At 49.3% G+C, this 272,485-nt stretch overlaps 7 protein-coding genes and 2 long non-coding RNA genes across 14 annotated transcripts; 4 read left to right on the top strand and 5 right to left on the bottom strand.

The window, feature by feature from the left end:
* Positions 1-798: 798 nt before the first annotated feature.
* Positions 799-31,218, bottom strand: TTLL6 (tubulin tyrosine ligase like 6). Its single transcript, XM_058703605.1, has 16 exons — positions 31,197-31,218; positions 30,783-31,004; positions 29,665-29,705; positions 28,393-28,511; positions 28,124-28,254; positions 26,207-26,363; positions 25,347-25,490; positions 24,649-24,734; positions 19,083-19,308; positions 17,642-17,817; positions 14,813-15,001; positions 13,310-13,484; positions 11,884-12,144; positions 3,458-3,824; positions 2,329-2,565; positions 799-1,505 (listed from the first exon to the last, which is right to left on the bottom strand). Exons 4-15 carry the CDS (start codon positions 28,411-28,413, stop codon positions 2,339-2,341), a joined length of 2,160 nt encoding a protein of 719 aa, XP_058559588.1. The 5' UTR covers positions 28,414-28,511; positions 29,665-29,705; positions 30,783-31,004; positions 31,197-31,218; the 3' UTR covers positions 799-1,505; positions 2,329-2,338.
* A 16,101-nt stretch (positions 31,219-47,319) lies between these two features.
* On the bottom strand, positions 47,320-50,358 carry LOC131498544 (uncharacterized). Its single transcript, XR_009255468.1, has 2 exons — positions 50,148-50,358; positions 47,320-47,591 (listed from the first exon to the last, which is right to left on the bottom strand). It is a non-coding gene; the product is annotated as an uncharacterized LOC131498544 (long non-coding RNA).
* Positions 49,955-78,696, top strand: CALCOCO2 (calcium binding and coiled-coil domain 2). Of its 3 annotated transcripts, none has more exons than XM_058705919.1 (13): positions 49,955-50,060; positions 58,639-58,828; positions 63,606-63,708; positions 63,868-64,001; positions 66,675-66,800; positions 69,322-69,410; positions 69,755-69,824; positions 70,765-70,887; positions 71,169-71,258; positions 73,791-73,886; positions 75,947-76,082; positions 77,102-77,130; positions 77,658-78,696. In XM_058705919.1, exons 2-13 carry the CDS (start codon positions 58,649-58,651, stop codon positions 77,832-77,834), a joined length of 1,353 nt encoding a protein of 450 aa, XP_058561902.1. In that variant the 5' UTR covers positions 49,955-50,060; positions 58,639-58,648; the 3' UTR covers positions 77,835-78,696. The 3 variants fall into 3 exon arrangements, with proteins under 3 accessions (XP_058561902.1, XP_058561904.1, XP_058561903.1); XM_058705921.1 differs by lacking the exon at positions 49,955-50,060 and adding an exon at positions 50,488-50,508; XM_058705920.1 differs by lacking the exon at positions 49,955-50,060 and adding an exon at positions 51,213-51,303.
* Positions 78,697-87,797: 9,101 nt separating this feature from the next.
* Positions 87,798-89,819, bottom strand: LOC131497594 (uncharacterized). The gene is made up of 3 exons (XR_009255040.1): positions 89,472-89,819; positions 88,378-88,538; positions 87,798-87,985 (listed from the first exon to the last, which is right to left on the bottom strand). It is a non-coding gene; the product is annotated as an uncharacterized LOC131497594 (long non-coding RNA).
* A 33,317-nt stretch (positions 89,820-123,136) lies between these two features.
* Positions 123,137-126,240, top strand: ATP5MC1 (ATP synthase membrane subunit c locus 1). 2 transcript variants are annotated; one of them, XM_058703877.1, is made up of 5 exons: positions 123,137-123,217; positions 123,771-123,818; positions 124,707-124,784; positions 125,512-125,690; positions 126,023-126,240. In XM_058703877.1, the coding sequence occupies exons 2-5, from the start codon at positions 123,780-123,782 to the stop codon at positions 126,135-126,137; spliced, it is 411 nt and encodes a 136-aa protein (XP_058559860.1). In that variant the 5' UTR covers positions 123,137-123,217; positions 123,771-123,779; the 3' UTR covers positions 126,138-126,240. The 2 variants fall into 2 exon arrangements, with proteins under 2 accessions (XP_058559860.1, XP_058559858.1); XM_058703875.1 differs by having other exon boundaries at positions 123,184-123,287.
* A 6,162-nt stretch (positions 126,241-132,402) lies between these two features.
* UBE2Z (ubiquitin conjugating enzyme E2 Z) lies at positions 132,403-147,278 on the top strand. The gene is made up of 7 exons (XM_058705655.1): positions 132,403-132,839; positions 134,849-134,921; positions 136,841-137,028; positions 139,095-139,206; positions 142,172-142,284; positions 142,722-142,812; positions 145,213-147,278. The coding sequence occupies exons 1-7, from the start codon at positions 132,523-132,525 to the stop codon at positions 145,381-145,383; spliced, it is 1,065 nt and encodes a 354-aa protein (XP_058561638.1). The 5' UTR covers positions 132,403-132,522; the 3' UTR covers positions 145,384-147,278.
* A 1,436-nt stretch (positions 147,279-148,714) lies between these two features.
* SNF8 (SNF8 subunit of ESCRT-II) lies at positions 148,715-157,500 on the bottom strand. Of its 2 annotated transcripts, none has more exons than XM_058705656.1 (8): positions 157,344-157,500; positions 156,925-156,975; positions 153,678-153,816; positions 152,480-152,584; positions 151,787-151,859; positions 150,701-150,842; positions 149,753-149,827; positions 148,715-148,946 (listed from the first exon to the last, which is right to left on the bottom strand). In XM_058705656.1, the coding sequence occupies exons 1-8, from the start codon at positions 157,395-157,397 to the stop codon at positions 148,809-148,811; spliced, it is 777 nt and encodes a 258-aa protein (XP_058561639.1). In that variant the 5' UTR covers positions 157,398-157,500; the 3' UTR covers positions 148,715-148,808. The 2 variants fall into 2 exon arrangements, with proteins under 2 accessions (XP_058561639.1, XP_058561640.1); XM_058705657.1 differs by lacking the exon at positions 157,344-157,500 and adding an exon at positions 157,192-157,337.
* A 4,634-nt stretch (positions 157,501-162,134) lies between these two features.
* GIP (gastric inhibitory polypeptide) lies at positions 162,135-167,236 on the bottom strand. Its single transcript, XM_058703359.1, has 6 exons — positions 167,121-167,236; positions 166,402-166,504; positions 164,613-164,759; positions 163,916-164,008; positions 163,116-163,217; positions 162,135-162,250 (listed from the first exon to the last, which is right to left on the bottom strand). Exons 2-6 carry the CDS (start codon positions 166,485-166,487, stop codon positions 162,241-162,243), a joined length of 438 nt encoding a protein of 145 aa, XP_058559342.1. The 5' UTR covers positions 166,488-166,504; positions 167,121-167,236; the 3' UTR covers positions 162,135-162,240.
* A 21,878-nt stretch (positions 167,237-189,114) lies between these two features.
* Positions 189,115-236,527, top strand: IGF2BP1 (insulin like growth factor 2 mRNA binding protein 1). 2 transcript variants are annotated; one of them, XM_058703513.1, is made up of 15 exons: positions 189,115-189,570; positions 190,806-190,866; positions 215,680-215,728; positions 216,261-216,312; positions 218,594-218,657; positions 220,254-220,535; positions 221,447-221,581; positions 222,226-222,348; positions 223,642-223,777; positions 225,045-225,167; positions 225,499-225,618; positions 226,205-226,279; positions 227,329-227,460; positions 227,709-227,822; positions 229,679-236,527. In XM_058703513.1, the coding sequence occupies exons 1-15, from the start codon at positions 189,396-189,398 to the stop codon at positions 229,769-229,771; spliced, it is 1,734 nt and encodes a 577-aa protein (XP_058559496.1). In that variant the 5' UTR covers positions 189,115-189,395; the 3' UTR covers positions 229,772-236,527. The 2 variants fall into 2 exon arrangements, with proteins under 2 accessions (XP_058559496.1, XP_058559497.1); XM_058703514.1 differs by having other exon boundaries at positions 225,502-225,618.
* Positions 236,528-272,485: the final 35,958 nt, after the last annotated feature.

Consider the following 272,485-nt stretch of genomic DNA (forward strand, 5'->3'; position numbering starts at 1 on the left):
AATTGGCCTTGAGTCCGTCTACTTGGAGGGTCCTCAATGGTATTGGGAAAGGGCGAGCCAAGGGGTTTAATCTTTTTTTCAATAATCTCTGTGCCCAATGTGGGGCTCAAACTCACAACCCCGAGATCAAGAGTCGCATGCTCTTCTGAGTGAGCCCGCCAGGCGCGCCTAGGCGGGGATGAAGGTGTTGTGTATGCGTGTCCTTCACAGCGGGACCCAAATGGCTTCTCCATTCACTCCTTTGGGTAACTGAGTGAGGAGAGCTGTGTGTGCTTCAAGTATCCCAGAACCCCCTGGCATCCTTGAGGCCAGAAATTCGTGCCAGTAGGAATTCATAAAGCAAAGCTGCATCAACATTGGGAAGCAGGTTCTTGACTTCAGACCTCACCCTTCTTCCACCGTTGCCCCAACCCCCCCACCCCCGCCCCGCCTCCAAAGCTCCTCATTCCTGGGCTCTCACTCAGGAAGAACAAGAGGGGCAAAATCTTGGATCACATTCCTGGAGAGGGTAGAGAATGAACTGGCAGAATGAAATGCTACACCTGGAGTCTAGCCAGACTCCAGACAGGCACACCGCAGCCACCGTGCCCCCCCGCCCCCTGCGCAAAGGGCCACCTTGGGCACTAGCCTCCCAGCAAGGAGGGCAGGGCCTACCATTCATCCAAAGAAATTCTTCAAAGGCTCCTGATGCATTTTCAGTGAGTTTGGAGCTTTCTTACCAAGGAGTTGCTTGAGAGAACGATCTCTCCCCCTTCCCCCTTCCCATCCCCCCTCTGGATCAGGCTCACCACCCTAGCATTGAGCGTGGCAATTTATTAATGCACACTTGAGGGGAAGATGCGTCATTTCTGCAGGTTGATGGAAGAAACATTGCACATTGGGCACTCTCGCCTCACTTTTTTCTCCATCAGCAGGATCGATGTGGACCGGTGAGGGAGGGGGCACAAAGGTGGCACAGAGGTGGCTGGGGTGGGAGGAGGTCTGGTCTCAGGGCTCAGAATTCTCCATTCAGGGCTCAGAATTCTCCATTCAGGCCTGGCCCTTTCTCTGTCTTTTCTCTTCGAGGTTGAAAGCCAACTGACACAGGCCTTTTGGTGGACGGGGGGCTTTGCATCCCTGGAAGCTTTGAGTCCTTCCCTGAAACATGCCTCCCTTCACACTGCTCTACCTGGGGGAGGGGGGGGGGAGTGTTCTGGATGACGATGCCATCTGAGGGACCCGTAGGAATGCCACTGGTGGGGCAGCTGGGGTGGATCCTGGGGCAGCTCCAATACTTCTCATAAGTCACGGTCCTTCAGCACTGGAAGCTAACTGGGAGGGCACAAAAGGCAAGGCTGTTGGTCCACTGGTATTAATGGGAGGTAGTTGTAAGACCAGGATATCTAGATGAGGAAATAAAACTTTCCGTTGATCCTATGGACGTTGTAGACACTTTAAGAAAAGATAAATCATTTCCTGGGAATACGACGTGGAAAGGGAAACAATGGCAGAGATCCGGTCTGATTCTGAAAAAAAAAAAAAAAAAAAAAAAGATATGTGTATGTATTTCAACTTTTTTTTTTTTTTTTTTTTTGAGACAGAGAGAGACAGAGCGTGAGCAGGGGAGGGTAAGAGAGAGAAGGAGACACAGAATCAGAAACGGGTTCCAGGCTCTGAGCTGTCAGCACAGAGCCCGACGCGGGGCTCGAACTCACGGACCGCGAGATCATGACCTGAGCCGAAGTCAGACGCTCAACCGACTGAGCCACCCAGGTGCCCTGCTCTTAATCATCTTAAAATCTACACAAGGGGCTATGTATCTCCCAAAAACTCAACGGTTGACACCTCTGAAGGCCTCGACTCAGTGACCCATCCACTGTGAAAGTGGCTCCAGAGGAAGGATGATGAGATCATAGTGATTTAAGTAGAAACACGGCAGGGCTCCTTTCTTCCCATGGGTCAAGATGGGCTCTCCGTTCACAGCAGAGCGGTAGAGAGGAAGAAACACGGGGTTATTTGTCCAGAACCCATCACTTGTGTGAGGTTGGGCGAGTCATCTAATGTCCCCAAACCTTGATTCTCTTCATCTGCCAGTTGAGGACAAAGTAATGATGTCTTCGTGCCAACCTCGCAGCATGTGACCTGAGGATCACGTGAGATATGGTACGTCGCCTTGACGTGTGGAAGGTATGACACTGACCAAAGAAAGCCCCAGAACTCGGACCTCTGCTCTAGTACGCGTGTCCTTTATCATTTCAGCCGTCCACCTGCCCATCCGACATTCCAGAAATACGTACCTGTGGTGCCCGCCAATCAGCAAGCACGCGAAGGGAATATGGGCGGACCTACCTGGTTCCGCTCACATCCTCTTGGGCCAGCGATCGGGCAGTGACTGGACGCTTCCCCCGTGGCTTCGGCCAGGCCTCGGATCCAGTCGGGCTGGGGTGGCGACCACCAGCAGATCCTTCAGAGAAACATTGTAGCTCGGACGATGGTGCAGGAGGACAAGGGAGGACACGTGCAGCCGCCTCTTCCTGCCAGAGCTTTGGCCGCCCCAGCAGCACTCCCAGGGCAGGGAGTGGTTTTCTGGAAAGGCAAAGTCATTGGCATCGTCGACGTGTGCCGCTGGACTCGACACACCTCCCACTAGGGTCCCCTGGCCTCAAACCGCCTTGAGGTTCCTCAATCCGAATCAGCCACCGCTCCTCTCCTCCAAGTAGTTTCTTTTCCTGTTGCCAGACTGAATGCCCCTCACTCAATACCCTGTGACTCAGCTGGATGCAGCTCATTTGAATGAGAAGCAGGAAATTGAACAGGGTACTTGTCAAAAGCATTCTATTGTGGGGGGGGGGGGGGCGGAGCGGGGCACCTGGGTGGCTCAGTGGGTTGAGCATCCGGCTTCAGCTCAGGTCATGAGCTCTCGGTTCACGAGTTCGAGCCCCTCATCGAGCTCGTTGCGGTCAGCCCAGACAGATCCTTGGTCTCCCTCTCTCTCTGCCCCTCCCCCGCTTGCTCTCTCTCTCTCTCTCTCTCTCTCTCAAAAATAAATAAGACATTAAAAGGAGAAAAAAAGGTCCCAGGGCACTGGGTGGCTCAGTCGGTTAAGCATCAGACTCTTGATTTCAGCTCAGGTCATGATCTCACAGTTCACGGGGGTCTCTCTCTCTCTCTTCTCTCTCTTCCCCTCCCCCGCTCGCATTCTCCATCCCTCTCTGTCCCTCTCTCAAAATAAATAAATGAATATTTAAAAGAAAAATACTTTTTTTTTTTTTTGCCTTTTTTTGTGTTTCTGGTAAGACTAGAGACTCCTTAAGGACATGGCTTATGACTCCACCATCAGGCTGGGGTCTCCCATCTGCCTGAGGGCAGGGGCTGCGTCCCCCACCCCAGAATGGCCACTCCTCAAAGAGGAGGACTGGTTCCGTTGGTGGCTCCACCCCGTAGGCCCTTGGCACATGCCATGCGCGCTGGCACTCACGTGACTTGTTACTCAGCACCAGCTTTGGGTTGTCCTGAGCTGGGAACAGGGACAGCTTCTCCCTCAGGGGAACCCTGGTGAATAGCTCTGACATCAGACTCTGCTTCCTCGTGTCACTCTTCAGCGAAGCCCAGCTCTGGTTCAGATTTCCTAAGAAGCTCTGGGAATTTGTCGGCAGAGAAATTTTCGAGATTTTCCCCTGGAGGAGGTGCTGGGAGATGTGGTGCTGCCTGTATTTCAAGACCGCCTTGTCCGTCTTGGGGCTACTGCACTCAGAGCTGGTTTTCGCGGTCATGCTAGGCAGAGACTCCGGGGAGTCTGAGTCCTGGGTGGTGGAATCTGGGGAGGTTCCCACTGAGGTTAAGGGCTGGAAGAGAAAAATAGCCCAAAATGAGATTGTCGAAGCCTAGGGCTCCTTCCTATGCCTTCTGGATTCCAACAAAGTCAGCCAAGCTCATCAGCAGCAAGAAAGATTAAGTCACATGGTTTCCTCACCAGGAATTGGTTAAACAAACATTAGGGCAGAGGATCGGGGAGGGGGGGCGTCCACAGAACTTTCTTTGTTGTTGTTGTTGTTGTTTTTTGTTTTTTTTTTAATTTTTTTTTCCAACGTTTTTTATTTATTTTTGGGACAGAGAGAGACAGAGCATGAACGGGGGAGGGGCAGAGAGAGAGGGAGACACAGAATCGGAAACAGGCTCCAGGCTCCAAGCCATCGGCCCAGAGCCTGACGCAGGGCTCGAACTCACGGACCGCGAGATCGTGACCCGGCTGAAGTCGGACGCTTAACCGACTGCGCCACCCAGGCGCCCCTGTTGTTGTTGTTTTTAATACAAGAGAGATTTTAAACACTTGAGATTGCTCATCTGAAAAATAGGTATTCAGGGACACTCAGGCACTGCCAATGAGAAGGTAGACTGATATGGCCATTTTGGTGAACCATCTAGAAACAGTTAATAAGATTACTAATACAGTATGACTCAGCATTTCTGCTTCTAGGTATACATACCGAATGAGTTATTAGATAGCTCCTTTTCAAAAAAAGTGTATACGCCAATGTTCCCAGCAACATTATTCACAATAGCCAAAAGGTGGACATAACCCATTTGTCCACCAACAGAGGAAAGAAGAAACAGAATGTGGCACATGCATCCAATGGAATACTATTCGGCCTTAAAAAGGAATGAAATTCTGATATATGTTGCAACATGTGTGGACTTTGAAAATGTGATGCTAAGTAACATAAGTCCAACACAACAGTATAAACGTTGTATGATTCTTCTTCTCTGAGGTACCTAGAGTGGTCATAGAGGCAGTAAAATAGAGAGGAATGAAATAAGGCAGAAGAAACATTTGAAGAACTAGTAGCCATAAACTTCTCGAACCTGGTGAAAGACAGCAATTTACAAGACCAATAAGCTCAAGACTCCTAAGCAGAACGAATACGAATAAAATGGCATCCAGATGGGGGCGCCTGGCTGGCTCAGTCAGAAGAGCACACGACTCTTGATCTCGAGGTTGTGAGTTCAAGCCCCACAGTGAGGGTGGAGAGTTCTTTAAAAAAAAAAAAAAAAAGAGGGGCGCCTGGGTGGCTCAGTCGGTTGAGCGTCCGACTTCAGCTCAGGTCACGATCTCACGGTTCGTGAGTTCAAGCCCCGCGTCGGGCTCTGTGCTGACAGCTCAGAGCCTGGAGCCTGTTTCAGATTCTGTGTCTCCCTCTCTCTCTCTGACCCTCCCCCATTCATGCTCTGTCTCTCTCTGTCTCAAAAATAAATAAACGTTAAAAAATTTAAAAAAAGTAAATAAAAAAAGAAAAAGAAGATGGGAAGATAATGGAACTTTTCTTTTTTAAGTCTTTCCTCTTAATTCTTTTAAATATTATGACTGTTTAAAGCAAAATTTGGGGGGCTCTTGGCTGGCTCAGTCAGTGGAGCATGGAACTCTTTTTTTTTTTTTTTTAATTTTCAAACGTTTATTTATTATTGAGAGACAGAGAGACACAGAGAATGAGCAGGGGAGGGGTAGAAAGATGGGGAGACACAGAATCCGAAGCAGGCTCCAGGTTCTGAGCTGTCAGCTCAGAGCCCAATGCAGGGCTCGAACTCACAAACCATGAAATCATGACCTGCGCCGAAGTCAGACACTTAACCAACTGAACCACCCAGGTGATCGGAGCATGGAACTCTTAATCTCAGGGTTGAGTTCAAGCCCCACAGTGGGGATAGGGATTACTTAAAAATAAAGTTTAGGGCACCTGGGTGGCTCAGTCAGTTAAGCATCTGACTTCGGCTCAGGTCATGATCTCGCGGTTTGTGAGTTTGAGCCCCACGTCGGGCTCTGTGCTGACAGCTCAGAGCCTGAAGCCTGCTTTGGATTCTGTGTCTCCCTCTCTCTCTGCCCCTCTGCTGCTCACATTGTCTTTCTCTCTCTGTGTCTCTCTCTCAGAAATAAGCAAAAACATAAAAAAAGTAAATAAACATTGGGGCGCCTGGGTGGCGCAGTCGGTTAAGCGGCCGACTTCAGCCAGGTCACGATCTCGCGGTCCGTGAGTTCAAGCCCCGCGTCAGGCTCTGGGCTGATGGCTCAGAGCCTGGAGCCTGTTTCCGATTCTGTGTCTCCCTCTCTCTCTGCCCCTCCCCCGTTCATGCTCTGTCTCTCTCTGTCCCAAAAATAAATTAAAAAAAAAAAAAAAGTAAATAAACATTAAAAAATAATAAAAAATTAATTAAAAAAGTAAAGCTAAAAAAAGCAAAATTTATAACACTGTGTTGTGGGATTTATAATGTACATTAGCACAAAAGAGGGAATAATTTTCCTATATTCAGAATGAAATCCATTACCTCTTAAGTAGATTCTGACAGGCTGGAGATGCATTTTGCAATCCTTAGAACAACCACTAAAAAAATGCAAAAATTATCACTAACTAACTAAATGAATGAATTAAAACTAACAAATATTCAGGGTTTTAATTTTAATTTTTTTTTTTATGTTTCTTTTTAAGAGGGAGAGAGACAGAGCACAAGCTGGGGAGGGGCAGAGTGAGAATGAGACACAGAATCCAAAGCAGCCTCCAGGCTCTGAGCAGTCAGCACAGAGCCCGACGCGGGGCTCGAACTCACAGACTGCGAGATCATGACCCGAGCCGAAGTCGGACACTCAACTGAGTGAACCACCCAGGCTCCCCCATAAATATTCAGTTTTTTAAAGAAAACCTTTATTTGTTTTAAGTTTATTTGTTTTTGAGAGAGAGAGAAAGCATGATGGAGTAGCAGGGGGGTGGAGAGAGAGAGAGAGAGAGAGAGAGAGAGAGAGAGAGAATCCCAAGCAGGTTCCATGCTGTCAGCGCAGAGCTTGACACAGGGCTCCAACTCACAAACCATGAGATCATGACCTGAGCCAAAACCAAGAGTAGGATGTCCAACTGACTGAGTCACCCAGGCAGCCCACAAAAATTCAATTTTCAACTAGCCCAAAAGAAGGCGGAAAAAGAGGAACACGAGGAAAAAAGCAAAAACAGAAGAGATGAATAGAAAACAAACAACAAAAGTTCAGCTCTAAATTCAATGGTATTAATAGCTGTATTGAATGAAAATGGAGTAAATGCCCTAATTAGAAAGCAGAGGTTATTAGACTGGATAAAAAAAAAAACAAAAAAAAAAACGAGATCCGGGGCGCCTGGGTAGCTCAGTCAGTTAAACGTCTGACTTCAGCTCAGGTCATGATCTCATGGTCCGTGAGTTCGAGCCCAGCACAGGGCTCTGTACTTACAGCTCAGACCCTGCTTCAGATTCTGTCTCCCTCTCTCTCTCTGCCCCTCCCCCACTCACACTATGTCTCTGTCTCTGAAAAATGAATAAACCATAAAAAATTAAAAAAAGCAAGATCCACTTATGTCTGCCTATAAGAGATACTCTTTAAATATAATGAGAAAAAAATGTTGAAAATAAAAAGATATACCATGCAAATACTAACCATAATCAGCTGAAGTGGTTATATTAATGTCAAACAAAATAGACCCTTACACAAGGAGTATTATCTGGGATAAGGAGGATTTTATCATTTCATGATTGAAAAAAGGGTCAATATACCAAAAAGACAAAATAATTGCAAACGTGTGCCTAATAAAAGAGCACAGAGCCTGACACGGGGCTCGAATCCACGAATGGGGAAATCATGACCTGAGCCGAAGTCAGATGCTTAACCAACTGAGCCACCCAGGAGCTCCAGTTTATTTACTTATTTTGAGAGAGACAGAGAGAAAAAACCAGCAGGGGAGGGCAGAAAGAAGGGTAGACAGAGGATCCAAAGCAGGCTCTGCACTGACAGCAGAGAGTCTGATGTGGGGCTCAAACTCATGAACCGTAAGATCATGACCTGAGCTGAAGTCAGATGCTTAACCGACTGAGCCACCCAGCCGCCCCACAGGAAAGCCTTTTCAATAAACAGTGTTAGAGGGGTGCCTGAGTGGTTCAGTTGGTTAAGCGTCTGACTCTTGATTTCGGCTCAGGTCATGATCTCACGGTCATGAGATCAAGTCCCACCTCAGGCTGCACATTGGGCATGGAGGGTGCTTAAGATTCTCTCTCTCCTTCTTCCTCTGTCCCTCCCCTGCCTCCTCTCTTTCTCTCTCTCTCTCAAAAAAAAAGTCTTTTTAAAAATTTTTTTAAAATAGTGTTCAAAATAGCAACACATACGGGAAAAACAAACCCTGGTTCCCATCACCAAGCATACCCAAAAATTAATTTGAAATGGATCATGGACCTATACACAAAGCTAAAGCTATAAAGCTTTTAGGAAAAAACTAAGAGAACATCTTTATGACCTGGAAGTACGTGAAATTTCTTAAATAGGACACAGAAAGCAATAAGAGAAAAATTGATAAACTTCATCAAAATTAAAATTTTTCACTAATCAAAGGCACGAGTAAGAAAAAGAAGCCATGGGGCCCCTGGGGGGCTCAGTCAGCTAAGTGTCCGACTTCGGCTCAGGTCATGATATCGCAGTTCGTGAGTTCGAGCCCCGAGTCGGGCTCTGTGCTGACAGCTCAGAGCCTGGAGCCTGCTTCAGATTCTGTGTCTCCCTCTCTCTCTGCCCCTCCCCTGCTTGTGCTCTGTCCCTCTCTCTCTCAAAAATAAAGATTAAGGGGCGCCTGGGTGGCGCAGTCGGTTAAGCGTCCGACTTCAGCCAGGTCACGATCTCGCGGTCCGTGAGTTTGAGCCCCGCGTCGGGCTCTGGGCTGATGGCTCGGAGCCTGGAGCTTGTTTCCGATTCTGTGTCTCCCTCTCTCTCTGCCCCTCCCCCGTTCACGCTCTGTCTCTCTCTGTCCCAAAAATAAATAAAAAACGTTGAAAAAAAATTAAAAAAAATAATAAAGATTAAAAAAAAAAAACTTAAAAAAAAAGGAAACAAAAAGAATAAGCAGGTTTCCAGGATATACAAAGAATTCCTACAAGTCAGTAATAAAAAGATAAAAAATCCTAACTTTTAAAAGAGAGGGAAGCAAAAACTTGACAGACTCTTCACAAAGAAAGATAATACGAATGACCAACATGCACCTGACAAAGTCTCAAAACAGTTAACGACCAGGGCACTGCAAATTAAAACTACAAAGTGAAATCACAAATAGCCAGTAGAGTAGCTGAAATTTAAAAAGCAGATAACCCCAAATGTGGACAGAGGGACAAGTGGAACTCTCATTCATTGTCTGTGGAAATGTACAAATGATACAATCACTTTAAATAAAGATTTTGGAGTTTCTTATAAAGTTCGACATAGATCTACACCTTGACCTAGCAAACTTCTTCTAGGTAGTTACCCAAGAGAAATGAAAACATATGTCCACAAAGACTTGTACAGCAATGTTCATAGAAACTTTAATCACAGTAGCAATAAAAAAATAAAAACTGGGAACAACCCACATGTCCATCAACAGGAGAATGATAAACTGCAGTAGATTTGTACAATAGATTATAATTCAGCAATGAAGAACCAACTATTGATATACCCAACAACATGAATGGATCTCAGATATAATATTCAGCTAAAGAAGACAGACACAAAAGAATATGTACTATTTTATTCCATTTATATAAGATTCTAGAATAGGCAAAACAGTCCAAGGTCAAAAAAGCCAGGGTCAGGATCCCTTGTCCTTGAATGACGGACACAGGGAACGGGGGGGGGGGGGGGTTGGGGGGTGGTGAGGGGGACAATTGCCAGGAAAAGGGCAGGAGGGAATTTTCTGGAGATGTCAGAAATTTCTACACTGTGACAGGGATAGAGGTTACATAGATGTGTTTATTTATCAGAATCGTACAGTTAAGATTTGACCATTTCAGGGTGGCTGGCTGGCTCAGTCAGAACAGCATGTGACTCTGGATTCAAGTTCAAGCCTCACATTGTGTAGAGAGATTACTTAAGTACATAAACTTTTCAAAAAATTTTGAGCATTTCAATGCACCCAAATTTAATCTTAAAAAAAGAAAAGAAAAAAAAAACAGGGCTCAACAAGAAAAAGACTGGGTCATAGAATGAGATAAATAACCCAATCACATTTAAATAAAGTTTAAGTGCATGCATTAAAAAAAAAAAAATCTCTACTGGGGCATCTGGTGGCTCAGTGGGTTAAGCACCGACTTCAGGTCAGGTCATGATCTCGTGGTTCATGGGTTCGAGCCCTGCGTCGGGCTCTATGCTGACCGCTCAGAGCCTGGACCCTGCTTCGGATTCTGTGTCTCCCTCTCTCTTTGTCCCTCACCTGCTCACACTCTGTCTGTCTGTCTCTCAAAAATAAACATTAAAAAAAAAAATCTCTACTTTGCCAAGAAACACACTAACCAAAGATGGTGAATAAGCATAAAGATAAAAGGAAAAAAATAAGTAAATGAAAGACACAAAGGCTTTGAATGAACCAAGGATTTTTACTGAATCAGCCCTCTGCATATGAAATCCAAAAGAGAAAAAAAAAGACAATAAAATGTTGTTGCCTTATTTTTTGAAAACCTCTTTAGAGTTAAGCAGTACCGCTTAAAATCTTAGATTAATGAGAAGAGAACAGAGGCAGTCTTAAGAAGTCACACGAATATTAAAATAACAGCTAATGCTTCTGGAGTCCTGTACAACAGGCACCACTCTAAACCTCTTTTTCCTTTTTTTTTTTTTTAAAGTTTATTTATTTTGAGAGAGAGAACATGCATGCAAGAGCACTCGTGCGAGTTGGCGAGGGACAGAAAGAGAGAGAGAGAAAAGAGAGAATCCCAAGCAGGGACCGTGCGGTCAGCTCAGATCCCGATGTGGGGCTGGATCCCATGAACCATGAGATCATGACCTGAGCCCAAATCAAGAGCCGGACACGTAACTGACTGAGCCACCCAGGTGCCCCGAAATATTTTTGTCAATTCTTTCATTTAACACTCAAAGTAATCCTCTGTAGTTATTATTATTAAATGACCATTTTTCTCAATGAGTAATCTAAGGCTTGAGGAGATAAGAGTGACTAGACAAAAGTCATATAGGAGACTCCAGGATCCAAGTATCCAAACAGAGGCAGCCAGATCCTAATTCATACTCTTTATTCTTTTTTTTTTTATTGCAGTAAAATAAACACACACACACACACACACACGCACAAAGATTTACATCTTAACCTTTAAAAAAATTTTTTTAATGTTTTTTTAAAATTTCTTTTTCTTAACATTTATTTATTTTTGAGACAGAGAGAGACAGAGCATGAACAGGGGAGGGTCAGAGAGAGAGAGGGAGACACAGAATGTGAAACAGGCTCCAGGCTTTGAGCTGTCGGCACAGAGCCTGACTCGGGGCTCGAACTCACGGACCTCGAGATCATGACCTGAGACGAAGTCGGACGCCCAACCGACTGAGCCACCCAGGCGCCCCTTAAGATTTTACTTTTAAGTGATCTCCCCACCCAACATGGGGCTCGAACTTACAACCCCAAGATCAAGAGTCGCTTGCTCCCCCGACTTAGCCAGCCAGGAGCCCCCCCCAAGCACTTTTCTGGAAAATTTTTTTTCAGTGTGTGTCTACGTACGGATGAAATAAAATGGATTTCTACTGTGGGCTATGGTTAGAAACTTGAAAAACACTTACACCGCTCTATACTGCACTTGGGCTGAGCCGAGGCCCAACAACGCTGAAGCTTTTCCAGTAGTTAGAGTACAGTCGTGACCCAGCGCTTGGTGGGCCTGTGATTAACATTTGAAAAGCCCTAGAAGTAAGGGTCCGTTCTCCTAGCAGGTATGCTATTCCACAACTCGGGCTTCCCGGGTGGGGAAATCGAGGCTTGAGCGGCTCACTCAGAGACAGACAGTGAGGACTCAGGGGTAGAGAAGGGACCAGAAAGCAAGACTCCTCCTACCACTGTCCCCTGAGCTCAGCCCTCTGGGGAGGTAGAGGACTCTACTCACCTCAGTGCTGGTGAATATGTTCACTGCGGAGGCGGACTTGACCTCCTTGATTCTGGAGAGGGGGTTACCGAGCTCCAGCCCCGGGCAGCCGAGAAGGCTCGAGTGCCTCAGGTCAGGTGCAGAGGTGTGCCGCCGTGCAGGGCCGGCCTCTTTTGTGGGGGCCTCCGGGGCGAGGCTGCTGTCTGTCTCATTTGTCTTTGCATCTCTGACACTCAAGAGCAACTCAGGTGTGCAGGACACTAACGTCAATGGCTGGAGATTCTGGGAAGGGAGGAAACCAAACACGGCCCGTGGGAACCCAGCTGTGTCCATTTCCAGATGCATCTGCACCCAGGGTAGGTGCCAAGGAGAAGAGAAGGAAAGCAATTGGTACCAAAGTGTCTCTAATCTGTGGTTCTAGAGGGCTCATGGATGGTTTCATGGCATCTCTGAGCCACTTAAGACTGTAGTTTGTTTTAATTTTTTTTTTAACGTTTATTTATTTTTGAGACAGAGAGACACAGAGCATGAACGGGGGAGGGGCAGAGAGAGAGGGAGACCCAGAATCGGAAACAGGCTCCAGGCTCTGAGCAGTCAGCACAGAGCCCGACACGGGGCTCGAACTCACAGACCGCGAGATCATGACCTGAGCCGAAGTCGGCCGCTTAACCGACTGAGCCACCCAGGCGCCCCAAAGACTGCAGTTTTAAAACTGTACCTTTGTATATTTTCTGGCAAGAGGTTCCATAGCTTTTATCAGATTCTCAAAGGGCCTACGACTCTAACAAAGTTATAAAAAACATAGAAAAAAAAAAAGATCCTGCTCTAATCTTGCCCCTTCAGGCGAGTGTTGGAGAAAAAGGAGATGGTCCAAAAAGCCAGCATGAGTCCTTCCACCGAGCCAGAAGAGACAGTGTGGCAGAGAGGGGGAATCCAAAGATTCAGAGGGTAGGACAACTGGACAGCTGGCCCACAGGCTGGGGCTGGGCCACATACTCTGAGCAGCGGGCAGGCTGGAAGGACCCAGCTGTGGTCAGTCACCCCATGTAATGGGGAGGGTCCTGCATCCCTAATGCTCTTCTCTGCGCCCCACCCCCACCCCCACCCCAGCTGTGCCCCTGGCCTGCTGGAGGCGAGCATTCCAACCCAAGCTGGAGGTGGGACCTATGAGTACAAGTGGGCCCAGAGCCCGAGGCCTACATGGGGACCGTGCCTGGCCTCCTAGCTGCTTTCACTCCCACTGGAGGGCTGGTAAGCGTCTGAAGGACGCCGGGCTCCTTGTGACTTCCAGGCCCCCCCGCCTCCTGGGGCCCAGCCCTCCATGCAGCCCCCCATTCCTTTAGTGCGTCAGGGCTCTGGGCAGGGGCCTCCTCAGCAGCCCCCCACGGACCGGCCCCAGCCGAGGAAGGGTGCTGGGCACACGGGCGCCCCTCCCCGCCGGGTTTACTTGTCTGGAGACGGGGGCCGTGGCCTTGTGTTCCTGCTGTGGTTTCTGTGGCCAGCTCCTCGCGCTCTTGCCCCTCGCTCGCTCGCCGGCCGACTCCCCCTGCGTCTCTGCCTTCTTCTCTTTCGTTTGGAAAGATTTTTTCTCCTGTTTGAGTCTCAGCTCCTGGATCAGCTGCCTGTCCGTGAGGAACAGCGATCGTCAGGGAGGTGAGGGGTGGGCTGCAAATGCGGGCTATTGTCCCCCGAGGTGGGGGGGATGAGACTCGGCAAAGAAGGGCAATGCTCCACATGTCCTTCCCCCAGCGTGTCCGGCCTGCATCCATGACATTGCAGGGCACAGAGCAGGAGGGGGGAGGGGGAGGCATTCCTCCCACTAGACCATTCCCAGCCTGGGGAACAGCATCCAGGGAGACACGCAAAGCAAGTAGCTCTACGGGGCTCCACCCCCTTGTCTCTGTCTCCACTTCCCAGCGGGCCAAAGGCCACGCGTGGCAGGTGCCGGGAAGAGGGTCGGGGTAGGCGGCCAAACCAAGGGGCCCCCGTGTTGGACCACTACACCTCTCTGGCCAATGACGTAGTGGGACTAACTTGGTCACCCGGGTCAGGAGACAGAGATTCGATCTCTCTTTTGGCATCACCTGCTATGTGACCCCTTCTGGGCTCTGACCTCCCCTTCCATAAAACGAGTGATGGGTAGGGATTAGACGGGACAGGATGAGTCCCTTCCAGCTCTTAGGTTTCCTACTTGTGGGGATTCAGGAGTTCTGAAGGACTGGGAATTCTGGAGAGGGGTGAGGGTGCCTCTCTCAGGGGCGAGTTTCTAGAAACAGCCACGTATCCACTTAATGCCCCACACCGGGGTATCTTAGCATTCCTGGTCCTTGTGAGACCAAAGCAAATATATCCCTGGCAACTCCCAGGTTGGGGACTGAAGCTCAAAGACCCTTCTCATGGGGCGCCTGGGTGGCTAAGTCAGTTAAGCGTCCAACTCTTGATTCTGGCTCAGGTCGTGATCTCACAGTCTGTGGGCTGGAGCCCCGCATGGGGCTCCATGTGTGGACAGCGCAGAGCCTGCTTGGGATTCTCTCTCCTTCTCTCTCTGCCCCTTCTCCACTCGCTCTCTTACTCTCTCTCAAAAATAGATAAACTTTATTAAAAAAAAAAAAAGGCGGGGGGGGGGGGCTCCTGGGTGGCTCGGTCAGTTAAGCGTCCGACTTCAGCTCAGGTCATGATCTCACAGTCTGTGGGTTCGAGCCCCACATCGGGCTCTGCGCTGACAGCTCAGAGCCTGGAGCCTGCTTCGGATTCTGTGTCTCCCTCTCTCTCTCTGCCCCTCCCCTGCTCACGCTGTGTCTCTCTCTCTCAAAAATAAATAAACATTAAACAATTAAAAAAATGAATAAATAAAAGACCCTCCTTGCTGTGCCAGGCCAGTCACCCTAAAGGTCAAGTATAATGTCCCCCCCACCCTGACACCCACCCACCTCACCCAGAGCCTTCCTACCGGGCATACACCTCCCGAGCCCTGGAGGCAACAGTATTCTGGAAGAGAGAGCTGTTTCCCTGGAAAAACTTCTCATACTTCTCCGCATTCAGAGTAGGATAAATCAGGCGGAACCCTCCACAGTTTTCCTTCTCGTACTTCTCAGTTTTCTCTAACCACACAGCCTGGAAACCCTTGACCTCCTCGATCCTGTTGGGGAACAGAATGCAAGGCTGCTGTAGATTTTCTAGGAAGGGACGTGCCAAGCTGGATGTCACCTGGGGCCAGGCGGAGGCCTCGCACACAACGGCGGTCAACCCGTATTTGCTAAATAAATGTGCGGGACTGATTCTAGCCCTCTCGGGACAGCCGTTGTCATGAGGCACTAAATGCTGGTTAGGACAGTCTTTCCGACTGCTCACCAAGGTCTCTCGTCATACAAGATCCCAGTTTCCCCTTGGCTCAGGTCGGAGGAGGCGGACTGTGGCCACCTCCCCCTTTGCAGCCCTGATTTCCCTCCTCTGGAGAGGTGGCTAAATGTGAGGGCTTCTTTGGCTGAGCTTTTATGAGCTGCGATGATCTCATTCTCCCTCACAGCCCCTCGGGGAGCTGGAGGTCAGAGAGGGAGGAATGATGAGTCCCTTTTACAGCAGGGAGACCGAGAGCACGGAGCTTATCCGGGGGCCAAGCCATGACCAAGAGGATGATTCAAGGGAGGGCCCCGGCTCCTCCCTAACGGAGGCTGCCTCCTCCTGGAGAAGTTGAGACAGAGCCAGCTCAGTGGAAGGCAGCCCAGAGGAGTCCCAAGGGACACGCTCCCTGGGTTCTTGGCTCCAGACCTGTCACTTCCCGGCAGGGCGACCTCGTGCAAGTCAGTTCCCCTCCCAGACGCTTGGTCTCCTTAGCTCCAACGACAGGACCATATAACACCCGCCCCCCCCCCCCCCCGCTACTCACCTGTCTTCACAGGGAAGACGGGGCACCCGCAAAAGTGCCCTGAGAAACACAGTGCTGTCACAACGTAGATGCTATTGCCTCTGCGTCAGAAGCCCAACCCCCCCCCCCCAAGGGTTGGTTCTGCTCATGGGAAGAGAGGGGCTTCAGGGGGATCTGAAAAGCCACAAAGGCATTTCTTCCACCAAGTTCAGGCTCTTCAGACACGAGAATCACTCCGCAGAATGAAGGCCCCTGTTTAAAGGCAGGTGCTGCCACTCGGGGAGCAGGGGGCGCTCGCTCCTGCCAACAGGTAACATGGGGTAGGACAGACCAATGGGTCTTTCAGCAAAAATGAAGGAATGGTTTTAATTTGGGGATTGGTGATCCTTGAATCTTCATCTTATATTTAATGAACTCATACCCGGGATATAGTTCTGTCTATAACTAAATCTCTTATTTTTAAAAAATTTTAACATTTATTATTTTTTTTCTTTTTCTTTTCTTTTTTTTTTTAAGGTTTTATTTATTTTTGAGACAGAGAGAGACAGAGCATGAACGGGGGGCGGGGGGCAGAGAGAGCGGGAGACACAGAATCGGAAGCAGGCTCCAGGCTCTGAGCCATCAGCCCAGAGCCCGATGCGGGGCTCGAACTCACGGACTGCGAGATCGTGACCTGAGCTGAAGTCGGACGCTTAACCAACTGAGCCACCCAGGCGCCCCAACATTTATTTATTTTTGAGAGACAGAGACAGAGCGTGAGCGGGGGAGAGGCAGAGAGACAGAGGGAGACACAGAATCCGAAGCAGGCTCCAGGCTCCGAGCTGTCAGCACAGGGCCGGACGCAGGACTCGAACTCACGAACTGTGAGATCATGACCTGAGCCGAAGTCGGGAGCCTAACCGACTGAGCTACCAGGTGCCCCAATCTCCTATTTTTAAGTACAAAAAAAAAAAAAAAATGCTCACGGTAAAACTGTTCAAAAGGCCCCTTTCTGCACATATAAGCTAATTTTCCAAATAGGATTATCATTTGTTAGAATTGACTTCCCTCCCCACCAACTCGGGACAAGATTCTTTTTTTAAATGCAATCACTTGCTTTAATTGAGATATCATTGACATATACCACCCTGTTAGGTTCTCGGGTGTACAACACAATTCAATATTGTTATATATCATGAAATGATCCCCACGATAAGTCTACTTAACATTTATCACCATACAGTTAACAAAAATGTTTTTCTTGTGATGAGAACATTTAAGATCTACTCTCTTAGCAACTTTCTTTACTTTTTTAACTTAAAAAAAAAAGTTTATTTATTTTTGAGAGACAGAGCACGAGCAGAGGAGGGGCAGAGAGAGAGAGAGAGGGAAACACAGAATCGGAAGCAAGCTCCAGGCTCCGAGCCGTCAGCACAGAGCCCGACGTGGGGCTTGAACTCACGAACCATGAGATCACGACCTGAGCCGAACCGTGAGATCACGACCTGAGCCGAAGTCGGATGCTTAACCGACTGAGCCACCCAGGCGCTTCTCTTTGCAATTTTCAAACATGCAATACAGTCTTACTAACTATAGTCGCCATGCCCTACATCATATCCCCATGACTTATTTATTTGATAAATGGAAGTTTGTAGCTTTTAACCCCCTTCACTCATTTTGCCTGCCCCCAGCAGGCAAGACTCCTCACGGTCTCTAACACACCCTATCGTGCCAGGCACTGTGATGAACTTTTATCTCATTTAATTCCACTTAGGTATCACTGGCTCCATTTCACAGAAAGAACACTGAGGCTCAGAGAAGTGACATGAAGGCCACATAACCAGTAGGCTGTCGAGGACCAGGCCAGGCCAGTGTTACTGGCAGCAGGGAAGTCACAGACAGTGGGGTCTCCAGGGTCTCGGGGCACCTCTGTACCTGGTCTGCCGAGAACGACATTTTTGCAGGAACCGCCCCCGTTGTCTCTCCTCCTCCAAGACTTTCTTTTTGTCACAGCTTCCCAGGTTGATCAGGACCAAAGTGTCATATAGCAGACTGTCTTTCACCTCTTTATCCAGCCAGGAGTCGGTGGAGAAGCTCGGAGAGTGGTTGACCTGTGAAGGCACCGGGGGGAGGGGGAGGGCTGGGCTGTCCAGAGCAGAGGCAGGGAGTGAGGCCAAAATGCCACCTCCAGGGAGCAGCCTCCGCCCAGCTTGGGGCCCTGGCTACCAGGTGAGGGGGGAGGGACAGGGAGAGGGAGTCCGCACTGCAGCCAGAGTGAGAAAAGGAGGAAGGAGAATATCCTCTGGTTTAACCAGCGTATATTTCAGCCCTTTCCTCTTTTTTTTTTCTTTTATGATTTTTTAGAAGTTTATTTATTCTGAGAGGGGGAGGGGAGGGACAGAGAGAAGGGAGAGAATCCCGAGCAGGCTCCTCACTGACTGTGCCTAGCCTGGTGCAGGGCTCTGTCCCCCGAACCCCGACCACAAGATCGCAACCTGAGCAGAAGTCTGACACTTAGCTGACTGAGCCACCCAGGCGCCCGTCCCATCAGGCCTTTCCTCTCGAGAAGCATCAGGGGTGCCCTGTCTTTGGTCTCCCCTCCCCCTGGTGTGTGTGCTCTCTCAGGTACATGCCATCCCATAGGACAGATGGAAGGGTCTGGCTGGGAGACCAGCCAGAGGGTCTGGCTGACCCAGACCCAGTCCAAAGGGTCAGGCTGGGAGGTGGGGAAGAAACCAGAGCGATGCATTCGGGACTCTGAGCAGGATTGAGGGGGAGACCGGTGGAGGTGGGAGAGAACTCATTTCTGCTCGTGGAAAAGTCCGTCCTGTTGAGACGCCCTACGTAACGTGCTGCGGGGCACCCTGCCATGGGTCTGGGGGAGACAGGAAACTTGTTGAGCGGCTCTCCACCCACTCCCGCGGCCACAGACACCAGCCCACTCTGTGTTGGTGCTTGGAACCGAGTGGGCCAAGCCCCCGACAGCCAGGCCCGGCAGCTCCTGTCTGATCTCGAATATCATCACCCAGTTCTGATGAACAACACCCCCTCTCTGGGAGATGATTCTATTACAAAAGACAAAGCTGTCTTTGGAGGCTTTCTGCGCCTGAGATCAACGGTTCCCTCCCCCCCCCCCCCCCCCCCCTGCTCTGGGCGGACTTCAAGAAGGCACAAGGAATTCGCTAATCCCTGGCCGTCTACCCCCTCTGGTGGCCACTTCTCAGCCCCTGGCAGCAAGCCCCTGGCAGATGAACTGGCTTGGCCGGGAGGTTGATTGCGAGGATCTGGCTGAGCCGGGGGGTTGAAGGCATGAGCCTGACCCCCGCCGACCCCAGTAAGAGCGGCCAGTGTTCGCCCCTCGCCCCAACCCCTCTACCTCCAGCAGCCAGGGCTTGAGTTTGTGGTCCAGCAAAATGTCAAAGCCCAGGATTTCAAAGCAGGCACTGTTGAGTGTGTGGTTGGGGAAGCAGGTGTGGTAGTTATGCTTGATGATGGGGTGGGCGGAGATGATCGTCTTGATGATGACGTCCTCGATATCTCTCCAGACCTGCTCCGTGTTGTAGCCATGGCTCTCCATGTACACACTGAAGGTGGAGAGCTTCCTGGAAGGAAACCACAGGCCGTGAGGCAAAAGCGGCCCCCCTCTGGTCAGCTAAGGCCATCTCATGCTGGAACCGAGAAACTTCTGGAGAAGTCCCGGGAGTTAACGGGGATGGACGCCCGGGATGCAGGGTGACAACGGGGCTGTGTCAGCTCAGGAGGGGCCTGCAGGAGATATAGGGCCACAGTCCTCAAGCCTCTGCGGCCCTGAAGTGGGTGCAGGTAAAATGACACATAAGACCTGGCTTGGGCACTTTCACTGTGACCCAGAAAACACCCGTGAGGCCGGGGCAGGGACAAGGTATTCTGGGTGGAAAGCTTAATGGGTGCAAAAAAAAAAAAAAAAAAAAAAAAACCCACCCAACATCCTACATTATGGTTTGGCTTTGATGGCAAATGGTTTCTCAGCCTTTGGTGTTCATTAGAAACACGTAGGGAGCCTTCTAAGAACACCAATACTTGGGTCCCACGCCAGCCATCTGAGGGGCTTCTGGGGACACTAGATTCACAGAAACTTTGCTTTAGGACTATCCACAGGGAAAAGGCAGCCCCAGGGCACCGCCACAGAGAGGGTTACCAACTGTCCCAGGCACACTAGGACAGTCCTGATTTTAGAACTGAGAGTCTCACATCCCAGAAAACCCCCTCAGTCACCCGCTGTTCACCCTATTACACAGATCAGAGGACGTCTACCCCGTGTGGAGAGGTTCGTGAGGAAACGTCTGAAGGGGTGCTCTGGTAGCTCTGAGCTGGGCAGTCCAGAGAAAGGGCACAGCTGACAGGTCTAAGAGGCGACGGTGGGGACACACAGCCACCCGCTCACATGCACACGCATGTGAACACGGAGCTGAAGTGGGAATGTGTGAGGGAGAGACACGGGGGCGGGAAGAGCAGAGGGGAAGACAAGCCAAGAGACAGGGGCTCACAAGGCAGTGCCAAGAGCTCACGGGACCCCAGCCAACGGGGCCAAAAAGGAGGAAGCGGGGGCAGTCAGTCAACGCACCTTTGCCGAGGGTCTGCTGAACGTGCGAAACTCATGAAGTGAGAGGACCCCTGGAAACCGATCCCGCGACCATGGGAAGCCAAGGACCATTTGGGGAGTCGACCCCCATATGAAACGACCAACCAAGGATGCATTCATGTAAAGACAGATTAGCAAAGGCCACTGCACACAGAGGCCCACCTCCCCCCCCCCGCCCCCGCCATTGTCAGGGTATAAAGTGTTGCCCATAAATGAATTTTCCAGATCGCTTGAAGCCAATCCATTCAAGTGCAAAAAAAAAAAAAAAAAATGTATTTAATTTGCCTAATTGGGAAATAAATCTTCCCCAAATAGATTATACACTTCTTATAACAGACATTGCAAATCATGCCGTAACCTCTTCTTGATGACTCAGGCACATCACAATGAATATACATTATCATGTAATTTCATAATGCCCAGTGGTTAGCCAATTCAATTTAACACACCAGCTATGTGCCAGGCACCTCGAAAGATGAAGAGGGCCTGGTCTCTGCCCCCGCCCCCCCAGCCCTGCCAGGTTTCCCATTGTTCTGTCTTCCCTCCACTGTTCCTGCTGAGTGTGCACTTAATGGGGGACTTACCGGGGGTGCAGTTGGCCTCAAGCTGGGGACAGGGGAATTGGGGGCGGGTAAGGCAGTCAGCGTAAGAAGCAGATCACCTCAGAAGGTGGGGAAGAGGAAGAAGAGCGAAGGACAAAGGAGGGAGAGAAGGAAAGAAGGACTCTGCCCGGCAACATGGGAGGCGCCCAGAAGGCCAGGGCATCGCTCTAACCCTCAGGGAACTTAAGTACAAGCAAGGACACAAGACAAACATGTGCACCCAACCCAGAGCGGTTACGGGCTATGGCTGACGTTGACCAGAGGGTGGTGGGGGTCCAGAAACGGGAAGGTGGGTGGCTTGACTCAGATCCCATAGTCCATCCTCAGAGATGGAACCCAATCCTCTCATCTGATTAAATGAGGAAACAGAGGCCCATAGAGACGACTGGTTTCACAGTGGTTAGTTATATGGCTGCACCAGAACCTAGAACCAGATCGGAGAAGGCAGTATGGAAGTTTAGCGAGCCCGACGGGCCTTCGAGGATGTTCCCCCATGGTTTTGGTTGGAACTGAGCAAAGATGGAGAAGTGGGAACGAGCAAGGCCTATATACGGAATATGAGCCAAAGAGCGTCCTGGTAGAACCCCATGGAACGAATAGCACAGACTATGGTCTAGGGGTTCAGGGTAGACACGGGAGTTTTACTCTGGCTCTATCATTTTCCAGTAATGAGTAGAGAAGTCCCGCCCCCCCCCGCCACCCCGTTATCCACAGGGGATACATTCCCAGACCCCCAGGGGATGCCTGAACCCATGGAGAGCACCAGACCCTGCAGGTACTATGTTCTCCCCTATGCAGACACATCCATGATGAAGCTTAGTTTCTAAATTAGGCACAGTGAGAGATGAACAACGACAAGGAAAAATAAAAGAGAACGATGATCACAATATACCATAATAAAAGTTGTGTGACTGTGGTCTCTCCTGCACGCTCTCGAAACACCTTCCTGCGCTCACCCGGCTTACGAAGCTGATGTGAGATACGATGCCTACCCCGATGAGACAAATGAGGTGAGTGACGCGGACGTTGTGACGCAACATTAGGCTGGCCATCCTCCATCAGGAGGATCATCTGCTCCCGGGGCCACAGTTAACCGCAGGTAACTGGAACCGCGGAAAGGGAAACCACAGATAAGGGGGAGTACTGTATACAGAATACAGAATAACAGCACCCACCTGCGTGGGGGTTATTGTTTTTGAAGCTTATTCACATACGTCATCTCAATAGGTCCTTGACGGCATATCTGAGGCTGGCCAGCCGGTATTCGTAGTTTCCCATGTCGTTTTATTTTTTATTTATTTATTTTTTAATTTTTTTTTTAACGTTTATTTATTTTTGAGACAGAGAGAGAGAGAGAGAGCATGAACAGGGGAGGGTCAGAGAAAGAGGGAGACACAGAATCGGAAGCAGGCTCCAGGCTCTGAGCTGTCAGCACAGAGCCCGACGCGGGGCTCGAACCCACGGACTGCGAGATCATGACCTGGGCAGAAGTCGGACCCTTAACCGACTGAGCCACCCAGGCGCCCCTATTTTTTATTTTTTTTAACGTGTATTTATTTTTGAGACAGAGAGAGACAGAGTGCGAGCTAGGGAGGGGCAGAGAGGAGGGGGGAGACACAGAATCGGAAGCAGACTCCAGGCTCTGAGCTGTCTGCCCAGAGCCTGATGTGGGGCTCGAACCTGTGAACGTGGAGATCATGCCCTGAGCCGAAGTCGGACGCTCAATCGACTGAGCCACCCAGGCGCCCTGATTACTAAATTATCTTAGAGATGAGAAAATGGAGGTACAGAGAGGTTAAAGTCTGGATTTAGGGTGAAGAGCCAGGGGGCCAAGCAGCCCTTGGGTCTGAGGTCTGGGTCTGGTGGAAAGGAAGGGACACAGGGACCTCTGAAGGAGGAATCTTCGGGATTCAAGGACACCAAACTCCCTAATCCTGCGGGTCAGGAGGGAGAGATGGGGAAGCTGGGCAGGGGAACCATTCTGGAACGCTGGGGTGGGAGCGAGAGGTGAGGAAATGCTGAGTCGTAGGCAACAGGACATGTCCAGGTGCACTGGGGAGGGATGAGCCTGGAACTCAGGGAGAGAGGGCAGGGGGGAGGGCGGGGGAGCGGAGCAGAGGGGCGAGGCCTGGCCTGGGGGGAAAGAGAGTTGAGGAAACAGAGGAAGAAGGAGGAAGGGGGGTGCAAGGTGGCAGAACCATACCACACACTCTCCCCTTAGTCCCGGCACCCCCTGCCACCCCTCCGTCATGGCCCGAGGGCGCAAAGCCTATTGCCTTCTCATAAGAGGAGGGAAATGAGGGCCCTTAGGGAAAGTCACGGTGACCCTGAGCACTGTCCCACAGGTCATTTGAGTCTCATGGGGGTGACTGTGGGAGGTGGGCAGGGCATCTCACTGCCCACATCTTACACACCACGAAGCCGAGGCTCAAAGATCGCTGCCCACGCCGACTGAGCTGGCGAGACTCAGAGCCAGGACTGAAAGCCAGGCCTCACTGAGCACCGTCACTCAACCTGCAAGGGCGTCCAAGGCTGAGCTGGCGTCCATGGTCAAGGTGGGGAGCGGGGGGGCGGGGGGGAGGGTGCCCTCGGAAACAGGGGAGGCCTCCCCTTCGAGCAGGCTTCAGCTAGTGATTTTCCGTTTGCTTTTTGGAACTCTGCCACCAAGGGAGTTGTGAAATCTCACGTGCCTCCCTGAGGCTCCAAAGCCAAACAGATTGCGTGTTTATCAGCCCTCGGAAGCCTCAGGCAGGGGGCAGAGCACGAGCCTTGGAATCTGGCAGACCTACCTTCTCCTCCTGCTCTAGCACTGACAGTTGTGGGGCCTTGGGCAGCTTAACCTCTCAGAGACCTCAGTTTCCTTGTCTGTAAAATGGACATAGTACCTAACTCATAGTTCTCCACCTACAAAGGGCAGATTATAACGCCTCTGTTGTAGTGCTCTGAAGATTTGTGGGGGGGAAACTGTAAACAAAGCCCCCCCCTGCCCGGCACGGCCCCCACCACACAGGAGGCACCACTCTCCCTTCCCCTTGTGCCTGGCAGGCTCCCTTCCTTCAGCTCCCCCTTTCTCCTAAAACTCCAATGAGACAGGATTAGCCGATCACATGAATGTAGTAACTGGGAAGATACTCAGGCATTCCTCTCATTTTCCTGCTCCTGGGAGGTGGGGCGGAGTGGGGGGTGTTCTCAAAGCCGGCCAGCCACAGTCATGTCAACACATGCCACACACATCGTGACTTATCATTTGAGAATCTCTGTTGGAACAACACCCCAGGAAACCACAGGCCCAAGGAACATCTGCCTGACCTGTCCTTCTAGCGTGGCAGACCAGCGATCGATAAATATCTATTGGTTTGGAAATCTCAGAAGGGCCCAACGTACCAGGCATATGTTTTGGCGTGCACGCGTGCGTACGTGTGTGTGCGTAGGTGTGTGTGTGTGTGTGTGTGTGTGTGTGTGTGTGTGTGTGTGTATCCTGCTGGGGAAACAGTACATGTTTCTCTCTCCTCCTCCCAACCTCCTAGGGTTTACGAGGTAGCCTGCTTTTAATGATTAACAGCCAGAGGGCAGAGACTACGGAGGCCAAGAAATAGTTTCTGAGACCATGTGACCCAAGATGGAACCACCAAGGGGGACTGACGGGGTTTGGGTAGAATCGCAGACGGAGGCTCCGAGCCTGGTGGGGCAAGAAGAGAGAAGTGAAGGGGCTTCCTTACCTCTTGCTCCCGGCCTGAGCATCTCGAACGAAATTGGAGCTGTGCTTATTAATGGAATAATTAGTCAGGTGCATGCAGATGTCATCCTGGGGAGAGAGAGAGAGAGAGAGACACGCAACGCTGTGGGGTCTCCCACTTCCTCTCCTTGCCCTCCCGGGGCCCCTAGGTCTTAAAGAAGAGACAGGGGAGGCCTTGGGCTTGCTTTGAGTGGCAAAACAGAGGAAGTCAAGTGGTATCCCGCAGCCTAGGGCGGAAGAGAGTCCAACCCCTCCTGCGTTCGGGTGGTTCACTGCCTGAGGGACATTTCAGGAGTCCTGGAGGGGGGGGGGGCGGTGTCTGAAGGTGTGGGCGGATCTGGAGTGCTAGCTTTGGATCTCCTGCAGATATGGAGCGCTAACTTTGAAGCAGGGCAGCTCTGGCCACGGGTCCCAGCCTCCTCTCTTCCTCGTTCTGCGACCTCCGCCAAGTCCCTTACACCCTGAGTTTTCATTTCTGCGTTTGTGAAATGGAGAGATGATAATCCCTATTTCCGAGGGCTCCTAAAAGGGCCAAGTGAAGGGACGGATGTAACCCGGCACGTAGTAAGTGTTCAACAAATGACAGCCCATAGCCACAGCGTCTTGAGGACGTGGATTTAACTGGAGGCTTTTCGTCCCCCTAAGGAGGAGGGGGGGAGGAGGCACGTCCCCTGAGCTCACCAGGTTGTCTGCGCAGGGTTGGGAGTAGGAGGTGGTGGCGAAGCGCGCTAGCCCTTCGTTGTATGCAAAAATCCGGAGGGGGTCACAGGACGTCATCAGCACGTAAATCCGCAGGTCAAACTTGAACCCATCAATGATAAAGGGCTGTGAGGAGGGAACAGGAGTCACAAAGGCTTCAGAGGAGAGATGCAGACTTGAAGATCATCGCCAGGCACGGAGTGCAGGCTTGGCCTGGGTTGCGGAGGAGTGGGGGGGGCGGGGGGGGGGGACTCGCCCTGTGGAAGTCACTAAACCGCGCTGTGCCTCCGTTTTCTACAGGACAACTCACCACCTCCCAGAGATCTCCAGGCAACCAAAGTGCCATTATAAAGCCCTGTGATGAGGGACATGCTGTCACCATGTCACTTCTGCAAGAGTGCTTCCTGCAGGGCTGGCCAGGCCTTCCCAATCCGCGCCCGCTCCCAGAGGGCTCCCTCCCTGCGGTGGGCTATACCACTGTGACCTCTGACCTCCAGCCATGGAGTAAAGCCGGTCACCATGATCTCTCCAGGACGATTCCCCTCTCCCAAATGAAGCGGGACACCCACAGACCAAAGGTGCCCTCCAGCTGCCATCTGTTGGAGGACAAGGGCCAGCCTAGTAAGGCTAGACCAGCTACAGGGGCACAAGGGTGAGAGACGATTGCCCAGGCACACATCACATCCCTGGTCCGAAGGCCTGCTCTGACAACTTCCAGGGCAGGAGACACGACTCGGCTCGGCCCCCATCGCCAGCCCCCGTCCCCTCATTTCCCACAGTCCAGTGAAGCTAGAGCATGAGGTTGCTGTAGCAAGAAATAAATAATCCCAAGGAAGAAGTACCTTTGAAATATAGAGTTGACAGATCATATCCTCGCCTGGCTTGATATCTTTCACCGTCCGGGTGATGAATATACCTCTCCCTTGGCAGCCCGAATCCGGCTTACAAATGTATGTCTTATTTTTTCTTGACCTGCTGTAGTTCTGCAAATCTCCCCAGCTACCAGAGCAGCAGAAAGGGAATGAAATACGCCTTTAGAGGGGGAGCAGTGCAAAGGAAGCCTAGCCCTTTATTAACAAAAAAACATCAAAAGCCAAACCAAAACAGAAACACTAAAGCTCTCTAATGTGAAAAAGCCCTCGAGCTAACAGACACACCTACGAGATCTGGCAATAGGAGAGACAGCCGTGCACACGCGCACACAGTGGAGGGAGGGTGGGCTTTGGGGGGAACTTGGGCCGGGATTTAAACCCAGGCGACACCGCTCACAGCTGTGTAACCCTTCGCAAGGACTTGACCTCTTTAAGCCTTACTCCCATCACCTACACCGTGGGGTCACGACACCTGGCTGGTACGGTGGTTGACCCCATGACAGAAGGCATGCAAGGTGTTAACACAGACTGCATGCCCCGCGAAGGGAGCTGGGACCCGAGTGTTTTGGCCTTGCGGGTCTGCAGACAGGAGATGTGACGTTCTGCATCTGGCTCAAGCCCTGACAAGTGTTGTGACCTCGGATCAACCCGTCTCCTTCCCTACTCTAGGTCCCAGCTCTTCCCGGATAACACCTCTCCTCCAGCCAGAGCATCAAGGTGCAAACAGTATTCTCCGCTCTGAAGAAAGCGTATCCGGAAGAAAGAAGCCAATGTGATGCATTACAGAGCTCAGTCCTGCTACACTAGTTTTGCATTTTAACTCATTTGCATTGTGACCACTAGAGAAGTCACTTGAGTGCCAAGTTCCTTAGGGGCCATGACATCTGGATGTGCCCGGTGGCTTAAAGGCAAACATGTTTCCTTCTGAGTTGCTACTAAGTCCTGAAAGTTGTTCCAGACAAGCTGAGGAAGTCTGGGAATCTTGGAGCTCCTGGTTTGGAAAAGCACTGGGAGGGTGCCGGGGTGGCTCAGTGGGTTAAGCGTCTGACTTCAGTTTAGGTCATAATCTCACGGTTCGTGAGTTCGAGCCCTGCATTCAGGCTCTCCGTTCTCGGTGCCGAGCCCACTTGGGATCTCTGTCTCCCTCTCTCTCTCTGCCTCTCCCCTGCTCATGCTCTCTCTCTCTCTCTCTCAAAACTAAATAAACATTAAAAAAAAAAAAAAAAGGAAAAGCACTGGGTGCAGAGGACAGAGTAGGATTCTTGCTGTGTGAATATAATTCCAATGGCAACGCTTCTCTGCCCCGTCCACCTCATCCCAAAGACCAGGTTGTACCCAGGTCACATTTATGTCATCTCACATTTCTTCTGTTCCTTGGTGGTGTGGTCCAGAGCAATTTGTGTACCGAGAATGGGTGCCCAGTTTCAAGACGGAGAAAGTGAGGTGGGGGATGGGGAAAGGCTGCCTGCCATCCATAGTCCTGCGGTGGGACAGAGGTCAGGCGTCCCTCCCTGCTCCCAACCTGGGCACTAACCATTATCTCACTCCCTCCAGAAGTGTTCATGGTCCTTCAAAATCCAGAAACTGCACACTTAAAAGGTTGGAACAAGTTCAAAATCAACAGCGTTCAGGGTCAGAGCCCACTCTCATCCCAACTACAGGCACAAGCTCCAAGGCACCCAGCCCCGAGATGTCATCTAATTTTTTACAGCAGAGCTTTGTGTTTTCTCAACCTTGGACACACCCTTTTTCCCTTCTCTTCCTGAAAAGGAGAGAGATAGATGGGGGATCCTTTGGGAAGGGAAAGTGGCACCAGGGAATCAAGAGCAAGACGGAAACGTAAATTGGGGGTGGAGGGTGGAGAAGGGTGCACAGGTGGGCACTTACTCGGCAGGAAGACACCAGGTCCTAGGGAAGAAGAGGAAATCCTTAGGGAACATCTTTAACATGCGGCTCATATTTCTGGCCAGCAAGTCCTTTCGGCAGATTTCACTCATCCCAGGGAAGTGATTTATTTTCTGTGAAGGAAGCCAGAATTCATGAATAATGGGGGCCACGGGAGAACCCAGGAGATCCCCTTGCTGGACGGTCCTAAAAGTGGGAGCCCGCTGGATAGATGCCACACTTACACTGAGGACCAGCTCTGCCCCAGATACCTGGTAACTTTTCATTTCCATCACCCTCTCCAGCGACACTGAGTAGTCTGTCCAGTAGAGAGTCCAGTCATTGGTTTCCCCTCCCTCGCGAAGGCCATACCGCTGGGCAGCCCTACGCACTGCCATGGAGTTGGAGAAAGAAAGGCCTGTTAGCCCCGGAAGTGGGGAAGGAGCATGGGGTGGGGAGGCTATGTTTCTAGGTGGTCTCAGACCATGTCAGACCATGTGCTGAAGAGAGACACCTCAGCTCGTTGGAACTGGCGGCCATCTTGCCTGGTCTGGACATACCTTTGCCAAGAAAGAAACAGGGAGATCTGCGGAGGAATACAGCCTATACCCGGTGAACCCCACGGAAGGTTATCTGGGAAGAATGTTTTACCTGCCCTGGCTTTCCCTTGCCAGGAAGTAGGCTTCTGGCTTTCCTCCAAACACTAAGCACTCTGTGTTCAGGGAATGTAAACTAATCCTTAACATTAGCCAGAGTCAAGCTTAAGTAGGAAGCTAACAGAAAAAAAAAGTATACAATGCATTTCAAAACCACATATAGGCTGGGGCCCCTGGGCGGTTCCGTCGGTTGAGCGTCCGACTTCAGCCAGGGTCATGATCTCGTGGCTCGTGAGCTCGAACCCCACATCGGGCTCTCTGCCGTCAGCTCGGAGCCCGCTTCGGATCCTCTGTCCGCCTCTCTCTCTGCCCCTCCCCTGCGGGTGCACGCTCTCCCAAAAATAAATAAAACATTAAAAAAAACCCCACACTTATATGCTATCACATCCTTCTTTCTCTGTCCCTGTTAGCATTTGGAACTGGGAGCTCACTCCAACGCAAACACACACACACACACACACACAAAAAGGCCTGGAAAGGAAGAAGTGCCTGCAAGTGACCAGGAAAGGCAGGACCAGGCTGAAACTTATTCAAACTCGGAATTATATAATGACAACAACACTTCTCTATAGTCCAACGTGGGTCTGTAGGCTGCCAGTGTCTAACTTCTGCTCTAACAAGGACCAACCCCTGCCTTTTCTACAGATTCCCAAAGAACCCTACATCAGAACTACAGAGAACTGAAGTATGGCACCACCATGGTCAAAACCCACGTTTTCTTGGAGTGAGATTCCCTTCCTCGAACAGTTAATTGAGCTGGGTGAAGGAAACGTGAGGATTTGGAGACACCCCCTTTTCACCCCCAAGAAGATACGAGTGACCCTTCCCAACCCTTTGGGGGCAATCCACTGGGTCCCCATTGTGGATCCCTCGAATGCAGGCACTCACCGCTCTCGTATCGGCAGGTGGAGAGATTGATCACCAATCATCTGGAAAAGAGAAGAAGGAAAGCGGCAAGACAGAGACAGACGCGCTTGCCAGAACACGTGGCCGCACCCAGAAGCATCCCACCCCAGGCGGGTCCAAGCCTACTCAGTCGCACCCAGCCTGGTTTGACTACACCCCTACTGAAGACACGAATCCAAAGGATTGCAGAGAGGCAGAAAAAACACGGGCGCTACCATTACTCAGCCCACGAGGTCGAAATTCTGCATTGTGGTTGTAACGAATTCTGCTTTGGCTTCCTATGAACCTTGCCTCCTCAATCCTTTGACTCCAGCGGCCCATCAGGAGCAGGAAGTAAAAATCTTTTCGGCCAAATTACTTCATGGTCGCCCACCTCTTGCCTCCCCCCCCCCGCCCCCACTAACGGAAGTTGTGAGTTAGAAAGTGGACAAGCTGTCACACATCAGTGAGTCTGAGGACTGATCTGTTTTCCCCAAAAGAGGCGAAGCGTGACAGAATATTAAATGGGAACCAGAACACAGAAGCCACAGTCGGATCCCGGAAATCAGCATCAGTCTTGTTATTTTCAAAATGTACTGGGGCACCCGGGGGGCTCAGTCGGTTAAGTGTCCGACTTCAGGTCAGGTCATGACCTCGCGGTTTGTGGGTTCGAGCCCCGACAGCTCAGAGCCTGGAGCCTGCTTCCGATTCTGTGTCTCCCTCTGTCTCTGCCTCTCTCCCACTCGTGCTCTGTCTCTCCCTCTCTCTCAAAAATAAATAAACCTTAAAATTTTCTTTAAATGTACTGAGTTCCCAAGGCAATAAGCACTTCCTTAAAACAAGGAAACTGTCTCCCTCCGCACAATTAAAAAAAAAAAAAAAAAAAGGCATGCTAAACGACAAATAGAAGGACGATTAGGACAAAGTGTGGTTAAGATTACGAACACCGTCGTTTGGTTCTATGCAACAGGTCATCAAGTGGATCCTTTCCATCCAAACCGAAAGGGGTGTGATTTTGACAGCCTCTTTTACCCTCTCATTAGCGGCCAAGGCCCCCTTCCCTCCGGGTCCCCTCTGCTCCCAACAACACGGAACCCCATTCCCCATCTTTTGGTCCTAACCTTTTTTTCTTCCTCTTCTTTTTGCCTTGCTGCGGGGCATTCTGAAGCCTCTCTTGTACCCCAGCGTTCTCGCTCATGAAAACCAGGGTGACGACTTCTTTCGACTCTTCTGGGGAGCTGTCCTCCTGCTCTTCTGAGTCTGCCCCTTCCTCGCCCTCCAAAGGCAGGCACTGGAGCATCTCCCCAGCCTGGGAGGAGGCTGGGGGCAAATCCCGGCCCACCCTGGAGAGAGGGCAGAAGGAGCGGCAGTTACTTGAATCCACCTGCAGGGGGACCCCCTCCCTTGCTCATGCGGGTGGTAGACCCACTCGGAGACCAGGGGACAGATTGCAGTTTATAAAATGCCACCCCACCTCCACGGTGGGTGCCAGCTCGGGGAGAGAGCCGATTCCACCTTTTGCCACTGACTCTGACCTTGGGGACTCGCTCAGCCAATCCTGGCTTTGGTTTTGCCCTCCTGGGATTTTTCAGGAGTAGGCTGAGATGCTATGCATGGCACCTGGTAAACAATCTTATTAAAGTGAGCGAGTGCCTGGAGACAGCCTCGGAACCAAGGCCTAAGCCTTCCTAGCTGAGGGAGTTAGTCCCAGTGGGTGTAGATGAGGCGCTCTGAGGAGGTCCGTTAACTGGCTCCCCATGACGCTGAACGTCCCATGCCCAACCTGCTGCCTGACCGTGAATGCAAAGGGAGTGGAGCACAGGGTCAATTTGTAGCTGACTGAACACATACCCAGCTCAGGGCCAGAGGGAGCCCTTCCGAGATCCCAACCACAGAAAAGGCTAAAGTGTCTCCCGCCCCCTGCGATTCAACGTAAAAACAACACCAAAGGGTAAAATAGCACTAAGGAAGTCCAGCAGAGTTCTTGTCCCTCCTCCTATCCCCTTCATTGTTTGCTGGGAATTTCAATATTTTTTAATGTTTTCTTTAATTATTTATTTTGGGGAGAGACACAGAGAGAGAGAGAGACGGAGACAGAGAGAGACAGAGCACAAGCCGGGGAGGGGCAGAGAGAGAGGGAGACACAGAATCTGAAGCAGCTCCAGGCTCTGAGCTGTCGGCACAGAGCTCGACGCAGGGCTCAAACTCACGAACTGCGAGATCATGACCTGGGCCGAAGTCGGACACTTAACCGACTGAGCTACCCAGGTGCCCCAAGGTTTTCAAATGATTTTTAATGCCTTTGTTTCAATAATCCTTAGGAATGTGCTTAGTTTGCTTGGGGTGACCCAGAACAGCCCAGATCCAATGAACTGATTCATCACCTTCACCTCCAAGATTTCTATGATCATAAAGCCAATCTTCTGGGGCCCTTCCCCTCTTTACCTCCAAATCCCTGCCAACCTTCTCACCATTGGAACCCCTGTCCTTTGATGCCCTTCCTACCTACCACCTGTTCTTCCCTCATAAACGCTTTGGTTTTTAAAAAATGTATTAATGTGTTTATTATACCTTATTATAACATATTATTAGTAATGACATAATATAACATTAAAGGAAGTTTAGAAAAGGACACGTATATATCTGGAGCCAGGATTACTAGGGTAATATAGAAATTAGCTTCTAGTTTTATTTTATCTATCTATCTATCTATCTATCTATCTATCTATCAATCATCTACCTATCTTTTTTTTTTTAACGTTTATTTATTTTTGAGACAGAGAGAGACAGAGCATGAACTGGGGAGGGGCAGAGAGAGAGGGAGACACAGAATCGGAAGCAGGCTCCAGGCTCTGAGCCATCAGCCCAGAGCCCAACGCGGGGCTCGAACTCACGGACCGCGAGATCGTGACCTGAGCTGAAGTCGGACGCCTAACCGACTGAGCCACCCAGGCGCCCCATCGATCTACCTATCTATCTATCTTGCTGTGTTGTTTCCCAGAGGGACTCCGAACAATTTGGCCTACCTCCAGCAATATACCATAACAGCTGGCTCACCAACTCACATAATCTCATGGGAATCACTTTCCCTCCATACCCAAACTTGCTAATTCTAGACAATTTTTTGTACCTGTCGCCACATTTTTAACATTACTGCATCCTTCCGTGTCTCTCTGCCCCTTTCCCACACCAAAATTGGGGAGAAGAGGGCTCTAACTTGGAGGCTACGTATGAATAACTCAGTAATAAAGCCGCCCTCCTGGGTGGCTCCGTCAGTTGAGTGTCAGACTTCGGCTCAAGTCATGATCTCGCGGTTTGTGGGTTCGAGCCCCGCGTCGGGCTCTGTGCTGATGGCTCGGAGCCTGGCGCCTGCTTCCGATTCTGTGTCTCCCTCTCTCTCTGCCTCTCCCCCACTCGTGCTCTGTCTCTCCCTCTCTCTCAAAAATAAATAAACGTTAAAAAATTAAAAAAAAAGCCTCCCTTATATGTGTGTACTTCTTTAGTGTTTTCAGAGAATTATCACACCCACCATCACACTGAAAGCTCACAGCCGTCGCCAAGAGGAAGGGCAGAATTACTAAGTCAGCCAGGGACTGCCCCTGGTTTCTCTCTTGCCAAAGGGGGCTGTCACTTATTCCCAAGCCCAGTTATGGTGACACCTGAAAAGGGGAGACAGAGTTGTACTCGGCACAACCACCCGACGAAACCTGGGCCTCGTGAGCCCGTGTTGCCCAGTGGACAGGCACATTCTTGGCAAAGTCCGAGAGGACCGAGGTACGTGAAATATTGACCTGGGGCTGCTCCCTTGATTTCAGATAAACAGCCCGTTCCGCTCCCCTAGCCCTCCGCAACGGCTTCTGTTTACCAAGCCATGGAGGAGTGGCTCCATTTACCCAAAGGTTAATGTTAACTCGAGGAGACAAAACTGACCCTGAACGTGGCCTCTGGAGTCGCGAGTTGTCTCTGCTGTCTTTCGAGTCCTTGCCCAAGTGGTAAGAACAAGTCATGGCTGCCGCTGTCTGCCTGCCTCAAAGAGAAAAACAACAACAACAAGATCAAATTCTGTTTCCTCTTGTCCCAGAGGGCCTCAGGCACATGGACCAGGGAACCGAACCCATGTACTTCTCAGGGAACTGATCGCCACCGCATTGATTCCCACCTGCCTTTCCCCTGTATTCTAGGCTATCTATGACCCGAGAGCCAGTTGAATGGTGCTTGAGTCAGGTGCAAGGTGGCGGAGAGCAGTCGATGCCCCATGTGTCTATTTTTGCTTTGCCTTTGGTCTCCCAGCTTCCTCCTCCCCCAGCCCTCTCCGTCCTGTTTCTTCCCCAAGGCTAAGTCCCGCTGACTTCTCTCAAAGGTTCCTGATAGAGAATATGGTGCTCAAAGTTTGCCAGGGGGAGGAAGGGGGGGGGGCGGGGGGGGGGTGTGTGCCTGGGGTCACATGCTGAATCCACCTGCAGAAATGTTTACTTGGCCCACCACAGTGTGTAGTTGTTATAGTTTTAAATGGAAGTAGGGGCGCCTGGGTGGCTCGGTCGGTTAGGCGTCCGACTTCAACTCAGGTCACGATCTCGCGGTCCGTGAGTTCGAGCCCCGCGTCGGGCTCTGGGCCGATGGCTCGGAGCCTGGAGCCTGCTTCGGATTCTGTGTCTCCCTCTCTCTCTGCCCCTCCCCCGTTCATGCTGTGTCTCTCTCTGTCTCAAAAATAAATAAACGTTAAAAAAATTTTTTTTAAATAGAAGTCGTTGCTGGGGTGCCTGGTGACTCAGCCAGTTAGGCGTCCAGCTCTTGGTGTCGGCTCAGGTCCTGACGTCACGGTTCATGAACTCGACCGTGGCACCGGGCTCTGCCCTGACAGCCTGACAGAGCGGAGCCTGCTTGGGATTCTCTCTCCCTCTCTCTCTGCCCCTCCCCTGCAGGCGCGCATGGCACTCTCAAAACAAATAAGCAAAACTTAGCAAGAACGGGTACATAAAGGAGTTGCCAATAAGTAGGAAATGTGGATTTCTCATAAAAATCCAGATTTCTGTCGCTTTTGGAAAAGTAGGTCCCCAGTGCTTCATGCCAGAAATCCGCCAGAGCCAAATAACGCCTCCCTCATTAGCTATTTTTCAACCTGCCCCAGTCCGGTCCCTGTGGTCTCCGTGACACCAGAGTCACAAAGCAGCCGCGCCTGTGCTGTTGTTTTTCTCACAGTAGCATGAAGAGAGAGGAAACATTTTCGTACGTCCAGATCATTTCTCTCCGGGCCGCAAGCCGGGCGCCCTTGACATCCGGATTTGCCTGCCCTCTTCTGGCATCTCTCTCTGGCCCCCCCCAGGCCGCTGTGAGTTAAAACAGAAGCTGCTTCCTCCAGAGAGTCTCGGGTCCTACTGGACTCTATCAGTGTCCTCTCACCCAGTGCCAGCAGCCACTCCCTTCTCTCCCGCCCAACAACTCGGGTGTCAAAAGTAGTCTCGCAGTCTTGCGGAACTAGAGAAGGAGAGGCAGCAAATTCGAAGGACGGGGCTAAGGAGAATATGAAAGGGTGAAGGGGGGCTGCCGGCATCCCGAGATAGACGTGCATCCTGGCGTGAGGGCCGCTGCAGTGAGAGACGTGACTTTAAGTCACCTGCCAAGAGGCAGCGGAAGTGAAGTCGCTGAGGACTCAGATCCTGGAGCCTGTCCGCCTGGGTTGAAATCCCGGCTCTGCCACTTTCTAGTCGCGTGGCCTCGGGCAGTGTATTTCATTGCCCCCCTTCTGCCTTAGTTTCCCCATCTGTAAAACGGTCTGCCCCAGCCAGTTACGGAAATTAAAAGGAGTTAAGATAATACAAAGTGCTTAGGACAGTGCCAGGCGCAGAGTAAGTGCTCACTAAAGGCTACCTGTCAGCACCAGCTATGTGGCCCTGGACTGTGACCTCCCTGATGGAAAAGACAGTGTCTGTGAATGCTCAGCTCCTACCACGAGGTCTGGCAGATACCAGAGGGTTATAAGCTTCCCGAATGATCAGACTGGAAGAATGAATAGATTCACGGACTAATTTAGCTTACCGTCCATTTTCCTCATCTATATAATAGAAGAGCTGTTGTGAGCATTAGGTAAATAACAGTTTTTCAGGCACTGGCCTTGGGTTGAAGAGGGCACTTCCAACACTTCGTGTCACTCATGAGTAACCGTAGCTACTTTTCACAACCTACTTACCACGTAACTAAGCATTTGCATTGTACGGAAGCATTTTATATCCATAGGTACTGTCTCAGCAGACCATCAGGTCATAGACATTCTCTTGCCTCCATTACAGATGAGAAGATTGAGGCACAGAGGGGCAAAGGCAGGAGACATAGCTGGGGTTCCACAGCCTATCTCTCTTCTACACGCCACACGCTGCCTTTCCCTCTCAGCTGATCACTCATAAACGGTGTGACCGGAAAGCGAAGCGACTGGTCTCCCAGCTCCCAGAAGCGGTTTTGGTGACCTCAGTCCCTTAACAATCAGTTGGTCCCATTTTCCTTAAAGCCAACTGCTTCCAAATTCCCACCTCCATTAAGGGCCTGGATCTCCCCAGATTTGCCATAACCTGGGAACAACTCTACTGTTTCGAGTTTGTATTTATTTTCTCTGTTTCCTGCCCTTCTCGTCACCAAAGTCCACGTTGTACGTGGGCTCTTATTTGGGGTGTAATTACAACTTTTTTTTTTTTTTTAAAGTAGGCCTCACACCCAGCGCAGAGCCCGACACAGGGCTTGAACTCATGACGCGGAGATCAAGACCTGAGCTGAGATCAAGAGCCAGACGCTTCACCAAAAAAATAAAATAAGCAGCTCTTCCCGCCCATGGGTCCTGTCCCCATGCTTTAATAAAATCACCTTTTTGCACCAAAAAAAAAAAAAAAGAGTCAGACACTTCTCTCGACAATAGCCAAAGTATGGAAAGAGCCCAAATGTGCATTGGCAGATGAATGGATAAAGAAGATGTGGTATATATACACAATGGAGTATTGCTCGGCAATCAAAAAGAATGAAATCTCGCCATTTGCAACGGTGTGGATGGAACTGGAGGTCGTGAGGCTAAGCGAAATTAGTCAGTCAGAGAAAGACAAATATCATATGACTTCACTCGTATGAGGAATTTAAGATACCAAACAGATGAATATAAGGGAAGGGAAGCCAAAATAATATAAAAACAAGGAGGGGGACAAAATGGAAGAGACTCATAAATATGGTGAACAAACAGAGGGTTACTGGAGAGGTTGTAGGAGGGGAGATGGGCTAAATGGATAAGGGGCATTAAGGAATCTACTCCTGAAATCATTGTTGCACTATATGCTAACTAACTTGGAGGTAAATTAATTAAATAAATAGACTAAAAAAAAAACCCAAAAACAAAAAGAGTCAGACGCTTAACCGACCGAGCCACCCAGGCACCCCTGGAACACTTTCTCAGCTCTTACTGAATTCCTCAATATTACAGCTGGGAGGGACCATGAGAATACCTAGTTCAAACTGTTTGCTTTTTAGAAGTTTTGAAATGCCCCTGCCAGCTAGAGGAGGGGACTCGCACAAAGCCAGAGAGCGAGTCAGAAGGGCCAGGACCAAAGCCCTGGCTACCGAACCCTCTGCTCATCTTTCCATTACGCCAGGTGAATGGACAGGCAATGCGGACTAAGCGCTTTGGAGAACGTTTAAGGCAACTGACTTGTGCTAACATAGCAAACAGAGTAAATACTATCTTCGGTTTTACTTAATGATGCAAGAAACATTTAGTTCACCTTTCCAAAGAGGACAGTTAAGACCATTTACAAACAGTGATGTTTCTTCTCATTTTAGTGTGGGGTTTGATCTTGGAGAAGCTTCCACGCCAGGCAAAGCCGACCAAATCTGGCTAGACAGCATGAAAATGCCCTTCATTGGCCACCAGGGGGAGGGAATGAGCCCTGGGATGGCTTCATGCAAACACATTGCAGATTATTTGGAAAAATCTCACAGGAGGGAGCGTATTTCATTTCCACTTCTGAAAGACTATACATGCTGACTCCTCTTCTTCCCCCTAGAGGTGCACGGAAAATATCTAGCGCTTTCTTTGGCAAGGCGGAATTAATACGGGTGTCAATACATTGGAGAAAAGAATTATTTGGTGGTTACGAACAGATCATGGAACATGTTTCAAGTTGTAACTAAGTTTTTTCATCCCGACCTTCAGAGCCTGGACTTTTCTTTCAGTCTGTAGAATTACATATGGCACTGAAGGGCCATCCTACTGTGTCTGCCGGATGACTAGCTTCTCTTCTCCCAAATAATATGTTTTCCCGCACCTCCTCCCTTTTACAACTTTGGGTCCTCATTCCTCTACCAGAAGCGTCCCTCTGAAGGCTTCCAGTGGCTAGCTCTTGGAAAAGGTTGAAAGCAGATTGGGGAAGATGGGGAGGTTAGACCTCTGGATCTTGCTTTCAGCTTTGCCTCTTTGATTTTGTATGTCATAAGAAGCCAAGTAATATCGCCTCCCTCATTCCTTTTTTTTTTTGTTTTGTTTTGTTTTTGTTTTTTAGTGTCATTGACACACAATGTTACATTGCTTTCAGGTTCACCTTCATTCCCTATCTTTTATTCCCTATCTTTTCTGTGATTACCGGACCACCAGAAGATAAAAACTTCACATCTAGAAAAGTGCTTTGGGGTGCCTGGGTGGCACAGTCAAGTTAAGTATCCAAATTCAGCTCAGGTCATGATCTCACGGTTTGTGGGTTCGAGCCCCACGTCCAACTCTGTGCTGACAGCCGAGAGCCTGGAGCCTGCTTCGGATTCTGTGTCTCCCTCTCTCTCTCTGCCCTTCCCCCACTCACACTCTCTCTCTCAAAGATAAATAAATATATATTTTAAAAAGAAAAGTGCGGGCCGCCTGGGTGGCTCAGTCAGTTGAGTGCCGATTTCAGCTCAGGTCATGATCTCATTGCTTGTGGGTTCGAGCCCCGCATCGGGCTCTGTGCTGACAGCTGAGGGCCTGGAGCCTGCTTTGGATTCTGTGTCTCCCCCTCTCTCTGTCCCTCTCCTGCTTGTGCTCTGTCTCTCTCTTTCTCAAAAATAAAATAAACATAAAAAAAATTTTTAAGTGCTTTGAGCTTTGACGCAGGCAGAATAAATTGAGATGCTTTTTATGAACTTTTGCCTTTTCATTCTAGCCACCCTTGGAATTTCAGCCCAGGGACTAAATGGGTTCTTAGCAAGATGTGGATTAACAAGGGAGTGATGGGGGCACTCAACTCCTTAAGGGCTGTGCCAGTAAGAAGTGCTGAGAGTGACCAGCCATATTCTCTGGAAACACTCAGAATTTGCTGACTTAGATTCCATTTTTTGCTCTGCCAGAAACTGAGGGGAAGATGCATTGTTCAGGGCAGGCTCACGCCCAGTCATTTTCTGCACAATACTCTGCATCACCAGCAAAGACAGATGGATCTGGATCCAGATCCCAGCTCTACTTCCTAGTGGGTGACTGTGGGTGAGAAACTGAGTTTCTTTGTACCTCAGTCTCCTCATGAGGAAGATAATTATCTATCTTGGGGGTTTATTTAAAGACGAAATGAGTTAACATTTATAATGCTCTTAAAGCAGTGCTTGGTTTAAAATAAAAGCTATGTAAAATGAAAATATAACAGCAGGATTGGTGTATCTATTAAATAACTTACTGAATGTAGAGCCTGGTACATACCGGTGCTTAGTAAAGGTTAGCTCCCTTCCCACCTCATTCCCAGATGTGAGTTGCATTTTTCCTAGGGTTCAAATCCCAAAGGAGAACATTCCTCAAGCCTAGAAGAATTCTCCCTCAGGAGGTGGGAAATAGGAACAGGAAAGGGGGGAGCTGAAAAGGAGGGGTAGGGGCATTTGTTGAGGGCTGTGCTGGCTATCCAAAACAGAAGTGTCTTTCTGGAAGGTTTCTCCAGGCAAAGGAAGAAAGGTGATCAGGAGAAAGTCCCAGCGATGGGGAAGGAGGAGGCAGAGAAAGTTTGGCGATTCCCAGGGATCTCCGGTATCTAAGGGACAGCTCCCTGGGGTTTGGGAAACCCAGGGCAGGAAGTGAGGGTGTCCCAGATTCGGGTGAGAAGCGGGGACAAGAGGGGGGATGGAGCTAGAAAAGGAAGAGAGTGAGGGCAAGGTCCTGGCATCGGGGTCTTGAGGATGAGAAAGGGAGCGAGGGTATTTCCGGGGTGAACGCCAGTACGGAGCTGGGAAGAGATGAGCTGCGGCGCCAAGAGGGAGCAGGGACTGGGAGGGCGAGTGGCGTTGGCCATAAAGAGCCACCAGGGAGGACAGAGGGAGTAACCCTGGTGAACTGGGCACCGAGGGGGACTTCGGGGGTATGAAGAACCAGGTTTTCCGTGGGGAGAAACTAGGAGGCCGCGATCTAGGGCCAGCAACGGGTTTGGTGGGACTCTTACCCGCAATTCCTATCTCCCCGTCTTGCCCCCGCTCTGCTGCCCGTATCGTTCGCAGCCACACTTTCGGGCCCCCTCCTCAAAAGACTTAAGGAGACAAGGTCCCATTGGCTGCCCCACAACCCTTAAGCCCAACCCGCGCTCCTCCTAACTTGGGGTGCGCCCAGCCCACATATATTTGCATATAGGGCTTTCCAGGTCTTCGATTGGCCCCAGCGGCAGGCGGCCGTGCCCCCCCCACCCCCAATCCAATTAACCGCCCCTTTGCTCTGAGAGGCCAGCGCCCGAGGTCGTCCCGGGAGACGCGGAGGACGCTTGGGCCGCGCTCCTCGCGCTCGGGGCGGCTCCACTGCTAGCCCTGCGTGGGTCCCCGCCCTCCCCCGCCCGCGCCGTCTGGGCGTCGGGGCGTCGTGCGCAGGCGCAGCTGGAGCCTCGGGGCCGAGTGGATCCGAACTGTCTGCCTCGGAAGCTCCAGCTGCCGGGAAGGGGAGGTGGGGGAGGAGAGGGAGGGGGCGGGGGGCGGGTGGGGTGCACCGAGCGGGGCGGTCTCGTACTCTGGCGCTCTGGGGAGGGTGAATAGCCGAATCCGGGACTAGAGGGGAGCCGCGCAGACAGCATTGGATTGAGACCCAAGTCAAGATCTCAGGCATGTGTAATCATGGGCAGTTGACATCATCTCTCCGGGTTTAGCTTCTCCAACAGTAGAGTAGATACCGCAAACCTGCAAGGAACCGCTCTGGCTTACTGAATCATGACATCTCAGAGAGTGGGGGGGTGGGGGGGTCATGGCCCCTCTACCGAACGAGCCCCTGGCCGAGAGAGGTGGCCGCGCAGGGCTCCGGGGTCTTGGCTTAGCACAGCGACATTCTGACTGTCCTCTGGCAGGCGGGGAATCAGAGTAATGACTGGATTCACATGATCGTGGTTTCCTTCCGTTTCCGCCTGTGTCAGCCCAGACTCCTGCGGGCCTGCAAAGGGTTGGCGGCCAGTAGAGCTGTTTCTACCTGGGTTCGTTCAGAATTGGGGAAAGACCAAAGGATCGATTTAAAACTCCTGAAGGGGGGGGAGGGGGGGGGCGGTGGTGGGTCAGTTGGTCGGCTCAGGACATGACCTCACGGGCGGTGAGTTCGAGCCCCAAATGGGGCTCTCCGCTGTCAGCATGGAGCCCGCCTGGGATTCTCTCTCCCTCTTTCTCTCTGGCCCTCCCCCACTTGCTCTCTCTCGTGCGCGCTCTTTCTCGACATGAATGAATAAACTTTAAAAAGCACATTGGGGCGCCTGGGTGGCGCAGTCGGTTAAGCGTCCGACTTCAGCCAGGTCACGATCTCGCGGTCCGTGAGTTCGAGCCCCGCGTCAGGCTCTGGGCTGATGGCTCGGAGCCTGGAGCCTGTTTCCGACTCTGTGTCTCCCTCTCTTTCTGCCCCTCCCCTGTTCATGCTCTGTCTCTCTCTGTCCCAGAAATAAATAAAAAACGTTGAAAAAAAAAATTTAAAAAGCACTTAAAAAAAATAAAATAAAATTCCTGAACCACAGTGTTCTTAGGAAACTCCCTTATGGATGGCGCTGGGGATTTCTTGTTGCCTATATCCATTGTTCTTCATTCTGCAGATTTCCAGATGCTTGAATTGATGTTCCTGAAATGTAGCTGCTCCTGCGGGAAAGGATTGTTCAGTCCCAAGGAGTGAGACTTAGGTAAGACTCTGCAACATTAACTCTCACGCTGAGGATAGAGTTCTCTTCCCTCGGTTGAGGGGAGACAGAGGAGACACAGGCCCTTCCCAGAGAAGCCGTAATCAAAAGGACTAGTGGAAGAGGCAAGATCCTCGCTGATGTGGAGGATATGGAGTTAGTCCGGGAGAGTTTCCGAGAGGATGAAGATTTTAGCAGATTCTTTGGGAACATTGTGTCCGATCCATGTGCCTGGGACTTCGGGCTGGCCTCTGACCTCTTATCTGAATAAAGCAGAGCTTTACAACAGTCTGCTGCCCCTCTCCCTGACACACCCCCTATGTCCCCAGGGAGGCTCTGTTCCTGGACACTTGGACATTCCAAAAATTGTGTAAACAAGTCTCATCAGAAGCCCATTTTGAAGCCCTAATCACCCCCCCAACCCTCCCCCCCCTTATAAAACTGATACATAATAAACCTTTATGCCTAGCTGTTTGTACAGTTACTCACGACTGAGTGCTCTCATATGCCTGTAAATAAACTGTTAGTTAACCTTTTGACCTAAGTTGCTGGAGGAAGTTTTCCTCCCGGCACAGGACCCTGTCCCTTTACCAGCTGATCTGCCCAGGCCGGAGCCTAGAGGCAAAGTCATGGCTTAGCCCCAAGTGGACAAAGAAAGCCTGGTTAGTGATGCTTAAATTCACGCTGGAGGGCCTGAGGTGAAACCAGGGGCCCATCTGCTGCTCTTCCAGAAACCTCCCTGCCATCCCATCTTCTACCTCTTCCCTCGGTCCCCCTTCCCTCCAGGTGGCCCTGGGCTATCGCGCCCCTCCCCACCTCCAGGGCCCTGGAGGCCCAGGTGACCAGTCATCAACTGGCCAAGAGCAGATGCTTCCCTAAGACCAACCATCCTGGCTCTGTTCTCCTCCCCCTTCCGGCCTCTTTCTTTCCCCCAGTGTCCCACCAATCTACTCTGCCAAGCTCGGGCTTTGGTCTGAGGTCCCTCTGGAGTGATATTGTGATGGAAATGAGGGAAAGGATGCGGGAGGGAGCGGCAAAGATTTACAACTTCCAGAGGGTTTCCATTAAAATCCCTGACAACTGGTTATTTACGAGAGGGTTGGCCACAGTGGGAGCTAATAGGCCAGAGTCTGGCACCCCTGTCCTTTCAGGGGTGCTGACAAGGGGGTGAAACAGTAGAACTGCCCCCACTCTAGAGCAAAGCATCCCCTCCAGGGCCGGAGGGACGGCCAGGAAATCAGAAAGCATCCGTGATTTGTGCCAGGCAAACCCCAAACAGAAAGATCCCTGAGGCAAACACCGAGGGTTTTTCTGGGCCTGGGTGTGAAAGGCTGAAGCGCGTGTTGAGCCTCCTTCAGTCGTCAGAAAAGTTGGACCGCGTCCCCTCCCCCGAAACTCAAACTCAGAGGCAAAAGTGCGCAAGGGAGACTGCAGGCACAGGTATGAAATTTGTTTTCACGGGCTTTTTGTTCCCAAGGCACCCACCTGACTAAATAGTAAGACAGTTTCCCCTCAGAATGTTGTTTGCTCTCCAGATGACACACAGGCTCTTTCTCACTTTGGGACTCTTCCTCTAAGCAGTTGATGGGGGAACAAAGAAAGTCCTGCTTCTGCCTGTACCAGTCAAAGGAAGTCTTGGTATGGGACACCTGGGGGGCTCAGTCAGTGAAGCGACCGACTTCGGCCCAGGTCATGATCTCACAGTTTGTGAGTTCGAGCCCCACGTCCGGCTCTGTGCCGACAGCCCAGAGCCTGGAGCCTGCTCCAGATTCTGTGTCTCCCCCTCTCTCTCTGCCCCTCCCCCCGCTCACTTTTTGTCTCTCATTCTCTCAACGGAGCAAAACAAACAAAATAAAAAACTTAAAACACACACACACACACACACACACACACACACACAACCACAAAGCAAGTCTTGGTATCTGTACCAGGGATGATGGCGTCGGGAGTGGAAATGAGACAAAGATTCTTAGAAGACCTTTTTTTTTTTTTCTCATACCCCAGGTTTTGGTTTTGGTTCTGTGTTGTTTTTTTGCTTTAAGTCTGCAAGGTCTGAGAGTCACAGAATCAGAGTTCTTTTTCAATCAGAAGAGATCTTACAGGCCACCTGGTATTTCTCTTGTGTTTAGAAGACGAAATTGAAAGGCACCCGGGGTGGGGGGGGCTCAGTCCGTTAAGCATCTGACTCTTGGTTTCGGCTCAGGTCACGCTCTCACGGTTCATGAGATCGAGCCCCACGTCGGGCTCTGTGCTGGCAGTGCAGAGCCTGCTTAGGATTCTCTCTCTCCCTTTCTCTGCCCCTCCTCTGCCTGCCCTCCCTCTCTCTCAAAATAAATAAATAAAATACACTTAAAAAAAAAAAAAAGAATTAGAAGAGGAAATCGAGGCCCAGAAAAATGTAGTGGGACTGACAAGCAGTTATGTTCACGCAGAATCTTTGCTTTTTATTTATCTTTTAATTAAAAAAAAATTTTTTTAATGTGTATTTATTTTTGAGAGAGAGACACACACACACACACACACACACACACACACAGAGCATGAGCAAGGGAGGGGCAGAGAGAGAGGGGGACACAGAATAAGAAGCAGGCTCCAGGCTCCGAAGCGTCAGCACAGAGCCTGACGCGGGGCTCAAACTCACGGACCAGGAGAACGTGACCTGACGCTTAACCGACTGAGCCACCCAGGTGCCCTTTGAATCTTTGCTTTTTACAAAATTGCTTAATGATTGACTTAAATATTCAATGGGTATAGAATGGTGAAGTAAATTATGGTAGAATCACTTATTACAACAAAAAGGAAACCAATAAGCATATGGTTTATAGCAATATAAAACGGTGTTTGGGGGCGCCTGGGTGGCTCAGTCGGTTGAACATCTGACTTCAGCTCAGATCATGATCTCTCACGGCTTGTGAGTTCGAGCCCCACATTGGGCTCTGTGCTGACAGCTCGGAGCCTGGAGCCTGCCTCTGATTCTGTATCTCCCTCTCTCTCTGCCCCTCCCCTGCTCACACTCTGTCTCTCTCTCCCTCAAAAATAAATAAACATTAAAAAAAATTTTTTTTAAATGGTGTTTAACCCAACAGTAGTAAGCAATAGCAACAAAAACTTGCAAAGGCTATGACTATAATCGTGTCAAACGTGCATTTGTATGCATAAAAAACTGAAAGAAATGTTAAGAGAATTTTCTAAGGAAAGGAAAAGCATGACTCTCCTACGGATATAAAAATGAACGCATGTTAAAGATTTTATGTAACTCAGCAGGGAGCCAGTCAGTCAGATGATTCAGCTGGGTCCAAAAAAGCGGCACAATTTGTCTGATAAAAAAGAACGTTGAAAGAAATTGCAAATGGACGCGAAACTGCTTTTTCTTCCACAAGGAAAGGAGGCAAAATAGTCCAACCTCTATCAGATCAGACAGAAATTCCTTGCCAATCAGTTACCTACAATTTACGGAGTTGTAAAATACTTCCCATAGAATCAGTTCAAATTGGCTAATTCAGGGAAGGGTGTCCAACAGAGAGATTTTTCTCTACAGACAAGAGTCTTGAAAATATGTGTAGGATTATGAAATGTCTCTTTCTTTTTAGTTTATTTAATGTAACTTTTTAAAACAAAGATACGCCTCCCAAATTCTTACAGGGACCATATAATATCCCCTGAAATGTTCAATAGGTGATTTGGTTTGCCCACGCATTCTAGAAACACAAGGTTACTGTGAGGCATACCTGGCTCCTGTTTCTCCAAAAGTTTATGAAACAGCACACCCGGGGTGCCTGGGTGGCTCAGTCAGTTGAGCGTCCAACTTCGGCTCAGGGCATCATCTCGCAGTTCGTGAGTTCGAGCCCCACATCGGGCTCTGCGCTGACAGCTTGGAGCCCGGAGCCTGCTTTGGATTCTGTGTCTCCCTCTCTCTCTGCCCTTTCCTCGCTCATGCTCTCTCTCTGTCTCTCAAAAATGAATAAACGTTAAAAAAAATTAAAAAAAAAAGCAGCACACCCAACCTGCATTCGTTGAAAGCCTAATGGTATCCCAACCTAATTAGTAGTCTCCTTCTTGCCATTGGTTATTCAGTTCTTCTCTTTCTCAAAGCCGGGCGTAGAAACTCTCTGTACTTGGGAATGCAAGCTGGTGCAGCCACTCTGGAAAACAGTATGGAGGTTCCTCAAAAAACTAAAAAGAGAACTACCCTACGACCCAGCAATTGCACTACTAGGCATTTATCCACGGGCTACAGGTGCTGTTTCGAAGGGACACATGCACCCCCATGTTTATAGCAGCACTATCAACGATAGCCAAAGTATGGAAAGAGCCCAAATGTCCATCGATGGATGAATGGATAAAGAAGGTGTGGTATATCTATACAATGGAGTATTACTCGGCAACCAAAAAGAATGAAATCTTGCCATTTGCAACTATGTGGATGGAACTGGAGGGTATTAGGCTAAGTGAAATTAGTCAGAGAAAGACAAATATCATATGACTTCACTCCTATGAGGACTTAAAGAGACAAAACAGATGAACATAAGGGAAGGGAAGCAAAAATAATATAAAAACAGGGAGGGGGACAAAACAGAAGAGACTCATAAATATGGAGAACAAACTGAGGGTTGCTGGAGAGGTTGTGGGAGGGGGGAAGGGCTAAATGGGTAAGGGGCCCTAAGGAATCTACTCCTGAAATCATTGTTGCACTATATGCTGGCTAATTTGGATGTAAATTTTAAAAAATAAAGTTAAAATTAAAAAAGAAACTCTGTACTCTGTAAGGCATCCAATTGCAGAGTCTTAGGTGGTTACAGAGACGGCGAGCTCCAAGGGATAAAATTCCTCTCGCTGTCTTTTTCCAGGGAGTGGAGAGTCTAAACGCCAGAGTCATTGCCACGGGATAGCGCTGGGCAGGGCTGGAGCGAGCGCAGGGGTAAAAGTGAGCCGCTGCTTGGACATCTTGTAGGCTGCCTCCTGCCTCTCCTTCCCATAGTCCACACCCCTGTCGCCCAGATACTGTAGCTTTGCACCAGCCAGGACAGTGCTGACACATATCTATTTAAATTTCAATTTCATAGGTAATTTCCATGTCTGTGTGGGTTCCCCATACATACCTGCATATGCTATTAAATTTGATTTTCTCCAAATAAATAAGTAAATACTCCATAGAAAACCCAGTTCCCCGGTGCACTAGCCACATTTTAAGTGCTCGACAGCTACATGCGGTCAGCACAGTTACTGAGCACTGCCTTCACTGCGGAGAATCCTACTGGAGAGCACTACTGGGGAGGACTGTTCCCTCCCTCCACGTCGTTTCTCCTCCATCCCTTTCCCTGCGGGCCAAGCTTGTTATTCAAAATAAATCAAACCCTTTGACCAAACTTTGGTTGGGCTCCTCTGAGCCCTCTTGACTAGGCTTCAACCTTGGGCTTCTACGTCTGCCTTTGCCAAGTCCACAGCTGGGGTGCAGGGGTGCCTGGGCACCTGGCTCTGGGTGAGGGGGTGAGGGGGTGGGGGTGGGGGCAAACAGACCAGGTTCAGCCACTCACCGCTGACAAAATGCAAAGACAGGTGGCGGAACAAGGAAGGAATTTATTTCAGGGAAGGGCAACACCGGGAAGACAGTGGACCCTCTGAAATACAACCTCCAAAGTGCCGAAAATACTTCTGGGTTTTGTAAGGAAAGTGTGGGACAGAGGTCAGAGAGTACCGCAGGTGGAAAGCGAAGGTCAGGTCATTGTTGTCTTGAGGTCACGTGGGGTCTTGCTGGCTCAGGGCAGTCGTCGTTGCTTGAGGGGGTAGTTTTGGTTCCCATCACGATGATTTGCCTGTGGGTTCTTTTGCCTGAATTAAGAGATAAGCGGGAAAAAGAAAACTTTCATTAGAAAGTACAGACTGAGGTCAAAATGGAGGTAGTTGAGGTCCTCTTTCAAGTCCGGTTTCAGCAAAAATCTTAAATCAGCTTAGAGAGAATCCTTACTCTTCCTATCTGATCAATCCCTAGCCTGCCTTCAGCAAGAATCCTATTAAATCAGTTTAGCAAGAACCCCCGTTCTTGATGTCTTCTCCTCTTAGTAATTTTCCACCACTGGCTCCCTCATTCTGCTTGATTGGCTGTAAATCCCCACTTGTCCTTATTGTTTTTGGAACTGGGTACAATCTCTCTCTCTCTCTGTTTGTAATGCTCCTATTACAACCGTCCCAAATAAAGTTTTCCTTTCTGTTTTAATAGGCCTCAGAATAATTTTTTCTTTACCACTTTTTCTATGAAACCTTCTTTCTTGCCCCTAGGAAAAATGAATTCTATGCTACCTTAGCACTATGTAAATTCCTCTTCTGAAGCCACTACCGTGGGGTATCATACTCATTTATGCATTTGTCTTCCCTTATGGATTACCGAACTCTCATGAAGAATAAATATGGTGAGAGTCACGATTAAGAGCACAGTCATTTGAGTCAGAATGCTCAGTTCAAAGTCTTCTGATGGCACTTACTATGTGGGTGAGCTTGCACAAGTAACTTTACGTCTCGAAGCCTCAACTGTCTCATCTGTGAAAAGGGTATAATAAAAAGTGCTTCCCTTGTAAGGCTTAAATGAGAAAACCCACTGTGTCAGGCACAGAGTAACTACCCCCATTCCCAGTCTTGGTCTCCCTTCCTAACACTTGAAGATAGGAGAGGAGGATTTTCTCTGTAGGTCTGAATATTGATTCCCATTCCTTCAATATCCAGTTATAAAGGGTTCCACTTGCAGCCTTCCCTTAACACTTCTATTGGAAATAAATCACAAACTAATCAATGTTTTTTATTCCATGCTATCGAACTTAGCTTCCCAAAATGTCAACAAAACAACCTGTTGATAAGACAAAACTGAGATCATTCTTACCTTACTGAGGAAGAAGACAGTCTTTTTTTTTTTTTTCTTTTAAGTAGGCTTTTTGCCCAGCACAGGGCCCTACGTGAGGCTTGAACTCACAACCCTGAGCTCAAGACCTCAGCTGAATCAAGAGTCAGACGCTTAACTGACTGAGCCACTCAGGCACCCCACAAGGATACTTTCTTGCCAAAGTTGTAGCCGCAGCACAGAGGCAGAAGGACAAAATAGTGGTGTTTATTGAGACTCTGAAGTTGGTTTGGGGAAGGGGTGGGTGGATTTTTCAATGCAAAGATAGAGGCAAAAGTTGATTAGGGTAGGGTAAGGGTCATGATATAATAGTTTAGTATGGGTGGACACAGCCAAGCAAGGATTTTGAGGCCAAGGGCTCTTAGAGTCTATCATCATGTGATGCTTTCTCTTAAAGAATTAGTGGTTCTTTTAGGCAGTTCCTAAAATGCACAATGGATTCATTTGCATTGTTAACCTCCCTGCAAGAGTGTCATGAAATAGTTGTGTTAATATAGACATTAAGGTATGTAGGGGTAGGAGATTTCAGTTCCAAGGGCTTTTTAGAAAGCCACTAAGTAAAATTAAGGGAGATGTATCCAGGATACTGAGGGCACTTATCCCTGTAGACATAGTTTAAAATGGAAAAGCATAATTTTCAGGACTATTGCCACAGGGACCGTTACAATAGAGGAGACATATGGTGCTCAATTCCAAATACGATAAGGACAAGTGCATGAAAAATTACTAAAGGGAGACATCAAGGGTGGGAGGGGATTCCTGTTAGCAGAATTCTTGCTGAAGGCAGGCCGTCGATCAGCTATCAAGGGTGAGAATTTCCCTCTAAGTTGACTTTGCAGGATTCTGAGTTTATGCTTAGTAAGAACTACCTTGACAGAGTTAACACTAAAAAATAATTTCATTATAGAAAGGGAATGATGAGACACAGGAAGTGGGGCACATAGGGAGATTGCTGGATCTCCTTTATTTAGGGGCAGGCGGGAGGCATGATTAAATGCCAAAGGGGGTCTCATCTATAAGACTCTTAGGGAAGTGTGGTGTGGGGGCAGGAGAAAAATGAAGATGACCTCTCGATGGCCCTTTCTCGTTCAGGACTGGAAGAAGTAAACTTTTGGGCTTTTTTTTTTAAAGGTAAGTAAACAGCTCATTCTAAGGGAAAAATAGGCTCCTTGGGGTGAGAATGCTGTTCGGGATGGGCGAAAAGCACAAAGAGCCGCAGAGCGCCCCTGGGGCTCAGTCACCTGAGCACTACAAGTCCCAGCAAACATCGCGGCGAGGGCGGAGCTTGGTAGCCGTTGTGACGTGGTGGGCGGGATCAGACGGGATCTGCGGTCCCAGGAGTTTTTAGCCCCGCCCCTGTCCCTTGCCCTGCCCTGTTGCTGTTGTGCCGACGCCGCCTGCTACCCCCGGTGAGTCCCTGGAGTGAAAGGAGGGCAATTAGGGGCAGTTGGGCCTTCGGGTTCCCCAAATTCGGACTTCCACTCCTGAGGAGGCACCTTGGGCAGGCAGAGATGTGGCTAGTTTCGGTTTTCACTAGCTTCCATCTTTCTAGGGTGACAGTAAGTATGAGTGGCGTCATGGAGCCCCTGGGGCCCCTCCCGTGGCCTTGGAGGGTTGAGGGACAGTTTTCTCCCGAGGAGGGCCGAGCTTCAGTGCTTGTGGCCGGGTGGCAGGCTCCTTGAGCAGAAGGGACCCCTCTGACGGCGAGTCAGGGTCTTGACGTCACAGCGTCATCTACCCCACCCCCCACCCCCCCAGTGGGCTGAGGTCTTGGCAGTTCCTTAATCCCTATCCTTGACGACATCAGCATCGCTGTTTGCTTCGAGGCTGCGGCGGCGCTCTGCCCGGTCACCCTAGGCGAGTTACTTTCTCTTTGGGCCTCAGTTTCCCTGTCTGTGATCCCCAAAGCCCCTTTCCTGCAGATGAGGCCTTCTGTAATTGGAGATATTCTAGGCAGCCGAGAAGAAAGAGCGTAGTGACCTGCTTTTTTACGGTTGATCTCCTGTAGCCCCTCCTCACCGCTACCGTCACCCCAATTTAGTGTAGGTGCTAATGTTCCCCGTTAGGATTTCAACCCCGCCCAGGCGTGTTAACTTTTCCGGATCACTTGGATTCTTTGTTCCTGATGCAAGCCAACAAGTGGCCTTTGCTGGAGCTGAGTAGAATAACACAGATGCTATGTATTATAACTTAACTTCCCCTGTTGGCAAAAACCGTTTCAAACAAAAGACTTTTAATGCAGTCGGTCTTTGTAGATTATGGAGAGTACATGACTAGGAACTATCCAGGTGACTCACTTTCACGGGTATTTTCAAAGGGCCTCTACCTGAAACTCGACCCTTGAGCAGGTATGACAGCTGTGGAGTGGAAAGGACCCCGAGGGAGACAGTGAGAGTTACTTAGTGTCGACAAGCTGTATTATCTTTCAAGTCAGGTGGTACATCCAGGGCTCTTTAAAAACTTTGTGCTTGTTGATATCATACCACGGTTCCTTCTTTCCTTAGATGACAAGAGAGGCCGTTTAGATGACCTCTTTCGCTTTCTTTTTCTTTCACTTAGGGTCACCACGATCGCTGGAAAGTTTCTTAGAGATTTTCTAGCCTGATCCATGCGTTTTACTGATGGGGATCCTGAGGCCTAAAAGGAGGGAGTGTGAGTTGGTCAAGATCGCAGAGCTAGGACAGGAACCCAGGCCCCTTGGCTCCTAGCCTCGCTCCCTTCCCACTACACTTGAAACGCTGTCCCCACCCATGTCATTTCAGGGGTCAGCACGGTCACCCCTTTCAAGGAAAAAGTGTACCATCTCGTTATAGAGGTGGAGGACACGGCTTTGAGCCTCTCAAACGGTTTCTTCTGGTTGCCTGCATCTCCTGTCCCAGAACGATTTTTCTTTTCTTCCCTGGTACCGTTGCCTCTACTGGTGTGGGGTGTGGTGGAGGGCCTGCTTAGCACAAGCTGGGCAGCCAATCCCAACCGTTGTTAATGAGGAATATTAAAAGCCTCCTGGATGGGGCGCCTGGGTGGCTCAGTCGGTTAAGCCTCCGACTTCGGCTCAGGTCATGATCTCGTGGTCCGTGGGTTCGAGCCCCGCGTCGGGCTCCGGGGTGACAGCTCAGAGCCTGGAGCCTGTTTCGGATTCTGTGTCTCCCTCTCTCTGCCCCTCCCCTGTTCATGTTCTGTCTCTCTCTGTCTCAAAAATAAATAAACGTTAACAAAAAATTAAAAAAATAATAAAAAAAAATAAAAAATAAAAGCCTCCGGGAGGTCCACAAGTTTTCTAAGGTACTCTGAAAGATTTTAGGTAAAGAACTAGAATGAGGGGCGCCTGGGTGGCTCAGTCGGTTAAGCGCCCGCCTCTTGATCTCGGCTCAGGTCTTGATCTCAGGTTCATGAGCGCGAGCCCCGAATAGGGCTCCGTGCTGCTGGCCCGGAGCCTGCTTGGGATTCTGTCTCTCCTTTCCGCCCCTCCCCTGCTGGTGCACACGTGTGTGTGCTCTCTTTTTCTCTCTCTTTCTCTCAAAATAAACGAACTTTAAAAAAAAAAAAAAAAAAGAACTAGAATGATCTTGGAAATTTTGTTTTGTTTTTTTAATAGTCTTTTTTTTTTTTTTAAGTTTGTTTATTTTGAGAGAGAGAGAGTGCAAGCGGGCATGGGGCAGAGAGAGACAGACAGAAGATCTGAAGCAGGCTCCGTGCTGTCAGCGTAGAGCCTGACATGGGGCTCAAACTCAGGAACCCCATGAGATCATGACCTGAGCCGAAGTCAGGAGTCAGATGCTTAACCAGTGGAGCCACCCAGGTGCCCCTGAACTTGGAAATTTTGGATTCCAACAAGTGGCTCAATAGTTTGAAGACCAGTGACTGTGTGTCTTTGCTTTTGCTCATGGCCATCCTTACACCCAGAGTGGCCACTGTCCATGTTCTCTAAGGGTAGTTTTGAGTACGTATCTCTTCTCGGGCCTGGGAGGAGTGGGATTCAAATCCGTTCATGCATTTTGCTAATTGCTACTAGTTTAGAAAGTTGCATAAGCAGAATGAAGGAATTAGAGTAAATGTGGTTTGGTTTTTTTGCTTATCTTTGTTTTTACTGTTCCCAAATGAAGAATTGGTTTGCATTTCTCTCTTCGCTGTGGAAACATTTGGTTTCCTTCTGGGCACTAATCCAGAGACACTACTGATAGTCTTTATTTCTCTAAACATGTGCCCACTGGTATGAAAGGCTGATGCAAAAATGTTGGGCATACTCTACGACAGAACTTCAGTTATTTTTTTTTTTAGTTATTTTTGTTTTTAAGATTATTTTTTCTTCCTGGTTAGGCATACACGGGGAGAATCTTTAGAAAAATCGGTGAGTTGATTTGGTTGAGTATTTGCATTGTTAGAATCTGAACCAGGAAGCGTTGCAGTATTTTCGGATTTTTCTGCTAAAAAGCATATCCGTGTCCTTTATGAATTCACTCAGAGAGAGCCGAAGTAGAATTAGCTGTTCCTTTTCAGGAGAGCATAACAGAATCTATGCCCTCATGGAACAGTCCTGGGAGTAGTAGATTAGGCTTGAAAAGCTCATTAGATGAAAATGTGTCAGGTTTTCTTAGAAGCCAGAAGCCAGTTCAGGGGACTCATTTGAAAATACATTGCCTGTTATTGCATACATCCTCTGAGAACCCTAATCCTTTCGGAAACTGAGCTGAAAAATCACAGTCCAAGTAAAGTGCCTCTGACGGTTTGTTGAACCTCTGCGTTATCTTCCCATACTCGACCGTTTGCTTGTAGACATCCCTTCTTGGCCTTGGTCACTCCTTTTTTTTTTTTTTTTTAATTTTTTTTTTTAACGTTTATTTATTTTTGAGACAGAGAGAGACGCAGCATGAACGGGGGAGGGGCAGAGGGAGAGGGAGACACAGAATCGGAAGCAAGCTCCAGGCTCTGAGCCATCAGCCCAGAGCCCGACGCGGGGCTCGAACTCGCAGACCGCAAGATCGTGACCTGAGCTGAAGTCGGATGCTTAACCGACTGAGCCACCCAGGCGCCCCTTGGTCACTCCTTATGTGGCTAGTCTTTGGTGTGAGGGTAGGAAGAAGGAGTTAAGTGGAATACCAGCCCGTGATTTCTAGGAGACCTAATTTCATCCCACTGCTTTTTCATGACTCAGTAGCTCTCCAGGCTTCTACATTTTTGTTTATTTGTTTACTTTGACAGAGAACGAGCTGGGGAAGGGCAGACAGAGAAGGAGAGACAAGAGAATCCCGAGTAGGCTTCTCGCTGTCACCCCAGAGCCTGATGGGGGTGGGGCTCGAACTCAAAAACCACAAGATCACAACCTGAGCTGAAATCCAGAGTTGGATGTTTAACCATCTGAGCCACCCAGGCGCCCCCAGGCTTCTACGTTTAACTTTTACGTTTTTTCTGTTTTTTCTCCTTCCCTCCCTGGATATGATCAGAATTAGAAATGATGATGGACATCATTAGAAATGATGGTGGTTCTGTGGGGGAAGAGTGGTTAAGGAAGGGGAAGTCGGGGGCGCCTGGGTGGCTCAGTCGGTTGAGCGTCCGACTTCGGCTCAGGTCATGATCTCACAGTTCATGAGTTTGAGCCCCGTGTTGGGTTCTGTGCTGACAGCTCAGAGCCCGGAGCCTGCTTCAGATTCTGTGTCTCCCTCTCTCTCTGCCCCTCCTCCACTCACACCCTGTCTCTCTCTCTCTCTCTCTCTCAAAATAAATAAACTTAAAAATTTTTTTTTAATAAAAAAAAAAAAGAAGGGGAAGTTGATGCTTAAATCCTTCCACTTTTCCTTCCGTTGCTTAAATCATTCTACTTTTCCTTCCATATCCTCTCCGCCCCTTCTATAAACAGTCAACTTAATCACTGGGGGGCAGGGGGGGGAGGAAGGGTTCAAGGATCACTGACTTTGGGGCCCCTGGGTGGCTCAGTTGGTTGAGCATCCAACTCTTGGTTTCTGCTCAGATCATGACCTCATGGTTCGTGGGTTCGAGCCCGGCACCAGGCTCTGTGCTGACACTGCGGAGCCTGCTTGAGATTCTCTTTCCCTCTCTCTGCTCCTCCCCTGCTCGCACTGTCTCTGTCTCTCTCAAAATAAACTTAAAAAAAAAAAAAAGAATCAACTGACCTTAAAAATTAGTGGTAGATACCTTCCTTCCAGAAAAAATTCAATGAGCGACCTCTTTACTGACCCAGTTCAGATTGGCATGGTTATGCTCTAGATTAACCCATGGCCTTTTCTGTCCTCAGCTTTGGCCTCAACAGAGCCATTGCTGTTCTCCAGTCTGCCTGCCTCCTCAACCCCTTTCTCAGTCTCGGTGGAGGAGAGTTTTCTATTTCAAGAACAACTGAGTTCCAAATGCCTAGAGAGCCATAGGTGCCCTCTGAGTCATCTTGGGAAGGTGATGAGATCTCTGAAATGGGAAACTTCACGGGGTCTTACATTTTTGATAAGCAAGGAACCAAGACTGTTGGACTTTTCCAGGCAGATGATTAGATGTTCAGATGAATGTTAAGAGAGAGTTTCCACCGGCTGTACGCTCAAGCCTCAGAACATGAGCTCGTGTGTGTGTGTGTGTGTGTGTGTGTGTGTGTGTGCGCGCTGTCCTTTCTTCAGTGTTCTCTTCACGAGCTCATTGATTGATTGTTTTCTCGAGTAAGGAAAGAGATCACACGAAGCCCTCTTACCCTTGGCTGGTCTTGCCTTTCAGAGTAACATCCATTTGCAAAACAGCTTGCCAGAGTTTGAGTGTGTAGAAGGTGGGTAATGGAGTGTGAATTTTATGGGTCCTGAAGGAAATCAAATCTGTGCCTTTTGTTTTTTTGGCTCTTGAACCAGCTAGGCCAGCTGAACCAGCCATACCGAGAATTGACATAGCACTTGGAGATAATCATCTCTTCACCCTGTTTCAGAAAAGGGAAAGCTGAGAAACAGCAGCCTCTCTAAGGGTCTCCAACAAAATTAAGAGCAGGGCCTCAAAAAAATGAACCGCATCGTCATTCACACCATTGTTTGCCTACAAAGCGCCTTCCTTTCATTTTTTGATGAATCTCATGCATTTCATTTATTCAGTGAATACTTAATCAGCAATTGCTATGGGCTAGGCATTATGTGATGTACATTGGGGTGATAGTGTTAGGAAGTAAAAGAAGATGGAGTTGGGTACTCAGGTTAATTGAGAGACAGGCCCTGAAGCCCCTCTTACCCGCGTGTTCTTTATGATCCACAGATCACAGATTAGGTCGCTTTACAAGCTCAGATAAACGTTCCAGGCCGAGGACAGAGGGAATATGCTGACCTCAGTATGACTCGAGACCCCTAGGAAAGAGAGAGGTCCGCAAGCAGAGAAAGCCCTCCGTGGCCACCCTCCCGTAGCACCCAAGAGATCACACAGGCAGCCGCTTATCGTAAAGGAACCGGTTCTGACCTAGACGGGGACCTGACCTCCCCCTTCCTCAGAAAAACTGATCTGAGGTTTGAGGTTGCGGATGTGGCTAAACTGTGTCACAAACCAGAAAGCCAATACATGTCTCAGTTCCTTAGCTCAATCCCGAGACTAGGCAGTTTAGTGCCATCGAAGTCCTCTCGCCTTCTCTGTGAAAAATTGCCCACTTGAGGAGTTGAAAGAAGGGGCCTCGTTGCTTAGAGTCCAAAATAAAATAAATAGGGTCAGGCAGGGCTAGAAGAGTTATGTTTTTTGGTTATTGTACTTATTTTTACAAATTGTGCATATATGGGGCGCCTGGGTGGCTAAGTCAGTTAAGCGTCCCACTTTGGCTCAGGTCGTGATCTCATGGTCTGTGAGTTCAAGCCCCGCGTCAGGCTCTGTGCTGACCTCTCAGAGCCTGGAGCCTGCTTTGGTTTCTGTCTCTCTGTCTCTGTCTCTGTCTCTCTCTCTCTCTCTCTGCCCCTCCCCTGCACGTGCGCGCTCTCTCTCTTTCTCTCTCAAGAACAAAAACTAAAATAAATAAAAAGAAGTTGAGTGTATACAATCTTCCAGCATGTTCCAGCAGCCAAATTTGTAAGGTATTGCATTCCCGTGGATTCAGCTCTCCTTCATGTGCTGTGTACAGCTGAATATGTTTCCATTGCCCAGTGAAACCCTGGGTTGAGGACCATGGATGGACTCACTAAATGTTAGACCAGGGTGGCATTTAGAAGAAAGAGCAGGTGACTTTTGAGAGGCAGGAAATAGCCGGTCTCAACAATTCAAAATACTGTTTCTTTTATATACTGTTTTACTTCCCAAATACTTTCTAATCCTTGAGTACATCTTTTTCTGTACCGTGACCTGCGAAGGTGATATACAGGTTTTATCCCCAATTTTATAGATAAGGATCCAACTCGCTTGCTGTCCTCCAAACGGGGGCAGCATTTCTCTGTTTCGTTGCTTTTATGCGTGCCATTTCATTTACCTGGAGTTTTCTCACCCCCAAACCCGCTTGTCAAAACGTTCATCTTCCTTGAGGGATCATCCAGGACTCTACTCACTCCTCAAAGCCTTTCTTCTTCTCTCTAACCATTGGCATCTCTCCCTCTTGTTGTTGTTGTTGTTGTTGTTTTAAGATAACTTGGGTGGAGTTTTGTTTTGTTTTGTTTTGTTTTTTTTGAGTTTATTTATTTTGAGATAGAGTGTGTGCACACGTAGGAGGAAAAGAATCCCAAGCAGGCCCCACACTGTCAGCACAGAGCCTGATGTGGGGCTTGATCTCACGAACCATGAGATTGTGACCTGAGCTGATCGTGATCGAGAGTCAGATGTTTCACCAACTGAGCCACCCAGGCTCCCCGTCCCTTTTTTTTTTTCTTTCTTTTTTTTTTTAAGTTTATTTATCTCCTGGGGCATCTGGGTGGCTCAGTTGGTTAAGTGTCCGACTTCAGTTCAGGTCATGATCTCATTCACAAGTTTGAGCCTTGCGTCGGGCTCTGTGCTGACAGCTCAGGGCCTGGAGCCTGCTTCTGATTCTGACTCCCCCCCCCGCCCGTCCCCCACTCAGTCTCTCTCCCCCCCCCCTCAAAAATAAATAAACATTAAACAAAAATTTTAAGTTTATTTATCTCCCAAGAGCATTTTGCACGGATTCTGTCCATTTGGCAGTGAGGTAGATGTTATTAGCCCCGTTTTACAGGTGAGGAAACAGGCCTAGGGCCCAGCTGATGAAGTGAATTGCTCAAGCTCACGCATCTAATAGGGTGGCAAGGCTGGAATTTGAACTTCATTTCAGAACCCATGCTTGTCCCCTTGCATGTCAAATAACCCCCTGCTCTCAACCCTATCTTTCTTCCTGCACCTCTGCCCAGCTCCTAGCAGAGTGAATACATGCAAAGACTCACTAATTATAGGATAAATGCAACTGAATGGAGAAGCTGACAGCTTGAGAAACCGACATTCTGGAAGTCATAGGACTTGCTGCGATGAAAAATCTAAACTCTAGGTCTTCGAGTTCCCAGCTCAGGTTATTTTCCTCTAGGCTGCCTTACTTATTTAAGACATTTAGAAGTAGAACAAGCTAGGGGCGCCCGGGTGGCTCAGTCGGCTGAGCATCTGACTTCGGCTCAGGGTCATGATCTCGTAGTTTGTGGGCTCAAGCGCCGCATCGGGCTCTGGGCTACCAGCTCAGCGCCTCGAGCGTGCTTCAAATTCTGTGTCGCTCCCTCCCTCTGTCTCTGCACCGCTCGTGCTCTCTGTCACTCAAAAATAAGTAAAAATTAAAATTAAAAAAAAAAAAGTCGCTCAAGCTAGCTATGAGCGGAGAATAAAGGTATGCAAGGGTGGTGGGGCTCAAAGACATTCATACGAAGTTCTAGCATGGGAAGCTCTGAATGCAAAATGGCTCAAAGTGAAACAGAAAACAAGTTGTAGGATCTCAATCCTTGTCAGGCTTTTGCTTTTCCTGACTTGCCTCGAAGGGAATGTTCCTAGAAATCTCTCACAGATTTCAGACAACCGTTTCTGAGCCGTATTCTGTCCCCTGTCTCATAACAGGACGCCCACCATGGAAGAAACCGTAGAAGATCCCCCCACATCCGCTGTCTTGCTGGATCATTGTCATTTCTCTCAGGTCCTCTTTAACAGCGTGGAGAAGTTCTACGTCCCTGGAGGGGACGTCACATGCTATTATACACTCACCCAACAGTTCATTCCCCGTCGAAAGGATTGGATCGGCATCTTTAGAGTAAGTGCTCAAAAACCAAATGTAACTGTTTTATTGGTTTATTTTTATTTTTTTTAAATTTTTTAAATGTTTTTATTTATTTTTGAGACAGAGAGAGACAGAGCATGAACGGGGGAAGGGCAGAGAGAGAGAGGGAGACACAGAATCGGAAGCAGGCTCCAGGCTCTGAGCCATCAGCCCAGAGCCCGAGGTGGGGCTCGAACTCACGGACTGTGAGCTCGTGACCTGAGCTGAAGTCGGACGCTTAACCGACTGAGCCACCCAGGCGCCCCTTGATTTATTTTTAAGTGTTTATTTGTTTTCGAGAGAGAGAGAGAGAGAGAGAGGGACAGAGAGAGAGAGGGACAGAAAAGGATCTGTGCTGACAGCTCAGAGCCCAACGCGGGGCTCAAAGTCATGGATCGTGAGATCATGACCCGAGCCGAAGTCTGACGCTTAACCGACTGACCAACCCAGGCGCCCCCAAATGTAAATGTTTTAAAATTAATCCTATTTTGAAATGTCCACCTGTGAGTTGACTGGGATGAGTGGCCCCTTACGTAATTTCCGTGATCTTAAATATTGCTTTCCAACTTAGTAGTGTGTTTTAATATGAATATTACGGATCTGAAAAGGATGTTGAGAAGTTACCCGGTTTGACATCCTGCACCCGAGAAGTTTGTTCCTGAATAAATACGTCTTGCTTCTTTGTAAAGATTTCCAGGGAGAGGAATTTTTCTGAGGTCCCTCAGGGACCTCTTCTAGTGTCTAATTACCCTGCTGGTTCAAGTACAGAAGTGGTACTTTTTTATTATAGTCCACTCACTCTCTGCCTCCCATTCTCCCCACCCCCATCTGTATCTCTGTCTCTCACATCACATACACACACACACACACACACACACACACACACATCATAATGACAGATCTTCCTATTATATCCAGAGACAGGAGCTAAAGGTCAAATTTTAAGTAATTTACATCGCTGAGTTCCAACGTCAGTGACCTTTGTTTTGACATCTCAGTATGTCATGTGCTTGTTTGCCAATGTTCGTCCTGAAATCAGACATCCTTCTTGACAACACAGGGAAGGAGCTGGCGTTTGTTCACATCCCTCATGGAGCCACTTTTCCTTAATTGTTTGGAATTCCAAGCTAACTGATGGAGCCATGGAAGCTGGTGTTTAGAGGCAGGGATAGTAGACAACCAGAGAGACCCTGGCAAGTATCATGACACCTCCTGAGACCGAAGGATATTGAGCTGTTAGACTAAAGGATGTTCTGGGGGCGCCTGCGTGGCTTAGTTGGTTGAGCGTCCGACTCTTGACTTGAGCTCAGGTCATGATCTCACGGTTTGTGAGTTTGAGCCCCGAGTCGGGCTCCACACTGAAAGTGCAGGGCCTGCTTAGGAGTCTCTCTCTCTCTCTCTCTCTCAACTTCCCCTGTGCTCGCTCTCTCTCTCAAAATAAATAAATAAACTTCAAAAAAAAAAATACAGGATGTTCAGAAAACTGACACATCAGAGTGTTTCCCATTTTGAAAAGAAGTTAGTGGTTGTTTTTCTCTTCCCTGTATGTAGCAAAGCTGGCCAGTAGAACTTTCTACAAGGGAGCTATACCTTCAGCTACACGTTCACTGTCTAGGACAATGCCCTTTAGCCCCATGTGGCTGTCAAGCACTTAAGATGTGACTAGTGAATTAATTAAAAGTTAATTAATTGAAATTTAAATGGCCTCCTGTGGCTAGTGGCTATCGTACTGGACAATGCGGACATCGGCAATAAAAACATTAGCCTTTGAAATGCGATCTGTAACTTTTTTTGCAACACAGTCATCCTTCTGTTTTGCTTAGATTGATTATATTTCCCAAGCACTTAGCAACTTCCAGTGAGGACTTAACCATAAGCCAAGTGAAAATCTTATGTTTTTTTAAAAACGAATGTTTAAAGGCATATTTTTAATGCATCTATATTTGGAATGCTTCATGCATCTCAGAGGTATTGCCATGACTCCATGAAGAAAGCATGGTTAATCAAAGAATGGCTTCTGATATTCATTGTTCATAAAGCTGTTGATTTGAACAGCTACCCAGGAGCCTGAAAGGTTTTTTTTTTATTATTACTGAGAGAGAGCAGGAATGCAAGTGAACGAGGGCAGAGAGAGAGAAAGAGAGAGAGAATCCCATGAGGGGCAGAGAGAGAAGTGGAACTCACCCGATGCGGGACTCGAACTCACAGACCATGAGATCATGGCCTGAGCTGAAGTCAGATGCTTAACCAACTGAGCCACCCAGGCGCCCCTGGAAAGACAGCTGTAAGGCTCATAAGGAGAACACAAATTTCTTGAGAACATAGAGTGTGCTATGTCTCTGATGAGGTTTTTTTTTGTTTTTACGTTTATTTATTTTTGAGAGGGAGGGAGCACACAAGCGGGGGTAGGGGGGTAGGGGGGAGGGGAGAGAGAGAGGGAGACACAGAATCCGAAGCAGGCTCCAGGCTCTGAGTTGTCAACCCAGAGCCCAACGTGGGGCTCAAAGCCACAGACTGCGAGATCATGACCTGAGCTGAAGTTGGGTGCTACACCGGCTGAGCCCCCCAGGGGCCCCTGATGAGGTCTCGTGCATGGGTGCACATGCGTGTGCATGCATGTGCGTGTGCCCTTTGATCCTGACAGCACAGCTGCACCCTCAGGTGGGCGCGTTCCCTCTTGTGCACAGGTGAATAAAATGAATAGACCCAAGACCGTGACCTTCCTGAGGTCTCCCAGTGAGTAAGTGGGGAACAAGTGTGTTGGACGCCTAAACCTTTGCGCTATTCTGCTGAGTTCACACGAACAGCAGATGGTATATTAGAGAGCGAAGAGTTGCCTGTAGAGTGTCATCTCTCACCTCTCCCTCGGAAAGCCCTCCCCGTGTTTGTTCTTGCAACGAGATCTTTCTGAAGGAAACCCCACGCCGCATGGGCTCAGACTCACAACCTCGGCGTCAAGAGTCGCACGTTCCACCGACTGAGCCTTCTTGCGGCGCAGTCTCGACCATAGTCCTCAGCTCCTCCCCAGCCCTGACCCTGGGCCTTCCTGGCACGGCGCGGGCGCTCGCGAACTGGTTTTCAGCGTCCACTGTGCTTCGTCTTCTCAATAAAGCGAAAGCTGCCCGCACCGATAGAGCCTCAAGCAGGTGGTAGCTTTCCTGCTTTCAGCGCGTGGCCCTGTGCTCCAGGCTGTCCTTTACCTGGGCGTTTACCTGTGCCCAAGGTCTCCGAGAAGGGACAGGTCCGAGAAGCGCGCCCGGACCAGCGCGACTCAGGTGGGGGACCCAAGGCCAGAAGAAATCACAGGCGGCCAGAAGTTGTCTCCTGGTTCCAAGACCGCAGTAATTCTTAGGCCTTCCCAGATATTTTGGTCACAGTGCATTAAGAAACTCCAGGATGTGAATGAAGACTCCATAAAATTCCTGCTTCCTGTACCAACCACAGGCCGTGCTGGCTCCGGGCTGCTTCCAGCGATGGGGTGCGTGTTAATGAGACACTAAAACATGCCCTGGTACGTTCTGATGAGCGTTCAGTGTCGCCTTTTCAACCCTGCACTGATTCCTTCGTATATAAAAACGGAATTTTATTTTTAGTTCTTCTTCTTCCCACTGGGCTCAGGCAGGGTCAAAATACGGCAATAGATGTAATTCTGCTTCTCATTTGCTGAGTGTTCTCCCCTTGAAGACACAATGGCTCCCTTTCTATTCTCCGGTGTGCCCTTACCGTCTCGATATGATTTGAGCCATCTTTTACCCTCCTTCGACTTTACTGAGAATATTTTCTACTTAACCGGCTTCCTGCTCTGAGGCATATTTTACAGTATCCGTATATCATGATTTAATGCTTTCAATACCTGGAAGGGGCCTTCATGACCACCAGAAGCACCAAAAGGCCTTCCTTAAGCGCGTGTTAAGAAAAACACTGAAGAAAGAAAATTCTGTAGACGGGGCTCAGTTTCCTGGGGCCTCATCATCTCAGAACCCTTTGGCCCCTCTACTCCGCAACATGCACATTATTCAAAAAGTGCATTTTAAAGATGTGCTAGTCTAACCAGGTCAGTCTGGGTGACGAGACTGGACTGGACACAGGAGAGGACTGACCAGTGGAGAAGGCAGATCAGAAGGGCTTTCTGTTTAAGAATTTCCAGGAAGCGTTGTAAGAAGACAGCGGGATCAAGAGTCACAACCCCAGATTTTCCCTAGTCACTCACCGTTCTCTGTCTGACTTGGTGTTAATAATTTTTGGAACTCTTGTCCTGGGTGTGGAGCGGCCAGTTTACATTTCCTTCTGAGATAGGCATTCTGGACTGTACAGGTGTGCAGGCCAGTTTCTAATTGTATCAGACCTTGTACCACATATAGTTGTCATGAGTCAAAAAGCAAGACCTGGGGACACCTGGGTGGCCCAGTCGGTTAAGCGTCCGACTTTGGCTCAGGTCATGATCTCACGGTTCGTGGGTTCGAGCCCCACGTCGGGCTTTGTGCCGACAGCTTGGAGCCCGGAGCCTGCTTCGGATCCTGTGTCTCCCTCTCTCTCTGCCCCTCCCCCCGCTCACACACGCTCTCTCTCTCTCTCTCTCAAAAATAAATATTAAAAAAACTTACTAATAAAAAGATCTGATCCAATGGTGGGTGGATCTTATCATACTGAATTCATTTTACTTTCAACATCAACAAATCAAAAGCAAGTGTATTTTGAGAAGACAGAGCCCAAATCAGGACTCTCCCCTGAGCAGTTTGAGATGCTGAATGAGAACCTTTTGTCATTGCAGGTGGGTTGGAAGACGACCCGGGAGTATTACACCTTCATGTGGGTTTCTTTGCCCGTTGACCTAAACAGCGACTCAGCCAAACAGCAGGAGGTCCAGTTCAAAGGTAAGGAAAATAAATACCGGATCAAAGGTGCTGAAGACCGCAGCCAACACGGATTCCCTTGAGCTTAATTAAGCTTTCTGGGGCAGATAAAAAGACTTCCAGATTTTCAGCTTTCTTACTAGACCTAATTTTGGATTAAAAATCATGTTGCACCTTCAGCTTATTACCTGCCCAAGGATGATGAGTATTACCAGTTCTGCTATGTGGATCAGGACGGCGTGGTCCGGGGAGCAAGTATCCCTTTCCAGTTCCGTCCAGAAAATGAAGAGGACATCCTGGTTGTTACCACTCAGGTCTGTAAATCTCACCTCGAGCCCTTCCCGCCATTAAGAGTAGCGATTTCAGGGGCGCCTGGGTGGCGCAGTCGGTTAAGCGTCCGACTTCAGCCAGGTCACGATCTCGCGGTCCGTGAGTTTGAGCCCCGCGTCGGGCTCTGGGCTGATGGCTCGGAGCCTGGAGCCTGTTTCCCATTCTGTGTCTCCCTCTCTCTCTGCCCCTCCCCCGTTCATGCTCTGTCTCTCTCTGTCCCAAAAAATAAATAAAAAACATTGAAAAAAAAAATTTAAAAAAAAAAAAAAAAGAGTAGCGATTTCACAGGACACCTGGCTGGCTCAGCTGGTGGAGCATGTGACTCTTTTTTTGTTGTTTGTTTTTAATTTTTTTTAATGTTTTATTTATTTATTTTTTTTTTAATTTTTTTTTTCAACGTTTTTTATTTATTTTTGGGGCAGAGAGAAACAGAGCATGAACGGGGGAGGGGCAGAGAGAGAGAGGGAGACACAGAATCGGAAACAGGCTCCAGGCTCCGAGCCATCAGCCCAGAGCCCGACGCGGGGCTCGAACTCACGGACCGCGAGATCGTGACCTGGCTGAAGTCGGACGCCCAACCGACTGCGCCACCCAGGCGCCCCTGTTTTATTTATTTTTGAGATAGAGACAGAGCGTGAGCAGGGGAGGGACAGAGAGAGAGAGCGAGACACAGAATCCGAAGCAGGCTCCAGGCTCCGAGCTGTCAGCAGCACAGAGCCCAATGCGGGGCTCGAACTCACAAACAGTGAGATCATGACCTGAGCCGAAGTCGGAGGCTTAACCAACTGAGCCACCCAGGAGCCCCTGGAGCATGTGACTCTTGATCTCAGGGTCAGGAGTTCAAGCCCCACGTTGAGCATGGAGCCTACTTTAATTAAAAAAAATCGTAATTTCAGGATAGGGTAGAATTTGAATCAAAAAAATAAGCCTTTACTGAATGCCTTAACAGATGCTATTGGGAGAAATGTATCCAGTACCCACTCAAACCTACTCAGGAATGATGTAGAAACATTGAACAGAATCACAAGAAGTGATTTCTCCTTTCTCTAAAACTTCTGTAACTCTGTTGCCGTTCAGTTACTCCCTTCGCTTTTCCAATCGCTTAATTTTTGTCATCACATCTTAGCACCACAGTAAATGACTCTGCTCCTCTGAGGAGGCACACACCAAATATTCTTTGTGTCTCTTAGTTCTGGCCCAGGGCCAGGTCCACATGAGTATTAGATTCATTTACTTACCCAGTTATTTCATAGGATGCCCTCTTTCCATCCAGCCCCGTGGCGGGCAGGGAAGAATGGATTAAATCACTTACTGTCCCGAAGCTCGTCCAATAGGAGAGACCAACGATACTAAGCATTTGCAAGAAGAATCCACATTCTTCTGTCATTCCCCCTTTTAACTTTTTTTTTTTTTTAATTTTTTTTTTCAACGTTTTTTATTTTATTTTTGGGACAGAGAGAGACAGAGCATGAACGGGGGAGGGGCAGAGAGAGAGGGAGACACAGAATCGGAAACAGGCTCCAGGCTCTGAGCCATCAGCCCAGAGCCTGACGCGGGGCTCGAACTCACGGACTGCGAGATCGTGACCTGGCTGAAGTCGGGCGCTTAACCGACTGCGCCACCCAGGCGCCCCTAACTTTTTTTTTTTAAGTAGAAATATATTTTGGGGTTCATAAAAAAAATATTTTCAAAAGTCATTACAGTGAATCGCTTCTCACTTAAAAATAAACTCTTGAAACGTATTTAACTTGTTTTCTTACTGAAGTCTTAACCACTTTCCAACCCCATGTATCTTGGTTATAATCCTAAAATTTCTTGAGCAGTTTCTTGGGCAAGCACCTTACAGTCCATGTACCTTTCCTAATAGATCTAGTCCAGGCTTTTAATAATTCTGGGGAGACCTCTCCAAATCCTTGTGTTGATCTCCATATCTCTTAGTCCGGTGACGTCACATTGGACGGGCTGGGACACACTCAGGCGGAGGAGCGGTCAAGCGTATCTTCACCCATGGGGTCAGCGGAACGTAAACATAAACCAGTACTGAGATGATATCTTTATTGATACACTTGGTCAAAACTGGATTCTTTGCACCCCATATCCTGTCCCAGCCTTGAGACGGATTCACACGTGTTGTTAGTGGGTCTTGACATCTGTTTGTTTAATCTCCCTTCCTCTGGGCGTCCTGACTGGGTCCCCAGTCCCTGCTGGGTCACTGCCATTATTCCCTCGCCCCCTCACACATTCCCAAGGAGCCCACCAAGGGAAGCTCAGCCTGTCACCTTTGCCGAGTGGCCACGGAGAGCAGTGATGGCAGTGGGAAAGGCACGCAGAGACAAACACGGGGATGCGGTCGGAGCCAACCCTCCACCCCAGAAAGATGAGCCACTTTTTCGCTTTTTATGGTCTTCATTTTGTTTGCCTGCCTTTCTTGGTAATGGCGGGCTCCGTGTTGCAATTATCCAGACATGCCTACACGGCCCCCTTCCCCTCCCACCTGAGGAGGTGTTCCCATTCGAGGTTCACAGATGCCCTAATAGTGAGTGGGAAGCCAGCAGACCCTCAGCATCCCAGCCTGTGGGAACGTTCCGCCAGCGGCACTTGACTATCCGTCGAGCTACAAAAGGTCGAATACGAACTGATGGAATGCTCTTTCGTAGGGGGAGGTGGAGGAAATCGAGCAGCGCAATAAGGAGCTTTGCAAAGAAAACCAGGAGCTGAAGGACACCTGTGTCAGCCTCCAGAAGCAGAACTCAGACACGCAGGCTGAGCTCCACAAGACGCAGGTATGGCCGCTGGTTCACTGTGAACTTGAACACCAACTCACCAAACAAGCAAAACGTGTAATGAACCTGGAGTACAGAGGTCACAAGCGGGTGGTGTCTCTTCTCCAGCACCACTTTGTCTTTGGCCGGTGATCTCCCTCCCTCACGCTCATATTTTTGAATAAGCACAGCGTTGAAAGTTTTCTGTGGATTACTTCATTGCAACTCTGGAATAGGCACTGTTATTACCCCGAGTTTGCAGATGAGTAACCTGAGGCCTGAAGGGCAAGTGCTCCCTTCTACAGCTAATCAGTGATGGTGGAGCCAGGATTCAAACTCAGGCGGTGTGGCGTCTTCCTAGTTCGTACGTATCATATAAAGTATTTTCTCTGATTAGCTGGATCCGGACATCGAGGGAGAAGAGAGGATGGAGGCAAGGTTGCAAGTTCTCCTAAGTCCTTGCTGCTTCTCTTTTGAAACATCCTTCAAAACAGCAGGTGGTAAATGAGAGTTGAGCATGCAAGGAGCTAAAGAGGAGAATCTTCTCTAAAGACTATAAACTTAATTACCCTGAGGTCATGCCTTAGAAGTTTCCAGAACACGCAGACGTTGGCAGTCACCATCTGTAGAGCCCTTGATCTACAGGTGAGGAACCCGAGGCCCAAAGGAGAGAGGAAGAGGTCAATTTAGTGATCCCACTGGGTTAGAACCCACTTCTCTTCACTCCCAGACAGACCGTTCTTTATACCTTGCTGTCACACAAGTGCCCATGATGTCCTCGGCCCTGGGCTGGTATAGAAGTGTGGATGACAGGTCCAAGATACAGATCTGGCCAGTCGTAGGCAGTGAGGTAACAGGGGTGGCATAGGTATATAATTCACAAGCTCTCTGTCGACCATCAGCGTCTGGCCAGGAGCTCACCTGCCAGGTTCTAGCCAAGGAATCAGAAGGTCTGGGTTCTTGGGTTAGCTCGCCTACCTACTTGCTACCAGTTGTAATGATAACACAAGCCAATATTCAACACCTACTGTGTGCCACTGTAATTAAGCCTATCGCTTCACTTACTCCTTAAAATGACCCGGCAGCTCAGGGGCATGTGATTGTGGATCAGTCAGTTAAGCGTCCAGCCCTTGGTTTCGGCTCAGGTCATGATCTCACAGTTCGTGAGATTAAGCCCTGCACTGGGCTCTGTGCTGTTAGGAGAGTCTCTGCTTGGGATTCTTCTCTCTCTCTCTCTCTCTCTCTTTCTTTCTCTGCCCCTCCCCCACTTGCATGCACTCACGCTCTCTCAAAATAAGTGAATAAAACATTAAAAAAAAAAAATGGGGCGCCTGGGTGGCTCAGTCAGTTAAGTGTCCGACTTCAGCTCAGGTCATGATCTGCGTTCATGGGTTCAAGCCCCGTGTCGGGCTCTGTGCTGACAGCTCAGAGCCTGGAGCCTGCTTCGGATTCTGTGTCGTCCTCTCTCGCTGCCCCTCCCCTGCTCCTGCTCTGTCTGCCTCTCTTTCTCAAAAATAGATAATAAACATAATTTTTTTTTTTTAAATTTTTTTTTTCAACGTTTTTTATTTAGTTTTTGGGACAGAGAGAGACAGAGCATGAACGGGGGAGGGGCAGAGAGAGAGGGAGACACAGAATCGGAAACAGGCTCCAGGCTCTGAGCCATCAGCCCAGAGCCCGACGCGGGGCTCGAACTCACGGACCGTGAGATCGTGACCTGGCTGAAGTCGGACGCTTAACCGACTGCGCCACCCAGGCGCCCCAACATAAATTATTTTTTAAAAGACTATGCATTTGTAAGTCTTGGAGCTAAAAGCAGCGAGGCAAAAAATTAATTAAAAAAAATAAAAGCAGCGAGTTATTATTGATACGCTGGCTTGGCTTCAGTGCAAAATGAAGTTGGGGAAGAAAAAAACAAATGTCTGGGACCAGTACGGTGGCCACTAGCCGCAGGTGGCTATTGAACACTTGAAACAGGGCATATTGTGATACTCTGGCAGCATAAAGTATATAACAGATTTTGAAGGCTTCGTATGAAAAAAAAAGTAAAATATTTCCTTTTTATTTACATATTGAAACAATATTTTAGGCCTATTGGGTTAAATATGCCGTTAATAAAATTAATTGTATCTGTTTCTTTTTACTTTTTTGAATGTGGCTATTTGACTTTTAATTACGTGCGCAGCATTCATGAATGTATTGGATAGCACCTTTCAAAGAGAAAAGCCACTTTATTTCACCCACTGCCGTGTCCGCAGTGCAGGAACAGTGCTTCCTAGGCAGTCACTGAACATTTGCTTAATGAATTAATGGACAGATACAAGCTCCAGGGGAAGAGAAGTTACGGTGCGTACGTTTTGGGGAAAGAACAGATTGAGAACATGTTAATCCAGAAATCCCCTTACTCGGATGTTTCATTCACTGTTGTGTCATGACACATAGCAAGTGCCTAACACGTAGTAAGTGTCCTGTGAATATTTGTTGGATGCCTGAGATACTAAAAAATGGCTTAGAAATGGTCGGTTCCTTTGACGTTCTGCAGGAGGAGCTAGAAATTCTAAAGAGCACCGCTCAGAAGCTGGAACAGGAAGCGAAGGCGCAGAAGGACAGCTGGGAGACAGAGCTGCTTCAGTAAGTGTGGTTCCCGGCCGGGAGGAGCTGCGTGTTGTAGACACCCTTGGCCGGGCTCTGATCAGTTCTCCAGAACTCCCTAGAAAACAGTCCTGCCATCAGGACAGTGATAGGAATGATTCTAGGTTAGACAGTTAGGATCTGAATGGTAAGGAGACACGACCTGAAGTCCAGTATTAACGTGAAAGTTGTCGAATGCAGGCAGTTTGAGGTCAGGAAGCCGAAACGGGACGGAAGAGGAGTGGATCTTAAACTCACTCCGCGGCCCTAGGGCCAAGGCGGCCTTAAATCATTGAAGGCCTGGGGGATCTGACCCACAATCGGCGTGTTTTTCACCTCCACAGACTGAAAGAACAAAACCAGAAGATGTCCTCAGAAAACGAGAAGATGGGAGTCAGGGTGGAGCAGCTCCAGGTAGGTGATGCCGGACCTTTGCCAGAGTGTGTTGTCCTCCCCTTGCCACCATGCCTGCCTGGTGGCCCAAAGAGAGAAAGCTACGTTGCACCGTAGTGAGTGCCCGAAGTGTGCCTTTCAAAACATCAGACTAGGGGCGCCTGGACGGCTCAGTCGGTTAAGCATCCAGCTTCAGCTCAGGTCATGATCCCACAGTTCGTGGGTTCGAGCCCCGCTTCGGCCTCTGTGCTGACAGCTCAGAGCCTGGAGCCTGCTTCAGATTCTGTGTCTCCCTCTCTTTCTGCCCCTCCCCTGCTCGCGAGTGCGCTCTTGCTCTCTCTCTCTGTCTCAAAAATAAACGTTAAAAAAAAAACTGGGGGGTGCCTGGGTGGCTTAGTCGGTTAAGCATCCAACTTCGGCTCGGGTCACGATCTTGCAGTTTGTGGGTTTGAGCCCCGCGTCGGGCTCTGTGCTGACAGCTCGGAGCCTGGAGCCTGCTTCGGATTCTGTGTCTCCTTCTCTCTCTGCCCCTTCCCCTCTTGTGCTCTGTCTTTCTGTCTCTCAAAACTAAATGTAAAAAAAAAAAAAAAAAAATCTTTTTTTAAAGATGGGGGACTGTCAGCTCTCCCAGTGGTTTCCAGACTTTTTTCTTTTAGCTATAAAATCCTTGCAAGCCAAGTCTTTCTCAAAAGCCTAGAACCTAAAGCAGATAGCAGCTGAATCACTCTTGTTTTGAGGAAGCTGTACCTTAAAGAGCGGCTGGTTGAATTGTCCTCATTTGAGTCTCGGCTACTGAGGGTGTAAGGCAGAGCTGAAGAGAAAACGTTCCAGGGGTGTCTGGCTGACAGTTGGGAGTTGCTACGGAACACACACCCCTTTGTGTTAGCGTTCACTAACTAGCACTGTCTCCCTCTTCAGTGGTCCCTTCATATCTTGGTTATATTCACTCATCTTGCTTTAGGCCCAGCTGTCAACTCGAGAGAAGGAAATGGAGAAGCTCGTCCAGGGAGATCAAGATAAGACAGAGCAGTTGGAGCGACTGAACAAGGAAAACAGCCAGCTTCTTCTCACTCTAACCCAGCAGGTAGAGTCACGGACGAAACTTAACATTTTTAGGCCCTCGCGGGAAAGCGTATGTTGTTCTTTCTTTACTCTGTTGTATACCTGGGTTATCGCCGGCTCCGGGAAAGGCCTCAGAGGAAGCCACCTGAAATGAGGGGCCTCGTGGCTGTTCTCAGAAGCCAGCAAGGGCAGACTCCCCTCTGTCTCTGCATCCTGGCTCGCTCATTGGCTCAGCGGGCCCTTCCCCAGTGCGCGTGTGCCCGTGTTTCCGCAGCGGCGGTACTGAAGTCTATTTCCGTGCAGAAGGAGCGCCAGAAGAAGCTGGAGCAGACAGTAGAGGAGAAGCTGAAGCAGGAAGAAACAACCACCCTGAAGAAACAGCAAGCGTTAAAGGCATGTCTGCCTTCGGATGGCTTTCGGGGGAGGGAGCCTACGGGAAGGAAGGGGAAGGGTCTGTTTTCAGGTGACGGAAAGGATAAAAAAGACAGATGGGGATAGCGGTCGCCTCCGGACGTCTTGCTCTCGACCCAGAAGAGGACAGAGAATCTGTCGTTCACAAAACGTCTCAGAGAGGTGGCCGTTTCTGCCGTGTGGTGAATGGCAGAGCGATACCGAAAGTGAAACCACATGACAGGTCGTGGTAAACACCACCTTGGACTGGGTTACGACCCAGAGTAACCCGACTCCCTCCTTAAAGAGTTCTTATGGGGGCAGACAAATCAACAATTGTAGCGCTAAGCTGTGCGGTTAGAGGATATGGCAGCAGTCAAAACAGATTTTGTTGTAACTATAATATTAGCAATTAGCATTCTAAATTATTCTGAGCTATAATAATATAGTAATGAAAGCCTAACCGTCTGATCTTTTCCTATAGTAGAATAGAATGTTGGAAAAGAGGCCTCGTGGTGATGATAGGTACCCAAGAAGCCCCATTTTCTCAATTGATAGAAGGGTATGAGAAACCCTGATGTCTGGAGGGTATCCAGCTGCTGGGTTTATAAATCCTATCACACAGGCATCATGCATTCACTCAGTCATTACTCGGTCAACTATGGAGCCCCAGTATATATGAGAGACCATATATTTTCGCATGCTAAGGAGGAAAACAAAGTTCTCTGAACTCTGTTCCCGAACCAAATCGGCCGCCCAGAGAAATGTTTCATTTGGCCACACTGATGTTTTTCAGAAATTGAATTGGTGACCAACAACTAAACATGGGAATATTTCCCCCTTAAAAACAATTTTTTTAACGTGTATTTATTATTGACAGACAGAGAGAGAGACAGAGCATGAGCATGGGAGGGGCAGAGAGAGGAGGAGACACAGAATCTAAAGCAGGCTCCAGGCTCTAGGCTCTGAGCACAGAGCCAGCCCGACGCGGGGCTCGAACTCACGAACCGCGAGATCATGACCTGAGCCGAAGTCGGACGCCCAACCGACTGAGCCACCCAGGCGCCCCAGGAATCGCTCGTTTAAATGACCCGTGGCCATTCAGGGGTCTGAACGTCCTTGTGGTGGGTGTGGGTTCCCTGGGTTTTCGTGGAGTGTTTTCCAAGACCCAGGCGCTCCATTCTTCATTCCCCACCTATCCCAAGGAACCCCAGCTATGAGGACCACGTATCTTATGCTTCAGGAGCCTAGGAACAAGACGTGGAGCGCCTCCAGGCAAAGGTTGAGGCCGGGAAAGCCTGTTTCTTAGAGAAGTACAAAGAGTGTCACCGACTCCACAAACAGATCAGGCAACTCAGGGCTGCTGCGCTGGTAGGTGACAGAAATAAGGGGCCCAGGCAGCAAGGGGTGTGAAGGTTTGTAGTGCTTAGACCAAGCCCAGAGCCCAGAGGACTGTCCATCCTTGTTCAGGAGAGACATTTCTAAAAAAAAAAAAAAAAAAAATCTCCTGCTAAAAAGAGGCGTGGACGGCCAGAAACCAGTCTGGGGACCCCCCCCGAAATCTCGGCCCCCAGCACAGATCTCAGGGAAGGATTTTGTAACCACCGAGCAGGTGTCTGCGTAGACTCAGATAGTCCTTTCTTATTTCTGCCTTTTGAGGAAGTGAAGCAGGACCAGAAGAGCCAGCAAGAGCCCATGGGGATGGGGAGCCAGGAGCCAGCCGTGAGCACTGTCATCGGGTAGTCCCTCCCGCATTACTACCTCAGGGCTGGCTAGAAGCACACGGCAGTCCGGGCACCAGCATTCAAATAAAAAAATCTTGGAAAAAAAAAAAAAAACCAAAACCAAAAACAAAAACGCAACTGATAGAACTAGCTTAAGTGTCTTTGTGAGGCGTGTGCATGTGTGTGTGTGTGTGTGTGTGTGTGTGTGTGTGTGTGGAGGCAGGAGGTGGGAGCAAGCCTACCTGTTGTGGGGTGTTTGAACATAGGTCATCATCCTGGGAAGCCCAGGACCTCAGCCTGGGTTCCCAGTGGCCGCGGAGGAATGCCTTCCAGGGTTCCTTCGTCCTCCGTGTTACTTGAGCCCAGAGGCCCGTCCTCCCTGGGAGGGGGTCGCGCCAGCCTAAGCGCCCCGCGCCGCCTTGAGTGAGATGTTCATTCGAGACAGAGATGCTCATTTCCGTGGCTGGGTGCGGTCGAACAAGGTTCCATTTAGCCCTCATCCGATACGTCCGTCTGGAGGCTCTTCCCAAGCTTGTCGCCCTTTCCATCTTTGGTCGCTTACACTGCCACTAACCCAAAAGAAATCGGCATCTCGATGCCGGCCCAGGCCTCCCAGCATCTTGTTAAGTCACTTCTCTGTAAGCCGACACCGCCCTCGTCTCCTCCTCTGCGCCCCAGCTCCCTTGCCCCCCCACCCCCGAGTCCCACCAGTTTGGGAAAGCAGGTCCTCTACAGGCCCCTCGCTTTCCCCCACTTGGGATCCAGATGACAGCATGTGATCCTAACCCTAATTGTTTTTTATTACCGATAGGACGAGAACGCTGGCCTGTCAAAAAAACTGAGTGAGAACAAGATTATATATGATGCTCTGCAGAAAGAGAAAGAGAGATTGGAAAGAGAAAATGATGTGAGTGTGTACGGAGGGCGAAAACCTCAAGGTTTTAAGGGGAGGGAGCAGGGTGATCCAGAGATGTGGTGACCAAGAGGTAAATAAAAGAGCCCTTTCTGGGACAGTGGGTGAGACCATTGCTCCTGAGAGCAAATTTAGTCTGGTTTCCTCACCTCCCATGAACTCTCTCTTGGTTCCCCAACCGAAACTTGCTTGGTGTGGCAGGAATCAACAAGAAACGAACAGCCTTGATCAAGATCTAAATTAATTTTACTCTTAACTTCATACCTATTGTAGGTATTGTCTTTGAGGAATCATATCCTACGTCCTTTTTGTGCTAGTTGAGGGACCCCTTTCCTTCAGTACAACTTTCTCCTTTTTTTCTGCCACTAAACCAGGGCAGAAGTGATGGTCTGTACTATCGCTGGACCCCTGGTGGGCCCTTAAGAAAATGCTGTGCATTCATTCATGCCCTCGTTCATTCATTCATTCATTCAACCAACCAACATTTATTTTCTGCTGTGGGTTAAACACAAGTTATTGTTGATTGAGGATGATGGCCCTAAATAAAGAAACTGCACTTGGGGGCGCCTGGATGTCTCAGTCGGAGGAGCATGGGACTCGTGATCTCGGGTTGTGAGTTCGAGCCCGGCCTTAGGTGTAGAGATTATTAAAAACAGTAAGTTAAAACTTTTTTTTATTTAAAAAAAATTTTTTTTAATGTTTATTTTTGACAGAGAGAGAGAGAGAGAGAGAGACAGAGCATGAGCGGGGGAGGGGCAGGGAGAGAGGGAGACACAGAATCCGAAACAGGCTCTAGGCTCCGAGCCATCAGCACAGAGCCCGACACGGGGCTCGAACTCACGGACCACGAGATCATGACCTGAGCCGAAGTCAGACGCTCAACCGACTGAGCCACCCAGGCGCCCCAAAACTTTTTTTTTTTAAAAGAAGCTGCACACAAAGGCACTTTCCTGCTCTTGCATCAAAGGTGTCCGTGCATTCTGGCTTCTACTCCTGGATCCACACCTCCCGTGGTTCTCCATCTTTCCCCTCTCCGAAACCCTCCCGGGCTGTGCCTCCAAGTGATCTTTTCTGGCTTTGATTATGCCATTTATGCCCCTTTCAGTACTGTAGGGACCTTTGGAGTCTGTTTCCGGTCTTGTTATTCTCATCCTCTTGATTTAGAGGAATACACCTTGACTTTGCAGTCTCTGTTTTCCCATGTAGGCTCATGGGAAGAAGGGAGGACACACAATTTGCAACAGGGAAAAAGATCTGATTTTTTTTTCTTCTAAGATTTTTTTTTTTTTTTCAGTAATCTCTTCCCCCATAGTGGGGCTCGAACCCACAACCCTGAGATCAAGAGTCCCATGCTCTTCCAGCTGAGCCAGCCAGGCACCCCAAGATCTGATATTTGAAAGTTTTCTTAAGAACCAATAGTAAAGCCCTTTTAAGATGTCAAGGGGCAGTTACTAATTATAAGAGCTTTAAACGCCGTCTGTCCTCCTCGTAGCTTCTCTCTCATTCTTCCCATTATTCCCTCCCTCCCTTCCTTCTTTCTCTCTCTCTATTGGTGTATCCATCTGAAAGGATAAAACATGAAGACGGGAAAGTCATATCAGATGAGTATTCACGCTGTGTAAGAAAATCGTTCTGGGAAGGTGGGACGGAGACTAAAAGAACCATTTTACCCTCAATAGCATCCAACAGCTTCAACCTTAATATAGCTCCTGCCGCCCTCCTGTAGGCACCCAACTTTTGTACCCCACCTCAGCTGGTATGTAATTTAGAGGCTTAAAATTCTTTTTTTTGAGTTCATCTAAACAAAATGCAGCATATATTTCAATTCAGGTCTAAAGAACTAAGATCTTCAGGGTGTTGAGGCCACTGCTTTCTCTGGAGAAGAATTACAAATGATCATTTCCCGGGACCCCCCAGGGCCCCGCTGTCCATCGAGAGCTACCTCTTTCCCACCTTCCCACCTTGCCAAGCGGGCAATCCCCTCTCCACTTGCTTGTGGCCATTCTTTGTCGTCGTCTTTCAACATGTCTCTCTCTCCAACGTTCTGTCCCTAGCTTTTGAAGAGGGAGAACAGCAGACTGCTGAGTTACATGGGTCTGGATTTTGACTCCTTGCCATACCAAGTGCCGACTTCAGATCAAGGAGGTGCAGGACAAAACCCGGCCCTTGTCTATGGAAACCCCTATTCCGGTAAGAGACAACTGCCGTTTGAGCCCGAAGGCCCCTGCCCGCATCCTTTTCCCCCCACTAAGATTCTTTTTGGCCTGCGATGCTAATTAAGACCAGTCTCATTGTTAAGACTTGCTGGGCAGAAGCTGAGGACCCAATAGAAGGATTGCCAGGCGAGAAGTGTTAATTGCGACATAAATCTGAATCTAGAAGACGCAAATCAGATCATTCGCCTAGAGGCAGCAGACACAAATTGAGTCCCGTGGCTATATTCCAAATATATAAATCAGAGAAATGTCTCTGTGTAGAAGATATACACACACAAAGCCGAGGAAGCTAATTAAGGTTTGGAAATGGAAGCACACGAGGTGGGGTATGCCACCCAGGAATGGGCAGTTATGGCGGCCACCTCGATGGCCTGACCGAGGGTGACAGGAACGTGCACCACAGAGACCCCGGGGTGGTTTGGAGGACAGAAGTGGGGGTGAAAACCAGTCTTGTCACTCAAGGACTGAGGGGTCAGAGTGCCCTTGCCAGGCACGAGAGAACAGGGAACTTCTCCTCCTTTGTCTCCAAAAGCAATAGAAGACCTCATTGCCTTTTCTTGGGCAGTTTAAAGCAGCCGTGTTCCCTTAAGAGCCCCAGTCAAATCTTTACAGCAGGCAGGGGTATACCTTTGTTTTCCTCTTTAAAAACTGTTTTCTAAGCCTTTCCTTTAAAAATACCTGTTTGCACGGATTCAGTCTTCAAACCTATTCTCAAGTTGTTTCCTTCCTAAATCGTGGCTGTTTTTGTTAAAATCTCGTCTTTCCCATACTGAGGTTTATTTGTTTTTTCTGACTGTATAGAAATATGCATGGCTATCACAAACGCCACTTCGTTATTTTAACCCAAGTTAATGGTACATGGGCGAGAGAAAGAGACGCAGTGGGGAGAAAGGGGAACAAAGAGAGTTACAGAAAACAGCTGCTGCATCACGGTTGGAGAACCTTAGGGATGGTATTTCTTTCACCGAATGAAATCTTTGTTATTATCCTCAGGTATCCAGGAAAGTTCTGCCCCAAGCCTGGTAAGTACGTGAATCACGAGAGTGTCCACATCAACTCCTTGAGAAATGTCCCTCCCTGCTCAAGTTCATGGGAGAAGCGTAGGGAGCCTGGTTCGTTGTGATAATTCCGGAAGTCAGCTGGATCGATTGGGTCAAAACCCGAAGCCGAGTGAGCTTGTCGAGGCAGGGAGAAGAAAGCCCGGTCCGTCCGCCAGCTTTCTGGCGGGTAGATCTCCACCCGTGAGCAGAGGTACCGGAACTAGGGAGGAGATGCGAACAAGGCAGCCGGTCCAACAGGGCATGTCCCGTGTCCCTCCTGGGCTGGAAGCTCTTTGACCGCTTTAGCACTAGTGGGTCCTTTCACCCCTGGGGTAGAGAAAGCCCCAGGGAGGCCTCCAAACGTGAATCGGTTCGTTCGTCGTCCGTTTCCTGAGCACCTGCCATGGGCCGAGCATTATGCTCCGTGCTGAGAATCTCATAGAACACGGGACGTGGCCCCTGTTACCTAGAGCTGGCCTCTGTGCTGACCTCTTTGCCCTTCCTCCCAGCTCGCCGTCAAGAAGTGCCCCACCTGCAAATCCGACTTCGCTGGCGACATTCTTGATTTCACCTCGGAGCAGCAACGCCCACAGCCCCTCTGTTTGAGTTGTCCGATTTGTGACAAGACCTTCCCAGCAAAAGAGAAGCAGATCTTCGAAGACCATGTGTTCTGCCACAGTCTCTGAGTGTTCCGGCCTCTTGGATCTATACCGTACATAGATTTTGATAGGGTAGAACCTATAGCTTCTATTTGGAGTTATGACCCAAGACCCTGCCTAACGTGAAATTATTAGGGGTTTACTCAGTCCTGCTGCCCTAAGGGTGGAGTCATGCTGATTATGTGGTGAGGGCTGTTACTTCCATCCTTGTGGGTTACAACTACTTTTTAAATCCCATAACTAGCCGTGGCCTGTTCTCCCCTCTGGCGCCCAGCCTTCCAAGGGTCTCCAGCACAAGGGCCCTGGGACGGAACTGACCGGCTTGACTCGAGTGCTAAGTGATTCGTTTTCTGAGTTGTCCCATCGCCCTTCAAGGTCAGGCCTTGAGTGGTTTTGCCCTCAGTTCTGAGTCTTGAGCCTGCGGCTGGTGATTGAGCAGAGGTTGAGAATTTCTTCCTCCTCCTCCTCCTCCTCCTCCTCCTCCTCCTCCTCCTCAGGTCCCTTCCTCCCACTGATGGCATTAAACTGGGCAAAAATGTCACTGCAGAGAACTCAGTCATCCAATTTGGAGACCAAAGGTTTCACAGCTCCCAGCAGAAGCATCTTATTCCTGAACCCTGGACACAAAATAGTATTTCAGTCACAGGCCTTCTCTCTCTCTGGATACCTCTGTTTGGCATTTTCTACTCTTTTCGATCTTTCCTATGCACATAACTTTTAGTGTTGTAAGTCCTTTCGTAATGATTAGTAGGACCTGTTAGAAACTGGGTTTGCAACTTTCTGAGCAGGTGAGTTTTGAATATGGAGAAGTCAGAATAATGAGAGCTATTAATCTCTTTAATACTAAAAATAAACTAGTCCTCTGTTTCAGGGACGTGGGTAACTTCAATTTGGTAATTTGAGTTTGTGGTCTTTTATTTCTAAGCTTATTTCCCTTCATTTGTCTGAACTAGTCAACAAAAGTGTCCCGGCCCTTGTCTTGAGACGGAGAGCAAGGTGACGGAGCATTAGTTTGAGAAATCTAGGGCTCTGACTTCTTGTTCCAGCTTTCCGTGCACTTTTTGAAAGGGAACAGTGTGGACTCTTCGCGAACCAGGTTCTAGTCCCTCCATCCAGATTTGCCTAATTGAACTACAAGAAAGCAATTCCATTTTCTCTCCCCCTCCAGGGACGGAACAAATGGAAAGGACTCTCAGGCAGGCCACCAGCGGGTCACCATAGAGACTTGTACAAAAACCTCAGAATGATGTAAGACATGATGTCACGAGTCAGGTTGAGCCAGCCTCCTTCTGGGGTTTTCCCTACGTGATTGGAGTTCGGCCCTAGACCAGCTATATTGCCCCGGTCACCGCTCCTTGTCTTTATTTCTCCTTTGATAAAACGAACACGAAACTATACTCCTGCTTCTCCTCCTCCCCTATCAGCATTTCAACGAGCTGTCTCTTGGACGCCCAGCCTTTCGCCCCTTAAGGTTCCGATGTGACATTAAGAGGAGCTCTGGCAGAGAAACGTAACGGGGAGGTGGTAACACCGTTTTCCTGGCAGATCCCTTTCCTCGCTGCAGAAATTCTGCCGCCCCCCAGATAGTTCCAGTGGAGAGCTGCAGTTTCCTTTATTTTGCACTCATCAGCTCTTAATTAAGCACATGAATGGCGAAGAGCAGTGGTGCACATGATCCAAATCAGTGAATATCAAAAAAAAAAAAAAAGGTGCTAACGATCCTTTTTGCTGGACGTAAAACAAAGCATCTTTAACCACTGTTCGTTATCCCCAGCTGCTCTTACCAAGGATTTGAAGGGGAAATTATGCTCCAGGCGGCTCCTGGTGAAAGGAAACAATCATTCTCCTATAACCCACTCCTTACCCCAGCCTTTCCCCTCTCACCTCCTTGCACCCACTCGTTTTAGAGCCGTAAAATACCCCGCAAAAAAATAGCAGGAAGTTAACGGGGGCAAACGGTACCTAGAGCCCAACTGGGTTTTAGAATCGTCGTACCCATCATGGCAACCAGTTTCCCCTCCTAACTCACTTGCTCTTGGTCTTAATACGAAGGTGTTTTTGCACTATTTAGCACACTTCCGTCACCCGGCACACGTGTGTGCGAGAGCGTGGTAAGAGAAAGCTAATGAAAATCCGGGAGGTGAGTGTCGGCAAGGCAGTCCGAGAGCCTGGGGCCCTAAGAACACCTGTAGCTTCAGCCCTGTGCCCTGGGATGAAATGAAACTGCCCTGATGTTTAAATATCATTCTATGATTTCGGGTGGTTTTCTGCAGTGGCCGTGGACTGCACCGAGCCGAGCCCGCTCTAAGCTGGTCTCCTAGCAACAAATGGCAATGCGATGAGCCGCCCCGGCTGAGCGATTGCAGTCCCCGGCGTAGGAAAAAAAAAAAAAAAAAAAAAAGACACAAAGTGGATTCTCCGTGGGGATCAAACCCAAAGAGACACTCACCTAATTCCCCTGAGGCGACCAACAGGGGGCCACACGCTCGGGGAAGTTAGGCGAGCCCCAGCGCTCTCCTTAGTTGACCGCCTATAAATATTAATATAATTGTCTTTACCTGCAAGCAGCGCTTTATCGTTTGGACCGCGTTCGTGTATTCCACGCAGACTTGCAGTAATCTCTGAAACGGCTCTGAACTCCCAGTTTTGTAGAGGAAGAAGTTGAAACGTGGAGCCATAACTTGCCCATCGTGGAAACAACCCAAATGCCCATCGGTTGATGAGTGGGCGAATGAAATAACGGCCTGTCTAGGGGACGAGATATTATTTGGGAGCAAACCTGGCTGGCTCAGTCGGTAAAGCACGCGATTCTGGATCTCGGGGTTGGAAGCTTGAGCCCCACGTTGAGTATAGAGATTACTTAAAAATACAATTTAACGGGCGCCTGGGGGGGCTCAGGCGGTTGAGCGATCGACTTCGGCTCAGGTCGTCCTCTCACAGTTCGTGAGTTCGAGCCCCGCGTCGGGCTCTGTGCTGACAGCTCAGAGCCTGGAGCCGGCTTTGGATTCTGTGTCTCCCTCTCTCTCTGACCCTCCCCCATTCATGCTCTGTCTCTCTCTGTCTCAAACATAAAAATAAAACATTAAAATTAATTAATAAAATAAAATTTAAGGGGCTCCTGGGTGGCTCAGTCGGTTGAGCGTCCCGCTGTTGATTTCAGCTCAGGTCATGATCCCAGCGTCACGAGATCAAGCCCCCACATCGGGCTCTGTGCTGAGTGTGGAGCCTGCTTGGGATCCTTTCTCTCCCTCTCCTCCTGCCCGTCTCCCCTGCACTCTCTCCCTCTCTCTGAAATAATACAATTTATTGTGCAGATAGTGGCATAATTACACACTTTATTTTATTGAATTACTTTTTTTTTTTTAATGTTTATTTTTTAAGAGAGAGAGAAAGACAGAATGAGAGTAGGGGAGGGGCGGAGAGAGCGAGAGGGAGACCCAGAATCCGAAGCAGGCTCCAGGCTCCGAGCTGTCAGCACAGAGCCCGACGCGGGGCCCGGACCCACGAACCGCGAGATCATGACCTGAGCCGAAGTCGGACGCTTCACCGACCGAGCCACCCAGGCGCCCCAGAATCACACACTCTAAATGGGTGAATTGTGGGCTCTACGAATTCTGTCTCAAGCTGTTGTATTCTTAAAAGGTTAAAAAGCTTGCGAAGGTCATCCGCGGGTTCACAGTAGAATATCTTGAGTACAGCTAGGGAGCTGGGTCCACATTATTGAACTTGGTTCGAAGTATGCTTATTTCGGTACCACCCGCTGCCACAACGGTACTGGGTTCTCCCCCCACCTTGGGCTGGAGGCAGGCAGCAGCTTTGGTGGTGATGGAATCAAGATGAACGGGGTCAGGGCATTTGATAGTGGCCCACCATTTGGCCGGCAGCATTAGTGGTCTCTGGGAATATCTATTCTGTGGAAATGAATGTCCCCAATAAAGTTGGGGGAGAGAGTCACCAGCCACAAATTTCAGATAATCATATTAAGGGATCCAGCCTGCTCTGCCTAATGTTATTACTTTCTCCCTGTGGAAAGAAAGCATATGGCACTCTGGGGACTCAGTCTATTGTTGACTCAGTCAATCAACATTCATTGAGCACCCACGGTGGGCAGAACTAGCACAGGGCCAGGATTTTAAAAAATAGAGGGGCGCCTGGGTGGCGCAGTCGGTTAAGCGTCCGACTTCAGCCAGGTCACGATCTCGCGGTCCGTGAGTTCGAGCCCCGCGTCAGGCTCTGGGCTGATGGCTCAGAGCCTGGAGCCTGTTTCCGCTTCTGTGTCTCCCTCTCTCTCTGCCCCTCCCCCGTTCATGCTCTGTCTCTCTCTGTCCCAAAAATAAATAAAAAACGTTGAAAAAAAAAGTTTAAAAAAAAAAATAGAAAAGTTTTGGGGCGCCTGGGTGGCGCAGTCGGTTAAGCGTCCGACTTCAGCCAGGTCACAATCTCGCGGTCCGTGAGTTCGAGCCCCGCGTCGGGCTCTGGGCTGATGGCTCGGAGCCTGGAGCCTGTTTCCCATTCTGTGTCTCCCTCTCTCTCCGCCCCTCCCCCGTTCATGCTCTGTCTCTCTCTGTCCCAAAAATAAATAAAAAACGTTGAAAAAAAATTTTAAACCTATGATTGTTAAAAAAAAAAAAAAATAGAAAAGTTCTTCCCTTGAGGTATCTACGAGATTAATGAAGACATTCCCTCTGTCCTCGGGGAAACCCTTTCAACTGCTGGCGGAGGGTCTCAGGTTTCAGGGGTCTCCTAATCTGACGGGGAAAAGAGACGGCCACCCCCAAAAGCAATTTCAGGACAGAAAAGAAGGGAAGCCATCGCACCAACGTAAGGACGTAAGTAAGGGCTGCGGGACCAGAGTGTTCATGAAGGGGTGATCGAAGCCTAAGTTAGTGATGACTTCTAAGAGGTTGAGGGACAGAAGTGGCAGGCAAAACCCAGATTGTATTCTGAGGGTCTCTAAACAGGGCGAGGGAGAAGGGAAGTCAGAGAAGGGGCCCAGAATGCAAAGGACTCTGAACCAAAAGCACTAGAATATAAAAAGGGACCAGCCTCTGTCCCAGAAGACTGTAATCTAGGTGGATCATGTCTAACACGCTCATCGGAGCTCAGGAGACAGGAGTGAGGGTGGGGGGAGCACAGTGGCTAGAAGGGTATAGGAGTGTCTCAGAATCCCAGGCTTCGGGACTCCCAGCATCCGGGGCTGGAGCTCTAGGCGGCCCAGAAATAACTTCCCTTATCGGCTCATCCTGCTCCTCTGCCTCTGACTCCACACTTCTCGTTCATTCTAGAAGCTGACTCTGCCGCCCGGACTGCATAATGTAGAATGGTGGCTATCTGCAGGCCTGGGTTTTTCAGCTACTCTGTTATTTTTTTTTAATTTTTATTATTCTTTTTAATCTCTATTTTTGAAGGAGACCACCCACCGCAGTGGTTCAAGAGAGCAGTCAAGGCCTGGACCAGATTGGAGATAGACATGGGAGGAAAAAAAAAAAAAAAAGAACTATTTTTTTTTTTAAATGTTTTATTTATTTTTGAGACAGAGACAGAGCACAAGCGGGGAGGGGCAGAGAAAGAGGGAGACACAGAATCGGAAGCAGGCTCCAGGCTCCGAGCTGTCCCCACCGAGCCCGACACGGGGCTCGAACTCACAAACGGCGAGATCATGACCCGATATGAAATCGGATGCTTAACCCACTGAGCCACCCAGGCGCCCCCCAAACTAGAGCTATTTAAGGAGTTGAAACCAGCAGGATTTTTGTGATCCATTAGATGCCAAAGAATGAGGGCATATTAATTTGCTAGGGCCGCCGTAAAAAATGAACACGAATCGGGTGCCTTCAAGCAACAGAAAGTTATTCTCTCACAGTTCAGGTTCTGGAAGCCCTCAGATGTGCAAACCCAAGGTGGCGTGGGCAGGGCCACGTTCCTCCCAGAGGCTGTAGGAGACAGTCCGTTCTTTCAGTGGCTGTTGGCATTCCTTGACTTGTGGCTTCTCTCCGATCTCTGCCTCCGTGGTCACAATACCTCCTCAGTGTGTGTTCTCTGCCCGTCTCTTAAGGACACTTGTCACTGGATTTAGGGGGCACCTGGATAATCCAAGATAAAAGATAATCACATCTTTTGTCATATAAGGCGGTGCTCTCTAGCTATATAAGGTAACGGTCACAGGTTCTGGGCCATGGATGTCTCTTTTCGGGGGAGGGAGCACCATTCAACCCACTCCCGGAAGGTAGGGAAGGATAAGTACTAGGGTTCTGACCCAGGCCACCAAGGTAGACAACACAGAAGAAAGAGGGGCTTGCGGGGAGGGAATTTCAGCTTTAAGCATGCTGACTCTGAGGGACTCGTGGGGACAGTCAGTAGGCAGTGGGAGAAATGTGTCGGCAAAGGGCTGGGCCGGAGACGAAAGTCATTGTTGACATAGGGCAGTCTCGCTGAAACCGCACGGCGAGGGCACTAGCCTGGACAGGGGAGATGGAAACGGTGGGGACAGACCCCGAAAAACATCAACCGTAGGGAGTGGGCAGTCATCCAAGACGGGAAGAAAAGCCAGGAGAGAAGTGGCAAGGCCAGCGAGAAAACAGCTTCAGAAAAGGAACTCACTCAATAGTGTTAAATACTAGGAGGGTAGGGCTGGAAAGACACCTTTGACTGGGAATTGAACAGACATGCAAACACATCTATTTTCTCCCGTTTAAAAAACCCACATATGCTCTGGGCCGCCTGGGTGGCTCAGTCGGTTGAGCGTCCGACTTCGGCTCAGGTCATGATCCCCCAGTTCGTGGGTTCGAGCCCCGCATAGGGCTCTGTGCTCACCGCTCGGAGCCTGCTTCCGACTCTGTGTCTCCCTCTCTCTCTGCCCCTCCCCGGCTCGCACTCTGTCTCCCTCTCAAAAATAAAATAAACATTTAAAAAATTTTTTTAATAAATAAACATTAAAAAACAAATCACATTTTAAGAAGTTCAAGTATAGTTCTATGAAGCAAACACAATCACTCACATTTCCATCTGGTTTTTTCCATGAGCTTAAAAAAAAAAAAAAAAAAAAAAAAAGACCGTTCATTCACATGTGTGTCCACATGGATGCGTGTAGGCACCTGCCTTGATTCCCGTCGTAAGTATCCTTCTCCCAGTCCTCCCTGAGGGCCTGTCCCCAGCTGGGGGGCCTGAGTTCCGGATCTCGGTGAGGCTACCACCACCCCCCCGCCCCCTGCAAGCCTGTGGGAATGTGACCCTCCTGACCAGGGACACTTTTCCTCACCTCCTCCCACGGAAGCTGCTGCACCTGTTTGACCTGGACAAACACCAGGCGCTTTTCCCCGGGTCAATATTTTACATCATCCAACCTCAACATCTGCTCCGGGAGGGAGGTGTTGTCTCTGCCCTCCCACTTCAGACCGCCTCATGGTCTCCCCCCCACCCACGCTCCCCCCAAAAGAGGCTCTCTACAAGCCCCCAGGGCAGAGGCGCTTCCTCCTCAATGCTGCTCAGCATGTATCCTCTTTTCCTTTTTAAATCCTCTAGCTTCTGCCTGAGCTAATAAACTCTCTTAAATTACAAGGAGAACCACCTCCATCTGGAAGCCTTCCCGGATTGCTGAACACTCGGGTACCCGGTCAACGCTGGCCGCCTCGTGTTGAATTCAGTGATCCTGCCCAGCCTTCGGCCGGCACAATCAATCCCCGCGGGTCCCTCTGTGCTTTTGGATGTAAATGGTCAATTCCCCCGGTATCCGCCAGTGGGCCCAGAGTCTAGCCAAATGTCTGGCTTGCCGCCCTCTGCTTCCCGACTAGTTGCTTCCCACCGTCACCATGAAGGAGCCCTGGGAGACACATCTTCCTCTGAACAGCATCTCAAAATAGACGAGGAAAAGAAAAACCAATGCAGAAATGTGACGAAATACAGTGCAAAGCCTAACTAGGAATCGTTCCCAATATTTGTGTTTTTGCTCCCCACATTGGCTGGCAAAGGCATTTTCCAATTGCTCTAATCAGCTTCCAAGAACAGGGACAGACTCTGCCAGTCTGTTCTGTCCCCTCTGTGCTAATCTGTGACCCCAGGACGCCTCGTTTATTATTATGACATTATTTAAAACCAACACACATTGAGTGTTTCCTGTAAGTAAGTCCTGTAAGCCCTTTTTATCTTATTTTAGAGTTTATTTATTTTGAGAGGGGGGAAGGGGAGGGGCAGAGAGAGAGAGAGAGAGGGCAAGAGAATCCCAAGCAGGCTCTGTGCGGTCAGCGCAGAACCAGACGCTGGGCTCGAACTCGTGACCTGAGCGGAAATCAGGAGTCTGAACGCTCAACTGACTGAGCTGCCCAGGTGCCTCTATCTATCCCTTTTTATAGTGGAGGGAGCCAAGGCTTAATGAGGATGAGGATTGGGGTGGGGGTGGGGGGGGAAAAGGTGACACAGCGGGGGGCCGAGGGCGGGGCTAGAACCAGGGTTTAGGTTTGTAACACTATCCTGTTTGGGGAAACAGCAAATCCCCGCTGTGGGAGAGGGGGAGGGCTGGGTGTGGAGCTGAGCCTAACTTCCTCTCACCAGCCATTCCGTCCTCTCTGCAATAAAAGTTCATAGTCCAGGAAATTCCCTGCAAATGACAATGACCCTGAAACTTTCCCAAAGATAAGAACTGCTTGGCCGGAGGGGGGGCCTCCCCTCACCATGTCTCTCCCCCCCCCCCCACCCCACCCCACCCCCCCCACCCCCCGCCCCGTAACTCTTTCTTTGCTAGGCTTTCCAGCCTACCTTCAAGTCAGGACAAATCCTCCTACAGTCGCCCAGATCCGGGTCCGCCATCCCCATCAGGGGGACCCGTCCTGCCTTCCCACCCAACCCCACCTCTCCCTTCCTTCCCATCTGCCTTCTGGGAGTTTTTGCAGCTCACAGCCTCCACTCGGCCCCAGAAAATCAACTGTTACTGTTAAGCAGTGGGGAGACTTAGGCAGGGCGGCAAAGAGTACTTGTAAAACAGAAACGTACTCGGGTCTAGGAAACTGCTATAAATGGGCATCTTGGCAAGGCCAGCGCTCCGTCTCCTGCGTGTAAACCCCAGGCGATTGCCAAACGGAGCGTCTGTTTATCAACTGCCGTGGATTCAGGAAGCGCCCGTCACCAGGGCAACCCCTCCAGTCCCCTGCCTCCAGAAGTGACCACCCCTGAGATGAAAAATCGCCCTTGGGAAGAAACTAAGGAGCTTTTACTGTTTGCTCGGGGCTTCACATCCTTTGTTGTCGGGAAATTCCTCCTGTAGCCCACATCCGTCTCTGTTAATACATCCCGCACAATGGGGCTGTTTTTGTTGTTGTTCCCCATCTACCGTATAATATTTCCTTTTGATTTGAACAAAATCGTGGGCTTCGAAAGCGTGCATGGTAAGCACTGTGTTGAGCACTTTGTATTTGGTCGTTTCAATCCCCACAACAAACCACGAATCGTTAACATATGAACAATTAATGATTAAAGAGATCATGAATGTACCCATTTTACAGACGGGACATCCAGGCTGAGAGAGGTTGAGTCAATTGCCCAAGGTCATACAGTAACGGAGTTGGGATCTGAGTTCAGACAGTCCAACTTGAGAGCCCCCGTGCTTAATTATTAACGCTTTGCGTCTCCCTGCAGTTTTCACCTCCATAAACCCGCCTTTATTCCCCTTTGACCCAGGAAACCTACAACGGGTCCCAAAGAACCCAAACACATATTTTAGAGCCAGAGCCAAGGAAGGTTTCCTCCCCATCACTCAATTCAATCTCTGACCGCGTCCACACCAGCCACTGCCCCTGGACAGCCCTGCCCTGCTCTCGTCCCTCTCAACAAAGAGGTTTCCTAACCGGAACTGGGGGACCGTGAGAGCCATTCAGGAAAGCTCCAGAGAACCAGCAGCCCTGGTCACGAGGGAAAAAGGAGCCCCTGTTTCAGACGAGATCTGGCACGTTTAGGGTGGTGTGGCCCTAGACAAAGGAGCCCCTATTTCAACGTGGCTGTATTTGCTAATTAAAAAGCACTTCAACAAAATGCCTTTATTTATTTTTATTTTTATTTTTTTTGAGAGCGAGAGAGAGAGCAGGGGAGAGGGGCAGAAAGAGAGGGAGACAGAGGGTCCCAAGCAGGCTGCACGCCATCACCACAGAGCCTGACGCGGGGCTCGAGCCCACGAACCTCGAGATCGTGACCTGAGCGGAAAGGAGAAGTCAGACATTCGATGGACAGACGGAGCCACCCAGGTGCCCCAGCAAAAGACCTTTTAAGGAAGAGATATTTGGGGGGAATTATGCATTCAGTAGTGTTGATGGGAACTCAGCGTTGAATTCCTAGCGAGCAAACCGCAGAGGAAAACACCTCGTGTCTCCTGTGGTCGGTCTGTTCTGCTCCTACCTCCCCTCCCTACCTCCCACACCGCCACATCTGTCCCGCCCCTTCTCTACCCCACAGGGTCTGTCACTGGCCCTGAGTTTTGACAACCCTATACCTGTGTCTCCAGAGAGCACTGGGGCCAGCAGAGCTTCGTGGTCCAGAGCCCAGACCCTGGAACCAGACCTCCCGACCACAGTCTTAGGCAAGTTACCTTGGTTTCCCCCTTTGGCAATGGTCGTGACAGTCTTTGCTTCAGCTCGATGAGTTGACATGTGTAAAGCATTTAGAGCATAAAGAGCATGGGTTTGAAGTCAGCCTTGAATCCTGACTTTCAGCAACTTCCTTAACCTCTCTGAACTTCAGTTTCCCTGTCTGTAAAACGAATCCAACAACATCTCCCTCTCATTAGGGTTCTTTTTTTTTTTTTTTTTTTTTAAAATTTTTTTTTCAACGTTTTTTATTTATTTTTGGGACAGAGAGAGACAGAGCATGAACGGGGGAGGGGCGGAGAGAGAGGGAGACACAGAATCAGAAACAGGCTCCAGGCTCTGAGCCATCAGCCCAGAGCCTGACGCGGGGCTCGAACTCACGGACCGCGAGATCGTGACCTGGCTGAAGTCGGATGCTTAACCGACTGCGCCACCCAGGCGCCCCTCTCATTAGGGTTCTTGAGAGGATTAAATGAGACAATATGGGTAAGGGACGTAGCACAGGGTGTCACTGGAGGTGAACGCTCAGTAAGTGGCCCTTGTGGGGGCACCTGGGTGGCTCAGTCAGTTACGCATCCCACTCGGGCTCAGGTCATGATCTTGCGGTTCACGAGTTCAAGCCTCACGTCGGGCTGTGTGCTGACAGCCCAGAGCCTGGACGCTGCTTCGGATTCCGTGTCTCCCTCTCTCTCTGCCCCTCCCCTGCCACCCTGCTACCACTCTGTCTGTCAAAAACACACGAAGTCCCCTCGTGTATAAATTGGAGGCCAAAACACCGCAGGAATTCTGTAAGGCCCGAAGGACATGCCTTGGGGTTTCCCTTTCCCTCCGTCCTGCTCCATCCCACCTACTGCCTGTGGGATGCTGACTCGGCCGGCAAGGCCCACTCAAAATGCTGCCTCTTCCCAGAAGCCTACCTGTGTCCCCTACCCGATGCCGACCGGTTCAGACTCGAATTCCTAGACCCTCAGTTCTGTTCTTGTCTCCTGTCCCTTCTGCCCCTTGAAGGCTGAAGGGACAGCACCTCTTCCTGTTCGGCATCTCCCCAGCGGAGGAACTTTTAAGTGCAGGAAATACCACCCCTCTTAAATCTTACCTCAAGACCAAGCAAGATGGGAGTGGGGGGCAGCCGTTGTTCCTGACCCTTATCTTCCGGGGCTTGGCGGTAGAGCCCTCGCAGGAAGAGGGGACCCCGGCCCTGCCGGCCACTCGGCGGCTGAGCTCACGAACAGCCCCCGGAGCCCCCTGGCGGGCAGTCTGGGCCTCCGCAGAACGCTCCGTTGGGTTTACTCCCTCCCCGGGGCCTTTTCGAGGGCATGGAGGGCCCTTGACACTTTAGGAACGCCTCCCTCATGTCAAGAATATTAAGATGCCCTCACACATCCCACGTGAGATGGGTTTATCTCCACACTCTGTACAAGTGGGGTTGCAGTTGATCGGTTGGTGTTCTGTGGCCATTTGTTTTGCAGCCATTTGCTTAACTATTTATGAGTCGCCGTTTTGCAATTTCCTCTTTTCATTTTGAAATCAATCGCATTTTCCCGTGCTTTACCCCTAGTCGCTAGACCTAAGCCTAAGCCTAAGGGATGGGCGGCGGTGTCTCCAGTGCCTAAACCGGGTTGGTTAGATCCTGGGTCCCAGAGCTTGTCAACTCCAGAGCCCATCTGGACCACATGCGTCTTATCGGTCTTTCCACCTATCATCTATCTATCTACCTATGTATCTATTTATCTATCATCTATCTATCCTCTCTCTCTCTCTCTCTCTATCTATCATCTATTTATCTATCTACCTATCTATCATCTATCTGTCTGTTTATCTATTATCTATCTATCATCTATCATCTATCTGTCTATTATCTATCATCTATCATCTATCATCTATCTATCTTCTATCATCTATCTATCTATCATCTATCTATCATCTATCATCTATCTATCATCTATCTATCTATCTATCTATCATCTATCTGTCTATCATCTATCATCTATCTATCTATCATCTATCATCTATCTGTCTATCTATCATCTATCATCTATCTATCATCTATCTATCTATCTATCATCTATCTATGTTTATCTATTATTTATCTATCATCTATCTATCTATCATCTATCTATCTATCTTCTATCATCTATCTATCTATCATCTATCTATCTATCATCTATCATCTATCTATCTATCATCTATCTATCTATCATCTATCTATCATCTATCTGTCTATCTATCATCTATCATCTATCTATCATCTATCTATCTATCTATCTATCTATCTATCTATCATCTATCTGTTTATCTATTATCTATCTATCATCTATCATCTATCTGTCTATCTATTATCTATCATCTATCTATCTATCATCTATTTATCTATCATCTATCTATGTATCTGTCTATGTATCTATCTATCATCTATCTATCATCTATCTATCTATATATCTATTATCGATCATCTATCTATCATCTATCATCTATCTATCTATCATCTATCTATCTATCTTCTATCATCTATCTATCTATCATCTATCTATCTATCATCTATCATCTATCTATCTATCATCTATCTATCTATCATCTATCTATCTATCATCTATCATCTATCTATCATCTATCTATCTATCTATCTATCATCTATCTGTTTATCTATTATCTATCTATCATCTATCATCTATCTGTCTATCTATTATCTATCATCTATCTATCTATCTATCATCTATTTATCTATCATCTATCTATGTATCTGTCTATGTATCTATCTATCATCTATCTATCTATCTATCTATTATCTATCATCTGTCTATCATCTATCTATCTATCTTCTATCATCTATCTGTCTATCATCTATCATCTATCTATCTATCATCTATCTATCATCTATCTGTCTATCTATCATCTATTATCTATCATCTATCTATCTATCTATCTATCTGTCATCTATCTGTCTATCTGTTTATCTATTATCTATCTATCATCTATCATCTATCTGTCTATCTATTATCTATCATCTATCTGTCTATCTATCTATCATCTATTTATCTATCATCTATCTATGTATCTGTCTATGTATCTATCAATCATCTATCTATCTATATATCTATTATCTATCATCTATCTATCTATCTATCTATCTATCATCTGTCTATTATCTATCATCTATCTATCTATCATCTATCTCTATCTATCATCTATCTATCTATCTATCTATCTGTCATCTATCTATCTACAGGTTTCTCCCCACTATCCAAAAGTGGAACGATCCTATGAAACCTTCTGTAAGCCAAAATGGCATAAAGTGAAGACGCCCTTAGCAGTAATTTATATGGAGAATTTCAGCCTTTCTGATACCTTAGGGCACTTCCTGCAAATGGAGGCACAAAACAAATGGAGATAAAGCGCAGATGCCCACAGTCAGGGCAGAGCTCTGGAGGCTCGGTGTCGGGACGCTGAGGGTGGTTGGGAGGGACCGGGGAGCTTGGCGGGGCCACTCTGCTGCTGGGGGTGCTCGCTGCCTCGACAGACTCTCAGCTCACCGCAAAACTAACGCTGGGCGAGTGCTGTTTTCACTTGTTTTCATAAAAGCAAAGATACCCTTTGGGTTTCTCTCAGTGAGTGAAAACAGGTACTTATAAAGGTCTTTTGTAAGAGCAAAGTGGCCTGATGGCTTTGGACAAGCGGTGGGCACCTGCGCCTGTCAAGTTGCCAAGGATGGGAAGGCAGCCATTGGGCAGGAGCTGGAGAAGCGGCGCGTGGTGTGAGACTGCCCTCTAGAGGTTGTGCCCGGAAGGTGCAGGTGGGGAGGCCCCTGCCTGTGCAGTTAGCCCACCCCACCGCTCCTTCACTGGCATTGACTGAGCCCGCACCCGTCCCAGACACCATGCACACGCTCTCGGAACAAAGGGTGACACAAAGAGGGTACAAATGGGCAACCCCCATTTTGGAGCGGCTGCTGCACACACATAACACGCAATTACAGCTGGGGGCAATGACTACAATGACTACCCTAATAGCTGTGTGTACCGACTTCTGTGGGAGCACAGGGGGGAACGGGAAGAAGTCTGGAACCACAGGGGAAGGCATCACAGGTGAGGTGACATTTACTTCGGGCCTTGAAGGATGAACAAGGGGTTTCCAGGCAGCACCGAGAGGAAAGGGATTCTGGGCGCATGAGCAAAGGGCGAACAGCCCAAGACCCATCTAGAGAGGCAGGTGGGGCAGATGGCGAAGAAACTCCCATTCGAAAAACAAAAATGTGATGCTCTGGCCAAACCAGAGGGAGGCCTGACCCAGCCGCACAAACGGCCCCAACGCCCGGGGGAGTCACACATACCCAGGACCATGACATCAGATACTTAGACACAGCAGCTGTGTCTCAAAGGGACGGCGCTGAGCCAATGGAAGGGGCGAGGTCCAGGGGAGCAGGGGTGAGACAAGGAAAGCAGAGCCCCTCTGTCCTCTGGGCACCTCCCACCCAAGTGTAATTTGTGTGTAAACTACGTACAAATGGACTGGCAGGTGATCGGTTCTGCCACCAGGTTGTTTCGAGACTTCGAGCAAGTCACTTAATGAGGCAGAACCCGTGTGCTCATCCTGAAAAGGGGACTATGATAATAACACCCGTATCAGGGTATGATTAATACCACATATCATAACAATACCACCTACTGGAGTTGTTTGAGGATTAAAGGACATGAAGGCATAAAAAGGACATCCTTAACTTGGTGCCTGGCACCCGGCAGAAACTCAGTAAAGGTCAGCGAGTTCCCACAATTCCACCCTTTTTTTTAAAGTGCACTTATTTATTTTGAGAGAGAAAGAGACAACAAGGGGGGGAAGGGCAGAGAGAGAATCCCAAGCAGACTCCCAGGCTCAGAGCTCAACCCAGGACTCGAGCTCACGAACTGTGCGATCACGACCTGAGCCAACATCAAGAGTTGGATTCTTGGGGCGCCTGGGTGGCGCAGTCGGTTGAGCGTCCGACTTCAGCCAGGTCACGATCTCGCGGTCCGTGAGTTCGAGCCCCGCGTCAGGCTCTGGGCTGATGGCTCGGAGCCTGGAGCCTGTTTCCGATTCTGTGTCTCCCTCTCTCTCTGCCCCTCCCCCGGTCATGCTCTGTCTCTCTCTGTCCCCAAAATAAAGAAAAAACGTTGGAAAAAAAATAAAAAATAAAAAAAATAAAATTAATTTTGCTTCCCTCCCCTTATGTTCATCTGTTGTGTACCTTGAATTCCACATATGAGCGAAGTCACATGATATTTGTTTTTCTCTGACTTATTTCGCTTAGCATAACATACTCTAGTTGCATCCACGTGTGGCAAACGGCAAGATTTCATTCTTTTTCACTGCCAAGTAGTATTCCATTGTGTATATATACCACACCTTCTTTATCCATTCATCCATCGATGGACATTTGGGCTCTTTCCATACTTTGGCTATTGTCGATAGTGCGGCTATAAACCCGGGGGGGCACGTGTCCCTTCGAAACAGCACACCTGTAGCCCGTGGATAAATGCCTAGTAGTGCAATTGCTGGGTCGTAGGGTAGTTCTCTTTTTAGTTTTTTGAGGAGCCTCCATACTGTTTTCCAGAGCGGCTGCCCCAGCTTGCATTGGCACCAACGATGCAAAAGACATCCTCTTTTTCCGCATCCTCGCCAACATCTGTCGTTGCCTGAGTTGTGAATGTGAGCCATTCTGACAGGGGCGAGGTGGTATCTCATGGTGGTTTTGATTTGTATTTTCCCTGATGATGAGTGATGTTGAGCATCTTTTCATGTGTCTGTTAGTCATCTGGATGTCTTCTTTGGAGAAGTGTCTGTTCATGCCTTTTGCCCATTTCTCCACCGGATTATTTGTTTTTTGGGTGTTGAGTTTGATAAGTTCTTTATAGATTTTGGAGACTAACCCTTTACCTGATATGTCATTTGCACATATCTTCTCCCCTTCCTTTGGTTGCCTTTTAGTTTGGCTGATTGTTTCCTTTGCTGTGCAGAAGCTTTTTATTTTGATGAGGTCCCAAGAGTTCACTTTTTTCTTTTTTTAATGTTTATTTATTTATTTTGAGAGAGAGAGAGAGAGAGAGAGAGAGAGCAAGTGCACACGTGTGAGCTGAGGAGGGGCAGAGAGAGAGAATCTCAAGCAGCCTTCACGCTGTCACCCGACTTGGGGCTTGATCCCATGAACCGCAAGATCATGACCTGAACCGAAACCAAGAGTTTCGCCGCTTAACCGGCTGAGCCGCCAACTAAGCCACCCGTGCGCCCCTCCTACAATTCCATTCTTGACCCTCTCAACTTCCACATTAACTCCCACTTCTTAGTCGTGGCTCTCCCCCATACCCCATGCCTCCCAAATCTGCCTCTAGACCTCTCTCGTCTGAGCTTCACAAGCTCACACACAGCTGCCCATGAGACACCTGCACCCAGAGGTGCTTCAGGAGCCTAAATCCAGTACCCCAAAAAGAATGTCTTCTCTGCTCCACCCTGGCATCCCTTCTCTCTAACTTGACTGATGACACCATCCAACCCACCCAGGAAACCCGAAGGCCACCCTAGACTTCTCTCCACTTCCTTGTGACCTGTCACTTCCCAAATTCCCAAACATCCCTAGAATCTGCTGCCTCCTCCCACTCTTAAGGTCTCGCATGGGCCTCCTTATTTCTCCTCTCTTCCGCCTGCTACCTAAGGATGCTTCTAAGTCACGGGGCTGCTCCTGGCTTCCCCCAGCCCAGATCACTTCATGGCACATCAACATGCACGAGACAAAGGCCAGACTCCCAGCCTCACACACAAGGAGGTGAGCTCTGGATCTTGCAAGTATCGAGGACCTGAGCCACACTGAAGTTACTTGGGTAGTGGGGGTTATTATAAGGACGCACAGGGAAGGGAGGAGGACAGGAGTCTCAGCCACCAAATAGCCAGGCCGTATGGGAACTGGAAGGTGACTGAGTGGTCCATAAGACAGCGCCTCTGCGGGAAGGCAGTCCTTTACTGGGAAACATGACAACATTTCTGTAAAAGGGTATGAGCGTCATATGTCTGAAAGTTGAAAAACAGATTTATGTGGTAGAGGAAAGGCAATTCTGGTCTCAGAAAGCAAAACAAGATCTCGAAATACCCAAACATGATCCAGAAAGAAGAATAAAATAGCGACTTAAGAGTATTGCCCAGAAACAGGCTGTCCTGGCTCCATCATTATTGCCTGGGAGAGTCCAGACAAATTAACTGACTGCTCTCTACCCCAGTTTCCTTTCTATAATAATAGCATACTAGTCATTTCATATATCAGGGGGCAGATTAAGAGAGAGAGAGAGAGAAATGATCTTGGTCTGACTACACCACTATGCTGTGGGCCTCTTTGTTAAAGCAGCTGAGGGGCGCCTGGGTGGCGCAGTCGGTTAAGCGTCCGACTTCAGCCAGGTCACGATCTCGCGGTCCGTGAGTTCGAGCCCCGCGTCAGGCTCTGGGCCGATGGCTCGGAGCCTGGAGCCTGCTTCCGATTCTGTGTCTCCCTCTCTCTCTGCCCCTCCCCCGTTCATGCTCTGTCTCTCTCTGTCCCAAAATAAATAAAAAACGTTGAAAAGCAGCTGAGCGTGTACCTTTAACAAAGACAGCGTCTTTTTTTTTTTTTACTGTAATTTATTGTCAAATTGGCTTCCATAAAACACCCAGTGTTCATCCCAACAAGTGTCTTCCTCAATGCCCATCACCCACTTTCCTTTCTCTCCCCCACCCCCCATCAACCTTCAGTTTGTTCTCTGTATTTAAAATCTCTTATGGTTTGCCTCCCTCCCTCTCTCTTTGTAACTATTTTTTCCCCTTCCCTCCCCCCATGGTCTTCTGTTAAGTTTCTCAAGATCCACATATGAGTGAAAACATATGATATCTGTCCTTCTCTGACTGACTTATTTCACATAGCATAATACCCTCCAGTTTCGTCCACGTTGCTACAAATGGCCGGATTTCATTCTTTCTCATTGCCAAGTAGTATTCCATTGTGCATATAAACCACATCTTCTTTCTCCATTCATCACTTGATGGACATTTAGGCTCTTTCCATAATTTGGCTATTGTTGAAAGCACTGCCTGGGGCGCCTGGGTGGCTCAGTCGGTTAAGCGTCCGACTTCAGCCAGGTCACGATCTCGCGGTCTGTGAGTTCGAGCCCCGCGTCGGGCTCTGTGCTGACCGCTCAGAGCCTGCAGCCTGTTTCCGATTCTGTGTCTCCCTCTCTCTGACCCTCTCCTGTTCATGCTCTGTCTCTCCCTGTCTCAAAAATAAATAAAACGTTAAAAAAAAAGAAAGCACTGCTATAAACATTAGGGTACATGGGCCCCTAGACAGCATCTTTTTCTGCCACGATCCTTCCCTGTTAGAAAAGCGCACTGGGAATGCGAGCTGGTGCAGCCACTCTGGAAAACAGTACGGAGGTGCCTCAAAGAACTAAAAACAGAACTACCCTATGACCCAGCAATAGCACTACTAGGCATTTATCCAAGGGATACAGGTGTGCTGTTTCGAAGGGACACGTGCCCCCCCATGTTTATAGCAGCACCATCAACAATAGCCAAAGTATGGAAAGAGCCCAAATGTCCATCGATGGATGAATGGATAAAGAAGGTGTATATCTATACAATGGAGTATTACTCAGCAATCAAAAAGAATGAAATCTTGCCATGTGCAACTGCATGGATGGAACCGGAGGGGATTATGCTGAGTGAAATTAGTCAGTCAGAGGAAGACAAAAATCATATGACTTCGCCCGTGTGCGGACTTGAAGAGACAAAACAGAGGAACATAAGGGAAGGGAAACAAAAATCATATAAAAACAGGGAGGGGGACAAAACGGAAGAGACTCATAAATATGGAGAACAGACAGAGGGTTCCTGGAGGGGGTGTGGGAGGGGGGATGGGCTCCATGGGGAAGAGGCATTAAGGAATCTACTCCTGAAATCATTGTGGCACGATATGCTAATTTGGATGTAAATTTTTAAAAATTAAAATTAAAACTAAAAAAAAAGAAAAGAAAAGAAAAGCGCACAAAGGCACGAGGACACGCTTGACTCACACACCAAAAAGGATCTGCAAATGGCCTTTAAAGATCTGAAAATACGTTCAATCCACGCATTGAGAAATGCAAATTAAACGCACGCCGTCTTCATAGTCCTCATTTATCAGACTGGCAGAAATTCAAAGGCTTGACCCGTAGTCTGTTGGCGACGCTCTGCGGGAAGGAGACAGGTCCTCTCACACGTTGCTGATGTGACATAATGAGAAATATATATTTGGTCTCTGCCGCAAGTTCTGAACCCTGAGCTCCTAAAACCCTGTGAATTTCCTGAGCGGGAGGTGTGAAAGGAGTCTGTGCTGAGTTTATGCTGATGAGGTGACTCTTGGGAGGATGGGATTGACTGTCAGAGGGACCAACCTCAGGATGGAATCCCACCCACCCCTACCTCTGGGGAGAGAGCCTAGTGTGGGGATTAAATTAATCACCAATGGCCCGTGATTTAACGGACGGTGCCTATGTAACGGAAGCTGCATTAAAACCCTAAACAGAGGGGTTTGGGAAACTTCCAGGTTGGGGAACACACGGAGGTGCCGGCTGAGCCTGGAGAGGGTGTGGAAGTTTCACCCCTCTTCCCACATGCTTTGCCCCGTACCCCCCCCATCTAACCGCTCCTGCGTTGTATCCTTTATAATAAACCAGCGGTACTAAGGGTTGTATTTCCCTGAGTTCTATGAGCCCTTCTAGGAAATTATCAAACTTGAGGATTGGGAATCCCCAATATACAGCTGGCTGGGTCAGCAGGGTGGGAGGCCTGAACTAAGGATGGGTATCTGAAAGGGGGGGGCTAGTTTTGTGGGACCGAGCCTTCAACCCGTGGGGTCCGCACGAACTGGGGAGTTGGGGTCAGAACAGATGTGAGTGGTAGGACACTTCGTCGGTGAACAGAGACTTGGAGAATTGGTTGCTGTGGGGAACATTCCAGCACATTTGGGGTCAGAAGTGAGTAAAGTTTTCCCCTAGCTGTTGGAAGTCCAAAATGGCTCCTGTGTTGAAGGACTGGGAAATGCCCAACAAACAAGACAGGCATTCACCCTTTGACCTGGCAATCCCACTTCTAGAATTTCCCCCGAATATCACCCTCCCCAACAATATGGGAAAAAACATACACACAAGGCTTTCCGGCATCATTTATAGTAGCAAAGTTTTAGAAACAACGTAAATGCCCAAACATGGGAGACTGGCTAAAGAAATCACAGAACAGGGGCACCCGGGGGTCTCAATTGGTTAAGCATCCGGCTCTTGATTTCAGCTCAGGTCAAGGTCTCACAGTGGTGGGATCGAGCTCCAAGTCGGGCTCTGCTCTAGGCATGGAGCCTGCTTAAGATTCTCTCTCTCTCTCTCTCTCTCTCTCTCTCTCTCTCTCTCTCTCCCTCTCTCTCTCTCTCCCTCTGCCCCTCTCCCTTGCTCGTGCTCTCTCTCTCTCTCTCTGTCTCAAAAACAAAAACAGGGAGGGGCGCCTGGGTGGCTCAGTCGGTTAAGCGTCCAACTTCAGCTCAGGTCACGATCTCACGGTCTGTGAGTTCGAGCCCCGCATCGGGCTCTGGCTGATGGCCCAGAGCCTGGAGCCTGCTTCCGATTCTGTGTCTCCCTCTCTCTCTGCTCCTCCCCCGTCCATGCTCTGTCTCTCTCTGTCTCAAAAATAAATAAACGTTAAAAAAAAAAAATTTAAAAAAAAAACCAAAAAACAGGGAAATCACAGCACATCCATAACAGTGGAGTCCTGTGCAGCGGTAACAAAAGACAGAGGACGTTTGCGCTGAACTGATATACAGCAACGGCCAGGACGTAGTCAGTGAAAAAAGCAAAGTGCAAAAGAGTGTGTACATGTAAAAACCTTCCTTTTGGGTAAGGGAAATACTCTGCCGCAAAGAGGAGCAGGGGGCGGGGCGTTCTACACAGGAGAGTGACACAGGAGAGTAAAGACGACAGTGCGACAGCAGAGCCCCCGGCTAGATGCAGCAGGCAGGTGAAGGGCTTCTGGGAGGACAGGCTTGCCCTTGGGGAGAAGCACGATGAAGAGTCATTGGAGGGGAGGGGAGGGTTAGTCGCAGCTACAAAGAAAATGAAACAAGCGAAGAAATGAGACGATTAATTCCAGGCAACACAGAAAAGTGCAGGAGAAAAGAAATGTCACCCTGATAAACTACATGGCTCAGCTGGGAGTCATAGTTATTTGTCACAAACTGTAAACATTGGGGCGTCTGGCTGGCTCAGATCTCAGAGCATGTGACTCTTGATTTCGGGGTTGTAAGTTCAAGCCTCATGTTGGGTGTAGAGATTACTTAAAAAAAAAAAAAAAATCCTGGGACACCTGGGGGGCTCAGTTGGTTAAGTGACCGAGTTTGGCTCAGGTCATGATCTCACGGTTTGTGGGTTCTCGGCTGTCAGCACAGAGCCTGCTTCGGATCTTCTGTCCCCCTCTCTCTCTGCCCCTCCCCTGCTTGTATGCACACTCTCTCTCAAAAGTAAAGAAACATCTTAAAGAAACTTTTTAAATCGTTGGGGTGCCTGGGCAGCTCAGTCGGTGGAGTGTCTGATTCTTGATTTCAGCTCAGGTCATGATCGAGGGATGGAGCCCTGCGTTGGGCCCTGGGTTGACAGCGTGGAGCCTGCTTGGGATTCTCTCTCTCCCTCTCCCTCTGCCCCTCCCCTACTCACGCTCTGCCTTTCTCTGTCTCTCAAAAATAAATAAACATTACAGTTTTTTTTTTTAATTTTTTTTTCAACGTTTTTTATTTATTTTTGGGACAGAGAGAGACAGAGCATGAACGGGGGAGGGGCAGAGAGAGAGGGAGACACAGAATCGGAAACAGGCTCCAGGCTCCGAGCCATCAGCCCAGAGCCTGACTCGGGGCTCGAACTCACAGACCGCGAGATCGTGACCTGGCTGAAGTCGGACGCTTAACCGACTGCGCCACCCAGGCGCCCCACATTACAGTTTTTTTTTTAATAAAATAAACAAAAAATAAAATAAAATAGACCAAGTAAATTTGAAGGTCTAGTTGACTTTGTTAAACCATTCTCGATTGTGCCAGGATCCACCTCCCCAGGAGGGGGCCACTCCAAACAGCGGTACAAAATCGAAGGTTTTTATAGAAGGAGGGCAGGGCGAGGAAGGTACAAACAAAAGCAAAAAAAAAAATAATAATAATAAGGACTGTTCCAGGGCAAGGTCACTTTCCCTCAGTGGGAAGCACAAAGGGTCTTACGCACATGACTTTCTCTTCCTCTGGGGGATGGGGAAGGCCCATCCATACCAGATGACCTCATTGGTGCTATCAGAAAATTCCTGACTGACATTTCTGAGGGAGGTTGAAGCTGCCACGAGACTAAATATGAAGGCCTGGGTTGGTGACTTGGCTTGGCCCAAGGAACGCCATTTTGGGCCTGTGGTTTTCCTTTGAACGGCGCCGTGAACCCAACAGGCACACCAAGGTCCCCGCCCTCGAGGAGCTCCAACCGTAGGAAGGTGAGAGGCGATAAACAGGAAACAGCACAAACAACTCGCTGTCTGTTACCACGACGGCTACAATTCGTTGCGGTCAGAGTAGAACAGTGTGTCAGAAGGTGCTGAGTCCTAAAAAGGAACTAATGGAACTAGGTAAGGAGTTTGGGGAGAGTGGGAAGTAGGGGTTGCAATTTTCAATGGGATGCTCAGGGCAAGAGTCATGGAAAAGGCAAGCTTGGAACAGAGACGCGGAAAACAAAACACCAGGGAGCGAGCTCCGTGGACATAATGGGGCAGACAAAGAACATGCCCAGGATGGTCGAGCAACAGGAGGGAAGCGCTAGGGGGAGAGTCGTAGGAGAGGTCAGGCAGGTCATGGCGGACCAAGTTCTGAAAGAACTGGGAAGCCATCGTGGGATTTTGAGCAGAGGAGTGACATAATGAACCTGTATCTTGAAAGGATCTCTGGGGCTGCTGGGGGGGTGCGGGATTTATGATAAGGAAGCAAGGAAATAGAAACAGGAACGCCTGGGTGGCTCGGTTAGTTAAGCATCGGACTCTTGGTTTGGGTTCAGGTCATGATCTCACATTTTGTGGGATCAAGCCCCATGTCCGGACCTGAGCCGACAGCTCAGAGCCTGCTTGGGATCCTCTCCCTCTCGCTCTCTATCTCTTGCTCTCAAAAATAAATAAATATTAAAAAAACAAAAAAGCAAAAAAACCCCCTAAACTTCAGGTGTCAGGTGTCTCTGAAGTAGCTTCCATTGAGCCCCCTCTGCTGGACAGATGTGAAATTGCCTCCCTTTTAGTCTTTTTTTTTTTTTTTTTTTTGTTTAGTGTATTTATTTGGAGAGAGAGCAAGCAGGGCAGAGAGAGGCAGAGGAATAGAAAGACAGAGAGAGCGAATCCCAAGCAGGCTCCGTACTAACGGCGCTGTGAGCACGGAACCCAACACGGGGCTCGATCCCATGAACCAGGAGATCACGAGCTGAGCGGAAATCCAGAGTTGGACGCTTAGCCAACTGAGCTAACCAGGCGCTCCTGAAATTGCCTCCTTTTTAAAAGGCCACAGAGGGGCGCCTGGGTGGTTCAGTCGGTTAAGCGTCCGACTTCGGCTGGGGTCATGATCTCGCGGTTCATGAATTCGAGCCCCGCCTTGGGGTCTATGCTGACAGCTCAGAGCCTGGAGCCTGCTTTGGATTCCGTGTCTCTCTCTCTCTCTCTCTCTCTCTCTGCCCCTCCCCTGCTCATGCTCTGTCTCTCTCTCTCAAAAAAAAAAATAAATACTTAAAAATTTTTAAAGGCCGCAGAGCTGTGGAATGCAAAAGCGCTGGGTTAACCTTCCAAGGCCAATTAGAGGAGCAGTTCTCCCATCAGGCCCTCCCACCCCCCAGTACTCACCGTTCACACCCTGGCGCCAAGACCCTTAACTGGAGAGGAATTGAAATAGATGAGCAGAGCACCCGAGGCAAGCTTACTCCTGACTCTTTACCAGGCCTGGGAATAGTCAAAGAAAGATAAGATTTCTGGTTTGCGCTTCATGTCAGACACCCACAAATAGGATGCTCGGGCCAGCAAGGTTTCTATGCGAATTGTAGCACCAGAAAAAATACATCATTCTGGCAAATAGAGACCTGAGATCTTCCTAAGCCAATGTTGCTGGAAGGCTCCATCCACGTAAAAAGGGTACCGGCAATACTAGGATGTGGAGGGCTCAGTCTGAACAAATCCCCGTAAACCAATGTTTACGTAGGAGCCCCTACCCACTGGTCTTCTTTGGGACAGCCTTGAAGGACGCCGGCTGTACAAGAGCAGTCATCCAAGCAGGTAGATCACAGGGACCGAGGAATTCACTCCACTGCCCAGAGAGTTAGTTACACGACGGCACCCGTGAGATTTGCTGGTTCTGTCATTTGCCTGTATGGACTCGTTCAGCAAGATACAGCACAGCCTCTGGACCAATGGCCAAGTACGGTGCTTTCATAGACCCTTCCCACGAAACGCTTTCCCTAAGGGTAGGTGTTATTCTCTCTCTCAAAATAAATAAATACACTAAAAAATGGTTAAGATGGTAAACTTTTTTAAGTTTTGTTTTATTTTGAGAGAGAGAGAGAGATGCAGCCACAGGAGGGGGCAGAGAAAGAGAGAGAGAGAGAGAGAGAGAGAGAATCCCAAGCAGACTCTACACTCCAGGAAGAGCCCCACGCGGGGCTCAATCTCACAACCATGAGATCATGACCTCAGCCGAAATCAAGAGTCAGATGTTTAACTGACTGAGCCACCAAGCACCCCAACGTGGTAAATTTTATGTTACACGTATTTTAACACAGTAAATTCTTTTCAAAAAAAATCAGATGAACGTGTCTTCATCAGCCACATGCTGGGAGAGGCAAAACTGATTTAAAAAGTTTTTTTGTAATAAGTTTTTATTTATTTTTGAGAGAGAGGGCACGAGCGGGCAGAGAGAGAGGGAGACACAGAACTGGAAGCAGGTTCCAGGCTCCGAACTGTCAGCACAGAGCCCGACGCAGGGCTGGAACCCACGGTCCGTGAGACCATGATCTGAGCCGAAGTCGGACGCTCAACCGACTGAGCCACCCAGGCGCTCCGGAGATGCAAAACTGATTTAGACACAGATTGTACCATCTGACCTTTTTTAAATCATAAGAGAGGGAGGAACTGGGCTGGAACTCAGAAGAAGTCTCCGCAAAGGTAATGACTGACGAAGAGGTAAGTTGTGGCTAAAACAAAATACAATAAAGCCAGGTGCTCCAAAAGGTCTTGGCACTATGCCTGCACAAATGAACCAAGTGTCCATGAGTCTGTCCTGATCCTTGCGCCAGGGGAGAGCCTCACTGCACGGAAGGAAGCCCAAGTGAATGCCCAAGAGCAAGAATTCTTGTCCCCTTCAAGCGTCCCTCTAGCTGGACTAAGAATCAAATTGACATGAGACAGATTAAGAGGAGAAAATCAAGTTTGGCAGGGTATGTGTGGGGAATCCACACAGACATGGAAATTCCAAAGAAAGTCAGGCAAAGTGAGGTGTATATGTCACTCCAAACCAAGGGGAAGGGGTGAGGATCTGGGACTTCCCAGGAAGGTAAAGAAGGGTAAATGCTTGGTAAACAAATGTTTGCCCTGGCAGACAGATGGGTTCCTCAGATAACGTTCATCTCTGCTAATAACCCTGATCCTGGGAAAGATCTCCAGTTTAGATTCTTCTAGGGTCGTTAAGGGAGGGGCAAAGTTTTCCTGGGGCATAGCTGCCTCACGGTGTTGCTTTGTAAATTACCTGGATGTGGATGATTGTAACTTTGGGAAAATGATAAGTTGCAGTTGTCCTTGAGGGGATGGGGGTCATGCTTAGTGGCCTCATCTCAAGCTATACTGGGAGAAAGATGTGTGTGTGTGTTCGCACAAAAATGCACACATGCCCTAGACAACATGGCCTGGAATAGAGTGGAGCCCGTTGGGGGTGTCGTCCTGGTTATGGGTGTTCTCTTACCCTTTTCTAGATGCTACCCTTTAATTCTTGGTATGAGTCCAAGTCATATTTGAGAGTGGCGGGGTTTTTTTTAATGTCTCAATGCATAGATTTTAATGTCTTGACTTCTTATTTAATTACACTGTGGTCTGAGAATGTGGTCTGTGTGATATTGACTCTTTGGTATTTTATGGAAGCTTATTTTGTGGCTCAGTAGGGGGTCGAATTTTTTATAAGTTTTCCACGCGTGCTCGCAAAGATTGCATGCTCTCTGATCACTGAGGGCAGAGTTCTTTGTAAATTGAATAACTGAAGGCAGTTAATCGTGCATTCAAACCTTCTTTTTTTTTTTTTTTAAACGTTTATTTATTTTTGAGACAGAGAGAGACAGAGCATGAATGGGGGAGGGTCAGAGAGAGAGGGAGACACAGAATCGGAAACAGGTTCCAGGCTCTAAGCTGTCAGCACAGAGCCCGACGCGGGGCTCGAACTCACGGACCGTGAGATCATGACCTGAGCTGAAGTCGGACGCTCAACCGACCGAGCCACCCAGGCGCCCCCAAACCTTCTTATCCTTAGTTGATTACGGGTCTGTTAGATGTGTCTATTACAGAGACGTGGTAAGTCCCCCCACCGTACTGATGAATTTCTGAGCTTCTCCCTATAATTCTGTCAGTGGTCACATTACCTGCATATTATTAGATGCGTACAGTTTGTTTTCTCTTTTAAATGTTTGTTTATTTATTTTGAGAGAAAGAGAGAGAGAAAGACCGTGAGCTGGGGAGGGGCAGAGGGAGAGGGTGAGGGAATCCCAAGCAGACGCCACACTGTCAGCGCAGAGCCCCATGCGGGGCTCGAACTCACGAACCCTGAGTTCATGACCTGAGCTGAAATCAAGAATTGGACGCTTAACTGACTGAGCCACCCAGGCGCCCCATCATCAATTTTTTTTTTTTTTTTTTTGCATCTCTGTTGGTTTATTCCAATCAGCATAAAGTCATGGTGCTATTTTTTCTATCTTTAAAAAAAATTTTTTTTAATCTTTATTTATTAAAAAAAATTTTTTTTCTTAACGTTTATTTATTTCTGAGACAGAGAGAGACAGAGCATGAATGGGGGAGGGTCAGAGAGAGAGGGAGACACAGAATCTGAAACAGGCTCCAGGCTCTGAGCAGTCAGCACAGAGCCCGACTCGGGGCTTGAACTCACAGACCGCGAGATCATGACCTGAGCTGAAGTCGGACGCCTAACCGACGGAGCCACCCAGGCGCCCAATCTTTATTTATTTTTAAGAGAGAGAGACAGAGACAGAGTGTGAGTAGGGGAGGGGCAGAGAGAGAGGGAGACACAGAATCTGAAGCTGGTTCCAGACTCTGAGCTGTCAGCACAGAGCCCGATACGGGGCGCGAACCCACGAAGCGTGAGATCATGACCTGAGCCGAAACCGGACGCTTAACCAACTGAGCCACCGGGCGTCCCTGCTATTTTTTCTATCTTAAAGAAAATTCAGTTGGCCTCACTTCTTCCACTAGCTAGAGCCTCATTTCTCTCTTCCCTTTTCCGGTAAAAAAAGGGTATGTAGTCCTCTCTCTCCATTCACTTATTTTTCTCATTTTCAATTTTTTTGGTGTTTTATGCTCAGTGTTATGTCTTAAAATAACCTGCTCCTATTTCAAAAGACACACATGAGCATTGCAGAAAATTAGAAAATGTAGGTAAGCAAAAATAATAAAATGGAGGAGCACCTGGGTGGTTCCGTGGGTTGGGCGTCCAACTCTTGGTTTCGCCTAGGGTCATGATCTCACGGTTCATGAGATCGAGTCCCACGACCCCACTCTGGACTCCGCCCTAACAGAGAGAAGGGGATTTTCTCTCTCTCCCTTTCTCTGTCTGCCCCTGCCACCCTCTCTCAAAAATGCATGAATAGGGGCGCCTGGGTGGCGCAGTCGGTTAAGCGTCCGACTTCAGCCAGGTCACGATCTCGCGGTCCGTGAGTTCGAGCCCCGCGTCAGGCTCTGGGCTGACGGCTCAGAGCCTGGAGCCTGTTTCCGATTCTGTGTCTCCCTCTCTCTCTGCCCCTCCCCCGTTCATGCTCTGTCTCTCTCTGTCCCAAAAATAAATAAAAAATGTTGAAAAAAAAAAAATTAAAAAAAAAAAATGCATGAATACACTTCAAAAAGTAATAATAGTACAAAATGGAAACATATTCCAACCACACTGAGAGTACCCGTGTTAATCATTTGGTACTCTAGTATACCTGGATCTTTTAGATACATATATATTTTTTTAATGTATGGGTTTGTTAACATGAGATCATACCATACATACTCTTTTATAACCTCTTTTTTTATTAATCAGTCATCTCTGCCTTTCCAAATCAAACATTTTGCATCCCATCTCATAGCTAAACCATAATAAAAAAATTTCCAATAATCCCCCAAATGCATTTTATTTTTAAAAAAATATTTTTAGGGGCGCCTGGGTGGCGCAGTCGGTTAAGCGTCCGACTTCAGCCAGGTCACGATCTCGCGGTCCGTGAGTTCGAGCCCCGCGTCAGGCTCTGGGCTGATGGCTCGGAGCCTGGAGCCTGTTTCCGATTCTGTGTCTCCCTCTCTCTCTGCCCCTCCCCCGTTCATGCTCTGTCTCTGTCCCAAAAAAAAAAAAAAAAAAAAAAAAAAGTTGAAAAAAAAATAAAAAAATATTTTTAAAGATTTCTTTTCCATGTTTATTTTAGAGAGAGAGCAGAGGAGGGGCAGAGAGAGGAGGACAGAGTATCTGAAGCGGACTCTGTGCTGACAGCAGCAAGCCTGACGTGGGGCTTGAACTCACGAACTGAGAGATCATGACCTGAGCTGAAGTCGGACACTCAACTGAGCCCCCCAGGCAGCCCGCGAAACGTCTCTTATACCTGGTGTGTCCATATCAGGATTCAAACCATGGCCACACGTTGCTTCTGCTCTGCCAGCACAATCTCCCTTTTTCAGGACACTAACTTGTTGAAGGCATTAGCCCACAAGTCCTGTCTTCTGGATCGGTCAGGTTGCTCCCTTGTGGTACTTTTTAACTCGTTCCTCTATCACCCGGATTTCTTATAAACCGAAAGTTAGAGGTAAAGACTTAACAGTTTCCAGATAAATGACTCTGAGTAGATACATGATCAATGACGTATACTCCATACTGAGTCTCATCTCACACAGCCTCTGGGGACACCACTTATGACAACACTGGTGGACCCAGGGTCAAGGTGAGGACAGCATGATCTGCCCCTTGTAAATAACACTCCCCTCTTGTGCCTGGAAAGTAATCTATCATTATGTTGTGGCTTTGGCACTACGTGAGTGTTCGATTTCCTGTCTTCCGGTTCTCCCGATGGTTTCAAACCAATCCTTGCTTGAATCTTAATTTCAGAGAATTTGCAAAGTGATGATGTTCAAGTTCTAGGTTATTCAATAAAGTTTTTGCTTATCAGCTGGTCTGTTTGACTCTCCTAAAATCCATTTCCTACTTGAAAGACAAGATAAATGCCCATTTATTTTTCTTTCATTGCCAATTTTCAAAGCAAGTTTTAGTTAAACAGCCAGATGAAACGGTGACAAAGCACTATGTTCTTAAATCCACCCCCCGTCAGCTTTCACACCCAGGGAACCACTGAATTTCTCTTGCAAAATTCACCAATGGCCTGTAGGCTGCTCCATTCAGAAGTCAAGTCTAGGAAGTCAAGTCTAGGGGTGTCTGGGTAGTTTGGCGGGTTAAGCATCCGACTCTTGATCTCAGCGCACGTCTTGATCTCAGAGGTCAAGCTCGGCACCGGGCTCGGTGCTTGGGTGTGACGCCTACTGAAATGAAAAAAAAAAAAGTCAAGTCTAGAACTCACCTAGTTTGATCACTCCCTCCTTGAAACCCTTTCTTCGTTTGACTTTCAAGACAACGCTTTGCTTTAATTATTCTACTTCACTAGCCATTCCTTGTCATTCGTCTTTGTAAGTTCTCATTTCTCTGGACTCTCGATACTGGAGTGGCTCAAGCTCCCTCCATGAATTTCTCAGTCTACACTCATTCTTTTTTCAACCTTGATCAAAGAGTATATATATATTTTTTCAAATATGCATGCTATTTGTTTACTGATTGATTTTTAAATTTAATTTTTTATTTTTTTAAAACATTTTTAATGTTTCTTTTTCTTTTTAGTATATGTGCTGCCGAAGCGAGCACATGTTTCTTTTTCTTTTTGAGAGACAGAGCGTGCGTGGGCGAGGGGCAGAGAGAGAGGGAGACCTAGAATCTGAAGCAGGCTCCAGGCTCTGAGCGGTCAGCACAGAACCCAATATGGGGCTTGAACCCACGGGCGGTGAGATCATGACCTGAGGCAACGTCGGACACCCAACTGACTGAGCCATCCGGGCGCCCCTGATGGTAGTTTTGATTTGCATTTCCCTAATGGCTAACGACTGAGAGCACCTTCTCATGTGCTTATTGGCCATGCATATGTTTTTTTTTTTTTTTTACATTTTTTATTTATTTTTGAAGACAGAGAGAGACAGAGCACAAGTGGGGGAGGGGCAGAGAGAGAATGAGACACAGAATCCGAAGCAGGCTCCAGGTTCCGAGCTGTCAGCACAGAGCCTGACGCGGGGCTTGAACTCACAAACTGTGAGATCATGACCTGAGCTGAAATCGGATGCTTAACCGACCGAGCCACTCAGGAGCCCCCATGTGTATGTTTTTGAAGGGAAGATGTCTCTTCAGATCTTTTGCCTATTTTTTTAAATAGTTTCTTTTTTCAATGTTTATTTATTTATTTTGAGAGAGAGAGAATGGGGGGGGGGGGGGGACAGAGAGAGAGAGACAGAGAGAATCCCAAGCAGGCTCTGCCCTGTCAGCACAGAGCCTGATGCAGGTCTCAAGCTCACAAACTGTGAGATCATGGCCTGAGCCCAAATTGAGCGTTGGATGCTTAACCAACTGAGGCACCCAGGTGCCCTTCTTTTGCCTATGTTTAATTTGGCTTCATTTTTATTACTGAGTTATAAGAGTTGTTCATATATTTTTACATGAGTCCCTTATTAAACATATATGACTTGCAAACATTTTCTTGCACTCTGTGGGTTGTCCTCTCACCATCATTTGTGTGTGTGTGTGAGCTCTATGCCCAATGTGGCTCGAACTCACCACCCCGAGATCAAGAGCCACATGCTCTACTGTCTGGGCCAGCTGGGCGCCCCGGGTTGTCCTCTCACTGTCTTGATGGTATCCTTTGAAACACAAAAGGTTTTAATGTTAATTACATCCAATTTATCTAACTTTTTATTTTGTCACTGGTGTTTTTGGTGTCCTAAGAAAATATAGTGTATCCAAGGTCAGGAAGATTTATACTTATTTTTCTTATTCTCAGAATTATTGCAGTTTTAGCTGTTACGTTTAGATCTGTTATGCATTTTGAACTAATTTTTGTAGCCGGTGTGAGGTAGGGGTCCAGCTTTATCCTTTAGGATGTGGATACTGTTTCCCCAGCACCCGTTTGTTGACACTGGTATTCTTTCCTCCGTTGAGTCGTCTTCAAACCCTTGTTGAAAATGAATCGACTGTAAATGTAAGGATTTAGTTCTGGACTCTTACTTCTTTTACGTTGATCTGTCATCTATCCTTATGCTAGTACCATACTGTCCTGAGTATTGTAGTTTGTAGTAACTTTTTTTTTTTAACATTTTATTTATTTTTGAGACAGGGAGAGACAGAGCATGAACAGGGGAGGGTCAGAGAGAGGGAGACACAGAATCTGAAACAGGCTCCAGGCTCTGAGCTGGCAGCACAGAGCCCGACGCGGGGCTCAAACTCACGGACCGTGAGATCATGACCTGAGCCGAAGTCGGCCGCTTAACCGACTGAGCCACCCAGGTGCCCCTGTAGTAACTTTTTAAATTAGGAGGTATGGGTCTTCCACCTTTGTTCTTCTTTTTCAAGATTGTTTTTGCTGTTGTGGGTGCCTTGAGTTTGCATTCGAATTTTGACATCAACTCTTCAATTTCTGCAAAGAAGTCAGCTGGGATTTGGATAGGGATTGCGCTAAATCTGTAGATCAACTTGGGAGCGTTGTCCTCTTAACAATGTTAAGTTTTCCAATCCCATAAGCCTGGAATACCTTTCCACTTATGTAAGTCTTTAATTTCTTTCTAATTTCTTTCAACAACTTTTGTACTTTTCAGTGTACAAGTCTTATACTTAGTTTGTTAAGTTTATTCTCAGTAACTTTATTCTTTTGGATGCCATTACAAATGCAATTGTTTTCTTAATTTCATTTTTTAGATTGTTCATTGCTAGTGTATGGAAATACAATTAATTTTTGTATACTTATCTTGTGTTCTGCCACCTTGCTGAACTTATTCTAGTAGTTTCAGGAGAATTCTTCAAGAATATAAAAGACCAGGGGCGCCTGGGTGGCTCAGTCGGTTAAGCGTCCGACTTCGGCTCAGGTCATGATCTCGCGGTCCGTGAGTTCAAGCCCCGCGTCAGGCTCTGTGCTGACAGCTCAGAGCCTGGAGCCTGTTTCGGATTCTGTGTCTCCCTCTCTCTGACCCTCCCCCGTTCATGCTCTGTCTCTCTCTGTCTCAAAAATAAATAAACGTTAAAAAAAAAATTAAAAAAAAAAAAAAAAAAGAATATAAAAGACCATGTCAGGGGCTCCTAGGTGGCTCAGTTGGCTGAGTGTCCAACTCCTGATTTCAGCTCAGGTCGTGATCCCAGGGTCATGGGATTGAGACTGTGTTGGGCTCTGCACTGAACATGGACACTGCTTCAGATCCTCTCTCCCCCTCTCTCTCTCCCTCCCCCCATTTGCTCTCTCTCTGTCAAATAAAATAAAAACTTTAAAAAAATTTTTATAGGCAGCTCTTTCTGCCCATGGTCCTGCCCCCGTGCTTTAAAAAAAAAAAAAAAACACCTTTTAGCACAGAAAAAAAAGTTTATAAAAAATAAAAATAAAAGATCATGTCAGGGTGCCTGGTCAGCTCAGTCCAGAAAGTGTGTGACTCTTGATCTCAGGGTCGTGAGTTTGAGCCCCGTATTGGATGCAGAGATCAGATAGATAGATAGATAGATAAGTCATCTGCAAATAGAGATAGTTTTACTTTTTTTTGTTGTTTGTTTGTTTGTTTGTTTTGTTTTAATGCTTATTTATTTTTTGAGACACAGAGAGTGTGAGGGACCAGGGAGGGGGTGGGGTGGGCAGAGAGACGGAGACAGAGGATCTGAAGCAGGCTCTGCACTAACCTCAGAGAGACCAATGTGGGGCTTGAAACCATGAACCAAGATACGATGACCTGAGCTGAAGTCGGACGCTTAACCTACTGAGCCACCCAGGTGCCCCACTTCTTCCTTCCTCATATGAGTGCCTTTTATTTCTTTTTCATTCCTAATTTCCCTGGCTACACCCTCCAACCACAATATTGAATAGAAGTGGTGAAAGCAGAAATCTTTGTCTTGTTTCTGTTCTTGGGGGGGAAAGCACCAGTCCTTCACCATTAAGTATGATGTTGGCTGTGAGTTTTTCATAGATGGGCTTTATCAAGCTGATGAAATTCACTTCTATTCTAATTTACTGAATGTGTTTATCGTGGAAGTATGTTGCATTTTGTCAATGCTTCTTCTGCACTTATGGAGATGGTTGTGGGTTTTTGATCTTTATTCTATTAACATGCTATACGCATCGTTGGGGTTTTTTAAAATGTTCTATTTATTTTTGAGAGAGAGAGAAAGAGACCACGAGTGAGGGAGGGGCAGAGAGAGAGGGAGACACAGAATCCGAAGCAGGCTTCAGGCTCCGAGCTGTCAGCTCAGAGCCTGATGCGAGGCTCAAACTCACGAGCTGTGACATCATGACCTGAGCCAAAGTCGGACATTTAACTGACTGAGCCACCCAGGCGCCCCTACATGAATTGTTTTTGTACCTTAGACCAACCTTACATTTCTAGTGTAAAACCCATTCACTTACGGCATATAATCCTTTTTAAATGTTGCTGGATATGGTTTGTTAGTATTTTGTTGAGGCCCCTTGCATCCAAAAGATATTTGGTGTGTAGTTTTCTTCTCTTGTGATCTTTTTATCTGGTTTTGGAATCAGGGTAATACAGGTTTCATAGAACGATTGAAAAGTGCTGCTTCTTAAGCTTGTCTATATTTAAAAAAAATTTTTTTTTCAACGTTTATTTTATTTTTTGGGACAGAGAGAGACAGAGCATGAACGGGGGAGGGACAGAGAGAGAGGGAGACACAGAATCGGAAACAGGCTCCAGGCTCTGAGCCATCAGCCCAGAGCCTGACGCGGGGCTCGAACTCACAGACCGTGAGATCGTGACCTGGCTGAAGTCGGACGCTTAACCGACTGCGCCACCCAGGCGCCCCAAGCTTGTCTATATTTTAAAGAGTTTGTAAAGGAAGGGCGCCCTGGCTGGCTCAGTCTGTAGAGCATGTAACTCTTGATCTTGGGGTCATGAGTTCGAGCCCCATGTTGGGCAGAGAGCTTACTTTAAAAAAGGAGTTTGTGGGCACCCGGGTGGCTCAGTGGGTTAAACATCCAACGCTTGATTTGGGCTCAAGTCATGATCTCACAGTTCATGAGTTCAAGCCCCACATCCATTTCTCTGCTGTCAGAATGGAACCTCTGTCTCCCTCTCTCTCTGCCCCTACTCCACTCATTCTCTCTCTCTCTCTCTCTCAAAAATAAATAAACATTAGGGGCGCCTGGGTGGCTCAGCCAGTTGAGCATCTGACTTCGGCTCAGGTCTGATCTCACATTCTGTGAGTTCAAGCCCCATGTTGGGCTCTGTGCTGACAGCTCAGAGCCTGGAGCCTGCTTGAAATTCTGTGTCTCCCTCTCTCTCTGCCCCACCCCTGCTGCTCTCTGTCTCTCAAAAATGAATAAACGTTAAAAAAAATTTTAATAAATATACATACATACATAAAGAGTTTGTAGAGAATTAATATTAGTTCTTTAAGTGTTTGGTAGAATTCACTGGTGAAGCCATCTGGACCTGAGCTGCTCTTTTGGGGAGTTTTTAAATTATGGATTCAATCTCTTGTTATAGATCTGTTGAGATTTTCTATTTCTTCTTAAGTCAGTTTCAGTAGTTTGTGTCTTTCTAGGAATTTGCCCATGTCATCTAAGTCCTGTAATTTGTTGGAATATAACTGTTCATAGTATTTCCTTATAATCCATTTTATTTCCATATTGTCAATCTTGTCAAAGAATCAATTTTTAGGTTTGTTGATTTTATTTACCATCTATTTCCCATTTCATTTATTTTCATGTTATCTTTATTATTTCCTTCCTTCTGCGGGCTCTGGGTTTAGTTCTCTTCTCTTTTCTAGTTTCTTAAGGTGGAATAGCAGGTTATTGATTGGAGATCTTGCCTCTTTTTTTTTCTAATTTTTTTTTAATGTTTATTTATTTTGAGACAGAGAGAGACAGAGCATGAACGGGGGAGGGTCAGAGAGAGAGGGAGACACAGAATTGGAAGCAGGGGCTCTGAGCCGTCAGCCCAGAGCCCGACGCGGGGCTGGAACTCACGGACCTCGAGATCGTGACCTGAGCCGAAGTCGGACGCCTAACCGACTGAGCCACCCAGGCGCCCCTTGCCTCTTTTTTAAATATAGGTGTTTACAGGTATAAAGTTACCCATAAGTACAGACTTAAGCTGCGTCCTATAAAGTTTGGTACATTATGTTTTCATTTTCATTCATCTTACAGTAGTTTTTAATTTCCCTCATGATTTCTTCTTTGATACATTGGTTATTTAGGAGCATGTGTTTAATTCCCACATATTTGTGATTTTTATTCTTTTGTGTCAAGTAGATATTTCTAGTATGTGATTTTATTTTATTTTATTTTTTAAGTTTATCGTTTATTTTGAGAGAGAGAGAGAGAGAGAGCAAGGGAGGGGGAGAGAGAGAGATAGAGAGAGAGAGAATCTCAAGCAGGCTCCTAGCCACCAGTGCAGAGCCCAATTTAGGGCTCAAACTCACAAACCATGAGATTATGACCTGAGCCGAAACTAGGAGTCAGACAACCAACTGAACCACCCAGGCACCCCTCTGGTATATCATTTTAATTCTCTTGTTTCTTATACTGTATTTTTTGAGTTATTACTTAGTGGCTGCCCTAAGGATTACAATTAACAGCTTAATTTAAAATAGTCTACTCCAGGGGCGCCTGGGTGGCTCAGTAGGTTAAGTGTCCAACTTCAGCTCAGGTCATGGTCTTGTGGTTCGGAGCTCAAGCCCCATGTTGGGCTCTGCTATGAGCAGAGTCTGCTTTGGATCCTCTGTCCCCCTCTCTCTCTGCCCCTCCCCCTGCTTGCATTCTCTCACGCTCTTTCAAAAATAAACATTCTTTAAAAATTAAAAAAAAAAGCAATATAGTTCATATTAATACAAACTTAATTTCGATTGTATACAAAACCTTTACTCAAATATGGCTTCATTCCCCCCACTCTCCCTTTTACTATTATTGTTATACGAATTACATCTTTAGATATTCTAAACCCCGCTAACACAGCTTTATAATTATTGCTTTATGTAATTGCCTTTTAAATCAGATAGAAGAGAAAAGAGTTATAAACAAAAACATATTTATATTGTCTTTTATATTTACTAGTGTGTTGACATTTGCTAGAACTCTCTATTTCTTCCTGTGGATCTGGGTTACTGTCTAGTGTCCTACCATTTCAGCCGGAAGGACTCCCTATAATATTGCTTGTAGGGCAGTTCTGCTAGTGATCAATTGACTCAATTTTTGTTTATCTGGGAAGGCCTCAATTTCTCCTGTGGTTGTTGAAGGATAGTTTTGCTAGATATAGAATTCTTGGCTGACGGTCCTCTTCTTTCAGTGCTTTGAATATGTCATCCCACTGTCTTCTGGCCTCAATAGTTTTAGGTGAGAAATCAGCTGTGAATCTTATTGGGGACCCTTACCCATGATGAGTTGCTTTCCTCTTGCTGTTTTCAAGATTCACTCTCTGTCTAGGTCTTTTCACAGTTTGGCTATGATACTTCCAGGTGCGATACATTCTTTCTTTGATGATCTCATCCAGTCTCAGGATGTTAAATGCCAACTATTTACTGATGACTCCCAGATCGATATTTCAAACCCAGACTCCTTCGGGATTCCAGACTCATATAGTCAAAAGCCTACTCGTCATCTTCACTGGAATCATTACCTCAAACTTAGTAGGGTAAAATGGAGATCCTAATCCTGCTTTCAAAAACACAAATGCTCTGATCACAGTCAAAACTTACCCCATTTGATGGCAAATCCATCACCCCAGCTGTTCGGGCTAGAAAGCACGGAGTCTTTAACCACAGGGCTGTTGCACTTGTTCTTTGGAACACTTGTCCCCCAGATATCCTTATATCTAACTCTTCTCCTTCAAATCTTTGTTCACATGTTACCTTCTCGGTGAAATTTTCCATTCTAAATAAGTTTCTTCCTCCCTCTGTGGTAAGGATTTAATCGAAGATTTAATATCTTCTCTTGGTAGAGTGGCCTGTAGTTTCACTAAAATGAGAATGGGTGTGGATTTTTCTTTTTTTATACTTATCCTATTTGGGATTTGTTGAGATTCCTTAACCACAGGATTCATGTATTTCATCAGTCTGAAAATTTCTCAGCCACAATATTTTTAAATATTGTCTCTTTCCCATTCTCTCTATTCTTTCCTTCTAATATTCTAATTAGATGAATGTTAGCTCTCATTTGGCCCTTCATGTTACTTAAACTCTTTTTCATATTTTTGTTCTTTTATTTCTCTGTGCTTCATTCTGAAAATTTTCCTCAGATCTATTTTCCAATTTGCTAATTTTTCCTTCAGCTGTTATTAATCTCTTGTTTAACCTATCCATTTTTTTTTATTTCAATTGCTGCATTTTTCTTTTTTCTTTTTTCTTTTTTTTTAAGATTTTGTTTTAGGCAATCTCTGTATCTGATGTGGGGCTCGAACTCACAAACCCAAGATCAAGAGTCACACACTCCACTGGCTGAGCCAGCCAGGCACCCCTGTAGTTTTTAAAGTTCCATTTATTTCTTTTTCAAATCTGTGAGTTCTTTTTTATATCATATTGATCTCTTTGTTATTATTATTCCTTATGTTCTGAGTACTTTAAAAAGCATTTAAAAGTATGTAAACATACTTAATTTTAAACAACAACAAAGGCATCAGTGACACTATATGCCAACCACTGTATTAGACAATATTATTAACTCATTTCTTTTCATAACATCCCTGAATAAGGAAATGGAGGCACAGAGAAGCTAATCAACTTACCCAAGGTCACCCAGATAGTAAATACAGCACTTGGAGTCTAATCTAGGCAGGGTGACTTTAGAACCTATACCTTAAACCACTGTACCTTACTGCCTCTTTTATAGTTGAGTTGTCATCTGAAAAATTATGTTATCCAAAATCCTTGCTGTTTGCTACGTTTGTTCATCCTTGCTCATTGTGAATTATTTCTTTATGCAGGTCACTTTTCAGTTATTGTGGGAATCTTGCATGGGTCCAGAGAAGTTTTACACTGTTTCAGCCCAAGGACATCCCTGGTCCAGACTACTTTTTTTTTTTTTTAATGTTTTATTTATTTTTGAGAGAGAAAGAGAGAGAGAGAGCATGTGCGCGTATGCTTGAGCAAGGAAGGGGCAGAGAGAGAAGGAGACAAAGGATCCAAAGCGGGCTCTGCACTGAGAGCAGTGAGCCCAATGCGGGGCTCGAACTCACTAACCGTGAGATCATGACCTGAGCCAAAGTCGGCATTCAACTGGCTGAGCCACCCAGGCACCCCCAGAACCACTTTTAATGCCAATTCCTTATCTTGGACATTCCTAGACAATAGGGTATTGATTTTTTTTTAATTGTGCTTGCATTTATTTATTTATTTATTTATTTATTTATTTAATCTCTACACCCAACATGGGGCTTGAACTCACGACCCCAAGATTAAGAGTCACATGCTCGGGGGGCGCCTGGGTGGCTCAGTCGGTTGAGCAGCCGACTTCGGTTCAGGTCACGATCTCGCGGTCCGTGAGTTCGAGCCCCACGTCGGGCTCTGTGCTGATGGCTCAGAGCCTGGAGCCTGTTTCAGATTCTGTGTCTCCCTCTCTCTGACCCTCCCCCGTTCATGCTCTGTCTCTCTCTGTCTCTCAAAAATAAATAAACGTTAAAAAAAAATTAAAAAAAAAAAAAGAGTCACATGCTCGGGGCTCCTGGAGGGCTCAGTCAGTTAAGCATTGACTGGCTCTTGGTTTCGGCTCAGGTCAATCTCACAGCTCATGATTTTGAGCCCCACATCAGGCTCTGTGCTGACAATGCAGAGCCTGCTTGGGATTCTCTCTCCCTCCCTCTCTCTCTGCCCCTCCTGTGTGTGTGTCTCTGTCCCAAGATAAACTTAAAAAAAAGATTCACACACTCTATCCACTGAGCCAGCCAGGCACCCAACAGGGTATAGACTTGAATTCAAAATCAACACAAAAAATCATCTTGTAGTTACAAATTCTCAGGAAAGTTTTCTGTGTGTTTTATTTTCTTTTTTAATGATTATTTATTTTTGAGACAGAGAGAGAGAGGGACAGCCTGAGTGGGGGAGAGGCCGAGAGAGAGGGACATAGTACCTGAAGCAGGCTCCAGGCTCTGAGCAGTCAGCACAGAGCCCAACGCAGGGCTCGAACTCACAAGCTGTGAGATCATGACCTGAGCTGAAATCAGACGCTTAACTGACCGAGCCATCCAGGTGCCCGTGTGTGTGTGTGTGTGTGTGTGTGTGTGTGTGTTTTCACCCAGAGCCAGAAGCAGGTAGAAAATCTTCCTTGTTACCTCCCTGGGGATGTGTGTGTGTGTGTGTGTGTGTGTGTGTGTGTGTGTGTGTGTTTTAAGTCCACCCTTCAAAGGGTGTAGCCTTTTGAAGGTCTTAGCTTTATTTGGAAATTTCAATTCCAACCCCCTTTCTCACGCAGGCACCAAACTCTTCTGTCCCCTTGGAGGATTCAAACTCAAGCCACTTAATTCCTGCGACTGACACCTTTTCCTCTACTGCACCATATCCCCAGCCATGGCTGCTTCACTTTAACATTACATGTTTACTGCTATGGTTTTATGTTCCTGCTTTGTTTTGGGTCCCTACAGACTTTCCTTACTTTCTTGTGAGCCCAGCTATGCATTTAAAAGCTAGCATTTATCACCATGAGTCATCCCCCTCCCCCCGAAAAACCCCTCCTTTTATATTTGTTCCTATTGCCGTCACAGAATATATCATCACCAGCAGGGTCATTTGGGAGAGGAGGTGGGTTTTTTTTTTTTTCGGACTGTGGAAAATTGGTAATTTGATATGACAGAGAACGCACTTTACTTTAGCTGTCAAAAGCAAGGCCATGCACGTTAAAAATATATTTGTTCTATTTCATCCTTAGGTAACATCTATAGGTGTGGCAGGAGGATTTTCAGAATATTTCATCTAGCCACGGTGCCAGAAGTGGAAATGTCGCAGGCGTGTTTGCACTATGTTCTGGCTGTGGCTGACTGGTCTCAGACCGGCTGCCCCAACTCTCCCCGTGTTTTTCTACGTGTTGTTCACTCTGCCTGGAATAACCTCGTACATTCTCACCCTCTCCCCTGACATATCTAGCTAACTTGTATTTATCCTCAGAACTCAGCCCAGAAATCTTTTTTTTTTTTTTTTCTTTTCTTCAACCAAGACCTTCCTTGGTTCTGGCCAGATGAAGTTAGTCTCTCCCTTCTTTGGATTTTGTGAGTAGTTTCCTTGTGATGCCCATTAAGACACTCTTGATCTTAATTGCCTGTTTGCGTACTTATTTTCCTGCTGGTTTCGTGCTTGTCTAGGGCGGAAACTGGTATTATTCGTCCGGGCTGAAAAGTTGAATTCCTAACGAGGGAGGAACTGGGCTTGAGGGGGAAGAGGGAAGATCTTGAGAGAAGGTGGGTTTGAAGACTCAGAAATGCCTTTGGAAAGAGAGATCTCCTGGCTTGTTATCCACAAGTTTGCTCTTTGCCACTATATCAACAGCATGTCTGTCTACGCAGCAATCCTCTCAGGGTTCCCACAATTTTTTGGCCTCCTTCAAGACAGCTAGTCTAACCCCAAAATGCCAGGTCCGGATTTGAGGTTTCCCAGCAACTTTTTTTTTTTTTTTTGGTGTTTTTTAAAAATGTCTCTTTTCTAACCGTGTATTGCTGGACCTGTTAAAAAAAAAATCAATTTTTTGCATTAGAATAAACAGTAGCCAGGGGCGCCTGGGTGGCTCAGTCGGTTGAGCGGCCGACTTCAGCTCAGGTCACGATCTCACGGTCCGTGAGTTCAAGCCCCACGTCAGGCTCTGGGCTGATGGCTCAGAGCCTGGAGCCTGCTTCCGATTCTGTGTCTCCCTCTCTCTCTGACCCTCCCCCATTCATGCTCTGCCTCTCTCTATCTCAAAAATAAATAAACGTTAAAAAAAAAATTAAAAAAAAAAAAGAATACAGTAGCCATGGTCGATAGCATCCATTCACAGTCTTAAGGTTTGAAACCGACCCTCGGGTCTATTAAAGGAAGCCTTTCAATATCATAGGAATGCTATTTGCCCTTAGCAAACAGAGTTAAAAACTCAATTATAATAAGATACACAAGTATAAACCACTAAGACTTTAGACAAGTATAACATGAAGTATAAACTGAAATTTAATGCCGATCAGGAAATAATTGCCAACCTCTCATTTATCTAATAAATTTATCTAGCAGAGTTATCTTGTTTCCTTATGACATGTTTTCCCATCCTAATAATTTCTCATTACGTGACTAATTAAAGCTTGTCATCTCCAGCTTTGATTACATTTCTTCCAAGTTTTACATTGGAAGTGAGGCTTAAAATTTTATTTCCAGGGGCGCCTGGCTGGCTCAGTCGGCTAAGCGCCTGACTCTTGATTTCGGCTCCCAACAACCTTTCACTTTCACACATGCTCTCCTGGTTTACTAGTACTTTTTATTTCAATAATTAAAAGACCACCTCCACATAGACTATCTCATTTACTCCTTATAACAATCCTGTTGAGGGGCGCCTGGCTGGCTCAGTCGGCAGAGCATGTGACTCTTGATCTCAGGGTTGTGAGTTCGAGCCCTGTGCTGCGTGCAGAGATTACTTAAAAATAAATCTTGGGGCGCCTGGGTGGCTCTGTCAGTCAAGCACCTGACTCTTGATTTTGGCTCAATTCATGATCTCAGTTGTGAGATCGAGCCCTGTCTGGCTCCAAGCTGGGCATGGAGTCTGCTTAAGACTCTCTCTCTCTCTCTCTCTCTCTCTCTCTCTCTCTCTCTAAGGGCCGCTGGGTGGCTCAGTTGGTTAAGCGTCCAGCTTCAGCTCAGGTCACAATCTCACAGCTTGTGGGTTTGAGCCCTGAGTCAGGCTCTGTGCTGAGAGAGCCCGGAGCCTGCTTTGGATTCGCTGTCTCCCTCTCCCTCTGTCCCTCCCCTGCTCACGTTCTGTCTCTTTCTCTCAAAAATAAACATTAAAGGGGCGCCTGGGTGGCGCAGTCGGTTAAGCGTCCGACTTCAGCCAGGTCACGATCTCGCGGTCCGTGAGTTCGAGCCCCGCGTCAGGCTCTGGGCTGATGGCTCGGAGCCTGGAGCCTGTTTCCGATTCTGTGTCTCCCTCTCTCTCTGCCCCTCCCCCGTTCATGCTCTGTCTCTCTCTGTCCAAAAATAAATAAAAAACGTTGAAAAAAAAATTAAAAAAAAAATAAAATAAAATAAACATTAAAAAAAAAAAAAGTTCTGTATCGTTTTGTTGAGAGAGAATGCCCCTCCCCTGCTATGTGCACACACGAGCTCTCTCTCAAGAATAAATAAATAATAGATAGATACCATAAAAATAAAATAAACAATCTTGTTGAAAAAGGCATATCTCCCTTTTACAGATAAAGACTGAGTCTTAAAGAGATCACACAGCAATAGTGATGATGTCAGGATTCGAAACCTGCTAGTTTGACCCCCAAATTCACATTCTAAACATGACATTGAACTGCCTGATTTCCAGCAGGTCACAGGATAAACTTGATAACTTTGAGTATGTCAGAGTAGAGCTTTATGATAAATCTGTTTGTGAAAAACAAACAAACATGCAGACAAAGAGATAATCCACATGAAAATATAATTTATTTTAGAGTTGGAACAGAAAGAGTACATTCACCACCCAGTGACCTATGCCTCGTATTTATTTGAGTTCATATTTCTGTAAGGCAAATAGTACGAACCCTGTTTTAACATGTTCCTCGGTTTTACGTGGCCCGAGAACTCCCTTAACCATTAGGTTAAGAGCTTCTGGTTTGGACCCAGGCAGACTTGGGTTCAAATACTGACTTTACCTCTTAACCAAATATGTCAAACTGAAGAAAGCCGTTCTGTGAAATGAGGTAATCTGTAAAATGGGGGTAATAATACCTACTTAAAGGGTTGTCCTAAGGATTAAATCACATAACAGTTGAAGGAACCTGACACAATGCTTGCCATATGGTGAGGCTTCTATCAATGGTAGTTTATAACACTAAAGCCAAGAGCGAGTTGGTAATCTCAGAGATATGCAAATCCAGTTACATGGTGAAGCCACCATAGGAACTCAAGTCTGTGTCATCCACACTCTTTCCATTATACTATGTTGGCAAGCTGTTTTAAGTCTCAAGAGTCCAGAGTTCCAACTCTCCAGATGAGTATAATTTTTAATATTTTTCTATTATAAATGTAATATACTCATAAAAATATAAATCAACCTTACTTACTACACAATCCAGAATTAACCATTAATAAAATTAACCATTTTATTTTCTTCACAATCCAGAATTAACCATTAATATTTTATTTTCTTCCTATCCACATTTTCTGTAAAGGTTTCCTAACTCATATACTTTCACCGGCAACAGTATAGGACAGGGCTTGGCTCCCATTAATAAAAAGAATTCTGCTCTTTTGATAGATGTCAAACGGTGTGCCTAACCTACTATATGATTAGCGGAATTAAAAATTCTTTCCTTCTATGTGTATTTCTTCTTTAGCGGATTGCCTGTGCCTGTTCTTTGCTTGTTTTTCTACAGGGGTATTAAGTGTTTCATCCTTCGAATTTGCTTTTCACAATACAAAAAAATACAAAAAAAAAAAAAAAAATCTGGCTGGTAGTCCAGGACTGCTGAACTCCGGCCAAAGACCACAAAACCCCGATCGCCCACTAGCGAACTTTATAGACCAGCGGGCGCCTTTTTTCTCCAAGGTGGAAGCAAGGCTTCCACAAATCACGAGGGCGCGAATTGCTGCAAAGGCGTTGGCTCTCCCGGCTTCTGGAGGAACGTCTCGCGGGATCTCAGCCGTCCTTGGGGCCTCAGACTGAACTACAAATCCCGATATACAATGCGCCTCAAGGCCCAAGCGCCCGAATGAAGGCTCAGGTCCAAGGTCATGTGTCTAACTGCGTAAGACGCCCGGTCATCTCTCCCACGCCTTTTTCTGCAGCTTCCACCTTGGCCGCCATTTTGTGAGGGAGGTTATGGAACCTCTGAGCCCCGCCGACTCTATGGTTGAGCATTTCGGGGATCTACCAATCGGAAGCCAGATCTCGGAGGAAAACCCCGCCTTCACCCGCATGGAGGCGGGAACTGCCACGAAGCTCCTGTGGAGAGAGAGGAAGAAGCTGCGGAAAGCCAATAAGAAAGGAGGACTTGAGGACGCTAGCCAATAGGGATGCGGGGGGATTGCGGCCAATGAGAGTGGTGGGACCTCGGGACACGTGGGTGGGGGAGCTGGACGCTGAGACCTAGAGCTAAAGCTGGGAGGTGAGTCAGTCACCTTGAGCGGGGCAAGCGCTGTGGTCCGAGCAGGGGCAGCGGGGCAGTGGGAGTGCAGGTGACTTGGGGCCGGAAGCCAGCGATTGGCAGGGGTGTGGGCTGGGCTGTGCGAAAGGGCGTTTGCCCCCACGGCCGGGAGAAGCGATGGGCGTCTATATCCTTAACTATTAATGTTAATTCCCAACGGTAATGAGCGATTAACTGTCCCCACTAAGGCGGGCCGAGGACAGCTGTGTAAAATGGGCAAGACTCTGCACGGCACCTACCCAGTAGCTGCCTCCAAAAGTCTTCCCGGGAGACCATCCTCTTTAGCAACATTTCCTTCCTGGGGTTCGGGCCTTTTTCCTCTACTGAAGATCTCCGTGACCTTCCTTTGCAGATCCTTTCGCGCTATCCTCTGACCTCTAATGCCCTCCTCATCTGGGGCACGGTGCAAGGAACAACGTGGTCCAGGGAGGACGGGCGGGGTGTAGGAGACGACCGAAGGGCGCCACTATAAGCAAACGACTAGGTTGTCAATGAATCTTTTTTTCCTCTGCAGAGTGAGAAAATGCAGACCACCGGGGCACTACTCATTCCTTCTGCTCTGGTAAGCTGCGGCTCCGGTGTGATCTGTAGTGCCCGATGTGGGAGCCATCGATGTTTAATGAATGAACTGAGAGGAGCTTGACATCGTGATGATGTTGGCTCTCTGGGGAGGCCCTAGTGATGCAGTTAACCCCTGTTTATTGAGACGTGTACACCAAGCTTTCTTGGCTTTGGAATGTGATCGGAGTCTGGATATGACCTTTACCCCCATTCTGGCTTGGCCATAGCCGGAGAGCCCACGGAGGCGGTCATTCTCAACCTCGGCTGCGTGTTGGAATCATCTGGGGATCTTTGAAAAATCCTGATGGCCAGGCTACACCCTATGGTGGTGGAATCCATGCATCTGTATTTTTTAGAACTCCCCAGGTGATTCTCATGTTCAGCCATGTTTGAGAACCACGGCCTTCCACTGAAATATTTCAAGAAAGCCACGTTACAGAGGGCTCTGCTTAGATGGTTGTTGTTTCAGGCGCCTCACCAGGCTTACTGGCCCAGTCCATTCAGGGAGTGTAACAGTGAGTACACTTCAACAAAATAAGATTTCCCCCTTCTGATTCATTGGTGACCTGGCTCCAAACCCTCCTACCCGGTTTGATGTTAGTGTGGGTTCTTGTTCCCTTCTGACATACCGACAAGGGCTGTGCCCATGGAAGTGAACTTTGGTACCTGCTTTTAAATGGGAAAGTTGCCACCGCCAACTACACCTGGGTCTCAGGGCAGCGGTCTCTGGTGCAGGCCTATCCGGTAGGAACAGGAATACATTAATTGACCTTGAAATATATTGGGCTTCTTTCCTGTTGGTACTTGTAGTTGTTTTTGACAGAAGTTCGGCCTGTGGGTTTTTCTGTACCCCTTGCTTGATCTGGAGCATGTGTCTTTCACTTTACAGATCCGCTGTTGTACCAGGGATCTCATCCGGCCTGTGTCTGCATCCTTCTTGAGTAGGTCAGAGATCCCATCTAAACAGGTAAAGGAATATGGGCCCTCTTATAAATTTGCCCAGAGGCACCTGGCTGGCTCAGACGGTGGAGCATGTGACTCTTTATCACAGGGTTGTACGTTTGACAACGTCCCTACCACGGGTGTAGAGATTACTTAAAAATAAAATCTTGGGAGGGGCACCTGGGTGGCTCAGTCGGTTAAGCGTCCGACTTCCGCTCAGGTCATGATCTCACAGTTTGTGAGTTCGAGCCCCGCGTTGGGCTCTGTGCTGACAGCTCAGAGCCTGGAGCCCGCTTCAGATTCTGTGTCTCCCTCTCTCTCTGCCCCTTCCCTGCTCATGCTGTGTCTCTCTCTGTCTCAAAAATAAATAAACATTAAAAAAATAAAATAAATAAATAAATAAATAAAGTAAAATCTTGGGAAATAATTAATTTCTCCAGAGAGGGGTTCTTCAAGATAGTGGACTGCGGGCCAAAGGGGGAGGACAGACAACCCATGGTGCCTTAACGGTTCTGAGTGCCCCAAGGTGAGAGCACCAGAGGTGTGAGGTTTGCAAAAGTGAGGAGGTCTCCCTGGCCCCTGGTCTGAAAATGGGCCCCGAGACTAATTCCCGGCATGCCCTGCAACCTGGGCAGGCTATACCTGCCAGGCAGTTTGCCAACGGTTTCGGGGCCCCGGTAGGTCGGGTCGGGATGGAGTCAGCCACCTGTCCTTAGGCCTCACTACCTCTCCTTCCCGACTTGCCCCTCTAGCCGTTCTACCGCAGCTCCCCGCTCCAGGTGGCCCGGCGGGAGTTCCAGACCAGTGTCGTCTCCCGGGACATTGACACAGCAGCCAAGTTTATTGGCGCCGGGGCTGCCACAGTTGGTGTGGCTGGCTCAGGGGCTGGCATCGGAACAGTGTTTGGCAGCCTGATCATTGGCTATGCCAGGTAAGATGGGGGGTGGCCTAGAGCATCTCCTAACATAAATGCCACCCTGTCTGGGGGAGGCCTCAGCGGGAGCTCCCACTAGCTTGGGAGGGATTTCATCGACCTCCTGTTCTCTCCAGGGATCTCCGAATCAGAATTTAAATGCCTTTCCAGCCTGAGTCATTTAAACTTAACCTTGTTGGCACGCTGCTTCCCTGTCCAGATCCCCAGGATATAGACAGGCTAGGCCCTTTCCCAGTTTCAGCAGCCCCCGGTCACCTAACTGACGCGCGTCCTCTCTCCCTCCCCTCTTCCTCTCCCCTTGGCTGGCATCGATCTCTTGTCCCTGCCAGGAACCCGTCTCTCAAGCAGCAACTCTTCTCCTATGCCATTCTGGGCTTTGCCCTGTCTGAGGCCATGGGGCTCTTCTGTTTGATGGTCGCCTTCCTCATCCTCTTCGCCATGTGAGGTTCCACGAGGGTCGCCCACCCGTCCCTGCTGCTTGGACTTCAGGCCGTGCCTGGTGCTGGAGTGTGCTAAGCTTTACCATTAAACACAACGTTTCTGTAAACCCATATGCCTGCGCCTCTCTCCTTTGCCCCTGGGGGGCGGGGGGGGGGGGGAGGGGCTTGGTGGAAAGGAGGGACAGGGGAGCGGGAGCGGGTCACCAGTTGGCGGTTTGGAACTCCCCAGGGCTGAGAAATAGCACTGCAGTGATGTAAGAACATGGAGGGTTCCCTTCGCTCCCCGGAGGGAGCACGGACTTGCCTGAGTGATTGGTGCTTGTTTTTCCCTTCAAATTTAATACAACGATAGGTCACCCTTTCGAGGGGCCTAATTTGCACCAAGGTCTCATCCGAGTGTTTTACGTGTGTGTCAGCCACCCTAGAATTCTAGGTACAGTGGTTATACCTGTTGGGCACATGAGGGGACTGAGGCTTAGGGAAGCACAGCGTAACGCGCGTCCAGTGTGACAGAGCTGGTCAGTGGAAGAACTGGGGAGCCCACCTCAGGCCTTTAACCCTTTAACTGCCTGTGTTGTCCCGTCTATTTTCACTGTGGTCACACAATGAAGGTGGCACGGACAGGGAAACCGTCCCAAAGAAGTTACAGAGGCCCGTTGGAAAGAAATGGAGGGGCGCCTCCTGGCTGCGTTTAGCCCCACTTGTACGTTTCATTTTCATTCTCAGTTAGCCTTCCTTTGAGTGTCTGAACGTTCTGGGAGGTACAGTCCCTTTTCTTGGAGAATTTACAATCTTAGCCTTGGGAGGGGTAAGAAGGGTGAGGTTTTTTTTTTTTCCGTTGTTTGGTTTTGTTGGGGTTTTTTTTGTTTTTTGTTTTTTTTTGGTTGGTTGGTTGGTTGGTTGGTTTTTGGTTGAACCAACTAACGAATTGCTTAGAGAGCCTTGTGCCCATCTTTATCTCAGCCTGTGCCCAGCAGGCTTCCCCAGCTTGGCTAACGCGGGGCTGACGGCCCAGCTGGTAAGTCCATAGCTGCTGCTTCCGTTAGCTACAGCCCGAGCAAAACGTACCACGCTTTGCCTCCAATTGGATGGCTTCTAAAGGAGTAAAAGTGGGGTCCGCTTGTGAAAACCCTATCCCTCAACTTAACTCACAACTTGGGGGAGACAGTGAAACCAAGAATATCCCTAATTAACGTCAAGAACACCTTCTTAGCTGAAGGGCAGCTAGCAAAGAGGGTTAAAGACCAAAAACTGTGAGTTTAATAAGAATGGATTGAATTGATATGCAAAGAACAATCCTCAAGTGGGGTAAATAAACACCCTGCTAGTTGTCCCGGGGAAGGCAAGGAAATCTAAGGGCCTGCCCTTAAGGAGTTTGGGGCCTGAAGAGAGTCCTTAAACCATGAACAGTATTGCAGGACTGTGAACAGTAAACGGTACTGCACGTTGAATACCTGGGTATGAAAGCTGCGTGCTATAGACGAGGAAAAGCAAGGAAGCTAGTGTTGTAATAACAGCTAACGTTTGAGGACCTGTATGTCTGGCATAGTGCTAAGCACTTTCTGTGAATGGCTTCCAACATCCCTATGAAATAAGTCATTTGGTGGGTAAGGAAAAAGAAAGGCAGGTGTGGGAACCTGTGAAAGGCACGCGGCAGATTAGTGAAGCCGGAATTCAAATTCCAGAACCCAGGCTCTTAGCACTGTGCCGATTCCTCTAAGCTTCACAGAAGTGCACCGACGTGCTCCGTATCACACACAGCAGGCCATGGATTCCAGTCCAGGCCCCTCTAAGACTCATTCAACAAGCGATGGTCAGCTGCCACAGGGTTTCTCAACCTTGGCACGTCTGGGGCCAGACGATTCATTGTTGTGGTGGGTTGTCCTGCTTTGGTCCTCTTAGCCTCTTTACCTTAAGTAACTCTCTCAAGGTTGTCCACAGCAAGCCAGTGACAGACCCTGAAGCGGAGCCCAGGAACCTCCAGGCAAAAGACAAGGAATGGAACTAAGGTCGAACTGGCCGCCGAGGTGTCCCCAAGGGAGCAATGGATTAACTGGTAATGTTATGAAAACGGAACGGAGTAACCCTTAGGGATGTCAGGCTGGCATCCTTCCCAGGTCGCTACCCTCTAATGGTAATCAAGGCGTGGCCTCCAGGGAAGATAGTTTTTGCCAAGGGGCTGGCGGGAATTTACCTTGGTCATCGGCTCCAAACAGCCTTGGAATCGCTGGACTTACGAGTTTAAATCAGCCAAGTTGAGAAGGTAGTTGGTGGACCCGTGGAACCCTAGAGAATCAGGGGAGAATGCTCCCCCGCCTGTAGCAAGGCTAGTCAGTCCATTACCAATGAGATTTTTTAGTCTATGGTCCGTGGGCGGAACCATTTTGCTTAGTGCAAAATATTGGTAAGTAGACACAGAGGTGTATTGAGAGAGGACCCATTATGTTCATTATATTCTCAAGAGAGGTAGTGACCACTACCTTAAGAGTTCAGCATGGATTTGGGACTCAGAGGGGAGTGCAAACGCCATCCCTGCCACTTCCTAACTGGGTGGTTCACTCCCCTGAGACTCAATTTCCTCATCTCTAAAATGGGGATGAGGACAATTCATGGTGGTTGGGACAACCACGTGAGCTAATACAAGTAAACACATACAAAAAACAATTTAATATAGCTATTATTACTCAGAAGCCTCAAACCGCCAGTCCAAGTTCTGAGTTTTCCTTTTAGTCCAGGGTTTATGACCTGGATGGGAGCTCTTAATCTATCCCTGGCATCGAGCCCAAGACCAAAGGCCGGGGGCCCTGTAGGGAAAGGACTGCTCCGGAGGGGCACAGGACTTTGGGGAAGGGAGGAGAAGGATCTTCGTGATTTAGCTTTTTTAGACAGGGTGGAGTGACCTGAACTCTAGGACACTCGCTGGCCTCCGTCCTTGGGGGGGGGGGGGGGGGACACTTGCCTTGAGGTCATGAGCAAGGTGCTACCAAATTTTGTTGCACTAAGAGATGGCTCAGTGCAGGGCACTCTCCAGTGCTTGGATCCAAATTCAGGTGGGAAGATCACTTAGTTGGTCATCTATCCCCAGAGGACATGGGAGAGGCTTCAGAAGGCACACTCCTGCCCTCTGGCCACGTTGCCAGAAAAGCCGCCAGGTGTTTTCTTACAAAAGCCGGTCAACACTGGACGAAGTAATGCCAGCTTGAAACATTCTGCTCGCCTCTTCCTGGCCCTTCTCGTCCCCAGCTTAGAGGCTTCCTGGAGTTTCCCCTGGTAAGTGGTGAGCTGGTCCTTTAAGCAGCTGCCGTGCTCTACAGCCCGGTCAGGCCTTGACTTGAAGATTCATTGTGCAAGCTTGGCCCAGCCCCTTGGAAAGAAAATGGAGGGGGGGGGGCGGAAGGAGGGAGAATTCTAGAGATCATTCATGGCCGGTGGGGGAGGCCAACTGGCTACCATGGCCTCATTTCCTCTCTGTCCCCAGGTCTGCAGCAGTCACTGAATGTCAGTTCCTAGAGATACAGGATGGGTGCCCCATGTTTTCTGCCCTCGATTATGTCATTTGCAGTAGCTAGACAGATGAGCAACCAAACCACTAAAGTAAAAAGTAGGTGCTATAATAAAGGCATGAATTACTCCCGAGGATGGAGTAATTGTAAATGACTCGTTAATAGTAATAACTACGCCTGGAGGTGGTAAGGTTTGGCAGAGAACGTAGTATTCCAACCTGCCTCGACGATGAGTAAGACTAAGAGTTAATAATTATTGAACAGTCACTCCGGCCAGGGATGGTGCACATTCATTCTCACATCATCACATCATCTCTGCTTTATAGCTACTGTCATGTGACCAATATGACTGATGAGGAACAGAGGCTCAGAGTTTCAAAAACTAGGATTTCCGCTGGTAGAGTAGAGGGGAGGAGTATTCCAGATAGAGAAAATATGAGCAAAGGGGCGCCTGGGTGGCTCAGTCGGTGAAGCGTCCGGCTTCGGCTCAGGTCACGATCTGGCGGTTCCTGAGTTCGAGCCCCGCGTCGGGCTGTGCCGCTGACAGCTTGGAGCCCGGAGCCTGCTTCGGATTCTGGGTCTCCCTCTCTCTCTGGCCCTTCCCTTCTCAAGCTCTGTCTCTCTGTCTCTCAAAATAGATAAACATTAAAAAAATTTTAAAAAAAGAAAAAATATGAGCAAAGGCCTGGAGGAGAGACGGAACATGGGCAAATGGGAGGCTAATTATTTGGACGGTGCTTGCCACTCTACAAAACATTTCTGGGATTGTCACACATCATCCTCAGAAAAGCTCTGAGAGGTAGGAATCCTCACCATCCTCTGGATGCAGAAATAGACTCAAAAGAGGATATGTGCAGAGAGGTACAGATGAAGAGCTGGGGTCTCTTTCCTCTGGATCTAAGGTAAATGTTTTGTTTCCATTGAAAACAACAGTCCAGTAGTAAGGAGGGGACCACACCCAGGAACCCTCTCACCCCGTAGGCCAACTTCAGGCCTCTGCAGTCTGGAGCCGTGGAGTAATGGAGTATTGTTTTTCTTGGTGTGAGATTATCAGCGAGTCGACTTTTGACCATCTTCCTAAATAAACAATACCCAAACAAAATTCCAGAATCCTCCAAACATGAATAAAACATAATCCAAATAGGCAATAGTGGTTAGAACTTTTTCTCTGGAGGGGCAGCTGGGGGGCTCAGTTGGGTGACTCTTGATTTCGGCTCACATCACGATCTCACGGTTCATGGGTTCAAGCCTTGCCCGGGGCTCCACTCGGGTAGAGCCTGCTTGGGATTCTCTCTCTGGCCCTCCCCCACTCTCGCGCGCGCGCGCGCGCACACACACACACACACACACTCTCTCTCTCTCTCTCTCTCTCTCTCTCTCTCTCTCTCAAAATAAATACATTAAAAAAAAAACAAAACAAAACAAAAAAACTTTTTCTCTGGAGTCAGACAGATTTGGCTTACAGCCCCAAATCTGTTGCTTGCTCTCAGCGTGACTTGTGTGAAGTGACAGAACCTCTGTAAGCCTCTGTTTTTCCATCTATCAGAAGGGACTAATAATAGTACTTCATAGAGTCGTTGAAAGGAATAAATAAGACAAGGTATACAAAGTACTTGGCACATATTAAGCACTCAATAAATGTCAGCTAAAGAAACAAACGTCGAGCCTCAATAAATGTTCCCCATTATCATGCAAGTCCATGGTCCCTTACTGGAAAATTCACGACACAGTGAAAACTGGACTTCTCTTCTAAAAAACAAGCCGGGAGGCTAAATATAATAGAGTGCGGCTAGTTGTTTGGCTTGTATGAATATTCATACACTTTGCTGTCGAAATACCAATGTTGTTACTGGGTGCTGCTCCAGACCTTCCTGGGAGCGTTACTCTAAATTCTGAAACACATCTGGCCAAGGGTGTCCCGATAAGACTATGAGCCTGTGTTCTTGCCAGGGAGACAAGGGAAAGCTTTTTTTAGAAGGCTTCTGTTTTTCTTAGCCCATAGTATGGTCTTTCACCTTACATGTCTCAGGGGTCTTGAGGAAGCCTCCCAGAATTGAAACTCACAGTCCCTGGATTCCTGTGTATTCAAGGACTTGTGGGAAGAAAGAAAAAAAAAAAAAAAACAGACACGAGCCTGGAGTCAGGAGGCCTGATTTTTCTTCCTTTTACCAAGCTTCTCTAGGTCTGTTTCGTTATTCCTATGGCAACGCCTAGCAACAGTGCCTGGCATTTAGTAGCCCCTCCATAAATGTATATTGGATACACTCAAATGCGGGAGTTTTTCACTCGCAGGCTCGGATTCCTTCCTCTTGGTCCTGTTGCACGCCGGGGGCAATGGCAGCCTGCCCTCCGTGGGTGAAGGTGCGGGGAGCAAGGATAAATTAGAGGTTTTCAGACAGTACAAGAGCCCGCAGCAAGTCGGCTCATCTACTCGACGCTCCCCCAAGGAAGCTGGATCCCCAATTCTATCCCACGGACACAACCGAGGGTCGCTCCCGCTAAGGGTGGGGAGAGGATCCTTCCTTCCTCCTCTTATCACACTTGAAAATAAAATATTCCACGGCACTGGGCTCTCGGCCGCACCTCGACGTCCCGGCACGCCTCAGATCCTCCTCCCACAAAGCGGGGGACCGACGCAGGCCCGTAGCCCTGGCGGAGCCGGCTCGCTCCCACCCCCCCTCTCGCCCTGGAGGACCGTGGGTGGACGCTCTTGCAGAACGCCTCTCGCTGGTCGGGCGGGGGTGGGCGGAGCCAACGCCGCCCGGGCTGTGGAAGCGGAGGGTGGGGACACTCTGGCCCGGCTCTCGGTGGTGCGGGAGCGGGAGGGAGCAGCGGCCGCTCTGGTCGGCGGACGTGCTGCCGAGCAGTCCCGGAAGCGAAGCAGCGATGGCGGAGAGTCCAACTGAGGAGGCGGCGACGGCGACGGCGGGCGCCGGGGCGGCAGGCCCCGGGGCGAGCGGCGTCGCCGGTGTTGTTGGCGTTAGCGGCAGCGGGTTCGGGCCGCCTTTCCTGCCGGATGTGTGGGCGGCGGCGGCGGCGGCGGGCGGGGCCGGGGGGCCGGGGAGCGGCCTGGCTCCGCTGCCCGGGCTCCCGCCCTCGGCCGCTGCCCACGGGGCCGCGCTGCTTAGCCACTGGGACCCCACACTCAGCTCCGACTGGGACGGCGAGCGAACCGCGCCGCAGTGTCTACTTCGGATCAAGCGGTGAGCCGGGGTTTTTCCTCCCCCAGCCCCGAGCTCCGGGGCTCGACCTTCCCCGCCCCCGCTTTTACCCACTACCCCCCCCCCCCCGCCCCGCCGCCCGCTGCCTCCGCGCTTCCCTCGCGGCGGCCCAGCTCCAAGGCCCACGTCTTGCCAGCCCGGAACGTCGCGATCCAAGTCCCCTCTTCCCCCGCCCGCAGCTCCACACGTACCAAACCCCTCCTCGAGTGCCCAGGTCCGACCCCGCCCCTCGGCTCCCTCCCTTGAGCCCTTCGTCTCTGTGCCCCATACCCTCCCCCATACCTCCCGCCCGAAACCCGACCCTTTCGCGCTTCAGCAACACCCCCTCCCGTCTTCCGCGCCGCCTCTCTCCCCCCTTCCCCACCCCAGCCTCGCTAGATGCTGCCCGGAGGCCCCACCCATCGTCCCCCCCCCCCACCCCCGCGTCGTCTCCTCCGGAGCCCCGTTTGTAACACGGCTTGCTTTCCTTGGCTTCAGACTCGAGGCCAACCTTTCTTTTTATTCCCCATCTCTTCAGACCCTCTCCCCAAGTCTGGATCGCTTCCCTCACGTACCCGCAGTCTCCCCTTGAATCACTTCTGCAGAACCCCGAAGCTGTCCGCTCTCACACCTGTTCCAGGAAACGCACGCTTTCTCCCCCGACCCGAGTCTCACTCTGGCTTGTAATATCCCACTCAGGACTTTCTTGTGTTTTTCCCTCTGGGTCATCTGGTTTACTTTTCCGAAGCAAATCCACCCTGCTCAAATATAGGAACAAAGGCCCAAGTCCTTTCTGTGCCTGTTTCTTGGGTGACTGACCTTAGATCCTATCATTTAATAGATAATGTTTTTTTGCAAAAATGCTTGGCGTAGTGTTTACTGCATAGGAAAAGAGTAATGCTTTTTAGCTGCTTCTGATCCTGAGACCTGTTTCTTGATGACCAGCCTCTTCCTCTCCCCGTACCCCCCACTGCAGCCATCCTCCCCTGGGTAGTCCCATCCCCCACGCTCGGAGTCCCTTCCTGTGTCTCTACCTACCTTTCAAGGTGGTGATAAAATTGAGCAGCCCGCTGTGTGTGAAGTGTCTGGCCCAGTGCCTGACACATGCCAGCTCCATCCGGGTTGCCACCTCTAACTTCAGAACCTCAGCATCCCCCTCTCTACTCCTGTACAGTCTTCCATCCCCGACTTACCTGTGAGTTGCGCCAGTACTGTTTCCCCTCTGCTCTGTCACTTGTTTGCCCTTGATGTCCCTATGTACCCTAGCAAGTCCCCAGGCTTTTCCCACCTAGAATGTCCTTTAGACCCTTGCTGACGGTTGATGCATTCTAGGTTGTGCAATCCACCCTACAAATCCTCCCGTCTACAGCAGCCGCTGCGTGTCCTTCTCTCCTTCCCGGTGTGAGATTCTCGGCTATTTCAGAGGGTCCTCCTCCCCCTCCCGTTCCACCCCCCTCCAGTCTGAAGAGATCTCCCCCCCTCCCCACCTTGGACTCCTGGGCAGGCAGACCATTACTGCCCCTCGCTAGCTCACTTGCTTCCTACAATCCCCTTGCCAACAACGGTCCACTGTATGGTTTACAGCATTCGTTTCTTAGTGGAGTTGGTGATGTCTTCCCAGCTACTGAGCACTCTTCATTTAGCATTCAGCGGTAGTACCTGGGAATCTCGGAGGTGGGGAGTGAATGAATTGCCCTGTGGGAGGAAGAGAGAGTAAATGGGATGTGGCTTTTCCAGGGTGACATCTGATGCCATTGGGATCTCTGATTTTTTTTTTCCCCCTCCCCCTGAGGAAACAATGCCCTTTTGATAATAATTCCGCTCTCTGCTTGCCTGATGAGTACTCAGCTGAGGTTTCTCAGCCAGCGAGACAGTGCAGACATTTGTGGTACCAAGCACCACTTTCTCGAACCCTGGCCTCATTGAGGTGATAACAACTGTTCTGCTCAAGGGATTCCCCTTTTTTCTCCTTTCCCTCACTCCCTTCCCCACCTCCTCTTGGTGTTATACAGGGATATCATGTCCATTTATAAGGAGCCTCCTCCAGGAATGTTCGTTGTTCCTGATACTGTTGACATGACTAAGGTATGTAACTCGGAAGGGGTCGGGGGCTACTGGGAAATTGGGCCCAGAAAGTTGGAAGAGCCTAAAAGATTATCCAGCCCACACCTCTGATTACAGAAATGAATAAATCGAGATCCCAAGAGAGTCCGTGGCTTGCCCAAGGTCACCCGGTGAGGTGGAGCAGAGACTTGAACAGGTGTCTTTTATTTGGGTGCCAGTCGGTCTGGCTTGGAAAATCCCTGTTGATGCCTCTTGTCCCAGCCTGACTATTGTCAGGACACTCTTTCACTCTCAAAAATGCTCCAGTTTGGCTGATAAATTATATGATCACCCTGTTCCCTTTAACTACCCAGTTCTTCCCCATCCTGCCACCCTTGGCTTTTAAGTAGGGTGCTGTAAATCAGATGCGGAGAAGGTTGGGATGGGGCGAGCCTGAGTAAGCAGTTTATGCTTAAAGGGCCTTGTTCAGGCTCCTGTCCTTACTGGTTACTGTCGAATATCCGTTCCATCCCAAAGACCGTTCCTGTCTTGTCCTCCACATAAACATGGAGGAAGCTTAAATTCCCTTGGCATGGATACCTAGGCCTCTCTGTCATTGAGTGCTCTACCCCGAGGAGTCAATGTTCACTTGATCTGATGTGAAGAAATCAGATTTCCTAAATCGAGGAAACTCTCCATAGTTTCACATTCCCTTACAGTTAAAAGTTCAGACGTTCTAGTGTTGGTGTATCTATTTTTTTGTTTTGAATAGGTTTCCCTGTAAATTGATTTTTTTTCTTTTTATGTGGTTGGAAATGTTTTTCCTGGGACATCTTGTCCTCAGTCAAGTGTCCCTGTTCCTATGCCAGTCCCCCGGGTCCCAGAACTGATGTCATGTTGATGCCATTTGAGCTTGTTATTCCAAATGACTGAGGGCAAAAAGATAATCCGGGGTGCCACCCGCGCAGAGTTGGGACTGAGGCATTGGATTGCAGGGCCTCTTTCGTCTTGCTGTTAAAATTCTGAGCAAACCTAAATACCTAGGAGCCTTTGTAGAAACAGAAATATAACGGGGTCCGTTCACCTTTTCCTCCTTTCAGGAGAGGAAAGCTCGTTCAGTGATTGTGGCCGGAGGAAAAGAGTTTAGCGTTCTGTTTTAAGTGCTGCTGATTTTTTTTTTTTTTTTTTCCTTTTTAAACTAACCTACAGTATCGGGGAAATTTCTGGGGATGGTCTGATGGCTCCAAATGGACCCTGAGTTTTCCCCGTTACTCTGTGTGTCTTTGACCCAGCTGGAGGCTGCCTGAGCCACATCCTCCACAGTCGGTTTGATCCCATGCAGAGGCGTCACAGCCCTCAGCTCTGCGCTGTGACTGCCACTGGTGCTGTGGCCACCAATCCCTCTGCTCTTTTCCATTCATCTTACACCCCCCACGCCCAGATTTGTACCATGTAAACAGGGTGGAGTTGCCTCGTAGGCATGTTTACCCTACGCAGATCCAAACGGACGGACTCCCATGAAAACATGCATTCGTTTCTTAAAATCAAACACGCTAGGATAATATTTTACAGATGCCAACTTTAACTCCACAGCGGTGTTCCATCTTCATTTGTATATCTAACACTGATCAGGGAGGCCCAAACAAAAAGCACACCGCGAGGGAGTTTTAAGGGACCCTCGAGGGAGGGTGATGTTGACACGATTCGATCTCCACCTTGGGCTCTAACCTTAGAACCGTAATCCCTGAGTAAGGCGCCCCTCCACTGGAGTGGGATTTCTCAGAATTCCAGACATAACTTCTCGGTATGAGTGAGGACAGGCTGTTCGGGCTGCACGGTGAGGATATGGAGGATGGATACCAGATGAAGGTCCTGCCTCTGGTGTGGGTAGCAAGTGGAAGCCAGGAGGGGTTGGGATGGGACATCACCTCACAATTTTGAGATGGGGTTTTATTTTGCAGATTCATGCATTGATCACAGGCCCATTTGACACTCCTTATGAAGGGGGTTTCTTCCTGTTCGTGTTTCGGTGTCCGCCCGACTATCCCATCCACCCACCTCGGGTCAAACTGATGACAACGGGCAATAACACAGTGAGGTTTAACCCCAACTTCTACCGCAATGGGAAAGTCTGCTTGAGTATTCTAGGGTAAGAGGAGACTTCTAAGTGGCCAAGTTGGTTGTTAGCAAATAATTCCTGCAGGCCAGCCTGTATCAACCAGGGTTCCTCGCCTGAAGCACGGAACACAGCAAATGACTGGAGTGACTGTTTCCTCATTTTTCCGCAGGATGGTACACAACCGTATATCATTCTAGGTGCAAAAGAGAGAAGTTAATTTATGACCCACAACGGATGCTTCAGCGAAGCGATTTCTCCCTGAGCGCCAGCGGCACCTGGGAACTTGTAGCCCTGCAGATTCTGGGGTTCCACCCTAGACTTAGCACATCAGAAACTCCAGGGGTAGGGCCCAGCAGTCCGTGTCTTCCAAGCCCTCCAGGCGATGTCTGGCGCAGTCCAGCCTGAGAACCACTCCCTTAGGGCCTCAGGGCTTAACCTCTCTCCCGAACGGGTTGAGAAAGGCTGCGGGTCTGTGCCATGTAAGGTTGTGGCTGTCTCGTTTCTGAGTCTCTCAGTGAGTGGCTTTGGAGGCGGTGGTAGTGATGAACACGATTCTGATATGTTAACAACTGAATGAAAAACGAGGTTGGAAATCACATCAGGTCAGAAACAAGCTCCAGGAACATTTTGAGTCTGGGTGCTACTGAGATTTTGCTCCGTGCAGTTCTCACTCGTTCCCTTTCATTGCCCTTTGGGGGTTACCAGTTCAGAGTGGAAGCATCTTCTAATGTCTTCTGGATAGCTCTTTCTCGTGTGGGTGAATTTCCCTAGGGCAGAGAACAAGTACAGGTTGAAGTTGGGAAAGTTGCCCAAACCGGCGGTACTGTTTTCTCTCTTGTCCAGCAGTGTCTGTCTTGTCCAGCATGTTTCCCAGTGTGCGTGGGGGAGAAGGCAGCTGAATCAAACTGGAGATCAGGACTTTTTTTTTTTTTTTTTTTTTTTTAAATCTCTTAGATCCAGGGACGTGTTCTGTGATGGTGGCAGTGAGGAAGTCCTTCAAAAGAGGCTGCCCTTAAAGAGATCTTTTATGTCGTCGGGGTTTTTGTCTCTGCTGGTAGGATAGCGGTATATATAGCCCACAGTGGTGACGGCACTCCGTTGTTTCCGTGTGACATTTGTGCGTGACAGCGTCTCTGTACGAAGTTCTCCGCTAGGCCAGGATAAAACTGTTTTGAACACACAACAGCCCACAGTAGAAACAGGGGAAGTTAGATGGCAGGGTGAACGTGGCAGAAATGGGTGGGGTAGAAAAGGAGAAGCTACCTTGACATTGTGAACTTTTCCCATGAAGCGTCATAGGGTAGAAGATTGGCCAGTCAGCTTGAACAAGCCTGTCCTGGCTTAGGTTGTGTTCTGCCTCCAGATCAGGTGCCAGCTGAGCTGAGAGATGTCATGTCCAAGCTGCCTTCCTCCTCCGATACGCAGTCACGTATGTGGAGGAGAGGACCGGTCTTGTTCTGGATGCTTTGCAACTCTGTTATTTCAGACCCTCTGCAGTGTAGAAATGCCCCTTACCCCCTTCCTGTCCTTTGGCAGCGTTCTGTAGTCTTCAGAGAATTCGACGCTCTCTGGGGGCTGGATCCAGAACGGGATCCCTGATCATCAACACCCCCCGCCTCCCAACATGGCCTCTAATCAGATGGCTTCGGGCCCCTCTGTGCCTGTATCTCCGCTTCTGTCTCCTCCTGACTCCTTCGCCACCCTTAAATAAGGAAGCTCTGAGATCCACAGAGGTTAACATTTAGACTGCCTTTGAGGCTGTTTTCTTACCTTATTCCTTTCACTTTGACGAATGGAACCTTCCCTGGTTACTGTTTCTTTCTTAGGCCAATGAAAATCCCTTCAAAGTTATCTTGCTTGCTTTACCCTCTTTTCTTTTGTCCCGCTTGATAAGAGGATTAGGCAGTTGACTGACTTCTGGTGAATGAGGGTGAGACAGGCTGGGAAATTCCAGAGCATTAATAGTGAAAGAGAAACGTTGAGTCACTGATGGTGCTGTGGTGTGGCCAGGCCCCAGGGTACTGGTGCGCTAGTCTTTCGGTGACGGCCTTCGAGCTGGCCTCACCCGGCTACTCCCCTCTGCTGTGTTTTTGCAGTACGTGGACCGGCCCTGCCTGGAGCCCAGCCCAGAGCATCTCCTCTGTGCTCATCTCCATCCAGTCCCTAATGACTGAGAACCCCTATCACAATGAGCCTGGCTTTGAGCAGGTAAGACCGGGGCGGGGCGCGGAACTGTGGGCAGAATACTGGGTTTGAAGAGATCAGAGAGGTCTGCTTCGGGGTCCTATTTGTTTGTCACCATAGGAGGAAAAGGGAGCTGGTTCGTGGGCTCCTTAAAAATGAATTTTTTTTCCTCGTAAGCCCTGATAACACCGTCAAGTTCTTGCCACGTGACTTGGGTGAATCTGCAACGTGGGAATGAGTGGAGTCATCCGGAAATTAATTCTAAGCCTGCTTTGGGGGCTGTTTTGCAGCCAGTGGGTTCTTCTGCACGTGTCCATTCTCCAGTACCCCCTTACGGTACTTCCTAGTGACTCCTACTCCCGGAGTTACCAAGTGCTGTTACCTAAAGAGCCACGGGAGCTAGTCATTAGCCAGGGCAACCATTTTTTGGTCAGGGGACGCCGGGGGCGGGGGTTCGGTCGGTTAAGCGTCCCGACTCTTGATTTTGGCTCGGGTCGTGATCTCACGGTTCGTGGGTTCAAGCCCCGCATCAGGCTGCATCAGGCTCCGCCTTGACGGTGCGGCGCAGAGCCTGCCTGAGATTCCCCCACCCCACCTCCCTCCCTCCCTTTCTCTCTCTCTCTCTCTCTCTCTCTCTCTCTCTCTCTCTCTCGTCTCTCTTTCCCTCTCTTGCTCTGCCCCTCCCCCACTCGTGCGTGCACGCACTCTCTCAAAATAAATAAACCTTAAAAAAAAAAAGGAAAAGAATATTTTAGTCAATGCTACCGAAGAGAAGGCAGAGGAAAGTTGTATTTTCCAAAGGTTTGCTATTTGCCAGCTACTGCCAAATTTTTATATATAATATCTCATTTAATCTCTAGTCGGGGTAGCTGTTGTTATCCCCACTGTCAGATGAGGTGTTGGTCACGTGGAGAGGTTGATTAACTTTCTTTTTTTTTTTTTTTTTTTTTTTATTAACTTTCACAAAGACACCCAGATCATGGTAGAACCCAGCATTTGCCTGGAACCCAGCGTTCTTCCATTGTTTAAAACTGCCTGCCAGGATTACTCATGAGTACAAGAAAAGAGTTCCAGTGATAATCCCCAAAGATTATAATTCTGTCTAGGTGATTAACAGTTAACTGAGTTTTAAACTATGTGGAACAAAGGGAAGTACCTTTCAAGAATGAACAAAAGTTATTCCCACAACCATCCTTTCCAAACAGTGTATTTGATTTCAGGCTTCGGTAGAAATGGAAAAGGGCCTTGCTCACTAACCGAGGAGCTGATTTTAAGGTCTTTCCTTGTTTGGAAATTTAACAGAGGTGACTGATTCTTTTCTTTTTTTTTTTTTTTAAGATTTCATTTTTAAGTAATCTCTGCACCCACTGTGGGGTTCGAACTCACAACCCTGAGATCAAGAGTCGCACGCTCCGCTGACCGACCCAGCCAGGCATCCTGTGACTTTTATTCTTAATACCCCGAAACATTCTCACTTCTCACTTCACAGCCTCCTGGTGTCCAGGTGGCTTTTTCACAGCTCCCCAGAAGAAAGGAAGCGCCCAGCTGATCCATTTCTTAAGTCTTTTTTTTTTTTTTTTTTTTGTATGTTTATTTTTGATAGAGACAGAGCACAAGTCGGGGAGGGGCAGAGAGAGAGGGAGACACTGCATCCGAAGCAGGCTCCGGGCTCCGAGCTGTCAGCACAGAGCCCGACGTGGGGCTCAAACCCACAAACCGTGAGATCATGACCTGAGCCAAGGCTGGATGCTTAACTGACTGAGCCACCCAGGCGCCCCCATTTCTTAAGTCTTAAGGCTAAGCAACTTCTTTCTTAAGTGACTGAAATGGCTTAATGACAGGAAAAGTACCCTTGTTGGGCCCCACCCAACTTTGAAGATCTCGGAATCAGATGAGATCCACTGTCCTCATTTGTCTTCCCTGCCGTTTTCACGTGCTACTTGCTGTTTATCAAAGTAGTCACTGACAGTCCAGCGTCCCAAAGATAACGTATCACCAGAAAGAACATAGTGCGGGTAACAAAAGAACTGACCCGCGGGGGGACGCCTGGGTGGCTCAGTCAGTTGAGTGTCTGACTCCCGATTTCGCCCCAGGTTCCTGATCTCATGGTTTATGAGTTCGAGCCCCGCGTCGGGCTCTGTGCTGACAGCGTGGAGCCTGCTTGGGGTTCAGAGAACCGACCTGCTGAGCGCCAGCTAGTAGTTTGGGTGGTGTTTGACAGGTGGGGACTACTGTGGCTCTCCTCAAAACGTTCAACACGCCCCACGGCACCCCCGTGATCTCACTGTGGTGCATTTTGGAAACGGTGGCAATGGGCCGAGGGTGTGTATCTCTTTCTTGTTCGTGCTGGGTTTTTAATCAGAGGCCAGGGTTCTGATTGCCGGGCTGGTGGCAGGAGGAGCGTTGAAGAGTAAAGGAAGAGTTACGAGGATGGAAAACCGTACCCCCTTCCATTTATACCCGTGCGCTCGTACCGGCTTTCTCCAAGTTGGGGTTTTCTTTTGGAAGATTCAAGTTCCCCTTCGATAGATTCATATCAGTTGGTGCAGTGATGGGGGATCCCTGCAGACCTGAAAAGGAGTTAACCGGGAGGCATCCTGGTGTCTATAGAGTTCTTCACTGAGACTCCTGATAAGTGTGCCTTTTTTGTCCCACCACCATCCCTCTCGTTGCTTCTTTCCCACAGAATCGACCTCCGGGGCCTCTCGTTTCAGTCTTAGGAAAACGGTGACGGACGTAGGTTGCTGCTTACAGGTCGAATGACCCGTAGCGGAGGATGGGTATTGGCCCGAGTGGCGGGGGAGGTGAATGGTCCCAAAAATAAAAACTTGGTTGCTCTTCGAGGATCTGCCACCCAGCCGGAAAGGTGTTCTCTGGATTCGTCTGCGTGGGTCACGTGCCCCGTGCTCATCGTGAAGTCTCCTCCTGTTGACTTTTCTCTTTGCCTAAATTTTGTACTTGGATACTCTGGTATCTGTTAACGTTGCAGGAGAGGCATCCAGGAGACAGCAAAAATTACAATGAATGTATTCGGCACGAGACCATCAGAGTGGCGGTCTGCGACATGATGGAAGGAAAGTGTCCCTGCCCTGAACCTTTACGGTATGTATGCGTCAGGAGAGTCAGTACCCACTTGGTACTCGGTATTCTTTTTGGAGGTTTAGCTGGTTCGTACCTTTGAGAGTCTTCGGGGCAAAATCCAGCGTTGGGCACCAGGGGAGATACGGAAAAAGGAAAGATGTGGCTCGTGCCCAAGGGTTACTCGAGAGGAAGTTCGGAGAGCTTCTCTTTCCTGGGAGAGTGCCGAGCCTGCTGGGAAAGTATTAACAGTCACTCTCCCTGAATCATCCCTAAGGTAGGAGAGAAATCAGCCACGGGCCGTCGGCTGTTCCTTTTTCTATTTGCCACCGAAAGATTTCTGTAGGATGCCACACCCGGGCTCGGGAACTCTTACTTGGTTTGGCAGCAAGGCTAGGTGACGAAGGGGGGAGCCCTCCCCCGCCGTGTTCCTCACGTCAGCTTCTCTGCCTCTTTTCCAGAGGGGTGATGGAGAAGTCCTTCCTGGAGTATTATGACTTCTATGAGGTGGCTTGCAAAGATCGGCTGCACCTTCAGGGCCAGACTATGCAGGTAACGCAGCCCCTGCCACTGACTCCAGATGCCTTCCCGCAGACCCTGTAAGCCCCCCGCCCCGGCAAGGATAGCGCCCGCGGCTCTCAGAAGTCAGAGCCGAGAGCAGCTTGGTCCAGTTTGAGCGGCCGCAGCCCAGAGAGGAGACTGCCTTGCCTGAGACACGCGGCATCGCTTCTCCGTTCTTGGCCTAAACGAGGCGCTCATGAGTAGAGTCCGAACCGTCCTGCTTGCTCGTCTGGAATGCCTTCCCTTCGTAGTAGTCTTTTCAAACGCGAGAGCTTTCGGCCTTCTGGGAATCTCCGCGATTACAAGGGCGAATCCCCTATTGGAGTTCGGTCCCTAGGTCAGAGGGGTGCTCAGAGAACGAGGCCGCGGGAAGCGTTGGATGTGTGGCGTGGGTTGGAGGATTCCCGTGGCAAAAGATAGCAAGCCCTTGTGTAGTCTCTGCCTCTACCGGGGAAACGTACTTTCCACTTCCAATAAGAATGCAGCGCTTAGGGGCGCCTGGGTGGCTCAGTCGGTTAGGTTTCCGGTTAGGCTTCCGTCGGCTCAGGTCAAGATCTCTGGGTTAGTGAGATCGAGTGCCGAGTCAGGCTCAGTGCTGACAGTGCGGAACCCGCTTGGGATTCCCTCCCTCTCTCTCCCTCCCTCCCTTCCTCATGCCCTCCCTTTCAAGTGCACTCTCTCACATGCTCTCTCTCTTTCTTAAAATAAACTTTAAAACTCCTTTAAAAAAAAAAAAAAGAATGCAGAGTTTAGACTTGTTTTCAAGAGGAGATTCTTACTAAACCAAATTGTAAATGGTCTCAAATATTAAAAAACCCGGTTGTTAAGAGGACGAGACTCCTGCTCTCCCGAGGACCAGGTCTTGTGTCTTTTGGGTCATTTACTGGCCATCTTGCTTTAGAATCCTGCTGACTTGGGTAAGTGACTGACATGTCCTTGAGGTCCCTCCCCAGCTCTTTCTGAGCCTTTTCCCCCACCCGGTCCTCGCCACCAGCCGCAGGGGTGAATGTCTTCTTTCCTCCGCTGCTGCTTAGAAATGGCGGTGTCCCTTTCCTTCCTTCACGGACTTTCCACCCACCTGCCACGTGCAGACTCACAGGGCAGGGGCGCCTGGCTGGCTCAGTGGGTAGGATGTGCGACTCTTGATCTCAGGGTTGGAAGTTTGAGCCCCAGCGTTGGGTGTAGAGATTACTTGAACAAACAAAACGAAACAACCTCAGAGGGCAGGGGCGGCTCAGGGTTAACTTGTTTCCCAACCCCGTTTTTAGAGGACATGGGAGGTGCTTCCTCCCATGGTTTCAGGAACCCTTAGTGCTGGTATTTAAAAGCATTTCCATCGTTCACCCTGTGGAGGAAAAATAACTCGTGATGAGAGAAGGAGAGGGAGGAGCAGCGTCTGGGGAGGAGGGAAGCGGGTGGCTCTGGAGCCCGGGATGAAAAAGGGAAGATTTGAAAAATTGACCGCCTCAGAGGGAGTGTGGCGTCCAGCCTTGGCGGAGCGTAACCCTCGTAAGTGGCAACGCGCTGGCGCCCCGGGGACTGTGATCTGTGTTCCCTGGCCCCTGACCCTGAGGGTGACGTGTGGGTAAGAGTGTGGAAGGCGTTTATGTGCGAGAAGCAGAATGTGAGGGGAAAACCGGCTGGCTTTTCGGAACTCTTGAGGAAGGCGGTCCCCTCGCCTGAACCCCAGCCCCGCTGCTTGGCCACCGTGTTCTCTCTGTGGCATTTTAAATTCCTTTTGTTTATGCCCTCCGCTCCAACCATAGTTCTTCTCGAGACTCTCGGGACCGTGAACCCCTCTCTGCAGAGTGTTTGGAGATCTTTGATCTAGGATTGAGCTGGGTGGCCCTGGAGTCATGCCCAGAAACCTGGACAGGAAGGTGGTGACAGGTCTCCGTGGAAGAGTGCACGGGTGCTTAATCTGGAAGTCCGAGCTCCTGAGTTCTCGACCTGCCTGTGACGTTGGAAAAGCAAGTTCCCCTTGTTGAGTGTGGGAAAGGAGGATAATTCTTCTCTCGTGTTGTTTTTGTGAAGTGAATTGAAAACCAACCCAGGCACGCTTCATGATTACGGTTCTGGTCTTCAATTTCTGTTCCTTATCTACCTCGCGTTTCCTCTGACCTCCCGCATAGTGGCTTGCTTTCAGGGAACAAAAGTACATTTTCACGTTGGCCCCAGCCGGACCTGTCTGGGGTGGTTCACCTGCCATAACGTTCCTGAACTAGTCCTGTGTCATGTCGTCCGCTGTTGGCCCCTGTCGGTGCGACGCCCTCCTCCACTCCCGGGACTCCGAAGCGGAGCGGGCGTCCCGCGTGGGCCCGGAGCTGCTGTCTCTAGGGTGAGCTGTCCAGACTCGAATCTTCCATCCCGCTTGTCTCCTTTCCCCCACAGGACCCTTTTGGAGAGAAGCGTGGCCACTTTGACTACCAGTCCCTCTTGATGCGCCTGGGACTGATTCGTCAGAAAGTGCTGGAGAGGCTCCATAACGAGAACGCCGAAATGGACTCTGATAGCAGTTCGTCTGGGACAGAGACAGACCTGCACGGGAGCCTGAGGGTTTAGACCCTGCTCCCTTCTCCCCTTCCCCCACTCAAGAGTCCCAGCAAAGTCCCTTCCCCCCCACCCCAGGGACGGAGAGGCAGTGTGTATCTCCCTCCAGACGTGACGTCATCCTGCAAGATGGCAAGAACCGAGCAAGCTCGGATCCCAGGGTGTGGGAGCGGGGAGGCCGTTCCTGATCTGACCTCCCTGGCTCTCGAGCATCCGGGGCCATGTTCATCCCATAGCAGGGGCCCAGGTACCTATGCAGGAGCACCCGGGGCGAGGGCCCCTGGCAAAAACACGGCAACCGACACACCTCTCCACAGGGCCGGCTCCTTAGGGATAGGTGGGAGACAGGCTGTAATTCCAAGAGGGAGTGTGCCCATGCGACGTATGGGGTTAATCTGGAAGGGAGCTTTGGGGAGGGGGGGGGCTGTCTGTGACACTTACGCAGTCTGGGTGGTTGTCTGTCTGTCTGTCTGCAGTCTCAAGCAGGGCTTCCCAGCGCCCTTTTCCCCCCTGCCTCTCTTCTCCCACTACTTCCCATGGGCCAGCATAATTTTGTGTTTCCTAATTTATAGTCACTGTTCTAGACAGACCAAAGAGAAGGAACAGTGGTGGAGTCTAGGCTGCTGATCAGTAAGCTTTACCTAGCACCTGAGCACCTTTCTCCTCTGCCCCGCATTCCCGCGCCCCTTCCCGGATTGAAGACAGAAGGGGACTGGCACCGGGACCCAACCGAGTCTTGGTTAAAAGCCCCGCACAGGCACCCTGAGAGGCTGATTTTGTTCCCGCAATCACTGATTTGAGAAGTTCCCCACACAGCCAGCTGCTGTGTATATGGGATTGGAGCCACTACATAGAATAGTTTCTTACAGATTTTCAAAAAGGCTAGTAGCCACGACGAGGGCACTTCTGAGGGCGGGGTGCGGCGGGGAGACTGATGCTCGTCCTGTTGCGTTTCCGTTTGGCTGTCCTTGTGTATTTTCACCCCAGCCCCTCCCGCGCCACCACCCCCCCCCCCCCCCCCCCCGCCTCAACTTCAATGCCCAGGAACCTGTGGGGAGCAAGGTAGCCAATGGCAGGGGGGCGGGGGGGATGGCTGGGACTCTGGGCTCCCCTTCTCGCCACTCCCCTCCCTCTCTCTCCCGGCTGCTCTGCCGCTGGCTCTAAGGGGTGTCCCCTGGCTGTGTCGCTTCTCTGTCTGCATCTAGCTACAGTGATTCTTTAGCCGGTTGGCTCGGAAAAATGGGCTTTAGGTGCCCTGTGGTACTGGGCGTTGAGGGAATCCAGCCTTCCCCTTTTTGGTGTGTTCGCCCCATATTTTCCGGATTCTTCCCGTTAAGGCTCCCAGTGGGGTGTCAGTGACCCATGTGACGCAGGGCCTCAGGCAGCATCCAGCCACGTGGAAGGGAGAAGGGAGAGGAGACGGCGTACCTGCCCTGCCCACTGCCGTGGAGGCGGCTGCCTGGGGGTCGTGGTGGGACTTCCCTGGGGGAGTTCGGGGGGGGGGGGCATCGGGCACAAAGGAGAATGTCCTACTTGGGAGGGCAGGAAGCTGAGAAACTGGACAGGACGTGGGCTTGGGGAACGGAAGTTTATCTTGGATACCTAAGGCCGAGTCTCTTAACGAGACTCAAAAGAGGGACCCTGCTTCCCATTTCCCTCGTCCATTCCCAGAGCTAGCGCAGGGCTTAGAAGAATGCCCTTGGTCTGTTGGTCCAGTGGTCGTCTGTCATCCATTTTAAGTGTTCCCACTTTCAAGTGACAATCCTCTCCTTGGCCCTGCCATGGGCAGAGCATGTCTGGCATACCGGCCCGACTTTTACGCCCTAATCTTGAGTTGAGGAAATATATGCACAGGAGTCAAAGAGATGTCTTTATATCTGACTGTACATAAATGAAGTTTTTTGGTTTTTGTTTTTTTTTTTTTTCTTTTTGGTGCAATAAAGTTTGTTTTGGCAGAAGGAGGAAGCGCCTGTGGGTGTGGGAGGGTTTGCGTGAAGGGAGCGCAGGTCTCCTCGACAACCACACCTCTCCCCTGGGTCTGGAACCGTCAGGGAGGAAGAAAGCGCTCAGTGAACTGTCTGGAAGCTGGAAGCTCCCGGCTACGTGACCTGGGTGGATGCAGGGCTGCTGGTGACCAGTTTCCCGCCCACCAGAAGAAGAGCGTTTCGTGAGCCCCCCTCGGGCCGCCAAGGAGCGGAGTGCCACCTTGGCCTCGGCTGCTTCCAGAGAGATGCGGGTCCTACAAGGACGGGCAGGCCTCGAGTCTGGGCACCTGGGCTTGGCCCGAGTGTCCCTTGGTAAGGATAGGGTGTCCATGTTCGGGATAATCCAAACCACTGGGTTTTCTGTTTTCTGGCACTCAACCAGCCCTCAGGAGCCCAGCGTTCGGAGATCGTGGAGACGCTGCTTCGCGCAGCCTCCGCCCCACACCCCTGTCCCTACTGGGTAAACAAGGCCCCCGCTTTCCGGCGCAGAGGCTTTTCTTCCTGGCTGACCACGGGCGTGGGGAGAAACTTCGTGAAATGCCACCCCGTGCCGTGTGCAGCCAGGATATGGGAAAGTGAGGGGGTCTGATGGGAGTGGACCTAGCTCTGGCTTTTCTCTTTGCTTCTTCCGCCTGGTGGCCTCTGGTAGAGGACTTGGACCCTTCGCCTGAGACATTAAGGAGACCTACTTACCCAAGTAAAGTCATGAGGATTAGAGGGGGTTCGCAAATGGCGTGGGGTAGGTGTTCAGTAAACAATGCCCTTGCTGCCACTGAGGCTAGAGGGACCCGGTGAGCACTAGGAAACGGGAGAACTACCACCATGTAGGGCCACTGTCGGTCAGTTCCCCCAGATTCCACAGTTTCCTCTAACCACCACTGGACTTTGACCTCTGCTTCACACTCAGCCGTGTCTATCAGAACCTGCAGGCCCTCAAGGAAGCTGGATGAGACCGGACGAGTGGCTATGACTTACGGGTCCGTTAGGGTCTGCTGGTTTGAGATCAAAACATCTTCCTAGGGACCAGCTTTGAGCCAGCGGGCTGTGATTTATGTCTCAGGGCTAGAGAGAGACTAGGCTGTCGAGCCAGGAGCCGCCTCCTAGACCAGGAGCCAGCCTTCGTCCTAGACCCGGCTTCGCTGTGAGCTTGGAGCTTGGAAGACCGGCCCGTAGAGGTCCTTCCCTCCGTGCTCGCTGTTCTGTGTAACTCGGGTCCTCCTTCCTGGATAAATGAGGTTTTCTCCACTAAAGATGCTACGGGAAGGCACTTTAAGAAAAAACAAGCCAATGGGTGAAGCGTATGGAGGGTGCAAGAAAACCTGGAACTCTTTCTTCTTGAAAGAAAACAGAGACAAAAGCAAAGTTGTTCGGGTTTTATTCGCCAACCGCTCTCCCCTCCTCTCCCTGCCAGCTGCCGGGCCCCCGGCCCCCACCCCCCGGGCGCTCCCAGAGTCAGGGGAGGGCTTCTCTGGCCTCCTCAGCTGTAATCTCCTGGGAGTAGAGGTCCGTGAAAAGAGCGGGCAGCCAGTAGTGGGCCTCCCCGGGCGCCTGTAGGTCCAGCCAGGCCAGCCCTTCCTTCAGCAGGTGTTCCTGGAGGGAACGGGGAGGAAGAATCCTCTGGGACAAGGGAGCCCCCGTAGGGTAGACTGACAACCCCCCCCCCCACCTGTTTTGGCTTCAGTGGGGTTTTCGGGCTACATCTACACGAGTGCCTTCACGTGTTTACACGATGGGAGCCACCGTGCTTAGTTCCGCGTCCGTTACCTCGCGGGTAAACCTTTAGGGAGAAGTTAACGAAAGGGCTGTGTTAGCTTAGAATGGACTCCCGATTCCTACAGCTGGAAAGAGGCCCAAGAGGGGCTGGTTGTGCCCCACAGCATTAAATAGATGTTTCTGTTACCCTGCTTTCCAGAAAAAAAGGAGATCTAGTTTAACTGCCTGGATGAGGAAGAAGATATTGAAGGCCAGGGTTTACGGTCTCATACTCCTTCTCCGTAACATCGGCCTCTCGTTAGCGCCACGAAATCTGTATCTATAAAACTGTAACCACAACACGCAATGTAACAGAATATGATCGTGGATGTGTCATTAAGTAGTTCACAACCGTCTCACTCTGTATTAACAGCGTTACTTCTGATACAAACTACGTGAATGGTCTCACCAGGCTCTACAGGCCGGGAGACAGGAGGGGGGGTGGGGGGGCTCGCCTGCCGCAGTCAGGAGCCTGCCTCGGTTGTACCTCTCAGGGCCACCCTCAGAGACGTGGGGTCACTTCTGTGGGCCTTCTAGGCAAGAGGCCAGCGGAGCGAGGCTAGGTCCTGCCCGTGTGCTGCCTGTCCGCCCTCCTCCTCCCATCTGGGGCCCATCTTTTCTGGGCCATTCCAAAATTCACATACCAGCACTTGCCGCGCTCGCTCGGTCTCCCATTTAAGACTGGCTTTGATATCGCTGACGGTCACGTAGCCATTTTTCTGAAGGAAGGAGGGATGGGGAGTCAGGTAACAGCGTACTTTCCCTAAGAGCCCAGCATCCGCCCAGGAACAACGGGTTTACCCACACGGGACAAAAAACTGCCCTTGGGCGAAGCCTATGAGAGCACAAAAAAAGAATGTTTAGAAGTCCCAGCAAAGAGAGAGAGAAGCAACTTTCAGGGTGACAAGGTGGGGGGGGGGGGGGAAGGGGGAGGGGGTTGAGTCTTAAAAAGTGGGGTCCCTGGTACTAAAACATTAGACTTTCTCAGAGAACTTTGGAGTATGATCTGATTCAGGACAATGAACGGACAGGAAGGGACGGTGACCATTCCCCAGGGAGAAAAGCCCTCTCCTTCTTGAGTTTTGTTCGGGGGTATAGATTTAAGAAACCCGAACCCCTCTTTCCTAAAGCCATGGTAAGGATTTGGCAGGGGTGGGGGACGTGCTGAGGAACAGGGGGAACGGTAAACAAGATTACACATTTGTTCTGCGGAATCGACACCCAGTTTTAAGAAGACCTCAAAGAACCTGTCTACCCAAGAAAATACAGTTCGTCGTCTGCATGTCCGCCTATTCCGCTAGACTGTAAGCTCCCGCAGAGCAGGAACCACGTGGTACCCGTCGTTCTGCGCCCCGCAGCCTGGCCCGGTGCTTGGCACTGTAGCTGCTCAATAAACGTCTCCTAAAGAAGGTCAGGTCTGACTGGTGCATCCGCTAGGCCGTCTGGGCAGAAGACCCCCCCCCCACCGCCCCGCCCCCCTGCCCCCCACGCCGCCCCCCGGCTCCAGAAGCCCCGCCCACACGCGTGCACGCACACACCTCCCCTCCCCTCCCCTCCCCGCGAGCCCTGGCCCCTCGCGAGGCCCGCGGTACCTCCGCCAGCTGCAGCACCACCGTGTGGTCCATATTGAGCTCAGCCGGAACAGACTGAATGAGGTAGGTGCCACCCACGGGGATGATGCCAAAGCCGGTGCCGAGCGCCTTCAGCTTCTTGATGGCCCTGATAAGGTCGTCTCTGAGGGGAGGAAACGCTGCTGAAACACCTTGGGCCGAGCGGACCTGGCAACGACGCACTTCCGGCTCGGCCCCGGGACGCCCCGACAGAAGACCCAAGAGGGCGGGCGACGTTCAGTGACATTAGCGAAGAGGCGGGGTCAAAGGGCACCAAATGGTGCCACTGCCAGTCAAAGGAGACGGTGCCCGGCGATCAGCCCGCGCACTCAGCAAACCATCCTAACCCCAGACAGAGGTCAAAAATACGCCTACGGGGGCCCGTCAGGAAATGTGAACGAAGGAGCTAAAGGCAGGGGACAGCAGGGAGCGGCGTGGACTACGGCCAAGTACAAAACGCTTCTCCATTTCACAGAGGGCCACCCGGCTGACTACTGCCATGTGGCTTTTCCCTAGTTCCCCACTAACTCAAACCAGGGAAAAAGAAAACCCGCAACACGGTGGGTCCGCATACCCAGCCCACATGCTGACAGCATTTCTTTTGTTTTTTTTAAACCTTTTCTCACCCTGAAGTCCCACAGAGAGGCTGGCGAACCAGATCAATCTATCTCCCCCCATCTTCTGGCCCCCACCCCTCTCCCCAGCCTTTCTCCGTGTGGGCGCGCTAGCTTCCTGAACCCCAAGTAATACAGAGTCTACACAGCCCCAAGTTTAAAAAAAAAAAAAAAAAAAAAAAAGCAACAATACATTACGTAGACATGAAAAAAATACATAAATGATGCTTAGAAGGAAATACACCGGAACGCTGGCAGTTGTAATCTCTCGCTGGAAAAGTTACAGGTGGTTTTTGGTTTTTTATATCTGTGCACTTTTGGCATTCTAAAAAAACATGTTGGAATAAAATGATTCCTAAAGAAGCCCAGACATACGAGCCGTGAAGAGAAAAGATTTCATGTGATTTCTAGAAAGGCTTTTCTACACTCCAAGGGACTGGAAGGCACGACCTACTGGCTGACATCCTGTGCGAATTTGCCCCTTCCTTTTAACACCTGCTGATGTAGTTCCTCCAGAGTTATCAGACCTGTTGGAGGGGACAGGAAAGCAGATGAAGTCCGCTAAACCAAACCAATTAAAAAAAGCAAGGGCAGCAGCATCTCCCAAAAGCTATAAACAGTCGCTCAACGTCGAGGCTGTTATCTATTTACGGCCAGTGATTTCTAACTGGGTCTAAGCTCGCTTGCTTTCTTGACTTCAACACAGCCCATTCGATGCGCTCATTAAGAGGACGCCGCTGGAGGCCCATTTTGGAGGTCACATTTTGGGGAGCACAGAAACTCGGCATCACCTACTTTCCTGGGAGTGGCAGGGCAGACCTAGAGTTCCTCGTGATAAAGTCATAACCCAGACACGTTGTGTATCAGGGGAAAAGGCCTTAGCTCCTACCTCCCTACTGTTTTCTATACTAACCAGGGGCTGGACCTCCCCGGGCAAAGGTCTCTAAAGAACAGAGACAATCATCCAGGCCATTCCATTTACCCCTGGCCACAGGCATGAAGTGGCTGAGACGCTTCAGAAGACCAAACAGTTTCTCAAGATCTCACTGGCCTGCAGACTGAAGGCTGGAAAAGCTCATCTTTCAGGGTTCTCTCTCTCTCTCTCAGGGAAGCCCAAAGCCCAGTCAAGAGACTTCGCCACACTCACCTCCATTCCGGTGCTTCAGGGCCAGGCACACTTCGATGATCTGAACACCCAGCTCATAATAGAAATCTCCCACGCCTAGCATCTCAGACCAAAATCCTTTTCCAGCTAAAAGACAGAAAGGCAACAGTCTAGGTCATATGTTAACCTACGCCCATAGTTTCTTTCAAAGCTAGATTAAAACATCTATCCTGTAGGAAGCCTGCCCTGCCTAGCCTAACTCCTTGTGCTCCATTTACTACTCAGGATCCCCAAACAGTTGGAACTCTTGGAAATTCCTGCTAAAAAACAGGCTCAGGGGCACCTGGGTGGCTCAGTCGGTTAAGCGTCCGACTTCAGCTCAGGTCACAATCTCGCGATCTCGCGGTCCGTGAGCTCGAGCCCCGCGTCGGGCTCTGGGCTGATGGCTCGGAGCCTGGAGCCTGTTTCAGATTCTGTGTCTCCCTCTCTCTCTGCCCCTCCGCCGTTCATGCTCTGTCTCTCTCTCTCTGTCTCAAAAATAAATAAACGTTTATTTTTAAAAAAACGTTTATTTAAAAAAAAAAAAAGTTTATAAATACAATGTATGTGTCCAGCAAGATAACCTTAGACTGTTAATATGTATCCCTGCAATTAGGGGACAGGATCAGGAGACTTCTATTTTCTGTTTTTCTCTTTTCTCCTTTGTTGACCGACTGCATAATTACATGCTACTTTCATTAAAATGAAATTCTTTTTTTTTTTTAATGTTTTATTTATTTTTGAGAGAGAGAGAGAGAGAGAGTGAGTAGGGGAGGGGCAGAGAAAGGAGACACAGAATCTGAAGCAGGCTCCAGGCTCTGAGCTGTCAGCTCAGAGCCCGATGCGGGGCTCGAACCCACAAACCATGAGATCATGACCTGAACCAAAGTCGGTCGCTGAACCGACTGAGCCACCCAGGCACCCCCGAAATTCTTTTTTAATAGGGGAAAAAACCCATTAAAAAATTCCACTGTAGATCATCCAAGGGGAGGTCAGGCACACTGGCTTCCAGCCTACTCTCCAGCCTCTCCAGCTATCCCATCAAAGCAGGCCCTCAGCCACCCTGCCAGGCCCACACCAAAGACTACACCCTCTGGCTCTCCCTGCAGGCCCTTCTAGAAGATGCCCTGACAACAGTGATGACAAGGAGGTGCGCTCCTGTCCCTAGGAGAATACCACACCCCTACAGTCAACTCCTTACAGGCCAGAGGATCCACCCCGATGGTGGCACACATGTCCTGGAACTGCACCCGGAATTCTGGATTCTTCCGGATCTCCTGCTTATGCTTGCTGGCAAATTCCTCCAGGTTGGTCTTGAACATGTCCAACTGCTTTGACATCTGTAGGGTGGACAAGGAGGAGGTTAGGGGCAGCCCAGCTAAGTGATAGATGTCAAAAATAAGTTCCTGGCCCAGTGGCAGGGCAAGGGCTAAAATAACCCATTTCTTCCAGGCCTACTATTATGCTATCTCTTATTCCCCCTGTCTTTAAAAAAAAAAAAAAAAAAAAAAATTTTTAATGTTTATTCATTTTTGAGAGAGAGAGAGACCGAGGAGGGGAAGGGCAGAGAGGGAGACACAGTATCCGAAACAGGCTCCGAGCTGTCAGGACAGAACCCGATGCAGGGCTCGAACTCACGAACCGTGATCATGACCTGAGCCGCAGTCAGATGCCCAACCGACTGAGCCACCCGGGTGCCCCTTGTTCCTTCTCTATTTATCCCTAACTCTCCTTCATGGTTCTGCTGTCAGCTGACTAGGATGCTATAATGTTTCCTCAATTCTAAAACACACATTTTGGGGGACGCCTGGCTGACTCTGTCAGTGGAGCACATAACTCTTGATCTCAGGGTTGTGAGTTTGAGCCCCACATTGGGTGGAGTTTACTTAACAATAAAATGTTTTAGGGGCGCCCGGGTGGCTCAGTCGGTTGATGTCCGACTTCAGCTCAGGTCATGATCTCACGGTTCGTGAGTTCGAGCCCCGCGTCGGGCTCTGTGCTGACAGCTCGGAGCCTGGAGCCTGCTTCAGATTTTGTGTCTCCCTCTCTCTCTGCCCCATCCCCACTCATGCTCTCTCTCTCTCTGTCTTAAAAATAAATTAAAAAACATTAAAAAATATATTTTAGGGGCGCCTGGGTGGTTCAGTCAGTTAAGCGGCCGACTTCAGCTCAGGTCATGACCTCGTGGTTCACGGGTTCAAGCCCCATGTCGGGCTCTGCACTGACAGCTCAGAGCCTGGAGCTTGCTTCAGATTCTGTGTCTCCTTCTCTCTCTGCCCCTCCCCCCCTCACCCTCTGTCTCTCAAAAATAAATTTTAAAAAAATTAAAATTTTTAAAAATAAATCAAATAAGATATTTTAAAAAGAAACATAAATAAAAAATAAAACACATTTTTCCCCCCACGTGTTCCTGTTCTAAAGACAGGATGCCTCTAACAATCAGTGGCACGTCTAATGTAGTGCCTTCTTTTTCCCACAGAAACTGTCATTACATTGAAGGTGCACCTCATAATCCATTTTGTCTTAAAAATGAGGGGGTGGGAAATGCCTGAGTGGCTCAGTCCGTCAAACATCTGACTCTTGGGGCGCCTGGGTGGCGCAGTCGGTTAAGCGTCCGACTTCAGCCAGGTCACGATCTCGCGGTCCGTGAGTTCGAGCCCCGCGTCAGGCTCTGGGCTGATGGCTCGGAGCCTGGAGCCTGTTTCCGATTCTGTGTCTCCCTCTCTCTCTGCCCCTGCCCCGTTCATGCTTTGTCTCTCTCTGTCCCAAAAATAAATAAAAAACGTTGAAAAAAAAAATTAAAAAAAAAAAAAAAAAAAAAAAACATCTGACTCTTGATTTCAGCTCAGGTCATGATCTCATGGTTCCTGAGATCGAGCCCTGCAGCGAGGAACCTGCTTGGGATCCTCTCTCTCCCTCTCTCTCACTCAGGAGTACTCGCAAACTTGCTCTCTCTCTCTCTCTAAATAAACTTTTAAAAACGAGGGAATGCAGCATTCAGAGAGAGGGAAATCTCCAGCCACTGACAGAAAGGCAGAAAGGCTAAATAGGAGAAAATGAATTAGGTGTGCAGTGACTGTTTAATCTTTCAGTCATGGACCTTCTTGGAATCAACTCCAAAAAAAAGAATCCCTGGGGCGCCTGGGTGGCTTAGTCGGTTAAGCGTCTGACTTCAGCTCAGGTCACGATCTCGCGGTCCGTGAGTTCGAGCCCCGCATCGGGCTCTGGGCTGACGGCTCGGAGCCTGGAGCCTGCTTCCGATTCTGTGTCTCCCTCTCTCTCTGCCCCTCCCCCGTTCATGCTCTGTCTCTCTCTGTCTCAAAAAATAAACGTTAAAAAAAAAAAGAATCCCTAAGGGAGGGGTGGGGGCCTACCAGACTGCATTCCAAAGCTAAGGTACTAATGATTTGGGGATTTTCTGACTTATGGCTGTGACTCCTTCCCTTTCTCTAATTAACAAAGCCTACTTTCTACCTGCCGGGAGAGTAGCCGCTCCCGGCCCAACAACTCCTCACTTGCTACACATTAGAAACATTATAATCACCATTTCCAGTTGATTCCTGTATGTCATCTCCCTTATGAGTGGGAGCTTTTGAAGAGCACAGCCTGTGTCTCTTTCCTCAGTTCAAGGACCCCCATTTCCTTGCTTAACTGCTTCCTCCTCTCCTTCCCCAGTCGTCATAACTGAGTAAACTTGGGGCATGGACAGAAAAAGGGAAGTGTTAGAAAAGGAAACCGCAGGCCCCGCGCCCCATCACCGACACACACTTCTGGAGGGGACAGTGGTGGGGCTGGATGGCGCAGAGTAAGCAATATTTTCATGTTATCCCCCGGCACGTCAAGTGAAAGCCTCCAAAGATCTAAGTCAAACGGCTCTACCAACTACTACCCAGGTAACCTCGGACAAATCACCTGAATGTCCTCAATTCCAAACTGGGAAGAACAGAGCTCTCTCCTGATAGGACTGTCAGGATGAATGAACAAGACAGGGTCGAGAAAAAACGGGCACGTGCATGGGAGGATGAAAGCATGTAATCATTCAAAGATGTCAGCTATCACTGTCATTAGCAAGTCGGCAAATGGTCTGAGCAGCCCAGAAACCAAGGTTTGCCAAAGAGTCGGGTTTTAGTTTGATCCGAACAACCTAGGGGCGCCCCGGTGGCTCAGTCGGTCAAGCCTCCGACTTCGACTCAGGTCACGACCTCGGGGGTTCTTGAGTTCAGCCCCCCGCGGGAGGCTCTGTGCTGACAGCTCAGAGCCTGGAGCCTGCTTCGGATTCTGGGTCTCCCTCTCTCTCTCTGTTCCTCCCCCGCTCACACTCTGTCTCTCTCTCCCAAAAATAAATAAAGATTTCAAAATGTTAATCCACACAATCTAGTTTACATCAAAGGCGTCCTGTCCACCCTGTCGGGTCTCCCTTCCTGCCTGGAGTCCTCCAACCGACTCACCTGGGCCAGCTGGTCCTCAGCCAAGACAGTTCCTCGCTCCTTGTACTTGGCCTGTCAGACAAAGAGACCGGCGTGAGTTGAGAGTGGGCACTGGGGGCTCCCACTTGTACTGCCCCGGCTGAAGTATGAAAAGAGGAGGGTGTCTTTGAAATTGTTTTCCTTAGGGAGAGGGATGAGGAAGAACAATAGACGACTGGTCTGTAGCCAAATTTGGGGACGCGGGGGGAAAGGGCTGGTGGACCCGGGGATGCTGACATTCCAACCCACCGGAAGCTGAAGAGTCTCAGTTCCCCGGGACCCGAGCAGCCTGCTGTCAGACTGCGATGGGGGGTGCGATTTGAGGGTACAGAGCTCTCCGCTCCAAGACTTCAGTCTCTGTCGGGTCGGGGGCGGCTGTGGGTCGGCCTTCGTCCCCTCACCTCGGCCAGCTTCTTCTTGGCGATGGCGCCGGCTCCCACCCCGCGGCGATGCATCCCAGCCCCGGGCCCGCGGGCCGCCCCGCTGCCGGGACCCCGGGTCTCCGCGTCCCGGGATCCGCCGCCGGCTCCCGACGCGGAAGCGCGGGCCGCGCGTCATCTCCGCGCGCCGGAAGCTACGCGCCGACTTCCTGCCGCGGGGCAGAGCGGCCCCGCCTTCCTCGGGTGGCCGGGTTGGGAGAAGCCCCCGGCGGAGCCCCGCGGCGGGGAAGGACGAGGCGGCGAGGACGCGTGGCGGCGGCCTCCGTGGCGGCCGCGCGTTCCCCCACCCACGTGGGTGCCTGGGACCCTCGCTTGTTGGCGCGGCTGCCCTTCCGCCGCCACCCAGCCTCCGGCCGCCTGATACGGGGCCAGGCGCGGAGTCGCCCCGAAGCTTCCACATTGAGCATGAAACCCAACGTATTCTGCTCTAATGGAGCCGACCCCGTTGGAGGCAAACGCGGAGGTTCTGACTGGGGCAGGCCTTACAGTTAAGAACTGGGACTCTGGAATCGGAAAGCCTGGCCCCAGAGCCCACGACCGCTGCTTATGATCTAGTAGCTTCCGGCAAAGTCCTGAACCTCTCGTGGTCTGCTGGCCACGGTTGGTTTAGAGTAACCTACTCGTGAGGTGGTTGTGAGGATGAAGGGAGAAAATGTGTAACCAAGCATTTAGGGCGATGCCTGACACATAAGTAAACATCCGCTATGATTGTTATTCACCAGATGTGGGGTGGAATCCGTCTGTGTGTTTAGGAAGCTCCATAAGTTGTTGTTTTTTTTATTTTTTTAATGTTTATTTATTTTTGAGGCAGAGAGAGAGATAGAAAATGAGTGGGGGAGGGGCAGAGAGAGAGGGAGACACAGAATCGGAAGCAGGCTCCTGACTCAGCTGTCAGCACAGAGCCCGATGCAGGGCTCGAACTCACGAGCGGTGAGATCATGACCTGGAAGTCAGGCACTCAACGACCTGAGCTGCCCAGGTGCCCCTCCATAAGTGATTTCTATAGCATTGAGCCTAACAAAAGGACTAGTGAAGGATTTTTAAGTCAGGGAGTAAGAAGATCAAATTCTGGTTTTTTCTAAAAACTGACAGCCCAGGACTCCTGGGTGGCTCAGTTGGGTAAGCATCCGACTTTTGATTTCTGCTCAGGTCATGATCTCCTGGTTCCCAAGACCAAACCCCACATGGGGCTCTGCGCTGGCAGTGGGGAGCCTGCTTGGGATCCTCTTTCTCCCCTTTCACTGCCCCTCCCCCTGCTAACATGCGCCCTCTCTCTCTCTCTCTCTCTCTCTCTCTCTAAAAATAAATAAACTTTAGAAACCGAAAAATCAGTGACAACCTAGAGAGACCTAAGTCAGTCATAGCGATCTAACCTAGGAATGAGAGCTAGGGGGTGCCTGGCTGGCCCAGCCCCAGGAGCATGCCCACTCTTGATCCCAGAGTTGTGGATTTGAGTCCCACACTGGGTGTCGAGATTACTTAAATAAATAAAACTCACAAAAAAAGAAATGGTGAACTCTAGGACTAAGAGAGTGGCCACGAGGACAGGGAGAATGGGACAGACGGGATATTTGGGACAGACGGGTATTTGGAAGGCAGAATGGTAAAACCGATAGATGAGGGCAGTGTGGGTGGGGGGAAATGCTCCCGTTTACTGGCTTGGGCAACAGGATGGTGCTATTCAGAGAAGGGGCGTGGGGAGACAGGGACTGACACCACAGGATGAAGCTGGAGAGGTAATTAAGAGGTGTTGAAATCGAGGTCTCTGTAACATCACAGGAGAGATGGCCAGTGGTCATCTGGATGTGCTAGTAGGAAGGTCCACAGAAAGAGCTGGGCAGAGCTACACAGATCCAGAATCCGCAGCAAGGTAAAATCGTGAATGTGAGGAATGTTACCAGAGGTTTCAAGTTAAAGGATTAGAAGAGGATGGGCGATCGTCCGCCACCATTTTGGTCCTTAAGGGATTATGGAGCCAGGAGCCAATGAGCCTGGGTCCGTCAGGATTTCATGCAGCGGAACTGTCACTGTCACACCAGCCGTGAGCTCCCTGCCTCTGGATGACCTTTATTTTTGAGAGAGACAGAGACAGAGCGAGCGCGGGGAGCGGGGCACGGGCAGAGAGAAAGGGAGACACAGAATCTGAAGCAGGCTCCCGGCTCTGAGCTGTCAGCACAGAGCCTGATGCAGGGCTCGAGCTCATGGACTGTGAGATCCTGACCTGAGCCGAAGTCGGACGCCTGACCGACTGAGCCGGATTTTATTTTTTAGTAATCTCCACACCCAACGTGGGGCTCAAACTCACAGCCCAGAGATCAAGAGTTGCTCGCTCCACTGACTGAGCCAGCCAGGTGCCCCTCATACCATCATACTTTTCCTACACCACTCCCTGACACAAAAATTTGGTCCCTTCGTGACTCACTGACACAAATAGACACACCTGCTTCATTTCTCACTCTTTGACTCACACCGTATGACCCCTTAAGATACATGCACTGATCCCTCCCTCACACCCATGTCTTCAAATTGAACTATTCATACCCTCAAATGCACACACACACACATACTCACTCCCATAGGTGCAAACACTGGCCCGAGACAAACCTTGTGACCACACTTACGCAGACACCCTCACTCCCTTATTTGGACCCATTTGTTCTCTCTTACAATTTTAGAGAAAGTATGTTGACCAGTAATGTGCTGGTAAATGTTTAACGAGCCCCTCTCCCGGCTGGGAGGGAGGAGCTCTGATTTATGGCACTTGTCAATTTCCACGGTGCACCCTGGCCATGGCCAATTTCAAGCTACCAATGATTCTACAACCTGCTCACAAAATTCCTGACAACTTAACGATGGCTCCCTGAAGCGCTCAGCCCCAGTATACGCTGTGTGCAGCCCATCACATTTGCCATCCCTTGCTTTCAGTGACTCACTGGCCTTAGCCGGAGCACGGGACTTCAGTTCTCTACCTCATGGAGGCAGTGTAGTGCATGGTTAACAGCTATTACGTTCTTATCTCAAAATGATGTCATGAGGCTTTAAGTGATGTTTGTAAGGTACCGAGCACAATGCCTGGCCCGTAATAAGAACACTGTACCAAGATTATTTTAAATCGCCCTTTCTGATTCCCTGACCCCCGGAGAACCCAAGACTCCGGAGACAGAGATCCAACTTCTCCCCAGGACAACCAGCTCTACCATAGAGAATCACTAAACTATATCCTCTGAGCAAAGGCATGCTCTGAATTGTGTGACACACATTCTCTCCGACCTCAAGGAGTTTAGGGGAGAGGAAATCTACAATATCGGAGTTGGAAGACAGTGCCTGGCAGCCCTCAGGCAAATTCAGTTCTCAAAAGCGTTTTGTTTGGTCGGCAGAAAGCGTGTCTCTTCCATTTTCACAGTCTCCATCCTTCCCATTGTCTTACAGCCTCCCCACTTTTCTCAATTATGCTACTGGCCCGGCCCTTCAGCCGATCCAGCTGGCCACTCCCTGATTTAAAACCAATACCCTTGTATTTCTAAATTGAGGTTTGGGTGGGTAAATGATAACAAAAGTTAACTTTTATTGACCATTTACTTTGTGCCAGGCATTATCTGAATTAATACCTCAACCCTAGGAGTTGGGTAGTTAGGAATCTTCTTTTTCACAGACAGGAAACAGGCCAAGAGTGAGGAACTAACGAACTTGCCAAGTCACGGACTGAGTAAGCGATTTGAATCTTTGAATCGAGGTGCGTTTGACTCTTGTCTCCTAAAATAGGACTAGATCGAGGGGAGAGAGGGCATTCCAGGTAAGATAACCCGAGTGAAAGGGGTGGGTAGACAGCCCTGTTTTCTGTGGACACCAGGCACTGGGGGGAAGGCGGTGGGCAGAGGGGGAAGGGGGGCTTTGAACACTGGAAGAGAAAGGTACTGACGTTTGGACAAACGGAGTTGGCCCCTTTCCTTTCCTACCACCATCATGCTGGGGTAAGCCTGAAATCCTGCAGTGGTCTTCCCTTCCGGCTTTCATCTCTATTCATCTCAATATATAGTCCTCACTCATGATTGTTTGGGAACGCTTCTAGATCTTCCAACCTGCCCCTGCTCAGAATCCTTCAGGACCTTGCCCTTGGTCTGAGGATAAACTCCAAAAGCTTCAGTATGACCTTTAAGACCCTGCCTCTGCCTACCCATCCAGCATCTGTTCCTGCTAATCTCCCATTGCCTGTTTTGCTTTGTGAGAACACTGGGGCGATATTTATTAAGGCTCACCTCGTCCCTTGGCCATTTTATCCTTGCAAGTTCACTCCGCTTGGACGTCACGTTCTCAAAGAGGCCCTTCCGGACCGCCCCCCCACTCTATCTAGATGAGGCTGCTCCATTCTTTCTCATAGCACCCTACTCTTTCTTCACATGGCTTAGGATGTTAGGTGATTATTAATGTGTGTGTGTGTGTGTGTGTGCGTGTGTGTGTGCGTGTGTGTGTATGTATGTTGAAGATTAAAGTCTGTCTCCATCACGGGACTGCAAATTCCTCAAGGGCAAGGACTGTGCTCATTTCCTTGGCTGCCGTATTCCCAGTGGTGACCACAGTCCCTGCCAATGTTAGCTTTCCAATAAGTGTTTGTAGACTAAAGAGATGAATTATGGGTGCCGGTGGGAGCCATAGCTCCTTTGCATTGGGCGGCACACACACACAGAAGACCATTCCCTGGTAGCGCTCGATAGACGTTGGAATAAGTTTCGACCATGGGCACAAGGATTCATTTCAGCTTAAACTTTATTGGTTTGGCCTCTTTCGGGGGCCCTGGGGTGCAGCTGAGGCCTGAGCAAGTGAAGGGCAGAGTCCGGACCTGAGCTGGGTTTGGTCTGAGTCACTGAAACCTGTGGAGAGTGGAAAGAGGAGGGGTAGTGGTTGGAGAGGGGGGTCATTATCCACTTAGAGTCGGCAAAGCAAATCCATCCTGGTGCTCAGCCATGGTTCAGCTGCTCCTACCTCCCAATTACCTTCTTAATTATAAGTCATCAAAGTAAGTCCAGAAAGCACCCACCTTCCTACGGAGAATTTCTCATACTCTTCTCCATTGTTCTGATCCCGCCCCCCTCCCCCTTTCCCTTCCTGCCCTCTACAGGAAGCCATCCCAGATTTGGTCCCCGGCTTGCCAGCATGGAAGCCTGAGATGTGTTTCGGTTTCCACGCCTCAGTGTTTGCATCTTGAAATGAGTGTCCTTTAGGTAGGCGGATCTCTTCACGGTGTTAGTCATCCCTTGCTTCTGGGACATAATAGATTAAAGGACTTCCTAGCCGGTGAGGTCGATTCAAGGACCACTGAGACCCACAGAGAGAGGAAACATGCCTCCAACTCTACCAGTGCCGTCACTGGGAAGGGGCCATGGGACAAGGGTACGGTGGGAAAGCCGAGAATAGGACGGGGTGGGCGGGGAGGTGAGCGCAGCCTGTCACCTGGACGCAGTGGAGACAGAAGTTCAAGAAGGGATAATAGCCGCCAACATCACTGAACTCCTATTCCTCACAGGTTGCTCTCGGCTCTCTCCCTGGATTATCTCGCTTAAACCTGACAACAGTCCCATGGAGTGGTCTGAATAAGCCTTGATTTTCGTGAAAACACGGAGATTCAGAGAGGCTTATGGGTTTGCTGGGGTGACGATCTGAACCCATGTGTGGCCCCGAAGCCCAAGCTTATGAGCGCTGTGTAAGATGCCCAAAGCCGCCGACCGCCGCCCCCACCTGAACCTGCAGATTTCCATCTGGTCCACCATCCAAGCCAGCAGCTCTCGAATCAGTAAAACCTTTAGCAGATCTTCATCACTGGGGTTCTTGGGTAGGGAGCTGCCAAGAAGAAAGCCTTCGGCGGGCTTGGCCATTTTTTTTTTTTTAGCCTCGGCCCCACCCGGAGTGAGTAAATAGAGGGCCCGGGACTCCAAGGGGCAGCGGGGGTGGGGGGGAGGGAGTCAACACAGCTGCTCTCTCTCTCTCTCATCTCAGCTTTCAAAGCTCCACCCCTGGTCTGCAGGCCAGGGGAATAGGGGGTCTTCAATACCGATGTCCCACCCACCCACCCAGAATGCCTTCCCCAAACCCGAGAGGTGATTTAGGACACATTCACTCTCTAGAATGATCCGAAGCTTCCTCAGCTTTCTCGGAGAGGGGGCAACTGATGTCAAGGGACTGGCTTTGGAAGGGTCCCCGTTCCTCAAACACGGCCTTCCTGAAGTTTGTCGGGGAGAAGCGGGGAAGCCAGATCCCTGAGGCCTCTGGCGCTGCCCCCTCTCCTTGCCTCTGTGACTCTGCATACTAGGTCATCAATCGTCGGGACTCTGGCCCCCAAACCCCTCCTTGGACCCCAGCCCCGATTTCTCCCAGGCTTCTCCCCTTAAGCTTGGGCTGGCCTCCGGGAACTCAGAGAAGACCCCTCTTTGAACTGAGAGTGGAAGGGGATGCTTATCTGGGGCCTTGCCCTGCTCCAGGGTCTGGGAGAGGGAACAATGAGGCCCTGCCCCCACTCCTTCCCTTGTGGGCTGACTCACCCCTGCTGCTCCCTCGCCGCCCCCTCCTTCCTGTTAGATTGATGGGCCAGCTCCAGGGCCCCGGCCTCCCTCTGGGTGATGTTGTGCTTCCAGCTGGTCAGGTAAAGATTAGGGGGTGGGAGACTCCAGATGTCCCCCAGTCCCCAAGCGCTCCGATCTTTGGGGACCTTAACCCAAGTCGCAGAGGGGACGTCTTTGTTCAGCCGCCCCACTGCCTGTCTTCAGCTGCCAGAGAAGAGCTTTTCGGCGTCTACCGTGCTGAGCAAACAGCGAGGGCAGGGGAAGGGACTTGGCCAAGAGGAGAAGAAGGACAAGGGCAGTGTATCCTATTTCCTAAGTCCGAAGTGACCACCACCAAATCGTCATTGTCAGCAGCTCAGCGATCTCTGTCTTAGTCCCCAGCCCAGTGGAGATCCTCTGTGAGCCCCCCCCAACCCCCCCCCACCCCCCGCCCGCCATCTTCCCTGATCCTTCTCCTTAGAAGAAGACCGGAAAATTGCCTTAGTCCCATGCCAGACTGGGCTATCGCCTGAGCCCTGGTCAGGGCCACCATATTGTCCAGCTCCCCATCGGTGCCTAAGGGAAAGGCACAGCCTGGAGTTGAAGTACAGGCCCACGTGGCACATGTGACGTCCGGTCTACACGAACGAAGGCACGGCCAGCCTGGGGCCAAGAGAGGGCAGGTGCATTGACTTACTCATTCTTCTTCCCCTTCTGGGCCAGCAGCCAGTTCACAAAGTCTTGTTGGCGGATCTTGTCCATAGCGATGCTGTAGTCACTGATGAAAGTCCCCTCGGCGTACCTGGGGCCTCGAGGTCGGGAGCCACTGACCCTAGTGTGGAGTCTGGGGGGGGGCAGGGAGGGGAGACGAGAGAGAAAGCAGGACACCGTGGGAGGGGCAGGGGGCGAGGGGGACTCACGATGCGGGGACAAACGATCGATCATCACTGACAGGAGGCTGATGTTTGAAAACAACCCTCCCCCCTTTCTTGGGAGTCAGTTTTTATGGAGACACCCTGTTGTCTAAGCATCAAGCCCCTGGGACTCTGTCCTCAGCCCAAGGGCCCACTGCATCCTTAGTGGGTGTGGCTGTCGCTTCTGGGCAGAGAGGGATCAGGGGTCCCCCTGATCTCAGGGGACTGATCTCAGGTCCCTCCTTTACTCCTCTTGCCTGGCCCAACCCCATTCAAGTCTTTGTTCTTGATCCATACCAACAGTAGTAAGCCCTCACGTAACGGCACTTACTCTGTTCCAGATCCTCTATAAGCCCTTTACTGCGTAAACTCATGTGACCCTGATAACACCCCTACAAGGTAGACACCATATTTTTAAAAACATTTTTTTTTAACGCTTATTCATTTTTTTGAGAGACAGAGAGAGACAGAGCATGAGTGAGGGAGGAGAAGAGACAGAGGGAGACACAGAATCCGAAGCAGGCTCCGGGCTCTGAACTGTCAGCACAGAGCCCGACGCGGGGCTCGAACTCACAGACCGTGAGATCGTGACCTGAGCCGAAGTCGGACGCTCAACCGACTGAGCCACCCAGGTGCCCCCAGACACCATATTTTTTTGTGTATTTATTTATTTTGAGAGGGAGAGAGAGAGAGAGAGAGGAAGAGAGAATCCCAAGCAGGTGCCAAGTGTGGAGCCTGATGCAGGGCTTGAACCCACGAACCATGAGATCACGGCCTGAGCCGCAGTCGGACATTTAATCCCCTGAGCCACCCAGGCGCCCCAGGTAGACGCTCTTTCTATCCCTTTTTGGGAACGAGGAAACCAAGGTGCAGCGAGATTGATGTAGCACACACAGAGCAAGGGGGCAGATCTAGGATCTACCCTCGGGCAGTCTGAGCCCAAGTTCCCAGCTTCTATGTGACGGCCCCTGTCCTCGTCCACATCTGACGTGGCTGATTTGTGGGGAAGACGGCTAGTCCTTGCCTCCGACAAGGCCCAGCTCTTTGCTCAGACAAGTCCCTCCTGGTCCTCCAGAGCACAGAGGCCCCGTGCTCCACGGGCTCAGAACATTCTGCCTTTCCTCGCGGTGCTCTCGGGGCAGACTGCAACTCGCCTAGGTGTTTCTTTGTCCCCCACCTTGGGCCTGTACGTTCCGCGAGGCTTTTGTGGACCACTCGGCACGTTTATGTCCTGTGGGTGGCGCCCAGGAAGCCTTCTCTACAGTTTGACCGAAGAATGAACACACGCGAACGCTGAAGGCTTTCGCTAGGAAGGGAGGCGCCGTCCTCTAGTTCAGACACTGAGCCACTGAGGAAGTCCTTCCAGAGATCTAACCGCAGTCTCTCTTGCGGCAATGGGAGCTCGGAATAAATACCCTCTGGTTCTGTCCTCACTCGGCGCACACACACTGCTGGCAGGTTGTCCCTCCAGTTCTTCCCCCTTGGCCTGGGATTCCTCCCTTTCTCATCCCCTCTGCCCCCTCAAAGCCAGAACCCGGCCATCCTCTGCGGCCTCCTCCCCTGCACCCCTACCTGGAGTGACCCTCCCCTTTCTCTGCCAGCACCGCGGCCAGGAGCAGGGACCCCAGCAGCAGATTGAAGATCTTCATGGCTCCCATCTTCCAAGGGTTATTTCCTGAGCGAAGAGACAAAAGGGGACCGGGATGAGGGAAGCACCGTGCTCAGGGACAGCCGGTGTGGCGGCCACGTCCCGCTGACGCCTCAGAGCGTTGTGCGGGTTCTGAAAGCTGGGGACACTGAGCTCTGGGGATCAGGGCTTTTCTGGGAGGCTGGAGCCGCGCCTTGGGGAGCGGCAGGGGCTCTCAGATCGGCCGTCACCTAAACCATCACAGAACCTCTTGCCCCGAGTGAAAGCCACCAGCAGGACCAGACTGTCTCATCCTCTCCTTCTCGAGCTTCACTGTTTCTACCCAGGGTCCCCCTGCAGGAAGACGAGCCCAGACATCTCTAGGTCTGGCTTGGGTTTCTCGGGGCTTGGGAGGAAGGTTCATTACTGCTTTTCACCCCTTTTCAAGACGCCCCCCACCCCCGGATGAAATGGGGTCAGTCCTGCTGCGCCCTCCTGCCTTGGCCACCTGGGTGTTACAGGAATCCTGAGAACCGCCGCCTTATTTCTCATGTAGAGGAAAAGAAAGAGAGGTGCAGGGGTGACGGTGCTGAGCATTAATGGGTGCCAAGATCCACTGCCCCTCCAGTATCCCGTCCGTTCCCTGTCCCAGCTGCTCTCTTACCTGGCTTCCTTTCCAGCTCTTCCTTAGATCGAGGACAGGGCAGGGATTTCTTCCTCCCACCTTCTGGACCTTTGGAGCCTCTCTCAAGAGAGTCGGCGGTAGCTCCTTTATATCCAGGCATCGCACACCTGCTGATTAGCCTAAAAGCATCTTATCTCAAAAAATTAAGTCCGCAGCTCCTGCCACATTAAGTCCATTTTACGCGTAATAAAGTTGCCCTTTCCACCTGAACTGTGCTAATCGATGATTAACATTTGGGTATCTCCAGCTGCCTCAGAAGGCAGGCTACCTTAAGGGTCCCCTTTCTTCTCCCCCTGCCCCCACTTCTGGGCACGGGGCCCTGTATTCTTCCCGCCCCACTTCCTTTACAGGTGCTCTCAGAAAGGATGCCCTGGGTGAGGGCACACTTGAGTAGAGTGGCATTGCCTGGGGTAGGACCGCTCCCACAAGCCACAGGCCGCCCCTGGATCAGAGAGAGCGGGGCACAGTCCTTTGAACCCCAGCCCTGGATAGTGCCTCACAGCTTTGGCAGTGAAGCAATGTCCCCGCTGCGAAATCTAGGGGGATATCCCAGCTGGCTGGGGGAAAGGGCTGGAGAGTGAGACCGTTGAGGGAACACGAAGAATGGGGGGTTCCTGGGGTAGCTGGGAACCACAAACTTACAGCCAAGCTGCCTTCCTCCGTAGGGGCAGGGTAGAGGCGGGGGGTGGGGTGGGGAAAGAGGTACATTTACCCCTTGGGAACTCGAGGGAAGGCGGGCAGCTACAATTCTATCTGTAAAGATTTATTGAGGCGCCCGGGTGGCTCAGTTGGTTAAGCGTCCAACTCCCGATTTCGACTCAGATCATGATTTCACGGTCCGTGAGTTGGAGCCCCTCACGGGGCTCTACGCTGACAGCGTGGAGCCTGCTTGGGATTCTCTCTCTCCCTCTCCCTCCCCATCCTGCCCCTCTCCCCCTGCTCACATACTCTTTCTCTCTAAAATATAAAATAAATCCTAAAAAAAAAAAAAAAGTTATGAGACCCAAGCCTCTCTCCTCAAATGCCCTATACAAGAGAAGTCTGTGGTTCTGTCTCTGCCATCAGACTGGGGGATCTGAGGGTATGCTGTCCCTGTCAGGCTGGAGGGCTCACCAGGGCACGGCTTTGTCTCCCTGATCAGACTTGGGGTGGGGGGAGGCTCTCTGAGATCAGGAGTGTGAACCAAAGGCTACCTGTTCCCCATCCCACAGAAGCTTCCGGAGTGAGGCTAAGGGTCATCCTGAAGGAGCTGCCTCTGACTCTCTCCAAGCACTAAGCACATGGCTCTGTCTTCAGGGCTCAGGCTCGAAGGGCCAGGGCAGACACTGCATTTGGGGCAGACCCCCAAGGCCTCCTTCCTAGGCTCTTCCTTCTCTGCTCGTCGTGGTACTTTGAACCCCAAACAACCAAGCTCATGCCCTGCCTATTAGCTCCAGGCTCGGCTGATAAAGGCCACTTTCCTTTCCAGGTAAACTGTGCAGCCGGGAAGCAGCTCCAGCGTGAACTTAAGTGCTTGTGTGGGACGAGGGGACTAGGGGAGCAACTCGTCTCTGCTCCCTAGAAACCTCGCCCACCCGCCGCCTATGTTTCACCGTCGAGAAGAACTTCTCTCCCGGCAAGCTCTACAAATTCCATCTCCCGGCTCTCAATGGGGAGAGATTAGGCATCATTTCAGATCTGGCCTCCAGAGGGGATGTGGGGGTGCTTGTGATCCTGTTTCCTGTTGAGCAACAGTTAATGGGCTCGCTCGGAAGGGTTTGTGTCAAAACCTGGGCACCCCTGCCTGGAGGCACAAGGTATCCAGGAAGGGTGAACATCATGCCCTGGGACCCCTAGGTCTAATGCCCAACAAGACTTGAGGAGGGTTCTGGGATGGGTCCTGGCAGCCCTAAGTCCCTGCCTGGTGCTCTGGGGATTTGTTTGGGGGCCAGGCTCCTCCGAAGGCCAGTTGTGCCTCAAACCCGCATGTCACCCCGTCTTGGAGGGGACCTCTCTGCAGTCCCCCAACCTGTTTCCCTTTGATCTTTGGCTCTCAGGCAGTGGACAGTCTAGAGAGAATGTGCCCTGGGCCCTGGGGGAGGAAGGAATGTAGGGAGGGCCAGAGGAGGAGATCAGAGAAGATGCCAGATGTCCAGGGAGACCCCCAGCCCCCAACCCAGGGCATATTGGGAGGCTGGAGAACGGAAAAGATGGCCTTCCGCGTTTCCGGGGATCAGAGCCTGCTGATCTTGATCAAAATAGTTCAGTCAATCCTCTGCAACCCCACCAGCCCGTCCACGCACGATAAGTGCCCGAGGGTGCAGATTCCAGCACAGTGCAGCCGTGGGGACAGGGAGGGGGACCCTGGACGTGGCAGACCCTCAGTCCACTGGGGAAACTTTCCAGGATGTGGGGGGTCAGAGAGGTCACAGGGGACGGGAAGGCAGGAGGAAGCCCGGATACAAAGGCCAATGGCCCAGACAGGTGGAGAGCGGGTACACACTCTCTCTCTGTCTCTGAGAGTGTGTATGTTTTGGGGGGGGGGGATCCTAAGGACTCACAGAAGCCAGGGAATCAGCACAGGAAGGGATAATGGCATTATTGTCACAAGAGAACCCAGGGTCCTGCTCCCCAGAGCCTCCTGATTCTGGATTGAGGCCCCAGGATGAGAACCCGAGCAGCAGAGAGGCTTTGGGGGTTGCCGGCTCTTCCAGCAAGAAAAACTGGAAGGTGGTGACTCACCCCCGCCCCCCAACCCTCCAACCCCCCCACAGCCCAAGGGCCACAGCGGACATTCCAGGCCCAGCACCACAGCCAGGCCAGGGTGACTCAGAGGGCTGGTTGTAGCCTCCCTGCCAGGGACTCCGGCTCAGAGGTCGACTCGGGCTTCAAGCCCATCGGCTGACTCAGAAAGCAGATATCCCTCTCTGATCTCTCTTACACCAGGTGGCAGATTTATACTTCCTCTCCTGCAGAGGAGACAGAGACGCAAGCTTTGCCGAGCCATCTGCTCTGCGCCAGTTCCTAGAAGGATCACCCCCCAGCTTGCCTCCCCAGTCACATCTCGAGCGCGGTTGTGGGCCCAAACATTTCTGCGCACGCCAGCCCGGGTACCACTCCGGTCAAGATAGGTCCTTTGCCGGAGGATTCTTCGAGAAAGAAGATACTTGGTCCAGGAGCTCGTAACACCCTGGCATGATGACAGATAGGTTAACCACCCTTACGGCGGTGAGCGTTTTTTAATGGATTAAAATTGTCCGGTCACTATGCCATACACCCCAGACCAATATCTGAACTAGACTTTGATGAAAATAAATAAATAAAGGGGCGCCTGGGTGGCTCCGTCGGTCAGGCCTCTGACTCTCTTGACTTCGGCTCGGGTCGTGATCTCAGGGTGCGTGAGTTCAAGCCCCGCGTCCGGCTCCGCCCTGCCCTCGCGGAGCCTGCTTGGGATTCTCTTGTCTCCCTCTCTCTCCGCCCCTCCCCTGCTCATGCTCTCTCTCAAAATAGATAACTGAACTTTAAATAAATAAAATAAAACTCTTCGTTAAAAACAGGGAATGTACTACCCACCACCTCTCTTGGCCAGCTGCTATAAGGAATCCGTTTGGAAGTCCTTCTCAATGCCGACCCCAATCCCTCTTGCTGTTTTCAAAGGCTCTCTTTTGTCTGCCTTGGTCAAGAAAAGGGCTCAGCCCTTAAGTAGTCACAGCCTAATCAGTGGGAGGAGAGCTGCGGCGGCGAAGAGGCAGAACTGGGGGTGGGGGGTGGGGGGGACACAAGGCTCTCCCCCCCCCCCCACCGCCCCCAGGAAGAGAGGGAAAAGCTGGAGGTGTTTTTAGGATGAAAAGCCAAAGGGCTGGGCCTCCCAGAGAAAGCTGCATTCCTGACCCTTTCTCTGCCCCAGGTGGGAGCACATTCCAGGGGGGAGGGAGGTGAGGGGGTGAGAAGAGAGGGCCTGCCCTTCGTTTTCCCTGCAGGGGGACAACTTCCAGGGTCCCTAGCGAGTTCCCCCCCTCCCCCCCCCACACACACCCATTCCTGGGCTAGGCGAGGGGCGAGCCGTCTATAACCTCAGCCACCAACCAATCACACCCTTCTTTAAGTAGATTAGGGAGTAGCCTGTGGGGCGGAAAGGGGGCATTCCAGCCACCCGCCCCTCCCCAGGTGAGGTCTGGCTTTGGGCAAAGCCCTTATCCGCGTTGAGCTTTCGTCTGCCCATCTTGGAACTGGAGATAAGACGGGAGAATCCAGGAGCGCCTGGCTGGTTCAGCAGGGTTGATCTCAGGGTGGTGAGTTCAAGCCCCACAGTGGGGCATAGAGCCTCCTTCAAAAGCACACGAACAGCCGCCGCCCCCCCCCCCAAACAAAAACAGAATCGGTCCTCCCTACCCCGTGGGCAAGTGTGGCATTGATGTCTGGTTCGCCTGAAGGCATCCTGCCAGTGTTGGCAGCTGGCATTCTCTGGAAAGATCTCCTCCACCTCACTCTAATGGCGAGAATTCAGTAGGACGGAATAACAAATCCAGGCCGACTCGGCCCTTCGCCTGGCGCAGGGAAGGTTCATGACATCCGCCTGTTAGGGGTGAGGGCTGTGGAGACAGACCCGCCTAGGCTAGCAGCAGGGTGGTTTAGAGCAACTAAATCAAAGGTGCTTCGGATCAGCTTTCTGGAAAATGGGGAATGTCATGATTCCTGCCTCAGAGAATTGATTTGGGAAACATGTCTACTGAGCAGATACATTGTGTTACCTTGTATGCTGATACATTCCTGATCTTTTGCAGGGGAACAAATTACTCCAAACCTTAGCAGTTTATTTTTTATTTTTATTTATTTATGTATCTATGTATTTATTTTGAGAGAGAGAGAAAGAGAGAGAGAGAGAGAGAGAGAGAGAGAGACTGAGCACGGGTCCGGGAGGGGCCGAGAGAGAGGGAGACACAGAATCCGAAGCAGGCTCCAGGCTCCGGGCTGACAGCCCGACGTGGGGTTGGAACCCACGGACCGTGAGATCGTGACCAGCCGAAGTCGGACACTTGAACGACTGAGTCACTCAGGTGCCCCTAAAGATTTTATTTTTATTTTTTTTTCAACGTTTTTTATTTATTTTTGGGACAGAGAGAGACAGAGCATGAACGGGGGAGGGGCAGAGAGAGAGGGAGACACAGAATCGGAAGCAGGCTCTAGGCTCCGAGCCATCAGCCCAGAGCCTGACGCGGGGCTCGAACTCACGGACCGCGAGATCGTGACCTGGCTGAAGTCGGACGCTTAACCGACTGCGCCACCCAGGCGCCCCTAAAGATTTTATTTTTAAGCAGTCTCTACACCCAACCTGGGGCTCAAACTCAACAACCCTGAGATCAAGAGTCTCACGCTCCACCCACTCAGCCAGCCAGGCGCCCCCAAACTTTAACAGTTCAAAGCCACAGACCGTTGACCTCTCACCGTTTCTGAGGATCAGGACTCTGGCGGTGGCTTAGTTGGGTGGTTCTAGCTGAGGGTCTTTCATAAAGTTGAGGTCAGCTGTCAGTCGAGTCGCTGACACCCCCAGAACCCTGGGGCCGTAGATCACCTTCCAACACCTTCCAAGCTTGTTGCAGCGACTGTAGACGGAAGGCTTCAGCGCCTCCCCGTGTGGACCTCTCTGCGCTTCTTCCCCCAGAGCAAAGTCACGCACTTAAAATGACAGCCTAGGTGAAACTCACAAATGACATGCCATCCCACCAGCTTTACGCTATTGGTCACAGAGACCAACCAGATTCACGAAGCATTTCTTTTCATGGCCGTAAACTCTGGCCATTTCATATCTACTTATGCTCATCTCAGTCCCCTTCCCTCTGCAAGAGTGAGAACTGAGATGATTTTGCATCCTGAAGACAGGCAAAGCAAGTAATTTCGCTGATATTCCACAAAGATCCAGCAGAGTACAGACATCAAAATGAGTTGGATTCCAAGCCTGTACTTGCTTTTTAGGCAGAAAATACTGCTTGGGACATACTTACACACACACACACACACACACACACACACACACACAAAAGTGGTTTCTTGTTGTTTTTAATTTTTTTAATGTTTATTTATTATTTATTTTTGAAAGAGAGCAAGCAGGGGAGGGGCAGAGAGAGGGAGACAGAATCCCAAGCAGCCTCCAGGCTCTGCGCTGTCAGCACAGAGCCCGATGCGGGGCTTGAACCGTGAGATCACGACCTGAGCCAAAACCAAGAGTGAGACGCTTGACCAACTGAGCCACCCGCGCACCCCACCTAAAATAAGTTTTTAAATTGTTGTTTATCTGAAATTCAGATTTGGGGAGCTTGAGTGGCTCATAGGGTTGAGCCTCCGACTCTTGATTTCAGCTCAGATCATGATCCCAGGGTCACGGGATTGAGTCCGATGTTGGGCTTTGCACTGAGCATGGAGACTAAGATTCTGTCTCTCCCTTTGCCCCTCTCCTCCACTTGCACTCTCTCTCTCTCTCTCAGATATATTTTCTACAAAACTTAACTGCACATCCTGCCCTGTTATTTGCCAAATCTGGCACCCTGGCCTGGAAAGCTTTTTAAAACCCCAGTACCTCGGGGTGCCTGGCTGGCTGAGTTCATAGGGTATGCGACTCTTGATCTCAGGGCTGTGAGTTCGAGCCCCATGTTGGGTGTGGTGCCTACTTAAAAGAAAAAAAAAAAAAATCCCAATGCCTCAGCGCCATTCCCAAAGACTCTGATGTAATGACCCTGGAGATTTTTTTTAAAGCTTTTATTTTGAAATAATTTAAAACCGGGGCTCAGTTAGTTGAGTGTCCCACTCTTGGTTTTGGCTCAGGTCACGGTCCCAGGGTTGTGGGATTGAGCCCCAGTCGGGCTCTGTGCTGGAAGTTGCAAAAATAATACAGACAACTCCAATATACCCACAGATTCATCCACTTTTAGCAATTTGCCACTTTTGTGGTATCATTCCATTATTTTTCTTCTGAACGTGTGAACATAGGTTATACATGTCATGTTCCTTTACCACTTAATAATTCCACGTGTATTTCCTAAGAACAAGGATATTCGCACACATAACCGCAATAAGTAAATCATGAGATTCAACAAGTTTAACATTGGTTTAAAGCATATAGTCCATATTGCAATTTTTTCAATTGTCCCAATAGTGTCTTCTGGGGTATTTTATTTTCCCTTCGTTGTCAGATTCACCCCAGGATCATGTATCGCATTTCATTGTCATGTCTCTTTATTTTCCTTCAATTTCTCAGCCTTTCTTTGTCTTTCATGATACTGACATTTCTGAGAGTACAAATTCGTTGTGTTATTGAACGTTTCTTAATTTGGCTTTGTCTGATCTCTCTTCCAGATGAAATTCGGGTTATGCATGGTGGTCAGCATACTATACAATTTAAAGTGTGTCCTTTTGGGGTGTCTGGGTGGCTCAGTCAGTTAAGCAACCGACTCTTGGTGTCCGCTCAGGTCATGATGTCAACGATTTGTGAGTTCGAGCCCCGCATCAGGCTCTGTGGTGACAGTGTGGGATCCCTGCTTGGGATTCTCTCTCCCTCTCTCTCTCTGCCCCTTCCCCACTTGCTCTCATCTGTCTCTCAAAAACAAACAAATGAACATAAAAAAATTTTAAAGCGTGTCCTTGCTAAGGGATTGCACTTAGAGGATCAAGATGTCTACCTGCCCATGAGTGATGGAGATTTTCACGCTGTATAGTTACGATTTTCCTCTTTTAAAAGAAATTTTTTTAAATGTTTATTTATTTTTGAGAGAGAGAGAGAGAGAGAGAGAGAGACAGAGTGTGAGCAGGAGAGGGGCAGAGAAGAGACACAGAATCTGAAGCAGGTTCCAGGCTGTCAGCACAGAGCCTGACACGGGGCTCAAACTCACAAGCCGTGAGATCATGACCTGAGCTGAAGTCAGGCATGTAACCGATTGAGCCACCCAGGCGCCCCTCTATTTTCCTCTTTATAACTAATAAGGAATCTAATATCTCCTTCCTCATTAGACTTTCCCCACCCTCAGATTTATTTAACAACCATTGATGATTCTTGCTTGAACCCATTCTCACGATGATGATGAAAAATGCTCATTTTCCAATTCGCCCCAGTGCTATCCAGGTATAACTGACACATAATTAACTGCATATATTTAATTTAAAGTGCACAGGGGCGCCTGGGTGGCTCAGTCGGTTGAGCGTCCGACTTCAGCCCAGGTCATGATCTCGCGGTCCGTGGGTTCGAGCCCCGCATCGGGCTCTGTGCTGACAGCTCAGAGCCCGGAGCCTGTTTCAGATTCTGTGTCTCCCTCTCTCTCTGACCCTCCCCTGTTCATGCTCTGTCTCTTTCTGTCTCAGAAATAAATAAACATTAAAAATAAATAAATAAATAAAGTGCACAGTGTGAGGGGTGCCTGGCTGGCTTCGTCAGTGGAGCATGTGAGTCTTGATCTCGCAGTTGTGAGTTCAAGCCCCATGTTGAACGTATAGATTAATTAAAAATAAAAAATCTTGGAGTGCCTGGGTGGCTCGGTCAGGTAACCGCCCAACTCCTGATTTTAGCGAGGTCATGATCTCACGGTTTGTGAGATTGAGCCCGAGTTGGGCTCCTAGATATCAGCACAGAGCCTGCTTAGGATTCTCTCCCTTCCTCTCTGCCCCTCCCCTGCTCTCTCGCTCACGCTTGCACACACACTCTTGCTCTGTCTCTCAAAATGAACACGTAAACTTTAAGAAAGAAAAAGAAAAAACCTAGAAAAACCAAGGGGCACAATTTGACGTTTTGAAATACATCTTCTCCCGTTAAATTGTCACTACAGTTAAAGTAATAAACACCAGGGCGCCTGGCTGGCTCAGTTGGAAGGGAATGCCACACTCAATCTCCGGGTTGTGAGTTTGAGCCCCACATTGGGTGTAGTGAACATACCTATCACCCCCCCACCCCCCAATTTCCTTGAACTCTCTCTCTCGTGCTCACCCCTCTTCCAACCGCTGATCCGCTTTCTGTCGCTATAGATTAGTTTGCATCTCCTAAAACTTTGTACAAATGGAATTATATAGTATGTATTCTTTTTTCATCTGGCTCCTTTCATTCAGCGTACTTATTTTGAGATGTAATTGAAGGACGATCAGTTGTCTGTTCTTTTTTTATTGCTGAGTAATATTCTTCCGTCATATGGATAGATCACAGTTTATCCATTCACCTGTTGATGGACATTTACGTTGTTTCAAGTTTTGGGCTATTACAAATAAAGCTGCTGTGAATATCTGTGGCCAAGTTGTTATGTGGATAGATGCTTTCTTTTTTTCTTCGGTGAATACCAAGGATTGGGGTTGTGTTGAACTTTTTTTTTTTTTTTTTTTTAACGTTTATTTATTTTTGAGACAGAGGGAGACAGAGCATGAACGGGGAAGGGTCAGAGAGAGGGAGTCACAGAATCTGAAACAGGCTCCAGGCTCTGAGCTGTCAGCACAGAGCCCGACGCAGGGCTCGAACTCACGGACCGCAAGACCATGACCTGAGCCAAAGTCGGATGCTTAACCGACTGAGCCACCCAGGCGCCCCGTGTTGAACTTTTTAAGAATCTGCCTTCTCTGCCCCTCCCCTGCTCGTGCTCTGTCTCTCTCTCTCTCTCAAAGATAAATAAACATTTAAAAAGAAAGGAAGAATGGAAGGAAGGAAGGAAGGAAGGAAGGAAGGAAGGAAGGAAGGAAGAAAGAGAAAGAAAGAAAGAAAGAAAGAAAGAAAGAAAGAAAGAGAAAGAAGAAAGAAAGAAAGAAAGAAAGAGAAGGAAAGAAACTGACAAACTGTTTTCCTGAAGTGATTGTTACATGTTTCATTTCCATCAGCTGTAAGAAAGCTCTGGTTTCTCTGCAATCTTGCCAAAAGTAGATACAGTGAGGCTTTTTAATTTGAGCCATTCTCATCGGTACGTAGCGGTATCTCTGTGATTTTAACTTGCGCTGCTCTAATGATGTTGTCTTTTCATGGGCTTATCTGCCACCTGTACCTCTTCTTTGGTGAAATGTCTGTTCAATTTTTTCTCCCATTCTGGGGGTAGAGGGTTGTTTGTGTTCTTGTTATTGCGTTTTGAGAGTTCTTTGTGTATTTTGGGTACAAGTCCTTTGTGAGATACATGATTTATAAATTTTTCCTCCCAGTCTGTGGCTGTTCTTTTCACTGCCTTAAGAGTTACCTTCTAGAGGGGCGGCTGGGGGGCTCAGTCGGTGAAGCGTCCGACTTCGGCTCAGGTCGTGATCTCACAGTCTGTGAGTTCGAGCCCCGCGTCGGGCTCTGTGCGGACAGCTCGGAGCCTGGAGCCTGCTTCAGATTCTGGGTCTCCCTCTCTCTCTCTCTCTGCCCTCTCCCGCTGTCTCTCTCTGTCTCTCAAAAATAAATAAACATTAAAAAAAAAAAAAAAGAGTTACCTTCTAGAGCCAAGAGGGTTTTTTTTTTCTTTCTTTCTTTTTGAAATTTTGATGAAGTCCAATTTATCGATTTGGCTTTTTATGAAGTTTGGTTTTGGTGGCATATCTAAGATATCTTCGCCTAACTCAAGGTCACAAAGGTTTTCTCCTAGAAGCCTTATAGCTTTTGGTTTTATGGTTGACCTACATGATTACATTTAAGTGTATGATTGAGTTAATTTCTGTATATAGGATGGGATGTGGAAGGAAGTTTTTTAGGGGGGACATGTCGTGAGATCATCACCTGAGTCAAAGTCAGATGCTTAGCCTCTATTTTATTTTTTTAATTAAGGAATGTTAGCGGGGTGCCTGGGTGGCTCAGTCGGTTAAACGCCCGACTTCGGCTCGGGTGATGATCTCACGGTTTGTGAGTTCGAGCCCCGCGTCGGGCTCTGTGTTGACAGCTCGGAGCCTGGAGCCTGCTTCTGATTCTGTGTTACCCCCCCCCCTCTCTGCCCCTCCCCTGCTAGTGTTTTGTCTCTCCAAAACAAATAACATTAAAAATTTTAAAATATATACACTAACAAACAAAAATGTTTAAACAATCAAAAATATTTTATTTTTAAGTCATCTTGACACCTCATGTGGGGCTCGAATTTACAACCCTGAGATCAAGGGTTGCATGCTCCACAGACTGAGCCAGCCAGGCGCCCCATGCACTAGCATTTTGAAACGCTGCACTGGTGTAGGAGCAAAGACTCGGGGGTCTAAGACACTGAGGTTGGAATCCTGTTTTTGCTGCCTGTCTGTGGCACAACTGACCTATAGAGTAAAAGCCATGAAGTTACCCACCTCGGGCGTTCCCCACGTTTTGCAATGTCCTCTCCCTGTTCTCGTCTCTTCTGCTCTTCTCCTGGAGCTGAAAGCTGGTCCTGAGGAATGTTTCTCTCTCGAAGCCCAGCCTCCCCAGATCCAGGATCTAAGAAGGAAGGAAGGAAAGGGCGATGGGCACAGTGGTATCCATAAACTATTTTCAGTCAGTTAGGGCATCTAAATCAGACATTTGCTCCCGGCAAGGCTGTATGGACAAAGTCCAGTTCCAAGTCCCTTTACTTTTGGTGGGAAGAGTGTAACTTCTCGCCACGTGTGTAGAAGTTCTGCTTAGCCGCTCAGTACGAGAACAATCTATTACCACCTGATCAATGGAATTTGTTGATAGGCAACATTTTTTCAAAAGCATTGGGCTCATGGAAAACTAACAAAGGAGATCTTAGTTGGTGAAAATAATGGAAACCACTCACTTAGACAAAGGAAACAACATGGATCCTGCCCTGAGGTTTCCAGTGCGTCGAAGGACATGATCTCACAACGAGAAACTCCCAGACCGATGCGGAAGAATTGGGCTTCGTCCTTCGAGGTGTCCGGTGAGTGCACACGAAAACAAAAATATTCATGCCCGGGAGTTAAAAGGAGTGATGTGTCTGTAAGAACTGGGACGGACCGGGCAGGTGTGAATTGGGGTGCTTGTACCATCTCAGTTTATTAGGAATGCATGTATAATTAATCAGACCTTTAGCTAAAGTCAAGCCACATCCGCGATTGATCAGGGTGAGTGGCAGTTAACCCTCAACCTTGGTTACTAATGGAAGGAGAATTTCTGGCTGCATCCAACCTGGAAACAGCAGATGAACCCAAACTATCCCGTTTGGTTTGTAAAGGTATTTTGGGGTGATTCACTTGAGCATCCATTTGCCTTTTTTTTTTAAGTTTGTTATAAAAATATAATAGCCTAGAAATCTTGAAAAATATAGCAGAGTCGAGAGAGAGAAACAGGGAGGGAGAAAGAGAGGGAGAGAGAAACAAAGACAGGAATAGAAAGAAATCCACTAATCTCAAAACCAGAGACTTACTATCAACACGGGTTTCCAGACTTTTTATTATTTCAATGGATTTTGGTTTCTTTCTTTCTTTCTTTCCTTTCTTTCTTTCCTTTCTTCTTCTCTTGCTTTTCTTGCTTTCTAGCTTTCTTCCCTCTCTCCCTTTCTTTTCTCTTTCTTTTCTTGCTTTCTAGCTTTCTCTCTCTCCCTTTCCTTCCTTCCTTTTTTTTTTTTCTTTTTTTTTTCTTTTTTCACTGCAAAAACCTTTATTGTTTCCATTTGGTCCAAGGCTTGGGAGAGGGCTCCAGGGTGGTTTAAAAGCTGCCTGGTGATTGCAGGTCTCTTTCTTTTCTTTAAAGTTTAACCTCTTCTGGACGCATCCCTAAATAACACGTTGTTAGTTTTGCATAGTTTTGAACTTCTATAAATGGAGCCATGCTGTGCATGTTCATCAGTCTCCAGGTTTTTGTTTTTGTTTGTTGGTTGGTCAGAATTGGGAAGTTCACCCCCGTTGCAGAAGTTCCTTCACTGTTATTGGCCCCAAATTCCATTGTTCGACTATACTGTTTTGCTTATCCATTCTCCTGTAGATGCACATTTGTAGGATTTCTAGGTTTTAGTATTATAAACAATGCTGCTATGAATATTCTGGTGCACATCTCTGTGTAGCCACGTGCAAGAGTTTCTGTAAGGTGATTTCTCGTCTTTTATGTTCATGTAGCTTTCATCATTGTTATTAAGATGGTTCCAATCATACAGACTATATGAGAACAAATGCTAAATTGTGTGATACGCATTTTTTAAAATAACCTTCACCCAAGTTTTCTAAACCCCTTTTGGACACGATTTTTAATGGCTACATCATATTTTACCATCTGGCTAGGTTGGAAGTTGTTCGAAGATCTCCCTATTTGTAAGCATTTATATTGCTAACAGTTTTTTGTTTGTTTGTTTTTTCCTTGACAGTGGCAAATAACATATTTGTTCAGGGTTTTGTTTTTTTCTTTTTAATTTTGAAAGGCTTAAAATTTTTTGCCTTTAAAAGTCATAGTAAAATATACATAACAAAATTTATAACTTTAGCCAAGTTTAAATGTTTATTTATTTATTTTGAGAGGGAGAGAGAGAGAGAGAGAGAGAGAGAGAATCCCAAGCGGATCCGTGCTGAGCACAGAGCCCCACCCAGGGCTCAATCCCATGAACTGTGAGATCTTGACCCCAGTCAACATCAAGAGGCAGATGCTTAACCATCGGGAGCCCTACACAGGTCCCCCTAATTAGCCATTTTTAAGTGTAAAATTCAGTAGCATTAAGCACATTTACATTGTCATACAACTATCACAGTATCCATCTCAAAAACTTTTTCAGCCTCTCAAGTTGAAACTCTGTACCCATTCAACATTAACTCCCCCTAACCCCTGGTCACTACAATCCTACTTTCTGCCTCTATGAACTTTACTATTTTAGGTATCTCCTAGAAGTAGAATAATATATTTGTCCTTTTTGCCTGGCTTATTTTACTTAGCATAATGTTTTCAAGGTTCATCTATGTGGTAGCTGGGATCAGAATCTCATTGTTTTTTAAGGATGAATAAAATGTTTCACGTACTGGCTTTTTGGTCGAAACATTTCTCAAAAGTGCAACTTCTCAGGGCGCCTGGGTGGCTCAGTCGGTTGGGCGTCCAACTTTTGGTTTTGGCTCAGGTCACGATCTCAGTGTGTGGGTTCAAGCCTCATATCAGGCTCTGCGATCTCAGTCTGTGGGTTCAAGCCCACATCAGCCATGGAGCCTGCTTAGGATTCTCTCTCTCCCTCTCTCTGACCTTCCCCAGCTCACATGTGCATGCACATTCTCTCTCTCTCTCTCAAAATAAATAAACTTTTAAAAAGTGCAACTTCTAAGTCAAACAATATGAAATGGCAAGGTTTTTGTTGCCTTAAAATTGTTGTCCCACACAGCCACATGGAATGTTTTATTTCCCTACATTCTTGCTAGTAATGAGTATTACAAATTAAAAACAAAACAAAGCACTTTGCTATTTTCACGACCTGCTTAAATTTGATTTTAATTCAGCCTGTGATAAAAAATCGGTTTGCCTTCTTCTTGAGTGTTCATAGCTTTATTGATAGGTGGGTCTTCAGTCAACACGTATTATGGCAGGTGGCTGTATATCAGACATCCTGGGAATCACTGAGATGGAAGGCTGTCTGGGGGTGACACTTGTGCTCTGGATGACATACAACATAATAAATGTTCAGATGGTTGATGGGGTGCTAGGTACCTTCCTAGAAAGAAGATCCTGAGAGATCTGTCAGCAAGAGGTGCATGCGGACCATTCCTTGAGTTGTCATCTGGTCGGATGGCATCCAGGGCGATAAGGATAGCAGAGGGTTGTGCCAACTAATTCTGACGGTTGACACTGACCGCCTAAAGCTTTGAGTTGAGAAGAACTCCAAGGCTACTTACCAGACAGAACGGGAAGGTGATGCTTATCTGGAGGGAGACATGTGGCACAGGACGGTCGTGGGTACAAGACTAGGGAGTGACCGGCCGAGAGATACCCCTTGGTTGCTGTTTTTGATGTAGACCAATCAGCCTTTTGAGTGGTTTCATCTACCTGTATTCAATCTGATCATTGCAGAGTATTGTATTTACAAAAATTAAAAAAAAAAAAAGAAAGAAAGAAAGAAGAAAGAAAAGAAAAGAAGAGAAAAGACAAAAAGAAAAAGCCCTTACAGACAACACAGCATTTTATTTGATTGCACTGACCATGTCTTCATCGAGAGCATCAAAAGATACTTATTTAATATATATTTTTGGACACCTGTCAGCATTGTGTGGGACGCCTTGGGTGATATACAGTCTTTGCCCTCAGGATTTGATACATAAAATGCTAATAACAAAATCGTTTACAAGCAACATAAGGCAGAAAAATGATACAAAGAAGTAAAAGTGTCCAGTGAACTTTCAGACAAAAAATGCTGACAGAGCCCAGAGCTCTGTGGTCTGAATCACAAAGATGCTCACCTCAAAAATGTAACAAGCTTTTCGGGGTGTCTTTTTGGTGTATGAGATAATCCAAGCATCGCTATAGCCTTTCACTTCACCAGAAGTAACAGTTTGAATGACAGCAGGTTAATGGTAGAGGGACAGGAAGAAGGAAAAGGGAAAGAGCGAAGAAAAGTATAGAAAGTTGGGATAGGTATATTGATTAAAAAGAGGAAAGAAATGGCTCGGGGGGCAGAGGAGCTGGAGAATAATAAAAAGGGGAAGAGAAGTAACAAAGAAAAAAGAAAAATTAAAAAGAAGGTACAGGGAAAGGGGGAGGAGGAAAGGAATGGACAGTGTCGGGAGTAGGAGGAAAAATGGAGGAACAAAAAGGGGGGGGAGAAAGGGGAGGGGCGGGGGGAGGGGCGGGGAGGAAGAGGAAGATGGGGAAGGACTTCATGAACCTCATTTCAAAGCAATTTAGAAATAACATTAATGTTTGTTTCCTACACAATTTGTAAACACATTTTAGAAATGAAAGGATCATCATAAACATTTTATTCAAGAATTTACCATGTAAATGCCTAACCAAGTACTTTTCAGGTTATTTTTTTTAAGAATGGAAGTTAAGTTGTGTTAATAGTAACTCTTAAAAATTTGGGAGTGTTTTCTGGAGAGGGGAGTGGACCCAGACTCTGTCTAGATTGTTAACCCATGACAATCAGAAATCATTTTTAGACTTATATCTCAGTTTAATCAAACAACCAAAATAATATTCTATTAGTCTGGGTCCCTTTTCTTTGTAAAACTGATTTGTGTTACAAAGACAGATGAAGTGCTTTTGAGGAGTATTTTGGTGATGAGATTTTCGTGAAATAGTATATGCATAAAATTTTTAAACATAAATATAAAAAAATCATAGCAGGATCCCCTCTTCAGCACTTTGAAATATTTGAGAAAATATTTCTGGAAAAAAAAAAAAAAGAAAAAGAAAATCCTAACTAGAAACAAGAGTAAAAGCAATTAATCTTATCATCAGGAATAAAATTTTAAATAAGCAAACAAAAATAATTTGCTTTCTAGATAGAAAAATTCTTTTAGTCTTAAAAAGCTTAGATGTTATGTAGCTAAAATCGAATTAACACCGTGCAGCTTGATGTTGTAACTGATGCATTTTGAATTAAAATCATTTACATACTTCGAAGATGTGGATTTCAAGTACCAAGTTTTCTTATTATTACTTCCACTTTAAATAATATTTCCAATAATCTTTTGTTGCTTTTTATAATTTGTGAAAAATAACATTTCCTTGTCTTTTCTTGAATTATACAGTCTTCCTCCAAATAACCTGTGCTTCATTTTGCACTTTGTGCAAAATGGGGACTAAACAAAATTGTTCATTATCTTTTAACCAAATGATTTTAGGGTCAAAAAAATGCAAAAGGCAGTGTTAGTGTAGTGTGATGAATGTTATTGACCATTTTTTGTACATGTGTCAATAGGGGCTAGTGTGGTATAGTTTAATTTACTCACAAACTGACTCTGGAAACATCCATTTTTAGCAAGTTAATAAAATAAACGACTCCCTTCCTTATCTAAAGCTTTCTACATTGCAAACCTGAGCCAAAACAAAAAACTGAGCAGTTTAGTCACATAGGCTGTGTGACCCATAGGAAAACAAATGATTGTTCTTAAAAGTTCTCTTTTCTCTTTGAGTCTTTTTTATCTCTGGAATAAACACATTTCTTTTTAAGGTCTTAAACATACAATATTTCTCTGTAATAATTTGAAGGAGGAAATTTTCCTTTTCTGCTTACAACTCCCTTACATTTTAGGAGTTATCTTAAACACATAATTATCCTTACTTATTTGACAGGAGAAAATGCTTCATGTGCTTTTAAATGGGGATTAATTTACACTTTTTCAAAGTTTATAGGCATTTAAAAGAACCACACCAAGACTTCAAGTTGTAGGAAGAAACAAAATATCCCAAGGCAATTAACAAGGACAAAAACAAGCAAACAGCAGCAAAATAAATAAAAACTAAGCAAAAAACCAAATTCCTCCAAAAACTGTTTAGTCTAAGTAGCCATGTGTCAATAAATGTGATTTTTTTTCTTTTTCTGTATTTCATAGAAACCATAATTCTATTTCAAAATTGATTAGGGTTCATTTGAAAATAAAATACAGAAAAGTTCTAGTTTAATATGTTTCCTTCCTAACTGCTTTCCAGGTTTTGTGTCCTCTCTTGTGTAAAATATGCTGAACTTTTAAAAAGAAAGTCATTGATAAATGTAAGATTAAAAATGCAGTATATATTCTGGGGATTTATTCAAGTGAGCTCATTTAAAAGAGGAAAAAGTTATATGCCCCCAAATATCTATTCACTACTTCTTACAAAAGTAAAAAAAAAAAAAAAAAAAAAAAAAATTTGATGTAACTTATAAACCTAAAAATAATGATTAATGATTAACTTACATCTAGTGGACTGAATGTTACATGTTGGCAAAAAAATGATAGTTATGAAAACTTTGAGGCAGCTTGGGGAAATACTTCTGGTAAAATAGCAAATAAAAAATGAAGATATACACATAAGATGAGAAAATCTAAAGCTATTAACAATGGACAAATATGGGGAAGATACATTTAAAAATAAAATTCATATTGTATGACCATGGAATTGTTGATTTTCTTACTTCAAAAAAAAAAAAGAAAATCCATTTTTTAAAAAAAGTTATTTTATTGTCCTCAATGTTTTTCTCTCTCTGAATTTGTATGTTCACACTGAAGGAAAATGGATCAGAATCCCATCTTTAAAATGGAGTCAAGTTTCAGTGTTTCTGGATTCAGAGAATTGAATCTTACAAGTAGACCACATACTTCTTCAGGAAAAATGAAGAGGAAAAGAGGGAGAGAACAAGAACAACAACAAAAAAAAAGTGTGACAACAATAATAAATAAGTGGAATAAAATAATCAGAATAGTGTTATTAAAGAAATAATTTATCCTGCAGCCATATATATATATATATATATATATATATATATTCCACCCCCCCCCCCGCAGCTGTATTTTTAACTCTCACAAACTAAATTTAATTCTCCACTGAAGATTAAGCCTTCCCCAAAAAGCTGTGTAGGAAAAAATATGAAAGACAAATACAATGTTTATTAGTTGTCTCTAAGAACAAAAGAAAGCAAGAAGGAAAGAAAAGGAGAATGATAAATTATGGCATTCCAAGTTGGCCCATTCCTGTTCCTATCCTAGGAATGTGAGTCTCGACAAGAAATAACCCTTCTCTCAGGTTAATTTTAGTGCTGGGCTCACTCAGAGGGGAGACGAAGCACCAATCAGCATCGTTCAGTACCCCCAACCCCAGCCTGAAATAGCCAGATCACTGAGGCAAAACTGATTTGGGGGCTAAAAAGGTCTGCATCTCACCCGGGCTGTCTCCTCTCTCTTGTGTTCTTGCAGCCTCTGACTATACACAGAATCCCTTGGTGGGGGCAGGGGCGGGGGGGGGGGGAAGGATTAGAATTCACCCAGACGTCTGATTTCTAAAAGAACTAATCAGTTTCAATTTAGCAATAGTTGGCCAATGTTTATTTTCACAAATCTGTATCTTCTCCTCTACTGTCATTTTAAAACGTTGAAAAGAAACTAATTTCAACCCACATTTAGACTTCCATTGTATTTTTTAAATGGGGGGGGGGGAAAAAAACCCTACAAGTGAACTGAATTCCATGATTACGTTCGTAATTTTTGTTTTCCTTTGAATCCAGGGTAGGACAAGGTGAGCTGCCTTTTACAGGAGTTTAGAGGTCTGGATGGAAATTTTTGTGGGGTGTAACTTGCTTTTGTTTGGGGACTAAAGAGATAGAGTAGTGGGTTATGTTCCCCAGGGAGAAACCCTGAGAGGCGCTTCTATTAATTCTTAGAGATTTAAATTAAATGGAGGAAACAGTACTTAAAGTTTCTGGGAACTGCAATGCCCTGTCTAGGACCCTCTTCCTTATTCCCCAATGTAACAGCAAAGATTTCAGCAGATTGGGGCTCCTATTTAGGAAGAGGCCAAGAACACAACAGCCTTTCTGAGACCATCTTTTAGCCCTTTCAAAAGTCCACACACATCACCAAGAAAAGTCCCCGGGCAACAGACACACATTCTGGCAAGATTTTTTTTTTTTTTTTCCTGGACTCTCAATTTTCCTCTTTATTCTCTTTGCTCTGCAGTTTGCATTAGCTGGTCTTTCATTTTTTAAATGTTTATTGAATGCCTACTAAGTGGCAGACACCGCTTGCAGCTCGTGGGTTTGTGTGAAAATTATGGTCAAGAGCTGACTGAATATTAAGAGTCAGAATCTGCGGGGAAGGGCGGGGGGTGGGGGGCGAGGGTCGGAAGAGGTGGGGGGGGGTAGGATACAGATGTCGCCCACCTTCCTGCGTAGAAAACAACATTCTTTTTCTACTCAGCAACTAACAGCTCATAGTATTTTAATTTCTGTTGCCCCAAGCAGAGGAAAAAAAAAAACAACAAAACCCAACAACCCGTCACAACCCCCCAAATCCGACAAACACGTGGCTGGCTAGAACAAAACGCGGATTTGGAGAGTGGGTTTTGAAGGTGGTGATGGAGAAAACCGAGTTGGAAGCCCTCCCCCCACGCCCAAGCCCCATTTCTTTGCAGCGCGCGGGGAAAACCGGGAGGGGGACAAAGGTGCGGCGTGTGGTCTTTTAACTCCCGACTTTTTGAACGGTATCAAATCGTCTGACAGAAGAGCGGTGTGCCCAAGCCGGGGAGTCAGCTCACTGACTCTGCAAACAAAAAATAATAACAAGGAAAAAAAAAAAATCCAAGGCATTCATATCAGTGCAGCCAACACGTGTTGCGGAGCCGGCCCGGGCCGCAGGCGACTGAGACAATGGGGTCGGGGACGGGGAAAGGGAGAGTGACCCCCTTCCTCACCTGCCCTCGCAGCACGCGTGCCCCCGACAGAATTGTTTCTCCCGCCCGCAGAACCCGGAGCAAAACCCGAGCTTCCGCCCAGTGCAGGGAGAGTCTGGCATTACCGGGGGTCCAGTCCCTCCCCCCTTCTTTTCCCGACCCTCGGGCCTGGGGGGCTCCGAGGTCCCCGGGCCGCGCTCTCCGCCCCCCGCCCCCCCCGCCCGGCGCCGTCCCAGCCCCCTCCGCTGGAAACTCGTTGCCCTCGCCCGCCACTCGGCCCGGGATCCCGGTTGCGCGTGGACCGCGCGTCCCGCTCTCCGCCGCCTATCCGGGACTCCGAAACGCGCGGCGAACTGCCCCCTCCCCCACCGCCGAGACGGGGTGCGACCGCCCACGTGTCGCCCCTAGCCCAGTCGGGTCCGTCCCTCGGGCTCCCGGGGCCGGAGGATCCGGAGCGAGTTGGTCAAAGGCGAGGAAAGGGACCAGGGCGGATCCGCTTCCCCCTCCCCAGGAACGGGCGGGGGAGGGGCCACCGCCCCCTCCTCCAAGCTCCCGCCCCTCGCTTCCCCGAGCGCCGAGCGGAAATTACCCCCTCCCCCCGCGGGTCTGACCTGGGGACGTGGGCGGGGCTTCGCGCTCGGCCCCCCGCCCCCGGCCCCTCTCCCGCCTTCCCGCCCGGATCCCACCGCTGCACCCCAAACAAAGTTCCGAGCCCCTAACCCAGCGCTGGGAAAGCTGCGGTCGCCGGCCTGGGTGGGGCGGGCGGAGGGGACTCCACCTGTCTGCCCCCGCGTCAGGGAGGGAGAAGGGGAGCGTTCGGATCTCCACCCGGTCACTCCCTCCCTGAGACCTCCCCCTTCGGTTCGCTCGGGTCTGCTCACGCTACCACTCCTCTTCCTCCTCTCCACCCCTCCCTCTCCTGGGGTCAGCTTGGGCCGGAGCCGCGCGTTCCCCCAGGACCTTGAGACGGCCTCGTTCAGCAGCCGAACCCCGGGTGCGAGCCACCCTTCCCCCGTGGGAATCCCGAAACATGATTTCTTGCAGCTCCCTCGTTCCCAGCCGCGGTCCCCCCGCGGTCTCGGCTTCCCGGTCCCGCGCTCGCAGGGTCCCTCGGTCCCGGATCCCCGCAGGCGGGGGAGTCTCCCAGGGCTGGGGCTGGGAAGGCCGAGACCCCTCACGTAAAAATCTAGGGGAAAAGCGCCTTTCTTTTTAAAATCGCCGGCTCGCGCGACCCCCGCCTGAAGACCCCAGAGTCCTCGGCTTCTCTTTGTCTATCTCGGCCGTTCCCCGCCTGTCAGTCGCTAGCAGTTAACCGGGGTAGGGTGGGCAAACTCTCCCCCCAGCCTGCACACGAATAAAAAAATAACCGTACATTTTACCCATAAAGAGGTGGGAGATTCAGGGCCCGACCACCCTCCCCCAGCCGGGGCCGGGGTAGGGGGATGGGTGGGGGCGGGGCGCCTCCCTAGGGGCCAGATTCTTGCCAAGGGGGAGGGGGCAAGCCGAGCCTCGGGAACGCGGCCCCCGCCGCCCTGTTTTCCCCCCGGGGGTGAGTTGAGTGCCCCCTCCCCCCGCACCCCAGGCTAGGGATTGGTGGGCAAGTCCGGGCTGAAGGGCCGATGGGCCCAGAGGCGTCGGGGGTCTTCCCGAGCAGGGTGGGTGGGGGCTTTCACCACGTGGCTTCGCCTTTTTTTTTTTTTTTTTTTCCGCTCCATTTTTTTTCAAGTCGATTTTATTTAGAGGCGGCGCCAGGGCGGCCGCGGAGAAACGTGACACACCAGCCCGCTCGGAGGGGTTTCGGACAGAAGGGAAGGAGCAGCGCCGAGTCGTCCGCCTCCCAGCGCGCCGCGGGCACTTCTCCCGGGCCTCGCCGAACTCTCCCGCGACCTCTGCGCGCCCTCAGGCCGCCCTCGCCGCCGCGGGCTCCGGACAACTTCAGGGGTGGGGTGCAAAGAAAGTTTGCGGCTGCTGCCGCCGGCCTCCCGCCTCTCGGCCTAGGAGGCTCGCCGCCCGCGCCCGCCCGCTCGGCCTTGCCAGGGACCGCGTCCCGCCCCGAGACCGCCACCATGAACAAGCTGTACATCGGCAACCTCAACGAGAGCGTGACCCCCGCGGACTTGGAGAAAGTGTTTGCGGAGCACAAGATCTCCTACAGCGGCCAGTTCTTGGTCAAGTCCGGCTATGCCTTCGTGGATTGCCCCGACGAGCACTGGGCGATGAAGGCCATCGAAACTTTCTCCGGTAAGAGTGCGCCCACCTCCCCGGAAAAACCACAACGAAATCCCCGAACAACGGAGACCTGCCCCTCTTCTCTCCTGGCCCGCCAACTCCTCTGTCCCTCCGGCCTGCGGGGCTTGGCCTGGGCACCCACCGTCCGCCCACCTCCTTCGACGCCCCCTGCATCCCCCCGACTCGCCCCTCGCGCGGAAATATCCCGGACCTCCTCACCCCTTCCTCCCAGCCCCAGAGCAGAAGCTGGAGGCTTTAGCAAGGCCGCCCCTGCCCCCCACCGACGGGGCGGGGGGCCCCATTGGCTGTGTGTGTGTGTTGGGGGGGGGTCCCCACTCTGGCGGCCCCGGTCCGGGCATTATTTTCACGTCCGCCCCTCCCTATCCGAGGCTGGCCGCCCCCCACCCCACCCCACCCCCCTCGGCCCCCTGTGCGAACACCCCCTGCTCCCGTTCCTCCGCCCTAGGCCTTTCCAGGCGGGGAAAGGGGTCCCCGCTCCGTCTCCGATCTCCCGGGAGCCCGGTGGGGACTGCAGCCTTCGGGCAGGACCTGAGACGAGGGGGTCCCGCCTCCCGCCCAGGGCCTGGGCTCGAGCCATTTTGATTTGAAAGTGGGGCGTGAGCGGGGTGGCGCGGCGGCGGCGGCGCCGGGTCGCCATGCTGCTTCCCGAGACGCCCAGGCTGGGCCGAGAGGCGCGCGTCGCGGCCGCCGGGGACCCTCCCCGCGGGGCCCCGCACCGCTCCCCCAGGGCCTCTGCCCACCACCGGCCCCGACAGGTGAGCGCCCCGCCGCCCGGAGCCCCTCTCCGCGGCAGGACGGGAAACTAAAGTTTCATTCTGCACCCCTCCCCCGCCACACACTTTGGGAGCATCGGGGGGCCCTTTCTCTCCCGGCCCCTGCTCCCCACATCTGGGAGTCGAGCAGGCAGCCCGCCCACACGAACGCCCTCGTCGCCCCTTTCCCGGCTCCGGCTCCCAGAGCGAGCCACTGCCCAGCCAGCCTCGGTGGGAGAACAGAACGAAACGAAAATGAACAAAACACAATAACGAATTTATAGGTTCCACCATTCCCAGAGCGGCCGTTTCGCGTCCCGGCCGCGGAACCCACTGCCTGGATTCCTGGGCAGATCTCAAATCCCAGGAACTCCTGAGTGCCCCTCTTTCTCCGTCCCTTTCCCACCCCACGCTCCTGTTCCAGCTCTTACATTGTCTTTTTTTTTTTTTTTTTTTTTTTTTTTAAATCTTTAGGGAAAGTCGAATTGCAAGGAAAACGCCTAGAGATTGAACACTCGGTCCCCAAAAAACAAAGGTAGGAAAGGGCCCTTTGAGAAGGGAGGCAACCTGGGGGCGCTTAGAGGCTGTGTTAAGGGGTCCATAGTGTCTCCAGTGGAAGAAACCCATTACTGGCCTTCCCACCCCCAACTCCGGATGTTGGGGGCAGGGAGGGAAGATTGGCTAAGATCTTGTAATGGGTGGTTTACAGCTTGTAAAAAATAAGCCGGGTTTGGGGTGGGCTGGGAGAGATGGTATTTGGAGAAGTAAAAGGGAAAAAAAATCAAGAGGGGAGAAGCCTTGTGGAGTTTATTCAAGGTGTATGGGGCCATTTTTGTGGGGAAGCTAAAAATCGTTGAAGAGTTGGAACTCCTGGACATTGCTGCAACTTCAAGCAGGCCTCATTTTCTCTTTTTTCTCCACCCATCCCTTAGCATAATTCTTAAGTGGATTGGGGGGGGGGTCCCCTCCAGTTCCCTATGGGAAGTGGATTTGGAGTTCCTGTCCCCAAAAGAATTGCTTGTGCTTTATATGTATTTCTGCAACAGGCAAGGACCTTTTTTTTCTCGGACCCCTACTCTTAGTCCCTCACATCACACATCCTCCCCTCCCAACTGGATTTTGCAAAGAATATGCTTTGGCTGTGTGCTATCCTTTCTGAGCCCCCCCCCCCCCCCCCCTTCAGTCCATTGTTACAAGGGGACCATCTGGGGTGAGAGCTTTGTGTTCAGGCTGTGAGCTGGGGCTCTTTGGAGGGTCTAGAACTCCCTGGATGAATAGTGGAGAGAGAGCGAGAGAAAGAGAGAGTGTGTGTGTGTCTGTGTCCCAGTACCTTTCTGTTCTCACTGAAGCAAAAAGTGGGGTACCTCTATGATGTTCCCCCCAAATGTGATTCATGGAGGGGGGGGTTCCAGATCTTTCATTGAACTCTGGCTGGGAAATTATAAGAACAGAGTCGGCTCTCTCAAATCTGCCTTTAAACATGTTGACAGTGCAGTTTTCCCTCCTGTGGCAGCTCCCAGGAAATTTTTGAGCCCGGTGTTACCCTCTCCCCTCCCTAGGTGTGTTCTCCCCCTCATTTCACTGAAAACTTGCTGCATTGAGAATAATCCCTGGCCTTTTTCCTGGGTGGGAAGGTGTAGGTGGGTGGCTTTGGTTTTTTGGTGTTTTGTTTTGTTTTGTTTTTGAGCCTGTGAAGTTTAACTGCAAAGTTTAAGTCAGATAAAAATCTGTTCCGTGTTTTTTTGCTTTGAGATATTTTAAGTAACTTGGAGCTATTGTATCTATAGATGATCAATATGGCTTGTAACTATGTTTATAGAGTCTGTGATTTAACCTCACAGTGCTTCCAATACTCTTATTGGAAAGGCAATTAGAGTTAGGAGTAAAGAGGCAATAAAATCGGAAGGACGGGGGGGGGGGCAAAAAAAAAAAAGGCTTATTTATTATTTTGAAACATTTCCTGGAGATGGGAATGAGAGCAGCATACTGACACCAGTAGATTTATTGAGAAGATTGTGGCTAATTGAACTGAAAGCTGAGTGTTTGAAACATGTTGATGAGAGAGATCCAGAATAACTGGAATTCTGAAATATGTAGGATTTTTTTTTTTCCCTTTGGCGCTTCAGGGTGGTTTAAATTGTAAAGAGAATGCATCGAAGGCAAGAGAAATAGCAAAACGTGATGAAATGGGACCCAAAACATTTATACTTTAATTTCCATGGTGCTCTGTATTTATGGATCTTACCCCCTAAGCCATCTGTTTGCTTTCAAGCCATTTTTAGGCTCCTTCTTGTTCCCTCCAAAATGCATTACTTAGGGCCCTTTTGAGTTGGGAAGGGGTGGGGTTTGTGAGAAGAGTGGGTACAAAATCTTCCTTTCCCCATCCATATTAAATTCCATCTTTTGTGTGTTCTTCCCTTCCCTGAAATAATTTTTTGAGCACAAACACTGAGTCAGTTGTGTGTGTGTGTGTGTGTGTGTGTGTGTGTGTGTTTGCGGGGTGGTGAGAAGGCATTTCATTTTTCTAAAATGAATCAATTTTTGAAGTTTTAGGATTTAAAAAAAGAGTTTGTTTGCATGAAGTCCGTTTGCTCTATCATTTTGAGTTCTTTGAAGGAAGCATTTTGTGGTATGTGTTTTTAGTTAGTCTGTCTGAAAACCAGTTCTTCAGTTGGTCTGGGACTGGCCTTTTCAAATCTCACGGATGTATAAAACAGGATCTAGTGAATTAACTATAACTGATATTTGAAGCAAGATGAACAACTGTGCATGTGTATTTTGTGTATATGTACTTCTTTTCACTGTTTAAAGAAATAGAAGTAACTATTTTTGGTGCGCTCAGTTCCAAATGAGATATGACTTGACACATTTCTGAGAGATTCAAGAAAGTCTAAACCCTATGTGTTCCTGTTTTTTGTTTGTTTGCTTGTTTTTTTTTGGGGGGGGGGATCAAACAAATGATAGAATGTTACAGCAGTTACCTTAGCATCCCTGACTCTGAAGGATGCATCTATTTTGTTCTAAGTTTGTATCTATTTGAATATAATTTGTACCTTTTTAAGAACCCAAGAGACCGAGCCCTATGTATTTAAACTGAAAACATGTTTAATTTTAATTTTTAATCGGGTGACATTCGATTTCTTCCACCTTTCCAAACCCCTTCTTAGACAGTGTTGGAATTCTGGCTAACAGTTTTGGCTTTTTGCTGAGACTTTGTGTATTTTCACTGTCAAATGTTAGGACAACGGAGAAAAGCCAAGAGCATTTTTAAAACAGTTGTGGAAAGGGTTCATATATGTGTTTTATTTTGAGAGACATAAGAGTCCTTTAAGGTAAAGGGGGGGGGTCCCATTTTAGACGTGTTTACCTTGGGAAATGACTTGCTTTTTTAAGGGAATTAAACTTTTATTTCATTTGCCACTGTGTGTGCTTTTTTCTGGAGGAATGTGACGTAAAGACAGCATACCTACTGTCAACTGCTGTCATAAAAATGAAAGGTGTTGGCTGTTAAGAGAAAAATGGAAGAGGTGCACCGCCTTTCTGCATGAAATGTGTTCAACTTAAAAGATTGATTTTCCTAGGCAGGTTAATGGTGGTTCTTTTCTCTAAGCTGACTTAACATGAGGCGGGCTAACCACTTTCCCTTTAATTTTCCAACTCTTACTACAAAAATGCCCAAACAGAAATTGGGTGTCAGAGCCACGGAAGCGTGGGAACCCTCCAAAAGGGCTTCAGCTTTATTCTGATTTTACAGTTGAACTTCCCAAAGTTAGCAGCTTTGGAAATCTGTGCGAAGGGGATGTCCTGTAAGTGGCAAAAATATTATTTTTAATTTTAAGTGATTTGCTCTGAAGTCATTGGATCACTAAGTGTTTTCAAAACAAGCAAAAAGATTTCGCCTTCAGAAATGGATTTGTCTTTAATAAACAGTGTTCTCAGGGGCTGAAAATGAATTATAAGGGGTTTAAGAAGCAAGGGAATGTCTTTAAAAAAACAACAAAGGAGTAAAAAGTACAGGGTGGGAGGATTTTCAGGCACTTTTACTTTAGTGGTCACAGTTGAAAGATACATCTGACCTGTATTAAGCCAGTAAGTTTCACACTTTTAGTAAAAGGTTTTCTTGTGAGTATGTGGTTAGGGCTTTTTTTTTTTTTTTTGCCTTGATATAAATTTAAAAATGGTTGATTCTTAAATTTGTCTGCACTCTTTGGAGAGGGAAGGTGGAAATCAATTCACTCTCACTTAGTTTCCACCTAGCATGTAAACCTTACACATTCGTGAGTTATGTTTTCTTTGCTGCCCAGAGAAACCCTTCACTTGTTGCCATTTAGTGCACAGCATTTCAAGATCCTTTCCCAAGGACAGTGGTGTTTGACTGTCCATTGGAAGAGTTGTGGGTTTCTAGAATCTTTTCTTTTCTGACCCAAAGTCAAAAGATGAAATTTTACCTCAGTGCTTTCCCCGATGGAGAACTTTGGAGGAAAGGAGGGGGAAGAGTTGTAATTCCCATCGCTAATTTATTCCAAGTATAGTCAACTCTTCCAAATGTACAATTTTAATGGCATAGCTTTTGGTGGAAAAGAGCAAAACATTCTTGTAATTATGTTTCAGAGATGAAATACATGACATTAGCAGTTGGAAAAATCTTGATTCAAAGGTTCTGAGCTTCTAATCTTTTCAAATTACCTTAATATACATCATTTGAATCTATGTCATGTGTTTGGGTACTTTTAAGGCTTATTTTTTAAGAGTTTATTCTATACTTTAATGTGTAGCAGCCAGCTGACAAAGATTACCACTGAGATAGGCTAGGGAGGATACAATTATAAAATATTCTTAACAATTTCAGATCTGGTTTGGTTGAGTAAAAAGGGGGGGGGTGGGGAGACCAGCAAATGCTGTGTGAGATTTGGGTGGGGGGGGGGAGTTGCTGAAAGACGTATACGGGTTCTATCTCCTGGGTGGCAATGTTGTCATTAGAATGAAAGTGTGAACCAGAGGCGTTTGAAGAACAGACATTTTGCCAGCTGTTAGGATTTGAATCCAGTCTCGTTCTCTGTCCGCCCTCTATAAAGATTCCTAAAACGTGGCCGATGCCTTCCAGAAAGTGCAGCTTAGAATTTGGGATGGGAGTGTTGAGGGAGAGGGGAGAGGAGGGGAAGGGGGGGGGGGGGAAGCAGCAGCAGGGGAGACTGGAGAAATCAGACGAGTTAGTCCCGGGTTGGAAATTCCAGACGGGGGAAAAAAAGAGAAAGAGAGATGGGGGTTGGGGTGGAGTCCCCGCTTCCCTTTTTAAAGAGAGGCGGCCGGAGGCGCACAGCGCCCCACGGGACAGAGGGGGTCGCAGGCGGGCGCTTTCGAAGACGGGTGGGAGATCGGGGCGAAGGGCAAGGCGCTTTCTGCCGGCGGGGTTGCCCGCCTGCCCTTCCCCTTTTTGCAAAAAAGCCGAGAAAGTCGCGGCGGCGCCGGCTGCCCTTCCTGGAGGGCCCGCGCCGGCCCCGCTGCCCCACGCCTTCCCCGCCCGCAATCTCCGCCCGCTCCGTTCCTGGGGGGGGAGGGGGGCCGCCGGCGCGCCCCGCAGGCCCGGGGATGGGGGGGGGGCGGCTCCCAGGAGGGCTTCCCTGCCCGAGACCCCCGGCCGCGGCCCGCGGCCAGACAGCCTCCCCTTGGACCTGAGAGCCCCCGGATCCCCAGCCTCGCCCACGTGGAGCGGTCCGTGGCTCTGGGCGCAGCCCTTTTCAGCGCCCGGGCTGTCCCTAGACCTTTCCACTCCAAGGCAGAAGCAAAAGGCCAAGGAGGATCGAAGAGGGCTGGGGAGGGAGGGTGGGGAAGGAGAAAAGGGCGAGAGAGGTGGAAAGAAAATGGAGGTGCATGTGGTTGTTGTGGCCCTCTCCCAGTAGCTGAGGCCCCTTGGCAATGGGGCGTAAGACTGGAAGAGTCAACAGGGTCCAGGAATCTTTAGAAAATGGACTGGCTCCACGTTCCAAAGGCTTTAGGAAACAACCACAAAAGGGAGTAATGGTAGTCACCCGGGCTTCTAGGACGGGTTTTGTTCCCCCGGGGTAAAAGGTGGACGACAGGTCCTCCAGTGGGCCACTGACTGGCCCTTGAAGAGTTTTCTCAGGGTCTCAGCCCGGGGTTTGACTTCATGTGAATGTAAAATTTGCACGCCATTCCACCTGTACGAAGCACATTTCCCCTCCTCGCCCACACCTTTTAAAACGCCTGTCAAAACAAAAGCAAGGAAAGGTCTCAGAAAACATGCACTGGAGAGAGTGCAGCCTTTTTTGGTTAACTGATAAAAAGTTTGATTTGGCTAGGAAGAGATCTTTCGGGGGAGCGTCTGTGCTAACATACCCTTGGAAGGAAGGCACGGCCAGCGGGAAGATACTCAGTCTCCAGTTGGCTAATTCCATTCCGATAGAAAAACTTGGATGTCCCCTCAGATTTTGTTCAAAGGGGCCTACGTGCTTTTTTAGTGAGTGGGAGGGGTCATCCTGATACTGAACAAGCAGAGCCAGCTTTGTAAGGCCTTATGTTCGCAGCTAGTAGGTTTGCAATAAAGAGTCAAGGAATGAAAGACACAGCAGGTTCAAACAAGTTTTCATCCTAAAGACAGGTCACCGAAATCAAATGTATGTTGATTACGGGTAAATCGCAGGAGAAAAGTAGGTCTGCACCTCATCATTGTGATACAGTCAGAGAAAACCTGATTGCAAGACACTGAAATGTAACTGTACGGAACAGACAGGGCCAGAAATGGAGTCGCATCGCAGAAGTCCAGTCCTCCAGGGTCTGGAGTCCTGTCGCAGAAGTCCAGTCTTCCAGTTGTATGGCAGAGAGCATAGAGCATGGCGACCCATCAGTAAACTGCTTTTGAGTGAAAGAGCAAACAGCTAGATGATGAGAAGAATTTTTGACTGGTATGTCCAGATATTTTCAAAGCCCCTAAGGACAAGTCTGATTATTAGACAAGTGGCATTTAGGTGGCTCGAGGCACCTAAGGGACCTGTCAGAATGGATGGGTGTGAATTTCGCTCCTAGCGTAGGGGAAGGGAATGGAGAACTGTCCCTTTGAGAGGAGACAGGAGGGGACCTGTTTCCCACACCATGTCTGTTCCCTGGATTCTCGTCCGCCCTCTCAGTATTTCCGTAGAAGAGGGTTAAGGAAAACTTCAGTTTTTTTATTCATATAGCGTTAGTTTCAGTTGAAAAATTAGTCCTTCATCCAGATGTTTTGGCCACTCGCAATGGAAAATGTTAACTCTGCGTGAAATTTGATTGGATAGTTCCGTTGATTGGATGTAGTTAGACTCTTTCAGAGGAGAAATCAGAATTCAGGAAAAAACTGTTTTGTGTAAAGGTTGTTTGTGGGGTCTGAGTTCTTTGGCAACAGGAACCTGGTGGACAGGAATCACTGTGAGCTCCTGAGGCTCAAGGAGAGAGGAAGCTCTATTAGGTCAGGGTCTCGTGACCTACCCTGGGTCCCTCCCTCCACCCTCTATTGGACTGTGGAGGAAAGGTCTCCCAGGAGAGCCCGGTGTTTAGAAAACAAGAGCTTTGGAGTCAGGCAATGACTATGAAACCGCAGAAGTTAATCTTCTTAAGCCTCAGTTTCTGGAACCGTAAACCGGTGTTACTACACATTAACTATTATTATTGCTGTTGTTACTTGTTTTAGATAGGGACCCCTCTGCCTTCTGTCTCTGGACTGGCAGCTTGGGGCATATACTCTAAGGCAGTAGGTCGGGTGTTTAAGCGTGCTTCTGTGAACGTGGCCTGTAGTTTACATGGGACAACGAGGGGCAGGCATATGGAAGGGGGTTTGTGTGTAGGGAGCTCTGATAACCTGCATGTTGAAAGGAAAAGCCCCCTTTTGGGAGAGGGAGCTGAGGCTTACCAGGGCAGTCCCCCCAGACCCCCTGGGATGTGGACCCCGCTGCCAAGTCTCTTACCCCTCCTGTCAGACAAAAGGCTCGAAGAGAAGGTGCGAGCATGGGGGAGAATGCTGCTGCTGGTTATTCCTTAGGGGAGGGGGCCGCAGATTCTATTGTTGTTGATGCCATGAGCCCGGGCCAGGTGAAATTTCACACTTGAGGGCTACCGTCAAAGGGGCATGTGGTGTAGGGATACTGGTGAGTGAGGAGCCACCTTCGTGCTGCCGATGAGGTAAGTGTTACAAGAATTCAGGATGGGAAGGGGACAGTGGGAGTCCTTGAGCGTCTGAGGAAGGAAGAAATGAGAGCAGCTTCCCCCACCTGGTGGGAGATGGGCGTGTTTTGCCTCAACGCTCCTCTCTCTCTCTCTCTCTCTCTCTCTCTCTCTCTGTAAGCTCACAAAACAGCCTTTCAGGAGTTGGGGATCCCTGGATGCCCGGGAAGTGACTGCATACACTGTTCCCCGTCCTGGGCTCTTGTAGACGGCAAAGCTCCAATGGCCTCGCTTTCCCTGGCCCCCTGGACTGGAAAGGGAGCACTCCCCCCCCCCCCCCCCAAACATCCACTTCCTCTCTCTGGTGCTCCCTGTTCAAAGGGTGCACAAACACGCGCTCGCGCGGACCTATTGCCCCTTTCGAAATCGCAGTGTAGGGACTGAGGATTGAACCTTCTCTTAGCGGGCTGGGGAGAGGAAGGGCTTCCAATCCGGATGTGGGTTTTGGCCATTTAACAGGCTTGTGACTTTAATCAGTTACCATAAAGGGTTTTTACAATTAGTTGACGTGGAATGATACGTGTTGCCTCTTTCCTGGAGTGGCGTCTGGGATTGCTTGGGGCTCCTCAGCTTCCCATGAGGTGCTCTGAAGATGAAGAGGAGAAAATGAGGGGAGACAGGAACTGGGCTGGGGGCTGTCGGGTGGAGTGAACTTGTTGAGGATGTGTGTTCAGAGCTAGAAATATTTATTCTACTTCCTCCTCCAGGTCTCTAAGTTGCTTGGGAGAAGTCCGTCTGTAACAGAGCATTTGCTTTGGCAGGATTTGGAGACAGAACCCTAAATTAAAGAGTAAAGATGATCCTCTGCAGACCAGGCTGTTGGTGGCTGCAGCCAGTATGTTCTGAGCAAGGACTAGACAGAGGATGTTGGCTTGGGAAGGAAGGCAGCAGGGTTCAGAAGAGTATTTTCTTTGAGTTCTTTGGTGGAGGGTCCCCCACACCAGCAACTTTTTACCGAACGTAAAAGAAGGGAAAAAATCTAGCTAGCTGACTAGCTTTTTTACCGAGAGGGTTTTCCTGAATGTGGTCATTACCATTTTGAACCAAAGCGGCTGCCGATGCTGCTGGCTTTTTTATTTATTTTTATTTTTTTTTAAATGTTTTTACTTATTTCTGAGACAGAGACAGAGCATGAGCAGGGGAGGGGCAGAGAGAGAGAGAGAGAGAGAGAGAGGGAGAGACAGAATCCGAAGCAGGCTCCAGGCTCGGCTGTCAGCACAGAGCCCCACGTGGGGCTCGAACTCACGGACTGTGAGATCATGACCTGAACTCAACCGACTCAGCCACCCAGGTGCCCCGCTGCTGGCTTTTTAGAACAGGGTAGAGTGAGACCTGTCCAGAGTAAGCTGGGGGCAGGCAGGCAGTGGAATAAAATGATCTTCCCAAACATCCTAGGTCTTCATGAGATAATCTTTCACTTTCCTACCCTTGCCCCTCGCTGGGCTATCTTGAATGAGTAGCTGGCTGGATTTAAACTTTTTTCTTAAAAAAATTTTTTTTTAATGTTTATTAATTCTTGAGACAGAGACAGAGCATGAACAGGGGAGGGGCAGAGAGAGAGAGAGGGAGACACAGAATCTGAAACAGGCTCCAGGCTCAGCTGTCGGCACAGAGCCCGACGCGGGGCTCGAACCCACGAACTGTGAGATCACGACCTGAGCCGAAGTCAGACGCTTAATTGACTAAGCCGCCCAGGCGACACACTAAATTTAAACTTCTAACTGGAGGAAGAGCCATGCCTGTCTAGGCCCAGGCTCCTTTGGTCTCTTCAGAACATCCCATGGTCAGCAACTTTAGCCTGGGCGTGTGTGTGTGGGGGGGGGGCTGCTCTTGCATTCTGGCATTAGCCATTTTCTGCAGGGGGATGGAGAGACTTTAAAGACACGTGGTTACATCTTTAACAAGATGGTGCGGACTGGTGGGATAGCTTGCTTGCATTTTGCGGTGAAGTTTGGTACCTCTGAAGTATTTGTAATTTAAAATTTCAGTTTTTTACGTTAAAAAAGAATTTTAGATATTTTAATTTGGCTTTTTATTTTTAACCTTTTATTTACTTAATTCTAAGTGGGCTCTAGGCCCACAGTGGGGCTTGAACTCATGACCTGGAGATCAAGAGTCCCATGGTCCACTGACTGAGCCAGCCAGGCGCCTCTTAAATAATTATTTTAAAATAATTTAAGTCAGGGGTGCCTGGGTGGCTTGGTCGGTTAAGTGTCCGACTTCGGCTCAGGTCACGATCTCACGGTCCGTGAGCTCGAGCCCCGCGTCGGGGCTCCGGGCTGACCGCTCAGAACCTGCAGCCTGCTTCTGCTTCTGTGTGTCCCTCTCTCTCTGCCCCTCCCCTGTTCATGCTCTGTCTCTCTCTGTCTCAAAAATAAATAAACGTTAAAAAAAAATTAAAAAAAAAATAATTTAAGTCAATTAAATATTTTTAAAGAATAATTTTATGTGGTGAAGCATATGTAACATGAAATTTAGCATTGTAAGCGTTATTTAAAAAAAATTTTTTTTAACGTTTATTTCGTTTTGAGAGAGCATGAGCAGGGAAGGGGCAGAGAAAGAGGGAGACACAGATTCTGAAGCAGGCTCCAGGCTGTGAGCTGTTGGCACAGAGCCCACTGTGGGACTCGAACCCATGAACAACGAGATGGTGACTTGAGCTGAAGTCAGATGCTTAACCAACTGAGCCACCAAGGCACTCGAGCAACGTAACCGTTTTTAAGTGTGCAGTTCGGTGCCATTAAGAACATTCGCAGTGTTGTGCAGCCATCGTCTCCACAACTCTTTTCATCTTGCAGGACTGAAACTGTACCCAGTGAACAGAAACCACCCCCCTGCCCCTCTCTGGGGGATTTCAACTGTTGCCAGTTTTGCATTTTCCTACATGGTGGTCACCTCTTCATCCTATATAAAATGGGAGTCTTGAGGCGCCTGGGTGGCTCAGTCGGTTAAGCGTCCGACTTCGGCTCAGGTCACGATCTCACAGTCTGTGAGTTCGAGCCCCGCGTCGGGCTCTGGGCTGATGGCTCAGAGCCTGGAGCCTGCTTCCGATTCTGTGTCCCCCTCTCTCTCTGCCCCTCCCCCATTCATGCTCTGTCTCTCTCTGTCTCAAAAATAAATAAAAAAAAGAAAAAAAAAATAAAATGGGAGTCTTTGCCCTGCTCCCCCCCCCCCCCCCCACCGCGCTGCATTAAATACTAATTATTGGGTTTTTATTTAGCACTATTGGGTCTTTTTCAGGGTGGGGGAGAGAAACAAGGGTCGAGAGGGTGCTGCACAAAAGAGGTACAAGATGAAATCTCTGCCCTCCGGCATTTTCACTTCAGATCCAGGAAAAGCTGTGGGACAGCAGAGGCCAAGAGACTACGTATTAAAATGGGAGGCACACAACCTCAGGGACTAAAATAGAGGAGGGAGGCTTTGAGTGAGCTAAGCTGTGTTTTGGAGGATAGGCAGACAAAATAGCGGATTAAGGAGAGCATTATGGATTGACAGGGAGATAGATGTTGATGGGAAGACAGTTCATCTGGGAGAGAGGGGTAGGTAGCATTGTAGTGAGGAGGCCTCAGGCTGGGTAGGGCACATATCCCTCTTGCTTTCCTTCGCTGAGCATCTTCTTTGCTCCAGAGTTCTGTTCGAGGCGACTCGGGCCAAAAGACAAATTCCTTCGACAATTACAGGGAGCATTTATGGAGTATCTGTTCTATGGAGTATCTGTTCACATTTAACCGACGTCACTTCGCTGAATTCTCGTAAGAACCCTGTGCAGGTATCTTCATTCTCCAGAAGGAAGCTGAAGCTCTGAGTGGTTCAAGTAACTTAGCCGGTCAATACCTCGTCAGTACCTTGAATGGGGAGTAGCACTGGGATTCACACCCAAGCCTTTTTAGCTCTAAGGCTGAGCTTTCTTAAAAAATTTTTTTTTTTCAACGTTTTTTATTTTATTTTTGGGACAGAGAGAGACAGAGCATGACCGGGGGAGGGGCAGAGAGAGAGGGAGACACAGAATCGGAAACAGGCTCCAGGCTCCGAGCCATCAGCCCAGAGCCTGACGCAGGGCTCGAACTCACGGACCGCGAGATCGTGACCTGGCTGAAGTCGGACGCTTAACCGACTGCGCCACCCAGGCGCCCCTCTAAGGCTGAGCTTTCTAAGAAGGTGGGAACAGGTGGTCTTTTAACAGTTCAAAGGAATTTATTTATTAATAGAATTTTTTTAATGTTTCTTTTTGAGAGAGAGAGAGAGAGAGAGAGAGACAGAGCCTGGGTGGGGGAGGGGCAGAAAGAGAGGGAGACACAATCCGAAGCAGGCTCCAGGCTCTGGGCTGTCAGCACAGAGCCCGACTCAGGCCCAAACCCACGGATCCGTGAGATCATGACCTGAGCCGAGGTTGGATGCTGAACCGACTGAGCCACTCAGGCACCCTAGCGCTTCAAAGAAATTGAATCTTGGGGCGCCTGGGTAGCTTGGTCGGTGGTGTCTGACCCTTGATTTAGGCTCAGGTCATGATCCTGGGGTTGTGGGATCAAGCCCTGTGTCAGGCTCTGTGCTGTATAGAGCCCAGACAGCGTGCGAGCCTGCTTGGGATTCTCTCTCTCCCTCTCTTTCTGCCCCTCCTCCTTTTTCTGCTCCTCCCCCCAATAAATAAATAAATTAAATAAATAAATAAGTAAGTAAGTATTAAAAGAAATTGAATCTTACTTTGAGCTTTTTTTGGGGGGGAAGAGCATAAGGTTAGCAAATGAAAACATGCCCAACGTTAATGCCTCTGTGAAACCCCATGAAATAAACTGTGTCGGTATTTTGAGTTACAATTTTGAGTTACAAGGGCCTCCATCGTGTGGCGTGCTGGTAGGCACCAGCCCAGGAGCCGGTGGCCTATCTCTCCCCCACCTTTGTTTGGGTTCAACTGGGAGAAAATGGGAGGCTGGGGGGAAGGGCAGGGATTGAGACGCTTCTCCTCTCACCCACCCCCCTCCTCCTAGCAGGAAGGGACAAAGAGTTGACCTTTGTGACGAGCCTACAGAACCATAATTCATAGCTTACGTATGTTTTGAGGCAAGAGCCCAGGTACCTGCCCTTGGCTGACAAGCAGGAGTTAGGCTTCACGTACAGCGACCCTCGCTGGCTAGCGTCACCTGGAGTTAGTCACCTAACCTCTCTGGGCCTGTGTTTTTGAGCTGCAGAATGGAAATAAAACAAAACGGTCTTCTGTAGTGGTTCAGAGGCTCAAGTCAACCTCTTGTCGCTGTTCTGGGTTCCTAGGAGGTGCGAGTGTAAAGGACTTTGTAAACTCTCAAGTACCGTGCAAATGTGAGTTATTAATAAGATCATCATGAATTGATGACACCCCAAGAGGGCAGACAAAGAAGGTCCTTCTCACCCCCAGACGAATGCCCTACGCTGCATGGGGGGTATGACTCTTCGATTGTAACTTTTCCGAGGAGGCTCCGGGGACGCCCCGGGAAGAGGGTCTTTTATTCTCCAGGCCCGGAAGGCCCCTTCGTTCCGTGCCCCCAGCCCAGCCCAGCCCAGCCCAGCCCACTCCCGGGCCTCAGTTCCTGCCTTCTCGGTGGGAGGCCTCCCTGGCCTGGTCCTGCCTCCTCCCGCAGCCCGGCCGAGGTCTCTAAGGAATGCCGCCTCCCGGGCCATTTTCTCCCCTCCAGCTTCTGCGGCCCCACTTCCAGCCCTCTCCCGGCCCCCTACCCCCAACCGGTTCCCACTTAAATGCTTGCAGGCCTGTTTGCAGGCGGGAAGCCCCCTCCCCCACAGGACCACCTCAGTCACAGCCCTGACCACAGGGAGGTCGGGTCTGGATTTACTAAAGGACCCCGGAGGGGGAGCCTGCCCCTCGCTGGCTGCCTGGCTCGCTCATGGGGTCGGGTTTCGGCCGGTGGCTCAGGAGAGAGAGACAAAGGGCAAAGTCCCGTCCCCACCCCCACCCGGCAGCCCGGGGGCGCTTGTCCCCTCCCCCTCTGGGCCCCGCCGGGGAGGCGAGGCCCCCACCCCACCCCTACCCTGGGCCGGGCGGGACCCGCTCCCAGCGAGTCGGGGTACCGAGGGGGTTCTGGCGGCAGAACATTCTAGACTGCCGAGCCTGCGACGGAGGCGGTGGGGGGGGATTGGGAAGGGGGGGACCGGGGGCATCGCCTGCCCCCTCCTTGAGCTCTGCCGACAGGGCCCACCCAGCGGCTGGGGTGGGAGGCCGCGCGCTCAGCTTTCCCTGGGCGAGGTGAGGGGCTGGGGGAAGGGGCCGCCCGCGTGGGGCGCAGGCCCGGCGACGCCAGCGCGGCCGCTCAGCTGCTCAGGCCTTCTCAATTGCCCGTTCATGAGGGCTCCCCTCCTCCCCCCCAGCTGCTGCCAGCCCTCCCCCACCCTCAGCTGCTGCCGCCCTTCCCAGGCACCTCTTTCTCCTCCTTTGCCCTGCCTGCCCCCGCTTTCCGCGGCCCTCCTCGGCCCTCCTCGCCGGAAGGCCCCGCTCGCCACCCTGGGGCTCCTGGCAGGCCTGCGACCTTGCCTGCTGCACCATCTTGGGACGCGCCGGTGCAACCCCACCCCGGCCGCGGTCCTTCTGCCCTGGGCTGGGGAAGGGTAGAGAGGCAGGATGGGTGTCCGGGTCGGAGGAGAGTTGTTCCGATGAACTGCTCACCCCACGAGGAAGAAACAAACACCAGCTTCCTGAAGTTTGCGACTACCAACAACAGGTCGTGGCCGGCAGCCGGAGGGGAGACAGGAGTGAATCCCTTGAGGTGGTTACCCTCCTGCAGGAGGGACACAGCCAGCGCCCCTTGCCACTAACAGGATGATCAATGTTCATTTTTAAAAATGTGTACTGGGAGGCATTTACGTCCTTTCATAGGGAGCACTCGCGATTCCAAGAATTAATGCTAAGTCCCATAGGGTCTTGTCTTCCCTTCCGGGTGGAATGGAGTTGCTGCAGAGTGATTTCTCTTGAGGCTGGTCTAGTTTCCTCTTCCTTGCTTCTGAGAGCCCCCCCCCCCCCACAAAATCTTGTCTTGAACTGGGCTCTCCAGGTTTGCCATTCCCTGCTGAGGAGAGGCTCAGCCTCTCTCCATTCCCAAGGCATGCCCCATGATGCTTTCCACCGAGCCCCAGCTCCGTCCTCAGCCAGGTCTCTGGGTCCCAGAGTGCCAGATCTTCTGGCTCTTAAGCTTTCTGGAGAAATGCTGAGATTTCCCCACCGGAGGGTGAGAGTTCAACCTGCACCCCTCGTGCGGTCAGGGCAGGAAATAGTCTTTCTAGCCCTCCAAGAGTATATTAGCCTACCCCACTGGTAATATGCTGGAAGATGCTGGAAAGGTCTCACTTCTAGCCTGAAGAAGGTGGTGAACAATGTCCGCAACAGTTCGTTTCTTTTCTTTAAAAAAAAATTTTTTTTTAACATCTATTCATTTTTGAGAGATCGAGAGACAAAGCGCGAGTTGGGGAGGGGCAGAGAGAGAGAGAGAGAGAAAGAGAGGGAGACACAGAATCCGAAGCAGGTTCCAGGCTCTGAGCTGTCAGCACAGAGCCCGACGTGGGGCTCGAACCCACAAACCATGAGACCATGACCTGAGCCGAAGTCGGACGCCCCACCGACTGAGCCACCCAGGCGCCCCCGCGACAGTTCATTTGTCATCCCACACCATCGCTACCTCCACTAGGAAGGCTGCGCTGCTCACCGGGGGTCACCTCGTTATCATTTGTCCCTGCACAGTAGGTTTATTCCGAAGGCTGCTTCTGCCCACCTCCCCATCCCCAGATTCCCCTTCCTCACACTTACTAGTGTAGATAGAGCTCACGCGGCCCCCCCCTCCGCTCTAGGAACCACTCAGGTGAAAGACGACAGTTCTAGGCAGAGAGCAAGGTGGAGGGAGGGAGAGGCAGTTGGCCCTGGGCGGACTTGAAATTTGTCTGGAAAGAGCTCCACTGTCTCAGAGCTTCTGTTTTGGCTTCCTCTGGTGCTGCCCAGATGGGCAAGAAAAAAACGTGGGCTGTCTTGTCAAACCATGTATTTCCAAGATGAGTGAATTGAGCAAAGTATTCGTCTTCGAGGTTTGCTTGCTGACACAGCGAACGCGTCCCCTGCTCCGCGTCTCACCTTTGCTTCCTCGCCTGTCCCTAGACGTACACGAAAATTCGCAAGAATTTTCGGTGACTGCCCTCTTACGCCGCTAACGTTTCTCTGACAGTCATCCAGCCGTATTATAGTATAGTTAGCTTTTCTGTGAGTTAAACCCTGTGCCCAAATTAGAGCCGCATGCAGTAAAAGCCAGTTGGCACGCACTTAGCCATACAGAATATGGGCATTTTTCCTGCTGCTGACATGGGGGCTATACAGGCTTCTGCTGTGTTACCACTTCTTGTCAGAGAGAAAGCAAGGTTTGGTGAGATGAGCATACGCCAGCCTGGAAGGAGAGCTGAGTTCCAGTTCTACCTTAGAGCCGCCAAGGCGCTTTTCCTTTTTTCTGAGCCCCCGTTTCTCCAACTGTCAATTGAAGGTGACTGGTTGAGGACCCTCTCAGCCTCGAGGGGCTTACTCCTCTCCTGCTCAGTCTATGAATCTGATCTCCTTTAACGGGAACTTCCCAGTGCTGGCTTACGGGCTGTGTGTGTGTGTGTGTGTGTGTGTGTGTGCGCACGCACATGCATGCATGCATGTGTGTGTCCTTGGTCCCATAAGAAGCCTAGCGATCCCTCACCCCACCCTTCTTCTCTAGCCTCCAGGTAGGCCAGGAGCACGTTAAACACTGTACGGAGCCTTCCGAAGGAGAAGGCTGTGTGGTTCATTTCAGAGTCTCTTCTGGAGATTTGCTTTTCCCTTCTGCTTGTTTCCGGCATTATTAGCACAGGAGTCAGCACATGTGGGACAGTACATGTGTGCTACATCCATTTAAAACAACATGTTCACACCGGGGCGCCTGGGTGGCTCAGTCGGTTAGGCGTCCGTCTCTGGGTTTCGGCTCAGGTCATGATCGCCGGGTTTGTGAGTTCGAGCCCCGCATCAGGCTCCGCGCTGACCATGCAGAGCTTGCTTGGGATTCTGTCTCCCTCTCTTGCTCTGCCCCTGCCCTGCTCGCTGTCTCTCTCTCTCTCTAAATAAATAAACAAACATTAAAAAAAAAAAAAAAAGACCATGCTCACAGGACCACAGATACACCCAATGGTGTCCCTGCCTTCCCGTACCCCCTCCTACACCCTGGCATTCACCTGGGTGGTGCATCTGCGCTGCCCGGTCTTGTACCTTTCAGTAGGTTAATATTTTCCTTTCCAGCCCCTACCCTGCCCATCAGCCCACCCGACAGCCTGCCTGCCTGTCTGGCTGCCCTGCCTCTGGATCAGCCTGGCATGGAGCCCTGGGCACGGTGCCAGCTCCTCCTCCCCCCCCAACCCCGCCCCCTTTCTCAGCTACTGCCATGCCTGGAGCGTGCCAGGTCCGCCTCCTTCAGAGGCTTTCCTGGACCATTATTTTCTTCACCTCTCCACCCTACAGGGGTGCGGGGACAGGGTGGGGAGGAAGGATGGGGTCAGTGGTGATCTTATGGAAAAGGCAGAGGTTGGCACTTTGGGACATCTTTTATGTGTGACTTCCAGCTGGCAGAAACTGGGAGGAGAGCCAGCTTCGGGAGGGTGCTTCTACTCCAGCACTAGTCACAGGGGACTCTCTTGTTGAGAGAAGTCCACAGCATCACCCACTTCTGAAGGGATCCAGTGGACAGCCGCCCTCTCCTCTCCAGTTAACCCTGTCTGTTCCCTCCTCCCATCCCCAACAAAATGGGGTCTCCTCCTGGACTGTCTTCTCCATGAGAGCAGAAGGCATGCCTGTCTTCCATCATGTTAGCTCTGCACTATAGCACTTCTCAGCCTCCTGCAGTAGAAATGCAGTGAGAGCCACATACGTAAGTAAATTTTCTTTTTTTTCCTTTCTTTCTCTTTCTTTCCTTTTCGCTTAGATTGTTTTTGATTTTTGGAATTTTCTAAGACCCATGTCAGAGAAGAGTGAAAATAATGAAAAGGATTAATCCTAATATTAAGTGAAAAGTTCTAAGTATTATTATCGTTAACGTTTGTTTATTTTTTGAGAGAGAGAATCCCAAGCTGGCTCTGCACTGCCAGCACAGAGCCCGACTCGGGTCTTGATCTTACGAACCATGAGATCATGACCTGAGCTGAAATCAAAGTGTTGGGACGCTTAACCGACTGAACCGCCCAGGTGCCCCTGGAAAATTCAAAGTATTATTCGTGCAACATGCCATCAATGTAATAATGAGGTCTTTATCTTGGGGGGTGGGGTACAAAGTGGTAAAGAATCTGGTGCATGTTTTTTTACGCTTAGAGCCTGTCCTGATTCAGTTGCTAGTAAGTTTTCATCGGAAACGTTTGATCTGTATTTAGACTTCCCAAATTTTACGGAGGAAAAGTTAAAGTTGTATGAACACAGAAGACAAGAAAATGATGATCCCGGTTGCGGTAGCCACAGTTCAGTTACTCAAAAGCCACATGTGACTAGCGGCTACTGTGGTGTAGACAGCACGGGCCCAGTGCTTAGTAGGTGCCAGGAAAATCTATGGAATAAATGACTACAGCAGCTGGACTACAGAAACCTTGGGGCAAGTCACGGTAGCGAGTTTCTTGACTACTTATTAGGATTGAGCAAGCATGATGCGTCTGCCGGTGTGTAACATCTTTGCTCTTTTCCAACGTGCACGTGATAACTCGAGCCCCATCCCCAGCCAAGCTTATTTTCTAATTGCCTTGGGTTAGTTTCTTCCCAGCTTTTTTTTTTTTTTTTTTTTTTTTATTTTTGGGACAGAGAGAGACAGAGCATGAACGGGGAAGGGGCAGAGAGAGAGGGAGACACAGAATCGGAAACAGGCTCCAGGCTCCGAGCCATCAACCCAGAGCCTGACGCGGGGCTCGAACTCACGGACCGCGAGATCGTGACCTGGCTGAAGTCGGACGCTTAACCGACTGCGCCACCCAGGCGCCCCTCTTCCCAGCTTTTTGAGAAGATACCTGTAGGCTCGAATGAAGACTTGGACGTCATTGGGAAGAGTTAAATGCGTAGATGTGTGGGAGGATGTCTTAATTTGGGACATACGGATGGATTCCGAAGTTCTCATTAGCTCCTGAAATCTTGAAATGGTGTGCAAACTGTTGGCGTTTTTCTGGTGTAGAGCGTTCTTACCTTTTCTCACATTCCTAATGGAAACCAAGTCTCAAAAAAGGCAGGGGGGCATCTTAAGAACCACTTACCCTAAGACCATCAGGGCCCAGAAAATTCCTCTGATTAAGAAAGTCTTCTCCTACAGGTGGACCGACTTGATCCCCGTCTGGGGAACACAAGACTCTGTAAAAGGCTAATCCGAATCCTTGTTTCCCAGATGTGAGAAACTGAGGTCCAGAGAGTTGAAGGTTTGACTTGCCCAAGGCCACATAGCCTGTTAGTCAGAAAATCACAGCCAGGGGGAGGCGTAGAGGTGCAGGATCTAATCTGGAAATCCCAGTTTAATCCTGGTTCTCTGCAGAGATGAAAGTCCAGGTTTGACTTTTGATAAGGGGCCCAGAGCTCGACACGATTTCCAAAACCTGTTGCTGCTTCCCTCCCCCCACCTTCCGCTGGTTGACCCCACCCTGGTTTAAAGGAACCCCTCCTAGAGAGGGGTGAGGTCATCTGCTTGACTGAAGACGGCACCTTCCCCTGTGGCTATGGGGGCGGAAAGAAGAATCCAACACTCCCTGGGGCAGTTTTCAGCTTTTCTCCAGGAGACTTGGAGTTCTTCCTTATACCTAGGGTGCATTCTGCCCTGCAGGGAGCCCCCATTCCGTCCTCTGCCGGCTCACCGCCAAGGCTCGCATTCTTGCTAATACAACTCCAACTGGAAAACCTCATTTGTTGGATGCATTCATTTAGAACCTGCTGTGACTTTAAAACTGGGTGAGCTATGGGGCGCCTGGGTGGCTCAGTCGGTTAAGTATCCGACTTTGGCTCAGGTCATGATCTCACGGCTCATGAGTTTGAGTCCCGCGTCGGGCTCTGTGCTGACAGCTTGGAGCCTGGAGCCTGCTTCAGATTCTGTGTCTCCCCCTCTCTCTACTCCTGCCCCGTTCATGCTCTCTCTCTGTCTCAAAAATAAATAAACATTAAAAAACAAAGCCGGGTGAGCTAGAGTAATTTAAAAAACAATTTTAATGATGGGAAACAAATACAAAAAAGTAGAAAGGATAACGTAATAAATCTCCCGTGTACCCATCACCTTGCTTTAAAAATTACCAACCCAAGGGGTGCCTGGGTGGCTCAGTCGGTTAAGCGTCCGACTTCAGCTCAGGTCGTGATCTCAGAGTTCCGTGAGTTCAAGCCCCACGTCGGGCTCTGTGCTGACAGCTCAGAGCCTGGAGCCTGTTTCGGATTCTGTGTGTCCCTCTCTCTCTGACCCTCCCCTGCTCATGCTCTGTCTCTCTCTGTCTCAAAAATAAATAAAACATTAAAAAAAAAAATTACCAACCCGTGGGGCGCCTGGGGGGCTCAGTCGGTTAAGCGTCCGCCTCTTCAATTTCAGCTCAGGTCATGATCTCCTGGTTCGTGAGATTGAGCCCCGCATCAGGCCATGCGCTTGCAACAGAGAGCCTGCTTCTGATTCTCTCTCTTCCTGTCTCTCTCTAAGTAAATAAATAAACAAACAAAAAATTACCAACTCCTATCTAATCAGTGTTTCCGTCATCCCCTGATTATTTTGGAGCAAATTCTGGACACCTTATTTTATCTGTAATGGTCTTTTTTTTTTTAAATATGAGAACTTGAAGAATCATTAGTTCTTAATAGTGTAATCAAATATCTAGTCAGTGTTCAATTACGCCATAGAATCACTTCACCCACTTACGGAAATACGCAGCTAGGGAAAGTTACTAAGCTCAAGAAATTACGGGCGGAATGTTCTGATTTATTGGAGAACAGTACCCACTTTAGCCAGGCCCATTGTTCACCGTGTTGTATGAATTCCGAATATTTTTAATTTGTCCCGCGGCCTAACTTTGACTGTATTTTGGCAAAGGCTTTTTGTTCCTTTTCTTCCTTCAAGACAGCAGCTCAGGGGACTGTGCACCGAGCCTGGAATCAGACAGGTTTTTTTTTTTTTTTTTTTTTTTTTTAATTTTTTTTTTTAACGTTTATTTATTTTTGAGACAGAGAGAGACAGAGCATGAATGGGGGAGGGTCAGAGAGAGGGAGACACAGAATCCGAAACAGGCTCCGGGCTCTGAGCTGTCAGCACAGGGGCCCGATGCGGGGCTCGAACTCACGGACCGCGAGATCGTGACCTGAGCCGAAGTCGGCGCTCAACCGACTGAGCCACCCAGGCGCCCCCAGACAGGTTTTGAGTTCAAAGCCTGACTCTGTGTGACTTGGCCAAGATACTCAATCAATCTCCCATTCTTGGGGCCCTGGTCTCTAAAAGGGAGCCATGGACCCCCAGCATCATGGGTCATGGGAGTCTTCTAGCAAGTGCAGAATCTCAGCTTGGAATCTTTCAAGTATTCCTCAAGTGTTAGGCCCTTCCCTAATTGACCTGTTTTCCTTCCCCGTGTATACTTCTCTGAAAAGGTGAAAAGGACGAGAGCTTCCTTCCCAGGGAGAAGTCCCAACCACATCCCTTTCCTGATACCCAGCTCCTGTACTTCCTGAAATTCTTGGTTTGTTGCTTAACTCCTGCTGCCGTTGAATGGGTGCTCTCTCCCTCCGTTCTCTCCTGGAATCTTCCCAGGGCTAGAAAGAAATGGTCACTTGGCTCTGTGGCCTTCCCCTCTCCCCCACCCCCATTAGAGAAATCAATCCCCTGTGGTTGCTCTGTACTGGGAGCTGCCCCAGGGCATGGTCAGGGCAAGCAATGCCGCCTTCAGATCCGGGCAGGCAAAGAGGTCAGAAGCCACAGGGTGTTGGCACCCGGGAAGTAATGAGGTTGGTGGAAACCATTGCCTTCGTTGCCAAGAGCTATCACTCAACAGGGACGGGTGGTGGTTCTTGTACCTCTAGGCATTCTCTGGCCTTTTCTGAACAAGCGATGTTGGGGTTTAGGCCCTCCAGGCTCCGCTCAGACTCTAGAGCCCTGCTGCCTGTAGAGTAAAGGTACCGCGCAACCGTAGTGGGAGCTGACGCTCTAGAATGTGGAGTGGGTCCCTGGGCCGAACTAGAACCCTTTAGTTGTCAAGGGAGGCGGGGGAGTGGGACTATAGGCCGTGGTATTTCCCATGATTTCCTCAGCACGGCAACCTGAAGACTTACAACGGTTACCATCACGTTGAGTGCTCATTGTTGGCCCTACCCGCCGCTCTCCTCCCATCCTTGTCTGGACCCCTGTAGGCTCCTGAGGACCTGGATAGGGATTGAGCACTCCCTCCGAGTCAGGTGCCCCAATTCACATGCCTTGTCTCTTTTAAGCCCTCACAAAAGCTTTTATCAGTTTCCACAGGAAGAAACCAAGGTGCAGAGCAAAGAAGTACCCTATCAAATGCTCTTAGCTTCTTCCATGGACTCCCAAGCCCTCAGCGCACTGCCCCGGCCCAGCTTGCATCAGGCCTACATAGTTTGGGAGTTAAGCAGGGGTCCCGGGAAGGGGGTACTGGGTATAGTTCCCAACATTGCCCCATGTGCTCTGGACCTGAAAGAAGTTAGGTAGCACCATAAGTAATAGAAACCAGGCCAAGGGCTTAAAAGACAAAGGGCCTTCGTGGCTTCTGTTGTGCTTTTATCAGGGTTGGGGGCTTTGCTGAAAGGAGCTTTGGAGGCCTGAAGGAGCCTGGCATGGTTTCCCAGGATTGGGTGTGTGTGTCCTGGAGGGGTGGGTGAGTCCCTGCCTATTGGGGGTGGGAGGGGGCTGCCAGGAGGTCTTTTCTTTCATTGGTCGTGTGGCCCTGCCCTCCTCCCCCTCCTTCTCCTGGAACATTCCAGACATTCCAGGCTGCCATTGCTTTCAGGATATGGATTAAAATCCCAAACCGAGATTTGATTTCCTCACCTCATCCCCTCCCCGACTCTTCCCTACCCTGAAAAGAAAGCCCCTAAAACTGGGAGTCTGAAGGAGGAGGGGGGAGGGTACTTTTGACTTTTGACCTGAGATTACACTAAGGGACCCTCTCGAAAGAGCCATCTTCAAACTGAGCTCCTGTACAGGGGTTGCTTTAAGCCCTTGCAGGTTTGAACTCCCAGGCAGGCAGCCCCCACCTCTTCCATCCAGAAGAGTTTGTTAGGGCCTCCTCCCTCAGCTTGAGTGACTCCTGTCATTGGCATCAGGCTAGATCAGTGTCCTCAGTCTTTGAATGGTGTAACCTCAACCCTCCAAGAGTTGGACTTGCACCGTGAGGGTTCTTGAGTTTTCTCTGCCCATTTGGGCACAAAATGAGTGCTGTATGGGACATCCCTCGCAGGGGCAGAGACCGTGGGGCTCCCTCTTTTGCCTATGAATGAAATCAAAGAAGGCGGTCCGGTGTGCGATCTGAGGACCCACAGAACTGGACTTACTTCTTACTGTTACTCTTTTGTCCTGCATAGTTGTCTGACTTTAGGTCAGGTTCACGAACCAATCAACCGAGAAAGGCATACATTGATTCTCAACACCTGTCCTCCTTTGGCCTGAAGTTATTTCGTCCCCGGGAGAGGTTTCCTTAGTGTATTTCATCAACAAAGACTTTATGTGCTCAGAGCTGCATAGCTAGAAGGGATCTTAGAGACCCTTTGGTTTCCATTTTGCAGCTGAAGACACTTTGAGGTCACAGGGATGGAATCGTGAGTGAGCTGGCTCAGGACAGAGCCAAAAGGGAACCATTTCAGTTAGAGCTTAGCATCCTTTCTCTTGTTCCCATGTGTTTACACTCCCGCCCGCCCCCCCAGCCTGGCAAGAGCCGACATGGGCCTTGTTAGGAACACTGAGGCCTGAAACTTACTTGGCTTAGTCAGTTGAAGACCCAGTCAGGGTAATTTAAGGGCTAGAACTGGATTTTCTTGCTTCCCAGGCCAGTTTTCCCTCATGCCGTTAGAATTTCCTTGGACCTTGTCCCTGAACTAAGTTTGTGATCCAGGATATATGCAAAGACCAAATGACAGTTGACCGATGAAGATCAAGTCAATTGAAATGTTGTAAGCCCAGGGATTAGGGCATTGATTTGGGTGGTGAGCAGTTAATTGCACTGGGAATCAACTTTGAACCTAAAAGCCTTCCTGCAGGTGCTGGGGGCGGGGGGGGGGGGGGCGGGCAGGGGTGGTGGTGGTGGGGATACTACATTTTTAAGAGGTATTTGAAAGCTGGGAAGGAGAGGGTGTAGTCATTTGGGAGGAGGAGTGGTCGTGATGATGTGTTGCGTGTTAACAGTTCTGGCCGGAGCATTCCAAGATGCCTCTGTTACAACACTTCTGAGTACTTGAAGCTCTTTGCTAAGCTCTAATATTACCTAACAGCACCTTAAACCCTGTGAATAGGGATTATTCCCCTTTTACAAAGAAAGAAAAGTGAGCCTCAAAGAGGTCAAATCTTAAGAACAGTGCTGTTAAAAGTGGAATACAGATTTAAATCCATACCTGTATGAAAACCACTTGACGACCGCACTATTATCCTGCTGTAATTTGGCTGCACGTATGTCTCCCCTGATAAATGGTGAGCACCTTGAGGCCAGGGACTTTGTTTTGGTTATCGCCGGGTCCCCAGCATCCAGAGCAAAGTCCAGCGCTAAGTAGGCAGCAATTAAATAGGTAGCAGATCAGTGACTGATGTTTTCTGTGGCAGCTTTGCCTTCCAAGTGCCTGGAACGGAGTGGGAGGTAATAGACGCTTCCTGGAGAAAAGAATCAGTAACACCTCAGTAGAGGGATAGACACAGCAGATGTGAGTTTTAGGGAATTCCGCGGCCCTGGTGCTTAGGGCATCTGGTTTCAGGTTTCCCATCTGTGGTAACACTGATAATTTACTCTCCGGAGTGAGGCACCCCTGCACCAATTCTGTATCCCCAAAGGTTATCATTCTTGGATTCTCAGACTTTGGTGTTGAACAGAAGGGAGGGAGCTAAAGACTGAGGCAGGGATTAAACACTGCGAGGTCAGAGGCTCCTGAAGCATCCGGAGCCGTCACTAATCCTGTTCCTTCTAATTTCAGGAGTCGGAAAATCCAGATTCGAAATATCCCACCCCAGCTTCGTTGGGAAGTAAGTGATTGGGGGAGACTCAGTGGGTGGGGTAGCGGAGACTGGAAGGGAAGTCCTGGTCAGTCTGAGTTGGCAGAGACCACTGAGGAAGTTCCCTGGCGGCCTGGGGGTAGGCCAGGGCTGCTAGTGCTGAGGAAGGTTGCTTGGATCTCATCCTCAGCCTAGGACTACCAGTGTTAGCCCTTTGGGCTTGGCCCTGTGGTGAGAGGCATTATGGAGGTGGGTAGGGTGTTCCTCGGGCCCCAAACTTAATGATGGCAGAAATTGACTCAGGGACCCTGGCGGCCCAAGTCCACTTCCAGAACGGCCCTTAAATGCTTTTTTGTGCTCAAGCACATTTCTGTAAAGATACCCCGAAAGGTCACTGCTAGTGTCGATACCCCAGAAAGGGTAAGCCGAAGGGGTAGTATTCAATCCCCATCTAAGGCTCGGCCTGTGCCACTGTGCTTTGGGGTGAGGGGCGTCCGGGGCTGGCTTTGTCTCAGTTCCTGGGATGCCCAGAGTAGCCTTCCTCCCTTCTCTGTGCTCCTAGGTGCTGGATAGCCTGCTGGCCCAATATGGTACAGTGGAGAATTGCGAGCAAGGTAAGAAGAGTGCAGAGGGGGTGGGTGGCGGGGAAGGAGGGTAGGAGTTGGGGGGATCTTCTTTGCTTCCTTTTCCGTGACCACATCTGCCTGGTGTACCGAAAGAAGATAGGCAGAATATGGCATGGAGGGAGATACACCACACAGGGGCTGTGGGCATGTTCTCCTAGCTTGGACTGGGCCGTTTATCTCTGGGACAGGTTTCTCCTGTGAGTGAGCAAGGTGGCTCATTTCCAGCATGGTGTCCCTAGGCCCCATAGGGATCAAACACAGTAGAATGAGGTCCCGCTGTTTTAAAAGCCGTAGTTTAAGAATGGAAATTGCGTGCTCGGCCTGAGTGTGTCTGCAGCCCCTTTACTTTAAAAGCTTCGTGATTCTTCGTGTTCGGCTGGACTCGTCCGTCAACTGGTGGTCTCTTTTTAGAAGCTCTGATTGTCAGGTGCATGTCTTGGGTCAATAATAATAATTAAAAAAAAAAAACAAAACAAAAAAGCCGAGGATTTATTACTTGGCACATGGTGATGGGGAGGCATAGTCTTTCAAGAGTGGGCCCACAGCAGAAATAATAAGAAAGCAGTCTAGGTCAGAGCACATTTGGCTATGATTTCTGAGGATTCTCCATTGTTTAAGATTATAAATAAGTTTCAGACGAAATGAGCTAAAATGTGGAGTGATTTTGGTTGGACATATAATGGTAGAGCTTGGCCAATAGAAAAGCTTATACTATTTGAGTTTGTAGTTCTTCAAGGAATGTGCATCATCAGCTCGTGAAGATTTAAAATTTCCTCTCAAGTCTCTATGGAAAGGTGCGAGCTAGAAATCACTCTAGATGGAAATATGTGCCTGTACCAAGGTGAAGGCCCATCAAACAGGATCTCCTGCTCTGATCCTGTAGCTTGCCCTTTTATCATAAATATTTGCCAGGACACGACCGGGCACACTGATAACCATTGGCCGGTACTGCTCATGCGTTAGACTAATGACGGAGTTATTCCTGGACAAACAGCAAGACGGAGCCCTGGCTTGGGAGCACATCGTGAGCCTCACCGGGCAGCCCGGCAGGAGCCCACATGAGTTTAAATCTGTGTGGGGCTCACCAGGGAGCGATGACCCGAGGAACTGTATCAGGAGGGGACGCCTGCTACCTGGAGGAGAGAAGAGAGTGGGAATGTTTGGTTTTGCTGGACAGCAGAGTCTTCGAGTGTCAATTTTCCTTTCTGTCCACCGCATTTAAGATCGTTACCCCTCGCCACCGCTTCCTTTACCCTGATTTACATTTCTCCATGGCCTTGATCAATCTGTGATGATCCCGTAGAATTTGCTTATTGTGCTTACTGATGTCTGTTCCAGCTGGAATGTAAGCTCTGGGAAGGCAGAACTTTCGTTGGTTTCGTTCATGACTGTGTGTCAGTTTAACTGGAAACATGATTCTTGGAGAATCTCCCTCACCACTGTGGTGGGAGAGCTCTGTGGAGGAAGGCCAGAGGGGTTAAAGAGTGGTCTGCACTAAGGATTTGTGGCCCACTGACTCACCCTCAGCATGGTTGGGAGAGAGGCGTGGTTTTTGTCAAGTGTCCTCCACCCCAGGGCTGAGCGGGCCCAGGAGACCCCAAATCAAAAGACAGTGGTGCACGAGACAGGTTAATTTTATTAATTTAAAATGAGAAGTATGTCCCCAGATTGCCTGGAATTCTAACGTCCAACCCAGTCTCCCATAGGAAAGAGTATATGGTGATCAAATGAAGACCAAGGGGTTTCATGATGAGAGCCTAGGACGTTGATGGGATTAATGGCATGTGCCATGAAGTCATGATAGATTGCATGTGTGTTTCCCCTGTCAAGATCTTTGGAATGCCCCGTCAGGACATTGGCTTGCCAATCTCTGTGTGTGTGGAGTTTTAACTAGTTTAACTTCCCACGAGTAAATTTGTATCCCAAGCCAGGTGTGTGTGTGTGTGTGTGTGTGTCTGTGTTTTCCTGCCGCCTAACTGCTGATGTGTTGGTCACACCCTTTTATTGCCCAGATTCTGAGTGGCTGGGTAGGGACAATCAAAGGAAGACACAGAAAAGAAAATGCAAAAAAGGTTAATTTCAATTTTCCAGTTCTGGTGAGAGGGGCCTAAATTAGGGGAAGTATTTTGCCTTGTCATTCAGCTCTTTCCTTCTCATGACACATGTAACTTCTCATAACCTGGAAAGATGAGCTCTTAACACTTGGGGTTCATTGATGGCATCTCCAGATCTCACGGCTCTAACCTTGGCTTCTGTTTTGCTCCCCCAGTGAACACCGAGAGTGAGACGGCAGTGGTGAATGTCACCTATTCCAACCGGGAACAGACCAGGCAGTGAGTGGGCTGGAAAGTGGGGCAGGGAGGGTCTTTTGTGGGGTATTGGGAGCCACGTACCCCTGCTTCCACAGGGTTGGGGTCCTGGCAGGCGGGAGTTACTCCTTCGGTTCGGTTATGGTGATAGCCAATCCCAGACTCTTGTCTGTTGGTTCAGGGATCTCAGAGGTACAGAAACTCAGAAACTCAGGGATCGATAGCAAACACATGGAAGGGAACGGACCCAAAGACCTCCCAGGAAAGGTATACCCTGGAACTGCAGAGGGCCTTTGCTGTGTTGATGGCTCCATCTAGTGGTAGTCGGGAGGAACTGCGAGCTCTACAAAAGGGATTTGTTCATCTTCTGATGTGGCGGGGGCAGACATTTTATTGCGGTGATGCCATGAGCCCAGTTTATGCCTTTTGCAGGATCCTTTTTGTCCCGTCACACCCACGATTTCTAGCTCCTTAAGCCCTTGGGCTGAGCAATTACACTTCTCACCCACGGGTGCTGACAGAGTTTGTACATTTTGTGCATGTACTCATTTATATCCGACCCGTTACGGGCCTTCTGCCACATTTTGCTTTTGGTGGCTTTCTTCTTCCTGTGGCAAGCCACCTTTATCTTTTCGGTGCCCTCCAACCTAGTGTTAACGTCGTAAAATCCCACTACTTCCTCAAATAACCACTGTCTTTTCTTCTTTATTTATTTTTTATAAAAGTGTATTTATTTTTATGTAATCTCTACACCCAACGTGGGGCTTGCATTCACGACCCTGAGATCAAGAGTCGCATGCTTTTCCAGCTGAGCCAGCCAGGCGCTCCTAAATATTTTTCAAAGTAATCTCTCCTCCCAGCGAGGGGCTTGAACTCATGACCTCGAGATCAAGAGTTAGCATATTCTGGCGACTGAGCCAGCCAGGCGTCCTGCCCCCATTTTCCTTTTGGCTGGCTCATCGGCTCAGACGGCTCAGAATTTTCTGGAAGTCCCTACTGCCCCTTGTGGCCAGTGTATGGTCCTTAGCCTGGCTTTGAATGTCACGGCAATACTCTCCTCTGGCTGTTGTTGCCTTGTTGAGATTTCTAACCTGCATCAGCCAGTGTGGGACTGGATGGAGCACGTCTTCCTGCACAGGGGTGAAGAACACCCCAGGTTTGCAGACATTTCCAGATACACTTAAACTCCTGCTTCCAAGTGGTAAGCAGGGCACTGTGGCTCTCTCTTTTTTTTTTTTGTACGGTTTCCTCAAACATGGGAGGTGCCAGACTCAGCAGGTGCAAAAACAAGCCTCTTGTGCCATCCTGTTTCTATCTGTTAACATTTATTCACCATCACGACCTGCGATTCTCACATGAGTCTTATGATTGAAATTATTATGTGGCTGAAATTCATAAGCCCGATGGAAACCGCCTACGTAGGTTTCCCTTCGATGTCATCAGCCATTTCGCCTGGAAAGTTCTCTGAGGTGGAGGTTGGAAGGGGGAGGGGGGGCACGTGGTCATCTCCCTGGCTTTTAGCGGGTTCCAGTTTGGAACCCAGCGTGCTTTACACACGGAGGGCATTTGTTGTGACTGGCATGGATTGGTGTGACTGGTAGATTCTCCCTCTGTCCCCAGAGCCATCATGAAGCTGAATGGCCACCAGCTGGAGAACCACGCCTTAAAGGTCTCCTACATTCCCGACGAGCAGATAGCACAGGGTCCTGAGAACGGGCGCCGAGGAGGCTTTGGCTCTCGGGGTCAGCCCCGCCAGGGCTCCCCTGTGGCGGCGGGGGCCCCGGCCAAGCAGCAGCAAGTGGACATACCCCTGCGGCTCCTGGTGCCCACCCAGTATGTGGGTGCCATCATTGGCAAGGAGGGGGCCACCATCCGAAACATCACGAAACAGACCCAGTCCAAGTGAGTCTTGGCTGCTGGGAGATGGAGGTCGGGTGCCTCTGGGAAGCACACCGAGGAGCGTCAGTATTGACCTCTTAGGAAATGTCGCTTGGAACGTGTTCCCTTTTCTCTGTTCGTTCGGGGGTCGCTGCTTCCAGTCACGGCCTCCTAGGAAGGCAGGGGCCGGTAGGGGTGGGGGAGGGGGTTGAACCATTTGGTGGCAGCGGCTGGGCCGCACAGACCTTAGAGGGGTTCTGTAATTTCTTGTAGGAAAGTCTCATCAAGCAAACCTAGTCTTTGTGAGTCAGCCTCTCCTTGGTGTTCTGTGGTTTCAGTACTGCCTGTTGGTGGCCGGAGGGCTGGGCAGCCTGGCCCAAGTCGGCCCTCAGTAACAGGTCATGATCCTGCCCCATCGCCCATCCACCGCGGCTGCTCCTCTAATCCCTTTTTAAAAAATTTTTTTTCCCAGTCTCGTATAGTTGACCCCTCTTCTCTAATCTTTATGGCTGATCAGCGTAATCTGGAAAAGAACGGGTCACGTCGTGTCCTTATCGCGAAGGCATCCTTTATTATTTACTTTTAATTTGGGACAGTGCGCCTTCCTTTTATAGTTGTATGCGGGGCGGTGGGGGGGGGGAGATCCAGAATTTAAGGGAGAAGTGCAGCTTTAGAGCCGTGGGCTGACGTCCGCCAACCCCGTGTTCCCACCCCAGACGCCACCGTTGTCCCTCCCCACCTCCTGGTTGAGACACAATCCGGAGCAGCAGGCTGGCCGGGTTTCCCTGGCCCTTTCTCTGCCCCTCCCATTCTTCACTTGGACCTGTCCAAGGGCCCCTTCTGTACCTTCGGTTGAGGAAAGGTGGCCAGGAGTGCGAAGACGACCCCGGGTTTCACCAGGGACGCCTAACCGTCTTTGACCTTGTGGTCCTCAGGATCGACGTGCACAGGAAGGAGAATGCAGGCGCTGCGGAGAAGGCCATCAGTGTCCACTCAACCCCCGAGGGCTGCTCCTCTGCGTGTAAGATGATCTTGGAGATTATGCATAAGGAAGCAAAGGACACCAAAACGTAAGGCTTTCGCCCGGCGTGTCTTGTAACGAGAGGATTGCCACTTCCCCCCCCAACTACGAACTGTTAGCAAGAATGGCGATAAATAAGACATAAACTGGGAAACGAGGTTCTCTTTCCCACAAGGAACACCCTGTACGTATCCTCTTAGCGATCCCGTGAACTCACGGGTGTTTGTACATCGACGTGCTGTGCACAGTCGTATGTGTGCACACGTACGTTGTAGCACAAATAGGGTCCTGATGAACATGTTCTACAGTTGGCTGTTGCACTCAACGTGGATCAGTAATCCTAGACCCACCTCATTCTTTTTTTTTCTTTTTTAATTGCCTGGAATTCGGTAGTCCGAGATCACACGAGTATACGGTTGGATGAGTTTAACAGGCATACACCTGCGAAGCCATCGCCCCACTTCTGTAACGAGCGTAGCCATCGCTCTGGTTGTCCTTCCCCTTGGCAGCCCAGCCCCACTCCCACATTTCCGTAGCCCTCAGCAGCCACCGCTGTGCTGGTTCTCGTCATCTTTTAAAATGTAACTCTGTCGCGTGCTTTGTCCTGGAAACCCCATGTCTGTGGGGGCAGGATGATCGAGTCTGAGCGTGGCCTGCCATTTAAGGATCTCTCACCCCTCACTTCTTCCCAAGGGCCGACGAGGTTCCCTTGAAGATCCTGGCCCATAATAACTTTGTGGGGCGGCTTATTGGCAAGGAAGGGCGCAACCTGAAGAAAGTGGAGCAGGACACCGAGACGAAAATCACCATCTCTTCGTAAGGCTCTCATTTCCCTCTTTATTTATCAAAGGACTTTTAGAGCACGAGCAGGGGAGAGGGGCAGAGATTTTTTTTGAAAAATTTTTTTTTGAGAAAGACAGAGCATGGGCAGGGGAGGGGCAGAGAGAGAGAGAGAGACACACACACACACACACACACACACACAGAATCTGAAGCAGGCTCCAGGCTCCGAGGCATCAGCACAGAGCCCGACGCGGGGCTCAAATCCACGAACCGCGAGTTCGTGACCTGAGGCGAAGCCTGACGCTTACCTGACTGAGTCACTCAGGCTCCCCGAGAGTATTTTTTGTAATGTTTATCTATTTTTGAAAGAGAGACCGAGCAGGTGAGGGGCAGAGAGAGAGAGAGAGAGAGAGAGAATCCCAAGCGGGCTCTGTGCTGTCAACACAGAGGGCTCGAACTCACGAACCGTGAGATCATGGCCTGAGCCGAGATCAAGAGTCGGACACTTAAACCAACTGAGCTACGCAGGCGCCCTGAGGGAGAATCTTATGTGGCCTGATGTGGGGCTGAGCCCCAGTCACAGAGTCGGACGATCAACTGACCGAGCCTCCCATGCGCCTCTTTATGAGTGGGATGCCCCAGGGGCTCCGGGTCAGCAGTATTTCATTATTGAGCCTCAGTACTTGGCCCCTCAAGTTGGATGCGGTTTCTGCCTACTGAAGGGTAGTCAGCGAAGTGGCAGAGAGCATTTCTCTCCGTGAGGGCTGGTGGTGTGGGAGTGCCTCCCTTTAGCCCTCCGGCCTGCGTCTCAGAGAGCCTGCGGCCAGGAGCCAGGGCCTCGGGGTTTCAGACCTACCTGCCAGGCTGAGAAGGGGCCTGACCTAGGTCCTATTCTGAACGGGGACGGAGCGCGTGCTCTCCCTGTGCAGCGGCCTTGCCTCTCCGGCAAGAAACAAGGCCAAGCAGCTCTATTAGGTGGGTCTTTGGTGAGCGCTGTACCTTGTGGACTTGCTCTGCTCCAGAAGCACAGGAAGTGGGTTGCCTTGGACCACGGGGGAACGTTCCGGTCCTGAGCATCTTCCTTTCCTGGTTTTACCGGTGGTGAAAACCTGTCTGAGTGGACCCCTTGCAAATGGAAGGGTGTTTTCCTCTCCCTGGCACCGTGCCCCCGGCCTGGGTTCCAGACCGAACGCCAGAGACCAGGAGCTGCTTGCCAAAGTGAAACAGCCTGCAGACACGGTTTCTGTGGCTAGTTACGAGCCGGGGCCCGCTCCTGGCCCCGGCCGGTCAGCGTGGAAGGGTGACTCAGCTCTGCTCTCCCACCAGGCTGCAGGACCTCACCCTCTACAACCCCGAGAGGACCATCACCGTGAAGGGGGCCATTGAGAACTGCTGCAGGGCCGAGCAGGAGATCATGAAGAAAGTTCGGGAGGCCTACGAGAACGACGTGGCTGCCATGAGTGTGAGTGTCGCGTGCCCCTGCTGACCGCTCTCCGAGCCTGAGCCACGGCAGAAGGGGGTCTCCATGTGGGGTGGGGAGGCCACGTGCTTTTGGACCTCCATTCCTCAGAGTCTTTTAAGTGTAATTAATTGAGATTCTTTATCGGATTCCTGGGGCGGGTCCCCTCTTGGGCTTCAAGGTCCGTGATCTTCCTGTACAATTGGTGTCGGCGTGTAGTTCGGTGAGGAGAAGGGTCCGTTATTTTAATCTGATCAAAAAAATTTTTTTTGGTATTTATTTTTGAGAGAGAGAGGGAAACAGAGCGCGAGAGGGGGAGGAGGGGCAGCGAGAGAGAGGGAGTCACAGAATCCGAAGCAGGCTCCAGGCTCCGAGCTGTCAGCACAGCCCAGTGTGGGGTTCGAACCCACGGACTACAAGATCATGACCTGAGCCGAAGTCGGATGCTCAACCGACTGAGCCACCCAGGTGCCCCTAAATTTTTTTTTTAAGTGTATTTATTTATTTTGAGAGAGACAGAGACCGTGTGAGTGGGAGAGGGATAGAGAGGGAGACAGAGAATCCCAAGTAGGCTCCATGCTGTTAGCGCAGAGCCCATCGTCTGATTTTTATCGTATTTTTAAATTTTATTTTATTTATGATGAACAGGCTGTAAATTTTGTTTTAACGTTTATGTATCTTTGAGAGACAGAGAGGGACAGAGCACCAGTGGGGGAGGGGCACAGAGAGAGGGAGACACAGCATCTGAAGTAGGCTCCAGGCTCTGGGCTTGAACCCACAAACTGTGAGATCTTGACCTGAGAGGAAGTCGGACACTTAACGGACTGAGCCACCCAGGCACCCTGCCCCTCCCCCCGTCATCTGATTTTTAAAGGGGAGGGAGGATGGTGGGTACGGGAAGAAAGGTGAGTCCTGGAAGTTAATGGACATCTGTCCTCGCTGTGCCTTCTCATAGGAATGTTCCAGTGCAGGGTTCAGTGGGGTAAACCACCAGAGATGAGGGTGACGACATCTGAGGCTCTGTTGGACCCTTCTCGAGGGGGGGTGGTGGTGGTGGTGGCCGGTTCTTAGTCCAGGGATAATGTGCCACGGCTCACAAGTCCACGCTCTATGTGTACGTGAGCGTGTGTGAAAACCACAAGGACAGGCCGGTTTTGTGCAGGTACAGCACCCAGCACTCCTGTGTTGGCCCCCCACCCCGCCCGCCTCTGGGCTCAGCCAGGCCCCTGCAGGGTGAGCTGACCTCTTCCTCCCCACCTTCCTTCCCCAGCTGCAGTCGCACCTCATCCCCGGCCTGAACTTGGCGGCTGTGGGTCTGTTTCCAGCCTCGTCCAGCGCGGTCCCGCCACCGCCTAGCAGCGTCACTGGAGCGGCTCCGTACAGCTCCTTTATGGTAGGTGCAAGATCTCACCCCAGGGGACCCCGGGCCCTTCTGTGGCCTCCCTTCGGGCCCAACCCCCCGTGGGGGCCCGATGCTTGGGGATGCATTTGCAGGGAGAGGGAAAGGAGGTCTGGGATGTCCCCCTCGTGCGCACTCCCGGCCGCTGGTGCCCCGCTGTGTGGATGGCGCCTTCTCGGTCCTTACTAGGCAGAGGGAGAGCTGGGGAGGGCGTAGTCCTTGTTGGCCGCCCGCTGCCTGTGCCCTTCTGCCTCGAGGACGCGTGCCCAGGGTGCGGGAGGGCTGCACCCCTCGCCCGTGCTAACGGCACCCCCTGTCTTGGCAGCAGGCTCCGGAGCAGGAAATGGTGCAGGTGTTCATTCCCGCACAGGCCGTGGGCGCCATCATCGGGAAGAAGGGACAGCACATCAAACAGCTCTCCCGCTTCGCCAGCGCCTCCATCAAGGTGACCTGCTCTGCCTGCCTCCGGGTCCCGCGAGGAGGGGAGCGCTCGCTCGCTCGCTCGCTCGCTCGCTGCCGAGGGCTCAGACCTCTCTTTCCCGAGGCCCCGGGTGGCCAGCCCTGGGGCGGGGCCTCTTCCCCTGAGGGATCGCAGCCCCCCCTTTGCTTTTCACCTTGCCAGGGTCTTCCTTGCTTCCGGGCTCTCAGACGAGGGAGGGGGCGGGTGTTGCAGCGTAGAAAGCAAACTTGGGTTCTGGCACGGACTGACGTGGGTTCAAGCCCCCACCCGCGCCTAAGCCAAGGACCTCTGCCTCCGGTTTGCTCACGACTGCGGAAGCCGAGGCCCCAGGCTCAGGGCGCCTGGCACACAGTGCTTGCTTTGGTAAGTGTCAGGCTGGCTCTACACCTTGGTCGGCCAGGGTCCAGGGCAGAGAGCAGGGAGAATCTCTCCTAGTGAAACTAAGCGGTTAAGTTTCACAAGCCTGAATCCATCTGTGGTCTTAGAGGAGCTGGTCAGAGGCAATGATCCTTCTCTGGTGAAGTGTGGGCGGTAGGGGGCGCCTCTTTGACCACCTCTGTTTGCTTTGTAGATTGCTCCTCCGGAAACTCCTGACTCCAAAGTTCGTATGGTCATCATCACTGGACCCCCGGAGGCCCAATTCAAGGTTCTCATCTTTGTTTTTCCAAGCTAGACCCGGGAGCTGAGGCCGGGTGGGAGTGCAGATCTGCACGCTTTTTAAAAACGGTTTTTATCCATTTCTTGGAGTAATCTTTTTTTAAACATTATTTTTCAAAACGTTTTTATTTATTTAGGGGAAAGAGAGAGACAGCGTGAGGGGGGAGGGGAGGAGAGAGAGAGGGAGACACAGAATCTGAAGCAGGCTCCAGGCTCCAAGCCTGACGTGGGGCTCGAACTCGATAACGGTGAGATGAAGTCGAACGCTTAACCGACTGAGCCACCCAGGCGCCCCGATTTCTTTTACGTAATCTTTATACCCGGCGCGGGGCTCGAACTCACGACCCCGAGATCAAGGGTCTCCCGCTCTACCGACTGAGGCAGCCAGGCGCCCCTGCAGGATAAAGCATTGCAGTGCAGCTTCCAGTTGGGCATCACACTTAATTTCTGTTGGCTTCTGTTTCCTTCTTTACGTCTGAAGGTGAACAGGAATTCGGGACAGAAGGAAACCCTAGGGCTTGGCTTCTTCCTTGGGCTTTGCCTTAGTTACATCAAAGGAAGACCTTTGATGCCAAATTTCCTTCTCTCCTTTGTATCCATCGCTAAGTGCCTGCACTTCTGGTCACATAGCCCAAGAGCCGACAGTGAGCACATCCTGACCGAGGCAGGGATGGAGAATGGGGACAGGCTCTTTAGGCTGTGTGCAGCGGCCCACAGCCTGTTCTCTGCGGCCTCATTCGAGTCAATGCGGTCATCCCAGACCCTATAGGGATTTGTAGCTTATGAATTGTTAAGGGAGGTGTGGGTTCAGTTACTCTGCCCCGGCTCTCCAGTGTTACAAGCAATCAGAAGGACCAGGTCAATGCCACGACAATGGCATTTTCGGTCACCTGGGTAGATGGTTGATCTACTCCTGGGTGGGGCCTGGGGGGCAGCAGGGGAGGGGCTGGAGCTTGGGGACCGGACGTCTCTGTTTACCTCGCTTCCCTTTTCGTCGCGTGTATGGCCTGCTGATTAACAAGGATCTCCTCCTCTCAGGCTCAGGGAAGAATTTATGGAAAACTCAAGGAGGAGAACTTCTTTGGTCCCAAGGAGGAAGTAAAGCTGGAGACCCATATCCGGGTGCCAGCATCAGCTGCCGGCAGGGTTATTGGCAAAGGTGGCAAAACGGTGAGCCTTGAGGGCCAGGCTGAAAGTTCTGGATCTTTGTCCTCAAACCCGACAGCTCTGCTCTGGCTTCCCTCTCCCCTACCCCGCACAACCTGAGGACTCCCGACGTGCTCCTTGACCTAATTCTCCTCCACAGCCCAGCTCTGGAGTCCTCTAGTTACCTGCTAGCAATTTGCCTCTTGTCCTTCCCTCCAACCCCACCCTTTCTTGATGGCGCCCTGAGCTTCTCTTCACCCCTGGCCACGCAGGTGAACGAGTTGCAGAATTTGACAGCAGCCGAGGTGGTGGTGCCCAGAGACCAGACCCCAGATGAGAACGACCAGGTCATCGTCAAGATCATCGGGCATTTCTATGCCAGCCAGGTACACGTGGCACACACCCCCCCCCCCACCCCCCCCACCCCCGCCCTTTTGCGGGAGGGCGGCAGGAGCCCGGGGATCAGAGGGAAGACTCCAGATGTTGACCACCATGGCCTGGATGAATCCGGTGGACTCTGCCTGCCTCTGGGCTGGCTCGGTTTCCTTTTAATTTGTTTTGAGAGAGAAAGAAGAGGGGCAGAGAGAGGGGAGAGAGAATCCCAAGCCATCTCTGTGCTGTCGCGTAAGCCTGAGGTGGGGCTCGAACTCACAGACTGTGAGACCGTGACCTGAGCCGAAATCGAGAGTCGGACACTTAACCGACCGAGCCACCCAGGCGCCCCTGGGTCATTCTTCTCTAAGTGTAGGAGTGTGACGTGTAGATGTCTTATTTCCTCTTGAGGCTGTAGGGAGAGCGGTCTGAGGATTTCATGTATGATATATATCCTATATAATAACCAGTATGTATTCTATATTCTTGGTCATCAACTAAGAGTCTTTCCTGTTGTCTAAAGTTAGTGCTTCCCTAACACCTTGTGCACAGGATGAGAAAGGAAATTGGTATCACCCCCTTCCCCCGCCAAGTCTTGTTTGTGAAATAATAATGCCAATAACAACATTCTGGACGGCCCTTCCCCAGTACAGTCCCTTAGCCTTTCTCACAATGACTTTTCCATCCCTGCTTCCAGTCCTTCCACCGTCCCATTGCAGAACTCCCCACCCCCACCTCCAGGGAGCCGGTCGGCACTGCCCAGCATTGGGACTGACCCCAGAGCCTGCAAAGGAGAGTGGATGTCGGGGTCAAATGCTCTGTGCTTTGAAAAGTCAGGCAAAGGATGACCGGAAGGGAGTGAGGTTTTCCTAATATCCTCCAGTGTCGGAACCGGAAGGGGTACAGAGGCCTTTGGACGCAACCCCTTCCTCTTAGAGGACAGACGTTTCACAGCAGGCTTGTGGCCCGACCGACACTGTCTAAGGCAGTACAGGAGCCGGGAATCCGGGCTCTTGGTTCCCAGTGTGGTGTGGCTGTGCAGCAGCAGGAACGTGGGTTCTGGAGGCAGAGGCCTTGGAACTCAAACCCCCCTTGCGTGGTCTTCTGCGCCGTATGGCTTTGGCTGACTTTTCTGGGACCATCTTTTGAGAAGTATGAACGGTAGCGTCTGTGGCCGAGTCTGCTGCACCAAGCACCATTGTGTGTGGTTTACATATATTAACTCGTGTAAGCCCCACGATAGCCTCATTTTACGGATGGGGGTGTGAGCTTAAGAGGGTAAAGGACGTACGCAAGGATGCACAGGGCCAGGAGGTTTTCAGTACCGAAGCGGGGATGGTTTTCATCTGTTGGGATGAGGAGTAGAGAGAAAAGCTACGTAAGCCGTCCGCTCGGGGCTGACCGAGTAGGAAGTGATCTAAGAAAAGGGAGTCCACCGTCTTGTCTCAACCTAGACCACCCTTCTGTTTGACCAAGAAACCAAGCACGCCGTGGGTGGGAGGACGCGATTCTGGCGACCGGTTCCGGGCGTCGCATTGTGCTGTTGATTTCCGTCGTGGAACCGTGTTCTTGGGGAAGGCGCCTTTGAGAAGGGGAGGGGAGAGACACCGATCCATCTTGTACGGTGGGGCTTCGGTGTCACTGCTGGTTTCTAAATCCGTCTCTGGGCGTTTCATTCTCTCTCCTGGGAACGTCGACGTGTGTGGTGGGGCTGTGGTCAGTGGGGAGGAGGTCTCCGAAGTTTATGACCCTCCGAGGGAGCACACGCTCCTGGCGACTCCAGGAGGTTGATTCGGGGTTCCGCAGTACGTGTGGCAACTTTGTTAACCGGAGGCCCTCACTCTTGCCGCTCGTCTGTTTTTTCCTACAGATGGCCCAGCGGAAGATACGAGACATCCTGGCCCAAGTCAAACAGCTGCACCAAAAGGGACAGAGTAACCAGGCCCAGGCACGGAGGAAGTGACCAACCCCTTCCCTTCGCGGCGACTCAAGGACAACGGGCTGAAGTCGAGAGCGCGTTCTCCCCAGCAGGCCTGAGAATGAGTGGGAATCAGGGACCCTTGGGCCGGGATGTAGACCAGGTTTGCCCGCTTGGCTTGAGGAAAGACGTTCCAGTGAGGAACCCTGATCCCTCGGCCCCACACGCCCAACCAATTGGCCCGACACTGCCCGCCCCTCAGGGTGTCACCATGGAAATTCTAGCTCAGGGTGCTTTTAAACGTGGATTGTTGAAGTAAGTTCTCCAGGTCCCACCAAGAGAGTGGGTCAGGCCCCAGTGGGAAGAGAAATAAAATTTCCTTCAGGTTTTTAAATCATGCAGAGGGGTGTTTTAATCAGCCTCAAAGGATGGTTTGCTTCTCAACCCGAAAATCCTTCCAGCCTTCTCCTACTTGGTTCGTTGATTAAAATACCTCTACTCTCGTGCCCTGACATAACCTCTTCCTATATAGCCTCTTCCTGAAGTCACGCTAATTGTTTTATCTGTACTGCTACCAGAAAAGGTGGGAACCAGTGCATTGTTTTGCTTATGTTATTGACTCAGAGGAGAAGACACACCAGCATCTATAGTTTAAGTCCACTCCTTCCCTAACCAACCAGTAGGAACAGCAAGGAATAAAGAACGGGGGAGAAATGTGATTAAACTGTATAGTAATCCACGTTTAAAAGGAGTGCCCTTATGGCTGATCTAGTCCAGATCGCCATCTTGAAAAATTGGCGCGATGAAAATGTTCTCCACTCTGTCGGGACTTCCCCACTGAGATTCCCTGCCCCATTCACGTCCTTCTCCCCATCTAGGTGCACGTGGGCGGTAGTGAATGCTCGGCAGGGTAGGGGCTGACCACTGTACTGTCCCTGATTCCCACCATTCTCAGGCAGATTTTATATTTTTTTAAAGTCTATTTTAATGATTGGATATGAGCACTGGGAAGGGGACATAACTCCCCTTGATAAAGTCTCAGTTCCACAGAGGACTTGAGTGGCCCCAAAGGCTGCCACTGTGCCCTCACTCCAGCCCGTGTGCTCCTATAAGGGCTGGTTCCCAGAGGCAGGGGTTGTGGGGCACTCCCCCGCCACGGCACTGTTCCCTTGGTGGAGGTGGGATGTGGAACCCAACCCCGAGCTCCCGGTGAAGCTGAAGTCCACCGTCTGGCGTACGTTATGAATATCCAGTAAATGGGAGAGTATTTGCTTCTGTTGTTATCCCAGAGGCATGATTTAACCGATGGCTTCTGCCTCCGTGAATCACCGGCATGACAAAAGTTGTGCCTAAAAACAAAGTTCAAAATACCAGCAACCTTATGCACAAAGGGGTAAATAAGCTTAATTTATTAATTTCCCAGGCTCAGTAAGATCCCGTTGGAAGTTCAGCCCTTGTGGAAGACAGCAGCCATCAGTTGAATGAGGTTGGGCCTCCCCTCCTAATATACTGATTGTCAACGCATATCAGCCAGGTGGTGCACTTTAGTTAGCTACCTTGGACAATGCTATCAAGTGTGCTGGGAAGGGAGGAAGGCCTCTCTGCATGTGGAAAAGCCCATGCGTGGAGTCCCCTCCTTCCGACACTGCAACAACAACAGTAGTAACAACGAGACAACCATGACACGTGGGCGGAGTCAGTCAGGTAATGCTGTGTGCGAAGTAAACTACCTCAAGGTATGAAGTTACCTCAGCAATTACTTTCCTTTTTGTTCCCCCCACCTTTTTTTAACCTTTTTTTTTTCTTTGCGGCTTGCTGATATTTTATATAAAAAAGAAAAGCAAAGCAAAAGAGAAGCTGATAGTCTTGAATATTTTATTTTTTTAATGAAAAGAAAAAAAAAACGAGAAAGTTATGTTTCATAATTTCTTACAACATGAGCCAGTGTAAGCCTTTAGGATCTCTCTATGGAGAACAGGCCCTATGGGAAGGGCAGCAGGGGCTGGCTCTTTGGGAGGAGGCTGGGGCTCAGCGGCCCAAGGTGGAGAGAGCCCGGGGTGAGGCCCTGATCTCTGACTCCCAGATTCCTAAGCCACTGGCCTCTCCTGGGAAATCCCGCCTGCTGGGGATTCAGAGACCTAGCAGAGCCGTGGGCCTCCGGTGGCCGAACAGCAGTCCCCAGCCACCTGCTCATGGCGTCTCCTCTCTCCCTTTTTGGTTAAAGGGCATCCCAGCCAGTTCTCCCCACCAGTGGTGCTGTTGAGATATTTTTAAATAATTGCCTCCGTTTTATCGAGGAGTGAAATAATATCTAAAAAGTATACCCACTTAAAAAAACAAAAACAAAAAACCCTCTATTTCTCTTTCTAGAAGTATGGGAGCCAAGATTCCGTTGGTGGAAGAGACACAGCTGCTCTCTTACCCTCAGAGAGGTCCACCTGGTTTGTCATTGCAGTCTTTTCTTTTTTTGGTGTTGTTTTCATTTCAGTCCCATCTTGCTGTTCCTTTGGGTCTGCGTCAACAGACCAAGGAGCAGACAGACACTCAGATGATTGCCCCTTCGTCTCCTGTCATCTTTAGATTGATCTGATTGGTTCTAACAGCGGACCCAAACCTAAAGGAATTCTTGATTTAGGGTGGTGCGTGCAAGAAGCAGTCGGGGGGTATGGGAATGTGACTGGGGGGCAGGTTCCTGCCTCACTCGTGTCTTATCCTTGCGTCCCCATGACATTCCTTTACAACCTCCAGAACTGTCTACCCCGAAGAGAGGAAGAAGCAGGAGAGCATTTAGGGGTGATATCAGGCCTCTGTAATTGAGCTTCCCACCTGCCCTAACCACAAAAAAAGGGTCTCCCAACTTCCATCTCTGGCTCTGTATGCTTTAGCCCAAAATGAAGCAGATAACGTTCAGACATCGGCCATTTGGTGATTTAAGGCGAATTTCCAGCAGCAAGCATGCTTTAATATCCGGTTCAAACTACCAGCAGAAAAACAAAAAACAAAAACCAACAAACAAAAAAACCACCCACAGTACCTGAAATGTGATTGTTGCAGTGTTCAGTTTCCTTGGGATCCTGCTCCCGTCACACCTTAAGCCCACGTCCTTTTCCTTTGGCTGGTTCAGCTCCCGGAAGAGACCAGGAAGTGTGGCGAGGGACTGTCAGACGTTAGTTGAATTAGGCACAGCTTCCACTCATCGCTGACATTTGCCCAGCAGGAAAGTTGTGAAAGTTACCCTATCAGAAGCAGAAGGAATATGGTTTGGTGGTTAAAGTTTAGCGGGATAAAGGGACCTGTCTTGGTGGGCCCGCCTTTGACCCTTAGGCTAGGTCTTGGGGCAGCGCCTTGCCCTCCTGCACATCACCTCCATTTCCCCGTTCTTGGCGAGATAAGTCAACGCGGAAAGCACTTGGGAGATTTGGATGATCAGAGAAAAGTGACTTTTAGAAAACCACTTCTATACTGAAGAGAGAGAGAGAGAGATATATATATGTGTGTGTGTGTGTGCGCTACATATATATTTTTAAGAAAGGACCATCTCTTTAGGATATATTTTTTATTCTGTGGAACACACAAAAAACCAAAATGGTTTGATTCACTTAACTTCAAAGCTGCATCTGACAGTTACACCCGGATGGCTTTAATCCCCTCTAGGGTCTGGTTGCCTTTTGCAGTTTGGGTTGTGGACTCGGCTCCTCAGAAGGGTCTGGGTAGGAGAGAGCCATACGTAGGGACAGAGTTTTATCCCCTGCTGCCCTTTCCTGCCCTCCCCTGGGTCCTTGTCAAGTCCTTATTCCTTTCCCGTGAGCTCTCCACCTCCGGGGGGGGGGTGGGGGTGGGGGTGGTTGGGAGCTATTCTTAGGTATGCCTCACTATTGGCAGGAAAGACCCCATGTAAAACCCAGAGAGCACTGCGGGGAACACTCCAGGTGGCTCTGTGTCCGTTTTCCTCTGTGCCAAAGACAGACAGACAGACGGGGGCTGAGAGAGGCCTGTTCTGAAGCCAAGCAGTAGCCATCTTTCAACGTATACTTGGGCCCTCTGAGAGGGGCTCCTGGAAACAGTGCGAGCTAAAGACCCGTCCCTTCCCTTCTGAGGCTCCTGGGGGACGTGGGGGCGGTGCTTAACTTGCCAAGGGGGTAGGGAGCTGAGAAAGGGGTCCATTGGCTCCTGGTTGCACTTTGGGGAAGGAGGGGAAGTTTGGGGCTCCTCCACGTGGGACTGCTCTCTGTCCCCTGCCCCCACCGCAGAGATAGCATGGCGAGTTCCCTTCAGGCCTGGCAGACTGGCAGCGAGGAGGGGCCTCAGTTAGCTCTCAAGGGTGCCTTCCCCTCCTCCCACCCCAGACCTAACTCTCTGCCAAACTGGGAACGAGCAGTGCTATGTAACTACCTCACAGAGCCCCAGAGGGACCGCCCAGGCTTCCAGTTCACTCCGAAGCCAAAGCTGGCACCTCTAGTCACCCCTTTCCTCCCACCTCCCACCCGGGGGGGCCGGGAAGGGGGAGGCGATCTGCTTTCATTCTCCTGAAGTGTTTTCCGGGGAGACCCTAGTTAGTGGCTTTGACATTCAAACCGCGCCACTGTTTTTTGCCTGTTTGTTGCAAACTGGTGGAAGGAAGACAGCACAGCCTGACCACGGTAATTGCAGGAAGATGGGAGACCTCCATGCCAGGGGACATAAAGCCATTTCCCTTCCAAACGCTCGATGCCGTAGACGCAGAAACGTCTCTCTGGTACCCAGACTTCGAGTAACGCCAGCTGGAAGCTTCGGTTTCTTTGGATACATAAGGCTTCTCTGTCGGGGTACAGGGCAGGGAGGAGGCCTCGTGACCGAAGGTGAAGGTAGAGGGCGAGGGCCAGATCCCAACCTTGACCCTTGGGCCCGTGCACCTCCTTGGGGCACAGCCTGATGTGGGCACCGTTAGCGTGGTGTCTTAGCGTGGTTGAATCCGGACTGACGAGACATTGGAAGAAGTTTTCGTTCTCTTAAACAGCAGGAAGCTCCTCGGGAGCGTGTGTTTTCGAGTTACCACAGGTGATGGATGCTACGAGTAGAAATGGATTAACTACCTCAATCCTTTACAATAAATACGATTGGAACCGAGGGCAGGGACTCGTGCATAAGGGTATGAATCCTAGCCAGGAGAAGTGAGTTGAGGCTTGTGCCACAAAAAAGGTTTGTTCTTGAGGAACAGGCAGGCCTGCCAGGACTCCCCCCACCCCTGTCCAGGGGGCTGGGCGGTCTGGCAATTAGGTCCCCCCCCCCTTCCGCCTTCCTTGCCCGGGGGTCCAGCGTGTCACCCCTTTCCCTCCGGCTTGACCTCCGCTCACTTGCTCTAGCCTATCTCGTTGGACCAGAGAGGCTGGCTGGAGGTGAAATCTGGGGCTTTGGCCTGGAACCCATCACTCAGCCCTAGCGTCAGGAAGCCTGGGGAAGCCAGAGCTAAGACCTCTTCAACAGGGTGTCTTTGAGATGCTCCGCCTCCGCTGTGTCCTCAGTCTTCGCAGGGGGGGGCGGGGTGGGGGAGGGGGGAGGACAGTTGGCTCTAGAAGAGGTGGTGCGGGATCCTTTGTCCTGAGAGAGTCCAAGGCCCCCGGTCCTCTGGTCGCTCAGGCGTCTTTGTAGTTGGGGAGTCCACTGGGCCATCCCAGCCCCTCCCCACCCTCTAATGGACCTCCTCATAGAAGCCCCATTTCACTTTTGTTTTATCTACCTCTTAGCAAGACAATAGAGATAAATTAGGTAGTGGCAACTCCACTTGCTTAGGTTAGGGGGGGAAAAAGATTTCTTTTTCCAAAGGAAAAAAAAAATATTACCTTAAAAATACTTTCCAAAAAATTTAAAAAACCAAAAAAAAAAAAAAAAAAAAAAAGAAAGAAAGAGGGAGACATTTTCCAGTGACCACTGGATTGTTTTAATTCCCCAGACTTTTCTCTTTTTTTCCCCCCGTAAATAAGTTTCACTCTTTGGCGAGTTTCTCCACTTGTTTAAGATAATGTGCTGTCCTAACTGGGACGGCGATCACGGTCTGCCCCCCTGGCTTGTCCCACCCCTACACCCTGTTCCCACCAGTGAGTCTTACCTGCGCTCCTCCCCCTGACACCCTCCCGGCCAGGTGACTTCCGTCCCCCCAGCAAGAATAAAGACTGTGTGTGTGTGTGTGTGTTGGGGTGCTTAAGTCTTGACTCACCCTTTTCCCCCTGTGGGGGTTGGGAGGCCACTTGTAACACTTCCGTGTACATTTTATGTAACCCACTGCAATGTAAAGGTGTTCAAAATGAATTTCAGCAGATGATGAGTTAGCATAATGAATAAACATCCTCTGTCGCCACTTGGATGCTCCCTTTTCTCCAGCATCTTCCTCCTGGTCCCGGAAACCAGAATAAGTCAAAGGAGCCCCCTCCCCAATGCAAAGTGAATTCGCATCCAGTCCTGAGACCCCTCTTAACTCAGGAGAGTGGAAAGTGTGTTTTTCTGGAATGCGGATCCTGGTGGCGGCCGGAAGGGGCTCCTGCATGTGACTGTGCCATCCCATTCTGTAATTCGTGGCCACTTTGAAAATTGTACCTGGCTGGAAGTCTGCCAGCCATCGCCACGGTATTTTGATTGTACCCTTTCTCCCACCCTTTAATCTGTACTTTGCTTTGTCGGGGGAGGTGGGGCAGCTGACTCAGACTTTGCGAATTTGTTCTTTTGCTGGATGGGCGCTCCAGCTTTTCCCATGAAGGTTGTTTAAGCTACAGACCACTTCATTCTGCTGTTTCAATTTCAAAAATAAAAAGGAAACTTCTATCGAAAGCTGCGTGCGCGTGTGTGTCTGTCTCATCTCGGGCGGGGGGTGGTGGTGGTGGTGGTCTTTGGGGTCTGGTAGCAGAGATGCTCAGACCTCCAGCAGCCGACTTCAGTGTTGAGAGTCCTGGTTCCCAGGGACCAGAGTCACTCAAATGCAGACGAGGCCTTTTTCTTAAATTCACCGACAGCCAACAAGGAGTGGCCTTTGGTGCCTTGCTGTTAACGCCCTTTGCATGTTGGAATACGGCCTCCGCCATATTGCAGAATCGGTGCATGTTGGAGCATCAGTGCAGAGCAGTCTCGGTGGCTCTGGAGGTCAGGAATAGGTATTGCCCTTCCTGACCCCTGCCCCAAGAAAAATTACGCAAATGGCTTCTTCCTTCCGGGTTTCCGTCACCAGCTACCGTGACCCTGCCCTCGCCTAGTTTCCTTTCTGAATGTCAGCAAGGTGGAGGGACACAACCTAGACTCCCAAGCGTGGCTCCCCGGATTCTTGGTCCACCCCTTTCCGCCCTGACATCTTTCAAAGATGACCTGATGGTACAGGGCGATACCATGCTTAAAGAAACGTTCTAGGCCATCTGTTCAGACCTAGGGCTGTTTGGACCCTGAATAGATGGGTCTAGCGCCAGTTAATGGTGCTGTGAAGTCTGATGTCAAGGGGACACGCTAAGAATGGAATGATCTGTCCCTCCTCCTTATGTCTGTCCTGGGTATTGGGCAGATCTGTGAAGATTTCACTTCCCCCCCACCCTCCGGGACGGTGGGGAACATTTGCTAAGAATGGTTATACCTGTCTTTTCTCCTAATCCTCTCTCTCCACATCTCTTCTTTTTTTCCCTACGTAACCCAATCTTTTTTTTTTTTTTTTAGTTTATTTTGAGAGAGTGAGAGTGCGAGTGAGTGGGGGAGGGGCAGAGAGCAAGAGTGGGGGGAGGGGGGAATGCAAGCAGGCTCCATGCTGTCAGCGCTCTCGAACTCACGAGAGCTCAGTGAGCTCGAACTCACGAACCCCGTAAGGTCATGACCTGAGCCGAAACCAAGAGTGGGATGCGCTACCGACTGAGCCACCCTGGCTCTCCAAATCCAATCGTGTTTGCGAAAGGTTTAATTAAGGTGGATCTGGATAAGTTAAAAGTCATTAGGCTGGGTTTAGTGTTGGCGGTTATTTGTGCCCTCCCACATAAGGAGATCAATGTCGGGACATGATTTTCCAGTCTTGCTGGAAGCTTCACGCAGGAGGTGAATATTTATTTGTTCCCTGCCCTGTTTCTGAAATCATTTAAGGTGGCTGAAACACGGGGATGAAGCCCTGTGGACACTTTGCTGATAATGGCCAACGTTTGTTGGGATCAACAGTGTGCTTACACCCATTTAAGGCACTTGGGGCCTTACGTGACGGCGTGTTTAACTCTCCCAACAATCCTGAAATGAATGTCACTCCCCTTTTATACACAGAACCGAAAATCAGACAGGTTATGTTACTCAAGCCACAAAGCATTTGATTCTAGAACCCAGACCTTTGCCAGTACAGCTAACCACCCATCTCTACAAGAGGAAACTTCGCTGATGTAGGCGAAACACGGAAGCTACTTCTGCTGATGGTTTGCGAGAACACCCTTCTTTTCACCATCTGTGTAAGTAATCAGTGGTAAATTCACAAAAGCGGCTTTTTGTATCGTTCCTGGTCGAATCGGTCAGAACTGGCTTTGGCCTTGCCTCCCCATGTGTGCACGAGCCTGACAACTTTGGTGCCCGGTGTGGGGCCCATGAAGGTACGGTGCCCTTAAAAGACTGGAGGCTGCATGGCAGGGTAGGGGGTGCTACACGTGCCCCAGGGTCTGGTAGCTTAGCCCTCACCTAAGTCGTGGGCGAGAGGGCAGGTGTCCTACCTATTCGGGAACTGCGTGGGTCAGGTCGGCGTATAGGACTTTCTGGAACCTCATGGTTAATACCACCTGTGGATAGACGTTTGGAGGTCAAGCGGCGAGAGGGAGGATCGGTGCTTTCAGGTGTTAAAGGTGAGTTTGAGGCTGAGTTGATGGCCACTTAAAACCGAAAGGAAGTGCGGGGCGCCTGGATGGCTCAGTCGATCAAGCATCCGACTTCAGATCAGGTCATGATGTCACAGCTCATGAGTTCAAGCCCTGAGTCGGATTCTGCACTGATGGCCCGGGGCCTGGAGCCTGCTGCAAACTCTGTCTCTGTCTCTCTCTTCCCCTACCCCCACCCCTGCTCCAGGGCTCATGTGTGCTCTCTCTCTCTCAAATGTAAATAAACATTAACAAAACCCAAAAGGAAGCGCAAAGTTGTGCAAGTTGCTGCGTAATTCCCACAGTGTCTGTGTTAAAACTCCCTGGTTTGTGTTTCTGTTTTGTTTTTTTTTTAAACACCTAATGGATTTGGGCAAAAAACTTGCAGGAAAGCGGTGGGAGGTAGGAGGGGTGGTGCCCGAGGTAAAGATAAAGTAACTTTGCAAGTGAAGGGTCCAGACCATTTACTGTATGAACTGTCATAACTGGGACTGAAATGTGTTACAGGCTGTACTGTGAATGTACACAAAGTGCTAGAAAATTCTTCGGGTGTCCAAAATTTTCAGTCTATGATGATATCTTTTTTTTTTTTAAATCTCTGCATAGGAAGGTTTTTATTTTTTCCATTGTACATTATATTGCTCTATTTGTCTATAATAAACATGTATAGTTATATAATATTTATTTACTTATTTATTCATTCTTTTTTATGTTTATTTTTGAGACAGAGAGACCGAGCATGAGCAGGGGAGGGGCAGAAAGCGAGGGAGACACAGAATCTGAAACAGGCTCCAGGCTCCCAGCTGTCGGCACAGAGCCCAGCGCAGGGCTCGAACTCACGAACCCGAGAGATCGTGACCTGAGCCGAAGTCGGACGCTCAACCGACTGAGCCACCCAGGCGCCCCTAATTCATTCATTCTTGAAAGAGGGAGAGAGAGTACGCTCTTTCTTGCCCATGGTGGGGGAGGGGCAGAGAGCGAGGGAGAGAGAGAATCCCAAGCACGCTCAGCGCTGTCAGTGCATGGCCAGACCCGGGGCTCAAACCCACGAATCGTGAGATCGTGACCCGAGCCGAAATCAAGAGTTGGACGCTTCACTGAACTGAGCCACCCAGGTACCCCTTTATTTTGTATTGAGGTCAAATTGGTATATAACGTTATGTTAGTTTCAGGTGTATGGCACAGCAGAGTGACACGTGTATACTCCCTGCAGAGTGATCGCCACAGTAAGACTAGTTGCCATTCCTTACCATACGGTTGATCCCCCCCCCCAAACCCTTTTCACCCACCCCCTCCCTCCTTTCCCTCTGATAAACACCACTGTATCCTCTGCGTCTCTGAGTTTTGTTTGTTCAGATCGCTTTTTAGATTCCACGTAGAAGTGAAATCATATGTGATTTATCTTTGACGTATTTCACTTGGCTTAATGTCCTCATGGTGCATCCATGTTGTCACCAATGGCGACAACATTCTTTTCTGTGGCCGAGTGGTATTCCGTTGCCGATACAGATCACATCCTCATCCATTCATCCACCAATGGACACTCAGGTTGCTTCCATATCTCGGCTGTTGGAAATCACGTTGCAATGAACGTTAAGGATACGTGCATCTTTTCGAGTTAGCATCTTCCCTTTTCTTTGGGTAAGTACCCAGAAGCAGACTTAGAATTGCTGGATCGTATGATCGATGTACTTTTAATTTTTCGAGGACCCTCCGTATTGTTTTCCTTAGTGGCTGCATCAATGTACATTCCCACCAGCAGCATCCGAGGGCTCCCTTTTCCCCCACATCCTCATCAACTCTTGTTATTTCTTGTCTTTATAATGATGCCTTGTTGTTTGGCGAGTTAGAGATCCCAGTCTTCATGGCCTTGGCTGCCTGCCAGGGGGAGCGACCACAACCAATAATCCCAGCAACTCTCGAGGCCTGCCGGCCAGGGAGAGTGTCTTGAAACAGTGAGTTTCCCTGACAGTCCAGGGAAAGCGGCTGTTTTTTTACAAAGTAAAAAATTCCATGTTCTTAATTCAACATTTGTAACTCTCGGCAGAAGTTGGTCAAAGTTGGCCTATGTGTCTTGCTGTAAAGAGGCTCTATTAGGGGCGCCTGGGTGGCGCAGTCGGTTAAGCGGCCGACTTTGGCTCAGGTCACGATCTCGCGGTCCGCGAGTTCGAGCCCCGCGTCGGGCTCTGGGCTGACAGCTGGGAGCCTGGAGCCTGTTTCCGATTCTGTGTCTCCCTCTCTCTCTGACCCTCCCCCGTTCATGCTCTGTCTCTCTCTGTCTCAAAAATAAATAAATGTTAAAAAAAAAATTAAAAAAAAAAATGAGGCTCTATTAGTTTCCTAGGGAGGCTGTTACAATTCCCTCGAAGCTGGTGGCTTAAAATGGTTCCGGAGGCCGGAGGTCTGAAATCAAGGTGTCAGTAGGTCAGTTCTGGAGACCCTTAGACCTACGCCTCTCTTCCAGCTTCCGGTGCTTGACAGCGGTCCTTGACCCTCCTTGGCCTGTAGACAAATCACTCCAATCTCAGCCTTCGTCTTCACATGGTCTTCTCTGTGGTTCTGTCTCTGTCTCTCTGTCTCCTATGAAGACAGTCGTTATTGGACTTAACGGCCCACTCTCATCCAGGATGATATAATCTTGAGATACTTACAGACATCTGCAAAAACCCTTATTTCAGATAAGGTCACATTCTTTTGTTGTTGTTGTTTTAACTTTCTTTTAATGTTTGTTTTTGAGAGAGAGAGAGAGAATGAGTGGGGGAGAGGAAGAGAGAGACGGAGACACAGAATCCGAAGCAAGGTCCAGGCTCTGAGCTGTCAGCATAGAGCCCGGTGCGGGGCTCCAACTCACAAGCAGTGAGATCATGACCTGAGCTGAACTCGGGCTCCTAACTGACTGAGCCACCCAGGCTCCCCTTTTAAAAAAATTTTTTATGTTTATTTTTGAGAGAGAGGGAGCATAAGCAGGGGAGAGGCAGAGAGAGAGGGAGACACAGAATCCAAAGCAGGCTCCAGGCTCTGAGCTGTCAGCGCAGAGCCCGACGTGGGGCTCGAACCCACAAATGCGAGATCATGACCTAAGTCGAAGTCGGACGCTTAACCAACTGAGCCAGGTGCCCCCAGACAAGGTCACATTCTAAGGTTCACGGTGGCCATATCATTTAGGAGGATGCCATTGAACCCATACAGAGGCCATACTTCATGGGGCTTGGCCCACCTGCCCCTGACAAGTTGGTTATATTGGATTTTTAACACCTCTTCTGGAAGTTGAGATCGCAGTGTCCTTTTGGAAAGACATAGGTGAGACCCTGCAGCCCAATTCACCAGCTATGGGTTAGGATGTTTGGATGGTGGTGACTCTGGTTGCTGAAGCATTTGGTGACAAGGGGGACAGGTGGGACTTTACTGTGGCCCCAAGACCCCAATGTTTTGGGTTGGCTAGAGTTACAGATGAAGGGGAGGGGCTTCATAATTGTTCCTCCTCTTGCACAGGAGAGAAAGACTCCTTCCCTCCAACCTGTGGCTGTGACTGTAGGTCAAATACTCCCTGGTGGTCAAGGGCAGTCATTTATGCAGAGTTGTACTAGGGTCCGCTCTTAGAATGAGTGGGAAGGGAGGAACATTGGGGATGGTTTGGGGCAAAAGCTTGATTATCTTTTTTTTTTTTTTTTTTTTTTTTTTGAGGGAGAGAGCGAGAGAGAGCGTGAAAGCGGGGTGGGGGGGGCGGGCAGAGGGAGAGAGAGAAAGAATCTTAAGCAAGTTCCACGCTCAGCACAGAGCCTGAGGCGCGGCTTGATCCCACGACCCTGGGATCATGACCCGAGCCGAACTCAAGAGTCGGACGCTCAACCGACTGAACCACCCAGGCGCCCCAAAAGCTGAATGTCTTGGTCACCCTGGGCTGGTGTAACAGAATACCACAGACGGTGTGGCTTATAAACCACGGAAATTTATTGTGCACAGTCCTGGTTCCCCGGGAGCCTGGGAAGTCCAAGGTCAAGTCATAGGCAGCTTGGGTGTCTGGCGAGAAGCAGCTTCCTGGTTTAGACAGCTGTCTTCCAGCTGTCCTCCCATGGGAGGGGGACGACGGAGCTCTCTTGGGTCTCCTACAAGGGCACCAATCTCAGTGGGTCTTTACCTCAACGAGGAAGCACTGGCCTGCCCGAGAGAAGCTTTCTGAGAGGTCCGCGTGGGCGACAGGAAGGGAAAGCTGTAACTTCCCTCCGAGTCACTGTGACCTCAGCCTGGATTTATAATGGAAAACGTAAGCACCCAGATGATGAGGTAGCCACTCGGGGGTCGGACTGACTGGTTTGTTCGATTGGCGCCAACTGTCAGGGACAATTAAATCCAGAAAACTTCAACCCCTGGGCAGCTAACTCCCCCCAAATGGCGGCCCAGACACGGGTTGAGGTAAATCCCCCTTCGGGCTGCAGGGGAGAAAACAAATCGAAGGTCCAGGCTGTAGGTCAGTTGCATGGGAAATGGGTGTCATATCACTCAGGGACTCTTAGATGGGCTGCGTCACGTTCTGGGGCTTCCTGAGCACAACCCTTGGTAGCAAAAAGTACCCAGCAGTGGGCAGCACCTGGGACATTCGCTGGACCTTTCAAGCTGGCATCATCCCCAGGCAGCAGGTGGCCCTGAAAGACGGATGGACTCCCGAAAAGGGAAAACCCAGAAATGATAACTAACCGGCCAGATGAGGGTCACCTCCCCGCAGAACAGATTTCAGACAGGTTCGGTCTCTGCATGTGGCAATTCCCTGGAAGGTACCTCCCACTGAAGTCAGTTATTCAAGGGGGCGCCTGGGTGGCTCAGTTGGTGAAGCGTCCGACTTTGGCTCGGGTCATGGTCCCGCGGTCCGTGAGTTCGAGCCCCTGGACGGGCTCTGTGCTGCCAGCCTGGAACCGGCTTTGGATTCTGTGTTTCCCTCTCTCTCTCTCTGCCGCTCCCCCCACTCGCGCTCCCCGCCCCCCTCCTCGAAAACCAATAAACATGAAAGCAAAACAAATAAGTCATTCCATTGTGAGTTTGGGGAAGAGGGCCAGAATGTAAGAGACCCAAACCACATAAGTAGCCCTCTCGTTCTACTTTTCCTCCCCGTAGCCAAGAACCATGTTTTAGGAAAAACCAACACCTGCCTAATTCTCCACCTGGACTCCTGGGGTCAAAATCAGCTCTACTTTCCCGGTCGGCTCAGCCTTGACCTCAGCTCCTCTGATCACAGCCTTCTTCCTGCCAGGCACCAACCCGGGGTTTGCAATCACTCCCTACTCACGGCAGGCAGAGCGTGGGAGCCGTACAGACCTGACCTCAAATCCGGGGAAATGACTGTTCACTGATCTACAAGGTAAGGATATAAATACTACCCTCGTTAGCGCGAATAACGGCCTCTACGATGTGGATGTTATCAAAGGATCGCTTTGATAATTAAGAAAACAAACGCCCTACTGAATCAATGACATCGATTGCGAATAAGATGACATCGATTGTGAGGCGCAGCATTATTTCGTATATTATCAGGCCATCGTTGCTTCTTTTTGAGGTTTTTTGGTTTTTCCGGTAACGCTATTGAACTACAGGGGCGCCTGGGTGGCTCAGTCGGTTAAGCGTCCGACTTGGGCTCAGGTCACGATCTCACGGTCTGCGAGTTCGAGCCCCGCATCGGGCTCCGGGCTGATGGCTCAGAGCCTGGAGCCTGCTTCCGATTCTGTGTCTCCCTCTCTCTCTGCCCCTCCCCCGTTCATGCTCTGTCTCTCTCTGTCTCAAAAATAAATAAACGTTAAAAAAAAATTTTTTTTTTTAAAAAGAAATACAATTCCACTCAGCCATATCATCCCGAACCATAAAATTCACCCACTTGAAGTGTGTAATCCCTTGGGTTTCGCACAGAGTTCAGCATCTATCACCGCAGCCCCGTTTTAGGGCATTTTCATCCCTCCCCCGCAAAGAAACCCCGTTAATGGTCGTTCCCCATTGCCCCCTTCCTCCAGCCCCCGGCAACCAATCTGTCTCCCTAGATTTGCCTGTGTGGACATTTCATAGACATAGAACCGAACAAGCTATGGCCTTTGGTGACTGGCTTCTTTCACCTATGTTTTCTTTCACCTTCTTTCACCAATGTTTTCGAGGTTTGTTCAGGTTGTAGACGAAACCAATACAAGCATACCTCGTTTTACTGCACTTTGTAGATGCCACGTTTTTTTGTTTTTGTTTTTTTTTATGTTTATTTATTTATTTTTGAGACAGAGACAGACAGAGCATGAACGGGGGAGGGGCAGAGAGAGAGAGGGAGACACAGAATCTGAAACAGGCTCCAGGCTCCCAGCTGTCAGCCCAGAGCCCGTCGCGGGGCTCGAACTCGCGGACCGCGAGATCATGACCTGAGCCGAAGTCGGCCGCTTCACCGACTGAGCCACCAAGGGGCCCCTCTGCCACGTTTTTTGCAGTGAAAGCTTGTGGCAACCCTGGAGTGAGCAAGCCGAAGGCGCCATTTTTTCCAACGGCGCTCGCTCGCTTTGTGTTTCCGTGTCACCTTTTTGTAATTCTTGCCACGCGTCAGACTTTTTTCGGTTATATATGTTTGTTACGATGACGTCTGCCCAGTGATCTTTGATGTCACTTACTGTGCCTGTTTTAGGGCACCACCAACAGCACCCATGGAAGACAGTGAACTTAATCCGCAGGCATCCCTATTCCCTGAGACCCGGCAATAGGGAAGTCAGGCCCGTTAAAAACCCGACAGTGGCCTCTAAGGGTTCACGGGAAAGGGAGAGTTTCACATCCCTCCCTTTAAGTCAAAAGCTGGAAATGATTAAGCACAGCGAGAAAGGCATGCCGAGAGCCGAGATAGGCTGAAAGCCAGGCCTCTCGTGCCAAACAGTTAGCCAAGTCGTGGATGCCGAGGAAAAGCTCTGGAAGGAAATGAACAGTGGCAGCTGCGGTCAACACGGGAGTTAGGAAGTGGAACAGCCTTATTGCCGATAATGGAGAAAGTGTTAGCGGTCTGGAGAGAAGATCAAACCGGCCACAACATTCCCGTAAGCCACAACCTCATGCAGGGCAAGGGCCCCAAGGTTCTTCAGTTCTGTGCAGGGTGAGAGAGGTGAGGGAGCTGCGGAAGGAAAATACGAGGCGAGCAGAGGTTGGCTCGTGGGAAAGAAGTCCTCTCCATACCATTAAAGTCCAAGGTGAAGCAGCACGTGTTGATGTACAAGCTGTAGCGCGTGATTCTGGAGATCTAGCTAGGATAATTATTGATACCAGATTTTCAATACCAGATGTTCATGGGAGGCAAACCAGCCTTCTTTGGAGGAAGAGGACATTCATAGCTAGAGAGGAGAAGTCAATAACAGGCTTCAAAGCTTCAGAGGATAGGGTGACTCTCTTGTGAGGGACTAACGCAGCTGGTGACTTTCAGCTGAAGCCAGTGCTCCCCTATCATTCTGAAAACCCTCGGGCCCTGAGGAGTTATGTTAAGGGACGCGTGGGTGGCTCAGTCAGTTGAGCCTCCAACTCTTGATTTCGGCTCAGGTCATGATCTCAAGGTAGTGGGATCGAGCCCCGAGTCAGGCTCTGTGCTGACCATCGACTCGCACGGGATTCTCTCTCTCTCTCTCTTCCTCTGCTCGTGTGTGCTCTCTCTCTAAAACAAAACAAAACAGAAAAAACCAGAATGATGTTAGATTCACTCAGCCTGTGCTGTAGAAGTGGAACAAAGCCTGGATGACAGCACATCTGTTTACAACATGGTTTCCTGGATATTTTAAGCCCACTGTTGAGAACTGCTGCGTTGGAAAGGAAAAAAGGTTCCTTTCCAAAAGATTACTGCCCCTTGACAATGCACCCTGGTCACCCAAGAGCTCTGGTGGAGATGTACAATGAGATTAATGATTTTTCATGTCTGCTAACACCACATCCATTGTGCAGCCCTTGGATAAAAGAGTCATTTTGACTTTCAAGTCTTGTTGTTTAAGAAATACGTTTTGTGAGGTTTCAGCTCTCCTAGATAGTGATTCCTTTGATGGATCTGAGCAAAGTAAATTGCAAATCTTCTGGAAAGGTTTCACCATTTAATTTTTTTTTTTAATTTTATTTTTTTATTAAAAAAAATTTTTTTTTCAACGTTTTTTATTTATTTTTGGGACAGAGAGAGACAGAGCATGAATGGGGGAGGGGCAGAGAGAGAGGGAGACACAGAATCGGAAACAGGCTCCAGGCTCCGAGCCATCAGCCCAGAGCCCGACGCGGGGCTCGAACTCACGGACCGCGAGATCGTGACCCGGCTGAAGTCGGACGCTCAACTGACTGCGCCACCCAGGCGCCCCAATTTTTTTTTTTTTTTTTAGAGAGAGAGAGCACGAGTTGGGGAGAGGAACAGAGGCAGAGAGAGAGAGAGAGAGAGAGAGAGAATCTTAAGCAGACACCATGCTCAGCAAAAAGCCTGACATAGGGCTTGATCCCACAACCTTGAGATCATGACCTGAGCCAAAAATCAAGACTCGGACGCTCAACCGACTGAGCCACCCGGGGTGTCCCAGGATTCACCGTTTAGATGCCACGAAGAACATTTGTGGTTTGCGGGAAGAGGTCAAAATATCAGCATTCACAGGAGTTGGAGGAACTTGATTCCAACCCTTGTGGATGGCTTTGAGGGGCTCAGGACTTCAGTGGAAGAAGTCCCTGCAGACGTGGTGGAAAAGCAAGAGAACTAGAAGCAGGAGGGGAGCCAGAAGATGGGAGTACATTGCTGCGATCTCGTGACTAAGTTGAACAGATGAGGGGGGGGTGCTTCTGAGATGGACCCGGCTGCCGGCGAAGATGGCAGGAAGATTGTCAAAACGACAAACACCAGATTTGGAATATCACACGAACTTCATTGATAAAACAGGGCTTGAAAGCCACGACTCCACAATTTCGAAAGTTCTGTTGGGGATGGTGCTCTCACACAGCACGGCACGCTGCAGAGAAGCCACCCGTGAAAGGAAGCGTCGGTTGACACAGCCCGCTTCCTTGCTGTCTTATTTTAAGAAATTGTCACAGCCACCCAGCCCTGAGCAGCTGCCGCCCTCATCCGTCACCAGCTGTCCGGCTCAAAGCAAGACCCTCCACCAGCAAAAGATCACAACCCCGCTGAAAGCTTAATGATAGTTAGCATTTTTTTTTCAACGTTTTTTATTTATTTTTGGGACAGAGACAGACAGAGCATGACCGGGGGAGGGTCAGAGAGAGAGGGAGACACAGAATCGGAAACAGGCTCCAGGCTCCGAGCCGCCATCAGCCCAGAGCCCGACGCGGGGCTCAAACTCACGGACGGCGAGATCGTGACCTGGCTGAAGTCGGCCGCTTAACCGACTGCGCCACCCAGGCGCCCCGATAGTTAGCATTTTTTTTTTTTTTTGCAATAAAGCACTTTAAAATTAAGATGTGTCCTTTTTTTTTTTTTCTTTTAGACGTAATGCTATTGCACACAAAGCCACAATATCTCCGAGGTATGCCTGTGCTTTTTTTTTTTTTTTTGAGATGTAATTGACATATAACGTTATGTTAGTTTCGAGTTTACAGCATAATGATTCGATATTTCTATATCTTTTGAATACATCATTGTTTTTATTCCCAAACAATATTTCACTGTATGAATATGCCATACAGTGCATTTTGTTTATGCATTCATAAATTTAAAAAAAAATGTTTTTTCTTAATGTTTATTTATTTTTGAGACAGAGCCAGAGCGTGAGCAAGGGAGGGGCAGAGAGAGAGGGAGACACAGAATCTGAAACAGGCTCCGAGCTCTGAGCCATCAGCACAGAGCCCGACATGGGGCTCGAACTCACGGACCGCGAGATCATGACCTGAGCCGAAGTCGGTCACTTAACGGACTCAGCCACCCAGGCGCCCCTATTGTCTGTCTTTTTGATAATAGCCATGCTAGTGGGTGTCATAGCTCACTGTGATTTTGATTTGCATTTCTTTGATGGCTGATGATAAGCATCATGTCATTGTTTCCTATTAGAAAATTTTTTTCTTGTAATGAGAACTTTAAGATTTACTTTCTTAGCAACTTCAAAATATGCAACACACTATTGTTAACTGTAATCACCATGCTGTACATTACATTCTCATGACTTATTAATTTTATAATTGGAAATTATTTTAAAAAATGGAAGTTTGTATGTTTTGATCCCCTTCACCTGTTTTGCCCACCCCCCACTTCTGGCAAGCATCAGTCTGTCTCTTAAAAATTTTTCTAAGCTTGGGGTGCCTGGGTGGCTCAGTCGGTTGAGGGTCCGACTTCGGCTCAGGTCATGATCTCACCTTTCGTGGGTTCCAGCCCCGCGTCGGGCTCTGTGCTGACAGCTGGGAGCCTGGAGCCTGCTTCAGATGCTGTGTCTCCCTCTCTCTCTGCCCCTAACCCACTCGCATTCTGTCTCTGTCTCTCTCAAAAATAAATAAACATTAAAAAAAAATTAAAAAAAAATATTTTCTAAGCTTATTTATTTTGCTTCTTTTTGTAAAAATTTTTCATGTTTATTTATTTTTGAGAAAGAGAGAGAGAGAGAGAGAAAGAGTGCAAACAGGGGAGGGCAGAGAGAGAGAGGGAGACATAGACCCGAAGCAAGTTCCAGGCTCTTGAGTTGTCAGCACAGAGCCTGATGTGGGGTTCGAACTCACAAACTGTGAGATCATGACCTGAGCTGAAGGTGGACGCTTAACCGACTGAGCCACCCAGGTGCCCCTATTTATTTATTTATTTATTTATTTTGAGAGCACAGTGGGGAAGGGCAGATATATATGTGTGTGTGTGTGCGTGTGTGTGTGTGTGTGTATACACATATATATATAGAGAGAGAGAGAGAGAATGAGAGAGAGAATCCCAAGTAGGCTCCACACCACCAGTGCAGAGCATGATGGGGGTCCCAAACCATGAACTGTGAGATCATGACCCGAGCTGAAGTCAGACTCTTAACCGACTGAGCTACCCAGGCAGCATTATTTACAACAGCCAAAGGTGGAAATGACCTAGGTGTCCACCAGTGGTTGAAAAGATAAAGAAAAAATGGAAACTAATTTGACAATAAACTTCATATATTGAAAAAAAAAAAAGAAAAGATAAAGAAAACTGTGTAACTATATATGGTGAGAGATGTTAACTAGACTTAGCGTGGTGATTATTTCACTATATACTATAAAGATAGATAGATATCATTCTATTGTATACTGAAACAAATATAATGTTGTCTATCAAATATACCTCAATAATAATTTAAAAATACCGTGTGAACCAGGTATAAAGTTGTTAAGGAGTTCGCTCAGAGTGTAAAAAGAGAGTTCTAGGTTATCATGGAGTTAGAAATTGTCTGAAGTAGCTACAAACAAAAGGAAGAAGTTTCTTCTATTGGCTTTTTTGTCTGCAGATTATTGGTTGCATTTTCCTTCTTTTCATGTCCAGTAATTTTTTATTGTATGTTGGACATTGTGGTACCATGTTGTAGAGGTTCTGAATTACTTTATCTTCCCATAAAGAATATTACATTTTTCTCCCTCTCTCTGACCTTCCCCTGTTCATGCTCTGTCTCTTCCTGTCTCAAAAATAAATAAAACGTTAAAAAAAAAAAAAAGTGGGGCGCCTGGGTGGCTCGGTCGGTTAAGTGTCCGACTTCAGCTCAGGTCATGATCTCTCGGTCCGTGAGTTCGAGCCCCGCGTGGGGCTCTGTGCTACAGCTCAGAGCCTGGAGCCTGTTTCAGATTCTGTGTCTCCCTCTCTCTGACCCTCCCCTGTTCATGCTCTGTCTCTCCCTGTCTCAAAAATAAATAAAACGTTAAAAAAAAAAAAAAAGAATATTACATTTTGTTCTGGCAGGAAGTTAAGTTACTGATAGATAACCCTGTCTTGCTGAGGCATGGTTTCAGGCTTTGTTACAATGGGTCTATTTCAGTTTTCAGTTTTATCCCTAGAGTGTATGTAGCATTACTGCTAGAAGAGTTCAGACTATTTGCCAAGCTCTCTTCCTTCTGTACAGGGCACAATCCAGGCTGACCACAAAAATCCATATGTATGAAAATAAAATAAAATAAAATATAAAAACACTTCAGATTTTATGGGAAATTTGCTGCCCTCCGCTGGCCCTTCTAGAGAGAATTTTTATTTATTTATTTATTTATTTATTATTATTATTTTTTAATGTTTATTTTTATTTTTGAGACAGAGAGAGACAGAGCATGAACGGGGGAGGGGCAGAGAGAGAGGGAGACACAGAATCAAAACAGGCTCCAGGCTCTGAGCCATCAGCCCAGAGCCCCACGCAGGGCTCGAACTCACGGACCGCGAGATCGTGACCTGAGCTGAAGTCAGACGCTTAACCGACTGAGCCACCCAGGCGCCCCGATTTTTTTTTTTTTTTTAAATTTTTTTTTTTTTTTTAACGTTTATTTATTTTTGAGACAGAGAGAGACAGAGCATGAATGGGGGAGGGTCAGAGAGAGGGAGACACAGACTCCGAAACAGACTCCAGGCTCCGAGGTGTCAGCACAGAGCCCGACGCGGGGCTTGAACTCACGGACCGTGAGATCATGACCTGAGCCGAAGTCGGCCGCTCAACCGACTGAGCCACCCAGGCGCTCCCCGATTTTTTTTTAAATATGCCTCGCTTTTCATTTCTCAGGATGGGATTTTCTTCCTCAGACTTTGAACAAAAATCTAGAAACTGAGCAGATAGAACAGAACAGGTGTAGTTGGGGGGGTTAAAGGTGTCAAAGATTCTAGAAGAGGGGCCAAGATTTAGTCTTTGGTGGAAGTTGTGAAGAGATTAAATTTAAAAAAGCAGAAGTTAGGAGAATGGAAGGAAGAAATGAAACAAATGGAATTTGATAGAAAAACAAATGATATCTCCCCCTTTAATAGAAGATTAGATCGGTCAGGGGCGCCTGGGTGGCTCAGTCGGTTAAGTCTGACTTTGGTTCGGGTCACCGATCTCACCGTTTGTGAGTTCGAGCCCTGCGTCGGGCTCTGTGCTGACAGCTCAGAGCCTGGAGCCTGCTTCACGTTCTATGGCTCCGTCTCTCTCTGCCCCTTCCCCGCTCACACGCTGTCTGTCTCTGTCTCTCTCTCACAAGTAAATAAACATTAAAAAAAATAAAAAAAATTCGATTGGTCCGTAAGTTGCTATAAGCTAGGCATTAAGAATCGTCTACCCATCTATGACTGTTTGCACTATCATCAGGGATGTTTATTTTAGCCAAGTCTCAGTTATGCATGTTGTTAGGGGAGGCCTTGGATAATCAGAAATTTAAATGCTCACCCTAAGCAATAGATTTGCCTACCTTCTCTTTCTTTTAAATTCTTCACTAAGAACCACTCACACATAGGGAATACTATGATTTGCAAAATCATGATTTGGAAAGTTTCTTCTCTCATTTTCTTCCTGTTTGGTGGTGGGGGTTCCGTGCGAAAGACGGGGATGGTTATTCCATAAGCGGAGAGCATCACGCCCTTGAATGCCTGAGAACCGGCTGCCTCCTTCGCTCTCAGGGGCTCAGTTTTCCATCTGGCCTCTCTGGGGGCTTCCAACAGGCCATCAAAGGATGGGCCCTAGTCGGAGGACGGGGGTCCTAGAACCCGCAGCCTCCTCCCCTTGGGAGGTGGTCACTTGAGTAGGTGCCTTCTGGTGCCCACGGGTGGTTGTCTGCTTCAGATCTCGCCGAGGGCGACAGAAGGACGTGCGGGAGCCGTTGAGGCAGCCGAGTCTTCCAGGGTGTGCCCTCGGTTTGGACCCGGATGTGGAGGTGGAAGGGCGTTCTGGCCTCACAGAAGCCTCCAGCTGCTAGAGCCATTCCTGGCCCCTTCCTTCCAGCGGCCACGGGGGCCCCGCGGCAGCGCTGCCTGAACAATCCCACCGCCTCATCTCGCTCTCCCTCTGTCCCCTTAGACGCATCTGACCTTCGGGAAGGAGTTCACAGAAGCGGAAGAGGCCAAACAGGTGGCTCGGCAGGAAGGAGAAGCAGCAATTCCCAACGTCAGATCGGAAGGACTCAGCAAAGTATACTCACATAGGGTGGAATAATGACAAAGGATACAATACAGCTGGAGATCGAAAGCCCAAGTAAATATCAAAGAAGTTCAAGACACCCAGGTCCTTTCTCAGTTGCCCAAAACAATTCTTTTTTGGGGGGATCACAAACCACCAAGATATCGGTGAGATACATAGGTCTTGCAGGAAAACAAGAGGACAGAAAAAAGCAAAGTTATGGACTGAATTGTGTCCTCTCTAAAAGGAAGCCCTAGGGGCGCCTGGGTGGCGCAGTCGGTTAAGCGTCCGACTTCAGCCAGGTCACGATCTCGCGGTCCGTGAGTTCGAGCCCCGCGTCAGGCTCTGGGCTGATGGCTCGGAGCCTGGAGCCTGTTTCCGATTCTGTGTCTCCCTCTCTCTCTGCCCCTCCCCCGTTCATGCTCTGTCTCTCTCTGTCCCAAAAATAAATAAAAAAAAAACATTGAAAAAAAAATTTTTTTTAAAAGGAAGCCCTAACCTCCAGTGTGATGGTGTTTGGAGCCGGGGCTTTGGGGGGAAGTAGTTAGGTTTAGATGATGTCATGAGACAGGGGACCTTAAGATGGGATAAGTGCCCTAATGAGACGTGATGTGATCACGCAGTGAGAGAGTAGCTGTCTGCTAGCCAGGCCGAAAGCTCTCACAGGAACGTGACTATCCCCGTACCCTGATCTCACACTTCCAGGCTCCAGAACTGTGAGAAAAGAACTTTCTTTAGGACACCCGGTTTATGGCATTTTGTTATAATGGCCTTAGCCGATTAATACATTAATATATGTTGTTCCAGAACAAAAACGTCCCTTATTCCGGGCAAACTAGCCCCGCCTCAAGTTGGGCGAGAATAACTCACCTAATTTCACTCATTTATCGAATGCTTATTATGTTCCAGCCTTTGCACTGGTACTGAGGACATAGGATAGTGCAAAATAAATGAGATCTCCACTCTCCTGATGCTTCCATTCTGCAGGAGGCGAGGAAGTAATAAACAAAGAAAGTGATTAAGACGTAAATATCCGGGGGGCACCTGGGTGGCTCTGTGGGTTGAGTGTCTGACTTCAGCTCAGGTCATGATCTCACAGTCCGTGAGTTTGAGCCCCGCATCGGGCTCTGTGCTGACAGCTCAGAGCCTGGAGCCTGCTTCGGATTCTGATTCTGTGTCTCCCTCTTTCTCTTTCCCCTCCCCTGCTCATGCTTTGTCTCTCTCTTCTCAAAAATATATAAAAACATTAAAAAAGAAGAAGAAGAAGAAGAGGAAATAACTATCTGGTAGTGATAAGTGCTATCTAAAAATAAACAGGGTATGATTAGGGAAACACATTAATATCAAGAGTACCCGCACGTCCTGGGAGGTGACATTAAATTGAGGCCTGAGTGACCAGAAAGGGGCAGCCGTGTGACCTGGAAGAAGAATACTCCAGGCCGGGGAACAGCTGGTATAAAGGCTGCAGGGGGAAAGGAACTCGATGTGCTTGAAAAAATGAGATAAGGCCTGTGGGCCTGGAGTGGAGTAAGGGTGGTGGGAAAATAGAAGCTGAAGTCTGAGAAACAGCCAGAGATCAGATCACCCAGGCCATGGTAGGAAGCCTTATTCCGAGTCAGTGAGAGACACTGGACGGTTTTTAAGCAGGGGAGTCTCATCACCTGATTCACCCTGCGATGTGAAGAATGGCCTGGAAAGCCGGAGAAGACGCAAAGAGACCGGCTGGGACACTTGCGTAAACCAGACCGGAAACAAGCGATGGTGTTGTGGGCCAGAGTAGCACCTGTGACAATGAGGCGATGTGAACAGGTCTGTCATGTGGCTTGGAACTTGCTGCTAGGTCAGATACCAGGGAGTAGGGGGAGGAAAGAATAAAGGACGATCCCCAGATTTTTGTCTCGAGAACCTTGTTGAAAGAGCATGTCATTTCCTGAATCCAGGAAGACCGGGGGACGATCCAGCGTGGGGAAAATTCAGATTTGTTTTTAGTATGTGAAGCTTGCGATGCCTTCTAGACTCTCGAATGTCGGGTAGGCAATTAGCTGTGTCAAGGAGATAGCTGGATGTACAAGTGGTGTAGAATAAAGAATTTGGCTGGTCTTTGGCTGTGGTTCCGGGGAGGTATCCCCTAAGTCCTTGGGATTTCCCAAGTGACGGGATTTTCTTTGTGAGTCCTGGGCCATTCCTGAGTTAGTGTGAGACTGACGTGGAAAACGAAGGCATAAGAAATACAGAAAAAAAAAATGAAACTTGCAGCCCTTGACAAGTACTGGAGACAGGCAGGGTGACCTTCCCCCAGGAACTCAGCTGCCTGGGTGTTAATGCTTTGCTCCAGGCAAAAGGCGACCTCAACCTGACATTCGCCTCACCTCCAGGACCCTGTAAGTCTTCTTTAACATATGAAAATCCCTTGGGGCGCCTGGGTGGCTCTGTGGGTTGAGCGTCTGACTTTGGCTCAGGTCATGATCTCGCGGTTTGTGGGTTCGAGCCCCGCGTCGGGCTCTGTGCTGACAGCTCGGAGCCTGGAGCCTACTTCCGATTCTGTGTCTCCCTCTCTCTCTGCCCCACCACCCCCACACTGTGTGTCTCTCTCCTTCAAAAGTAAACAGACATTAAAAAAATTAAAAAAAAAAAAAAAGAAAATCCCTTTGAAGGGGCGCCTGGCTGGCTCAGTCCGTTAAGCGTCGACTTGGCTCAGGTCATGATCTCGCGGTTGGTGAGTTCGAGCCCCGCGTCGGGCTCTGTGCTGAGAGCTCAGAGCCTGGAGCCTGCTTCCGATTCTGTGTCTCCCTCTCTCTCCGCCCCTCCCCCGCTTGTGCTCTGTCTCTGTCTCTCTCTCAAAAATAAACAAAAAAAAAAAAAAGAATTTTTTATTTAAAAAAAATTTTTTTTTTTTACATTTTATTTATTTTTGATAAATAAATCCAGACACAGAATCGGAAGCAGGCTCCAGGCTCTCAGCTGTCAGCACAGAGCCAGACACGGGGCTCGAACTCACAAACAGCGAGATCATGACCTGAGCCGAAGTCAGATGCTTAACCGACTGAGCCACCCAGGCGCCCCAAAAGAATTTTTCCTTAACTGTTCACTCCTGGACCCCAATATTTCACATCAAGATGACTCAGATGGGGACTGGCTAGAAAGAGCAAATGGGATTAGACGGTTGGAATTTTGAGCCTCACCTCCAGGAAGGGGAGGCCAAATCATGAATGCAACCACATGATTAATGTATCAATCCATCCTACCTATGTAATAAGACCTCAGTGAAAATTCTGCATACCCAGGGCTCATTGAACTTTCTGGTTGGTCAACACATTAACGTGCTGAGAGGGTAGTGTCCTGATTTGGTGGGGAGAGGACGAAGAAATTCCGCACTTAAGACCTTTCCAAGCCCCTCTCTGTATGTCTTTCCATTTGACTGGTTCTGATTTGCATCCTCTGTAACAAAACTGTGATAAGAAGTATAGAGCTTCCTGAATTTTGTGAGTCATTCTAGCAAATTATCAAATCTGAAAGAGGGGGGCAATGGTAACCCTTGAATGTGTACCCAGTTGGTCAGAGTGTGGGTGGTCTGGGTACCCCTGAATTTGGCTTGTGAAGCGAAGGTTTTGGCGACTGTGCTTTTAAACCTGTGGAATGTGTGTGCTAACTCCAGGTGGTTAGCGTCAGAACCGGATTGCAGAACATTGGGGAGTCTGGAGTGTAGGGAAATGGCCGAGATAGAGATTTATTTGATGGTCGGCGGCCCAGAGATGGTCTTCAATGCCATGGTGTTGGGTCCTGTATAGCTGGAGAGAGGAGTCTCAGGAATGACCTTGAAGGTGCTTTGAGCAGAAGAAGAGCCAGGAAAGGAGACTAGAAAGCACCTGGCAGGGATGTAGGAGGGAAATCTGAAGGATGTGGCTCAGTAGAAGCCCAAAGAGGACTAGATTCCTGGAAAGACAGAACGGTCAATGGTGTTAAAAGGCCCTAAGAAGACAAATACAAGGAGTGTAGCAAAGAACCTCAGTGGAGCGTTTACTACCTGAGCATCCTTCCTGTTAGATCCCCCTCAATACTCACCAGGTCCTTCCTTTCTCGCCTTCCTCCTTGGTCACATTGCAAGAGGGCGTTGAAAATATGCCCTCTGTGTTGGTGGAGAAGCTTTCTTAAGCCGCCTTTCTGTCTGTAGAAAATTGGGGGCACAGAGGTCCTTTTGTATCTCCAGAACCTTTCAGTCCGAGTGGGGGACAGTCTGCCAACGTAGTTCTCTCAAAACTGGATAGTTTCTAGGTCTTTCATTTCAGACAACTTCATGGATCAAAAGAAATGCCCACAATTCTTCTTCTTCTTCTTTTTTTTTTTTTTTTTAAGTTTGTGTATTTCTTTTGAGAGAGACAAGACAGCATGAGCAGGGGGGGAAGGGTGGAGAGAGGGAGAGAAAGAATGTCAAGCAGGTTCCCCACTGCCAGCACAGAGCCCGATGCGGGGCTCAAACCCACCAACTGTGGGATCATGACCTGAGCCGAAACCAAGAGGCGGACACTTAACCGACTGGGCCACCCAGGTGCTCCATCTTTTATTTTTTTAAGTTTATTTATTTTGAGAGAGCCAGACAACACGAATCGGGGAGGGGCAGGGGGAGGGAGAGAGAGAATCCCAAGCAGGTTCTGTGCCGCCAGCAGGCAGAGACGGACGCTGGGCTCAAACCTACAAAACCAAAACCGCAAGATCAGGTGTGATCTCAGCCAAAACCAAAACAAGAGTGGATCAGGACCTCAGCCAAAACCCTGAGTCCAATGCTTAACCTGCCTGAGCCACCCAGGCGCCCCACCCACAATTCTTTTCTGCATTTCTCTCTAGACTTAATTTCAGATACTTAAGAGCGGCTATCAGGCTTCTGTGGGTTTACGGTTAATCATTCTAGGAACTCTTTTGTCTAGCTGAATGGATCTACAGGCACCAGCTTAATCCTTTCAGCAGCCGAAAAAAGGGTGTGACAGCCATCCCCTGGGTTTAGTCTTTGTGCTAAAGCCTTGTGGTCGATTGCAGTAATGACCATAAATTCCATCAGTGGCTGTAGGCACGCCCCTTTGCATTGTGACTACCCTCCCTTCAAGAGATAGAGTCTATTTCTCTCCCTTCTCATCTGCTCTTAGCCAGGTGCCTTTCTCTATGCAATGGTACATCAGCAAAAGTGATGAAAGGAGAGACTTGAGAAGGGTTGGCCGGCTCTCACTGAACTTAGGAACCCTCTGCCATACGGGAAGAAAACTGCTGGAAACTGACAGACCAGATGGAGCAGAGAGCAGCAGTTGCAGCCAAGGATTCCTTAGACCACTCAGCCTGCCAGTGATCAGGCATGCAGGTGAAGCTCTCTTAGCTCTCTTAGATCATCCAGCCCCAGTCCAGACCAGAAGAGCTGCCCTATCAACCCACAATATCATGAGAAATAGAAATGCTTACTGTTTGAAGCCATTACAATTCGGAGCTGTTTGTTATGCAGCAACAGCTAACTGATACAGGCTGTATCTTCATGGCAGCATCCTAGTTTTTTCCTGAGTCCTCACATAGTCATTAAATTAGTATGGATGGAAAAGTGGTCAGAGGTTAAGATACACGTGAGCTTCTGAATAATGAAGACTGGCTCTCTCAGCTGAATGGTCTTGGGCTCGGAAGGAGCGGAGTTGAAAGGCTGGAGAGAGGAGGTCTGGAGAAGTCACGTGTGCATGGATCCATGGGGGCAGGCATTAGTGTGCTTAGGTTTGTGTTTTCCATCAATAACCATCAAAGAGCATCCGCCCCAGAGGCGCTCAACAGCCGGGTGGATACACTAAGTCATTCAGTGGATGTCAGGCAGCCTCTGTCCTTCCATCCTCCCCCTCCCCACTGTAGTGCTCACCAGTGGGCCCATGAGCAGAATAGACATAATGGCAGGGATGCAGCTATGCAAGGGCTCCCATTACCAAGGCTGATCTGTCTTCTTTTTCTTTAAAAAAAAAATTTTTTTAAACGTTTACTTATTTTTGAGGGAGAGAGACAAGGCACAAGTGGGGGAGGGGCAGCAGAGAGAGAGGGAGACACGCAATTCAAAGCAGGATCCAGGCTCTGAGCTGTCAGCACAGAGCCCGACGCGGGGCTCGAACTCACAAACCGTGAGATCATGACCTGAACCAAAATCAAGAGTTGGAAGCTTAACCAACTCAGCCACCCAGGTGCCCCATCCTTATTCTTTTTCCACCAAAATCTAATGTTGACTCATCAAAATGTCTCTCCTTCTGAGCAAGACAAGTGTCTTAGCATCTTTTTTTTTTTTTTACTATATGCTAAACTTTCCTTCTTCATATCTTATGCTCTTGCTTTCTGATATTTCAATTTACAAATATTTACATGTCATTCATTATTTTCTAGACACACCAATTTGTTTTATTGATTTTAATTTTAAGTAGGCCCTATGCCCAACATGAGGCTTGAACTCACATCCTTGAGACCAAGGGTCACATGCTCTACTGACTGAGCCAATCCAAGTTCTCCTATTTTATTGGTTTCTAATCTTACTGTATCTCTTTGCATTCCACTAACTTCCTTCTGGGTATATTTTCCTTCACTCAAGTACATATTTTATTTTATTTTATTTTTAATTTGTTTTTGAGAGAGACACAGAGCATGAATGGGGGAGGGGCAGAGAGAGAGGGAGACACAGAATCGGAAGCAGGCTCCAGGCTCCGAGCCGTCAGCCCAGAGCCCGATGCGGGGCTTGAACTCACGAACTGTAATATCATGACCTGAGCCGAAGTTAGATGCTTAACAGACTGAGCCACCCAGGCGCCCCTTTGCTATTCTTTTCTAATAGAATTCCCATCTGATGCCTTCTGGATTTTCTTCCTTAACCCTCATGCCGCTGAACCTACTTTGCAGTTTCTTCCAAGTTCTTTAACTCTCTCTATGCAGCATTTTCGGGAATTTCTTCAGGTCTGTCTTCAGTCTCCAGTTCATGGAATCTCTTTCCAGCTGAGTCCAAATTGTTTTTCTCTCTCCACTGGCTTTCATTTTGATGCCTTTCCCCGCTTATACTTTCTATTGGAATCATTTCCAAATCTGCCTGTTTTTTCCATGATGTTCTGGCTTTATCGTAAGGATTCAATGTCTTCTTTATTTTCTTTGAAAAATGCAAAGAAATGCAAATATACTTATTGTTCTAAATTGTCTTCCTATTTCTAGCGCTGCCTGGTTTGCTCAGTCAGTAGAGCATGTGACTCTTGATCTTAGGGTTGTTGAGTTCGAGCCCCACATTGGGTGTGGAACCTACTTTAAAAAAATTTTTTTTTAATTTTTTTTTTTTTTTAACATTTATTTATTTTTGAGACAGAGAGAGAGCATGAACAGGGGAGGGTCAGAGAAAGAGGGAGACACAGAATCTGAAACGGGCTCCAGGCTCCGAGCTGTCAGCACAGAGCCCGACGCGGGGCTCGAAACCACAGGCTGTGAGATCATGACCTGAGCCGAAGTCGGACGCTCAACCGACTGAGCCACCCAGGTGCCCCCCAGTTTTTTTTTTTAATTAAAAAATTGTCTTCCTCTTTCTAGTTCACAACTGGTTGCATCTGCTGTCCCTCATGGTGCTGGGTTTCCTTTTATGCTTTATAGTATTTGGGGGCACCTGGGTGGCTGAGTCGGTTAAGCGTCTGACTTCAGCTCAGGTCATGATCTCACGGTTCGCGGGTTCGAGCCCCGTGTCAGGCTCTGTGCTGACAGCTCGGAGCCTGGAGCCTGCTTCGGATTCTGTGTCTCCCTCCCTCCTCTCTCTCTGTCAAATAAATAAAGACTAAAATAAAAAAAAAAATTTTTAAGTTTATTTATTTATTTTTAGCAATGTCTACACTCAGTGTGGAGCTTGAATCACAACCCGGAGATCAAGAGTTGTATACTCTTCTGATTGAGCCAGCCAGGCGCCCTTAGGGTGTCTTCTTACAGTTGCCTCTTTGCAGTTGTTCAGGAACTACCTGTTTTGAAACCGTTTGTATATTAGTTTGTCAGTGAGGAGCTGTAACAGGTATGCATTGCAAACTTAGTCTATTAATCAAGGAAATTTATATACTTGGCCTTATAGGAAAAGGGTGAGGTCAAAATTCAAGCCCTGCCTTGGGCAACAAGTAGGCATTTCCCATTGAGGAAATTAGTGTAGGTTCCTACCTCTTCCGTGTTGTGTGCACCCCAAGTCCAAGGGACAAAGTCATTTCTGGGTATGGCAGGGACTGCTGGGTGTCTTCCAATAGTCGTTCTCCTTTTCTTTTTTCATCATAAGCTCTTGATATACTCAGGGTGTCAGTGAGTTCAGCCAGAGGACCACATTTCCCAGGCTACCTTAAGGTAGGGGCGGTCCTGTGACTTGATTCTGGCCAATGAGGTATCGACGAGCCTGGGTCCCTGGTGTAAAGCCGCCAGCCCAGCTCTGGATGACCTTCCTCTGGGTTTCTTGTTATACAAGCTAAATACGATTTCTAAGCTGTTCTCGCCACACTTTTGAGAGTCTCTATTTCTTGGAGAAGATTTTTTTTGTCTTTATTTTTATTAAAACTGTTTTTAATGTTTATTTTTTAAAATATATTTTGAGCGCTTATTTCTTTTTGCGTGAGAGAGATGGAGAGTGGGAGAGGGGCAGAGAGAGAGAGAGAGAGAGAGAAAGAGACGCAGAATCGGAAGCAGGCTCCAGGCTCTGAGCTGTCAGCACGGAGCCCAGGGCAGGGCTTGAACCCGCAAACCGTGAGGTCACGACCTGAGACGAAGTCGGACGCTCAACCGACTGAGCCACCTAGGCGCCCCTCTTGGGGAGGATTTCAATTCCTCACAGATACTCAGTGTATCTCCTCCCTGTCATCCGGTAGGTGGACAGATTGGCTGGGGTTCCAGCAGCTTCCTTGTAAATGCCCGAATGCTGGAAGGAACTTGGGCTCCTGAGATCGTGTGTATATAAGCTAAGTGTCTCTACAACACTGAATAACGGGGCAGCTCAGACCCTTGTTTACTGAATCTATGCTAGATGAAGGAGCGTGGTCAGAAGCTCCCAGAACTTTACCTGTGCTTCAATCTGAAGGCCAAGGCAGAACTCCACTGAGGCTCACCACCTCTACTTAGTCCTGCTGCGTCCAGACTTGGGACTTATAACAGTGCCACCAAGCACCCGACTCAGCCCTACTGTATCAGGTACCCTGAGGTTTACACAGTGTCACCCGGTTGAATGAAACCCCTTTATAAAGTATAAAGGTCAAAAGTACGCTCACAGTGAACTGCAAACAAGTTCTAGACGCGGATTACCTGCCCACCTGGGTCTGCACGGAGCCTTCGAATTAGCTACTGGACTAACACAACTGGGTAGTATTCTCCGCGGAGTCAGATTACAGGCGGACAAGGCCATTAGGGTGTCCTTTGGAGGGGGAGGTCATTCTGGGCCTTGGCACAGCAGAAGTTGGGAGCCGGTGGTGGCGGCGTGTGGGGAAGAAGGGGGGTCCCCTGGGTACTGGGTGAAGGGTTCTAAACACAGACGAGACCTTCCTATGCCGCTTTGATGGTAATTGTGGCTGGTTCACTCAATACCACGCTCCCGGTATTTGCTCTGCGTGGAGTTATTTCTAGAGAGTGCATGGTAATAAGGCCTGGGAAGGTGAATGGGGTAATTGCTGAAACGTCAGCGATGTTCTGGTCTCGCGGCCGTCGAACGCGATAGCCCTAGGAGGGCCAGAGCCCCGAGAGCCTCCCGGAGCCAGTTAGGGACCAGCCCCACTGTGATAGCCCAGCGGTCGTTGGAACCGCACATCTTCCCTGCGTGCTTTCCCCGTAAACATCAGATGTGTTCTTGGTCTACGTCCGGAGGCTCTTAGTGTTTCCCTCCCATGCTTTCGTACTCTTTGATGTTTACACCCGGCGAACACGAAAGAAAGACCTGGTGCCGTTGGCTGCTGCGGCTGATTCGCTGGCCGAGACAGCCCTGCACGTCCGCTCCGTCCAAGCGTCGGAGAACTTTTCCTTCGGCTGCAAGCGGTGCCCGAACAGGGACCCTGCAGAATCGACTGGCTCCCGGCTGCGAACCTCGGCTCTGAAGCCTAGAAACGGGAAAAGGACGGTCCTGCCCACGACGAGACGAGAAAAATACCTCCAGTCTTTCCTGTTCCGGTCAGGCGTGCAGAACCCCTCGTCTTCTTGTTTCTTTCACTTTTGTTTTCCTGTTCGCCTGTCACGGGAGTTTCACCATCCAAACAGAATGTACGCAAGGAACAACTCCATGTGCTTTTGCACTCGTCGGGTTGTAAGGTCCCAGACACAGATTGAATCCAACTGCTTTGCAGAATTTATCAGCAATGCCCGCTGAGGGGTCCCTTGAAATGGCTGATTGGGAGTGTGCAGGGCGCTGCTTAAAAAAAATGCTTTTGGCCCAATAAAGATAGCTCATTTACACACCCGGAACGCATGACATACTGCTTTTCACGTTTCACCAGAAAAACCTGATTAAAATCGTTGCCGGGACTGGAAAAAAAAAGAAAAAGAAAAGAGAAGAAAAAAGAAAAAAATTCTGTGCTCGTCTATCTGAGCCAACAGGCTTTAGGACCGGGAGAGCCCTTTCTCTATCCTCTGGGCTTTTATCCATCACCAGCCTTCTTTTTTTAAAGCATTTTTTTTTTTTAATTTTAACGTTTATTTATTTTTGAGACAGAGAGAGACAGAGCATGAATGGGGGAGGGGCAGAGAGAGAGGGAGACACAGAATCGGAAGCAGGCTCCAGGCTCTGAGCCATCAGCCCAGAGCCCGACGCGGGGCTCGAACTCACGGACCGCGAGATCGTGACCTGAGCTGAAGTCGGACGCTTAGCCGACTGAGCCACCCAGGCGCCCCCATCACCAGCCTTCTTGAGGGCACCTCATGTCTTCTATGCTCCTCCATCCCCTGGGTTATGAGAAATTCCCTCACATAACGTTGTTTCAATACGACTAATAATTCTCGCAGAGTCTCACAACGAATAGATGACATTCGGGCACCCTTGGAGAAAGTTAGTGTCTCTCCTGGATTGCTGAGCTGGTTTGGAACCTGGGGACATTATCTTAGAGATGTCATCTTGTTGGTCAATATCACCTTTAGTGTGCGTGTTTCTCTTTATGTCCACTAATGTTTATGCTACTTCCTGCCTGCCAGCCGTCCCATAAAATTATACCTTAAACCACTCCACCGACCCTTGGGTGGACTCTGACTGCCGTACCCCCAGCCCCGTCCCTTTATCAGCTTGAAGAAGCCAGATCGGTCATCGGCCCTGTTCCCTAAAGGCAGTTGGGGGCCGTGTTCCAGAGGGAGAAATGAATGGGGGAAGGGTTACCATTAGGCAGGGAGAGAGAGGGGACCTTCAGGGAGGCAGACTGTGGCTGCAAGCGGGAGGCTGAGAAAGAGGCAGTGAGTTTGGGGCAAAAGGAGGATGAAATACACATGTTCCAGACCTGCCTGAGCTGGGTGCCATGACAGTAGTCTCTCACAGTTAGATCTGTGCTGTAAAGGAGAAAGGAAATGGTCAGAAGTTCCTTATAGGCAGGTGTTCCTTGCTTTACAGGACCAGGCAGACTTATGTAAGAGTTGTAAGTTACGTGCCAACCTCCTGGCCCCTCAAAGTGGCCAAAAAAGGCAAGCGCTTATAGACTTGTCCCCTGAAGCCTCTTGTCAGAAAAAGCCACCTGTTAGACCCTCCTGCCCTCCATATCCAAGATTGCCAGGGATTAAAAAAAAAACCTTTCCCCCAAAAGGAAGTCACATTCAACGTATCCATTGACTAAAATGCCTCATGGTACATTTGGCCCCATAAAGGTTTCGTTTTCCTTGAGAGATCTTAAACAAATAAAAAAGGACCCGAACAAATTTTCAGACAGCCCCAATCAATATGTATAGAAGTGTTCCAACACCTAACCTAGGTTGCTGGAGAAAACACAGGCCATCCCTGACGAAGGGGACTCTAAACTCTCTCGCCGTTTCTCCTAATACACTAAAATGTTGCTAAATGTAATTAAGACTGATGGAAATAAGGAAAATAACTGTATGTAGAAAAACAGGAGATATATAAGGAAGATATAAGGAGTGGGAATGCATTTTTATTGAAAGTAAAGAAAGTAATTTTGTCCTAAATGAGATTGGTTCTTTTTTTAAACAATTTTTTTTAAACGTTTATTTATTTTTGAAACAGAGAGAGACAGAGCATGAACGGGGGAGGGTCAGAGAGAGGGAGACACAGAATCTGAAACAGGCTCCAGGCTCTGAGCAGTCAGCACAGAGCCTGATGCGGGGCCTGAACTCACGGACTGCAAGATCATGACCTGAGCAGAAGACGGACGCTTAACCGACTGAGCCACCCAGGTGGCTCCCGAGATTGGTTGTTTGGAGAAAAACGGCTTAGGTCAAAATCTATAGGCTCCAGGTTCCAAGCTGTCAGCACAGAGCCCAATGTGGGGCTCAAACCCCCGAACCGTGAGATATGACCCGAGCTGAAGTCGGAAGCTTAACCAGACTGAGCCACCCAGGTGCCCCGACACTGACAAATTTTGAGGCTTATGACTGTTTTGTGGAGAGGACACAGTGTATCAGGCTGCTATTGCTACAACAGTGCTGTGTAACAAACAGGCCCAAACTCAATGGCATAACACGGTGAGCATTAATTTTCACACTCATGCTCACAGGTCAGCGGGTCAGCTGGAGGCGCTCTGCTCACCTGGCTCTCATATTTCTGGAACAAGGGCATCTTTTTCTCATGACAATGGTAGCAGCCCAACAATCTGCGTAGGAACATACAATGGGTCTGAAGTCCCGGGATCATTCATGAACAGCGAAACTTTTGCCCCTACCCCGCTGGCCAATCATGCACGGCGTCACTTTTGCCCCTACCCCACTGGCCAATCATGCACAGCGTCACTTTTGCCCCTACCCCGGTGGCCAATCCCAACACAGCAGAGTGGGGAAGATACTCCACCTTTGTGAGAGGAGCTATAGTCACATCACTAAGGGCACGGACACAAGGAAGGGTGAATAATTGAGAAGAATCATGCGATCTACTATGTGTGGTCTGTTCATCACCAGTTAGGCTTATAGAGGTATATCTAGTCCCACTTTCTAGACCGAGGACACTGCTGAGAGCATGAGAAGGACAAAGACTTAAAGTATAGCAACATGAAGGTCACTGGGGATCTTAGCAGAAGCAATTTCTGTGACACTTGTGACACTATGGGGTAGAATCCACACTGGAGATACTGAGGCAGGGGTGGCAGGTGGAGGGATTGGGGGCAGGGGAATGAGTGCAGACAACTCTTTAGGGAAATCCGACTGCAAAGGGAAGAAGGAGAAGAGTTTTTTAAATTTAGTTTTATTTATTTTTATTTTTTTAACGTTTTTATTTATTTTTGAGACACAGAGAAAGAGAGACAGAGCATGAACGGGGGAGGGGCAGAGAGAGAGGGAGACACAGAACCGGAAGCAGGCTCCAGGCTCCGAGCCATCAGCCCAGAGCCCGACGCGGGGCTCGAACTCACGGACCGCGAGATCGTGACCTGAGCTGAAGTCGGACGCTTAACCGACTGCGCCACCCAGGCGCCCCTGTTTTTATTTTTTAAGAAAAAACTGGGGAGAATTTCGTTTTCCTGTTTTTTTTTTTTTAATTTCATATTTTAATTTACCTCCAAGTTAGTTAGCATCTGGTGTAACAATGATTTCAGGAGTAGAGTCCTTAGTGCCCCTTATCCATTTAGCTCATCCCCCCCTCCCACAACCTCTCCAGCAACCCTCAGTTTGTTCTCCATATTTATGAGTCTCTTCTGTTGTGTCCCCCTCCCTGTTTTTATATGATTTTTGTTTCCCTTCCCTTATGTTCCTCTGTTTCGTCTCTTAAAGTCCTCATATGAGTGAAGTCCTATGATTTTTGTCTTTCTCTGACGAATTTCACTTAGCATAATACCCTCCGGTTCCATCCACGTAGTTGCAAATGGCAAGATTTCGTTCTTCTTGATTGCCGAGTAATACTCCATTGTGTGTGTGTGTGTGTGTGTGTGTGTGTGTGTATATATATATATATATATATATATATATATATATACATCTTCTTTATCCATTCATCCATCGATGGACATTTGGGATCTTTCCATACTTTGGCTATTGTCAATAGCGCGGCTATCAACATGGGGGGGGGCATGTGTCCCTTCGAAACAGCACACCTGTATCCCTTGGATAAATACCTAAAGAGAGAAGCATGGACGTGTTTAAATATTACCTGTAAGCGTCCAGTAGAGAGGGAGAAGGTCAAGGTACAGGGGTAGAGGAGGAGGATTGGTAGGGCAAGGTCCTGAGAAGGGGGGCAGGGAAGGACCCAGGGAACAAGTGGAGACTTTCCCCAAAGGTAGGAGGAAGGACCCCACCACGTCTCACCCTTGACTCCTGCTGGAGAGATGATACCAACTCCCCCATCTTGTTCACAGCCGGTGTGGTTAAGCTCTGAGCCCCTGAACGGAGCATCAGTGGTTTGGATCTGAGCGCATTTACCCTCTGGACACTTCCCCCTGCCGATCTCATCAGAACGGGCTCAGTCGTTACTAGATAGAGCCAGGTTTCCTCCGTGTTGTTTCTGACACCTCGGGTGTTGGTTCCACTTTTTACCTTTGAGTCACCTGCAAAAAGTTCATACGTATGTGAACGAAAATTCATTCTTTATCCTAACCCTGGCGTTGGTGGGAGGAGACAGTGGAGACTCTCAGGGTCTCAGCATGCTGTCGGGAAGTTATGAGGCAAGAGGAGGGAGTAGAAGCTGAGACCCAAGGGGCGAAGTGACCTTCTCAAGGACACACACAGAAGGACACAGCGGGGGCCTCACTCAGGAGCGGGTCCCTTGCTTCTTGGCTTAGGGGCCTGCCCTCCCCGCTCTGCCGATGCCAATACCTCCAGCCGGCAACTGTGGACTTTCCTAAGTGCCTCTTTGTCCTTTACTCCGGGTCTAGGGTGTCACCTCGAAGCGTGAAGCCAAGCGTTGGGCAAACTCCAGGGTCGTAGCAAGATGAAGATATAAGGGTTTCTTCAGCCGCAATTAACGCCCGGCTCAAAGAATTTAAGCAGCGAGGCTTGAGGAAAGGTTACAGCTTTACCAGAAGCCGGGGCACCTGCTCCTTGGAGGTTTCAGTGACTCACCAGTGTCACTGAGGATCCGAACTCACGCTGTTTTCCTCCTTCACTGTCCTTGCTACCGGCTCTCTTCACGGCAGAAAGACTAAGGCAGTGTGGCTCCTCTAATGGGGAGAGAGGGGCAGGTGCTACCTGTGTCACTTGCCTCCCTGTGTCATTTACCGGTGTCACTTCCTCCAAGCTCCTTTCCAGCCCCAGGCCAAGCTGTGGAGCAGAGTCTGGTGCGGAGAGAGGAGTACCCATGTTTTAAATCCGCTTCCTGAGAGTGGATGTTCCAAGCCAGGACTCTGTAATAGTCAAGGGCTCACCAGAAAAACAGAAATAAACAAACAAAAAACAAAACGAAAACCCCCCCAATAAGATATATATATATATATATATATATATATATATATATATATATATAGACTTATTTTTTTTAATGTTTATTTTTGAGAGAGAGAGGGAGGAGCAGGGAGATGGGGGCACAGAGGATCCGAAACCGGGTTCTGTGCTGACAGCAGAGAGCCCGATGTGGGGCTCGAACCTACGAACAGTGAGATCATGACCTGAGCTGAAGTTGGATGCTTAACCGACTGAGCCATCCAAGTGCCCTCTCTGCAGATAGACTTATTATAAGGAGTTGTCTCATGTGATTATTTTTTTTAATGTTTCCTTATTTTTGAGAGACAGCCAGAGACAGCACGAGCAGGGGAGGAGCAGACAGAGGGAGACCCAGAATCTGAAGCAGGCTCCAGGCTCTGAGCTGTCAGCACGGAGCCCGACGTGGGGCTCGAACCCACGGACTGCAAAGACTAGTCGGACGCTTAACCGACTGAGCCATCCAGACGCCCCTTTCATGTGAACAATGATGCTGAGAAGTGTAAGATCTGTGCAGCCTTCAAGCTGGAGACCCAGGAGAGCTGAGGGGATAGTTCCAGTCCAAGTCTGAAGGCCTGAGAACCAGGGTAGAAGATGGCGGGAGTTCCGGTCTGAGTCCGAGTCTGAAGGCAGGAGAGGATTGATGGCCCAGCTTGCTGACAAAGAGGGAGAATTCCCTGTCACTCAGCCTTCAACAGGCTAACATCTGCTCTCCTCAGCCTACAGGTTCAACTGTTGATCTCCTACCCACCCAGACACAAATGTCTGTGTCTGAACACCTCCTCGCGTTGAGACGTAAAAGTAAGTTGGTGCAGATTCCAAACAATTCTGGGCATTCTGAGCCCGAGTTAGAACCTGGTGCTTGCTCTCAAGGAAAAAAAATGATGTTGAGGGAATTGTGGAATCCGTCCCCCCCGACCTGGGTCTTTCTTTGTTTCCGAGGAAGATCTCATTCCTTGTTTACTCTAGAAGGGAGTATCAGAGGGAAGTCTAGAATGATGTTCTTGAGATCAGGGCCGCTGAGCTCTTGTGCTCTCTTGCTTCAGCCACGGGTCTCATCTCCGCCCAAGGCCACGCTTTTCTCTGTGTGTCCTGTGATGCCGCACACAGCCCTGGAGGTACATTCAGGCACATTTACGCCTGGAGAGAGGGAGAATGTTCTCAGAAAGCAGCACGGAAAGCTTATCCCCTGACTACCTCAATTTGCTGCTCCTTAATACAATGAAACATGCGACTTCCATCCAAGCAGGGAGGAAATTAGATGAAATCTTTGGGGGTGAAAGATACAAAGCGGGTGATAGACTCAGAGATATTGTAACAGTGTTGCGGGGTGACAGGTGCAGCACCCGAAACTGATGCAACATTGTGTATCAGCTACGCCTCAGTAAAAACAAAAGAAAAGAATTAGATGCAGTCTTGGTGAGAGTGAAGACTTCAGCATACTCAGTTTTTTTTTTTCCTATTTTCTTTTTTTGCTTATTTAAAAAATTTTTCAGTATCGGCAAATTTTTTTTTTAATTTTTTTTAACGTTTATTTATTTTTGAGACAGAGACAGAGCATGAACGGGGGAGGAGCAGAGAGAGAGGGAGACACAGAATCGGAAGCAGGCTCCAGGCTCTGAGCCGTCAGCCCAGACTCCGACACGGGGCTCGAACTCACGGACCGTGAGATCGTGACCTGAGCTGAAGTCGGACGCTCAACCGACTGAGCCACCCAGGCGCCCCAGTATCGGCAAGTTTCATGCAAGGAGTAGATAATGGTGTAGCGTGGACCTAAAGGGATAGGTCCTATGAGAATTCCCTAATTATAGGATACGGATTTACAAATCCCAGCTGGCTGAGTGTTTATTTAAATCAGGGAGCGGGCAAGTCTTGTATTCCGGTAAAGAATTTCCAGCTGATAAACAACTTAGCCCGCGGAACCATGGTCACCCTAGTTATTTCTGAGTAGACTGAACTAGTTTTCTTAGTAACGAAGTTTATTTTAACGCCTGGCTAGTTGAGCTAAATACAGGGAGAATAAAATGCATCAAACCTATTGTATCCGTACCGTATTTTGGGGCTCATGTTCAGGAATGATTTGTGTGTTAGCAAACAATCGGATCTTTGATTCCAGACTCGTGATGCTTAAGAGAAATGTATGAGACTGAACTGCGTTTATAAAGTGTTGGGATGTTTTAAGAGAACTTGAGATTTACTCTATTTTATCGGTTTAATTGATGAGGTTTTCCTGGGGAGTTAAATTACTTGGAGAAGTTTGGCTTGTCTGAGCAGACAGATGAAGTAATGAAAAGAGAAAAAAAAATGAATATAAATATGGTGCCTTTAAAAATGCAACTACAGGGGCACCTGGTGGCTCAGTCGGTTAAACTCAGGTCCGACCTCAGCTCAGGTCATGATCTCGAGGTTGGTGGGTTCGAGCCCCGCGTCGGGCTCTGCGCTGACAGCTTGGAGCCCGACGCGGGGCTTTGGATTCTGCGTCTCCCTCTCTCTCTGCCCCTCCCCCTCTCACACTCTGTCTCTCTTTCTCAAGAATAAACAAACATTAAAAAAAAAATAAAAAAAAAAAGAATGCAACTACAGACGGTCCCTGACTTAGATGGTTCGACTTACGGTTGTTTGCCTTTACAGTGGTGCAAAAGCGATATGCATTCAGTAGAAATCGTACTTCAGATTTTGAGTTTTGATCTTTGCCCAGGCCAGCAAATCTGCAGCACAACGCTCTCTTGCGATGCCCAGCAGCGGGGGATCCCAGTCGGCCATCTGATCTCGAGGGTAAACACAGCCAGTAACCCATAACCATTCTGTCCCCCTACAGCCATTCTGTCGTTCACCTTCAGCGTGGTATTCAATAAATTACAGGAGATATTCCACACTTTGTTATAAAATAGGCTTTGTGTTAGATGATTTTCCCCAACTGTAGGCTAACGTAAGTGTTCTGAGCACTTTTTTAAGTTTCTTTATTTACTCTGAGAGAAAGCGCATGGGAGCATGAGCAGGGGAGGGGCAGAGAGAGGGAGAGAGAGAGAGAGAGAGAGAGAGAGAGAGAGAGAGAGAATCCCAAGCAGGCTCCACACTGCCAGCACAGAGCCCGACGTAGGGCTCAATCCCACGAACCATGAGATCACAACCTGAAACGATGTTGGATGCTTAACTGACTGAATTGCCCAGGTACCCCTTGTTTAAGGAAGTTTATTTTTATTTATTTATTATTATTATTTTTTAAGTTAGCTAGTTTTGTATATTTGCAGTGCACTCTATGACCTGGAGTCCAGTTAAATGATTGAGTTTCTTTGGACATTCCTTTCTTTCTTTATTTTTTAATTTATTTTATTTTATTTTATTTTATTTTATTTTATTTTATTTTAATTTTATCTTTTTTAAATATGAAATTTATTGTCAAATTGGTTTCCATACAACACCCAGTGCTCATCCCAACAGGTGCCCTCCTCAGTGCCCATCACCCACGTTCCCCTCCCTCCCGCCCCCCATCATCCCTCAGTTTATTCTCAGTTTTTAAGAGTCTCTTATGGTTTGCCTCCCTCCCTCTCCCCCCACCCCCCACCCCTTCCTCTCCCCCATGGTCTTCTGTTAAGTTTCTCAGGATCCACATAAGAGTGAAAACATATGGTATCTGTCTTTCTCTGTGAGAAGAAGTTTAAATATTAATCAATGTTTCCCTTGAAACTCAGGGCTAAAACTTACTGAATTTCCTTCTTTTAATTTTTTTCATGTTTTTATTAATTTTTGAGACAGAGAGAGCCAGAGCATGAGCAGGGGAGGGGCAGAGAGAGAGGGAGACACAGAATCCCAAGCAGGCTCCAGGCTTTGAGCTGTCAGCACAGAGCCCGACGCGGGGCTCGAACTCACGGACTGTGAGATCATGACCTGAGCCGAAGTCGGATGCTTCACCGACTGAGCCACCCAGGCGCCCCCTTACTAGATTTCTTGATAGAAATATGTCTTAGTTGACTCTTGCTACAATAGTGTCGTATAACAGACCACCCCAACAAAGCTTACACAAGCATTTAGTCTCAGGCTCAGAGGTTCAAAGATTAACTGTGGTTCAGAAATCTAGGCTGGGCTTAGCTGGGGGACTCTGCTCTCGACTGCGGGCCAGCTGGGTTGGCTCCAGGCCACGGGTTCGGTCAGGTTCTGGTTCCTGGGTTTTCTTCCAGAGCCAAGGCTGAAGGGACAATAACTCACGTCCTTCTAACCGCAGATCCCTGGAACTCAGGAGATAAAGCCGATCCGCACAAATACATATCAGCCTTTGCTAACAACCATTTGACTAAAGCAAATGTTGTGGCTGAGCCTAAGTGACGTAGAACTTCATTCCAGGGAAGTGAAGTCTTGGACCCAGTCATCATTCCATGGCA

Source organism: Neofelis nebulosa, chromosome 16, assembly GCF_028018385.1.
Source record: "Neofelis nebulosa isolate mNeoNeb1 chromosome 16, mNeoNeb1.pri, whole genome shotgun sequence".
Lineage (NCBI taxonomy): Eukaryota > Metazoa > Chordata > Mammalia > Carnivora > Felidae > Neofelis > Neofelis nebulosa.

Coding starts and splice junctions, on each gene's coding strand:
- IGF2BP1 (XM_058703513.1), top strand. CDS start 189,396: ATGAACAAGCTGTACATCGGCAACCTCAACGAGAGCGTGACCCCCGCG. Junction 190,867..215,679: donor TCGGTCCCCAAAAAACAAAG/GTAGGAAAGGGC, acceptor TTCTAATTTCAG/GAGTCGGAAAATCCAGATTC. Junction 223,778..225,044: donor ACGACGTGGCTGCCATGAGT/GTGAGTGTCGCG, acceptor TTCCTTCCCCAG/CTGCAGTCGCACCTCATCCC.
- GIP (XM_058703359.1), bottom strand. CDS start 166,487: ATGGGAGCCATGAAGATCTTCAATCTGCTGCTGGGGTCCCTGCTCCTG. Junction 164,760..166,401: donor AAAGGGGAGGGTCACTCCAG/GTAGGGGTGCAG, acceptor GCCCCCCCCCAG/ACTCCACACTAGGGTCAGTG. Junction 163,218..163,915: donor GCGGCGAGGGAGCAGCAGGG/GTGAGTCAGCCC, acceptor TCTTCTTGGCAG/CTCCCTACCCAAGAACCCCA.
- TTLL6 (XM_058703605.1), bottom strand. CDS start 28,413: ATGGAAATGAAAAGTTACCAG. Junction 13,485..14,812: donor GCTCGGGAGGTGTATGCCCG/GTAGGAAGGCTC, acceptor CCTCACGGACAG/GCAGCTGATCCAGGAGCTGA. Junction 3,825..11,883: donor ACATATTCACCAGCACTGAG/GTGAGTAGAGTC, acceptor TTTCTCTTCCAG/CCCTTAACCTCAGTGGGAAC.
- UBE2Z (XM_058705655.1), top strand. CDS start 132,523: ATGGCGGAGAGTCCAACTGAGGAGGCGGCGACGGCGACGGCGGGCGCC. Junction 132,840..134,848: donor TGTCTACTTCGGATCAAGCG/GTGAGCCGGGGT, acceptor GGTGTTATACAG/GGATATCATGTCCATTTATA. Junction 139,207..142,171: donor ATGAGCCTGGCTTTGAGCAG/GTAAGACCGGGG, acceptor TTAACGTTGCAG/GAGAGGCATCCAGGAGACAG.
- ATP5MC1 (XM_058703877.1), top strand. CDS start 123,780: ATGCAGACCACCGGGGCACTACTCATTCCTTCTGCTCTG. Junction 123,819..124,706: donor TACTCATTCCTTCTGCTCTG/GTAAGCTGCGGC, acceptor TTCACTTTACAG/ATCCGCTGTTGTACCAGGGA. Junction 125,691..126,022: donor CTGATCATTGGCTATGCCAG/GTAAGATGGGGG, acceptor TGTCCCTGCCAG/GAACCCGTCTCTCAAGCAGC.
- SNF8 (XM_058705656.1), bottom strand. CDS start 157,397: ATGCATCGCCGCGGGGTGGGAGCCGGCGCCATCGCCAAGAAGAAGCTG. Junction 150,843..151,786: donor TTCGCACAGGATGTCAGCCA/GTAGGTCGTGCC, acceptor TCCTCCCCTCAG/AGACGACCTTATCAGGGCCA. Junction 149,828..150,700: donor TGGTGCTGCAGCTGGCGGAG/GTACCGCGGGCC, acceptor TCCTTCCTTCAG/AAAAATGGCTACGTGACCGT.
- CALCOCO2 (XM_058705919.1), top strand. CDS start 58,649: ATGGAAGAAACCGTAGAAGATCCCCCCACATCCGCTGTCTTGCTGGAT. Junction 70,888..71,168: donor TTCTCACTCTAACCCAGCAG/GTAGAGTCACGG, acceptor ATTTCCGTGCAG/AAGGAGCGCCAGAAGAAGCT. Junction 73,887..75,946: donor GATTGGAAAGAGAAAATGAT/GTGAGTGTGTAC, acceptor TTCTGTCCCTAG/CTTTTGAAGAGGGAGAACAG.